Here is a 226572-nt window from a genome sequence, read left to right as displayed (position 1 = left end):
TGTGACCTGAGATATAATGTGAGCGCTATTTAGAAATGGGGTCAGCATTTGAATCAGTTATCATCCAAAAGCAATGGGATATTAAGACCTACCCTGCTTTAAGGTCAACCAGATTTGACCCATTTGTCACCGTCATATTGAGACAAGGTGTTGCATTTCTTTGCATCGCATCCCTCCCTGAGGATGTGCTGTGACACTTGTTTCCCTGACTCATTTTACATTATTACATTATTAACTGCTCTTTTGACATTAGTCTTATTTTTTTAAGAATTTATCGAATTATTGATATTAAGATTTTAAAGAAAACAAGAATGATTTATTGTCACTCTTATACCTGTATACATTCACCGTTAACTCTTAGAGAGAGTCAACCTTTGTGGGAAGTGCAGAAACTAAAAACCCAGCACCCACCCTCCACAAAATCCCTGCGGACTAAGTCCATTGGTTGGATGAGGACTCGAGAGGGCATGATCACCCTTCATTAGTGTTACATCCAGTCTCTTCTCGGCAGATGAAGCTTGTGAGTAAACCTCAAAGGAAAAAAATGTCAATATATTATTAACATAACATTCTTTCCCTCCTGAAAAGCAGCTGGTGTATAGTCATGATCTTGATTCAGGTAACTTCCTTTTTGTCTTATATGCATTTGATTTGTGTACTTACAAACTAAGTTTTCTTTTGTTTTGATTTTGCAGTGCATTGCATTTTGCTTCTTTGCCTCAGGTAAAAAAAAACAAGAATGTGTTACACTCAGAATCAGATGTATTCTAAAATGAGTTTTGATTAATATCCCCCAACCGTTATCTTCCTTCAGACTTGCACTCATTGGCTATTCATGCACTTGAAAGTGAGTAGTGTGATCATATTGTGGATTTACAATTACCAAAATGAAGAAGCAATTAATAATATTTCCACCAGCTTGTCAGACTGCCTGGTTTGATGATGGCAATATTTCAAGAGAAGGTGACTCTGAACTCTTGACTGACTTGAGAAGGAAACACGGAATGAGGATCTGCTCTGATCCAGTGGATATGGAGGCCCAGACTGTTTCAGGGATCAAGTCTGAGCACACTTTGAACGTCTTCCACACGTATGATTCATCTTACATTTCCTTTTGTGAATTAGCCACAGGAAACGGAACTTAAAAGGGTCAAGTTAACACTTGATGAACATGGGGCAATATATTGCAGAATAATTCTAAATTCGCAAATTACAACTAGAGAGTAGAATAGAACAATCGTATGTTTTGCATGTACAATCTCTCTAAAAGCTTCAATTGAAAGCTGTTTTGAAATGTTTCTTGATTTCTCAGATTCACAAATTGTTTGACCCTAGGAAAATAGGTCATTCTATTTCGATAATGATGCTAAGTGAATGATCACTTTCACTGCTGAAACACATTTTCATTTGGTATTTCCCATTAGGGTTTTATTTAACATTGTATACATTGCTTGGTTGCGATTGGCTGATACGTCATTTTAAGCAAGATCAGTGTTTGGCTGTGATATCATAATTTGCAGAGAAATGATGTAGTTGATCCATTCTGCAAGTTCTAGAATTGTGCAAGAAGATGTTGATTCCTGCGAAGCATCACTGACTGTCACACCTCCTCCAGTGCCCATTGGTCAGCTTCAGGGTCATCAGCCAGACACCACCATTCACCAACGTTTCGCTCCTTTAATTCTGGAACGTCTCCTGGTGGCGGAACAGTGACGGGGACGTCTCCCTGTCACCCCCTGCAGCTGATGGATGTCATCCCCTGTGTAGCCCTCCAGCCCGCCTCCTGGCACTCGGCAGCGCATTTGGCCTTCTTGCGCTCGAAGGCGGCTCCGATCCCCTCCTCCATGGCTACTGCGAGCTCAATGAGAATCGCCGCTCTTGCCTTGGCTGACCACATGAGTATTTCTGGGCGCCGGGATGTGGCGGTGATCTCCACGGGGAACTGAAGCTTCCTGACAAGGTTGACCCTCTTGCTCCATCCCTGGTCAGGGGAGAGTGGCCTTGTTGTTTTCCTTGACCTGAAGCAAGGCTGTACCCACCTTCCGCAACAAAGATGGTCGAGTCCACAGCAGGTGGTGCTACCCTGCTTCCCTGCTGACAATCCTCCAGCACTTCCTCACGACTTGGTCGTGGCGCCACCTGTAGCGGCCGTGTGAGAGCGCAGTCTTACAGCCTGATAAGATGTGCTGTAGGCTTACGTTGGAAACATTGCAGCGCGCACAGCATTCCTCCCTTCTGAACCGCTGGTAGAGGTTCCGAGGGCAGGGGAGCGTGTCGCAGGTTACGCGGATAAGGAAGCTGGGTCTTGCCTGTGGGATCTTCCACATCTTCTACAATGTATGAAGATTTTAAATGGCAACAGGACTTGTTCTAGGAATGTTTGCCGTTGTATCTGTTGCATATATGCAGGATTTACTTGGTACTTTAAGGGAATTTATTTACAATACAGCAATTTGATTACAGTAAGTTGTTGCATCCATCATTTCACTGTCTCAAGTTGTTCTTGTTTTACCTCACGTCATGTCAAGTGACAATTTATTTAAGTTGACATATTGCCCCATCTTGATGATGGATGATGATGATGTGCCCCGTACAGCAACATTTTGTAACGTCTAACATTGCGCCTCGATGTTTTCTTATTTTGTGATCACAGACAATTTCATTATTGATGCATGAATTTAAATTTGTGATTTATTGTGTTTTTAGCCACAGTGCCTCCACAGGCTTTTTGTGCCTCAACAGAGAGCAAGCATGGAGTCCATGCGAAGATTATAAGGTCAAGTTCACCTGTTCTGGACAGTTCTGTTCAGGTTTGTGAACAAATACACCATCTAAATTATAAGTGCTTTGATGCAGTTTTGTGGTTCTAATTCCCACAGAATGCCAGACAGACTGGTTTGACCTGGATGACCCTAAAGGGCATGGAGATTTTGAGCTCCTTAGTGACCTCCTCCAGAAGTACCCCGGACGTATATGCCCCCGGCCAATAGCCATCCAAGCCCAGACCGTTTCCCCAGATTCTGCCTCCAGCATGCCAGAGAGGTTTTTAAGGTGAGATAATTATCGGATAATACCATTTAGGGCCATCAGAAGTACAACACTTTCTTTGCAATCTTCTTCCCTGCAGTCTAGATGCAACATATGGGTTTGTTTGCTGGAATGCAGATCAGGTCGACAAACGCTGTGAAGACTACAAGGTCAGATTCACATGTCCCACAGATTTCTGCCAAGGTAAGTCTTGTATCACCATGCCAATCAGTGAAAAAAATACATCGAGCCGTAGAAATTCACAGTTCTGACCTTAGGACCTTGTTTTGGCGTGAGAAGATTACATGTACATCAACTTGTGCTTGCTTGGGGTTTTTTTCTGGCCACCCCAGCTTCCACCTTTTATATTCCAAAAGCATGAATGTTGAGAGCATTGGGCTCCTAAATTGTCCATAAGTGTGAATGCCAGAGTGAATGGTTGACTCTTAAGGTCCCGAAACAATTTATTGATTATCAGACGTAATTAGTGACTCTTAAGGTCCCTAAACAATTTTTTGATTATCAGAAGTAGTTAGTGACTAATTCGATTACCGATTAGTTTTTGCCCCACTAAAAAGTTTGACTGGGAGTTTAGAGAAGGTGCTTTAGAACAGGATAGTAAAATATAGCCAAGAGATTGTGTCAAAAATCGTCCCATTAATACATTGTGGAAATGAATTGCTTCATATTTCAGTGTCACACGAGTGCCGCACACAATGGCTCAATAGTGATGACCCATCAGACGAGGGTGACGTGGAGTCTTTGTATCATCTAATGAAGACTTACCCAGGTCAGGTTTGCAGAAATCCAATCCAGATAGAGGCCAGGACAAAAAACAACGTACATGCTAATCACACTGGGGACATCTTTCTCTCGTGAGTCCATTTACATTTACAGTAAAGTCCAATAAGAGATCAAATAGTGCTCAATGGAACTCATATGTTTGTATCTTGTCTTTTCAAAACTAGCTATGATGTTACTTTTGGCTTTGCATGCATCAATGACAAACAGAAGAGTAAGCAATGTGCTGACTATAAAGTGGTGTTGACATGCCCTGCTGATTTCTGTCACAGTGAGTTATTTTCTCATACTTTGCCAGCAAACAAACTCATATACTCTGCCTGCCTGCCTGTCCGTCCATCCGTCTGTCTGTCTGTCTATCTGTCTATCTATCTATCTATCTATCTATCTATCTATCTATCTATCTATCTATCTATCTATCTATCTATCTATCTATCTATCTATCTATCTATCTATCTATCTATCTATCTATCTATCTATCTATCTATCCATCCATCCATCCATCCATCCATCCATCCATCCATCCATCCATCCATCCATCCATCAAACCCCGACCGAAGATTCAAATGATGAAAAAAAGAGTCTCTGTGTATGTGTAAAATGACAGGTTGCAGGACCGGCTGGTTTGACGTAGATGATCCCACTGACGATGGCGGCGATTATGAGATTCTTGACAAGTTGCAGAAGTTGGATGGGATCTGTCCTGAGCCTGTGGCTGTGGAAGCTATGACTCTATCTGGCATCCCAGCACACAAGACTGGTGATGTCTTTGAAACGTGAGCAGACCAAACAACAATGACCAAACTGTTGGTCTATATTGTCTATCATTCATTTCATGATATATCACCTTGTGGGGAGAGGGGCTTCTTTTTTTAAGAGATGATAGGACAGACCCAACCGCACTAACTTATTTCAGCACTATGACCACCGCTACGGGAAACATGAAAATATCCCAAACGTTAATGTGATCTAATGTTAATTTTAAACCTTTCAAGATGATAATTTGGGAATTGCAAATCAGATATGGATGAACAATATCGGTGACAACAATTGTTAAAATAGTTGAGGTGACCAGTCAAATAACACAAACAAAAATGTTCTTATCCATGTCCAATGCATTTTACAGGTATGATGCCAGTCAAGGCTTTGCATGTGTGAACGCTGCACAGAATGATAACAAATGTGAGGACTACAAGGTCCGGTTCACTTGCCCACCAGACTTCTGCGCCTGAACCTGCTGTCTTACATCTTTTGTTTGAGTCAAGCACAAAATCACGCATCTTCTCTCAATTGCTTATTGCTATGGCAATGCAAGGCCAAATACAGATGGTGTAATTCAGTGACAATGGAGGTTGTATGAAACTCATGGAACATGGAGCTTAACACGTTCACTCTCAATTAAACCAGTTCTGATCTAATCTTTATCAATGACTGGTATCATGCTGTTTGTCAGTACCCTTTGATCCATCCCACTAAACTGTTCATGTGTTCCTTTACAATCATCAGGGTAGACAACTGCAATTAGACTAAGCAGCTGCCTTATACCTTAACACTTAAAATGAGAATGAAAAAGAATTACATTCTAAAAACACACTTATTCACATATACTTGTAAATCAACCTGTATGCAAGGCAGTTCAACACGTTTATCAGCGCATTTGAAAACTGGGTTTCATGGTGTGAAAGAACATAAAGGCCATACAGTAACATACTGAATCGCCATTTAGCGAAAACAAGATCATTGCTGTAGCGGCATCTAGTGGGCGTTATTAATATTGCGTTGAATCACATGGGTGATTTCTCAATGATCTGCATCTGCTGACAACATTAAATGACACGCGCAATACTGCTTGGTGAATAATAATCTAGAGGTAAATTCAATTTTTTTTTTTTTTTTTTACTCTATGGCACTTTGGGGGGACCTCTTGAAAAAGTGAATGCAATTGCTTCTTCCTTGCCGTCATGATAATAAACTACTGTACTTAGATGTGCTACTCTCTTCGGTAAAGAGAGAAGAGCAGGGGCGCGAGTCCAAATCTATATTTCATCTAGGGTGTTAAAGTTGATATTCAGTTTATTTATTTTGTGCATTTTGCTCAAACTGTGACAGAGACGTTTTATTATAATGGCACCTGCACCACATGTGAACGGTTTTTATTCGTGAATAAACAGCTACAGAGGACAATTCGGACATGTCTGAAATGTTATACGAATATTTTGTATAGCGATAGACAGCTGCTTTAAGGTGATATCAATACAAGCACATTAATTTGTTCCGGGTAGCTCGATATACAACAGTATTAGAAATACGATTTAGGAACTATTTAGTTTACTGAATTCACTTCAGTAAAATAGTATTTAAAAAATAGAATTAAAAAAAAGTACTGTATTTCACTTGGGGTTCTCACACACACACACACACACACACACACACACTCTCACACACACACACACACACACACACACACACACACACACACACACACACACACGCACGCAAACGCACACGCACACACACGCGCGCACACACGCGCACGCACACATACATTTACATTGCTGGAAGTCCAATAATTCTTCATTATTTCTTTCATTCTTTAAAAACAAAACAAAACAAAAAACCTGGTGGCGTGCAATGACAAAAATGCACGGAGTGTTCCGTTTTGCACTTCCACACACATTCTTTCACGCTTTGTCTGCTATGGCTGACCATCTGAGCGCAACATGATGGAAACTCGTAGAAGCGTACGACGCGTCACTTCCGGTGGAATATTCCAGCGCTTTTCGCCTTGGTCTTCATAAGGACAGCATCGGTGATGTTCCTGCGACAGGTAAACGTGGTACTGATGCTGCCGGTACTATAAAAAGTCGCAGAACTTAACAACGAAAACAAAACAAAAAAAAAAAAAAAAAAGGAAATAGCAGTACAGCGCGCACTTTGGTCTTTATACAGGATTGAAACATTTCTGTAGCCTACTCTGTGGCACTTACTCCAGGTAAAGTGACTTAACATGATTTCTCTTAACATGCTAATTTTGAAGGAAAATCTGATTTTATTGTTTTCAGCGCAGGTGGGCACCTTGTTTTTATCATTGCATTTACACGTCAAATCCCGCTGGGTCTTAATTGCTTGACAAAATGTATAACGTAAAATGGTTGGCACTGATGGTGCAGCGCTACACCGTCGCATCAAGCGGCAGGTGTCAAAATGTGAGACGACAGATGGAAATGAAAAGTAACACTTAAACGACGAGCAGGCAAAAAAAAAAAAAAAAAGAAGCTAGATTTGAGAAGTTTTGACACTTAAAATGGATTGATTAGAATTTTTGCCAACTCTTTGCCATTGTTTTTCAGCTGTTGTGATTCAGAAGCAATCATGATCCTGTTGACATCATCTTCCGGTAGGTGCAGTGGTTATTAATCTGATCTGGATTATTGTGCACTCTTCTGGGAAAACTGGGAACTCATTTAGGTTAGACTGAATATATAAAATTGATTTCTTAAATTAGCACATACTTGTTACATATCTAGCTGGCTTTTTTTTTGAAAAGTTTTATGTAATGACTTCCTTTAAATGAAATCCTGCTGTTTTTCTGCCCCTTTATTAAGTCTTTCAGTCGTTACTAGGTAACATACTAGGGTGTTATGCAACATGGGACTTCTCATCATTCTTTGCACTCATTAGGCAGCAATTCAGATGTAGAGACCTGTTTGAAATTGGCTGAATCGTTGTGGATTAGGATTTTCCCTTTTTGCAACCAGAATGCCCCTTTAACATGATGGACCTGAAACTACTTTCAGGTGTAAATGTCGATCGCAAATTGAATGCAGTGAAGCAAAAGCATGTTTTCAGTTAAAAAGTTATTCTTGGCTGTGTGCTCTTGTCTCATCCGTTGTTTTCTTGCAGATGAAGAGTCTCTTGAACTGCCATGCCTTTGGAATCACAGGAAGTTCGGGGTGAAACTTGTTATTCAGGCTGCTGTAATGCAACATTCAAATCTATATTGTAACTTTTTTTGAAGTCATCATCTGAGTACGCTGTCTTGGACGGTACTATGACATGAGAGAAAGATATAAAAACAAAAACATATATTTGTGGGGGCAATTACAGCTTTTTGGTCAGCACAAGTCGGTGTCCGCTTTTGTTACATATACATAACATTAAAAAACTTTAGTTAATGAACTGTATAACGGAACTTCCAAATTTAAGACGAAAGCAAACTTTAAAGCACATGTTCTCTCGGCAGTAAATTGAAACGGTAGCAAAGCTTTTTCTACATTCAAATCGATGCTTCTGTGGCATTTGTCAATACTGGATGAATCAGCTGTTGCCACATTGTCCTAGGTCACGACTTTTGATTGGCGCAAGCAGACAAATTGATCTCACGTCTGGTATGTGTCAATGCAGTTGCAATTCACTGTCACTGTAGCCAATTGGTATACGTAGTTAGCTAAATGTCCATTGTCCCTCCCACACGAGCCCTTTGTCCGTGTTTTTGTGTACGTGTGCGTACTGGAAAAAAAAAAAAAGAACACAACTTAATTTATCAAGTGGATGACCGGCCTGCACATGCGCTTCACATTGCAGAGATAGTGGTTTCAAACCCGGGTTCCTGTGTGAAGTTTGCATGCTCTCCCTGTGCTTGATTGTTTCCTCCTGCTACTCAGGTTTCCACCCACATTCCGCAATCGTGTGCGGGAGGTTTTTTGAAGACTCTAAATTGTCCGGAGGTGTGAATGCTTGTTTTTCTAATTGCGCCCTGCATGGCTAAAGACCACTTTACTAGAAGATGTTCAGAGAATGGAGTGATTTAATCACTTGTATCAGTTGCATATGTTTAAATGAGGTCAATAATTTAGGAACAGTCTACCGCATTTTGATCACATGCAATCTATGTAAATACTCTATGACATAAATTGAAAGAGCTTTCATTTCACTGCTGTGTGCATGTGTATGTGTGTTATAGAGAGATCCAGCCCCTTGCTAATGTTTGACTGCATATTGCACTATTTTTTTGATTGTGTGAGCATAGTTGAGATGTTGACACTAATGATGCCCGCTGCTGCACACCCTTGACTAAAAGAAGGAATTCTAGTAATCTGGAGATGAACGTGTCTATCCAATAACAATACATTTTGTTGAGTAAGACTTTTTTTTTTTTAATTTCCCGTTCATGCAGTGTGCCAGATACTTGTAATAACCGGCATAAAAGTATTTATTTTTAAAACCAAATGGACTTTTTCTTTAGATTTAGATATACTGCATTAGTTTTACTTTTTAAATTTTTTATAGCTGAGATTTGGGTCAGAGTGGGACAAACTGTTCACATTTAGGCATAGTCGCATAGGCTATAGTCGTGGGCTGAGTTTTTGACCTTACGGCTGAGGTTTGACCAAATGGCTCCTAACTGCTGCTGTAATATGGCTGCAGGTCTCTTCCAGTGCACCAACAAGTTGTTCCTCAGCCATCAGGCCACAGGACTTCAGTTCAAGGAGTTTGCTCGCAGAAATGCTGCTAACGTCTTATCAGTTACCAACATGGTCATGGGTTTGGCCTCCATCCTCAGCAGTCTTGATGGGTGAGTTAAGCAACTCTATTATTATCTATTATCTTTATTATCTATTGTCTATTTGGTTCTCTTTAGCAAAACTGCAGAATGTCTTTTAGAGCTTGACAGGGGGAAACGCTCTCTGCTTTTCACATTGACTTAACACAACAAGACTTGCACAATAGCAAATGACATTTCAAGTCGTCAGTGGTCCAATTTGTGGCTCAATTAGTGGGTTTTGTGACATACGTGAAAAATAGGAACCAGATGTATTTTCATCATACCTTTAACTGTTGAGTTTAAAAACCATTGCAAGGTAGTCCTGGACAAGAGGCATCTTTGAGTTACAAGTTGAAAGTCTCAAGATAGATGTTTCAAAACTGTTTTCCACCATGAGTGTTATTTAAAACCTGTACGGCTGAAATGATTTTTTAAAAAAGGCATATCTTGAAAGTGAACATAAAAATAAACAATGAAATTATTTGGTTGCAAAAATATGCGTGACTTCTTACAACTTACAATCACATTTTACAATTTCTTACGTGCCGCCCTCTAGTTTAGGCTAATCATCACATTTTTATTGCTTTTTAGCAGAATTTGTGTTAAGGCTGCTATTTCAAACTGTTCATAATTCCCTCCGATTTATGGTTCCTGTTGCACTTGAAGAAAAACAACCCCAAAGCATGATCTTCATTTGTGGCATGGTACTTCTTGGGTGGTGGCAGTGTTGTCTATGCACCAAACATACTTTTTATAATTCTGGCCAAATTGACTACCTTATGAGAGGGTTTGCATACTTGCAACTCAGTTGTTCATTTCTACTAACTCTTCAACTCTATATTTCAGTTGAGCATTGCCATTTAACTTGGTCCCATTCTTTTATCAACCTTTAAAACCTAACATTTGAAGAGAGATGTGTGGATTTTTTTTTTTTTTACATCACTTTGAATAAGTTTTGTCAATGAATCTAGGCGGATCGATGATTGGCCCCCACCTTTGAGAATGAAATGATCATACTTGCATTTCAGATATGTCAAACGCCTCCATGTTTGATGTGCGGGAATTGAACGTGTCTTCTCTCGCGCACGCTGCTCAGCTCAAAAAACTGTTCTGTTCAGGCATCATCACACAGCATGTTGGCTGATTCTGATTGGGTACCTGCTGGATTTGGCAGACGGAGCTGTCGCCAGGCAACTTGACGCCTGTTCTGCCCTGGGTAAGTGAAGTGTATTGGTCGATGGCCTGCCAAAGATCAACTTCAAATGGAGCTTTGGCCAGGCTCTCTGCTCAGTGCTTTGTTTGTCTTTTCAGGTTGGCAAAACACTAAGTTCTCTTCTAAAGGGGACTAAGCCAATTAATCATCTGGATTGTCTCACAAAGAAGGGTTTTAAACAAAGTTTTTTGCCCGTTAGAAATCGAGGTTAAAGGTAAAATATCATCAAAACATCTTTTACAATTGCTACAATTTTCAACTCGGCTTTCATCACATATCATCACTTTTTCTGTTGGCATTCTACTGCGCTGTAGGATCAATCCTCAAACTTTTAGTATAAATTAAGTAATGTAGTATTAAAGCTTTCTGCAAGACTCAGCAGTATTAGCAATAAAAAAAAAAAAAAAAAGATACATGGTTGGTCTGTATGGCCACTGTAGCTGCGTTCAACCGATGATGTCGCTTTTCTGGTAGATACAAGCTACAGTTAATTTAATTGCCCATATTGAGAAATTGCATTTTGGTCAGTTTAATGTGGAAGTCAAGTAAAAAAAAAAAAATCTTTATAATAATAATAAACGTTTTATGTGTTTCAGTCATCCAAACACAGTAATTTGATATTGCATTTGTAGAATATGAATCAGGCAGCAAAATCCACATTTTTTTTAAAATCGTTTTTTCATTTTTAATAGTGTGAACTGAACTTTGAAACGGTTGTGTAGAAAATGAACATTCCCAACACTGGATAAAAAATATTTTTTAAATGCATTTAATGCCATTAAACCTATTTAGCCATTTTCAGCATTAAAAAACAAAACAAAACAAAAATCCTCATATTTTCCATCCATCCATCCATTTTTATACCTCACAAGGGTCGGAGGCTTGCTGGTGTCTATCCCAGCTGACTTCAGGCAGTAGACGGATGACATCCTGAATTGATTGCCAGCTATTTGCAGGGCACACCAGGACAAACAACCATTCAAGCACCCAGTCACACCTAAAGACAATTTAGTCTGTCTAATCCACCTGCTATGCATGTTTTTGGAGTGTGGGAGGAAGCCCAGTTCAGAGAGAACCCACGCGGGCTCGGGGAGAACATGCAAACTCCACACAGGAAGGCCGGTGCCAGCTGGAATTGAACTCGGATCCCTTAGATGAGAGGCGGGCGTGCTAGCCATTCTTCCACCGTGCTGCCTCATATTTTGTTTCTACTTATTATGGTGACTACATGTACAATTAATAAAAACGTATTCATCCACTTTCTAACAACTAAACATGACATCACATGTAGTCAGGCACCTGGCAACAACCAATCACGGCTCCGTTTATGAACATCACCTGGCCAAAGGACGGATTTGACATTTTTTATAACCCTAAACCAGAACACGTAACCCCCTGTAAGATGTTTGATTTGATTTGAATTGATGGGAGAATTTTGGCAGCCAGAAAAAAACGCAGCTATTTACTTTTTCCCTTTTACACACAAAAGACTGTAGCTTTAATGCTTTGAATGTTCATTCAGGTTTCTGATTTCAAATCCTCAGCACTTCACTCAAGTTCTCATCAGGCACAATAAGTGCATTTTTCCCTCTCTGAATCCCAAAATAGAAGCGCATCATCTATTATTGGCTGAACATGTCTGCGGCCTTTGTGTCCCCGTTGTGTTTTTCTGCCTGACTTTGCAGGTGGATGTTGTTTTGCACCTCACGTATTATGTCAAATGAACTTTGTGATTAGGCAGACTAATTCCACTGGATCGCCTCTCAATTGTTCATGTTATCCCAATGCTTTGGGTTCCCCGCATATCTGAAATTTTTAAAATGGTTGACCCTGGGCTTCAGAATGCCACCTCGTTCATTCCAGCTGCGGCCCGACTCACCTCTTCCTCATCTGCTCAAAAGCATGCATGCTTCTCCTAAAGAGACAAGGCAGTGGAGAATGTTGTTTGTTGAATGGCCGCTGACGCGGAAATTCTCACATTGTGCACGACCACGCAGAACATCCTGTTCAAGCAATACCTTTTTTTTTCTTAATTTAACCTTTTTTTTCTCCCCTTTTCTTTCTGCAGGTGCAAAGCTGGATGACTTTGCGGATTTCACAACTTTTGGGATCGCCACATCCCTGCTCCTGAGGACACCTGACTTGTTAGATAACATCCTGTGCATATGTTATGCCCTCTCTGTGTTTGTTCGCCTCTGTTTTTTCTCAAGTGGTGAGTCTCTAAAAGTGCCTTCTCAACCCGCTCAAAGTGCATACTATAGATGAGTTGCTGGGATTTTGAGAAGCCCCAAACTTGAGAATTTGGTCTGCAGGGATCCCGTTCATGTACCGGGGACTGCCCTGCATCTACTCTGCGGCCGTCCTAGCCAGCGCCTCGCTGCTGTCGGGTGGCAACCAGGCCGTTTTGCGAGTCATCGCTGTGGCCATGATCCTCTTCATGATTAGTCACACTTTCTATCCTCACGACCGAGTGCTGGAATCCCAGGCCTGGAAGAAAGTTGTCTATGTTGGGGGTAAGGCAATCTTTTTTCTCCTTGGGAAGGTTTTTTGTTTTTTGTTTTTTTTAATTTCTAGTATTGCAATGTCATCAGCGTGTCAGCTCAATTCAATGAATCGGTAATTGGCCAGTTTATGTTGGGAGTTTCAGGGCTCACATCAGCCCCTTTTAGTTCCCACCGTTTTAAATTTTACCCTGATTAGTGAATCAATCCAAAATAGCTTACCATTCCATCCAATACTGTTCATGTTGTATTTAATCGAAAATCTAAAGCTTTCGGTAATAAATCATTGCGATTTGGTGACTCCCTGAGGCCTAAATACAAAAGTAGGCAGTCACTGCTACATAATGTAATGGCCTGACATTTGCATGACCACATGACTGTCAAATTTAAATGTATTGGACGTTGTTTACGCTGTGGTTTCAAAACTGCGGGCTGAAAGGAATTAATGTACAGTACAGGCTGGAGTAGTGCCCCGAATGATGTTCCAGAGGCCCTGTGGGAATTTTTCAGTGTCCAGATTACTCACTCCAGGGCTTTATGCTGAATGATGACAGCAACAAACACAATCAAAACCTTCAAAATCAGAAGAAATATAAATGTAATAAGTTGGAACTCGGTGTCCAAAGGTGTCAAAAAATACGGTACAGATCTGTTCCAACATGGAAAAATCTTAGTTTTCCTTCTTTTTGGTTATAGAATATTGTACCATACCACTGTATAATGTTGCATTTTTCCTTCTGTTGAAATTATTATCAGGTTGGAGAACTATCAACTTAGAAATACTGTAGAAATATCTATGCGCGAATATAATGCACAAAGAAACCAAAAAAACATTTGGATTTTGCAATTGAATCAGTGCTCTGTATCAAATGTAAACGCGGTAGCAGTCAGGATCCAGTTGCTTTGAAATGAACTTGATGTGCTGCTTGACCGACATAGCATGTCCTCTTAACTAATTGATTCCCCCCACCCTGTTCAACCTCTCCGTCCCATTCTCTCCTGCTTTTCATTTCCCCTGTTTAGGAGTGGTCATGTTGTTCTGTTCATTCTGCCTCCCACCTTGTGTGTACTACCTTCTATGGTCGATCTCCTATATTTTGTTCCCAACATCCCTTTGGAGCAGCAAAGTGTGAAACCAAGAAGGCCAGCATTTTCAGACTGCGGCTTGCTGCCACGGAAGATTCAAGCTCATTCACAAACAACCACTACAGTATTTAGCACTACACCTTTTAAAAAAATGTTGGATGTGTTTAATTGTTGAATGCGAAGCCTCGCAGGAATCCAGATGAGGAATAAGTTGTCCGGATAGGATTGATGATCGCACAGTACTTTCACTAATGGTGAACAAGCGAAGGCTTGTATCCCCCACCCCCAAATATTTGTTGACTGATTGGTCTCTGATGTAATCTCTGATGTAAACTACAGTTTCAGTCCACTTTCCCATCAGTGTTGTGCAAATGACTGCAGAGTGTGCTGAATAAACTAAATGGCATTTGTACAATCGACACATAACATTTCTCGTACTTTTAGAGATTTGCCTGGCTTGTTTTTTACATGTTGTATTCGGTAATCCCGTACAACATATCATCATCAATGACTGGAGAATTCATGCAACATTTTTAATTTGTCTAAGATGGTGTACTTTGTATTTTGTTTTGACAATAACATGAGTTTATTTTTCCCCTTCCATCAGTGATTTAGGGACCTGCAAATTTAAATTGTTTGTAGCTTGTGTTTTAGGAGGATTCTGAATTGTAAATTCACACTGGATTGTCCGAACATCATACCCTGACTACAGCTGAACAGTATCAATATTTTTATTTTGAGGGAATATTGAGGAGAGGGTGATCTGGTGGGAAACTTGATCCAAGTAATGGGAAAAAGCGACAGACCTCATTCCGAGATATTATTTAGGGACAAAGTTTTACAAGTTCATCCACTATATTTCTTTTGTGAAAGTCTTTAGTCAACTTGATTAGAGCTTAATCTTTTGCAAGCCATGGTTCTCTTGAAACTTTGGAAAAAACAGTATTCAACAAAAGGTTTCTGTGTCCCGAAGTCAAACACCGACTTGTGTTGTTGACCTGCCTTATAATTTATAAACAAACAAAAAAAAAACTACTGCGTAAGCGGAATTTATACAATAGAATGTTCACATGTATATTTAGCTTTATGTCTATGTTAATAAATGTATAGCATTTAAAGAGAAATAGTATAGATGTGAAATTTGGTAACACAACAATGATTTTTTTTTCCATGTCGGTTGCAGCATTGTTTAAAATGTGGACAGATCAGTATTGACTGACGTTTTAAGTACAGTACTGTACCATCAAGTTCAGTTCAGGCAGTTCAAGTACTATGTATTCAATAATGTATCTATGTATCTCTTCATGAAAAGCGACTATCCACGACACATAAATACATACATACATCCAATTTCTGTCCTGATTTTCATGTCAAGTCTATCTCCACCTAACCTCATGCAAAATGCAGACTACACCTACAATTGATTGCAACCAATCCCAGTAGTCGTTGAGTGACAGGAATAGAACGTGGTTATTGATGAGAAGAGGAATGGAGCACATGAGCAGGTAACTGTACAAAGCGTAACCCAGCAACGTGGATAAGTAAAATTTATGATCGTTCGCACAGAAAAGAAAGAACAACCCTGTTGACAAAACAAGGATAACATAAAAGTTAAAAGTCATTGAAATTTTCCGCTGTTGTTTTCTTCTTTATCAGACAGTGACAAGGCTTACAAAATGTTAACATTCGAAAATAAAAACATGGAAATCTCCAAAAAGTTATACCTTACATGTTTTGGCGTTATCTATTGCCTTCTTCAGCGTGTCAAAAGAAAAAAAATACAACAGTGGATTTTAAACTATAGTCAGAATGAAGGTTGTTCAAGTACTACACTGAAATGTTGTTTGATGTAAGTACAGATACTGGAAAAATACTGAAATACAATAAACCAGTTAACTTTATGGCACATTTGACCAAAACGCTCAGAAAAGAAGAGCGCATGTACATGGATAAATTACTCGGTATACAGAACAAAAAAAGGTAAAAACACCGATTTAATTTTTTTTTTTTTTTAATCCAAAATCATAAAGCGTACAGTACTTTGTTACTTACCTGAACCTGGCTTGGAGTTCTACCTTCTGCCACAAGAGAGCAGGCTCTCACAGGAAAGTAAAGTCCAAAAACTATTTAAATCCATTGTTGTTGTAAAATTGCAACAACGTAATGCAACAATGTATGGGTCACAAATACTTTTTTTCGAACATTCTTAACATGGCATCTTTTCAAATATTATGCGTGAACATTTTATGACTGAATTCAAACGCAAAAAAAAAAAAAAAAACGCTCGCGGAGGCAGTAACCGCTATATGTCCGTCACAAAAAGTCCCGCCCTTTACCGCTCGTCATTGGTTACATTCATTGCTTTCGAGTCCCAGTCCTGACTCTTGATTGGACAAAAAACGGTCTAATCACAAAGCAACGCGGAACAAGCTCGCGGGGAAAAAAGTTATGGAGTGAAGTGTAATCGGATCATGGTCCGTGTTTGTTTTACTAGTACAAAGTATTCTGTGTGTGCGGAGTAGTAGTGCGATCGCCCAGCGCTCAAAGATGGGGTCTTAGAAGAACTTGTGAGCGAGGAAAGGACGGAATTCTCCCTTCTTTGAGAGGAGGGACACTTATGTTTTTCCGTTTCCAAGGACTGTATTGCTGATGTCACAGCAGAGGAGGGGGAGGCGGAAGGCGCCAGACAAGGACAGGTGCGCGGCATAAAGTTGCAGATCCAGTCTGTTTGGATCCAGCTCGGAAACAAACAGCTGATACGAGGATCCGTGTTGCGACTGTCTTTTGTCTGCACTGTAATCTATCACCGATTTCTGGATTTGTTGGGGATACAAACGTCGTTTTGCAACGAGGAAGACAACCAATTCGCAAAGTCCGTTTTGCACCGTTAGATTGGCGTTTGACAGAGGAGAGAGAGGAAAAAAAAGAAGGGGGGGGGGCAGTATTGAGCGTGTAGGGTCGAGACACCCCAGCACCAGAACCGACACCTTCTCTGCGACACTAACTCACTCTGTTGGTCTCGTATCCCAGTGTGCAAAGAAGTGATGGGCGGATGATCCAGGTGGAGGACCGACCATCCTCGATGCGAAAAAAGGGCTTATATCATCCAAGTGGAATATGACACTTGACTTGCGCAATCTGCAATGATTTCCCAGTGCGTCACTGCGTCGTAGCACCACCGACGGCTCTCAACCGCATCAAGGACGATAGTGTTGGGGCTGCAAAAAAAAAAAAAAAAAGCATCCAACAATGTCCAAGACGCTCAAAAAGAAGAAGCACTGGTCGGCGAAAGTCCAAGAGTGCGCCGTGTCATGGGGGGGATCCGGAGACCTGGTCACGGTGGTGGAGCTGCGAGGCGGCGCCGAGCGGGGGGAATTCCCCTACCTCGGCCACATAGCGGCCGAGGCGATGGTCTGCCACGCCGGCAGACTCCCAGGCAGTGGGGACGTGCTGCTGGAGGTCAACGGCACTCCGGTGAGCGGGCTCACCCACCGAGACACCTTGGCAGTCATCCGCCACTTCCGAGAGCCCATCCGCCTCAAGACAGTCAGACCAGGTGCGTGCGTGTGTGCGAACCCGACCGGGTCGCTCTTGTCAGAGTTTGAAAGCGAGCCTTAGAAGGTCAATTGCATGTTTTCGGGTGCTCTTTTTGCTGCAGTACGCTCCCGCCAAACACGAGCGTGCGCGTCGGCGTGCGTGTGAGCGAGGCCACATCTGGCTGCACTGCAACATCCGCTTGCCGCCCTTTGACTGAACTCGTACTGTAATCCTCTTTGCATCCATGCACGAACATGGCTATTGAGACTATGCAGAGCTCTCGACTGACGCGGTGTAGTTTGTAGCTTGATTTAAGAGTTTGATTTCCACATTCGTAACTCAGTTTCCCATTGGAATGAACTCTGATGCCATTAATAGAGAAAATATAACCATGAACCATAATATAAATTGTAGTAGAAAACCATGTTCAGTTTTTTTTTGGCTTAACTGAAGCTCTTTGCTAGTACAGTATTCTAATTTTGTTTTTGTGTGTTTGTAATGGTTGAATTTGAATTGTTGGCCATCACTTTTTTTTTCTCTACTCCCCTTAAGTCTCTGTCATTTGGCATACAGGACAGATGCCAGGTGTTCTGTCAGCTTCTGGGGCTGATGTGGTGCTATTTAATTAACAGTTGCCTCCATCTTACCCTGAGAGACTTGCCCACAATTTAGAGTGTGCAGCCCATTAATCCATTTTCAATATAAAGTGCTGCCTACTGTAACTAATCATCATCAATGCCAGAGCCACGTCATAGCCAGGGGTGGCCAGTAGTCATGTCTAAATACAAATTTTATAAAAAGAATTCAGAATAGAATGTTTGATTTCATGCACTCAATGTAAGTCTTATTATTTTTAATTTATTAAGCTATTTTAGCAGCAGCAAATGGCAAGTTAACTCTGAAGTTAAAATTTGGCTCACAACATAAGGTAAAACAAGGACAATAAGATACAGCAGGAAGGCAACACAAAAACAGACTGATGAAATGACCCCGTGCATGGAGGTCGCAGTATACAGTATATACCGATTGACATTGTGGACTGAAAAAGTACCAAGCTTTTTACATCGAAGCACCAACTGCTGCCACAATTTGTGTGTCTCTCCTGACACTGCAGGAATGTGTACATTCATCTGCTTACTGTTGTGCGACCGAGTAGTAGCGCCATGGCAAATCTAAATGCGAACCAACCTGACAGGCCCACATTCCATCGTTCCTCTGGGCGTAACCGCGGTCACATGATGGGCGTATTTACCTCCACGCGTACCTGTTGATAGTGGTTGTTTAAAGTCTCGTGTGGGAGGACGGCGACTGTTATTTTCGTATATAATTACAAAGCTTGTCACAATAGCTGTCCCACGTTGTTTGAGACTGATGTGAGATGTTATCTCTAAACAACCTGCAACTGAGCATTGTTTCTGATTCTGACCATATGTCAGACCTTTTGATTGTTGTCAAGGATTTCGGAGCCGTGGGGTGACTTCATATGTGCAGAGTTTAAAAAAGCACTCGAAAGCACTCTGGTCTTTACGCTGAAGTAGGAACACATTTTATGTCAAATCGTTTAATCGCACAGTCATAGATTATATTATATTTAAAAAAGGGGAACACTCGATTCATTTTGTATTCCTTACTATGTGTTCACTGGGGATGGATAATCAGCACTATAACTCCACTTTGACATATTCATATGGGCTTCTCTACTGTGTGTTTATATCGCCGTCTCCTTTCTCATGATTAATTCAAGCCTCATCTATCATTTATGGTTGCCCGGCGCTGAGATGAGGTGACTGATGGGAGGATCAAATGATAGCTCCTTGGTGAAGAAGGAAACATTGTAAACTTGGGCGAGAGGATAAATTACATGTTTTGCTTGGGTACAAGAAAAGTAAAATCTACCCCCCCCCCAAAAAAAAAACAAAAAAACAAAAAAAAAAAAACAAAAACAAAAAACGAAGTGTTTTTTTATTTTTCTAGTTTCTGGTCCGGATCTTTTCTTATTGTTTACAGTCTTTGATGGAAGTATTTTCAAAAATGTGAAATAAAGAATTTATATACACATACAGACAAGGCCTGAGTTCCAATGTACTGTAGATCCAAATCCTGCCCACAGACTTTGAGGCATTTTAAATGCCTTATTATTTAGTATATTTGGGTTAGATAAATTTTAGTTCCCACAGAATGCTTTCTATTTCTGTTTCTGTGCCAAAATCATAAGAAAAGAATGAAAAGAGTAAGACAGAGCTAAATGTGTCATGTATGTCATTGCCGTGATTGAGCACATTTTGTTTTAGAACAGGCGGTAATTAAGGTAATGAATGGAAAGCTCAAGTCAAGTTGTGTTAGAATAGTCAATAAAAAAAAAATGAAAAAAACCTTCAGTCTTTTGAAGGTATTGAGCTGCGGAAGAAATAACAGATTGTTTTTCTCTTTTTCTCTTGTCTTCATCATCCTTCATTGAATGGATGCGAGGCAACATCATACACATTTTGCGCAACAAAGATTGATTGGCAAACTTGAAAGCGGCGAAATAGAGAAGTCACGGAAATGAAGCGCTACAGTACAGTATGGTTCAATGCACGGATTAGATGTGGACAGAGGCCCCCGGTGAGCAGGTAATCTTGACAGCTGATTGAGTTTCATCCCAACGCGCAGTCACGGCACTCCATGGCGGGTCCATCTGTTGTGTTCAATTCTGGATATGGGGTCCCCTACAGAGACACTAACCCAAACAACATTGCTACTACAGTATGATCCTCGTTGAGGGAAGCGATTCAGAGAGGGCTTTGCAGAGTTATGGGTCGCACGTACTAGAAGACAAGGGAGCAATACTAATCTCAAAACTGGGGGCCATTATGCTGCCATTAATCATGATAATAGGACTGATGCGTTGCTGTGGTTGTTTAAAAGGATTGTGCCAACATATGTTGCTCTAGCATCCTGCCTGAACTCAGTGGTCCCTGCAACCATCTTTTAGGTCAGAGATGGCAAGTTTGAGTCTAGGGCCAAAACGAGTCATTGAATGATTTGCGTGCCATGGTTCCAAAAAATGCTCGAGGCATTTTTTTTTTGATGCGCACGTCAATCGCAGCTCGACTATTCTATCTACTGCAACGGTTGTTCTCGACTCCTGATATAAACAACACAACGTTGTTCTGAAATCACAATCATTTGCCAGACATTGACATATGGCATCTGTTGCTTGGGCTTTGTTTTTGCTGCGCCTAGAATAAATTAGCTAATAGCTAACAATGCTTGAGCGCTCAACACTGTCGCGATAGATATAAATGACTATGTCCACTTTGATGCTCACTGCTTGACACCGTTTGCCATTTGTACTGATGACAAACAAACCATGCTCAGTGACGGTGCAAATGTGCTGTTTCACACAGAAAGTTTGTCTCATAGACAAATTTATGGGGAGAGATGTTTATCGAACGGAAAGTGGAGTGCTGCTAAGCAATTCAAATTTAAGTAATAAAATGCTGATCGTGAAAAAATGTTGTTGGCCATGCATAATGAAGTGGAAATGTGTAGGTTATCTGAATATTTGATTCGAATTTTCTGTATGATATTCTAATAACAAAAATACTTGGTAGCTGCAGCCCTATTTGAGTCATTTTTAAAGGGACATACTTTTTTATGGCAATCAAGTAACATATGCTGCCTTTGTTACATACACAGCTCAGATAACTAGTTGACATATTTTAATTCAACAATTCTATGCTGCACTTGTGTTTCTCATTCACTTTTTTAGACATGGGACTCCACTTCTATTCATCATGCTTACTGAAGATGTTGGCACACCCAGAAGGAGAGGGGACAGGTTGATTCTTCATTACTTGACGTTTTTTTTTTTAGGCTTTTTTTGTGTAAAAAGACAGATTGTTCATGCATTTCATAAACATGCATCCACTACTGTGAAAAAATCTATTACGTAATGACATCACCTTTCATCAGCTTTCTCAACTTCAGTCAATGTTACATAGCCTCTTCTCTCAAGTGGGGTGTAATCTTCTCTTCGAGAGAGTTAATGCATAGTTTTCTCAACGTACAACTGATTGTGCGGAACGAGTGGGTTCACTTCCTGTAAGTGTAAACACATTTTTTTGTTTGTATGTGAACAGTCTGGATGGAGCCCAGTTTTGTGTAAATGGAACCTTTGGTTGTGGTTTGCGTCTCATCAATCATGCCGTAAATAAAGTAGGCGTGGAAGAATTCTGTCTGTTCATATTAATCCCAACTCAATGAGTCGGGAATGTTATGTCTACATTGTTGTTGCTCATTTTAATGACGTTTCTTAAGAAGTGTTTATTGATCCAGATCCACTAGAAAATCTTTTCAGCCATCTGTCAAAGGGCCAAACAAATAAAGGCAGTAATTATCTAATGAGTCACGGAAAGAATGAAAAAACTAACTTATTTGTATGATAACATAATGAATTCAAGCTACAATTGTCCTGCCGAGAGGATCTCTGTGTATTCGGAATGCGACGCGTGTATGTACTCTTCAATGGCGAGATGTCGTGATTGCTGGAAAGGAGGCTCTTGAGTGCTCTCATTATCTTGCATGATTGTACGGTCAATTTGGATGATTTTGCTTCTGATTGTTTGCTTGGAGCTTTTTGATCATATCCATGTGTCCAAGAACTTGTGAATCTATGTTGTATTTGTGAAAGGTGAAAATGAGCTGATAGGGCACAGCCAGTAAATTGCCTGTCAGCTATTGAGCACTTTGGGTTTAATCAACCATTTTGCGACGCTTCCTGCCCTTCATCGGATGTTGTTACACCGTTTGTGTAAAGTATGTCATTTATTTTCAAAATAGACATTGTCCTCAGGCTTTGGCGGCAGCCAACCTCCGGCCAACTCCAGAGAACTTTGAGCAAATTGACACAGGCGGTCACATGTTTATTAGTCACTGTTTAAAGCGCGCTCAAGGACGCGCGGCTCGTGCAAATGTGACGTCATCATGTTACAACAGGTGGAGGATCCTTGTACTCTTCACTTTGACGCAAACAAACAGCTTTTACCCGTGATTCTGCTGTGTGTCCGCCGTAGCTGATTGAGCATTCATTTGGGATTGAGAGTCATGTATGGAATACAATTCCACCAGTTTTGTTACCAACAGGTGCTGCTCTCGGTGGCTCTTTGTTTAAGTTCCGAGCAAGCAATTTTGTCCATGCCTCAGGAGAAAGAGCAACTCGAAGTGATTTGACATTTACAAAATACGTCTCTGGCGAGGTATGTTTTGATTAAACCCTAATAGAATCCATTAGTGAATAAATGGTAAACAAACTCTGTTTCAATACAGGGTTGCTGTTAACACAGCTTCTGTCTGGATAAAAGACCTCGATAACCAATACTGTACATTTTATTTCAATACATAAACGCTTGAAATGGCTCTTTAACATAATGATTACAGAGCGGAAAAATAATTCTACTGTGGTTGTAACATGAAGCAAATTAAAAGGAGTGCGTTTAAACAAGTGGCAAAGTGGAACAACCTGTTGAGTGTTTTGTATTTTTACAGAAAGAAACTGAAAACAAATACATGGTGTTTTGGATCCTGGTGTTAAGTAACTTATTGGTTGCTCACTACTGAATCATCTTCTTAATATCTAATCTAGCAATTGTATATCATTATTGTGTCCTTTTGGTAAAACTGATTTGACAGAAGTTCAGTTGCTTTTTAGTTAGAAATGTTTAGTTTTCCCGTTGCTTCACCATTCATGCGTGCACAACTGCATACAGAAGACAATTTCATTTTATTTGGCTGAGCAGCAATTAGAGAACACTGTACATTTTAAAATCAAATAGATAAATTGTTTCAAACTACACATAGAATAGAATATATACAAATTATATCAGCCAGGCTGATGCTCGCTGCTGTTACATGTAAATTGGCAAATGTATTAAGAAATATAAGTAAATAAATAGGGAGTTCAATATGAACATATGATTAAAGACAAATTTAAGAATCCATTATTTTTCTAATTTTTGACAGATATTTTCCCTCTTACTGAAAGTGAATTATCCGCTCCAAACATCTGTGATTGGCGCATCCTTTACTACTACTAATCGTTATCTGTATTGGCCCTGAAAAAAACCATCTTGGTCTGTCTCTACTGTGCGCTTATGTTGCAGTAATTTGCTGGCAAAGAAAATTTACCATTAGGTATAAATACAGAAACCTTTGAAGTACATAAAGGCTCTGATTTTGAGAACTACAGGTATGTACCCCTGCATAATGCGCAAATACAACAGTAGTGCAACTTATTTTGCCATTTCAGATGGAAGAAAACAATAAACGAGAGCGTGTTTTTCAAAAAACGTTGTCCAAGAAGAAATACATTCCAAAAGTGCGATAAACGAGTGGGATTGTTTACAAGAAAGTTCCATACCCTCCGATTTCCACTTGACTGCCACGGGCTGAAATGAGCTGGACTGGGACGATGTTGTCTGCATGCCCAGGCAGCCTCAAAGCCGATGTCAGGGGGCCCTTTAGAAGCGGGCTGAATCGTGAGAGTCACACTAATTCAACAGTTTTGTTTACAAGCGCCAAAGTGGACACGCACATACACGCAAACGTCTGTTCACCTTCATGATCCCTCACAGCAGTCAAGCACGAGATGGTTCAAAGGCCAGACGTATAAGAGTCAAAATAAAACGATCCGCTTGCTGTGCAGCTTGCAAACGGCCATGTGTTCCGTTCCCTGGCAGCAAGTGTATTACACATATGTGTCTTTTGTATCAAAAGAAAAGGTAGCGCAGTACAAGATACGTTGTCGTTTCAAGGGAAATTGCAGTACCAAATTATTACGTGACAAACTGCTGCCCAAAAGAAAAAAAATATCAGGGGATTTATGACAAAAAAAGATGAAAATTAACTTTTTTTTTATTGAGCTGCTAAATTGAGAGTAGGGGCAAAGCACAAAACATGTGCCAGTCTGTGTCCCTGCTAGCATATTGGAAGCATTATCAGTCACAATTTTATTTACTCTATCACTATTGAAAGACAGCATTTTCTTTCACCTACATGTATACAAGTAATATTTATTTGTGTATTAATTTGGAGTTTGGGCAGTAGGCAGTGGGCAAGCAGAACTGGTTGCCAGCCAATTGCAGGACACATAGAGACAAACAACCATTCGCACACCAAAGGACATTTTAGTGTGGTGTTGGGAGGAAACCGGAGTGCCCGGAGAGAACCCGCACAGGCTTGGGGAGAACATGCAAACTCCACACAGGAAGGTCGGCGCAAGGTGGATTTGAACTCGAGACCTTTTAACTGTGAGGCGGACCTGCTATTCACCTCACCACTGAGCTGCCTATATACATTTTTTATACATGTAAAATGTATAATATATATATGTAAACGTATATATAAAATGTATTCTGCTTTCACCTTGTTTTTAATTTCAGTCGAAACAAGATCTAAACAGAAACCGACACTCAGTATCACCACGCATGCACACAAACATTCAGAACTGTTGCCACTGAAAAGCTACCGCGGCTTTTGAGTGAAGCCTTTGATAACTTATTAACCTCGGTTGTGAGTCAACTTCGAATGAATGTTTGTCCTTTGTACTGAGTGATTGCATTCTGCCTGTGTGACTCTTCCAGTTAGCAGCTTGCAGTTCCTTCATCTTACCCTTGAAATTAAAACTACTCAAATATAATAGCAGTTTTTATTCTCATCTCTTTCTACAATAGTCTGTGCCTTATTGATCTGTGATTATGATGGAACGACATTGCTGAGAAGAGAAATTTACAGGCTCATGCTGTTTTGTTTATCTGGTTGTGAGTCAGACACAGCAGACTAACTACAATATATACAAAAACCAAAGCTAAAAAAAACCCAGATATAGCTTATAGTCTTGTTGATGCAGCACAAATATGTTGCGAGAGGGATTGATTATATCTGCGTCTTTGATGTGAGAGGAAGATGGTTTGAAATCTGCAAACCAACAGACATACAAATGTTTTTCTGGCTCTCTGCCAGCCAAACCTCTTGATCAAATTGCGAGTAAAATCTCTGGAGTTTGGTCACGAACAAATGAGCCATGCATGTTTCTGGGTTTTTCTATCATTCAATATGAATATACAGGAGTCCATATATCCATGGCCGTTCATGCTGTGAAATTGCTGAAGTTGCAGAACTATAACTCCCAAAACACCCTGGCGTAAAAAAAAGAGCAGTTTGTTCAGAGATTATGCCATTGCATCAAATCTACATAAAGGACCCTATTCAATGTTAATTTCAATTTCCTATTTGATCTTTCAAATAGGATTACATTTACATGCTTTCTTTACTCCAACGATTCACACTATTCTGTTTACACTGTTAACAAGCACCTTAAGTATACTTCTGTACTGGACTTATGTGTATCTTGTGTACTTTATTTCTCATATTTTATATCTCGACTTGAGGATACTGCTGGTAATGTGAATTTCCCTACGGGGATGAATAAAGTATCTATCTATCTATCTATCTATCTATCTATCTATCTGAAAACAGAATTGGTAAAGGCAAATCTATGACAGTGGTACAGTGCAAGCATCCCTGGCTTATGTTTTTTTCACGTTACGAAGGGGAATACTAAGTCTTTTTCATCCTCTCTTTACGGCATTTTTACATTTCAATGTATCACCAACTGTCAGGACCTGTGTGGTTGTTGTTTTGTCTCCATCTTCAGGCGTTTGTTTTTAGGTAATTGCATGCGCCGTCGTATGGTGGCGGCCCACTGTATTTAAATGATTCACAAGAAATTTAAATAGAAGTCAATCGAACAGTGTTTTATTTCTGTTAATTGACTTGAGATGAATTTAATAAATGTTATCCAGTTTATTTATTTATTTATTCATTTATTTATTTATAATCCCTTTAGCTTGTTTGATGCCCAGATCCTACTGAGGGTCGAAGGTCCAACAAAGGGTAGCAGTTCTTTTGATCATGTCAGGATTCGTTCTAGGTCACAAACACTCGCCAAATATTTGCCAGATGGTCACCAGATGTCTGTCTGTACTGCAGTTGTGCATAAGGAAATTTTGAGTATGATTTCCTTGTCAAAAGAGCTCTACAGGCCAACGTTTGCGAATGTTTGCGACTTTGGACAACTTTGGACCTGAAAAGATTAAAGACACGCTACCTTTTATGAGCATCCGCCAATGTTTGTTCCTCTGTGGGAAGGGGCTTTAATGGGAAGTCAAGTCAAAATAATTCTTCATAAAAATGACCTCTATCCACCTCCAGTAGTCTAAACTTGGAATTCTCATTGATATTAAGTTTGAGTATTAACAGTTAAGTCGGAAAATCCATCCGTTTTTAGTCATTTCAGGAAGCAGCCATGTTGCCATTTGCTGTTCACTAAAAATGACATCACATTTTCTCAAGTCACACCAATCATACCTCACATCTTTTCTGTTTGCTGATAAATATAAAAAATGATTGCTAGCTTTCCCCCAGTGATCAAGGAATGTTAGAAGCACACCCCTGATTATGTCTCACTTATTGTTAAGAAGATCAATTCAACCCACTGTGTGTATGAGGAATAAGTGAGCACTTTATGTAGCTTTAAAAAAATGACTGGAAAACGTCTCAGCTTGCTCTTTTGGCTTTGCAGCGGTTTGTTGCAGCAGTCTGATTGTTTAACCCACTTTACCCTCTGTTTTATCATGGTGCTGCAGTGAGCACTGTTGCAACAACATGAAAATTTATGACCAGCTTTGTTTCAAGCAAATAGCTGCGCGAGCCTCACGTAGGGAGTCGTGACATGAGCAAGAAGTCAGCACTGCAGTCTTCTGCTTGATGCTGCATGAAGCAAGCCCTCAGCTTGTTCATAGGCAACAGAGACTAAGGATGGCCCGATCCCATTTTTTTTTAAAAAATATATTCCAAGAGAGATTTTCTGCCTCGATGCTGATGTGATTGTCTTTTTTTTTTCTTTTGATGGGGGGGTGGGGGGTTGTCAATACTACTTTGACAACAAAAATTCTACATCCACTATCCAATTATTCTGGTCTACTTCAGCTGTGTTTTCAAACCAGTGGTACCTGGTACCCCAGGGTAAATGATAGGTCTGCCACAAATAGTCAATGTCGTCAATGACGTCGATAATGTAAATTGGTCGCCGGTGTTTTCCCATCATTCACTAGTCGCTTTACATAATTTTTTAATTTAAGTTAAGTTTTTTCCTTCCCTCCTCCCATTCACACCATCACATTCGCTTCATCAGAGAACGCCAATACAGAGAACGCCCGATGCTTCACAGTCTACCCGGCTGACTGCAAGAGCTCACCATAAACAAAGGCGGGGGAAAGTCAGAGGGCTGAGAGTTAGGCTATAGCTAACACCACGCTGGTTCTAGGCGAACATCTTGGATGAGTTGTGACCTGATTACACAACACAAGAAACTCATGGCCTGCAATGTCGACTTACTCATGGAAACACAGCTACACAGTTGAAAAAACTAAACTAGCTGGACGATACGATGGTAACTGGTAAGACAAAGGGTGAGGGACTGTGTATTTAGTTGTACTTAACCTTGATTATACCACTGGACTGATACCTACAGTATCTACTAATAGGTTGTTTGTTTTACTAGCTATGAATATTCTACAGTACAAATTCAGTGTTCGTGGTTATCCTAAGTAATGTAGCAAGCTACTAAGTAGCATTTACATTCTTTAAAGATAGAGTGGACAATGATTTGTATCATTTAGGTTTATTTAAATTTAATTTTTTCATTCGATTTTGTCTTTTATTTTTGTGTATTGAGTAAAAATACACACGTTCTTAAGTTATGTGTGTGTATTTAAATTTACTACATTGTCTTTGCGGTGAAATAAAGAGCTCATGAGGTTATGTGGAATTTACATCAGAGCTTTAGCTAATTCCAAGCAAAAAAAACAAACAAACAAACATAAAAAAACAAACGATTCATCGACTAATCGTAAAAACAATCGCAGATAAAACGACTATTGAAATAATCATTAGTGCCAGCCCTAGTCAATCAGGACATTGCAGAGAAACCTGGTAACATTTAAGGGATTGGATCATGGTATTTTTCCACTATTCCACAGTTAAATAACATTTGACAATTTAATTTCTTATTACATATGAAGTTTATGGTACCAATTTCTAACCAGGACGTTTTTGCAGAGGCCGGACCTCTTACCGTGTAGCTGCCTCGCCCCTTCATATGTTGTTCAAACCTCCGTCCGTCCGTCCGTCCGTCCGTCCGTCCGTCCGTCCGTCATCTTTACCGCCCATACTCACAAGGCTCACGGAGTATTCCAACAATATAGTGAATAACATGGCCAAAAGCAGGCAATTTACTGACATAAAAGGCAAAATAGCATTGACTGCTCTCACTAACACTTGTTCCTCTTATCAAGAGGACCTTGTGTGAACCCAGTATTTATAACTTGTCTGAATTACTCATTACTGATGTTAACTGTACTGCGATGATCTCCCAAACACACATGTTCACCACTTCGGCATTTTCTACAGTAAAACATTGTAACTATTAAATGAAATGTTGCTGTTTACTTGACCGACTCGGTGCAGTTTTCTCCAAGTCATATGTATCTGCCTGGGTGGGGCTGGTGTGAGAGTGCAGATTTAGCAAGGAATGCATCAATGACGGAAAATAACACTGGCATTTTGGGTGAGAAATGAACATTGTAACATGTTCAAAGCTCCTAAAAGTTGACTCTTAATGATAGGGGCACTTTAATAGTTTATTTTGCAAAACAACAAGTGAAGTTGAGGATTGGATTCGACTGGTTCTAATAAAGACACTGACACGATCCAGTCCTTTTGGCTTGAATCGGGTTTGATCACGATACTGTGCAATGGATGGGACCATCCATAACAGAGACACATGTTCACCTTCATTCCCCAGCTTTATCAACGTTGCATGCATTCTGTACATAGTTTCGGCTGAAGATCGTTTCAGAATCATCCAGTGATCTAGCTTGGTTACAAATGTTGCCACTGGCTTGGTAACATGACTACATAAACTTGCAGGATGCAAAGGAAGCGTCACTTTTTTCAAATGTATTTATCCTCACCCTTAATGCATGTCTGGATTTTATTTGTGAAGCTGGCTTCTTTCTCTTTGGTTGTGTTGCATAGTTTCATTGCATGAAAAGAAAAATGGTCATTTCTGGTGTGCACATAAACACCATCAGCCACATTTTATGAATGTGAGTGATTACATCGAGGGACTGGGTTCATCTCTTCACCCGATCGCATTCACTCGCTATGCTTGTAAAACCCGCTGCACTTGTTTGTTGGTTTCGGTGGGGTTTCTAGGTTGGATTGTATTTCCAGCTCGAGAGACCATGTTTGTTGTTGTACTTCTACCTGTCTTCAAGATCTGTGTCTTCTTGCCCCCCCCACTGCTGTCTTGAACACCATAATGGATGAAAATATGACGCCGTGGTGCTAACAGTTGATATCGATTTCCACTTGTTCAAAGGGTCTTTTCTTTCTGCCATTTAATCTTTCAAGAGTGTGGCTTGTGCGAGGTTTAAAATAACACAAAGGCCAAAGGCAATTCCATCCGCGAGTGTGTTGAGCCTTCCCAGCAATTGCAGTTGAGGGAAAAGGGTTTGGGGTTATGCTTGGAACACTAAAAAATCAGACGTTCTCAGCATGTGTGGAAGTTTGTGCACACTTGTGTTAAAGAATAGAGGAGGAAGATGCTGCATTGAGACCAATTAGCTGATTTTTTGATGGCGTGCCCTACAGGGGATCTCTTTTCAAGAGAACCCCAACACTGCAGCGTGCCGCACACGACCTGGCTGCATCAGAAGATAAGATGTCAAAAGTAACAACCCTTGTACTCACACTTTTTTGTTAGTGAAGATTTGTCAATTGTCAGGTTTAATTTCCATCGCTTTGATCACATTCACACCCTTGTTTGTTTCCTCGTTTGCTCCATTCCAGCAATGTCTACGAACCCAGCTGTCAGTCATCTCAAATGCTATGCTATGCTATTCACTGCTATTCCTGTATATACTGTATATCCTGTATATACTATACTATTGTACACGAGTCATGCGCTTGTAAAGTTGTGCCCATGAATTCATATTCATAAATCAAACTATCATTATAGCTGAGGAAGATTTATAGGCTGCCTTCTCAGCGTGCTACCCCTCTCCCAGCATAAGGAGTGTAATCCTGCAATTATAATTCACATTTTAAAAGTGTACCTGTAAGATGATTACATAATTTTGTATGGCAGAAATACGTTGTCATGGTGAATGCTTACCAAAGTGCACATCAAAGTAAGTTTATGCTGTACCTATAATTAATTATACCATATATTTTATATAAAAACACAGTATATGAAAGTTATATGTATATTTCAATATGTATATTTAAATTATAAATAATATATATGTATAATACTGTATAAGCACATATATATGTATGTTACATATAATGCACGTTATACAGTATAACAATGAAACCTGCATGTCCAAAAATACCCCCTCATACAAGGGAAAATGCCCCTGTTGCGAAATATAAAAAGTAGTTTTCTGCATTTGCATTGCACTGAAATTTACTACAGTATAGCGAAAACAAGACTACAGCAAAAGTCAAGCTTGGTTTACACTTGACGCACCGGAACGCGTATACTTTGAGCGGCTTTCCTCCGCAGTCAGATGATATTCTCCCATACTATAGGTGGCAGTGAATCGACTCTACAGCATAACTCTTTAACAGCATTCTCTGTAACAGAGGTAGAAAATCCTAGTAGATTCAAAACGATCTAAACAGCCTTGCCATCTCTCCCCAACGTGGTGCTCACCAGGAGTTGTTTACGGTATTTAGGGTTATCACGGTAGACATTTTCAGACAAATAATAAAGGTGTTTTTCCCGGCGAACTTCCATAAGAAATAGTTTGTCCGCCATGTTTTCCGCCATGTTTTCTTCAAGAAATTCCGGAAGATACCCGTTGTGGAAAATCTGTTCCGCGTGGACTCCACACGAAGGGACATGGTTGCCGAAATAACGTCATTTGATGAGTGGAGCTTGCGAAGCGCCTAGTTTAATCCAAGCGTGACACCAGAAGATAGGGTGAAAGTAATAAAGCTAAATGAGGCAAAGTGAAGTGCATTATGCAAGAAATTTATGTACGGTAAGTATAAAAACAAATGCTTTTTGTAGATTTGGCAATTTCTTTCTTTTTCTTTTTTTCAATGTCGGATGGTTTTTAACTTCAGTCAGATTGTACATTGCGCCACATGTTTTTTAATGTTTACGTCCGAGACATAGATTTGCTATAGTGAAAAGTCCCCGGTTGTGAAAAATGTCTTTTTTGTTTTTTAATGTTTACGTCCGAGACATAGATTTGCTATAGTGAAAAGTCCCCGGTTGTGAAAAATGTCTGGCTGCAAATATGATTTCGTTGTAGAGGAGTTCCACTGAATATTATCATTGATAAAACTGTTCTTGTTAATTAATGACAAATGAGGGAGATGTACTGGATTTTGGTTTTTGGATTTTGTGTTTTGCCGATGGAGTTCCTCTGCATAAAATGGTTACAGTTCCCACTTGGTAAATTCAGTCCTTTTTCTTTTTTTTTTAAATCTTCATTTTATTTGAAGTCTGTATGTGTGTTATACTTTATTTCAATTCAGCTCAATTGTTTATGTCCAACATATTGCCCATATAAAAGCAAATAAAAGCAAAACAGATAAAAACTAAATGCAAATGCTTCTGGACCTGATTACACATTCTGTATTCTTTGCAGCGCTTGATTTCTGTCTTTCCACTGGGTGAGGCATTTTTTTTAAGTTGCGTAGTAATGTGAGATAACAAAAGAACCGGGAAGCTCTGCAGTGAGGATGTCTGTTGTCCTTCGCTAAACTGAGGGGGAAAAGCACAAGAGGCGGATTAAAAAGTGAGGTGCTCTAAATTAAGCCCTAGGAGAAGAAGATGAGTAATTTAAGTCATCAGTACCCCCGTTGAATTATGGGCAATTGAAGATGTCATGTGTTTGTGAGTGCAACATTTTGTAGTCCATTTGCGTCAGTCTCCAACATAGAGATTCTGGATCGGCTGCTCATTCTGCTCATTTCATTCTGGATTCCAGAATTTACAGAATTCATTTTAAGTCAGTCAATCCCGTCAGACTTTGTTTCAAGTATCGGTTGTCATCACCCACTGCTCGAAGATAGCTGGGATAGGCAGCAGCAAGCCTGCGTCCCTAGTGAGTATAAAAGGCTTTAGAAAGTGGAAGGATGGACTAAACATTGCATCCCTGAAAACAGACAAGTTAAATGTCAAGCTACAGGCGCCACTCTAGTTCAACATCAACAGTGAACCGAAAAGTTTTATTTTTCTTTAACATGTGTTACTAAACCATATGTTTATGATTACTGTTCATTAAACAGTTACTGTCTTTTTTATTGTTCAGTAATGAACAAAAGTAACAATTAAGCAGCATCACAGGAGCGGGTTAGATGTGCTCTCCAACCCATTTGGAACTCATTCGCATCAAGTAAAATCAGAGATTTGCAAATGTCCTGTTTTGCTCAAAGAAAAGATATGCTCTCATGAATGACTCTATTAATCAAAGAATCATTAATGTGACTCCGTCTGAGATTTAGCGACAGACAGCAGGAAGGAGGAGTGTTTATTGCTGTATTTTTCGTAATGCCCCGTAATGCTCCCACAGGCGCTTTGGAAATATTACACATACTCCCAGGAAATATGTGTAATTTGGGGGCATTACGGTAAATGCAGCAATAAACATTCCTCCTCCTGCTGTCTGTAGCTATAACATATATTTCTGTTATACCACTATGGTAGCTATAACAGAAAGGGGGCCCTCCGGAGGACTGCCACCCCCATTTATGATGATAAGTAAAAAAAAATAAATAAATGTCGGTCGGTAAGAAAATAGTTATTTGCAAGTTTTTGAATTTTAGAATATCTTAATTTATTCATTTTGAATGAAAAACGGTCTAAATCTTACAGAGTGTCTCTTTAACCCTGAGATAAGATGACCTGCATAATTTTCAGTTAAACACCGATTCTAAAGGATTATATAGATATAATTATACATATTTGCTCATGAACTTAATAATCAGTTATTTTGACATTTGCATGACACAAATTGAAAGCTGTGCATATCATCACGCCTCTTACATTGAGCTTTTTTTAGGTGTCCCAGCTGGTCCACCAACATACTATACCACTATGGTGGGTTTGTGGATTGAACACGTTTCTTGTTCATGAATCTTTTTCATGTTGTTTTCACAGGCCCAAGTAAAACTATTTGAATAGAGCTTGATACAATTACAAATGCCGGAAAGTGAATGTCCCTAAGCAGGCGAAGATGCTCTCACTGCTTCTGAGCAAAATCTTTCCCCTGAGATGCTTAAAATGCTCTGGAGTTTTTTCATTCATTCTGAGTCATTACTCAAGGGCAAGAAATATCTCTCAGGAGATACAGAAGGGATTGAGCGATGCGCTGATGGAGCCATTGTTCTCATGGTGGGGCTGAGGGGGCTTGCGCGTGAGGGCTGTGTATGCATTTATACGTGTGTATATGAGCCCTTTGTCGGGTCGCAGCCTGGGCTTGGGTCAGATGCTGGCGGAGTTGGCTAAGCCTCGTCTTCAGAGGAACAACAGGAGAGTGTTTTGCGGGAACCCAGCTGAGGCATTATGAACACACACACGCACATGGTCACAGTTTGTGGCGTTCACTGAGCACAGCGCCGAGCTATTGTTAAGTGAACGATGAATTAGTGTGTGTAAGTAAAGGGTGCAGACACGCATATACTTGTGTGTATTTCTTGGGATTTCCCGCTCCTTCAAGCCGCCTTGTGTCCGTTATTTTCAAGATGGACCCCTCGTGAAGCCGAGCGTATGCGCTCTCTGCTCCCTGTCTCTTTCGCTTTCTTATCTCACTACTTCATTTGCCTGCTGCCTTTTAGCCAATAAAGCCCAAAGAGGGATGGGGGGTATTTTCCCTTTATCACACCGTAACAGGTGTGTGCGTGTGTTTGTTATCAGATGTGCATTGCTGCTTTGTTCAGTCGTCATCCATGTGGAGATGTTTAAAAGACGGCTAAGGGGCAGGAATAAAAAAGTGACGATTCAAATGGTTTTATTCCTTCCCAAATGTTGTTTTACTCCCATGCGGGCCTCTGTCAGTCCAATAAAGGCTTTTTTTTCTCCTTCCGCACCTCAATGCTGCATCATTCCCTGTTGTCTGCCTGCTGACTCTCTGGAGGGTAAAATTGCAAAGCTGTTAGTTTTGAGATATTACAGTCTTCTACATTTTAATTGTAATCGCAAATGTTGTGTCCGTAGAGGGTTCTCGTCAGCATTTACTAAATTTCTTATTTATGATCCTAACTTTGACAGATTATTTCTTTGTGTTAAAAGGTCACAGATTAGCTCTGTGTCACAGCTCTCAAAAAATATATATTTTTTTCATTTTCTGCAATCATTGCTCTGTTATTTGAGATGTTACTATACATGCGACATCAAGAATACAAACCATACCTGCACTTTTTTAAAAATTATATTTTCAGCCAGTCAGGCTCTCAGTATGTCACCTGTTTTTATTTATCCAGAAAGTCGAAGCATTTGCTTCTCCCCTTCCTGTCTGTCAGCACCTTCAATTGTCTTTGTACGCACACACTGATGTCCCAGAGAATTACGTCGTGCATTTTCTCCTTATGACTATCCTCATGACTTATGACTGTTGCAGACTAGTCAGCTTTTTCAATGTGCCAGATCTACTTTTTATGAATAATTGAGGAAAAGAAAATCTTCCCGTAATCTGTAAGCAAAAACCGGAAGGATATATCCACCTGTGTTCTTTTGTCCCCTGCAGTATGAAATAAAAAAAGACCAATCTGGTTTTTGTTTGTTTTTTCTCTTTGTTCTCTTTTTTACACTAAAGGGGTAATACTGTCATCAGAATTATGAATGGAAACCTCATCACTAAGTTATGTTTATACCTGTATACCTTTATATGCCAAGACACTCCAGGAAAGAGAAAACTTTTTGCCCCCCACCAACTCAATGCACTGACTATAAATACAATTATCTATAAAAATGGTATAAATATACCTAATCCTGTATGCTTTTAACATTAATAATAGAAAAAACCCAATACTGTATAAAGTAACTTTTAACAACTGTTAATTATTTTTTTACAGCATTTATACAGTTACAGCTTGGTCTAAAACAGAAAAAAAACAATCAAGTGCATCAAACTGTCTGGAAAAAAAGAACATTCTTATTTTATTGCATTTATACTTCACACAACTAAAACAATGCCTATTCCCTGGGGTGATCCCCGACGCCCCTGACATCACCTTGTGCCCCCCCCCCCCCCTCCCCCCCAGGCTAGCCCTTCTATTTGAGAAACACTGCATAGATATATATTTGTTGAACAGCTTTTCAGATTTACAACTTTTTTTTCTTTTCTTCGTTAACAGTAGAAATAGTTGTTTCAAAATTCTAAACACACAAGCACAGTAGTGTCCATGCTGACTAGCATCTCTTCAAAAGTCAATTTAAATTTCCAGCAAATGAATAGCTTCCTAAAGTTTTAAAAAGTGAATAAAAATGCAGCGTCTGCTGTGGTGTTGACTCTGTTTCAGAGCTGAGCCAAAAGGCAAAGAACTTAAGTTATCTGTCGATCTATGTTCCTGCCCTCACCTGCGGTCACGGGCTGTGGGTCGTGACTGAAATAACGAGAACCTGGATACAGGCGGCTGAAATGAGTTTTCCCTGCTGAGCACCTTTGCCATCCCTTAGAGACAGGGTCAGAAGCTCGGTCATTCGGGATCAAATTTGAGCTGCTGCTCCTCCAAGTTGAGAGGAGCCAGCTGAGGTGGCCGGAGAATTTGGTTAGCATGTCTCCTGGATGCCTCCCTAATGAGTGTTCCATGCCTATCCGCCTGGGAGAAGTCCAGAGTCAGGTGGGATAGGGATCATCAAGCCCGCAACTCTTGTTAGGATAATAGGAGCAATATTTTAAAGTTTGCTAAAGAGTTACAATATTTGTGTCTCATCCTTTAGTTGCCAAAACGATTCTCCCCAAATCCCCCTGGTTAGTTTTAGGACAGACATTTTGAGAACGGATGTGATATCAATTCGTTGACAGGGCCATTCCTTGGCCCACCGAGTGATTGCCATTGCTAAAATGGAGTATTCCGATAAAAGGGAAGAGGAAATTGATCAACATGGATATTTATTTGAGCCAATAAAAGAATTGATAAGTTAGACGTAGAAAATGCCTTGTTCCATTAGAAAGAGGGGGCAGGATGGAGATGGAGGCTGCTTCTGTGATCAATTGCCAAAGACCAACATCGAGTGCGTTTGTTGCTATCATCACCAATTTACAGTGGCTAAAATCCAAGAAAATGGACTAAAATGCTTAACTCTGAAGCTTGATTTACTCTCATATGTCGCCCACAAACATACCTGGCTGATCAACAAAAATATCTCAGGAGATACTGGAGAAATTGAGCGATGCGCTGTATATTTGGTAGGTATAGTAAACACAGAATACAGTTCTTTCTTGTTGCTGTTTTGCAGTTCAAACTTAAATATTTTCTAATTTAACGCGGTTCCAGCCATATTTGTGTCAAGGTAAATCTATCGCCGGAGACCTGAACCCCCATTTTTATCATGCTACTTAGGTTACCTTAGCATGGTAGGTGGCGTCTTTTCTCGCAACCCTTTCTCAGTTTCGCTTTTCACTATGGATTAAATAGGTGCATAAGATGACATCACAAGTCAGATAGAAAGTCTATTAGTTAAAAAGCACTTTGTCATGAAGCATTGGCAAGTCTTTTACCAATGTTTGCCTGAGGTTTGGATGTTTCCCCATAATGAAGTAGATGACATGCTGCATATTCTTCCCATGTAGTCATTGCATTTATGGCCCAGAAAGCTTAAAAATAAAACAAAAACTAGATCACAGAAAATGTGCTTATCTAAGAAGGGTGTTGGATCAAGGTTTCGGTATGTATTGCTCAGTAACAATTAATGCAGCTCTTTTCAGAAGCTCTTTTAATCCCAGAGCCCCTTTAACCTCTCCACAGAGGTGGTGTAGCACCATTTTGGTTTTTCAGTTTCTGATCAAGCCATAAATTTTTTTAACCTATATCAAGCTTAGTTACTAAGCTGAAAGTATAATAGGCAGTGCTTGGTGAGATAGGAAAAAAATATGGCTGTGCCAAGTGACCCATTTTGAATATTATTGTAAAATGATTGTTGTCATTTTGTGGTTATCAATGGAAACGTTCGATAAATTTAATAAAAATAAAGTCACACAGAAGGATTTGAAAGATTGTTTTATGTGCTCATTCCAAATGTAACAAATTGATTTTTCAGTCCTTTTCAACTGCATTTTAATGAGCAGAATCTCATTTGTGAACCATTCTTTGATGGCAGTTAAATTCAAATACAGTGCTGGCTGATGAAGGGGCCACATGCATTTTATTGATAATTGAAGCTACTTTTCAACAGGGAAACAAGGAAATAAATATTCTCTAAATACCTTACCTATAAAATATTCAACTTGGGTTTAAGACCTTACTTTGAATTGCAAAATATAATGTCAAGTTAACACTTTTTCATGTTTTTTTTTCCCAACCTTCAATAAATCTGCAGCTGTTCACTTGTTTTTTGTTGTTTTCTAAAATCAGCCTTTTTCTACATGCCCTGACCACCCCCACAACTTTATTCCACCACCTCCAACTTCAAATATGTAGCTGCAGTGCCTTCTGGGTTAAACACGTTGTATTGTCACAAGTGTATTAAGGCACACGTTGTGGTGTGTAGGTGGGTTTCAATGAGCTACTCAAATAGCGAGGTAATGCGCCTGTGAATTCAACAAAAACAGAAACATTACAAGGAACAGTGATGTGTACAAAGTGACAATACCTATAAACAAACTTTGCAAATGCTGTGAAACTAATTTTCTCTACTTTGTGCTTGACTTTATATTCCATTGCAAGGGCCGCAGTTCTCTGTCAACGAATCAGCAGACAGCGACCTGTCTAATTTCAGCTTGTTAGCGCAAACGGCGTTGTTCTACGATCGATATCCAAATTTGGTAGCTTACAAACAGAAAAAAATAAATCCAACCAATCAACGATTCAATCATTACTTAACTATATACAACCTTTCAAATAGGGATGTTCAATACCACTTTTCTCAGACCAATACCAGTACATGTACTCAAGTCCAGTAGTCACCTATACTGATACCAAGTACCAAGACCCCTAACCACCACCACCAGGGGGCAGGAATGAATCATGGCGGCCGCTTTGCGGTCACCGGGAGCGATGCAACACGGCCAGCTGAGTTTTCAATACAAAACGGAGCAAGCAAGAGCACTCACCTGGCTTGTAGAAAGGCGGAAGCGGGCACTCGGGACAACTGGTATGTGCAGCGTTTGCTTCACTTAACAGCTATTGAACTGTAGTCACTGTGCTAAGCTAACGATAGCCCAGCTTTGTCAGCACAATATTTAGCACGGTCTCGGCCACTGCGAGATTGTGACATTGAAAACTTTTGGCGCCTCCTCTGGCCGCTGTTGATATTACATACATTACATACATAGTGAGTGTGGCTTTTACAGCAGCCTGGCTCCCCCCATCCACAATATTAATGTTGGCCTCTGGTCTCTGTTGATATTACATACATTGTGAGATAGTGAGAAAATTGATGTGAAAGGTGTTGTTTTGGTGTTTTTATTCAGTTCAATTTACTGTTAAATTACAGGAGCCCATCAGGTTATGCCAAACACAATGACATCCAATCATTGTCCACTTCAGGGTGGGAGTTGACCTTTTTTTTCCCCCTCCAACTTCCAACAGCTCAAGCAAAAGATGCCAGATACATAAAAACGGATCTAATCAGCATACCGAAAGCACAAAGTTAGAGGTTAAAATTTAGATGAATAAAGTTAACAACGTCTAAGGCCAATTATCCGCCTGATAATGGTGCTTGGTATTGGTACTCGCCCATTCCTACTTTCAAACACAATGCACCCCACAAAACAGGCATTTTAAAAGAGAACTGATTCTTGGTTAAAAAAAAAAAAAGATGGACATCATCAGCTAAAAAAGAGATAAGCTATCTCTGCCAAGTGCACCAAATAAAGGTCAATGCTCCTGATTGACTTCAAGGTAGCAGGATATCAACACGGTACGGTTTTCTTATCTTGGTTTTGGTGAATGACGCTTTACTTAAAATTAGTGTTGTAGTTTTGGTAGAGGATTTATCTAATCAGAATTCAGCTAACTTGGGTTGCCAGGCTTTATGAAATCTGCCCGAGGCCTTCACATTCAACAGTTGCGAGCGTCTCTGCACTGTGAGTGAATGGGCACATAGAATTAATAGGCAGTTGCAATAGCCAATCAGAACATGAGGTGGGGAGAGTAAGGCCTGCTAGAAAGCCCCATGTTGAAAGTGACAATGTACGCACTCTTTAATTGGATACTCAGCATGCAAGTCAAGCAAGCTTGACCGTTTGGCTGTGACAATTCCTGTGTCCTGTGTTTCTGTAGAGCAGTCATTCTCTGCCTTTTTTAAAGCGAATGAAAACGTATCATTGAAAATGATTTCTTGTTAAAACTGAAATGCACAGACGAACTGTACAAGCAAATCATTGAAGTCTTGAGGAAAGAAAGAACAATGGATTTTGTGTTAAATTAAGTGTTTTGGTAGACAGCTGTTTTGGTGAATGCAATGATGTATTTTTTCCATGTTAATATGTTTTTGTAATTTTATTTCATTCATATTCAATTAATGGTAAAGAAATACAATGATGTTCATATTATATGAAACTGTAATTTTTAATTTAGCATACAAGCTTGTTGAAGGTTGCCTGCTCTTGGTGGACTTGATAAAACTTTGTGGACTAATAATTTTGAATGCCCTTTTCTTTTGAATTTTTGACAGCGTCACGTATAGTGATAAGTTTTAATTGCTAATGTGGGTTTATTGACGTTTAAATGCTCTGGAACATAGCCAGTGTTGTACAGTCGTTTTTAGCGCAAGCATTGTTTTAATCGCGTGTGTGTCTGAGGGGTGGATGACAAAGATTGAAGCAAGAAAAACAGAGGTAGGCAGCAGTAAGGGATGGAAAGGTAAAAAGGAAACAAATACCCATCTTTCCATGCTGCTGCTCTATGTAACCAGTGATGAGAGGCCTCACAGCAGAAAGCATCTTCCCTGACCTCATCAACAGGATGGTTTGAGCAGATGACCTACAGGATGACCGTTTGGGGTGGGGGATGGGTTATGTGTACCCACCAGGGGGCCTTCACAGGAGGCTACATCCTTGATGTGCTAGGTGACTATCTTTGATTAGTTTTTGAAAGGTGTGCATTTAATATGCGTTATCTGCTTTGATACTAGTTATTTCCAGTACATAATAACAGTAATGATGATATTATCAAGTCATTCATTTATGTTTTGTGAAGAAATTTCAAAATGAAATGATTAAACAGTAACTCTTTTAAATAATCAGTAACCGTTTAGAGCCATTGTTTCAATTTGTCAAAAGCCTCTGATTTTAGCCCTTCAGTATTTATTCTCTTATTTCTGCAGTTATTCATGAAGGCAGAGTGATGGTATTTAATAAAATTACAATAAAGCAATGGAAATTATTGCACTTTAAAATTTCGTCGACAAAATCGATGATATACTCATTCACTGCAATTGATGTCTGTAGATGTCAAAAATACGTTTTTATAGTCAGATTAGGGAAACGAAATTAGCGGACAAATAAGCACCTGACACATAAAAAAAATCATACACAAAATATGCTGGAACCACAAATGTAATCAGAACATTCACTCATTTGCTGCCGTTGATGGCTATAGCTGTAAAAAATCCATTTTTACATGGTTGGCCTTAAATGAGTTAAAATCACAATTTTTAGCTTTCCTTGTCGCTGCAATTTCTTTTGAATGGAAAATGTGAAAGTCTCATACGTTTCTGCCAAAAAGTCAAGGTGAATATCAGAATGTGGTTATCTCTTATACACCACATGATAATGATCATTACAAAGTAGGGCTGGGACATATGGCCAAAAAATAAAATCTCACTCTTCTTTAGTCATTCTAATCTAGATGATTATGACTTTATTTGATTTTAATTCAAGAAATAAACCAAACAAAACTTTATTTAAATGTTTGAGTTGGCAAAATAAGCGGACTGTCCCTTTCAATGTCTCAATATAGTTGTTAGTACCGTTTGTAAAGATGTCTTGCACAATTGTTCAAATCAACTTAAATCATTGCCTATCCCTATGACAAGCTATGTGCGACCGTTGATATTTTTGCAAATGAATTGGCACTAAGTGCCCAAAACAGGGAACAGCAGATGTGTCGCAGAATTCATGCGGCTTAGGTCAGCTCTCCCTGGCTGCTTGTGTAGCATATCGGAGCTTCCAGCTCATAGGCGGAGAAGTGCCACAGATGGGAAACGATGACCAAGTTGAGTCTTTGCGGCCCCCAAACCGCTTAAAACCCGCGTCCTCCAGAGATTACCGACAATTTGTCGGAAATTGGCCTAATCCACGGCAAATTCATCAGGCTATATTCTTGTTAATTAATGGCTTGTGACACATTGTCCTTTTGACCATGAGCAGACCCGTTTGAGAGCTTTTGTTCTTACGCATCACTGAGCCTGGTCATGACACTTCAATCCAAAAGACATCATCAGGCAGCCGGCGCCCTTACACAAGAGACACATTGGACATGAAAGATGGGTAATTCTTTGCTGAAATTCTAATAGAAAAGAATGAAAACATTATCATTCAGATGATTCATTTAACCGTGAAATAATTATCTTCCTTCCAAGCTCACCACTCGTTTGATGATCTGCTGTAGATTTTCAGTGATCCGTGCTCACGATGGCACATGGTAGCAAACGTCCAATGAATGTCTGTCTGCTTTTCCTAAGGTTTGTACCACCATGGCTTATTTTTGAATATGAAAGCAGACACCCAGTGCGTGAGGTTTTTGTTTTGTTTTTTTAATCGTTGCAGATGCGTCAGGAGGGGAACACAAATGGGTTTTTTCAGCAGCCCTCTTTATAAAAAAAATATTTGAAGGAGCTTGTTTCATGTTAATCCTGAGGAAAAAAGAATCTGGAAGGTGAGAATCTTGCAAAATATAGTCAAAAAAGGTAACAGACAAATAATGGCACTTATGACTGTCGAGTCCCCGGTACTCACAATACTAAAAAAACCATGGTTCATGACAGAAAGGTTTGGTGCCCCAAAAATTGAGCAATAAAAACAACAAAGTCCAGGGTTCAAACTGCATTTACTAGTCGTAAGCAAAAATCAACATCAGATATCAACAAATGTCACAGTACAATTTATTAAAATAGATTACATGAACCGTCTGTCATCATCTTTCTACATGTCACAACCACTGATATAATGGTCCATTTTTACTTTGTTTGTTTAGCTTGCAGTGATTTTGTCTCCTGCCGATCCGCTCTTACGCTCACGTGAGTAATTTACAAGAATAAATTGCGCATTCTTTATGTGAAGCGAATACAGTAGAGTTGAATTACTATACTAAGTAGCATGCGGCATCTGTACTCTGAAGTGAATTTGTCTTTATTGGTGAAGTTTTTAGCCAAGCACTGCAGATCAGTACTGTAGTGTAGCAGGTGGCAATGATTAATATGTTGATGTAAAAAAAAGTTATGTGTCCGAGGAATGCACATTGACTTAAAGTACGCATCCACTGGCAAAAGTTATGCGTCGCGGACGCAGGGACGCAGGCAAATGGGAGCACTGAAACTCTTAGCAATAGTTTCGCTTTTGTATAAGTTGTATAAGTGTGTAACTGACTTGAAATTTCATTCATAGGTCATATAGACAAGGCTGCCAAATATATAGAGTAAGGGGGTTTTCGTTTTATAGTTTTAGTTTAGTGTCAAACTGGCGGTAAAAACCCTTCATGATTGATCAACTTAAATGCAGTCCCCATAAATATTATTAATGTTGCTGAGGAAATATTTTTGAGGAATGATGTGCTTCCAAACACAATGTTGCCAATATTTTCTTCATCCATGTGGAAATGGTTTAAATGACTCAGTCACACCACTCTTTGTCATTTTTTTCCAGCATTGTCTGCATCTCAGATGTAACACCGACTCTACTCTTCCGTCTTCTACCCTCTTCTTACCAGACACAAAAAAATAGACTTTTTTTGTTAATGGGTTCCTCTCCTCACACTTGCCAGTTCACTGTTTATCAACCAAAGAACACATCCCTTGAAATAATTTGCTCAGGAGCAGAACGTCATCTGGCCTGTGGTGACCAGCAGTCCCTATGGTCTGTGGTGACCAGCAGTACCTATTTAACTAGGACTAGATCACAATTCTGAACCTTTAGTCCCAAGTCCTTCGCTAGTCTGATTTTATTTATTTTTTTTGTCCTGCTTTTATTATGCAGGTCCCTGGTGTTTTTTTTTTTATTATTATTTTTTAACATTCCTGTCAGAAAGCCAGTTGATTAGATTATGTGTGTGCCATGCAGTCATGATTCACACAATAAACAAAAAAAAAAAAGCTCATTAGACAGACAAAGATGTTGCTTTACGTACTTTTATTTATATACATCTATGTGTGTATGATCGTAGATAGATAGATAGATAGATAGATAGATTAGATTAGTTGTGGTCATTCTACTCGAGGTTAGTTAGGCTGCCAATGTTGTTAAATGATAAATAATTGTAAATGAAAGCAGCAATAAGCGGTAGAAATGTCTCATGAAGACAAATGAGAGCGAAAGAAGTCGTAAGCACGAGTATATATCTCTCCTTCTCTGGTAAGCAGGGCAGAATTGTTGCCATGGGCTTTACATAAATAACCTGACTCCTGGCGAAGGAATGAGAGGCAGCAAGGAGGTTTGTTGCTGTCTCCGCACGCTGACACACTAGCACTGAGCCCTTTTGATTTTTCCCCTCTGAGTCAGCAACACCGCATACTGCAGAGAAATTCTGGTGTAACATCGTTGTGCTACCGGTGCTACATCAATTTGTTCGCGTACCAGGAGAGCTGAGGAGGCACCTAATAGATTGTGATCGATTTCAAGGGAAGAGGCACCGTCTCTTGATGTGATCTGAACCACATTGCCTCTTGATTTGACATTTCAGTGGTTGAGAACGTTACCATAGTCCAGTCCCTGACCATGAAACCTGTGTCCCGCATTACACTTCCTCTTCTTTGCCTCTGTTTTTCAAGAGTATTTCAAACCGTACCCTTTGCACGGAATTTATATGTTCTCCCCACAGCCACTTCATTTGAAGCATTAATTGCAACGTTGTTGTGTTTTTCCGCATTCTGACACAAGGGCTCATCAAGAAAGGTCATTCCTCAAAGAGTCAAAACAATGCCAAGGGTCTCTCATGAAAGGCCATTCTTTCGCTGCTCAGTCTTTGTTCACCGAATAAAATGTACATACATAAACACTCAGGTTGGGCCACAGTCATCTATGCGGTGAACGTTGACTGGTTCTCGGACTTCGGTTTTGCTGTCAAAATGTGTCCGAGCAAGTGAATGAGAAATCTCTTGAACACATCTTATGCTTTGCACGCTTGCATCAATGCCACGTGCAGAGAGAGGCTGATGCGCGAGGACATCTGCATTTATTTTCAAGTCGAGAGTGGGGAGGAGATTTGTACTTAACAGTGGAATATTTTTGGCTGTGAATTTGAAGTTGGTATGCAGCTTATCTGGTGACCTTGCTTGTGTAACGATGAGTAATCATGTAAGCAGCGCATGCAGCAATCAGCCTTCAATTTTTTTAGGCTTTTCACTGGTCCTGCCTCCTCATTTGAGCATTACTTCGAATCCATCCTTTTGCTTGTAGCATATTGCACAAAACGATACGCAGGGAAGGCTGGAGCCGCCGACTTTAATGAAATGTCTCGTTTTCATTTTTTTATTATCTTATCTATTGCTCAACACTACCCTACTGTCTCCGAGGCATATTTTTCCATGGTGACTTTACCCCAAGCACATACTGAAAATGAGATTGTTGTTAAGACCTTTCCAACTGTGGCATGTATGAATAAATAAAATATGTGACGCCTGATTTCAGTCACTCTGGAGCAATCTTTTCCGCCTTCTGCTTGTGAATGTTTGTTGGCAGTGGACTGAATTGAGGATGTTAAGTCAACTACACCCACCGCTGAACCAGCCAAGGAAAAGGACCAACACAAAACAACTCCTTGACGACCTCTCATGTTGGGCATGAAGTCAACAAGACCATGTTTATTTTGAATCTCTTACCTAATCAGGCACTTGTAGACATTGATGTGGAAAGTAAATGACAAGAACATTTTGTTTAGCACTGTTTTGGCTTTTGTAGTGGTGATTTTATTTTTCCATTGTTGGATTGAAACCATATGAAAATAACTATAAAGAACAAAATAATGCGCCCTCTGGTATTGAGCAACGTTTTTGCTTAACGGGCGTGTGTTAATGTCAGGAAACCGTTTGCTTTTCTTTGAAAACTGAAACTAAGATAAATGACAATTCAACATTTCAAGAGTCAAGAGTTTTATTGTCATATTCATAGTGATACTACACAATGAAATTCTTATTCTGTTCACTTCCCCGAGCTGACTACATTCCATAGTCGAGCAAATAGTAAAGGAGGCAATAAAACAAACAAACAAAAACAGTAATAGAAAAATAAGGCCGGTAATAATGAACCACTAGTAAATACATAGACTTACATTCTGAGCATGATATGGAGTAGATGGAGTGGAAGAAACTATAGATAAGAGGATGATAGCTCAAAATATTATGCATTTAGCAGCTGTCTTGCACTGAGCCGGGTTTGTAAGGTGCTGGTGTGTGTGCGGTAAAGTGACTGGTGATGAGGCAGATTAGAGTTGAGGGATTTGTTCAGAATCCGGATGGCCTGTGGGTAGAAGCTGTTTGCCAGTCTGGCAGTACTTGCCCTCAGGCTCCTCTAGCCTCTGCCTGATGGCAGCAGTTCAAACAGGTTGTTTGATTTCTGTTATTTTGAAAATCAAAAAATCAGTTTTGAACTCTTCAGGCAGCTATTTGTTTTTGTAAGCATTCATTAAGCAAGCCTAATGTTTGGATACCCATTTAATTCACTTTCTTAATGATGGCCACTTGTTTTTCAATTTTGACTTCTGTACGACACAACCGATGCTTTCAACCCCATTGATAAAGCAAGAAATCCCACGAATTAATCTTGATAAGGCACACCGGTGAAGTGAAAACCATTTGGAGTGACAACCTTTTGAAGCTTATTGAGATAATGCCAAGAGTGTGGAAAGCAGTAAATTGTTTCACCTCTTTTGTTGAGTACGTAATACCACATGTTCAGTCATAATTTTGATGTCTTGAGTGAGAATCAACAATGTAAATAGTCATGAAAACCGGATTGGCAAGACCTCACCAAAATATATTTATTAAAGGCACTGTTAAAATGAAAACTGTTTTTATAATGTAGAAAAATGACTATTTACCAAAAAAGATTTTCAAATCATTTTAGAGCTGTAATTTCAATACCGTGATACCCCTATACCGTGATATTTTTGCTCCAAGTTGTCATACCATCAGACTCTGATATTATACAATAAAAAAGTCACATTGAATGAGGGATGGCCAAACATTTGGCCTGCACTGTATGTTGTCCAAAATGTATTAAAACAATTATGCAAATCTGAAAATGTGTTCACTAAACAGATGCTTTAAAGACATGTCAACAAAGTTAAAAGTTGGAAGGTTTGTGCGTGGCTGTCTTTAGTCTGAAGCCAGTACTTTCCTAAAAATATAGGTATATCTGCTCCAAATATCAGTTAACAGCCTCCTTAACAATTACTAACTGGTATCCCATCGCTCCAGAAACCAACGTATCGGTCAATTGCCAATCGCTGTAATTCTGACCATTCTATGCATTGCATGTATGTACTGTGTATTGCATAGTAATGGCCACTGATGGGAGAGAATGTCAGTTAATGCCACTGAAACCCTTGGCGGCATCAACAGAGAGGATAAAGATAAGACGTTCAGCTCATGAGGTTGTTCATTTTTTACCTTTAATTTCCTGCCCCGGCATCACTGTTTGCATTTAGACTTGACTCCGCTTGGACATTCTCTCATTGACTGCTCAGCGGCATTCGTAAATGTTCACATGATGCTAAATGAGGCAGCTCAAAGGACACCGTGCCGCAGACTGTCTGCAGCGTGAATGAGCGTAGCCAACAACTGCATTGCTCTGTTGGCTTGTTGGGGAATGGGCTGGTAACAAAGATGCGGGGTCGATACTTTCAGATCAGATCCACACTTTCAAAACAAGGGTCTCTGAAAAGTCAGCCGAATGACTTAAGTTCTTGGTGCATCTTCAAACTACATGCCAGAGCGGCAATCCAATAGACCTGACTCACCACATTTGGTTTTAGAAATGTTAACCACGTGGCGCATAGTTTAATGTTGGAATTGCAGTGACGTATGATGTCCTCACTGAAAAACAGCAACTGGGAATGGGATGGCTTTTTTCCAGATGTTTTCAGCCCTTACTGCCTGAAGGAATGCTTCATTATTTCTGAGCCCAGGACTTGCTGATCTATAGCCTCACTGACAAGTTGGCCTGATATGTGCATTATTTCAGTATGCTATGCAAAACAGTTCTCCTTACTGTTTTCGTCCTTCATTTGATCTCTTCTAACAAGGTAACTAGACCGCATTGGATTTTGCCTGACTACTCCAACGCCAATTTTTTTAATTTGAATGTGTGTCAGACGTTTTTTCTAATACCTGGGCATAATTTGAGCTGCGTGTTACTACTGTATTTATACCAGTGGAATTGACCAGAATATCCATTCTCATTGCCAGTAGCCTCGACATGTAATTCTTTCACGGGTCTTCCACAGAAGGTAGAATATGCTGGCCATAATGAAGACTCCATCGTCGTTGAACTTGCAACTGAAATGTGAGCTTTGATATTGTGAGTAAAGGAAATGCCTTTGCTGAATTAGTGGTTAGGAAATGTGGTTTTGTGGAGACGTAAGCCTTCTTAACCCTCTGACTCCTGAACCGTCATAGTCCAGTCCTCAAGGGCACTTTGTCTTGCATGTATTTAGGTTTTTCTTTGCAACGCACCTGATTCAAATGATTATCTCATCAGCGATCGCTGCAGGAGCTTCATAGTTATTTGATCATTTGGATCAGGTGTGTTGCAAAGAACAAGTTGGAAAACATGCAGGACACAATCTATCGTGGTCTGGAGTATGATGCTTCAGGAGTAAGGATTAGAACTCAGAAGTTGACCAGTTCTGTTTGGCACCAGTTGTGTGTATGTGTGTGTGTGTGTGTGTGTGTGTGTTTGCATGCGTTGAGGAAAGGCATATTAGGAATATTATTTTTTGCAAACCACTGTGCTTTTCTGATCCATTGAAACATTCCGCATTGCACATTGTGTCAGAAACATCAAGAAAGTCTCAAGTTGCTCATTCCAAGGGAAACCACTGTTCCTCAAGTAGCTCCCTTCAAATGCATGGAGGAATTTATTAGAAAGCTTTTCAACTGGCATTTAAATGCATTATACGTCCAGTCATGTTCATTCAGTCGTTGTCCTTGCAGCAGAATTACTTTTATCACACAACAATCAAGCGAAAGAAGAAAATGATGTAAGCTCCAGATTAGTTGCGAAACGAACCAAAGTCAGGAATGTTGATTACATGAGCCACATTTGTTGGGAGCGAATCCACAATTTGCTTTGGGAAGGGGGAACATAGTACAATTCGACATAGCACTATTTAAAGTTCATCTGAGATACCATTACGTCTGAACAACAAAGGGGAATATTACCTGGAGTCTCCACTTGGCCACATCTCCCCATATCAATCGTCTTATTTGCCATGATTACCCTTCAATAATTCTGTGTCAAAGAAAATATAAATACATATTGTGACCTTCAGTTGATGCTCATATCAACAGCCAAGCTGATCAAGGCTTTTAAAGTCAACCTTTCCTTTTTGTCCGCAAGCACCCTAGTTTATTGGTTTTTGCTCTGATCCTTTCTCAAGACAAAGAAAAATTAACCATGAACAGAATTTCAGAATGTTTGGTCACTAAATATATTTTTACTTATAAATTATTCTGCATTGTTAAAACTGATTGAGTTCCTGCATCCACAGCCTACAATATTATCATTACAATATTGCAACTGAAAAACTCTATACATGTAACATTTATTTATGCAGTATTTTTATTGTTAAGGTTATGATGAGTATTCTTTCATATCACAGCCTCCTTTTTCTATCTCTTCCTCCTTTAACCCTTTACTCTCAAAGGAATCAAGGCGGCTAGTCACGCCGCACTCTCATGCTCTTTTCAAGGTTTCATCCTGTCAGACGACGTTTTGCCTTGAAGCTATCGCCAAGTGCTTGCTTGGATGACGTTTTATAAAAAACATGATCTCAATCCCGGTTCATTTACAATTGCCTTTTGTCTTCTTATTTTGTGTTCAATTCTGTGCATCACACTACAATACATACATAAAGATAACACAGCTCATTGTATGAAAGGAAATAAAAACAAAGCCTCCCACCTCCCATTATCACCCTCCTTATTTGTAATAACTGCACACACGACATACAAAATAAAAAGATGCATGCATAGCCTGGTGGTTCAAGCAGAACACACACACACACACACACACACACACACACACACACACACACGCCTCCCCTGTGACAAACGTGTTGAAGAACTCTGAAGTGTCGGACCGAATGTGTCAAGATGCTCATGGTATTTGTTCGGCATAACAACATGCTCTATTTTGAGAAGTCCCATTTGGCTGACTTCTCGTGCTGCAATTCCTACTCAAGCTGGGTCATTCTGCTTTGGTTTTTATTGAGTCCAAATCACACAGTTGGTTTCCATCAGAGCAGAAAAAGCGGTGTGATTACTGATTAATGATGGGATCTAATTACTGATATTCATCAGCACCTAGTTAGCAAGCTATTTAAGTTAACAGGCTGGAGATGCCAGCACGGAGGTGAAGTGTAATTAACCCACCACCATGCTCAGAGGGAAAAAATAAATAAATATGTACACATTGCATTTGCATTTGCATTGCTCTCTTTGCCACCTTCAAGCTTGGCTGTGCAGAGAACACAGGCAGGTGTTAAAAAGCAAAATGGAAAACCTTGTGTTATTTCTTGCAGAATTTGGTTTTCTTGTTGAAGAAATGAATGGTAAAATAATGGCATTTCAAAGACAATTTTGTAAACACTGCAAAAGAAATTGTGCAGCGAACAAGAGCCAAGTGCATTTTGTTGTCCCGTTTTCATGAACTCAGTATCATGAGACATCTTGTGGCATTTGTGTCTCGTCCCATCCCTAATGAGTAGATATAGCCATAGGCGCACACACATAACAGGTACGCAGGTACGCATGCATGACAGAAATCACTGATGTCTAACGTGGTGTGCTTCACTGCGTGCATTCACGTACCTACATTTACCTATTTTCATCCAACATGTGCCATGGCTGGAAGCACATTCAAATATCGTGCAAGATTTCCTGCTCCTTTATTTGACAAGTATGAAAAGAGCACGTGAATGCGAGTTATTGTTAATGTAAACACTGGATTGAAGGGAGGTGTCCCAAGTGATGACATGAGTGGTGGACGAATGCTTGTCCTCTGTTCCGCTCCCAAAAGAAGTGCAAGCGCTGTGTTTCCCTCCCGTGTTTGGAACAGCTCACGCATGACACGCAACTGAATTTGTAGCACGTGCGCAAGATCAACACAAAACATGACAAACAGATTGTTAGCAATATTAAATCTTTTAATTCCAAAGCAATGTCATCTTGACAGTGATCTTTGTTTTATACACCCAAACTTCATAGTTCTGTTCTCAACATGGTACACATTTCCCAATTTAGCAAATAATACATTTTAGTTTAACAATAAAATAGATTGAGTGTAATGGGCATTTTTTGTTTTTGTTTTTGTTTTTACCCAAACATTTCAAAAAAGGATATTAAAGCAGGAATTGTGAATTTAACATTTCCCCATGCCTAATTTGGACAAGATCTGGAGTATGCTGCCCCATTCCTAAAGGTTATGCTTCTTGAACCGCAAAGATGGGTTGCCAACCCAGATGTTCTCGGTTTTGTGTAAGCTCTTGTTTACAGCTCATTTGGTCTCAGGTGCAATAACCGAGACATAGCTCCCTCATTTTTGGATTCTTGTTAAGGAGGATGGTTCTTGCCTTTGGTGCGGTGAGCTTTGAAGCAAATACAAGGTGTCAACATGATGATAACATTTTTAGACCCAAGAGCAACCTATTGCTTTCCATTAGAAAGATTCCCTAAAAGCGTTTCCAGGCACAATTCAAAGTCACATGACTGTGTGTCTGCTTGTTATTAAAAGTTCACATTGCTTTTTTTTTTGTACCCGAACGTCATTCAACGAAAGTGACAAAAAAATGAAAAACATCAAAGCAGTGGTGACTTGTGTGCTTGGTATGAATTCATATTATTATTGAAGCACTTCTATTCAAAGAACTACTCCATCCTTGCTTTGTAGATCCATACAGTTAATCAACCAACAGGACAAATGGCTATTCTTGATAGCGTTTTCATCACATGCGCAGTTTGTGCTCATCTATTGGCCTATGTAGACAGCTTGTCTGAGTCACTGGAAAGCGCTTGACAGGCTTTTGAAAGTCGAGCAGCCAGCGGGAAAAAGACAAAGGTTGGAGTGTGCCTCAATAGCATCTCTAAGGGAGAGATTGCTCAGAAAAACTGGATGTGACACTAGCTTTGATACCACAGCTTGTTTGTCCAGAGCATGTGTCAAATTCCTTAAAAGGAATAACAAACATGTAAATTACTTAACACGTATCAGTTGATGTTCATCACACATCTAGAAGGTTGGCAAATGTCCTTACACTCTTTCAAAACATGACACTTACTGCATCTCACAGGCACTCCACCCCGCCGTTGCTCTCGTTCTTTTTTACGTGCATCCGGGGTTTTTGTTATACACCAGTTCAATGCCTTGGTCACACAAACACACGTCATGTTGACAAACAATATTGTAGTACGTACACAGATTAAATTATATTGTCAGTCCTGCTGTATTTCTCCACCTCGGATTTAATACCGATGTGATATATAAAGATCAGAATCGATTTTTGAATGAAATCCATATCAAGATGACTGAGGTAGCTCGTTTGGGCTCACTGGTATTATGCATTTTTTGTCTGAAAACTTCTGTTTGATCCTCCCCACTGAAATTTTCTGCCAAGGTTTTCTTCTTACTTGTCTTTGATTTGCTAACGTTATCCTGTCCTTCCCTTCTTGCTCTAATTAACAAAAGTGTACATTTTCATTTGTGATCGGGTATATGTCAACATTTCCCTCATTTATTTTCTGCTAGAATCGTCAGAGAGGCTTGTGCTTCTAGTTGTCCTTTTTGGTTCCTTCGTGCTAAATCCCATTTCTGCAACTCTCTCCTATCTGGGGACAGCTGAATTAATAGGTGTGAGAGATGGCCAGCAGTTGAATGGGCGCGAGTAAGGGATCTGTGACAAGTGTGTGGAGTGTAAACTCCTGCATGGTTGAAAGTAAAAACCTCTTAGAGAAAGTAATTGCAAGCAACCAGCGTAATGCTTCTGAGCTCTCCGCACCTTGAATAAAATCAACACAAATGCTATACAGTAGTTAGTTACCTGGCGCATGATATATTTCAAAGTAGTGGAACTTGACAAAAGTCAAATCACATCTTAACTTGCGAATTAAAAGATGACTGTGAGAGAACTTAGAGAGGGACTGGACACATTTTCTGACAAGGACAATGCACAAAACACCCACTTTAAAGAACACTTCATTGCAACAGTCAGTTACAGATGCACTTCCCCATTTTATAGTAACGACTGTACATCGGTTTAAAACCTAACAAATTAAAGGCATACAGTGTTTTCCAAACGACTCGCTATAATAAAATTGAGCAATTATTTGCAAGAACCCTGTTAAAATCTCATGGACCTATGAAGTGCCTTCTTTGGGGTACTTGTATGGTTGTTCCCCCATTTGGGTACCTCTACAATAACCCCCAACTGGGATGTTATCAATTGGGAAGTCAAGTACAAACATTTCCAATACAATAATAGGCTCTATGTGATATCTCTAGTCTAAAAACGGAATACTGATGAATGTTGCATTTACGTATGAATGAAGCCACAAAGTCTACCTGTTTCTAGCCGTCCAGCCATTTTTTATTTGCTGTCGACTGAAAATGACATCGCAGTTGCTCAGGTACCAACTAATCACAGCTTACCTCGTATTTGTCACATGACCAAGTTTAGAAAAATAGCATAGTCCTCGTTATGCGCAAGTCCAACCATTACAATTGTGAGCCAGGTCGCTCAAATTCATGTGTAGACTTTCAAGCTTTGATTGAATGCACGGGATGCTTGTAGGCTGGTTTTGATGCATTATGCAGTTTTGGAAGTGCAGAAGCAAACTAACCTACCTACCAACTCTAGTTGTTTTTTTTTCATTATTGTTCCCATTCAGAATTGTCCACCTGTAACAATTATCCTAGCAGAATTTGATTAGTTTTCTTTTTTTCCCTGTCCTTCTCCCTCTTTTTCACTCTCTGTCTTCCATCTCATTCATCGAAAAACCTCAACTTGGCTCTTGATCATTTTTCAGAATGGCATCCGTAAATCGTAAATCTGAGACGGCGTTCATTTCACACCACATTCAGTGCGATGGTGCCAAGGGCAGCAGGGGGAGAACAGATATGAGGCATCAATCACTAGCTGCTTCAGCTCTTTGCCCACGGACAAACAGCAGTTAGCAGACGAGCTTGGCTGCTGCTCTTTTACTTGGATGTCTTCTTAGCCTGTCTCTTTTCATTCAAAGATTTTTTGAATTCAATCAGAGAAGCTACCTCCTCGTTTCAACCCTGCAGCCTTAACTGAAGTCAGATTGAGAAGTTTATTCCTGCGTGATACTAATGTCTGTGCCCTTATTTTAAACATCTCTCGAGAGCTTCATAAGAAATTTTATTTGTCTCTTTTCTTTCTACTTTTAAACATAAATGTATAATAAATTCATTTGAAAATATATTGATTTATAAACCCCAAACTTAATTCACTGAGGGCAAATTTGCAACACTGTTTGGTGTCCTCTCCTGGCATGGCCTTTTATCAGTAGCAGTGGGAAAAATCTAATGTAGGTTAACCAGATATCCCAATTTTACCTAGGACAGTGCCAGTTTTTAATCCTATGACCCACGTCCCGATTGTTTTTGCAAGACCCGTTGTTTTGTCTCTTCTTCGATTTGTCTCTTCTTCGACTCTTCTACGATTGACTCCCTATGTCCCATATATATATATATGTGTGTGTGTGTGTGTGTGTGTATATATATATATATATATATATATATATATATATATATATATATATATATATATATATTCTGAAAATAAGTGTAGTTACGTAAAAACGCCTGCAGATAGAGCCGAAACACCACAAATACAGCCAAGTCCCTAGTGTCATGACAGTTATTTTGGGTGCAAAACTGGGAAAATGTCATGAAGAGGGCATGAAAAAACTCAGTATTCCACATCGCAACATGAAAATAACATGAATCAGGGACATTGTAACACAGGGGCCCACTTTGTGTGTAGTGGACCGCTGCCATTCGTAATGAATCCATTCTGGGATTTGGATCGCAAGGCGAAATCGTGGCATTAGCCAATTACCTATGGTAATTGGCTAATGCCATGATTTGTAATACACATGTGTAATACACTAGGTAAAAATAGAAAAATTGTATATACATATTAAAAATTGGTAACAAAATAGTATACTAAGTTCTACTTATTTATAATACAGTATGCGTGTCTCCAATTAAATAACATCATAAATCTTCACAAGTCATGTCGGCATCTTAGCGACACCGTGACGCCTACCAATAGCAGACCAGCATCTTAGTGACACGTTGCAGCGCATTCAGTGAGACATCAACAGCCAATAAGCAATAAGCACTACCTAATAAGCAATTACCTAAAAACAACATAAACACAGCCAACCCCACAGATCATGACAGTCCCTGATAATGCAAAGCAGGAAAAATGCCATAAAAGGCCTAATCTTTGTGTCTGGCTTCAGTCCATAACACTAACTGAAAATGATTCACCTACTTCAGCAGCCTTGTTCTATTACTTCTCTCTACTTTATGACAGATATGGTTTGACCGTAGAAATGTAGCAGCATTATTCCCTGCGTTGTACATCTGCAGAAACATAAGCGCTATGATTGACATCATTCTGTCACTCCATTGGTGCTATTTAATCTTTCACACACAGGCACATCTCCTGGGAGCAGATAGTGCGACTGTAGGTTGCATCGCCTCCTCACTGGAAGATGAACGAATTTGAAACAGGGGTGTCGTCATGTAACCGATATGTGACAGATAGGTAGCAATGCTGTCGGTGCAACACTTTATTTTGACTGAGGTAAATAGTGTCCAAAAATAGGACCGCAAACGGAAATGATCCTGCCTCTTATAATCAAAACCACAGCCTTCAGAGTTCACACTCCCGCGGTGAATCCCGTTTAGAAAAGTTAGAGGGAAAAGTGGATTTTTTGGAGTGGAAATTTTGGAGCACAGTCGCATGAGTTTCCATGCCTTTCAAGCTGGTGGTAAATTAGATTTACCATTGTCTTTGGAATGGCTACAGTGCGCTATAACAATACAACATTTTGTTTGAATAAATATTTTTATTTTCTATTACCTGGGGGTCTTCATTAGTTTTGTAAAGATGGAAAATGGACGATCAAACCTCTAATTGATTGATACAGCAAGGCACTGCTCAGCTGAACGTTATTTTAACAGCTGGTGTTTTCATTGTTTTTAAGAGATACTTTCTCACGTTCCACATGTAGAAACAACATGGTCGACCAAGAAAAAAATTGTTTGTTGTTTTTATTTTGCTTAACTATGCCTGTTAAACCAATATCATCGTCGTCATCATCAAAACTATTAGGCGTATTCCACAAGAATGACTGTCCTCAATAAGCATTTGAGGTAAGAATGCAACAAAAGTAGAATAAGCAATGGAAGAGTGGTACCAAGATGGTAGTTTTAGAATCAGGATAATGTCAAGGAAATAGAAATGACTTGAAGTAAAAAAAAAAAAAAAAAAAATCAAGCTGATCAGAGTGCATGGTAAACCATCAACATTGTTTTTATTGTCTTATTTTATCCAGTTACTAATTATTGGATTTTTCAAGCAGCTTCTTGCTTGTGCTGCATCTTAAACTAGTCCGGCCTAGGAAATTCAACAGTTCTGGCTTGAAAATCTCCAGCGAGTCATCCCTTAGACATTATGGTGATAAAGTCATACAACTCATCAGGCAGACAACTCATCTCTGCCTACATCAGGTTCTGAGCAGTACAACTGTATGACTCACCCGGCAAGCTCGGTGTTGTTGCTACAGCCACACTTTTGCTGTGTACTCTTTTTTTTTTTTTTTTTTAAATCATGAAACAAGTTTAACACCTGGTGTATTAAAGCCAAGCCTCAGATTCTTTCATGAGCTTGCACAAAAAGCTTGAAAATCGAATGTGGGACACGCATCTTCTTTCATGAAAAACAATAACAGCAAAAATAAATAAATAAATTAAAAACTCCAATCCTGAATGTTCCAGAAGAGTGGTTCTCACCTTTATTTAAAAAATGTACCCCCTTCAAACTGATTCAAACAAGTACGCCCTATCCATTGGAAAGCATATTTGGCCAAAATAAATTGTTAACAGATAAATTTGTTGAGCAACTCCCAAAAATACATCCAGCTACATCAGCTTTTTATTTTTGGCTCGTCTGTTGGAAAATGGTGTCATTAATGACAATGTGCCGCTGTATAGAACTTACCAAAGTAAAGACATACATTTTTGAGCAAATGAGTCTGTAACACCATTTAACGCAATACCACAAGACCTAAAATGTATATATTTGTTCGGACAGATGACTTGTTGTAACGTGCAATGAACATAATCGGCTGACATCTATGAATTGGCTGAACTGAAAAACGCTTGCAATCACAAACCTCTAACATGACATGGCGGAAGCATAAATTAAGTTTGAAACTGTTATCTTCAGAAATGCTGTGAAGATCTCACATGCCTCCAAATGTGGCACAGCACTATTTGAAAACCACTTTTGATAAAACATAACTATAACTGGTGATAAGAAATTATAACATGTACATTTCCAACCAGATAGTCATATTTTGGTTTCAATCAATAGTTTGCATAAATTCTAATTATAAGACAACGTTGCCAGTTTCCTTGAAGAATGACCTTAGAATTCTTCAGTCTGTATCCATTCATGTTTCCCAGCAAGTGTTCACCGCCATGAGAGAATGTGTTGCGGACCGTGGTGTGCATGTTTGATCGCACATTCTCTTTTTTTTTCAAGAGCGACTCATCCATCAGATATTAGATGTCAGCGACCTGTAGCTCAATGATCCCTAGAGCACCGTGCATGTGAGATTGCACATGCACCATCAAACTGGCCTTGTTTCCTGGTAAGAGATGATTGAAGGCAGTCGCAAGGCTGAAGTAAGCAGCTTCACCAAGGCTGATGCTGTTTTAGCACAGGATGGATAGCAGTTCCTCTGGCATGGAATGAACATCCCTATAAAATGTGTGGAGTGATTTCACTTTTCCCTAGAGGTGGTCATGCTTTTCAGGCCTGGGCCAAGGTTGATATATGTGTATAATATATTTAAAAAATTATGACCCTGCCACATGAAAGCAATTGGAAGTCACATGGCTGTTGAGCCCAAAAAGTAGTGGCTATATCAAAGTGATGCATTTTCAGATTTGTGATTATAACAGCGGTCGGCTCGGTGGAAGAGTGGTTCACATGTGAAATGAGATGCAATCCAAACCTATGTTATTTTGCGAATGTGTGCAAAACCCCAAGGTGAAAACATAAAATTTGTATATACATGTAAAAAAATTGGTATCAAAAATAGTATATCAAGTGCTTTTTATAAATATAATATACATGTATACAATTAAATAACTTCATAAATAAAAAGTATTTAAAGGGTTGATTTACCTTTGAGTGACATGATGAGCTTGTTATGACCAAATTCCCTTGTGAGGGTTGCCTCGGCTAGCTACCTTAGTCTTCTTCGTATTTCTTGATTATCTCCAGCTTCGTTTCCATATGAATCATCTTCTTACTTCTCTCTCTTTAACATCACGAGCAATTCTGGGACCCATGGCTAACCGATTAAAGTTTGAATTAAGCAGTAAAATGCACAATAAATACTATATTGTAAGCACCTAACCCTAACCCTAACACACGATCAAGTCTTTAAGCAGCCATCTTTGTGACCCCGTGCGTCAACCAATAGCAGACCGGTATCTTAGGGCGTCGTGACGCTGACCAATAGTAGACCAGTCTTGTAGTGACGTAAGCAGTGACGCATGTAGTGTGTATGAGTGCATTGCCCCTTGTGGACATGTGCGCACACTACCTGCCATGTTTGAGAAGTTTATTTTATTCATGTATTTTTTTAATGTCATAAGGCCAAGAAAATAGTGTAAAGAGGGGGACAAAAAACATAAGGCAGAGACGTGTCTATACATACGTGTATATATATATATATATATATATATATATATATATATATATATTTTTTTTTTTTTATGTATGTATAATGACATAATTTTGACGTGCTGAGCCACCGGGAGCTGGCGGGTGCGTCAGGCATAAACCAAGCTTAAATTGTCCTTAGGTATGATTGAATGCGTGACAGGTCGTTCTGTGTGACGGACGGACGGATGGATGAATGGATGGAGGGATGGCTGGATCTAACAGCACATAATGCGTACTGTATGATCATTTCCTATGTAAAATATATATAAAATAACATTCAACTTCTCCATGACAAAAGTCCAGAAATGAAAAGGTCCATGTTATGGGGAATAAATTGAGTTAATTTCATTTGTTACCAAGTGCTACTACGCATTACAAAGGACTAATGGACTATCACCTATCCTGGTCACAATTTTCCACCACTATTTCTTATCTTTAAAATGACATATATTTAAAAGGACATATCTTAATGGAAATTCCGACTGAAAATAATTCTTGATTCACCCAAATATGGGGACTTTGCAAAACGTCTTCAGATCATTGATATTTGGTCATTTTTCAGACATTTGTTGCAGGCCCTTCCAGCAAACAGCTATACAATGCAATGCCTCTTTTTATTTCCTGAACTATTTCATAAGTCATCAACTTGCTGGCTGAAAAAGGAATGTTGACGTAATCCATGCTAAAAGAAGATGAAATATCAGGATGTGAGAGCTGGTGAGGGAGGCGACATATGGAGGGACCATCACATAAAAAAATGCAATCGCATTCTCTTGGGTGAGTTTTCCCACAAAGCCCTCTGTTCAGTTATGCATGCACACTTAAAATATCATATTAGTGATAGCCTTTGAAAAAAAAGTTTTTGTCTTTCCAATTTACGACCATAACTGAGATTCACTGCATTAGTCGTTAAATATGCAGCAATAAAACCTGTGTGTAGGGGAATACTCGCGAAGTGACACAATTAAACCAATTATTTTTTTGCCGCACTTTACATTGCATGGAACTAGTTCATCCAGTTTTTGATTCTTCTCACTCGAGGATTTACTTATTTTTTCACCCCCGAACTGTGCCATCCATTCTATCTGATCTGCAGATGTCAACGGATGCAAAGATCACATTCTTCTCCGTAGACATGACAGAATGCATTGTTCTGCTCTTTGATCTCCTTCTCATTAAATTCATGCATGTATGAGTTGGAGTTGGAGTTGGTGGTGCACAGGTTTTTATTGCAACACAGATTTGAGTGACTGTTCAGCAAGCTGCATTTTTATACTCGCAGGATGGAAAATCCACTCCCTCCCATTGAAAGGGTTGCTTACATGATCTTCAAAAGATAATTAAAGGGGGAGACCTTAGATGGCTTTTTGTAGAGGGATAATTTGCAAATAATGTTACACGTGTTACAATTAGAGAGAGTCACAAATTTGATCTGAAATACAGCGGGTGTTTACTGTCATAAATCGTGACTGAGAGAGTGGAACACAAATGTGCATGTGGGAATTGCAACAAAGTCCAAATGGTCATTATTAATATGAGAGGATCTAAATAGATCCACAGGTGCTCGTCACAAGGAATGTGCTAACGCTATAAAAAAAAAAAATAAACAAAAAAAAAATCCATCAGCAGTTCTGGAGCCACAAGCCAGCACTGCATTTCAGGCAGTTGATAAAGATGCTGTGTTTCACTCAGTGATTGTCTGAAATGAGGTCAGGAAGATTTCAGATGGAGTGACATCCTGTGACAACTCACAAAATTAAAAGGGTACTCAACATCAAATCAACCACTCACCACACAGGGGCAACTCAAGTGAAACATTTTACTTGAAGGAAATTCATATTTTTCAAATTCAATATATCATTAAAATAGTGTGTACATGGAACTGTGTTATTCTAATAAAGATTGAGACGACGTAATGTCATTATAAAGCAGATATAGTCTTGGCCCAGGAGAAATAAAGACAAGTCGGCACCTCCAAAAGGAACAGATGACATCCCCCGACCAACATTCCACCAAGGGCAAAAGGCTAGGTGTGGCCTTCAAGAGAAGATATCAGTCAGGGTTTATGGTGCTCAGACTTCCTCCCGCTTCAAAGAATGGCCGGCAGAACAAAGACTTTTGAAGACACCATCCCCACGCAAACAGACCCCCCACGCACACACGTGCACGCACACACACACACACACACACACACACACACACACACCTGCATTCCACAGTGGGACTACTTGCCCCAAAAGGGTATAAGAACTGAATGTGGAAGGTGAAACGTTGGCATTTTCTGCTCCTACCTGTGGCAGGACTGGCCCGAGGCCTCGTGTACTGTACTTTCCCACTCTGGATTAAGTCAGTTGTTTCACTATGTTGTGGTATGGGCGATCTTTCAACAAAAATGAACACGCTAGGAACTAGGTTAAGGCAAGAAGCTTTTTCTAGATTCCTTCATACTTCATATTATGAAATTTAACAGCTTGGAGATGGGTTAAAATAGAAAAGACAAGCCAGATGGAGTGTTCTCAAGACACAGCTATCATAAACAGCAGAAGGCTCAGAATGATACAGAAGGCAGAATGGAGCCTCTTCTTTTATTTGACATCCATGCAGACTCTCCCCAAAAGATGAACAATGGATCAGAAAGGAAACATGGCTGATTGGCTTATGCCAATGCACAAACAGAAATAATCACACTGCTGCTGTCTTCTTTTTTTTCCCCTCCATATTTCCTCCAATTGTGTATCTCACCACGGCTTGACCTGCTGCTATAAGAGCTGGCTTTTGCTTTTAGCAACTTGGAGGACAAAAACATCTAAAGTCACAACCTTGGAGCTGTTGTGGGTGCATGTGTCTGCCTTTCACACAGAAATAAAAAAAACTGTGCAACCAATCCGGTCATAACTGAAGGCATTATTCAGAGAAAAGCCCGGAATCAGCACAAGTGACACAATCGACGGCTTTAGTATTTGCAATCCCTTTTATTGTCATTAATAAAAAGACTTCAGTGGCATGTTTTACTTGGTGTAGCATCCTACACTCTACACTCATGTGTTGTTTATAACTTGTGATTGACTTAACTTGCTGCACTTTTTTTTTCTTTTTTTTTTTTTTTTTACGACATTCATGTGGACAGCAAAGTTGGAATTTCCTTGTACGGAGAAACTTGTTTCTACACTGTGCACATGACAATAAACCCTTTGAATCTTAATCTTGAAGCATCACCTTTCAATCACTTTATTTAACTAAGTTATGTCTTTTTGAGAACAGGCCTTTGCTATGATTCCAGAGGTGGATACTTTATGTTGATGATTCCAAAGGCGGATACTTTATGTTGATACTATACTTTACAGCAGGGGTCACCAACTCCGGTCCTCAAGGGCACCTATTTTTTCAGTGCAACCCTCTTCATCTGCACCTGATTCATATGATGAGCTCATCAGGAAGCTCTGTAGGATCACAATAACTATCAAGGTCATTTGAATCAGGTGCAGCGGAGGAGAGTTACATTGGGAAAAAAAGACCGGAGTTGGTGACCCCTGCTTTACTACGATTTTTGGGGCCCATCACCGATCAGTGAGTTTAAAAATAATTGATCACTAATCAGATCAAATAAAATGGGACAATGTGTTCATTTAGTTAACTTGATTAGTTACTAAATATACTGTACCTTTTCACCATGTAAACAGTATAAAAAATATATAATATAAATGTAAATAAAATGAAACATTTTTTCCATGATTTAAATATCTCTGCCATACCCAAAACTGAGAGTGATTCACAGGTAACACCACCAATGACCTCTAGAAGGCATTCAAGAACTGGCCCGATATAAAGTGAGTTTAGCCAGGCAAAAGAAAAACAACTTGAGACAGAAATAATTGATGGAAAAAAGTTGCTGTCATGAAATTACACGTTTGTGATTTAATTAAATGGTAGCATCAAGTAATCATTGCAAATAAGAAACGGATGCTACATTAAACATTCCTATAACCATAAAATAAACAGTCACACTTGTGCAAATAAAAGTCAGAGTTTTGCCCCCAAGGCATTTATTTATACAACATATAATGTGAGGAACAGATCAGTGACATCATTGATTTTGAACATTATGGCAGCCGTTCACTGATCTTGCATAATTAGCCGAATATCGGCTGATCATGAGCAAGCCGATCAAATCAACCTAAAGTCTAATTGATAAAGAATGTTTATCTGTGCAAACCCTTATCTATAAGTAAGGTAATTATTTCTATCTTAGCAAATAGTTCTCGACCACTATACAAATATAACTTACGTACAGTGAGTGTCAAGCCATGCGTTCAAATATTGCACCAGAAATTGTTTAATTATCATTGCCATTATATAGTTGACCAAAGCACACCAAGTTAGAAGCCTGAAAATGTTTTAGGACAAGTAGAGCTTGTTCGTGTTTAACGTCTACTCTAGACCAAGGGTGTCAAACCGATTTTTATTGTGGGCCACATTGTACTTATAGTGTCTGTTAGAGGGCCGGAATAAATCTAGAAAAAAAGCTTCAATTTTAACGTACCCCTTTAATTTCCCTAAAATCCAGAAAATGTAGGACTTAAAAATAGAAAAACACGTGTCTAATAAAGGCCATTTTTGCCGGTTGACATCTTTACCTAGTTTTGAATACAGAGGCCGATTAAAAACTGTTCAAAAGATAGATCGGGAACAGAAAATGGTTATTTTTGAAGACAATCTGCAAGTTTAGCAAGAAACTTGAAATCAAATCAGCTTTCGGCGGGCCACATAAAATGATGTGGCGGGCCGGTTCTGGCCCCCGGGCCTTGAGTTTGACACTCGTGGTCTAGACCCAAAGAGCTCATACAACTTGGTTGATGTAGCGATTTTAAGAGAGTGGTGAAATAAAGCATCTTTTGGATCGCGATGAAGTGATTCTTTGCCTGTGTTCTCCAGAGACTGAAGGAGATGCCATTTTCCGTAACCCTGAGTTGTCGAATGTACCTAAAAAGGAGGTAATTTGCAGATGGATGACACATTCTCACTAGCACAGGTGCCAGCATGAAAGGAAAGCCTGATTAGACACCCACCGCTGTTGGCATTGCTTCCTCTCATTGAGGAAATCTTTTGTCTTTGCAATAACGTAGACTGCATTATTCTTTCATGACGTGGTTCTCGCTCATGAATTATTCATTTTGTGTATTTGGATTGAACTTTGATTTCATTCATTATGGTTGTTCCTGTGGAGCGATGCCCTATTTCTGACTGCTGTGAAAAGCTTGTGATTTTCATCTCTGCACAACAAAAATATTCAGAAAGTTTGGGGAATAAATGGACACCACGACCACACGATTTCGTCTTTCTGCTTCCTGCTTGTCCCAAGTGCACCTGTTAATTTCTCTTTCAAGGGAATGTGCTCAAACTTAGTTAAGAATCAGGTCAACGCTTTTATTGATCACTCAGTAGTAGTCAACATTTAACCAATTTACGGAATGAGTTTATCTGTGAGATCACTGGCCTTGCCAGTGTTTTTCGCCTCAAAGAATAATTGAAGTACAGTGTGTATCTTGTTGCTTTGGGATATTCAATTGAGTACTACAGAACCAGGCATATTATATTTATTTCGAAGCATACATTTTTTTGTCTTTTAACATTGGCCTATTCCTGCCACATCTTTAATGTTTCTTTTTCAGCCCAAGTTCACAAAGTCTTTCACTTTTAAGTGATTGCCATATGCCATTAGTTTGTTCAGGAAACTGAAATCACTGCTCAAATGAGTCCATTAGTTTTTATGAGTTGTTATTATTAGTTTTTACCTTCACTCGTTGGACTTTATAATACATGAAGTTTACATGAGTCTACTCCCTTATCCTCATGGTGGCAGCAATAGTTAAGATGGCATTTTTAAAATTATTTCATTTATTTTTCTGTGCGTACTGCAATTTACAATACACTTTTACACTTTACAATACAATTTTATAGACAAAATGAACAGTCTGTCCAATTCATTAAAAAAAAAGGCAGCTTTTAATTTTATTTATTTATTTATTTATTTATTTATTTATTTATTTATTTATTTATTTTTACGCATGCAGGCCAGCTTTTCTGGAATGAGTTCCAGGCATTAAATTCAAAACGAGTGAGGTTTTGCTAAAACAAATGCAAAACGACAATTATCAGTCTCATCATCAAATAGCTAGCTGTGTACTGTATTCAACTAAAAAGGATTTGCAACAGATTCACAGAATACATACACACACATACACACTATATATTGAATCAACTATATCTATTATGTATACTGTATATGTTATACATTGTCCATCCACAAGTTTGTGCGAGGAATGGTCTCGTGTCATTTTCTGTTGCCGCATGTGTGTTTTTTTTTTTCCCCCGGACTTTAGCCTTTTGGGGCACGGCTGAAGACTCACTTTTTTTTCTCTCTCTCTCTCTCTCTCTCCTCCATATTCCTCATGTAACATTTTGTATAGCAGAGCACCCCCAGCAAGCAGTGCGGGGTCCCTGAACAGCGAGGCGGACGTGCTAACCACTGCTCCAAAGAGCTGCCCTATTTGGAATTTTTGTAGTATAATTTAACGGCAACATCATCGTCAGTATTGAACATTGACTTTATTAATGGACACCTCATAAAAAGAGCGTCAGGAACGAGAGAAGGGACATCAAATGATTATGCCTTTCACATGCTTCGTTTGTGATTAAAGCATTTCTTATAAGAGGACACACAAAAGAGAGAGAAACCCCACAGTTGAAAAAGCAAAGAAAACAGGAAAAAATCTGAAATTACTGAAGAGCTACTAAAACAATGAACGTAGGCTGTCCTCCACATTGTTGTTTTGTACTGTATATTTATTATACGGTTGTATATTTTTACAGCACAAGAAAATGTTGCAGAAAACATTAAACATTACCACTGCGAAAAAAAAACAGATTTAATGGCAAGTACTGATTGTGCTCGATTTGATGGCTATTCCTGAAAGTGATTTAAAGAGACAGTGTGTAAGATTTACACCGTTTTTCATTAAAAAGGAATACGTTAAATGATTATAAATTTTGAAACTTGCAAACAAATGTGTCCTTAATGACCAATAGTATGTTTTAAATATAGTCCTAGGTCTAGTTATCATTCAATTATATTACATGGTTGGTGGCACATATCTGCCATATCTGTTATAGCTACATACAATGGTAGATGCAGCGCCTCCTGCTGTCCGTAATGAAAACCGGTTTAAATCTTACACATGGTCCCTTTCAACAGAGGTGAGAGCAGTCTCGCAGGGGCTCACCCGGGTTGTTAAATATCTGCCGGATAAAAATGAAAGATGAGAGATAGACATAGAATAATGATTAGAGGAGGAGTGGGACAGGCCACATTTCTTGTGTGCTCTCCCATGTATCATCATTACTGCTGTCTGCCAGCAAGATACCTCATCCCTGCCTTTCCTCAGTTTTTAATGATTCGCCATCCCTAAAGTGCACCCCTCACACCACATAGTATTTGTCTAATAGCCAAGTCACAAAGACTTCTATTGTGTCCCACATACTTGAAACTATGACCCTGGCAGGCCCGCGATGACGTTGCCATGCAAGTTAGTGGGAAGCTCAAAGGTACCGCTCGCTTTGCTTTTTCCCTCTGCCTCTCTCTGTCTATGGAGATATGATGTAGCAACCTAACACAGCCTGACAGGCGGACCACAAAGACTGCCCTGTTCTGTGCTCGAGAGTTGGAGTTGCCTTTAGACAAGAGGAGGTGATTTGCATGCGTTTTTGTTTGATGAATCAATGTTGTCCACCCTTTGGGAAATCTACCCCCTGCAGTCCTGTGGTGGCAATTAGTAACCTCTATTTTCATGACAAATTCCTGCAGAACCTTTATGTGTATTTTTATTTTATTTTATTTTATTCTTTTTTGGAGGGGAAGGCGGGGGGGGGGGCGCGGTGGATAGATGACCATTTCCAGCATGAAATCTACCCGTAAAATATGCTGCATTGTTGTTTAGATTAATGTGAATTTCTTCCACATTTGGGCTTCTGGGAACACAGACCGCAGCCCTGTGGCTACAAATGTGGAACGTGCATTGAGACCCAGCTTATATTCCCTTGACCTAAATTCCTCACTCACATTGTTCTGGTAAAAAAAAAAAAAAAAAGTCTGAAGAGTTGCATAATAGTGAGCTGTGTGTCTATTGGCCCGACTGTACTGCAGTTACTAGACTGTTTTAGTGAAGAAGCAGGCACACAGGAGTTGTTAAAAAGTCCTCGTGAAATACTAGCTCTTCATCAATAAGACACAGCAAGAAAACATTCTTAAACAGCCAAATGTTAAGTAACGTTTCAACATAAGTGCTACCCTTGTTCAAAATTGAACTCACATTCGCATCACTTTTGCTTCTAGTGAACCACATGTGTTCTTCATTTCATCCCATGAGATGAAGCATCTAAAAACAGTTTGATCTTTTATTCCTCAATGCAGAGAAGTTCTCAGCATAATGTAAAAATTAATTAATTCTATGGAAGACTGAACGTGATCTTCTTTTCAGTTCAGTTCGGAATTCTCAATTGAGCTCTTCTATTGAATATCATATTGTGTCACTGGTAATAATGTTGTGGGTGCCTGGTTTATAGATACTCTAGTGTGGGTATATAACATCGTTGTATGGACATAAGGTAAGCTATAGCTTTACCGCTCATCAGTTATGAACATTCGGTTCAGTTTAAAGTTTTAATATTTTGTGTCTCCCTCAGTAAAAACAAGGATTTTTTTTTTTTTGGTACTGAAATATGTTTTTCTTCCAGGAAAGGTGCTGAACGCTGATTTGCATCACTACCTCAGTCTGCAGTTCCAGAAGGGATCGCTAGATCACAAGCTTCAGCAGGTGATCAGAGACAACTTGTACCTGCGCACTATTCCCTGTAAGTAGTAACAAAAAAACTGTAACTGCAACTATGATAATGGTGAAATGTTCGCCATTTCAGTATCTCTAATATTTTTGGGCCAGCCAAGGTACCTGTCATGTTGTTGCTCACGTGCCTCTAATTCTAACATTCTTCTGGTAGGTTCGAATGATTTCTAATCTCGTTGAAAACATAGACTATTTTGTAATCTTCATGTGTGAGGTTCAAGATTTGAAAGATTCTTGGGCGTATTCAGGCTAAGGAGCATGGCGGGCGAAAGGTTGCTGGAGCGTGGCTTTCTATTTCACCAGACAGCCTTATTAAATTGTTGTGCTTGGCTCTTACAAAGATGTCAGAAGCGCAACAATGCCAGTGGTCTTGGGCCACCAGGTAATTCATCAATCCTTGGCAGAACCCCAACTCCATCCCTAGTGCCAGCCACATCTCTCTTTTTATACTAAATATCCATCTTGGGTATGCAATCCACCATAAATGATCCTTTGGAAGATAAGAAACAAAGAGCAATAGAGTAAACGTAGAAATAGTATCCTTGGAGTTTATCTTTTTAGCAGAGATAATACTACTAATAATTGAGGTGCACATAAACGGTGGAATTAGCCATCCTGTCTGCAGGTTGGGAGCCGTATTCCGAATATGAGCACGAATAAACCTGATTTACCACCAAGCTCTTTGACTCACTTAAATTGAGTTGAAAAATGTCCTATTTTTGTAGTTCCGCTCAGTTTGCCCTATTGCTGTCAGCCGCAATAAACCACTGCCCCTTTAGCAAACTGAGCTGTTCAAGAAGTGATGGCCCACAGCGGCGTCAGGACGGATGGTTCTGTAGGAAGAAGTGAAGAATGGGGACATTAAATGCAAAGTTAAATTCCCACATGCGTGCAAAGCAGCCAGATAGCAAAGCGCCTCGGCCAAGGCTCTGTAAAAGCCCTGATTACAGCTCAAAAGACGCTAAGCAGAGTTGGCGCGTTAAGAAGCGTGAAGTGTTTTTCATAACAATGTGTTCCAGCATCTCTCAAACGAGAGCATCATCAAGGCGGTACATGGTGCTTTCTTAATGATAGGCAGCAGTTTGGGAGCGTTGTTTGCATTTTATGAAAGAAGCTGCCGAGATTTTGAGGCCTGAGACCGGAAACATCACGCCCTGTTTTCGTTTGATGAAGTTATTTTGAGATATCAAGACGATCAATTTATAGTGAAGGAATTGGTGTCATTATTAGTTTGATTATTTATTATTTTTTACCCTATGAAGTCATAAACTTTGACTTGTTTTCTTTAAAGACAAACATGGTTTCCAAGTCAAGTGGATGTTGCCAAATATTGATTTTGGCACTACTTTGCACTAGTTTCTAGGTGGGGGGGACAGTCTGACCACCTCTATCAACAGCCAATCACTTCATTTATTTTCATTGAAAACATCATGAACAACATAACTTTACGAAGATCACAAATGTATATGATCTTGTATGGGCACAAATCCTTGTTTCAAGTTCATTCTTTCTTTTAAATATTTTTATTTCAAAACTGTTCAAGAGAAATCAAACCACTCTACGAAAGGATTTCCAACATGACAATGTTGCCACAGCGCTCTGTTTTAAATCAGTGTTTTCCTAATAAAAAAAATATTTTTTGCTGGTGAACATAGGTGGCTGAAAAAAACAGGGAGCACATCACAAAAAAAAGGTTGAGAACCATTAAAGTCTGCCCTTGTTCTCAGGTACCACTCGGCAGCCCAGAGAGGGCGAAGTTCCTGGAGTGGACTACAACTTCATCAGTGTGGAAGAGTTCCGTAACCTGGAAGAATGTGGACTTTTGCTCGAGAGTGGAACCTATGATGGTATTTATCAAACATAACACAGTCTTCACAATGAAGGATTGAGACTGTTTTTGTTCAATGAATAGTTGAACCTGGCATGTCTTTTAAACCCTATCCAAATTGACTTTTGAGTCAACAGAAACTCACAATTGTATTGTTTCTGATTTTGGCTCCAGAAGTCAAGTCTCACTTTATTTAATGTACTTACATTCGAGTCTTCATTTGCTCTTTTGGGTGTACATGTGTGTGTGTCCAGAATTTATTGATGTGCTTTGGTCAGAACAGCAACATTTGTTTTGGACAATGAGTCCACGCCATGCCTTGCAAAGCAAGAAATTTAATTCAGTGGCTTGGTGATGAAGGGCTGCTGCCACAAGCGAGAATAGTCTCACTTTTTCTCTCTTTGAGTGCACAGCTCAAGATATAGTTTTGTTTAGAGCATAGTTTTTATCTTATTTTAAAAACAATGTTCACAATATGTCGTTTTGGCTTTCTGTTTTAGAGGTTTCACAAAGTGAGAAATCTTTAGCAAACATAGTGTCAGACACAAGGTTGATACAGGAACCGAGAATCGAGACTGTGCTTTTCTTCTCATTTATTGATACAGATGTCAGTAAACATCAATAAACCTTCAGATTTCAAATTTGAATTCATCACACCACGAACCAAACTGATCTTGCACTATACCTAATCTTGTTCACTGTGCAAATATGTGTACAATCTAGTTAAGAAGCCATCACCCCTTTACAAAAAACTGGCAAAAACGTTCATTATCCCAACAGCACACAAATTGACAAGATTATAGCAAAAGTATTTGTTGTCTTTCCACGCAATGACCCAACACATTGTCTTCCAATAGCTTAGAAATGTGAAACAGCCAAGTTAATGTGTAGCAAGGTGTGAGTGCTATGTGATGTGGCTGTCCGCTGTGTATCCCAAATGGGCCCTGGGAGACCAGCCATTCAACCCTGAATCCATAAATTAGTCAGCAAGATGAGTCATAGTCTTGTACTGCCTTTCCCTTAATAATGCGGCACAAACATGCTGTATTGATAGCCGACATTTACAAGCGCCCAGAAATTTGATTATAATCTCGGAATGTCAAAACTGTGGCTGAGGTTGAAAAGGGAAAAGAAAAATACGGAAAAAAACAAAAACAAAACAAAACACAAAACAAAACAAAAAGCTATGCATAAGATAATTGAACAAAGAATTTACCATTGTTGAGCTTCACAGAGAACGTCTTTGTGAACTGCATTGTACAACACTTTGGCCAGAAAAGTTGTGAAAACGATTATGTAACTCAAATTGGGTGTTTGGCCGGTCCAGGATGCACCCCTCCCTCTCGCCAATAACAGTTGGGATTGGCGCCAAAACCTCCTCGACTCTCGTGAGGTTAAGCGATTCGGAGAATGGATGGATGGATAAATCAAATTGACCGTGTCCATTTATGAATTATTCAGAATGGAGGGTGAGCTTAAATGGATTAGATTCCTTCAAGTAAAAGAGATGTTTACCTTCCATCAAGGATCCACACTGGCTATAGCCAGTAAAATAAACATTGTGGCTTTAGGAAGGCAGTTTTTCTTACATTAGACCAAAGCTACGGAATGCAGTGACCTGTTTAGCCTTCAGATTTATCACTAGAAACATCCTGTAAACATTTAAAATGGATTTTCCTCCGGTGCCTTTTTCTCAAATTTATTTGATTTTATTAATTTCTCAATTTAATGTTTGCAGTTGGCCTATTAAAATATAAGAGAAATACTTTCCAGTAATTGATTTGCCCCATACTTATGTACTGTATAGAAATACAGTGGGCCCCCGTGTTATGAGATTAAGCCGTTCCGTGGCTGGTCTCGTAAGGCAAATACACCGTATGGGGGGCAATTCAAACCTATGTTAAATAACTAATGCGTTTAGAACCCCAGGTAAAAACATCAAATTTGTACATGCGTGTTAAGAATTGGTACCAAAATAGTGTAGTAAGTGCTACGTATATATAATATACATGTATACAATCAGAAAACGTCATAAATAAAAAATATAGAAAGGATTTATTTACCTTTGCATGGCGGTTGTTATGCCCATATTCCCTAGTAAGGGCAGCTTAGGATAGGCTAGCGTCGTATTTCTTGATTATCTCTAGCATCGTTTCCATAGAAATCATCTTCTTACTTCTCTCGTTAACATCACTAGCAATCTTGGGACCCATGGCTAACCCAGTCAAGTTTGAATTAAGCAGTAAAATGCACTATAAAAACGGTTGTGTAACCACTCAGGATAGAACAAAGCGTTACCGTTCCACCATTTCGAAATGAGTGAGACCGACCAATAGCAAGCCACCATCTCCGTGAGGAGATGCCGACCAATAGCAGACCGGCACTGTAGTGACACGTTGCAGGGATGCAGTTTGGGCATCAGAAAATAAGTGGAATTACATAAAAATGCCTGCAGATGTAGACAAAACAACACAAATACAGCCAACCCCTTAGGTTCATGACAGTTGTTTTTGTCGCAAAACCGGGAAAATACCATCAAGTGGGGATGAAAAAACTCCACGTCACAACATGAAAAAAAAAAACATAAGCCAGGGACGCTGTAACATGGGGGTCCACTGTATTATGGATCCCATTTATTATTCAAAAGGGCCCAAGAAATGTGATGATAAAAGTAGATATTTCAATATTTAGTGTCAATTTTTTTGGCTACATATTGGGCAAGTGAGCTACTATAATGATACTGTGGAGATAATGTATTTATTAAATGCCAGAAGCAGCCACCATAGATGATCAACTCAATAAGTATAGCCCATGCTTGTGTGTCTGTCAGGGTACAGTTCGTCAGAAAATGAGACTGATAAAATTCTTGTTGTGAATATAAAACTAAAAATGTCATCCTCCCCTTAAAATGCCCCAGTGATTTGCTCCTCCACGAAGGCCACAACTGAATAGAACCAGTGTTGCGTTAGGGAGTCTGTCGTAGAGTCATGACGCGAAGCTGCATTGCTGTTCATTAGAGAGAAAGAGAGAGCAGCATGGCAAAAATGACAGTTGGGAGCTTACAGAGGTGCTGTGATGGCAGCTGCTTAGCTACCTAGAAGCAACAAAATAGCTTTTCTTTGTGGCATATAGACAAGTGGCGAATAAAAAAAGAAATGAAAGGGGGGCGGTATTGTAAATGAGATGTCCCCAAATGCTCTTTTCTTGAAAACAGGAATGCCGGGTTAGAATAACTAACTGACGCTCGGCCTCAGCCGCCAGGCGATGCATGCCAAACAGTGCAACAGATCCGTGCCAAAACACAGAAAGTAAGATCAACTTCACATGCCTCAAGCTGTGGAAATCACAATCAGAGCCTGGACACACTGGCCATTGCCCCAGAGAGCAGAGCTCCATCCTCAATGATTAATGAGAGTCAGTGACGCTGGCTGGCAAGGAGATAAACGCAAATGTGTTTGGGGAGGTTAATGGGGAAGGCCAATCATATATCTCTTCAGAGAACACCATTTTGTTTGTGGCTGAAACACTGCCATTTGTTGACCTATAAATGATTTACTTCGTCAGCGTTTTGAATTGTCTTTATAGTATTTTCTCTCTAAAGGTTGCATGTGCTAGCTTCCAGATTGGGAGATGTTCTGTGCTGTCCTGTAGATCTGTGGTCTCCAACCATTTTATCACCGGGGGGAGGGGTGCTCAAAATGTACAAGAATGTACGTAAATGACAGTAAGTCAATCATAAAACTGAATTACAAAAGCTGTTAATTTCAAGGGAAATACCTGGCGCAAAAACAAGCTAAACGCATACAGGGCAACGCTATATAACATGATGACAATAAGAACTAATATTAGCTAGCATGTAATTCACAGTCGCAAGTTGTTAGCTCAACAAACAAACACATGTTGGCCATTTTATCATGCATCAACATTCTTACATAAAAAAGTACAGCTTACAGACAGTCGTGGGCCAAATTTCACAGAGTGCGTCACCGACTGACTGCTCTCAAAACCACACCATCCTTCTCACTACAAAATGTAATATTAACAGGGGCCAGGGGCGGCCACCAAAAAAAACAAAGATCAAGCCAAACAAAGCAAAAATTAATCAACTGTTAAATTAGTTCCAAAACATTATTCGGGTGCGGTCCACGCGGCCCAGTACCAGTTGGTCCACGGACCGGTATTGGGCCACAGACCCTTGGTTGGGGGCCGCTGCTGTAGGTGGCATTTTTAAATATACAGTGGAACCTCTCGCTACAAATTGAATCCGTTCCGGAGTGCAGTTTGCATCCTGAATCATCCAAGCTGGAAATAAATGCCGTATTCAATTTTATAAAATTGTACCGACATGAGTCTTTCATAAGCCAAGTTGCAAGTTCAAGTGAAGATTTGCAAAACCAAGCAAGTTGCAAGTCATGTGACTCGAGCTGAGAGCACTCTTTTTTTTTTTTTTAAACTCATTCTCTGTAAGCCTAGTGTAAATTTATTAGATGTCTGTAGCTGTGAATGGCAGAGAATGAGTTCAGTTACACGATGATATTTTTGTATTTGAAGTAACAAAAAGCAAAAGTAAACAAAGAGTCTAGTGGGATTAAGCTAATTTCACAAATCTTAAAAAAAAAAAAAACACTGATTCCTCAAATACGCAGAATTGTGCACTCATTAATTCAATAAAAATAATTAGCCCACACACTCATGAGTTCCTTTTTTAAAGTTTCATGGTTTCACACAAAGATCTCCTTAAGATGCTGTCTGGATTGTGATTAATGAGCTCAGGAACATTAGCTTAGCATCTATTTTACAGCAGTTGCAGTTCCTTATCCCCTTGGTGTTCCATGCAACTTCTTTTGCTAAACTTAATTAAAAAAAAAAAAAAAAAAAAAAAGCTTTTATAAAACGGTTATGCATCAATTACTCCTTGTTCAAGTAAGACACATAGCCTTTAAGGTCTCATTTTACAGTTACAGTTTAGCAAAATGTTACTTGAACATAGTATACCCCCCAAGTGTTTCTGTGTCCTCAACTTAGCAGGTCAGCCCTCTCCAATGGTGTGCTTGAGGAAGGATGAAAATCATTTGGGGCTCTCACTGCACTATGCACACTCGCTCTGTGCAGTTGGCGCTGCACTGCCTTGGGCGCCAACATGACAGAAAGGCTTGATTGACTTGGAGAGATCTCATGCTTTCACAACTTTAATTTGAATAAACAATGTATAGCTTCATCGGTCCTCACAAAGTCACATCGCGTTATAATAGGCGAACATTTGCATAACACATGCTCGTTAATGTATAGCTTTTTTTTTAATACCATTTGATGATTACGGTACTTGTTGTTTCACAGTTTTCTGGAATGTAATCCTCACGCTTTATGCAAACTATATGCAGCATATTTCAATTTCAGGTTTGACAATTTGGCACAAAAGAGACCTTGCCAAATACTTTTAAGACTGCAATTACCGATTGTTTCAATAATCAAATCGCGGTTGAATATGTTCCATTTTTAGATCAATTAAATTAACATGTTTTAAAATGTTGATAATTTTTTTCCAACATAAAAGCAAACAAAATTGTAATATGTCTGTCTTAATGAGGGACTATAAAAAGTGAAGAGTATCAGTGTTGAGATGAAATACTGAAAAATTACTAAACAGAGGGTTGCAAGAGTTGCAGAGTGGTAGCATCATACCAATCAATGCATATTGAGTTGTTTCCCTCTGTTTGGGCTATAAAAGTGAAAAAAATGGAAATAACACCAATGAGTTAAAAATGCAAGAGGTCTACCTCATTGATTGCAGTGAGACTTTCTGTTTTACACGGAACAACTTGCAACGTGGCAGATTTGAAGACTCGTAATTTGATTTTTCCAGGTAACTACTATGGAACTCCTAAACCGCCTGCCGAGCCCAGCCCTGTTCAGCCGGACCTGGTGGACCAGGTCCTATTTGATGAGGAATTTGACAATGAAGTCCAACGAAAGCGCACAACCTCAGTCAGCAAGATGGACCGGAAGGATAGTGCAGCTCCAGAGGAGGAGGATGAAGATGAGAGGCCTCCAATGGTCAACGGTCAAACTGGTGAGAAAGGCGCTTGTCCCTTATTTCTTCCCACTTTAATACAGAGCAAAATATTACATGTTCCGTCTCTGTGCGAGTGATTTGGATTTGTCCTCGTGTGTGTGAAAACATACATTCGTGCAGAAATACTCAGCAACATTCAGGAGCTAATGACACACATTTGGAGACCCGACCAAGGTGAAATGACAATGGCTAGTGGTTTACTGCCTTTTTCAAATTGGATATCTCTACACATCATATATAGGGGTGATTCGTGATCGGTCATTAGCTGAACCCGAGCCTCAGTTGAGAGTGTGGAAATGCTTAATCTTTTAAAGGTATGAATTATACACAAATTATTCTAGACAAAGTTAACTTACAGTTAAAAATTGTCTAAATAAGCATCCCTAAGAAAGCATCTTAGAAACACAAAAAGGTATTACATTTGACCTATTTATTAAGTGTGGTCTTTGGCATATACACAAAATCCTAATCTTGGTGAAAAACGGATGTTGCACGACATCAGGTATTTATTATATATATATATATATATATATATATATATATATATATATATATATATATATATATATATATATATATATATATATATATATATATATATAATTTATATGTATGTATATATATATATATATATATATATATATATAATTTATATGTATATATATATATATATATAATTTATATGTATATATATATATATATATATATATATTTATATGTATATATATTTATATGTGTATATATATATATATATATATATATATATATATATATATATATATATATATATATATATGTATATATATATGTATATATATATGTATAGGTATTTAAATGTGCCTTCCATTCCAAAAAAGCACGTTACCTGCACTGTACTTCATTTTGTGTGTTTTGTTGTGATAATAAGCCAAACCACTTTTGTCACGGTGCGTCTTTAGCAATCCATTCCAACGGCTATACAAACAGAGCAATCAATAATGCGACGAAGCTCCCCAGATGAATGTTTAGAAATAGGAGCCACACTTTCACATAATACCAACGAGCGCAGCGCTTCGGGCTGGGCTGAAGCCTTGGTCAGCTCCGCTCCGCTCTTGCCCCGGAGGCAGTTCCCAGTATATCACCGCTGACATGCAAATTCTATTGCTCCGCTCTTCTCTGTGTACTCTCTCTGCCTCCCCCTTCTCTCTCGCTATGTCTCCCTCTCTCTCCCCCCTTTCCTCTTTTGGTGGGATGCAACCATCCGCCCAGTGTGCAAAGCAAGAGCAACTTGAGCAGTGCAAGGCACCATGCAGGGAACCCAAAGGAGATCCAATGTTTCCACGTTCTCACCTCCCGTCTCCTTCTCTTTTTACCACCTCCCGTACCCCTATTCCCATCCGCTCCCTCTTTCTGTCTCTGTGCCCGTGTCCCTGGCGGCATGTCGGGCCGCTGCAGACCACAAGGACAAGGCGGATTGGAGGAAGGCCGTGCCCAGCTACAATCAGTCGACTGGATCCATGGACCTGCGAGCGTGGAGTGCCATGGCGCAGGACGATAATCAGGAGCCCCTGCCAAAGAACTGGGAAATGGCCTACACTGAGACCGGCATGGTCTATTTTATAGAGTGAGTAGCCTTAACCCTGCCCAGATTGGCTCCAATTGCATGAACTCCCAGCAGTCTACTGACTCCTTGAAACATTGTCCAAATACTCAACCAATTCATCACAAGAAGCCAGATCGTTTACGGTCGTGCTTCTGATATTAATCTGTCGAAGGTAATGTATCTGCAGGCCCAGCACGTCTTTTCCCTTTCATGTGTCCTGTGGTCATTATTTTCCATCCACTCTTTTACTTGTGCCTCAGTGCTCCAAATTAAGATTACAGTAGCATTCTGAATATAATCTCAAAATGTATGTAGGTAGTCTATTCTCCGCCCTTAAAGCTTTTTAGCTTCTTGGTGAAATAGCTCCCGGGTAATATGGCGTTGCTAATTGCATAATCGTCTCATTATCTTTTTAATGGTCTCGACAAAACCTGAAGATGAATTTTGTCTTTGCGCAGCCATAATAGCAAAACCACCACCTGGCTGGACCCGCGGCTCGCCAAGAAGGCCAAGGCTCCTGAGAAATGCGAAGAAGGAGGTGAGACAGTTGGCTAATACAAATGGAGTCACTCACTAGTGTTGACTTAGCAACTACATTTAAAGTGTATTTAGTTGCCTCTTGAGATTGCATGTAACCTTGAACCTTAATTGGACCCAGTCTTTTGTATTTTCAGCCCACACTATTCCCCTCTCCATCTTAATTTACGTTTTTTCCCCCAAGGTCCTACCTCGTTACGTGCGTAAAAAGAAAACATTTTTCTTCTGTTGAAACACATTGAACAAATTGAACCCTGGATTGCTCTAACCCCTAATAAAGAAAAACAACACTCTGTTGTATCAGAACTTACATCTGTTAGAGATGAGTCTATAGAGGCGCATCCTCGGGAATGACACCTGGCGTGACTCGGCAGCATTTAGTATAGTAGCTTCTTGCAAGTGTTTTCATTTTGCATTTGTGTTTGACTCTTTGCCCCATCCGAGAAACAGACGAACATCGCTTGCCGATTGCGGCTCTCCTTTGCCACTTCTTTTCTACTCTCTTATCAAATGGGTAAAAAAAGAAATGGATCCAAATTGTTGGGGTTCTTCGTTCAATCCAAAAAATGGTTGTTTCTACAAAACATTATTTCTTTGTGTTCACTTTACACGCTGTTTGAGTTGGAATAAATGAATTTGTTTATTTTTCATGCAAAACAACAATTTTGGGGAGCTTTTTTGTGGCTTATTGGATCCGAACCAACATTTTGGGTTAAGTGGAAAAAAAAGTCTGTTCCAAGATTTGGTTCTGAGCGGGTGTTATAAACTTTAAATTACTATCAACACAATTATTTTCCCTAAATCCCAATAATGATTATTGTATATCGCTGCTGACATGAATCACATTAATGGTTAATGTGATTTAGAGAAATAATCAGCACAATATTTTATAACTTTTTCTATTCAAATGTTTAAGATATTGATGCTCCTGTGTTAGTTACAGATCATTTTACATTTATCATTATTATTCGCTTTTTTCCAGGATTAAACATTTGTTTTCATCAAATGTTGAAAGTGGATTTGAATTGCTATTCTTTTGTTAATGTTAAAAAGGGTACTATTCTTGTTATACCATTATTATTTACCAGTTTCATTTTGCTTTAGTTAAAGCGACACTGTGTAAGATTTGTCTGTTATAGCTAGGACAATGGTAAATGCAGCACCTGCAGCACCTCCTGCTGTCCGTAATGAAAAACGGTCTAAATCTTACACAGTGTCCCTTTTAATGTTACACTAGATAGTTTATATATATATATATACACATACATGTATATGTTTTTTTTTTACAGTCAGCGTGGCGAGTGGGGGATTGGGGCTTTGCAAAATGTAATTGAGAAGCACTGAGCTAAATGAATTAGTCTAGAAGTTGGGGTAATTTGAATAGTTTGGTCAACCCGAAAACCTATGATGGGTGGGTCCCTTTTGGACCAAACAGTTTGTAGAGTATAAGGCAAGCCCATACCTCAATTGCTTTTTCTACTTGTGCGGTGGTTTAACTGAAGCCCACCCGACACACTTTGATCACATCACAAAGTAAAGAATGGACAAACTGTAACTTGCAATACTCGTAGGTTGGGCCACTTACTTGTTCGTGCACTACTGTGCCACATTGTACCGCGTTGTACGTGCTCACTCTCATTTGCATAGTGAATAATAGGGCAAATTAGGCACAGCCATCATTTATCACCTTCTATGGATTTTTAGGCTAGCCAATGGCTACTTTCTTAACTGAGGAAAGCAACGACGGCAAATGAAGAGTGGAGCTAGCCTCTTCTTCACAGGTGTATCTGCAACCCCTCAAGGCTTGTGGAGTAGATGCAGAGCGCTTATCAGAGCACCATCTAACGCATGGCAATTCCTCCAAGGAATCTCTTGCATCTCTTTGTAACACGGTCGCGAGAGCTTGAAATGATGCCCACGTACACACCTCCAGAAACAAAGACTATTATTTCGCCCACTGTAACAACTTTCTCTCTCCTGTCACTCCATACCTTATCTTTAATTTGAAAACACAGCAAATAAAACAAGCAATCTATCGTCAAGGTGTGCAGATTGCTGATTTTTAAGCACCACGTAGTCAATTAAGTCCTCCTCACTTGTGATTTTCTCTTATCTATCTTTCCCCTAGAGTTGCCCTATGGCTGGGAGAGGATCGACGATCCCCAGTATGGCACATACTACGTCGAGTGAGTAAACGTCCCCAGTTAGAGTGTTCGATGTGCTCAGATGGTGAAGCTGAAGATGGAGGGGGACACAATGTGTCATTAGTGACTGATGCTGAATAGACTCAATCAGCAGCTTCGATCTAAGCAGCATCCATGCCAAGGCACAAATAATGAGAAGATGCGGCCTGTGCTCCAGTTTCCCACAACCCCTCAAAGCAGCAAATACAACAGACGATTCAAGTGTTGGGGCCCTGCGTGGGAAACAAAGGGGAGATTCCTTTCTGATCAAGAGAACAAATAGGGCTCAATGTTTCATTTTGCTCCCATTACTGCGGACAAAGAGACGTAGGGGGAGGATCAGCGCCTGTGTTTATACAAGAGGGTCAACGAGAGGCTGCATCTGCCATGTCTCTGCCTATTTGTCTGGCCAAGTGTTTGACAATTCATGATTTTCCAAACATGAGTCACAGTGATGAGGGAATAATAATGATAATGATGCATTCATTTTATATCGCACTACTCTGGACACCCAAAGAGACTTTATTATTTATTTATTTATTTATTTATTTATTTATTTATTTATTTTTCATGCATTCACACATCCATACACCGGTGGTGGTAAACTATGTAATGTAGCCACAACGGCCCTGGGGCAGGCTGACTGAGGCGTTTGCTGCCACATTGCGCTTACAGGTAACTGGAGGAATGCAGGGTAAAGTGTCTTGCACAGGGACACAAACACAACGATGCGTGACTCGGAAAGAGCGGGATACGAGCAGCCAAACTTTCGGTTACTGGATGACCCGCTCTATCGCCTGAGCCACAGTTGCCCCAGTGGGAGAGAATACATATCCAACTGAGGATCTTTTTTTGCAGGGGGGCAAAGTCTTTGTATCAAGCACACACTGTAAAAACATTTGGATAAAAAAAAAAACTAAATTGGGTTTGAAAGGAAAGACCCAACTTTGGGGGATATTGATTTAACACAGAGTCAGGTCAAATGTACAATCAACACAGTAACACAATTCTGGGGGTTTACATGGGTCAATAGTTTCAATGTTCAATGTTTTGAGGTCAGTGTTTTGTGGGTTAACTTTTTGGGCTTTAATATATAAATCAAAACAGTGAGCCAGTCCCTATTTGACCCATTTATTCTTTTCATCCTTTTGAACACAACTGTTTTACAATACAGGCACAAACATCTTGGGTCTTTCATTTTAGTCAATGACACAAAAACATATCAATGGGCTGCTTTATAGTGCAGCTTCCACATGGACATTTTGACTTGTGTTTCAAGTCGCACCACTGTGCCAACACTCGGCTGATAACGCTCTCATAGGGTTTTTTTTGTTTTTTTTTAATGTAAGACTGTTATTCTGAGAATCCATGCGGTGAGTCAGCTGAGGCAGATAAATTTCATGAACACTCCCTTCAAAAAGTAGTAACTACCGATAAACACCAAATGTGGAGATTCAAATAATGCTATGGACCATGTTACCAACCTTGTCAACAAACAATCACAAAATAGCAAAACATGAAAATTGCATTTTATACTACACTTATTTGAAATTAAACTGACTTCTAAGAGAAGCTCCGTAAAGCGGCACAAATGTGAATATCAAAAGGTGAATTTAGTTTGAAATCCCTCCTTCCTGCCCTAAAAGCTAAAGGTTAGAGAGCTCAATGAAACGAGAAAAAAGTTATTGAAACTTTATAAAACAATTTAGTATTGTATGTAACATTATCAGCTACATTCTGCTTCGGTGAGGACAAATTGGATGAAACATTTCGCAATCATGCAAAGTAAACTCTGTGTAATAGTTTCTGTGGCCTCTTGCAGCCATATCAACCAGAAAACTCAGTTTGAAAATCCAGTCCTTGAAGCAAAGAGGAAGGTCAGCGTCGAGACGCCTTCTGCAGCATCCTCAACAACAGCCACACCCTCAGGTGAGCCTTTGGGTTAAAAAAAAAAAAATAGCAAAAATGCCGTTGATAGCTACATTTGCATGAAGTTGCCCTGGCATTTCTGTACTGTCACATCAAGGACTTACCCTGTGCATATCTCGCAAGTCCGCTGAGATGTTTTAGGTGTTGACAGGCTGCTTATAAACAGCTACTATCTGAAGCAATGCTTGTCAATTTGCATAATGGAGCTGAGCTGCACTGGTCGCCAAAACTCCTTTTGGCAGGTAGATATTAAATTCTGAGGGCCCAAAGGTTTCTTTTAAATCAGTAAAGTAATTTATTCTAACAAAATTGTATTTTCCACATCTCTATTACTTACATTATCTGTTCATCGTTTACTGCCTTTGACTGAACATCGCTATATGTTCCCTACACACGAGCGCTACTCTTTATTGATTAGTGTACACATGAAACACAAAGACAAAGACATAGCTGCTGTATATTCACGGCCACGGCCGAGCATCTCTGGAGTCTTGATGAAACGGCCTTTATTTATATGCTGCCAACCTTTGTTTCAATTCGCCATCTCCACCTTTACACCCTTGTTGATGAGAAAGAATAATAACCAGTGAGCTTGTGGATGTGTGTGAAGTGGCTTCTTTGCAGCGTTCTGACAGGACAGCCAATCTGACCTATCAGACAAAACTGAGAGCGTGAGAGAAGCCCTGCACTCTATCCTAATTATGGCACTGACAATCCTGTCTGACATTTTATATAATTACCTCACCCCGAGACGTGAGACGGTTCTTCACTGGCCCATAGCTTAATTATCACTGTGTAAACATGATTTGGGTCTACCTTACACATCCCGCTATCCTTTGGTGTTGGCCTATTCCTTCTCACTACTTCATCTTTGAATGTACTGAATGGAATACGTTTTTGAAATGATTTGCTGGGTTATTATTAGTATTAGTTCACCTGAGCTCACTCAATTGCGCGTAGTATACATGCACTTGTGGGATGACGTGTGGAATACACACACACACACATATATATATATATATATTTTTTTTTTTTTTCCCCTCCAATATCTGGTACACCTTGAGAGCACATGTGCTGCTCAGTGCTGAACGGAGTATCATCCGGTTAGCCAGATTGCTATGCCATTTTGTCTTTTTATTGGATTTTAAGCGCAGAGAATTGATCCTCACACGACAGTGTCACATAAAGGTGGGCTATTGGATGCATTATTTCCTGCAAGTTACACACTGTCAGATGTAATAGTCACATGACTACAGACGGATGCCAGTTTTTGAGCTTTTCACTTTCTTCAGACAACAGGAACATTGACACATCCCCAGAAGCAAATGTAACACAGATTTGATACGTTTTGAGAAGTTGCAAGAGGAAAATATTCATTCATAATTTCTGTAAATGGCTTTTCTCTTAAATTTGTCTCCAGCGACCGAGGAGCCTGTTCACGGAATGCGACGCTTCACACGAGACCCGGCTCAGCTACAGGGCTCCGTCTATCAGACGGCACTTCGAAAAAGCCCACAGGGTTTCGGATTCACTATTATCGGAGGAGACCGCCCAGATGAATTTCTTCAGGTCAAAAATGTCCTTCCTGATGGGCCTGCTGCCCATGACAAGAAAATTGCCTCTGGTAAGGGTCCCTATGAGACAAATGAGTTTCTACATGTACAATGAGAAGGGGCTAGTTGAAGACGGAAACTTTTTTAAGTACGTAGACTACTAAGTGAAGCCCATTATCTTCCCTTTTCCTTTCTGTTTCTTCTTGGTGGGCTTCTTTCCTGAAAACGGGGACTATAGACCTCGCTGCGATATGGAGAATCTAATCTTTGTTTCTCAGGAAATGATATTGATCGTGTGAGCAGGTTGAGACAAGTGTGTCGATCAGCAATTTGGCTGGCTCTCCACTCCTATTTGTCGACCTAGTTTACAACCCTGTGTACCTTATCTGTTTATATACTGTATGCCATCTCTTTTAGAGCTCTCTCCGCAATTCTCTACAAGCGTTGAACCCAGCATCATTTGTTCTTATAGGTGACGTGATAGTGGACATCAATAGAACTTGTGTGTTGGGGAAGACACACGCTGATGTGGTGCAGATGTTCCAGTCTATCCCCATCAACCAGTATGTTGACATGGTGCTGTGCCGTGGTTACCCGCTGCCCGAGGATTCTGGAAGTGGTGAGGATGCGCCCAAGGACATGTGCTCTTCTCCAGCTGCTTCCATGCCTCAAGACCCTCTAAGCAAGGTCCAGGAAGGAGGAACCCTCCCCAGGCAGACCGCTGCAGTACCACCCATGACTAATGGAGGGCGCCACCACCACCACCATCATCATCACCACCATCATCACCACCCTCCTCATGTTCACAACCAGGAGGGCCCAGATGCCACCCTTCTTCAGCCCGAGCTCATAAGCGTTCCTCTACTGAAAGGCCCTGGAGGTTTTGGCTTTGCCATTGCTGACTGTCCCCTGGGTCAAAAGGTGAAGATGATTCTAGACGCACAGTGGTGCCGCGGTTTGCTGAAGGGGGACGTCATCAAAGAGATTAACAGGCAGAATGTGCAGACGTTGAGTCACTCACAGGTGGTGGACATCCTCAAAGACTTGCCTGTAGGCAGTGAGGTCAACGTGCTGGTGCTCCGTGGAGGTGAGTTCGGGTGTTGACTGAAAAAGAAAAAAAAAAAACGATTAGCTTCCAGTTTTTCTTCCGACAATGTCATGAATTACACAAACACAAAGAGAATGATTATTAGACTGACAAAGCTCACCAAAGGTGTTTGATTCACAAATTGTTTACTGCAATTACCTACAATTGGTCTTCAAACATTCAGTCATGTGATTTTAAACTAATCGGTCTACTCTAGACTGTATGAAGCTGCCTTGCTGAGTGCATTCCTCAGAGTTGAGACGGCAACAAACAGATGAGCAATTGGCACGTGTCCAAATGAATCCACTTCAAATACAAGAATTTGAACAAATGTAAACTATTTGTTCACAAGAAAACTTGTTCTCCACTGCTATTGAATTAGTAGTGTTGTTTGTAGATGAGAGAAGTTAGCATCTACCCACCAATATAGCCATGTTGAATTATTAATTTAACCTGCGCAAACCTATCAATACGTTTGTTGACCATTAGATAAGTGAAAATAACCCAAACTGTGGAATTGGATAATATAAGCTATTTATGTCACGAGGAAATGTATAAATAGGGTTAGGCAAGTAAAGTATGAGGTCACCACCAAACAAAGGCTGTTGGTGTCTCTCTCTTCAATATCAAACATCACTATAAGTATAACAACGGGAAGAGGTGGTGCAAAAAAAAAAAAAAAAAAAAGATACAAGCCAAACAAAGCACAAATAAAGCACAGATCCATATTCCAACCTAAATGTTCATTATAAGTGAATGACAGTCTTTAATATGTACGGTATTTTCAGCCTATGATACTAATAAAAGAATATCATTTAAAAGATGTTTGACAGGGAAAGACACTTTCAATTTTTACACAGAAGGGTTGATGTGCCAGTTATAGAGGTTTGACGATGCACAAACAAGAGCCTCCCAGTATTGTGTAAAGCAATTTCACACTCCAACACTGCAACATCTGCAACACGACGTCAGCATCCCAAGCAGGGAGGACCTCGTGCTCAGTCATTTGGTTAGCGGAAGTGTGGTGGTGCAGAAAGTTGGCGCTTGTTGTGATTCATTTGAGGCTTCCAGAAGGTGGGGGTGCAGAGCCAGGCTCAGCGCTGGAGAATTTTTACCTTTCTGTTCAGATTAGGCTTCCATGAACGTGAAGAGCTCTGTCATTTTGGCTGTGCTACATTGTTGCCCAGAAAAGGAGTAGGCTCTCTGACCCTGACTTATTCTGGTTTGAACCTGATGCGCTCTAGTAAAGTCAGCAAATTAACTGGCCATGCTCCTAGCCTATAAAGTGTAAATTCAGCCGGCACGTGTAATGCGCATTTTTCCACGGATGCAATGTGACTTGATTCTTTGCATCAATGGTGAAGAAAGGTGTATATTTTTCATGCCATATGCAGTAGAAGTGATTCCCAACTGGTGGAAAGTACACACTGGAGGGTCACTCCACCTCAGATCAACCATAAAAATGGTATTGAGAGATCCAAAGCCTTCCAATTTCAGTGAAATTTGATGGACTATTCATACAATGGAAAAAAAAATCATGTTTCAGCTTGATGGTTGATGAAATTGCAAATTTTTCAAATTTCAGGACATTGGCATAAAGTATAGTAGTGATGGGGAAATGAATCCTCGCAATCCCCCATGGACCAGTTTTTGACTCCACTAGAACAGCGGTCCCCAACCACCGGTCCGCAAACCAGTTCCGGCCCGTGGATCAATTGGTATCGTGCCGCGTGGGCTGCGCCTGAAATAATGTTTTGGAAATGATTTAGTTTAACAGTTAATACGTGTGTGCTTGATCTTTTTTTTTTTTTTTGCCGCCGCTTCTGGCTGCTGTTGATATTACATACATAGTGAGAAGGATGATGTGGTTTTTAGAGCAGCCAGCAGCCGCAGCGGCTTCCTCCCACACTTCAAAAACATGCATGGCAGGTGTATTAGACATACTGGATTGTCCTTAGGTGTGATGGAGTGTGTAAATTGTTGTTTGTCTCTGTGCGCCCTGTGATTGGCCGGCAACCACTTCAGGGTGTCCCCTGCCCACAGCCCGAAGTTAGCTGGGATAGGCACCAGCAAGCCTATGAGCCTTGTGAGGATAAGTGGCTTTAGAAAATGGATGTTTCTGATTCTTCGATAATTTAGGATTAAAAAATATAGTTTTTTCTAAAACTGAGTCTGGACTTACTGTCGCTAGGAAATTTCAATGACAATACAGTATTTGGAAAGGGTTATCTACTATCTATCTACTGGTGTTTACTGTATTTCCTAAGCCACTGCTTTTATTGTGCGGCAGCAGAAAACTGCCTCCAACTGACAGCTTCAAATTGTGGCCCTCGGGCACCCATCACCCATAATGACCAAAGTTTCAGGCTGGTCAGTCAGGAGTTCAGAAATGTCCTGTTGATTTTTAAAATACCCGACATCTGGTCAGTGACATCCAATCAGTCATACAAGTAGGGTTATGTTCCTTGCCATTCCTGTGATATGCTCAGTTGTTTACCAATGCAAGGGGCAATAGTCACCCAGTACACATGGATTCTCCAAATCTGTCGTACGCCTTGTCGGCAATTTCACTTCCAGACTGTTTAGCAGTGAATTATTAACTCAACAGGTCTTTGGAAAACAGTGCACATGAACTGTAATCCCCAAAATAATGCCCTACCCTATTCCTTTCTGCTTCCAGGTCAGACTTCACCTGTGAAATCGCTGAAACCAGTAAGTTGAAGAACACGCGAATGTATCTTACTAGTCAGCCACTGATGATAAAATTTGCAGACGATTCAAGCATTTCAGAATGATAACGTAGTCACTACAAGGACCAGCTACCGCGTGTTGCGTTATACGCCTCGGCAGTACGAGCGTGCTTTTCCTGGCAAACAGAGATTTGAACATTATTGTGTGCTCAGCTGTTGAAGACGACATGCCTTATTCAACAGCTTGTTCCTGCATTGCTCCTCCGTGCTGCACTCTTAAAATAGCAACAGGCTCGCTAATACCGGTTTATTGATTCCTAGCAGAATACGTAGCTGCACTTGAAATGTAGCTACTGGGGCCTTCTACTGATGACACATTAGCTCATGTACTGTGTATTTTGGCAGTGAAATGCGTATTTGTTATTTAAAACATTCCTTTGTGGTTGTTCTGCTCCAGTGCACGACCCCAACATCTCAGCCTGCCCCTCAGCACGCACCTCAGGCTACATTTCAGCCCCCCCCTCACCAGACTCCTCATCACACCCACCCTACTCCTGTCATGCAGTTGCAGCGACCGGAGCTCGACAACAGCCTCGAGACGCTGGGTCATGCAGAGATGCCTCCGAATCCGCTCTCCAATGTCATGCGTTCGTCTTCTCCCAAACCAGACGCTTCAGAACTTTACATCAAGTCCAAGGCAATGTTGGATAGCCAGCGTACGTGTGGAACTTTTTTTGGGGGGTGGGGTCATGTGTCCAAATAAGAGTTTTCCTTTTTTGTCTCACTTTTTGCAATTGTCTTACTTACATCCACTGCGCTTCCACATTTTACTTCCATCATATGTAATTAGTGTTGTCCAGCGATAAATACCTTGTGCTACTGTGTCAGATCAACAGATTGATAAACAGCATAAAAGTGGCTTCAGTCAATTATGGATTTGAACAGATGGCCAAATAATCAATGAAAATAACAAGGATGTAAAACATTGTCCGCTTAACTGCGGCAGACTTGCTCAAATGCGATGTTTGGCAAAGAGGTTTGCAGTGGGTCGCCACATTAGCGTCTTTCCTGCTATCGTTAGCTGTGGCTGCAGTCGCAGCTGGATGCTTTACGTTTATGTGGTAGGCTAAATCTGAGCTGCTGCTGTGCTAATCAAACTACTTCTTACAAAGCATGCAATTTACCTTTTTTGAGATAAATGTATCATTTATTGGACCAACGCTTATCCATTCGCACGTCTTCCATCTGCTCAGGTTATGACAAGCACAATGACAGCAAATTGGTGTTCACCCCAGGGTCAGATTGACTTTTGTTTTCCAACCCATAAAAACTCAAGTTCAATAAGTCTGATGCATTACAAATGAATCTAATTGGTGTCTAGAAAGCAGTAAAAGGTTAGATATTAAAAATGAGTGACATTTAAAAAACAAAGCACTTTTAACTGTAATTAATTGATTGTGATGAATCTGTTGATCTGACAACCCGAAGAATGATCACCACTGCTCGTTTAGTTACTAATATATTGCATTAGGTTATTTGGCGTTAGAGCGCCACATCAAGTAATTTTCTACGTTTTACTTAGAGGGGTTCAAGGCCAATTTTGAGGGTTCAAATAAGTGCTGAGCTTTTCACAATGTTGTAATTTAACTGTTTAAATGGTTTTAAATGGAAATTCTAAATTGTCACCCACACATTCCACTTAGATCAAATAAATGGGTTAGGGGAATGCAAGGGTTGTTTTGCCAATTATGGTCGCTTAAAATCTTTTCGTTTCCGTCAGTTCTCTTGTCAGTTTTAATGCAGCTTTTAATGAGAATATTCCCCTGCAGCTGCAAATGCCAAGGACCTGGACGTTTTTATCAAGAGAAACCAAGAGTCAGGTTTTGGCTTCAGGGTCCTCGGAGGCGAGGGCCCAGAGCAGCCGGTAAGTGCGTGTGCAAGTGCATGTGTGTGTGTGCTTGCGGGGTATCTTTCACTTCTTTAAATTGTCTCGCGTTCCACTTTTATGTTCTTAGGTTTACATTGGTGCCATCGTCCCACTGGGTGCAGCTGAGAAGGACGGACGCCTTCGGGCAGGTGATGAGCTGCTTTGTATCGACGGCGTGCCGGTGAAAGGCAAATCGCACAAACAAGTACTGGAACTTATGACCAATGCTGCTCGAAACGGCCAGGTCATGCTCACGGTCCGTCGGAAACTAACGCATTCAGGTGAATCGACTGCCGATTTTGTCAAAAATAACCATGTACTTTTAATCGAGGTTAATGCTATCCGTTTGGTCTAAATTTTTCCCTCTGAAAACTCATTTGCTACTTGGGCTCCGCTGCACGTTTTGCAGCGTAAACCTTTCTCAATTGAAAAAGAAAAAATACTAACCCTGGAGACTTGTGTCATATCATACATTGACATCTTAATTGACTAGCTGTTACATAATCAGCGATTGAAAAGTTGTTTTTTAATGGCGCTGTATTGTTGTTATGTATGTGATGCTATGTAATGTGATGGCAATAAACTGTCGTGACGACAAGTCGAGCTGAAACTACAAAAAGCAACATCAAAATAATAGTTTAGTATTGCTATTGCATAGACGTCCATGGATTACTTGGTGTTTATTTTGAAGTTTACCTGACGTGTATACTTTGTAGTTTACCTTCACAGCATACCATTGTTGTGTGGTGTAGTTACACAGGAGCAGTCAGGAAGTAGATTTTTTTCTTTTTTTAAAGAAAATATATTTGGTGATGATTTGGTGTTGATTTTTTGTGTGAATCCATTTTTAAGCACACCTATAATAAGCCGCATAGAAAACGGTTGGCTGAACACGTTTTTAAGCATGTGTCTGCGTACGTGTCAGACGGCGGCGGCTGGGAGGAGGAGGGCAGGCAAGAGCAGCCCCTGCATGTGGCACCTACTCTCGTCAGCAGCTCTCCAACCACTCCCCGAGGGGAGCTTCTGAAGGCCGCCTATCCCTCTCGGCAGGAGTCCTTTGAAGTCACTCTGCATCGCAAAGACAACGAAGGCTTTGGCTTTGTCATCCTAACCTCAAAGAGCAAGCCTCCTCCTGGAGGTCAGACATGTATTATCATTTTTAATGCAAAAGCCAAAGAAAGTATGGTGTGACAAGTGGAGGATGGTTGTGCATAGCATGCTCCTCTTTCGATGTTTAATTGAGCTCAGATTATTTTGTCACCCAACTGCATCAATGTGGCTTCGAGTCAGTAAATAAAAAATGACTTTCAGTTCTACACTCGTTTTCAACTCTGCCATTGCTGCTGACGCTTCCGAATACAAAGTCCTTACCCAGCTGATATGTTGTTCAAACCCAAGATCCTAATAGATAAATTAGGTACAGACCAATATGTTTCATATTTCATGGCCAATACAGATTACGAATTACTTGTCACTGAGGCCCAAAAAATTATATATATATATATATATATATATATATATATATATATATATATACTGTATATATATATATATATATATATATATATATATATATATATATATATATATATATATATATATATATATATATATATATATATATATATATTTGAGGCCAATATTGATTTTCAGTTTGGGAAATAGTAATAATGATAATTATTATTATTGTTATTTTAAGGAACATTTTAAGGAATACAATTCCTAGCACATAATTGTTGAAATGCATTTAAGTTTGTTTGTTGAACAGCAGTGGTCTTTGCAAAATGTAGAAATACAAATACAGATTAGAAAATAACAAGTTTTGATTTAAAATTCAAACTAAAAGTTTATGGAGGAGGAGGAGTTTAAGGAAAGATTAGAAAGATTAAATTCAAACTTAGACAAGTGAATAACTCCCTATAGTTTTCAAAGGAAAACAGAAGGTGCTGAGTGCTCTCCCTGGCATAGCAGAATCTCATAATTAACAGAAAAGTCAAATAGGCAATTAATTCCCTGAAATTAACACTGTTCCAAATTGATCTTTCAACAAAAGGCTGATGTGATATTCTTCAAAATGCTGAAAATCGGTGTCAATAATCGCCCTGACCGCTTCGATCTATCTTTAACTCAATGCCAGGAACGTATTTTGACGTTTTTTTTAGGAGTTTGGGCATTTAATCAAGGACACTCAAAGGGATAGTGTGTAAGATTTGGACTGTTTTTCATTAAAAAGGAATAAATCTAATGATTGCAAATTTCATACTTGCATATGAATATGTTCTTAATGACCAATGGTATGTTTTATATAGAATTGTAGTTTTAGTTATCATGAAGTTATATTACATGGGGAGTGGCACTTCTCCAGAGGCGGTCATGTTTGTTATAGCTACAGACGATGGTAAATGCTGCACCCCCTGCTGTCCGTAATGAATCATTATAAATCTTACCCACTATCCCTTTAAGTATCGATTTAATATTTAAGTATCTGGAAATTAATGTTGTTAATGTACTTATGTATTGTTGTAGGATTTAAGTATCTGGGAATGAATGTCCGGACTCTTAAAAAAATGTCAAAATGTGTCCCTGGCATTGAATGAGTGCATGCATTTCTGTAAAAGAGAAATATTTCAGTTTTAAGTCAAAATATATGGCAAATATAATGATAAAGAAAGTAATGATAAATGTATTCTTGATGTATTGGTTGATTTTGTTTCACCGTATTCATCATTATATATTGACTTATGGCGAAGATCAAAACCTAAATAAAAAGCTCAACTAGCAAGTCATTTTTTTACAATAGCATAAATGTATCAAATATTACAAGAAGTGTTATTTTTACCTTACTGGACAGCCCATCGAATAATAAATCAGTAAAAAAAAAAAAAAAAAAGAATCATTCATGACACCTTTTCCACCCTGTAAAATCTTATCAAGGATCAATTTTGCTGTTGCTTTTTTAGGCATATACAATGTAGGATGTTTGAACTCGATGAAGAGTGACATGGTTCCTCCTACTGCTCGGAGCAAAATTTTCAATCAATTTCTGTCACATTTAAAAAAATGACAAACCCAGACAAGCATAATATCCAAATCGAAATGCAATTATGAACCTGTTGTTTTTCCAGCAACAACCCTAGAAATACTCAAATGACTATAATTTGATGGTCTTGCGTTTGCATAATTGTACTCCATGTCTTTTAGTTATACCTCACAAGATCGGACGCATCATCGAAGGCAGCCCGACTGACCGTTTGGGTCAACTGAAGGTGGGCGACCGAATCTCTGCTGTCAACGGTCAGTCCATCATGGAGCTGTCACACAACGACATTGTCCAGCTCATCAAGGAAGCCGGCACTTCGGTTACCCTCACTGTGGTACCCGAAGACGGTAGGTCAACATTTTTTTATTTTTATTTTTTTTTAATCACGCAACGATACGATGATCCTCAGCGCGTGTCATTTTGACCACGCGTGCGGCCTTTGCTCTTCCAGACAGCATGCCTCCTTCCACCACAAACTCTGCCATGCAGAGTCCGTCGGCGCATCCAAGAGCTGTTGGCCAGCAGCCACCCAGCTATGCTGTCAGGTACACTTAAACCGCTACAAGACCATCAAACGAGGATTGGAGACAAATGAATAACATGTCCAATCTTAGAGCAGCGGGCTGTTGGTGCTCACATACGGCAGGACAGAAACTCCCTTTCTGCCTCCGCTTGAATAATGGTGCATTAAAAAAAAAAAAAAGATTACAGAGCAGTCAATCCTCATTTTAATGCCGCAGCCTCAGTTCCTCACCAGCTCAGCATTCCAATTCTACCCTTTAAGTGCCACTGCAGAGTCATTGGACTGCGACCGCTTCATGTCGTTTTTGAGCACAGAAACGTCACACAGCTCTGAATTGTCTAACCGGCACATCTGTTTGGAGGATTCAGAGCAACTTTGTCATCACATGGTACAGGTGCAGTTAATGAAATGCCCAGGAGGCTCTGTCATCTTATTAAAGCTGTTTTTACGATTTGTCTTACTGATTCTATTACATAACGTCCTGGTAGGAATTCGCTTTCTAAAATGGTGTTATGGGACGCTCTGGTGGCAGTTTGTAGAACTACAACAGGAATATTTTAGGCGTTTGAAGAAAGATTTAAAACAAAACTATGTCTATGAATGCTGCTGACGTCATTTAATAAAAGCCTTTGTATACTGTGGAAAGTCATTAAAACGCAGGTGGATTTGAAATGCGTTGTAAAGAGGTACCTCTTGTAAAATTGCAGTACTGTATATACGTACCAGAGATGCAATGATTTAAATGAGAACTATTCAGTTATCAAATTAATTGATCATTTGTAACCAATTATATCAATTCACGACCGAGTCCAATTCCTTGGGTTTTTAGCCTCCCAACAGCAAATCTACCTGGTTTCCATTGTCTGGTTTCAGAATTATCATCTTGCTTTGCTCTTTTTACAGACCAAACCCGTAACTGGTCATTTGTCATTTTCTGCGCTGTCAATTTGAAATATGTCCTGTTCAAAGATTCAAAGAGATTTACTGTCACATGTATAGTACTATACCACTCAGCGAAATGCTTACTCTGTTCACTTCCCGAGCAGACTACAAATTAAATTAATTACATTTAATATTAGGGAAACAGTCCCTAGGTCGCGGTTGTTGAAGTCCCCCGCTCATGTTTGCTGATGTCCCTCCTCGGCAAACAACGTGCTCCTCCAGCTCGACCGCTCAGTCCGGTGCATCCCCGCCAACCAAAGTGAAAAACACAACACTCTCACGATGGATGCGAGTCTCAGCTCGTCGATCCCATTCCCGAGGTAGCGGACGCCAGTCAGCGGTGGACCGGGCGCCGGTGGCCCAGCAGCCCTAGCCTTCAGCCTAGCATGCAGGATCTTGGCTCTCCTTGGCTGCCGGCCGCAGGCCACCCACAGCTGGAGCCGCCGCATGGTTCAGGCGCAACAGAAGCCAAAGTCCACGAGGCCAAATGAAAGTCCGTGACAAACTTCACCGCTGATAGGAAGTGCTTCTCTGCTGTACAAAAAAAAAAGTCTGCGTCGGGAGAGAGTTGTTTTTATCCCGATCATGATTACTCGACAAAATAATTGATAATCGTAAGTTGCAGCCCTTGTCTTTGTACGATACAGGCCAAAGTTTTGGAAAACACCTACTCTTCAACTCAAAAATAATGATAGCCTTTCATTTTTCTTTAGTTAGTTGAGTGGGTCTTGCCATAATATGTTGTATAATATGTAATATTATGTTTGAACAGCTGTCCATAATATGAATTCTAACAGTTGTTGTGTATTAACCCGAGTTAACATAACTGATGGCCCCAGCCCCATTGATAAAGCAAGAAATTCCACCAATATACCCTGATAGGGCACATTGGTGAAGTGAAAACCATTTCGGGTAACAACCGCTTGATGCTCTTTGAGAATATGCCAAGAGTGTGCAAAGCCATAATCAGAGCAAAGGGTGGCCATTTTTAAGAAACTAGAACATAAAACATGTCTTCAGGTATTTCCCTTATTTTTTTGCTAGGCTCATAAATTGTTCATTCATAGTTTTAATGTGAATCTACAAAGTAAATAGTTGTGAAAATAAAGAAAACACATTGAAAGAGCGGTGTCCAAATGTTTGGCCTGGACTGTGTAGACATAATACAATTAGGGGTTCACTCTCGGGCTGCTCGGACTGTTGACTAAATGCTTATAAACATGGTGTTTATTTTTTTTCTTGAGCAGGAATGGCGACATGGGAACGCTCAACGCAGCAGGCTTCAAGCAGGTGAACGCATGTGTTCCTTTTTTTAACTCCTCCATTGTTATATAATTACCCAGCTGTTGTCTCCCAAATCCTAGCATTTGTTTGACTTGATTTTTTTGCAAAAAGGACTGTTTTGTGGTGGAGCTGGATCGAAGCCAGAAGGGTTTTGGCTTCAGTCTGAGGGGAGGTAAAGAATACAACATGGGCTTGTTCATCCTGCGCCTGGCTGAGGACGGGCCTGCACTTAAAGATGGGAGGATACATGTGAGTATTTGCAATTTGGATCAAACTGAAGGCAACATGCGCTCTAAGTTCTGTCATGACAAAAAACTTTCCACGCTTGAAACCGCTTTGCAGGTCGGCGATCAGATAGTTGAGATCAACGGCGAGGCCACCCAAGGCATCACGCACACTCGGGCCATCGAGTTAATCCAAGCGGGAGGCAGCAAAGTTCATCTGTTGCTCCGACCAGGCCAGGGTTTGGTTCCCGACCACAGTGAGTGATGCCAAGCCGTGCACATACAGTAGTAGATTGCTATTGTTTGAATATTGACCACATGCTGCCGCTGCTTCTTCTTGTCTTGCATGTGTTGCAAGATTTCTCTCTCGCCGCTCATATCTTGAGCTTGCAAGCTCTCTCATGCGCCTATATCTGACTTGCCTCTCTGTCTTTTTTTTCCCCATTGGCACGGCTGTCTGTCTGTTTCTATTTGTCTCTTCCTCCTATAGGTCTGAGCTCTTCTTCCACCCTGTGCTTCTACATGAAACCAGAGCAACACTAAAGGCCTCACTGCTTTTCTTGGTCTGTCCCTAAATAACCGCGGTAAAACATTGCGCTCCTCTCCTCCTTCCCAAGTGATCCATCTGCTGCCAGATTTCACTGTTGTTCTCTGTCCTTTTCCCTCACCCACCATCAAATTTATAGAGCAGTCGCCTTTGACATCACGCCTAATCAGGCTCTTTACTTGGATGGCTAAATCAAAGCAGTGAGTCCTAAAAGAACAAACAGACCTGCAGGGGTTAGAAGTTATTTTTGGTGGTTGCCACTGAACACAGAGATTTTAGGATTTTGTTTTACATCGAGACCTCTGCATTGTCAGAAACATGCTCTTTTAGTAGGGCTTGGGCAATAAGGCTAAAAGGAAAAAAAAATCTTGATTTGCATTCATTTATTTTTTTGTCAGTCATTCTGGACGATTACAATTTCAAACGGTTTTCACCACTAATAAACTCAACTCAAGCTGCAAAGATTAATTGACTACAAAGCTTTATCAAAAGCATTATCAAATTCATCATTTTTTATCATTGATTAATCATTTTAAACTGAGACTTATTTAAAATTGTCCATTTTTTTAGAATTTTAGTCCCTCACTAGGAAATCTCTTCAAATTTCTGTAATGCTTCATCCTGATTATCTTTGAGTTGAATCAAAACAGCAAATTAGAGAGTGTGCAAAAACAACATAGGTTTTGCAGTATGTACAGTATATTCAATATGCATCTTCTGCTTAAAAGTACAAGTTTGTTTGTTTTTTGCCAAACTACGACACCCTCAGGCCTTACGCGTAACTTCAACTTTGATGCAACGCTCCTGATCTTTTGTCAACTACAGGTAATACAGTACAGTATTTCAGGTGTCAAAATGTGTTTCCAAAGGTGTTGATTGATTGTGAAAAATAATTTACTTGTCAAATTGACTGACAAAATACTAACCTTTTACTTCTGAAATTTGCCTAAATGTTTAGAATTTCTTTAACACATTGAACCCCAAAGACATATTTTTACTTTTTTGTTTGTTTGTTTTCTTCAAACCCAGGTACCGGTACTTATTTCTTTTTTTCAATTGTGTTTACAAGTGTTTGTCGAAATTTACTTTGCTAAAATGACGTTATTTATATATCTTAAAGTGATTGAATACTTTAGATGAGAAGTACTAAAGGGATGAATCACCTAGGTAATAGGCACTAAAGCAATAACTGCTAAAGAAATCAACTAAAGTACTCATTATCTGACAAAATTAATTCAAGTCATAAGCACTGAAGTAATCAATTCCTAAGGTAATAAGTACTAAAGTAATCAAATAGTTGAGGTGATTAACTTCTAAAGCAGTCAATTACTTTAGTTCTGTACTTAAGTTAATGATAATTTTAGGTACTAAAGTATTCTTTACTTTATTATACTAAAATATTCTTTCCTTTAGTACCTAAAGTACTCGGCTACTTGATGTGCTAAAGGAGTTGATTAGTTGATAGATTTTGCACCAGCCGTTTTTAAGGCTCTTTTTCAGCCCCCCCAAAAATCTAAGTAGCTGAAATGAAATGTCTGGACTCTAAAAAAAAAAATATATATATATATATATATATATATATATATATATATATATATATATATATATATATATATATATATATATATATACAGTATATATATATATATATATATATATATATATATATATATATATATATATATATATATATATATATATACAGTATATACAGTATATACAATATATACAGTATATATATATATATATATATATATATATATATATATATATATATATATATATATATATATATATATATACTGTATATACTGTATATATACTGTATATACAGTATATATATATATATATATATATATGTATATACAGTATATACAATATATACAGTATATATATATATATATATATATATATATATATATATATATATATATATATATATATATATATATACAGTATATACAATATATACAGTATATATATATATATATATATATATATATATATACTGTATATACTGTATATATACTGTATATACAGTATATATATATATATATATATATATATATATATACTGTATATACTGTATATATACTGTATATATAAAAGCATATCTTTGGGATTTAATGAGTTTAAATAGCTTACTCAAATCGGATGAGTGTCCATAGTTGTTAAAGAGCTGGAACTTAGAGCCCTATTGGCCAATGGCCACATCAGAAAAAAAGTTAACATTGATTAGTAAGTGGGAAAAGAATCTGTGTGTGTTCACTGGCATCCTCTTGCCACAAAAGGAGGAAATTTCATGAGTTGTTGCTCCAGGAACTTAATCACATTAGCTATTTCTTTTCTCTCCGCTTTGTGGCTCAGGTGCAAAACTGCGATGACCTTAGCAGCCTGTGGGTCGTGTTGTTAGCGTTTGCTAAGCTAAATATGGGCGTCCTTCAAAAAGCAAAGCACTTTTTTTTTTAAATCATGAAAGTATTGCAACCCTGATGCGTGACATTTTTGAATGTGTAAAATTCCCCTGTAAAGGATGAGTTGGAGTTTCCGCTCACAAATGATCTTACTTTGCACGTTTTTTTTGCAGGTTCAAATGACAACATAACCGTTCCAACCTCAAGCTTGCCCAAACACTCTGCAGCTGACGGGCAGTTATCATCTCCAGCCTCTCCATCCTCAGTCTCCATCTCTACCTCGGACATGTCCCCATCCTCACCCCCGATAACGCTCCCTGATGAGTTCTTGCCTGACATAGGGAGAGAACACGCACGTCAAGCTAACCGATCGAGAGGACAGCATAAACGTACCACCAGTCCCGGCACCCACACTAAGAAAACCAGCCGGAGCGACACCAAGGCTACCAGTCCCTCAAGAAATACTGAAATCGGGGCCGACCGTGCCGATATTTCCCACAACCCAAGAAAAACCGAGCGGGGATCCTCAGAGGACGTGAGCAGGAAGAGGGACCACCGCTCCTCCAGCCCTAAGAAGAACTCCAGAAACAGGGAACATGACGCAGCTGTGCCTTCAAAGAACCAGGACGGCCCCCAAAGCCCCCGCCGCCCGACGGGCCAGCGACCGGCCGGGGAAGGGCGAAAGTACAAGGATGAGGGTGCAGCTCATTGGCAGGAGATGGGAGCAACAGAAGGTGATCGCCACAAGAGGGGCAAAAAGGGGGAACAAGAGACTGTGCCGCAAAAGTCGCACGTGCACAGGGAGAGGTCAGGATCAGGGGGCGATACGCCGGGTCGCAGGAGTACAAAAGAGAAGGAGAGTCGCTCCCACAGGTTGCCTGAAGATGTGGGTCGAAAGGACACCAAGGGGTCCAGCAGTAGCATCCAGGACCACGGCTGCAATGGGAGCGCCTCCAGCAAGAAGCCTCCCATTACACCGGGTCCGTGGAAGGTTCCCAGTCCCAGTAAAATCCAGCCTCAGTTGGACACAACATAGACAGCGTACAGTCAGTCAGGGCCCATACATTCTCTTCACTTTTTACGCCTGGCTCAGTTTGGAAAGGCTGAGCGAGCATGTAAAATGAAATTGATTTTGATTTTTTTTTTTTTTTTACCGCTCATTAGTGATTGCAGTTTGAAGGAAACACTCATATTTCCCCATTCACTGTGAGACTTGAATGAAGGACCTGATTTTGTCACTGTGAAGGATCCACCCACATTCTTGTGCCCGATGATATATTCCTGGTGTCGGATGGGTCATTAGGTGTTTTTTTTTGTTTTTGTTTGTTTTTTTTACAAGACTCAATGGAAAAAGGAGATGACAGCTTTCATACACTTTTGAGACGCTCGTGATCCTATCAACGTGTTCACAACATTTTGTGGAGTTTTGACACACAACAGACCAGACACTTGTGCTTATCTATGTGTGTTTGTTTCACTTGTGTTGATAAAATGTAACTTATTGAAATTATAACTGTAAGTAGACATGCTAAGTCATTTCGCTTGTCAGGTCATAAAGGTAGGATGAGAATGTGTAGACAGCCGTCACAGTTTAAAATGAAAATAAGGCTTTGGGAGAATCGATACTCGCTAGGGCGGCAATGCTCACAAAGGATCGATTGGTACAGTGTGATGCCTCCGAACACACAAAGGGCAAGTGCGGTGTCAAAATTGCTGATGGATAGGTTGAGAACCTTTACAACTGTAAGGACTGCACAAGCTACTCGTTCTATTTCTGTCTCTGTGTGGTCTGTATAGGTCCTCTAAGCAGCTCTGTATTTGAGGTCATGTGGCTATTGTGTGGTTTGCGAACTTTTCCATGTCGCTGTAGCATCGACTTAATATACTGGAGCTGAGCATTTTTTTTTTTTTGTCAAAAGTGTTTACAGTATACTGACACAGATTTGAGATGAATTAACTGAACTTGATTGTAAAAAGTGAGGCCTCTGGCTTCAGAATTCTTAAAAATGCTTTTATATTGTTATATATGGCCGCCACAAGATTTAAGATTTCTTTGTTCACCCCATATTTAATATGCCACTAAATTACTCTCATCATCGTGTCTCAAATTCAAAACAAGTTTTGTTTATCCAATTTTTGAGAAATCACACAACTGTTAATTATATAGGTATACACAATTCTTTTTTTCGGTTTTCCTTCATATATGTTTACAATCACAGAATCAGGGACATGATATATTTCAGTAACATGTAAATGTGTTGTGGTCCTCTGCGTCAACAATTCTGAGAATAGTTCGACCGAGTGAGCAAAATAACAATGTTTATCAGAGGAACTTTATTCTATTGGCCAATGTTCCTAAAATAACCTCTCTATGGACATAATTGGGTGGAATTTAAACCTGCACTGATGTTTTTGCTCTTGAGCCCTGTCTTGTCTGGTGGCTGGCACACATGTTCTTACACGCTTGTTGCCATGTGACACGTCGGACCGCCTGTTGAAGGATGTACAGAAGAATCTCTGCTGCGTCACATGTTTTTGTCCTTTTCTGTTGTTGATATGATCGACCCCTGTACTTGCGTTCCATTACCATGTATGAGACTGTGGCCTTGTATCGCTAAAACGTGTATAAAAAAATATATAGTTTTAACATCACACTTAGTTGTAAATGTTTTTAAATTGTACAGCAACTGTATAAATCTTTGCCTTCGTGCAAAGAAAAAAAACTATCATATGTAAATTGCTTCATTATTTTTTTAAGGGAACTGACATGAAAATAATTATAAAATTGGTGAAAATAAATATTGCATTCTGATCATGCACTGATAAATAAAGGTTTACTGAATAAACAAAAGCAAAGTGTTTGTTGGCCATTTAAGACAGGTGGCAGAAAACATTCGGGCGTGACATTATTTGGTCTTGCTCATAAAATCGTATTTTTTTTTTCACTCATCTTGCTCACACAATTTATACAACGAAGCAAATATTTTTTGCTATTTGTGACTGAATCCTTTCCGAAACGCAAAATGCATTCGTAGGTAGAATCAATTGCTTTCTTTATTATTGTTCAGTCTACCCGTTATAAACGGGTTCCTGGATGGGGCGGGGAGTGAGCGGGGGAAGGGGGCTAGCTCGCTCCATGACGTCAGCTGTTCAGACATGCGAGCGTGAGTGGCCGCACGCAGGCAGCACAAGAAAAAACGCTGCTTCTCCCCTGATGCTTTGTATCAACAGACGCCATCTGCTGCGACACCATCGCACCATCCTCAACACTACTTCACGGGTGTACATCTCCATTGCAGCCATCGTCAGCATCATCATCCCCGCAGCCAGAATTTCACCAAAAAGAATCTGTCTCCTCCTCCTCCTCCTCTTAATCCTATTGAGCCGCAGAAGAAACCCGAGTACCTGCTATTGACGTGTACGCTTCCCAAACATTCTGAGCGCAAATCTTCAATGGGGCTCAGTAACTTGAGGGTAAAGATTAAGAAAGAAAACACATTTGCGAATTTGGGACGCGCAGATGTCAAGAACAGTACAGGTAAGCATTTTGGGCATGTTTATTGAGTCTTATGTGTATATGAGCAGGTTACTTATTTCACCTGTCGAGATCAAGACAGAATAACAAAGAAAGACTGTCATTTTTTTATTTTTTTATTTTTTTTAACATTTACAAAGTTTTCATCTGTAAGGAACCATATGGCTTTTTCCACAAAACTAACAACTGGACGATTGCTACTCTTTGAAGCTAGTTACAAACCGTATAGCTTTTATACTTTAAAATAAGATGAAACTTTTTTTTAAGTATAAAATTAGATTCCTTTTTTTTAAGGTAGAACAAGATGCATGGTCATTTCACAGGAAATTGCAATACCAAAATATTATGTGGCAAACTTGCGCAAATGCGACAAAGAAGATATGAAAATGAACGTTTTCAAGTGAGCTACGAAACTGAAAATACTGGATGGGCAAAGGATGAAACCTGTGCAAGTGAGCATTATTGGGAGCATAATCAGTCACAATTGCAGCATATTATTTAGTTCAGTAAAATCAGTATTTGCATTCATTTACATGAATGTGAATAATATGTGCATGTTTGGAGTTGGTGTACTTTGTTTTGTATTTTATCTCATTTGATTTTATTTTGGGGAGATGCTGAAGTTTTGTGGACATGTTGAAGTTTTGTGATATGTTGATTATGGACCATTTGTTTTTTTGTTCTGTCCGAATATTTCTTCCTGTTTATCTCGATTAATTAACATGCACGCGCAAGAAAGCGAGGATGGTCGTGGCAACAGCCACTTTCTAAATTGAATCTATTCAGTAGGAAGGCGGTGGACATATGGCTTCAACGTGATTGGGACCCGAGATAGGGAAAGGCCTCTTTTTAACGCTTACACAATCAGCACATCCGGGACGGTCAAACTCGCTTTGATAGCGGCGGAGTGAAGCATTGCATTTACATTCATGGCTGTGTGTCTCTTATGCGTCACACAAGTTTGCAAAACTTTCAATAAAGTTTTCCTCCAGTGTTTGCTTTTGTACGTCCTCGTCTTTCCAGAAGGAGCTGCGTGGTGTCATCATGGCCAATGACATTGTAGGGAAATGTATAGCTGGGGTGGCCAATTCCTTTAATCAAAGGCTGCTATCCTGCATGTTTGAGACTTGCATCGTACATCAGACCCCATCATCCATCAGGTGACAGGGAAACAAGTAAAACATACACGATGGCTGCCCTCGAGGACCGGAATTGCCCACCCCTAGTTCAGTACGTGGTCACTTATGTCGCTTGCCTTGAGCCTTTTGTGGTCTGAGCAGAGTCCACTTCCCACAAAGTGAATATGTCATCTCTGACGCTGGAGGACTACATCGGGAAGAAGAAAAAGACGAAACGCCACGCGGAGGAGGAGTTCAGCTACAAAAAGCTAGGAGAAATGAGACAATGATTTTGATTTGGCCTCGTGTGGCAGCTTGAAGCAAAAACATCATTGCCAGCCTGCCAAAGATGACCTCCATCCTCCAGCCCGCTTTCTATCACACCAAGACCGATACATCCGCAGGTCCTTCCTCCAGACTGTCTCGTATGGTCCCTTTACGCACGAGGAAAGGCAAGCCAACGGGGGCGCGTCAGTTCTGCACGCCTTCGCCGATGAGCTGGCCTGCCTCGGTCCGGCTCAGATGGAGTGCTTTTCCCAGGAGTTTCTTCAGTTGGCTTTGTACGAGAAGCAAAGTGGCGCGGCCTCGTACTTATGTTAATGTCAACATAAACAATAATTAAAAAAAAAAAAAAAAAGTTCATTTAGATCATTCACAAAACTTCAATTCAAACTTGTACAAATGAATGAGGTGATGTTTTCAAATACGGTTTTAACGTACCTTATAAATTGACACAGACATGATCAAATATTAACAGATTTTTTTTTTTTTGGCGTGATTCAAAAAACGAATGAATTCCTGAAGATTGACATAAAAAGAATGAAAAACAAAATCCCTGATGATGAGTAATCTGTTCGTTTTCAGATAAAACGTTGGAGAAGTAAATCAGTCAATGTCCACTAGATGGCTCTAAGCAACCGTTAATGAGAGAACTCAGGAAGGCCTTCTTTTGATGGAGGAAAAACATATTTTTAGAACCAGCTTTGTGGATAACTCCTGGGTCCTTTTGGCTTCCCTAACCTGTTCCCGAACCCTGTGGAAAAGAGAATAAAACATAAAAGATTTTACTCGGAAATGGACCAAACAGGTAGAAATGATAGAAGATGGCGGCGTAATGGTGATGAGTTGATGGATTACCAAATTGAAACAGTGAGGCTACGACTCCTTTTGGAGATGACGGCAGCAGTCCTGGAGTCCCTGGCTTTACTAAAAACAAACAAACAAACAAACGGAATACAGTATACTAATTCATTAATATAGAATAATAGCCACACACACACACACACCAAGTATATATATCACCCAAGTTACAATAACTACTCCACAGGGGCTAACTCCCAAGATTTTAACCAAGTAAATTGTATTTCTTTACAACGTTTGGAGAAGATGGTGAAAAACTTCACAACCAATTGGTCAAAACATTTAATTGCTCGACTCGTGTATCTGCGTGTGTTGTGTAGTTGTATTAATAGGGTAAAAATTTGAATTTACTCACTTCTCTGCTTGTTTCTGAACAATTTCAGACTCTGAAAGATACAAAGCATCCAGTGAACCATCATGCATGTGTTGTATGGACATTTTCTTTTAGTTTTTGGTGAATATATGTTATACCTTTTTGCAGGATGGGCATTTCTCATCTTTTTTTTCTGATTTGTCTCCAAATGTTGATGTCCCACGATCGGCAAGCGAGGCCTTTTGGTACGCATTGCAACATCCAACTTGTGCTGCAGCGTGACAAAAAAACCTTATGGAGGTGTTTCTAAATGTGTGCATAATGACTGGGTTTTTGACGTGCAGCTCCTTTCAAAGCTGAAGCTACTCACCACTTCCTCCCTCAGCAACTGGGGATGTGAGTGACAGCCGTGAAGAAGTCAGTGGCTCTGCACAATGAACAATGATAAAAAAATTTTTTTTTAAAAACTGCTTATTACAGATTACCCTCGTAATGGGAAATAATGGATTGTATCAAATGTGATGAATCATTTTATGGATTAGCTTTTTAAAAGCAGTTCGGTTTGTGATCTAATCATTGGAGTTCTCTTCATTACTAATTAATAAGGGATGGCTTTACACACAGGGATGATAAATTATATATGCAGTTTTGCACTTTATTGCATATATTATCTGATTTTTGTTCATCATTGATGTCATGGTTATCAATCCGTTTTGTTCACCTTTTAAATCGGCTGAATTTGGGTGAAGTATGGGCTACGGGTAAACTAGTGCTTTTCAAACACTGTGCCGAACACGGCACAGTAGTGTTCGGCGGGATAGTAAAGTGTGTCATGGGAAATGTTCCCATTTCCCTATTTTTTTTTTAATCATTTAATAACTATTATTCCCCAACAGGCAGCATCCCGGAAAAAATGTCTGCCTTAACCCCAAAAAATGTTGAAAAGCGCTGGACTACACAAAAGATTGGCTGTGAGTCATGAATGAATCATAAATTGTTATTTATCATTATAATATTTTTACTTTTACTGACCTAAGGGCAGTCTTACCTGTGAAAGTCTTTCTTGCTTTGAGACTCTGCAAAAAAGCGCAATATGTTAAGGATGATTCGAGTTAAGATGGCAAGATTAGTTACACTCACCTTACTTCTTACCCATGGCTTTGTTTCTTGTTCAAATGAATCGCCGACCAGCTTTGAAGTACCGGACCACTCTGACGACGTCCCAATTGTGTTCAGAATTGCGGCTGGTGTGACCTCTGGCTGACTGGCGGCAGGAACTGCGTGGCACGTGAGGATTTCATTATTGAATTCAAACCCCAGCCACAACATTATGGCAACTTGTAATATGATATCAAATGCAACAACAGTACAGCGCTTGACAGCAGCAGACCATACAACCATCATCATAAATTCATGTCTTTTTACAAATGTAATTTAGAGGCAGTTATTGTATTTGATATATTAAATCATGTCCAGCAGGGGTACCAGATTTTTTTTGTTTGTTTGTTTTTTTGTTGGGGGGGGTGTTTTTACGTGTCAAATGACGAATACAACGTGCACATAAAATTTGAACTCACCATCAACGTCAAGTAATGGGAATCTCGAAAATACTGGTGTCTTGCTATTTCTTGTTAAAATCTTTCACTTTCTTTGAAGTTGTAGGCTCGTCAAATGTCTCTTGACTGGGACTTTTGCCTGTCCCTAAGACATCTTTTTCTTAATCACGTAGATTATTTACGAGTGAAATTTTGGCGCTCAAGTGACCGAAACAAATCCAAGAATATTCAACTAGATCTCAAAATAAAAGGTTTTTCAAAATAAAATAACTTTCAGACTTGGATAATACATATAATGGAAATAGCTGATTATTTCAGGTGCGGCCCATGCAGCCCGCTACTAGTTGAGCCACAGACCAGTACCGGGTTGCAGACCGGCGGTTTGTACGGAGCTTTGTACGTTCTTACTGGTAAACTGCTGTAGCTGGCCAATGTATACTAGCTCAAAGTTATTTTATCTGTTCAAAAGATGACAATTTGTGATAGTTTGAAAAGACACCTTGTTGAAAAGCCAACTCATATGATTCTGGCGTTCTCTCTGGAAGCGATGGTACAGGCAGAACTGGACTCTCTAGGGATGAACACAATGGTGTTAATTTGAGATAATGTGTTGTCTCTCAATTGCATAACTTTCACAAGATGATTCAATATCTTACCCACAGTCTCAGCAACCGCGCTTGGTGGAATAGTGACACTTGGTCTTTCTGAGGAGCCTGAGGGTTCTGAAGACATCGCCAGAACATAACACAAAAACAGGTATGCCTTTAAGCTAATCAGGTCAGCTTTCTCAAGGCACAATGGACTATGGATGGAAATCTGAATGGGGATGTTTGGCTAGCTGATACCAACCTATGTCATCAGCAAGTTGATAGGATTCAGGGGTTCGTACGGGGAGAGGTGGAGGTATGTCTACATTGGTTTGAGCTCCTGTTAGGGGGAAAATGCATGTTACTACAACAAAATTTGTTGACGGAGGTAACATCAACAGTGTCGCATAAACGTATTGATTTTTTTTGTGGGGCATGTTTGTGTTTGTCTGTTGGATCTTGCTTTCTATAGTAGAGGACAGAAAGTGAGTCTGTGACTGTTAAATCATATATCACTACAAAACAATACTGCTATGGTGGGAGAATAATCCCTGCCATTTTGGAGCCAAATGTGGCCCGTGGTCAAATTTTATCCGGCCCGCGGCCGCTGTCATAAAATTAATGTCTGGACCATAGCTCTGTTGACCAATGTATAAAAGCCATGCTAAATGCAATTTCACATTCACCCACAAGAAGGCAGCAGCTCTCTGTCCAACACCATGACATGTCCCTTAAAGGGACTGTATGTAAGATTTAGAACAATTTACATTCAAAAAGAATAAATTAAATGATTGTAAATGTCAAAAACTTGCAAATGAATGTGTTCTTAATGACAAACAGTACGTTTTAAATATAACCATAGTTCTAGTTATCGTTAAATCATATTACATGGTGGGTGGCACTTCTCCGGAGGTGGCCATGTTTGTTATAGCTACGGACAAATGTAGCACCTGCAGCACCTCCTGCTGTCCATAATGAAAAACGGTCTAATTGAATAATAACTTATTTACTTGTTTTCAAATCTAGAAGTTCAATGAACATTTAGTAGCCAGTGACATGTCATGTTTCAAATGAACCCTAAAGGCATGTTTAAGAATCTTGAAATATAAATAAAAGAAGTCAAATATGAAAGGCGAACTGGTTTGCTGGTTTGTATGAATGGGTGTTCTATGGGGAAAAAAAAAAGAAAGTTGGGCACATTTAGGCCCCATTTTCACCTCAGTCAAACCTGGTCCTATTTGCAAAATGTTTGGACATCCCCTAAGCAGTAGAGATGCAATGTATTGTTGTAAATCTTTGTAGCGTGCACTCGCTTCCGATGAGAATAGGCGTCGGACTTGATAGAACATTCACCTGAGTTAAACTGCAATGCGTGGTCATTCAGAAACGACGAAGGACTACTGAAGATTGAACCAACTGTCCACCGCTTGCTCAAAGGTTCTGTGTTGTCAAACAGGGGTGTGTCAAAGTAAGGGTCCTCCACCATCAGACAGATGGCAGTTGTTGGAGTAGGTGAGGATGGAGGGCTTGGTGATGGCATGTCATCCCTCTGCTGTATGTCCTCCACTGTAGTCACTTCTTGTCCCGTGTGGACTCCTTTTGGTGAAGTTCCATGTCCTTCCTGATGGGAAGTTGGTGGTTGTGGTTGGTCCAGGAGATTATTTCTATCTAAAAGGAGGCCTTCTGGATCAGATGGCCCCATTGTCTCTTTCTGCTCTATGTTGTTCATTTCTTCATCACAGAAGCTATGGCGTTGTAGCTCTTGACTCCCAACATCTTGCTCCTTCATTGGTGCTGCCCTTGTTACCTTGGTTGTTTGATGAGAGAAAACAAGTCATGAAATCCAACTTTTTTTTTTTTTTACGTTATCTCCATTGAGGTTGCGTTTTTTCTTGTTGATCACCTCATTTTTGCTGCTTTGTTCATCCGCAGTCTGCAAGTATCTCTCAAACAGTAAACCGACGATACTATACACTAACTCATACTGTTCCTAAAGTTGAGAAACATAAGGAATATGAATGTATTAAAGCATGTTTGATAGATGCTAATGAAGATGAAAAACTAATATGGACTCTACCTTGGTTTGAACCACAGATGGCCTTTGGGTTCTCATGGTGTGAACTAAGTCGCATATATTAAAATTGGGAGTCATCATCTAAAAAATACCAAGCAAACAATAAGTTGATTGCAATTCTAGTCTTTTGTGATTAAATAAAGCAAAAAGACATTTCTTACCCCTTTCTTGAGGAGGTTCCAAGTATAATCAATAACACAAAGTACTCCGGTTCTACCACATCCAGCACTGAAACAACAGCAGCCATGAGGATGTTAAAGGGGAAGGCGCCACAAACATTTACTTTACAATACTATGTTCTACGCATTCCCACTAGTCTAAGCAGGGCATTCTGATTAATGTAGTGTTATGTTTCATTTTGTCGTGTGAAACCGACATCCCAGTTGCTCGGGTACAACCCAATCACGGCTCACTTGCTTTCTGAGTTGGTCATTCTTTCTGAGTTAGGTTTTGTGACATTTCAAGCTGAGCCATGATTGGTTATCACCTGGGTCTTGAGCTACTATTATTCAGTATCATTATCAGTCGCCAGCAAGAGGCAAAATGTCCATCACCTGAGATTGATTGGAAAAAAAAAAAAAAAAAAGAGTGTTTTTTTTTTTGCTTGAGTCATACTCAACATATCTTGAAATATATTTGATAAATAAAATAGAGTAAATAATGTTTCATTTATAGTGTGTGAGTTTTCCATGGTTTTTACTCATTCCTGCGTCCGGTATGCCTCCTTTATTTCCGTGGTCTTTTTAATGTTGAATGAACTCAAACCAGATTATAAACAACAGAATGAAGGTTGTGCCACTGTCTTGCTTGCACCTGATACTGTATGTCCAGCCATGTCCAAATACCAAAACTACTACTGCTACTACTACTGCAACTACTACTAATAATAATAATCCTTTGTCAGAAGGAGTTTCAACTCCCACCTCCAGCAGAATTTCTCCTACTTCCCGGGTGTGTCTGGGTGGACCATGTTTTGCGCCTCCATTGTTGAGGCAGCTGATCAGAGTAGTGGCTATAAGATGCTTGGTACAACTTACGGGTACCGACGGGCAAAAACTCAAGTGTGGGAGAAATTTGGCGAGGCCATGGAAAATGACTCCTGGGCGACTTGGAAGAAATTCTGATCCACCAGCAGACATGTCAGAAGGGGGCAGCATGCACCATTATCACGGTGTACAGTGTAGAATGGGTCACTGCTGACCTCAACTCAGGACATCGTGAGTCAGTGGGCAGAATACTTTGAAGACATCCTTAATTCCACTGACACATCCTTTTTTGAGGAAGCGGAGTCTGGAAACCCAGAGGTGGGCTCTTCCATCTCTGGCGAACTGACGAGGTGGTCAAAACCTCCTTGGTGACAAGGTCCCAGAGGCAGATGAGATCCACCCGGACTTCCTAAACGCTCTGGATGTTGGAGGGCTGTCCTGGTTGACACACCTCAACAACATCGTGTAGATAACGGTGCCCCTGGATGGGTAGACTGGGGTTGTGCTCCCACTTTTTAAGAAGGGAGACAAGAGGCTGTGTTTCAACTACAGAGGGATTAAACTCCTCAGCCTCCCCAGTAACGTCTATTCGGGGCTGCGGGAGAGGGAGTCCATCAGGAAGTTGATACTCGGACCCGGGGATGACCCAGGACACGCTGGAGAGACTATGTCTCTCGGCTGGCCTGGGAACTGGACGAAGTGGCCGTGGAAAGAGAAGTATGAGCTTCCCTTCTCAAGTTTTTGCTCTTGCGACCCAACCCCGGAATAAAGCTGTAAAAAATGGATGGACGGATGGATGGACAGACGGACGGATGGATGGATGGATGATATTACATTTTATTTATAGGGGCCTTTCAGGACACTCAAGGTCACCATAAAAATATCAAACTTTAGTGTATATGACACACATGCACACATACATACAAACAAACAAATCAGAAATTGTGTTAAAATAGGCTGCCTTTAAAATTGGGTCTTCTAAAATGATGTAATCACCGTAAAGACTTTTACTGCTCTTTCTCAAATTTGTCTGAATAGTTGCAAGTATGATACAATTTACAGTACTTTCATTACCAATAACCTGTGCAAACTATTCATGTGGGCTTTAAAGAATGTCAATGTGTGCAAAACCTGAGGGGAAGCACATTAGGCTGTTGGTTTCCTGTCTAAGAAATAGGAGGGTCTTTACATTTGAAACTGAGAAAGGGCATGCTTTGTACGCTTAGAACTTCACACACCAACCTCAACGATATGAGCACCTTGTCTCAATTCAAATCATTATGCCGAAAGTCAAAATAATGTTTATTTTGATTAACACAGAGATGTATTATTTTGCAATGCTATTTTTGTCGTTATAGTTAGCGTCTCCTGTCATTCTGTAATGCACAAACAGGTATGCATTTGAATTTTCCAATAGAGTAGTTCAAAACACTCATGCAGCTAAAATGACAGGACCGGAATATTGCAGACCGCTGTCAGCATTAAACAACACACTCTTAATCCCCAACAACTAATACAACAGTGATAAATAGTTAAACTACTACTTTTTTTGACACACAATGATCAGTATCAGTTTAGCATGATTATCTTAAAAAAAAAAAAAAAAAAGAACATTTTCTATTGGAATACAGCACTGGTAGAATTTTCAAGAAACACACCACATTATTTAGTCATCTGAAAAAAAAAGATCAGCTAATTCCACCACCTCATCTAGCTGAATACAATAAAAAGAAGTGAACCAAAATTGTAGAACTGTATTACATCATAGGCCTCACACATCTGAATAGTAACATTAATCGAAGATACTGTTGTTCTAGCTGACCTGCAGTGGATGCAGATGGGGATGTCATCATGGGGCTGAAAGGTACGCATCTCCTCCAACATGTCCAAAATGGAAGGAATAAAATCTGGCACCCCATGGTCTGGCCAGTTTATATAATGCAACTGTTTCAATGTGTGATGACACTAGAGAAAAATTGAAGACACGGACACGGCAACATAAACTATGATATAGAAAATACTGTAGTACAAACCACAACATGGATTATAAGCATGAAACATCTTGTGTTTATGATAACTGTGCACCATCACTTACATTATGATATGTTAATCTCAATGTCCTTGTCAGATAAGCGCCTTTGTGTTCCTCACAATCCTGTTAAAAACAACAAAAACAACAGCACCTTATGTTTTTCTCGTCACCTTTTTTGGGTGAAAAAAGAAAAGATTTGAGGAAACCGGTCACATTAATCAGAGTAAGAATACTTACACAGTCCATTTTGAAGGGCCCACATACAAATGACTTCTCTTCCTTATGTGGCCAATAACGTTCACACTTTTTCTGGAAAGAACCAAAATTTTTGGAGTAAGCAACAAAAAAACGAGGACAACGTTGAAACCATTGAAAATCGTATTTTTCTTTTACCTTTCCCATCTCAAATTCTCGACACGCCATTATTATAACCTAAAGAAAGCAAAATCAAAAAGGAAAAACAAAGACTTTTGCAATGGTGGAGATCAGAATTAATGCATGTACAGTATGTGCTTTTGTTGCCGTCCCTTCTATTGTTGTGATTATTACCTCCACAGAGAAATATGCTAGTTTTGGCTGTTGGTAAATAGTCAGTCATTAGCGAGCCTGTCAGTTCCAGTTGTTAGCTACTGCGTTGTGTTGTGTTTGTGAGAAAAGGTTAGCTATTCTATCATAAAATATACCTTGCTAGTCACACAAAAACATTATTTGCAATAATAAGTGCCCCAAAACAAAAAAAAATAAAATAAAAATCCAATTCATATTGTGTGGAATATGAATCAAGCAGTAACATCCACTTGTTTTTATCCATCATGACAGTTGCTCAAGAATTAAGGAACCAGTCACAACTCAGATTGCAAACGTCACATACGCAAACTCGTAAAACGAGTACTGGCAGATGCGGTTGACGAGGTAAAGGTGCTAATCAATGAAGTATATTAATATGTCTGCAGATGACAATAATTGACTGGTACCTTTATGTCATACTCCCACAGCATCCTCAAGAAGTCGAGCACCGTGTGATGTACTGGACCCTGCGTCGCAACGTAAGCCTTGGCGCCCGTTACTCCCTGCACACATTACACAGCCGAGGTCTCATTATTACTAAGTATATATAATATGAACTCACCAATCTGACATTTTGTTTACCTTGATGAAATTGGCATTGATGTAGTCAGTATCATCTGCAGAGGTGGTCAACGTCAGCTTCACTCTGCTGTGGTCAACTAAAACGGATGTTACGAACAACAAAATCAGGCGAAAATAAATAAATACTTTGATTAAACACAATCTGCACAATTCACGAACGACTTCAGAAATGTAAACAAGTGAAATCCAAGGATTTGGACAATTTTAGGGAAAAAAAGCGGCTCTGAAAATATTAGTCGATCAATTTGATCAAAGATTAATTGTTGAATCATTTTGACTGCTCTAAAGTCAACATGGTAAAACTCAGTTTTAAACTTTGACTTGTAAGAATTTGAATTATTTCATTGTCTGTTGTTATTTACATATTTTCCTTGAATGAAATTTACATGGAAGTATGTCCTTGTATCTGTTCTTCTTGATGTTTTCCTCGGTTTCTGCCGATTTGCAGGGGTAGGTCTTGTCATCACGGTATTTAATTGACAGGTTTCTCAACCTCTGGAAAAACACAAAATGGTGACATTTCTAACTTCAGCAAACTGTTGGTGCAGTATTTTTTCCATATGTGGTGGAATCACAAAATTGTAGACAAAAAGGATATGAATCACTCGCACGTGATCAGAATCAGTGACTCATTTTACTACTAAACAAGCATGTCCAAACTGAGAGGACTTCTGCTTGCATTGTACCTCCGGAAATCCACCAACATTCATAAAGATAGCTTCTGATAGGTTTGCAGAATTTGCAAATGAAATTGCATTTGTTGAAAAGGAACTGGCATGGCAGCATGACAGCAAGCAGTGGCATCTTTCTCCCCCGGCATGTGACTTGTTGCCATGGCAGCAACTTGGCAACGATCATCTGTCTACAATATGTTTGATCAAATTCTGTACATTTCTGCGCTCCTTCTCTGTTTCATTCTCTGCAGATGCTTCATTGTCATCGTGTTGCCACTTTTGACCTTTTCATGTCATTCACTCTATCATTTAAAGTACCTCACCGCTGGTATGTAACTAAGCATTTGAGGTAAATTAAACACACGGATTAGCTTTAGAAGAGTTGTAGGTGGTGGCGGAACACATAGACAGACTTGAGGTTTTGTTATGCTTAGTTACCGGATGAGTTGCCTTCATGTTTTCCTACCATCGACTATGTTTCTCACCAGGAGTGTGACTGCCTTGGATATTTTTTTTTGAAGATTTAAAGAGCTCGCCGTGCATTCACAGCAATCAGGGCCTGTCGCGTTTTGCTCATCTCAACCCTCCAACTTCCACTGATGAAAATTCCATGTTGCCTAATGTGGCCAGAAATTTGTCAGGAAAAGACAATTATACATCTGTGTTCCTGAAAACCCAAACCTCGGTGCTCTTTCTTCCATTCATGTTTTGTCATTGAATGCACATGATGAGGACAGCAGTGGTGTTTTTAATATAAGAGTTTGACAACTTCTCTACTCCTCTTCTGGTGCCTTCAGAAAACTGTCTTTCACATACATATTTGCTTATAGGCTGCATTGGAGTGCAGAGTAAAACCGGACTTACCAGAAACTCCTTGTTCTCATTGTCGTGTATCTTCAATTGGGACAGTAAGTTCCTCACTATGCAGGCCTGCTGCTGCTCCATCACTGTGCCTTCTCTGTACATAAAAGCCTCAGGTCACCCACCTTTCATGTCAGGACACCGATCCACAGGCCCGATATGTTGGGACACCAAGGCCTGCTGTCACTGCTGCACTTCTCTCTTGCACTATTCACATCAAGGAACTGAGGTGAAAAAACAAGGAAGTTCACAGTTTCTGTGGGTATGTCTCTCTGGGTCCTAAAGTCACTCAGCGCAGCCAGTTTACTGCTGGACACGTTAGGACCCCATTCAAGGCACACGAGGGGAGTGCTGGAGTCTCTGAGTTTGGATGTATCCTGAAAGTGACATAGTATAGAATTTGGTGTCATTCAATGGTGAATGAAGAGAACGCAACGATTTTGAAGCGCACGTAATACGGTGTCTCCGAGAGACTATACCTTGGAAGACTTCGAGTATCTGCAACAGAAGGATGGCGGCAAAACATGTTAGCCTCCTGTTAGTCAGGCGCGACCTATGTAATACAATTATAGGTGACCAGACCTATGATTATATATATTTAAAAAAAAACAAACAAATAGGACAAATTTTTTTTTTGGAGGGGGGGGGGGGGGGGGGGCAATTTTTGAATGGGATGAGATGGCACACGAATCTCACGAAAGGAAATGTCTCACAAAATTGAATCCATGAGAAAGAGATGAGACTTATGCAAAATGGTTAAAGTTGAATAATGCCTAATGCAAATTTTCCAGTTTTTCAAATGTTTTCTTTTTACTGAGGAGACTCTCGTGAATACTCTAGTGTGCAAATATAATCATGTATGCAGGGCTTAGCTCATTTTTCAGAATAAAAAATTACTGAATAGGCTAACAAAATGCTTGCCGCTCAAGTTGGCTGTGGTGTATGGCATAATTTTTATTTTCATTTTCGCAATGTTTATAATCTGTTTTTGTCTTATCTACTAATTATTTACCATTCCTTTCTTCAAATGCAAAATGAAAATATCACCACAGGTGACTTGCGAGCAATTGTAGCATCCTGTATTTCTCATGTAGGGCTGCAGATATTTCTATTACTTATTATTACTATATTATTATTTGGTTTTCTTGGTGACAAGCAAATATAACCATAGGAAACCAAACAACACGTTTGCACTGAATTATAATACACCAACTTTTATAATTGTTTTGATAGTTAAGTTTTTTGTTAAATACAAACTGAGATTTTAGACAAGTCTCTCCAGATACATTTGGGTTTAAACCGAGTGACATCAGAATGAGACGTTTGAGTCAGCCTGGTTTGTTCAAAATTGATCAGTATGAATGGCAACTTTCAGGCTCTCAGCATCTAAACGAGTTCCCTTATAGCCTATATGTAGAAAGTACACTACCACCAATTCGGTTTTCAATTGCGTTTTAAAAATATTTAACATGAGGGGTTTGTGGCACATTGCTGATATTATTTATTTCTTTAAAGAAAATGTTTTCCTATTTGTCATTTCCCATAAAATATATATGGGTCTACGATCTTTTTTTTTTATTTTTTTATTAACACCAGTCCAGCCTTCAATTTGTAGTTAATTCTGTTTTTTTGGTCTCCGCCCCATTTGTTTGACACTCCCGGTTTAGAGGAAACAGGCCAAAACAGGCTGGATTATGGCTCCCAAGAACCGGATTTGGCCAATACCAATTATGACATCATCGTAAATGAATCACGAACAGAGATCAGTCACCATTCTTAAAACCTCCAGATGATTATCAATAATATACTGTACTGTACAGCGTGGTAGCCGCTCAAGCGAGTTCCCAGAATATTGTCTACTTTATATTTAACTACCGGTGAAATCTAAAATATGACGCATACGCTACTATTTTGACTCTGACATGTTTGTTTTGCAGTCAATTCACGAGACCAAAGAGGCCGGTGTTCCATTTAAGCAACCTTATCGCATTTTATCAAACTTCCGAATTATTGCGTTGAAACGTTTTAGGCAACGTCCCGAGAGAGCTGGAGGGTCAAGTCGATTGCGTCACGTGGTGTTTATGGTTGCCACGCCTTTTCCTGTCAAACAAACAACGTCATGTAAAATTCACCATCCTGAAAGCCGCTTTTGGGATCGGGACCGCGAATGACCTGTGGGTGAGTTGAACATGTACATCACACTCTCTTGTGTTTGGTTTATTTAGCCTTTTTTCGATCGAAATATCGACCTAGGTAGTACAGTGACGTAACGCATACCGCACTAACATGGCGTCCAAAAATCGGAACTGGAGTTGATGTTTTGCTAACCCATAGCTCGGAATGCAATTTTGCTCTAAAAAGGATCAGTTTCGAAGAAAAAATCCCTATGCAAGTGCGTGTATATTCACATACAAGGTTATTTTCTCTGAGGTTTGAGGAGCATTTCAAACCGGCAGTGTTAACGGAGCTGTGTTACGATCAAAATTCACTTGATTCGCGTTATATCGTGTATACGTATTTCAAACTTAAATGAGCATTGATTGTCATGTTGTGAGTGTGACGTACAGATACTTACAATGCACACAAGCAACAAATGGACACCGGTTTGCGATCATCCGTTTGTGAAAATACGAAGTTAACTTTGCCAAGGGTCAAACCGCAATGATTTATCCTTGTTATTGAAGTTAGGACGGATTACCTTTTTTTATCCGTTTGAGCATTTTTGTACCCATACAGAGGAGTTTATGGGGAGGACTTGCTGTTGGTTTTGACGTTTGTACCCCAACCTGACTACAATTCTTTTTTCTTCTTCTTCTTTTTTGGCCAGGTATGTGTCTTTGCTTTACCTGATCCGGTCATGGATGCCTGTTCCCTTTTTCTGCTGCCGTTGTATCTTGGCATTGCACTGATCGCTCATGGTGAGTAGCAAAGTGTTGTGGGGCTAATAACGTTAACAACATTCTTACCTATTCTAATACAATTACAGCTCAAGATTGTTCCAGACCTACTTTAGGCAACAACATGAACCTGAATGATGAAGACATACTTAAGGACACGTTTGCAGATGGTAGCGAAGTGACTCTTACCTGTGCCGTGGGTTACGTTCGGGCTAAAGGAACTCCAGCCATCACTTGTACAGCTGGCGTTTGGAGTGCCTTGACATTGGAATGCGAGCGTAAGTCGTCTTGTTTCACTTCGTTAAAATGCATGTACACTGTATTTTAGTTTTCTTTTTTTTAAGAAACCCGTATAACAAACCAGCATGAAAATGTGGGTTGTGCATGATTCGGTTCGATTCAGTGGAATCATGATTCAGTTTGAGATGGTGCAGCCCAGTCTGAGAGTTTTTTGGGTCAATTTTAGAATATTAATGAACCACTTATAGCACCATTTTCTTTAGATACATCTCTCCAATGAAAGAGTATTCAGTATGCATCTCGTATTCGATGTGCATCTCGATCATAATTGAAAAATGGAAAATTTTGGATCGATGTGACGCTTTTGCATCTTTTAAAATTTAAATGGATAGGACACCCCATTAGCAAGCAGTAAAGTAAATTTATATCTACGTTTGATAACTAAATTATTTTTCATGTGCAATTACTGACTACCTTTAAAACACATATTTCTCTTGCTGTTAACTGAAAATGATGTCACATATTCTCAAGGGTCAGATAAAGACCATTTGTGGCTCGCCTTGCAAACTTTCCATGGCCAAATCCAGAAAACAGACAAACTAATAATAACTAATAACAAACTAATAACTCTATACTTCTGAAAAGGCCTAAATAAGTCTACTGTACTTTTGAAATAAAAAACACATTTTCTGATTCAAATCTTATTTTTGTTATACCCAAAAATGAATGTTTGTTTGTTTTTAAGGATTGAACTGTGGCTCTGCAGAAAATTTGGCAAATGGAAATATTGATTATTCAGAGGGGACGCAGTTTGGTGACAAATTGTACATCACTTGCAAAATCGGGTAAGAAAAATGACACGTGGATTGTGATAAGTTGTTGTCTGCTTACATGAAGGAGTTTTAGGGCCACACCGAAAAAAAATATAATATTGTTATAAAAAAACGTAATTGGCATGTCGGCACACTGACACATTGTGTTGATACTGAGTTGATAATGTGTCATCAAATACTGTCACCTGCTGGACGTTAAAAATCCCTTCAGGCAACCCTCTTGACAAACTGAACTGACCAAGTGTATACCAGGGGTGTCGCTAGACCTAATACTGTACTGGGGCTCAAAGAGTTCATGAGGGCGCGCAACGTGCATGGGGAAAAAAATGCACTTATTTATCATAGAAAATAAATATTTTTTTTAAACTGCCCAATCATATCAGGCTGTGTTAGTGTCTAGATCTCTGATTGACCACCAGACGTGTACTGTGGTAATGCATCTGGCCTACTTTTGCACTTTACTCTAGATTTCTAAACCATTACTGATAAAAGCAAAAAGGAAGAGCAATGACTCTTTTTGTATCTTTTTGGACCCATGTCACTTCAGTGCATAAACCCTCATTTAAAGGCATTGAATAAATGTGAATAAGACTGGACGATGTTGGAATCATGAATGTTTGAATAAGGCTTGACTTGTTGAAAATTGAAAACAATCATAAAAATTTGAAAAATAATAATTAGAATTTGTTTTTGTCAATACTTCAATGTATAAAAGTAATTACTATAAATTATTATACAATGATTATAAATGAGGAACTATGACAGATTATTATAAAAGTATTAAACATAATGAATGATCTTACGTCAAATTTAATACATTGTTTTTAGGTAAATGTTTACAGTTAAATGTCAATGTGCCCAATGTAAGTCAATGGGACTTTTTGGAATAGAAAATGAGCATTTGTGGGAAAAAGACAAATATTTGGTATAATGAAAAATACATGCAGTCCTCACGTGAATATGTAGAAAAATATGAAAATTATTATTTACAGTTATTTATCTGAGAAAAGAAGAAAGTGCAAACCCGGTCAAGGATTGAACCGCAGACGCTTCATGTATAAGACCAGTACTTTAACCACCATACCAAGTAAATTCCATTTGCCGACGAATGGGATTGTGTCCCATCGTGAATGAATGTTGTATCGTGTTGACAGACGCACTCGCTTATGAACACAGTTTGCCGCGTTTTTGCTGTGTCGAAGCAGTTCATGCGTGAGTCACGTGATTGTTTTGAAGCGGTACGCGCACCGACGCGGGGGTTGATCTCTGAGCTCGGCGCACGCATCGGCACATCGGTGTTGCCGGACCCATCGCTAGTAAGTAGTCCTGTGAAGAAAATTCCATTCCAATTTCTGCTTTCTTACCTTATTAGTTACATATTGGTTGGTCACCCTGAACGCATTTGTTTGGCCAGTGCCGAGTGGAGTGGCCACCCACCATCATGTGAAGGTAATTCACTTCAGTTGTGCCCGTGACCGATTATGACAGTGGCGATGACTTTTTACGAGTTGATGTTCTTCACTTGCAGTGGTGACCTGTGACCCTCCGCCGGAATTGGCTAAAGGCTCTTTCAGCCCCAGACTGGACATCTATGAATATGAAAATGTTGTGCAGTACACGTGTACGAAAGATTTTGTTCTCAATGGATCCAAAGTAGTATCGTGTTCCGCTAATGGACAATTCAAACCAAATCCTCCTGTTTGCGTCAGTGAGTGTTATTTTATTACCCACCCACCAACACGTTTTCCAGCATAATCAATAATTATCTCTCGTATCCTGCAGAGGTTAACTGTCTGGAGCTCAAGATTGAAAACGCAGAGATCGTTTCGGGCGCTCGACCCCCGTATGGGCACATGGCGTCGGTGACGTTGGAGTGCAATCCTGGATACGCGATGGATGGATCGTCCACTCTGGTGTGTGACATCAACAGCCGCTGGTCACCAAAACCTCCAATTTGTAGGCGTAAGTCATTTCCTGACCCCGTGGCATGAAAGGAATCTCACAGTGCCGTGCAAGTTTTTACTCTTTCATAGATGCACCATGGTTGATTCAGCAGTTGCAAATGACCATTCTAGAATATAATTCTTAGCACACAAAAAAAAGGGGGGGGGGGGGGGGGTATTATTGTTGTGTGAACTAACGATACCGGTCTGTAGTTTGACTAAATCTTTTGGAAACACCTTTCACCCTAGATCGCTGAGACGCGATGAAAAGCTCAGATGTAACAATGTTAATAAGACCATGACGGATTCTCTCAATTTTCGCTTCCGCAGGAATAGACAAGCCTCCGACCACAACACCCAAAGACAAAGAGACGCCAACAGGTATATGTCTTAAATAATGATAGGGAACGAAAACAAAACTTTGATGTTCCTGTTATTTTTCCCATACGTCAATCCTGTAAATGTACATCGCCTCAGTTGGATGTGCACCAAACATTTGAGTCCGTATTAACTTTGTTTAAACCTATGTTGGATAATGCATTTTCTGTCCATTTCAGCTTCTCCTGGACCAGATGACAGTAAGTTTTTTTTTTTTTTAATATATATAATTCTTGGTGGATTAATTTATGGTATGTTTGTTTTTTTTTAATAATTCTTGGTGGACTAATTCATGATAAATTGTTATTTGTCACATTTCTGACACAAAGCTTTTGTTCTTATAGAAAATGCTGGTAGTCATTTGGGGACGTCTCTAGGTATTGCTTTTGCAGGTGAGTGTTAATTCAGCGTATTAGCCACAACAACACTGTCTTCTGTTATTTTAGATGTTTGAGAACATTGGGTTTTTTTTTCCCCTCCTGTGTCACATTTGGCAGTTAAGTCTTTTTGTTATGTACTGACGTCTGGTTGTTCCATATAAGTTTGCGTATTTTTTTATTACATTGAAATGAGGCCAGATGCTGTGAATACATTTTATTAGTGACTGCAAAACCTAGTGAGGGATGTGGAACTATAAGTTTTGATTTACAATGCAAAAAGGCAAGTTGCCACATGACAAAAAAAAATAAAAATAAAAAAAATATATATATATATATATATATATATATATATATATATATATATATATATATATATATATATATATATATATATATATATATATATGGCGGCGCCAAAAAAACAAAGATCAAGCACAAACGTATGAACAGTTAAACCACATCATCTCCCAAACATTATTTCGGGTGCAGCCCACGCGGCCCGGGACCGGTTGATCGTCGTAAACCGGGGATCAACTGTAGGTCTAATGCCTATTTGGCATACTGTAGTACACTAATAACAGTGTTGCATTCATTTTTCTTGATTACCATTTGATGTAGATATTAAATTCAGTTCATCTTGAGTTGTATACATGATATAACTTATGTGTTGGCTTGATCAGTCAGTCAAACCTGTTTGTTTTCTTCCTGGTCATCAAAGTCATCATCGGACTAGCTATCATCATTTTCGTTGGATGCTATTACTTTGGAGGCCTTGCGTTCTTCAAAAAGAGCAAAAATGGGTAAACTGTTCTTTTGTACAACCAGCTATGCACACTATCTCTTTCACTGACTTTCTTCTTTTAAAGGTGCTGTATTAGGTCAACTTTAACTCTGTTACAATGCTATTTAATTACTAACCAGAAAACTCCACAAAGTGTTTTTTTATTTTTTCTTTCCTCATTGCTGCACTCTCAGCACCAGCTTTGTCTGCTGCGTGACCTCACAAATGAAGGAACACACTTGTACCACCCCCATATATGTACCACCCCCATATAGCCGATGAAGACTAAACACACGCCCACACTCTCATAGCGGTCAATGGTGAACTAGGACGACAACGTGAAAGGGGTGCAGCATCCACACAGTGAGAGGCGGGCTTTAAGGGAGCCAATCATTTCACTTCCTGGTTAGAAATACTGCCAGCAACACAAAAAAAGCCTCTCATATTTCATTCGAAATTAAATGGTCAAAGTGCCAAAGGTTTCAACATGTATATGCATATATTTAACTTTGGAAAGCTTAACATGCCATGATATAGCTCCTTTAATTGAATTTCATACTTTTGCTACGTTCTTATTCGTATCACAGTGCCTTTCCCTCTCTATTTTTTTGGATGTCCTGTTTTATCATTTCCTTTTTCCTGTTGGTGTTGTGTGCCTTTCTCCGTGGGCATAGGTGGCACTGGGTGCTTATGTCCCTCTTACTCGCGATGACCACAAGTCACCCCCCCCCCGCTCCTAGGCGCTCTTTGAGGCAATTGCTAGATAAACAATGACCATAATACAAAGGCAATGTCCACTCACTACAAATGAGTATTTATCCACGTGAAAATATAGTCTCAGGCTCCCAATGCTGTTTTAGGTCCATTCTCGCTAGCTAGCTTGCGGCACTTGTTCTCGAGTGCCTCGTCATTCCTGATTTTGAGTACCTAAGTTTGCGTATCAACGGCGAGGCGAGATTGTGTTCCATGGTTTCTCTTTGCTTTCTTTAGGCACTTCATCACATTTTACTTAATGCTAATTGGCGATAGTGGAGCCAACACCTGTGTCGGTTCGCGTTTTTGGCGCGTGTGGGCGTGGGCTCCCTTTCTTCAGCTTTTGCCAGCCTCTTTTCTGCCTGCCTATGCATTCATTTTTGTTGACTAGTCATTACTGGATTGCAGCTATCGGAAAGGCCGCTCCAAGGATGAGGCTGCCAAAGATGGGGAGGGAGTGGTGCTCTCGGTAAGAAACGCGGTGCTGATGAGAGCTTGATCCTAAACAAAAGTGCTTGTCGTCACCAAACTGCAGTTGTTTGTTATGCCCGTTTGTTCCAACGTATTGTGTTGCTCTCGAACAAAACCGTTGTCTTTCACAGGGCTGTGACCACTGTTTTTCTCGTGTTCTACTTCACCCGTTTTATTTTTCCTTGTTCACAGTGAGCGTAGGACTTCTGCTGGCACATTGCTAGAAATGGGAAGAGAACTGTCAAGTGGACGTCACACTGGAGTTTCTTCAGACGAATCAGTAACCTGTTGCAAGTTAGAGTTATGCTTGAGTTCTATTTTATTTTATTTTTTTTTTTTTTGTCCAACCATACAAATGTTCCCCGCTTGCTAATCAGTAAATCGTTTCTTGCTTTCCTTTCCACTTACTTTCTGAAATGCAGACAGTACATTATGGGTGTATCAGAACTGGAAATGAACATGTTCGGCACTTAGTACAATTTGACTCAAGAGGTCTGACGCCAGTGTGCTCTTCCTTCAGACATGTCAGATTTCCCCCAATAGTCCCAATGGGATTTCTGAGGAGGAAGATGAGGACTGTTCTTTATGCCTTCCCGCATTTCAAGTGTTTTAGCTTGTGGCAAATTGGTATTTTTTATATTGCCAAGATTTGCATTATGACCCCACTGCTGGTTAGTCGCAAGATGCTTTGCTGCGGCTTAAACAAAAAATACATGATTAAATGAATGTATTGTGGCTTGCCACATCTAACTTAAGCACTAGTTTCACATTTTCCTGTTTTTTATTTATTGGCTTAAAATCAGCGTTTGTTGTTTTAGAAGCTAAATTAAATGAAATGTAAGATTGGCCATTGTGTTTCTGTCATTTTGTTTAGTATTTAAACTACCTTTACCAACGACAGTATACTGTAGTGTGTGCTTCTTACTTCTATGTAGGTACACCCTTGTGGGTAAACTTAGTCATGTTTTAAGCTGAGCCGTTGTATTAGAGTCCGGATTTGACTCGGAGTCCTCAGTATTTGACTTGGACCCACAAAATGTTAGCGTCAACTCACCCGAGTCCAACTCTATTTTCTGAAAAATTCATTTCAAGTTCATTTTGAAGAAGGGTATTAAGTTTTTCATATTATCAAAATAGTGGATAACCTGACTATGAGCGCCAAAGCATGTTTTCCGCAGATTCTTTAAGGAGGCGAGTTTGGAGAAATCTGGCACCACGTCAAACTACCGGTAGTTGTTTATTCGGACACTTAAAAAAAAAGGTTCCAAGGCGTTGAAGCTGCAGTGTTGAGCATCATGAACTTTATCTTAACTGGTGTATATTTCCCGTTTTGGTTTACTCTTGATCCATCTGTACTTGGGACTAGTGCTGACGAGTGAGATTTAGAATACAATGATTCACACAATGTCACAATCCCATACACTCTAAGAAGAATCCTTCTTAGTAGGCTTAAAAAAAAGATGTATCAAAAGATTGAAATGCAAGTAAATGATGGTAAAATTAAATCCATGTTGGGTTAGAACACACACTGTGCTGTTGTACCCCCACATTTAAAATTTTCAAGAGTTAAGCAAAAAACAGGCTGTAGCCCTGGTTTACCCTTGACTGCAGCGCCACCCTATGGGAGTAAGGCTAACTGCCATTATCTCTGTTGAACATTGTGTGGCTTCGACCAACAGAAGTCACATGCAAATGTAATTCTATTCATCTCTACATATTATGCAAGTTTATACTTGAGTTTTTTTGTTGAATGAACAACTTGAATTACATTTATCAGAGTAGTATCGACATTCCCAAGGGTTTAATGAGTGACGAGTTCTGTCCTTCACTGTAACCGATTTCAAATGGTGCTAGAAACAAAAAGCAGACTCTGAGCGCCAGAAGAAATCGGTCAACCTTGGAGAAAGGACAAAGGGCTCAGGTTTGCCAAAACGTCACCGGTCACTTGTAGCCGATCGAGTGGAACTTTTCCTGGCGCAGCTGACTTTTACTGGCAGGTGAGTCACGCCTCCCGCCCCAAGAACACTGATTTCAAATGGTGCTAGATGGATGACGATACTCTAAGCCACCATCTGAAGCCAGCTTCCAAGGGGGGAATTTCTGACGTGGAACATCCTAACATGGAGTAACACAGCCTTGACTATTGAGAATCATGAAAAAAAATAACAAAAGGCTAACAATGTAACCGTCGGATGACAAAATCCTCAATTTTCTTTATCAGATGACAGCCAGGACCCTTATAAGACATGCTAAAATGAGACCAACACAAAAGACACATCAGTATTTTGTACTTTGTTGTCATTAACAAAATAGTGACAATGTTAAGGCATTGTTATTTAGCAAGACCTTTTTTAAGACCACATATAGAGAGGACTTATAGAAGACCATGTAAAATGGTAAAGAAAGATGTGTGTGTAACAGTATGTACGCATGTGTGAAGAAAAACAATAATGCGTAATGTCGCATGCTTCACTTTGCACGTTTGCATACCCAACCTAACGTTCATCCATGACAACAACCGAGTCCGAGCTGAACATTTGATTTTTTTCATGCAAAGTGGCTCGAAGATTTACTGCGCATGTCCTCAGCTAGCAGACAGAACCAGCGCGTTTGACAGAGTTGAAAATTCAGGTAGTGCAGCAGTGGTTTTGGAGCAGTGTGTGTGAACGTGTGTGTTTGAGAAAAGGTGCCTTGTGGGTCTCCAAACATATTTCCGGCAGAGACCGGTTTTGTGTACCAGCTACCATTCGTTACAGTCCCGCCATGGTTATGAGATAATGGTTATAAATATATGAAATTAGGCTCTGCTGCAGAAATGTGTGTGTATTTTTACATACGCGTCTGTGGCCTGGTACCGAGTGACCTACTGACTGATGGGGCCGTAGGCCGGTTGTTGCAAACCACTGTTGTAATGGGCCTGTGCCCCGGTTGAGCTATATACGTACCAAGCACATAATCGCAAACCACAACCGCAATAAGAAATGTGCTGTTGCAATATAATTACTTCCATCATAAAATATTTCTAGCCTCTCTCAAAAGATTGTGGAGGTAGAGTACGGTTAATTTTGTGGCTGCTAAGTGTATAAAACACAAGGGCTGGGTTCATTATTCACCAAGCCACAGGTAGTTCAGAGATGGCGTGGAGAAGGCACCAAAACACCTCCCACATCTCGTGTTCTGACACTCGATCCTAAGTGAAACGGCACAAACGACGGGCAAGAACATAAGACGCCACCGTGCATTCCCAGATCCGGCCTCATCAGACACCAGCGCCGTCTCGCCATCTCACCGCCTCGTGTCTCGGCTACTCCGCAGAGTGTCAAAGATGAACAGGCGAAGATTTCCAGTCTCTGTGATCACAAGGAAGTAGAAATCAATGGCTGGCAACAGGAGCCATGACGCACGCGGACTAGCAGAGCGAGCGAGGGCGGGACCGGCCCAGGTAGCGTCAGCACGCTGACAGGCTGCCAAAAGCAAATCAACTCACCTCTTTCAAAAAGGACCACTGACAATGGCTCCAGAAAATACACACACCCGCAAGCAGCCTGCCTGTTCTATCTGTGTGTACGTGTGAGTGTTTTCAGCAACGACTCCCACAAATAGCTCTGGCATTAACGCTCATCAAAGTCAAACAAAGGGAGCTAAGCGACTGACTCCAAAACATCTTTTTTTTTTTTTTTTTTTTTAAACAGTAAGGTGAACACATAAAGTACTCGTCGCGCATCAGATGGAGCAGCCGTTTGGTTTCGGGTTTTGTTTCGTTCACGAGGTCATGTACATACTGCGTGTGTTTACACAATTGCCAACAGATTAGAATGTCCGTAAGGTGTCCAGCTCCGTTGCCTGTCTGACTGTGCCCGATTATTACGCTGCCTTCTGCCTGCTTGATGTTTGCGTGCCACTGGACCTGTTGTGTAACGCTTATAAAACATTTAAAGAGACAGCAGGACTTTGTAGAACGGCCAATCGAGTCAAAGGCAAAAACGTTGCTCTACACATTACAAAGGCAAAGTTCTGAGTGACTAAAACGTATTCCAAACGTTAGCTTTACTACGTGCAATAATTTGTCTTGATTGAACATAAACCCAAGCAAGGTCACGATTCTTTGAACGCCACCGTTCGAGTGCTGACGAAGTACCTGCTGACTCGGGTCCCATGGCTCTGGACCGGGTCACAAATGTCATACATGTTATTTTTGTTTTGCTTTTTTTTTTAGAGATGAAGCAGTACTTTAAAATGAGGGTATAGGAATAGATGAAAGAACAAAAGTTAAGGCACAAAACGATGTATGTAAGTGTCATTGGCACATAAAGCAGGAATGAAAGAGATGTTTACAACAGGGTCAGGTCAACACACTTGGTTTTCTTTTATAATGAATGTGGCCATTGAAATATGAGGTTGGAGGGAGGGAGAGCGGGAAGGAGGGATGATTGGGAATGACTGTGCAATATGAGAAGGCAACTTCATCCTCAATTAACCAGGAAGTAGCCTGGACACTAAGAAACAGATGGATGGGCAAACAAAACCCAAAACAAAGCTCTGTCTAATTTTTTTTTATGTTTATTACTAATTTGCCTTGGTAAGGGTCTCAGCTATACTTAGCTGCAATGTCCTTATTCATGATCACAATGACTGTGCTAACACAACAAAACTTATACTGGCTTGCACGTCATTCAAATCAAGCATTAAAGCGTACAAGACCCTTGCAGCTTTACTTGCGTTAAAACAGATGCTTGCTCGGTTTGAAACAAGAATAAAACTAACGAGCTAGAACAATGACTATGAGTAATTATTTCATTTGTTGAGCAAAGTTACAGTTGTTAACTAGTCCATTATTTAAAAGGGAAGTCAAGTCAAACATGCTCCTTACAATAATGTGTTCCATGCACCCCACTCGTCTAAATATGGCAAACTTATTCATTAAGAACATAAATTGACCACAGAAAGGTGGCTGCATAATGTGGGTATGGAACACAAGCTGTAAACATTCCCGTTTGGCAGGAATTCGATAGTTTGCGGACTATTTTCTTGAGTCATGCTACTAAGACAATCTACAAACAAAGCTACCGGGATACATGCCTAGGAAGAGGCTCTAATTTGCTGTGGTGCCAACAATATTTCAGCACCGGCCCCCAAAAACATAGAGTGCACAGAAAGAGGTTGGATAAGTGAAATAAGAAGGTATGCTGTTGGCTTGAAGACAACTACTTCAATCCAGTATCCAGTATGCTAACAATGCGATGCTAACCTGATAGAGATACAAATATATACTATGCAAAAAAACTATATATAATAATACAAAATGAATAGCAAAACTGAGAAGAGACAAACAGAAAAGTCCCAGTTTGACATGCTAAGATAACCCAGCTAGCAAGGACAGCGCCATAATAAGTGCTTGGGGTTGAAAAACAAAAGGGAGAGGCTTGGATGATTGATTTAACTTTTCACACGTCAGGCTGGAATCGCATTAAAGGAGAGAATATCAAGCTTTGAACAGCAAAATAGCAGGGCAATTAAGTGTCTGGCTTGCATTTCACCAAGAAAGGATTGTCTTTTGTATTATGGAAAAACTTACCGTTTAGACAGCTGATCAAGAGGGGGCGCGTATACACACTTCTTGGCCAAGCCACTGATGTACATGAGTTTGAGCGATGGTTTGTGGCTGACATATGCAGGTGAATCAGCCTTTAAGTTCAGTCTTTTAGTCCATTTTCTTTCGACTGTATCCACTGCGAGTTCTAGCGGGGGCAACAAAAGCACTCAATATCAGTCTTTGGCATCCGTCCATCTCTGCCCTGCCATGTCCGACCAATGCAACGCGGCATTTTCTTTGTCTGAAGAATCAGTCTTGCCATTTTCATTGCCAGATTCCTAACCAGAAGTCCCCTCTGCTTCAAATATATATCCAGGTTAGCCGATTTCTTGTTGACTTCCGTCAGAATACTCAATTTTAGCAATGACAACAACGATCTGGCATATCACTGACAACAATGTGGTGGGCGCAAGGAATGGCTCAATCAACGACTTGACGTTACATCCGTTCCCAAAAATGGAGATGTTCATTAAAACTAACTAGAGGGATTAGGAGTGAACTATTTTGTTATACAGGGCTAGACACAAAATTGGAACCACAGATATAAATCAAACTTCATAACATTGCTCCCTTTATCCATCAAGACCTCAATTTGGGCTCTTTAAATATGAGTGTTACTGTAAAGGATCTGAATACTTGTGACCACGTGATATTTTAGTTTTCAATGTCTACGTTATTCTTTTCTTTTTTTCCGTTCAATATTGGGGTTCTGAGTATACATGTTTTTGTTTTGACAAATGGCTGCAATGACAAAAAGTGAAATATTTCAAGGGCTCTGAATACGTTCCGTACCCACTGTACATGGTGAAAACAACCAATCCAAGTGGGAGTTTCTGTCTTTATATATGTTAGAAAAGGAACCTGACAATGACACCACAGGCAGAGAGCTATCAAACTGTGCACCTCATTGACAGAAGTGATCATGGACCAATCAGAAGCTGAATGTCAACTATCAACCAATTGTGCAGTGCTAGGCACCTTGGAAGGCCAGCATCCTGTCCAATAAGATTGCCATTTTGGTACCACGGCAGGTGATGCAGCAACGAGAGTGAACAGGAGTGAAGCCAAAGCAGAGTCACCAGGAGAGGAGAGTAAACAGCCTCCCTCGCTTTCTCTCGCTCCCTCATCGCGAGCTGTGACATTTAGCCCCTCCCACTGCTCCTTCTCTCCATGACACAGAACAAGCGAGAGAGAGGAAGTGGGATAGATCCAAACGAGGTGACGAGAAGTCCAGCCCAGAAAGGACTGCGTCACCACTGCTGCCTCTTCTAACTACGCAGGAGCGAATGCGCCTCGGGAAGGATTTGACTGAATCCGAGCAGGCCCGCGGGGTGAAAACACGTCACGTGACCCCACACGCCAATCTGTTATCTAATTGCTGGTACGCGGCTGTCGCGCACGCAACTTTTCTCCCCCCTCGTGAGACACGCCCACGCAACGAAGGCGTGAACGCATATGGCTTCACGAGAGGCCGTACGTGGCCGCATACGCTCTCCAGGTGATGTGGCAAAAAAAGCGATGCTGCAACGCCCCCAACGCTTCTTGACCAAAGATCCCCGACCGTGCTTCGTCACCATTTAAGAAGCTTCTAGAAGAGCGCGCCGTTAACCCTTGGGTCAGCCCGCTTTCTGCCGTAACCGCACCTCACCATCCTTTCAAAACAATCGTGTGCATCTTCGGCATCCGCGTTGAAACTCCTTTGGCCGGCGAGCTGTTACACGACACGCACAAACACAAACACACACGCATGCAGGCACATGTAGTAGCTAGCGACAGAAAGAACACATCACAACTACCAAATAGGAAGAAGACGAGGAAGCCCCGGCTGCGCGAAACCACAAAGTCCACTTCAGGTGGAAAACTCCTTGATTGAGGGCTCCTGCTGTCACAGCTTTTTCTTTAGTCCGTACATGCAAAAGTGACGTAGCAACTAATCCCCCCCCCCCCCCCCCCCCCCCCCTCCAAAAAAAAATCTTTCTTCTGTGTCTGACTCGCTTGCCCTCCCTCCCTCTCAGCATCTCGCACGTTTTATTTTCATCTGCTCGACTACGATTAGCCTGGCACTTTCAGCGCAAATACACACAAAGTGATCAGACCCCACACAGATGCGTGCATGCGCATGCTCGCGATGTTCCTCTTCCTGACTGTGACGCAGCATTTAATTCTCAGTGCTTCTGTATCATTGTTAGCCTCTCCATCACGCAGACACACAATCGCTAGCTGAGCACCAGCAAAGTTCCTTTAAAGGGACCAAAACACCACATTTCCCTGCTCCCTTGGCCACGGCTTTGCTGTCCTTGTTTAGCCCCTCTGCCTTCATCACCCCTTCGGATGTCTCGCTCTCTCCCTCTTTTTGCAACAGACACCATCTGACTCTGCACTCTGTGAGTAAGGCTGAGCCTCTTCCATCACCTGACAGCACTCAGCTTTTAAAGGGACATCACAAGCTTGGACAGGAACGGTAGACGTGGCCCTTTAAATGCAAGACGCTGCATTTACACACAAGTGTAATGTGGGAATGTGAACAATATGTTTGCTTATCCAATGTATTTCTAATTAAAAAACAAATGCCTGAACCATTAAATTATTGACATAAAAAATCCATTCCCATATGTTCTTTCAATTTATATCATATTTATACAGTCTAAATCAAGTTTTAAGCAGGATTCTCGTGATATATCTTTTATAAAATACATCTGAACCTTCAACAAAACAATCAACGATCACATATACGTTTGGGTTTATCGGGTTAATGACAAGCAATCTATTTTGCTGTCCTGGAATTTACCAGCGGTTTAATCACATTGTTCAGACAGCACAGCAGGCTAATTATTCCCAAAAGCAAGACAGTAATGCCATTAAATATTATGTATCAGAAATTAACAGTATAAATGTTAATGTATATGTTTGAAAGACGTTTCAAACATCATACCTGATTTGCATTGGGATGAGCTAGCGGCTTAATTTCTTGTAAAACTCAGATTCTGCTCTTTTGATGTAAAATCTCATTTGAATGTGTTTATTAAGCATATGTTGCCTTTGCTTGTTTGACTTCAATCACAGCAAATGGAGGAAACTGCCATTGGTACAAACCTACATAGTAATATGGCAATACCACATAGCAATAAAGTATAAACAATCATCGTTGTGAGTGCCTCCTAATGGCACAGCCATGTGAAGTCACATTCATATTGCGATTTTCCCAAAATAATAAAACCGAACTTACAAATTCCTGTGTGATATTCCTTCTCGATTTGGTGAACACAGCATTAGCCTTCGCTGTTGCACAGTCTACATATACGCTGTGCCAACTCCACTTCCCAAAGCTTAATTACCCGTCTGGAAAGGTGCTCAGTCCACTTTACTAATATTCACAAATAAAAAAAAGAGGATTTAGAGAAAGCAAGCAATCAAACGTACATGCTTGTTTACCTGATCTTGCATTCGTTTCAATCCAGGTTTCATCTGTTGTCACCAGCTGATGTCCCAAATATGCACACTATCAATGAAAATAATAAGTATTAGGCCCCCTACCCCTCTTTGCAGATGCAAAGGAAAACCTGTAATTATTCCAAAACATGTCAAACTGTGTCCAGTGGATTTCACTTCCACATAACTTGGCAAATTTGCTTCAAAATCTTGGACAGTCCAAAATGACCTTCATCCGAAACAATGGCAGGTTCTGATGCGCTCGGAAATGCTGATGCTTTTATTTTAAAATCAACACCTACACTAACACTTACACGAAAGAAAATGCCTTGCGAGCATCCGCTATATAGTTGTCTTGTTGTTTAACCCCCATCTCTTCATCCGTCCTTTTTCAAAAAAAATGTTTGCCTGAACGAAACAGCGTCATCTAGTGTTCATTATGAGAACTGCGCCCGGGAATCTTTGTTTACATCAGGAATAAAAAGTGCGTATGACATAGAAACTCCTGGAACGAATGGCGTTGCTCCAGCGCCTGGGCACTGCAGCATTTGGGGTTTATCAAATGCCCAAATCCTCTCTGACCAACAGGATAAAAAAAATAAAATAAAAACTTTGGCAGTACATCATTAAAGTGGTTCTGAAAATATAAATAAATTTGAGCATTGCATACAATACATACGTCCAAAGTCCATTTAATGAGACGGTAAATAACTTATTTGGGGCATGTTCATGTGGCTTTGGTGAATAAAAGTGGCTCTGTTTGATAAAATAACACCGGGACGCAGATGCAATTAAATCAATATTTATCATTGACATTTTGGTAACTTTTGTAAAGGCCCAATGTATTTACATATCACTAAAGAGAGTTTAAAATGACACAGTTGGCAAAGAATAAACGGTTTTTAATTTTGTTTTGGTGTTGTTGTTTTTTTTTGTTTTTTTGCGAAAATGTAGTTTTCATTTTAAATTCCGAACAGATTGTCGAAAGTAAATATCGAGATAAATAAAGTCAAGCATCATCAGACATCTCATTATATACGCAGTGCAGCGTTTCACCAACCTCTCACTCGTGAAGTAAATAGAAGTGCGCAACATCCTCTCGCTGCAAGCATCCATCCAGTACTTCGTCATCCCAACCTGGAACATTCATCTGCTTACACACTTTCTAGAAAGAAAAAAAAACAGCTAAGCGCCAATATTGGGGCCTTGTTTTCCGGGTAAAGTAAGAAAAGGAAAAACACGCTGGCAACTACGCACTTCGTAATAGCTAGGCCATGCCTGATTTGAGTTCATGCTTTCATAACATAAAGACGAGCCATTCGAAGTCAATCATAAGTGGACGTACAATGACGTCATATTATCATAATATTATATAATGTATTGTAACCAACCACATTCGTACGTTTGGTTCTCGTACGCCAAACAAGTTAACATTTAGGAATTCAGGTTGTAATTTATGCCGCTGAACGTCAACATCTTGCCCATTTAAAAGGAGGAGGCCACTTACCGAGGGCGCATCTTTCGCAATATCGTCTTTAGCGTTACGACACTGCTTCCAGAACCTCCCATCCAGCTCCCGGCTGCCATTGAGTCGACTCTGGCTTGACACAAAAAAACTCTACGCAACGACATTTTCACGGCAACACCAACAGACCACGCCCATGGGAACACACCTCCGCTTCATGATTGGACATTACACAGTAATGCGTCGCAAGAGTCACGTGCTTTTGACGTCAATGTTTACAAACAGGCAAAGGGAGAGCAGGATTTTACAAAGATGAAAAGGCAGTGTGGCGTTTCCCTCAGACAAACTTCCGCTTTCGCTATAGCTTTTTTCCGGCTTCAATTCGGGTCAAAGACCGCGGCGGGAAGTAATCTTCTCTAAACTTAATTCCCACAAGGCAAATTGGAAGGAAGACAATGTGTTATGTTGTTCCACCTAACATTTTGTGACGTTTCACTCCGTCTTGTACGTCATTGTAATCATTTTTCTTTCTTTCTTTCTTTCTTTCTTTCTTTCTTTCTTTCTTTCTTTCTTTCTTTCTTTCTTTCTTTCTTTCTTTCTTGTCTTTTATCCACCATCCATCTATCCCATTCTTCATAACTTTTGACGGTTGATAACCAAAATAAAGAAGTGACGTCACGTTTTGTTTTCATGTTCTAATCTTGGCTATGCATGTTCAGTTGTAATATCTGATTGGAACCAGATATTTTGGTGCTTGTATTTTCACCTGACCGTGTCAAAATCAATTCAATTAACTGCTTACTCACAGGGGGTGACGCGGTAGAGCATTTGACTGCGGATCGAGAGGTTCCCTTTTATATATTGGTACTCCCTCCAAGGGCGCAGTGACTAGCACATCCGCATTTAAGTTAAAGGGACCCGACTTCAAATCCGCCTCGCTCCTGTGTGGAGTTTGCATGCCCGCGTGGGTTCTCTCCTGGCACCTCGGCTTCCTCCCACACTCCAGAAACATGCATGACAGGTATATTGAACATAAAATGCTAAATTGCCCTTAGGTGTGATTGGGTGCGTGAACGGGTTGTTCGTCTCTGCGTGCCCCGCCTACTGCCCGAAGTCAGCTGGGATAGGCACCAGCAAGCCTGCGACACTTGTTAGAATTAGCGGCTCTAGAAAATGGATGGATGGATGATTACATACACTGTGAAGACGAGACTAAGAAAATGGATGAGTAGGACCCTTTTTGAACAGCAGGGGGCGGCCTAACCTCACGTTTCTGAGTAAGTATAACTAGCGTTTGGCATGATAACCGGATTGGTCATCAACCAACCGGGGCAAAAATAAACAACCTCTCATCACACCTATGGACAATTTAAGTGTCTATTAACGTGAAACTTTTTAGTCCAAAAATGTTATGTGTGCATCACATGTTACACACCATTCGTACCACCTAACTATTGTCAGAATCTTGCTGTAATGTAATGCTGTATTTGCTCCTATCGTGTTATGGTTTAGAACATGGATGGAAAGATGGATGGATCTTCTGCAGAAAGCACATTTAGTAAATAATCATTGGTGTTGAATGAAGTCCAGGGAGTGCCGGGACAGCTCGCGATAGCTGGAAAAAGGACACAATGCCTTCCAGATTGTTTCCACTTCCAGATGTTTGAAAATGCACAAATGTCAGCATGCAAGCAACGTGCAGGAAACAGACGTTCAGTAATATCGACCACATTTTTGATTGTTTTTTTTTGTTTGTTTATTTGATTTTTGGTGTCCATGGATACAAAATGATAGGTGTAAATAAAATCTTGGACTATTAATCAAATTGTTATTACCAAGAATCCTTCATGATCATATTTAAAAAAAAAAAAAAAAAAAACAGGAAATGTTTTTCATTCAATATTTCAAATAATTTCTTCTGAAGTCCCAGTGTATTAATAGGATGCAAAGGAACCTTCATATAGCCTCTGCATGAACTGGAAGAGGCTGACATAGGTGACCACGCCTTCCAACCCTGGGGTCCTGCTCTCACTTTACTTTTCCCCAATGTTATCTGAACATAGATGAGTTAAGAAGGGGCCTTCTTTGGCACACAGAGACCAAACATGACGTATTTGGCAGCTGTTGCTACTCTAAAGGGAGGGACAGGACACAAAAAAGAACCAGCTGAGTTTTGTTGATAATCAAAAATTCCGATCCACATGGGCTACGCCTGGTTGGACAGAGACCAGAGGGAGAGAAAGCAAGAAGGGTGGAGGCAGAAGCGTGGACTGAGCTTTGGGACCTTTGTGACGTTGCTGAAAAATTGTTGGAAGGGATAAGACTTTTACCCAACCCTTTTCAGACCGAGGAAAGTTTTTTACGTTAAAATTACACGCACAATTCACAAAGAATTTGAATTTTTTCTATTTCTTTTTTTTTTTGGTAGAAATGTTACAATGAATTTAAACTGCACCATACCGCTTGAAGATAAACTTTGACCTTCTGTGAACTTTTGTCAATGTCAATCGACATCTTTTCCACATCGCATGCTTCCATTTCAATCTCTTTTACATGATTCAATAATTGACCACCTACACACTGCATCATACGGCCTAGGAAAATGTAAAGCTTTTTATTCACACATAAGTAACTTCTATAAATTGCTGTAGAGTACATAAAAAAAACAATGTACATAAAAAAACCCAAAATGTATATTATCCACATGTAAAAATGAAACGAAACAAAAATGGAACAGAAAAGAAAAAATTAATGAAGCCGTCAAGCTTGAAATAAAATGATCCAAGGAAATCATGTGGTGATCATCGTATTATGTTCTTGACTTGTTATGACAGTTGAACAGATTTTGCGAAAAGCTTTGACAAAGAACATCCATGTGACGGCCAATCAAGTAATACGTCAACAAGGTTTATTTATTTGTAAAATATGCTAATTGTGGGCTGATTGTGCTAACTGTAGTCTACCTGTACAAAATCATTTGCAACGATGCACCGAGACATCTGAGAGACACTCCAAGGCACGTGCAATTTGATGAAACCATCCATCCTTCCGTTTTCTATAGCCGCTTATCCCCAAGGGCCCGCTGGTGCTTATCCCAGCTGGCTTCGGGCAGTAGGCAGAAAACAGCCTGAACTGGTTGCCAGCCAATTGCAGGGCACACAGAAACAAACAAGCATTCATGCACACCTAAGTCACGCCATTCGCACCGAAGGACAATTTAGTGTGTCCAATACCATGTCCAATGCATGTTCTTGGAGCGTGGAAGCCGGAGTGCCGGGAGAGAGAACCCATGCAGGCTTGTGATATGATATTCCAACTGAGAACATTTGGAAAGACACATAATGTCATAGTAGATGGTTGGGGTGTTTAAACATTTCCCTTGTCACCTCCCTTGAAAAGAACCACAATTCATCGAATGGAATCACATGTCACACATGCCATTCGCTTTGCTCTACTGCTATGGAAAAATATTTTCACTTTATCCCGAAATGTGGATCGGCTGAAGACAAAGCTTGGCCTGAGTCCATTGGGCCATTTCACAAATATGAGGGTTGACCCAGTGGAATGAGACACAAACGTTGATATGGGTGGAGTTGAGCCTCATGAGATGACCCAAGGGCGCACATCTTAAGGTCGCATGTGGTCATACTGCACATTCGTTCATGTTCGTGGGGATTTACACCTTTCAAATTCGAGCCATGTGGCGTCTGATCTGCAATGCGTCTATTCGTGCGAGTGTGCTCCTTGTTGTGGTGCTTGAGCTCTTGCCTGAGCTGTGAAGGTCGGTTGACTTGAAATTCACCCGGGATGTGAAATAAGTCCCACACCTGCGACGTTGGCAGAAAAAACACAAGTGTGTCCGTGATGTCTGCTAGGACAACCAAGGAATAAGGTGAGTATATTTTGTGTCTATGTTTGTGTGTGTGTGTGTGGTTGTGTGTGCGTGTGTGTGTGGAGAAAACACAGCTGGTGGAGATTTGTCACTGCCCCGCCCAAACAATTAAGTGTAACGTGATGTCATCACTTATACAAGCCTGCTGGTAAAACCCTACGTGCTTGGGGACTTGAAATACCAAGCGTGTTAGAAAAGTGATGCAAGTACTTTATGAGTCTTGAGTACATGTGCTCCTTTACATCCACTCTTATGGCGTTTTTTTTTTTTTTCTTGTTTGTCCAATACTTAAAAAAGCAATACAAAGAACAACATGTTATAATACTAAAATAATTCTGTTAAAGTGACTAATTTGGCAGGAGACAAATCATTATTAAAACAAATCACCACTGGGATAGTTAACGTTTAAGCCTGTTTGAGTGAAACTTGAACATTCTTCTCTTGACCGTGGCTATTTTGGCCCAACCTTCACTTAACAGAGCAGCTTCACAGATAACAAACAAAAAAACAACAAGTTGTTAAAAAAACAAAACATTTATTTTATTCTTTGTCAACTTGTTAAAGAGTCAATGGAATATGTTTAAGAACATGACACAACAATGTTTTCAAGTGGAAATTGGCACAGTGAAGTAAAATAACAGGCTTGCTAATAGCATAAAAAAACAATACAATTGCATCACAGCGCTCATAAGAATACTGATATAACATACCTAACCTAGCATACACGGTACAGTATAATGAATAGAAACTAACATTTATGAGTAGAATTGCCAAGTTAGGTCTTAGACAGTCAGTTTTATCTTGTGAACTCCAGCCTGCCTCCAAAGGCATGTGGGCATTGTGACTGTCACGGTGAAGAAAAAAAAGAGGCTGAAACCTGTACACGTTTACAATAGCGGAAAAAAAAAAAGACCACATGAAGTTATGCATACATGCAGAAAGCAGAAAGGCTCATGATACACACATTCACACATCTGCATACTCCCAAATTGAAGGGAATGATAAAAGCTTCGTCGCCGATGGAGGCACATGCGTGTGTCATATGTTCGAGTGGAGGGTGGAGCGCCAAACTTGATGACGCGCTGTCTGACGGGCGTCGACAGTACGAAGCTGCCTCACGGGACCCGGTCGCGGGTGAGTCACGCTAAAGTATGTGAATAAGCGCTCGTCGCCCATCTCTAGCTCGGGTGCCGTCAACAAGTCAGGAGCCGAAGCCGTCGTCAACGTCCGCCGTCGTCACTCTCGTCGCTATTCGACTAGTTTTCCTGATGCTTGTTGCGGGGCCAAGCCACAGAAGGGAATATGGGTGGCCATAGCCGTGTCAACGTCCCTGATAACTAGCTAGTTGGAGCTGAAGTGGATTTGGATGAACGTGTCTGTGTGCATGTCACTGTGTGTTTGCGTGCGGATTTGTGAGGGTACGAGGGCTTCACAACTCGGTGTCTGCAGTCTTGGTGGCGGAGTGGCCGTTGGTGGGAGGAGGCTCGGTCTTGACAGCTTCGGGGGACTCCCCGTTCACGTTGGCTTTCTCTTGGGTTTCTGTCGGGGGAGTAAGCGGAGCCACGGATACGAGGGTGTTCCCCTGGTTCTCCTGATCCACTGGATAAGCCTCCTCTGCCTGCAAGTAGAGCGCAATCATCAAACTGGTGGGTCAGCACTCACAATTCCTGCTGTAATTGCTCCAAAAAATGTTACCAAAAAAACTCACAATGTGAAGCCTGCTTACGAATCAATGCACCGTAGGCCTTAATATAATTATCACGCTTTGAAAAGATCGGGCTGAGAAATAATACATATTTTGCATTTGATTTTTGCATATGACAAAAACTGCATAAAACATGAAAATTTTAAATTTTGTATCAATAGTAAGATCAGATGTTGCGTGAGTTTTCTGGAAATACTGTTATTACTCCAAAAATAAAAATGGATTGAACTTGGTGGTGTTGTGCGTTATGTATTATGTGACCTTGCAAATACACACATGTAATTATCTCAATTATTCCAATTTAAAACTTGTTTTGGAGAGAAAAATATACATATTTTTGTGTTAGTCTCTGGAAAAGGGCGGCGGTCGTTCCAGCAAAAAAAAAAAGAAGCATAAAACACACTAAAATAAAAACTGTATATCTATTGGTAGAGCCGATAGTTGAAAAGATGAATGTGTTGAAAGCAAAAAAAAAAAAAAAAAATTCTATTCAGTATTTAAACACTTTTATAATGGGGACTATTTCCAGGTTTTCAGATAAGCCCTAATATAACCATCTCCTTATTCCATTTGAAAAAAGCAGCTGACCCTAACCCTATATAAAATCTTTGTCCAACAACGTTCCTAACGTTATGGTCGGTTCTCAACTACTTGAGGATGCAATTTCACTGTGGAAACTCTTTCTTTAGACCGGTGATTCGCAAATGTTATTTTTTTCATGATTATTATTTACATGTTAAAGGATTAGTTATTTGGTTTATGTCAAACACATATAGTTAAGGGCAGAACAATTAAATCCACTTTTCCGCTGGATGACGGAAGATACATAATTGACCTCTCTACCCACTTATTGTAAATAATGTTGCTTAGTGGTGGGCTGGGATTTTCTTCTGATGTGAAATATGTACCTTGGCCCAATAAAGTTTGGGAAAACCTGTTTTACATTGTGCGTCCTGATCACTAGGCGGACATTTATACATGCGATAATAGAGGTGTGTTCTACTAAGAAAAATAAATATATAAATAAACCACACAAAAAGACATTTGATGCTATGTCCACTGGGAAAACATCAAAGAACTCACCAGCTTGACGCCCTTGCTATCAGTTCGGCGTTGACATTTGCAGTATCCAGCAACAACGGCTGCCGCAACCAGCAGACCCGTGACGAGAATCCCCACAAATACAGAGCGGCCTGAGGAGGACGATGATGAAGACAGTGGCGCCTCCAAATTTGTCACTCCCAGCTGCAAACACAGAAGTGAATATTGTTTTGGTGTGTTGAAGAAGAAACATATGCAGCAAGGAAAATCCGTTGAAAACTACAAGTGTTACAGTACCGCCAAAAACCTCCACAAAATACTGGTGGTTACCATCCAAAATCATTCTTGTACTAACAAACTAATCCCATCACGATCTGGGTTATATGGCCAAGAATTGGACCCCGGACATCATGGACTTGTTTTACAAGGTTAAAAACACAACTTTGAAGTCAAAGTTGGTCCCTCAATGCATATTGCACCCAGTGGCTGGGTGGTGCAGTGGTTAGAGGTCAGAGTTCAGGGACCTGAGTTCAAATCCACCTCGCTCCGGCCTTCCCGTGTGGAGTTTGCATGCACTCCCCGAGCTCGGGTTTTCTCCGGGCGCTTGGGCTTCCTCCCGCACTCCAAAAACATGCGTGGCAGGTTTATTGGACACACTAAATTGTCCTTAGGTGTGATTGGGTGCATGAACGATTGTTCGTCTCTGTGTGCCCTGCAATTGGCTGGCAACCAGTTCCGGGTGTGTCCCCCTACAGCCCACAGTCACCTGGGATAGGCACCAGCCACCCTTGTGCGGATAAGCGGCTCTAGAAATGGATGGATATTACGCCTTCTTACCTTGTCTTTCAATTCTCCCTTGAGGACTTCAACCAGAGTATTTGGTTTAGCTGCACAAGGGGTGAGAAACAGATTTTACTCATCAGTAATGATTACCAAAAATATGAAAAATTAATATTGTTTAGTCTGTTGTTCATCCCATCAATACCAACCATCATCCCTGACCATTTGTACGTTATTTCCCTCCTGGTAGATTTTGATATGACACTTTTCACTGTAGCACCGGATACTGCTATCTTCAATGACTTGCTTCGTGTCATCCTGAGAATACATAAACAAAATCACAGATTAAATAAAAGGCTGTTCTTCTACCTATGAACCTTTCCCCCTTGGTAGTCACTCCCTATTTGCGCAAACAACTTCTTTAAAATAAAATATGAACATTTGCTATTCAGGGTGGGGTTTAGGGGCTGAAAGAAAAATGTCATTTCCGGAACGTTCTCAGAGTACAACGGCATTTCTGTGCGTCATACAAGTAAACCGCAGCTGTATGAAATCCTTTTTTACTTTCCCCCGCCTAGTACTGAATGATGATATCACCTCGTTGCGCAACGAAGACTTGGGATCACTTGTCATTTCTCTAATGCGATCCAGGCATTTCTCTTTGTTCCCTGGAGGTTTGTGAGCAAACCCCGACTCACATTTAATTGGGATGGAGCCTGCAGCTGCACAGTCCAGATTTTTGGAGGCGGGAGGGGAAAAACTCAAGAGGGCTGAATCTGTCATACGCAATCACTCCCATGGAAGCTGTGCTCTTCTCCAACTGTCTGCGTCACGTCACAGCACGTGTCTCTTGCACTCATCTTGGCCTTGTGTGGCCAACCGGAGTCAACGGTTGGTTTGGAATTGGAAGTTCAAGAGGTTCCATAAGCCACTGATGCATTGCATTATGGCCAGGATTTATTGTTTAAGAGGTCCAGAGCAATCATTTCTGGAGTAAAGTCACTCATCCAATCTTCTTTTACTATACAAACAAACCATTCTTTGGCAGCTTAGTCCGTGTTTAGCGTTGAGTACAGCAGATGACTTCCTCAGATGGCCTTGGATTCAGCCTTGTGAATGTTACAGTAAAAGCCCAAATGGGGGTCAACTGTTCACGTCCATGCACCTGGACTCGCACACCTCATTTGAAAAATGCCCTTCATCCTGAATAGTTCAGTAATTTGCAGATGCATATGACTAGAATTCACTCAAAATGTCATCAGATAGCACAATCAATTGTTCCTAAAATGTCTGCCAACAACTGCTCGCTGGATTATGTTGGTAAGGTTTTGGTCAACCAAAAACAAGAAAAAAAAAAAAAAACTGTCTCAAGAGGGTTAACAAGCGTTTCTGTTTTCAGTGAACATCACCAGATTTGACACCTAAAAGCGACTGAACCGAGAGCATTTCAAGTTAGCTTCAAGTCTGCTACGTCTGTATTAATAAAGTGTTTGGAATCCTTGCAAATTAAAAGCATAGCTTTTTTCTGTATTTGCTTGTTCCGGTCATTAATTGACTGTTTTAGCAATTTGTTTGATTTTTACATCATGAACAGCCCTTTGTATGCAATTGTAGTTATTTTTAAAGTGCTCTAGAAATGAAAAATGAGTTGCGTTAAGTGTTGGATTACTTGTAAAATGGTTTCAACGAATGAAAAAAACACATGTGATATGACAGATTCCTGTTAGCCGCTTTTGCCTTTAAGTTACATTGCAAAAGAAATGAGTGTGGTGTACCCACACAGGCAGTTTTGGAGACCAGAAACTTGACAGCTTTACTCTCTTCAATCTCCTCCTTCCCGACACACTCCACCACGGGCTGCGGAGACAGAAAGCGACATTATATATAGTGCCTTTTTCATCATTTTCCAATGTTATACACACATCTTTTTCAGAAACGGGTTTACCTTTCTTGGACCGGCACTGGAATAATCTATTGACTCCACCATTAGTGGGCCATCATCGCTGGCGATACCGGGGCCAACCGTGGTGCCCGAGGCTCCACCTTCCTGGTTGTCGGCACTGGGTGAATTATTCTCTGGGGGTTGACTATCTTCAGCGGGTGCGTCCGAATCTTCTTCAGCGACTGGAGGTAGACCTGATTCTGGAGCAACGGTGGTCTTTGGTTGGGCAACTGAGTCACTTACATCGGGAGTGACTGAGGCTACACATACAGATAAAGTCAATTAATATTGGCTCATCTACTGTACCATATGAAATCTATTAAAATTTGGAACCAATAGAAAGCACGTTCATATGAATTTGCTTCGAATGACATTGTAGTTTTTCTTGATTCTGCATTCGGACACCTACAGTCATCAGCGGCAGTGGCGGCCGGATCAATTGCTGGTGGATCCGTTCCATCGTCTTGGCCCATCACACCATCTGGAAATTTCAAGGAGGAGGAGAAGCTTTAAAGCTCGGCTTGAATGACAGACTTGGGCACGGGAGGCACACGTCTGAGACAATGTAAACTTGATTGTTTGTAAACCGATGGTTTGAACAGCTTGGCGCGCTAAACCAAAACTCACAAGTCTGGCCCGAGTGTTGTACCTGTGCAAATGAAGAGGGTAATAACCTCTGACTATCAGTGCGTCATATGGGCAATGTTTAAAGTAACACAAGGATTGTATTGGGTAACGCAAACATTATGGATAGATGGTTTTTTTTTCCTCCAATGAACAAACAGATTTATCTTTGCCGAATCATTGCTACCACACTGACATATAAAAATTGCAAGTGATATGTGTTAACAGGCCCTCTGGCTTTCATCTATATGTTTTCAATACCCCGTGTCATGCTCAGGGTCACAGGGAAGCCAATAATGATCATGAAAATAATGTAAACGCATGTAAAGACATGTAATGCATATTGACACCATAAATAATTATTGATAATTACAGCTATTAACGTTTTATGCGTCAATGGCCTTTTTTCAGTCAGGTCTGAATTCTCCGATTGCATTTGAATGCACCATCCTCATCCTCACATTAACTGCTCACAGGGACTTGTGCTGTATCGTACAATGACAGTGTAACTGACTAGCGGTTGCTTAACATCCTTGATAAGCGACTGAATAGGATTCTTTTATGGGAGTGTGTTGCTGTGGGTAGTTACAGAATGCTTGCTTGCTTAGGCAATTGCGTTAACATCCAGGCATTATTTGGGTTTTATTTTGAAGATAGCCTAACTAGTGTGTTGGTAGCATGTTGTGTTCATGTAGCCCCATGAAGCTCCCAGTCTGGTGTTCCCCTTTTGATGTGGCATGCCATAGACCGAAATTAGAAGAGAGGGTGCAATATAAAATCATGTAAGCATGTGGAGGCTTTCATGCTGCTTTTTTTTTTTGTCATAAAAAATCATTGCAATATTGGAGTGATTGTACATTCGTTGTAGCGTGAGTGTTAGACTGCTGCTTTCACACTAAGCCAGATGGTGTGTGCCAGTGGGATAAACCCTGCAAGGTTCAGTGCAACAGGACTAAACAATGCTGGTGTGTGGCCCACAGACACTGTTAAGCTCTTCGATACCTTTTTGATCCAAATGGCCACTTAAAAGCCCAACTAACAATAATGAATTAAAATAGATCCTTCTGAAATAAGAGTAAAGTGCTTTAAAGATGTTTTAAAAGCATTAGTGTTGCATTTGAGCTCCAATCCCAAAACAGAGCAGATACTTGATGTAAATGAAGTGTAGATAGATAGATAGATAGATAGATAGATACTTTATTCATCCCCGTAGGGAAATTCACATTTCCAGCAGTATCCTCAAGTCGAGATATAAAGTATGAGAAATAAAATACACAAGATACACATAAGTCCAGTACAGAAGTATCCTTAAGGTGCTTGTTAACAGTGTAAACAGAATAGTGTGAATCGTTGGAGTCTAGTGCAAGTATAATTAAGGTGCTTGTATAAAGTGAATAGTGCAGTGCAGAGTATGAGGTTTTGAGTTTAATGTGAGCTTTTACTGCCCCGGGTGGAGTTGAAGAGCCTCATGGCATGGGGGAGGAATGATCTCCTCAGCCTGTCCGTGGAGCAGGACAGTGACAGCAATCTGTCACTGAAGCAGCTCCTCTGTCTGTGGATGATGCTGTGTAGTGGATGTGTTGGATTGTCCATGATTGATAGCAGCTTGTTTAGCGCTCGTCGCTCAGCCACAGTTGTCAGACTGTCCAGCTCTGTGCCCACAACCGAATAAAGTAAAGTAGATTCCCGTTGCAAACGGTACCACATTAGTCAAAACATAATTGTGTCCTACAAGTTTATATGGTAAAAGGAGTAAAATAGTTAGCTAGCATGACAAACTTGGATATTAATCACACTATTAGATGACATGCCCAGGTTTTTCTGTTCACCATCCAACATGTACTATCGTTCTTACCGTCCTTAAATCTGCTACCCTAGCACATGAATCCAGAGCGGAAAACCTCATTGAAATTCCAGCAAAAACAACTGTCACACCTGATTAAAAATATGGTGAAACAGATTAGGAGACACGGCGTCATTTTGCAGGCGGTGTCAAGGCCGACTCTCAGTGGGCATTGGAGGAGTTAAGCGAGGGCAAGGTGAGGCAGCAGTCCTCCCTTTTATGTCAGTTGGCTCTTCTGAAAACAGAGAAAGCTGTGACTTCATACACAAATGGGAAGAGTCAGCAGCCTTAAGGATTTTGTATTGGACCTCCACCCTGACAATATAGCGACAACTCCCTGACTCTCTTTGCTTTGCCACACCCGCGTTGATGTCCAGATGTCCAGATGAGACCAGTGACACAACCTTTAATTGTCTGCTTGCAAAAACCTCTTCCACAAAGTCAGGAATTGATTGTATACAACCATCAAGGTCACTTCAATGAGCTTTTCATCTTGGCTTTTTCGAGTATCAAATGACCAAAAAGTGCAAACAAGTGAAGCCTCGAGGGGCCTCAAACACTTAAGAGAGGAAAAAAAAAATACATGCCATTATTTTTTTTTAGAATGCATAGCCTTAAATTGAAAGTCATTCAACGCCATAAAACATCATCCATAACATAAGGATTGTCGAGAAAATAATAGGGCATGCATAGCTGTTATCTTTGTGGAATCTAAATCACAAAACACTGTTTTCAGTAACATTTTTTGTTTTGCAAATAATACCACAAACATTTCATTGTAACCTCGGTGGCTTAAAGTGTACCTCCGGGTATTCCAAATAGAGGTCTTGATGGGTAAAGGGAGCATAATCGTAAAGTTTGATGAATAGTTGGCATTCCATTTTTGGTGTCTCACCCCGTAGTTGCCAAAACAGTTTGGCCAAAATCACTTGAGTTACTTTTAAAGGACGCTGACTTTGGGAATGGATGTAACACCAAGTTATTGACAGTGCCATTCCTTGGCCCACCCAGTGATCTGACATCGTTGTTGTCATTGTTAAAAGTGACTATTCTTCATGCCTGTGTCATTTTACTAGGTTTAATGGGTCTAATCACGCAATAGTAGTACTTGCCTGTTTTTCTCTAATTATTGAGGCACCCATACTCTTGGCATTGCATCCGTGATTCCACGCCACGGCTCGGTCTCCAGGAGCGAACATGGCTGCGGCCACGGCGTCTTCGATAGAAAGTTTAGTAGACTCTTACAGCTGTTAAAGCTTGCTCTTATAAAGCAGGTGTGAACAAATTAGGATTGGATGCCATTTTTCCTGATGACCAATGTAGTTTTCCTTTCGAACTCAGAGCTCCATTCTAAATATTAATCTTCAAATTAGGACAGTAATGGGAAAAAAAAAAACACTGAAATCGAGGGTGTATCCAAACTTTTGTCTGGTACTATAAATCAGCAAGAATCTACAATTCATCTCATTTGAGTGGCTGCAACCACTGCATGTCTGGCTCTTTTTGAACTTGCCCTTTGAACAAGCCACTACTCTCCAAAATGGTCATTGGTTAGCTTCAGCCAGAAAGACTATGCTGACCACAACATAAACGTCCCAAATGTATAACAATTATCTTTTGGTCACTGCAAGTGGGTGTTATCTGCTTGATGTGTCTTCCAAAAAAAAAAAAAAATATGAATAAACAGTTTTCAAACAATTCCTCTCTAGGAATGCATGGTAAGTGAAGAAAAATTCTATGCTCTTCATGAAAAAACTTTTTTTTTTTTTTTTTACCCCAGATGACAATTATCATGTGAAGACACTTTATGCAGCTATTTCCCTAGACAGGAGATATTCTCTATTGACACAATTAGCATAAACAGCAGTTGACCTTTGAACTGGTTACCTGAGATATTTTTGAGGGTGGTCATGGCGGCCCCGTTACCCTACGCTCTCCTGTAATATCACACTACGCCACATCTTGGGGCACAATTAAAAAAAAAAAAACTACACTTTCCTTCAAAGAATTCAATACTCGAGCACCACTGGAGTACTTCAATTGATAATTGTTTTTGTTCCCACATAGAAGGGTGGTAAAAGTTGACTTTTCCACCCAGTCCACACCTCTGGTGTTTTTAAACCAAACAGAAGAGCGTTTGGAGTTGGAGGGGGTGAATGAAAGGAATTAATAACAACATGTTTTGGAATGTATTCATGCACATCCTCCAGGATGTGCCTGTCACAGGACTCCCACAGCCATGAATTGACCTGCAGAGGTGAACACAATGCGGACAACTGATAATGCTCACCCGTGCACATGCGTACAGGCGATTGTGCGTTTGGAGCCAAGATATGTGTCAAAAAATTGTTCATCACTGTTGACTGTGCCATTTATAACATTTCCGCCAGGCAAACAAATACTTACATCAGAAAATGAGAGAGAACATTGTTGTCCTGCTGCGATATGTGATCTTCTCAAGTGTCTCTTTTTATTTCATTTGACTGTAATTTCATAGCAAGGTTTTGCTAAAATATGGCCTTTTAAGGAACCCCCAAGAAGTATGAAAGTAAAGTGACCGTGGTGTCGTTATTCAATACATAATTGACACATTTGGTGTAATTCAAAACCTGTGTTTCCAAACTAATCTGTCCACTTTGTCAGAAGATAAGAAAGTGAAAACGCTAGCTGTGTCCGCCAGTTGCTGCCCTTAAGTTGGGGAGGCGGGGGAGGTGAAGGTTGTAAAAAGACTCACAGATCCCATAACACTGAACCATCAGGCTGTGTTATGATTGTGGCCCTCAAGCTAATACAAGGGGGAAAAAAAGAAAAAAACAACAGAGAAAAACTTACCAAAACACATATGGAGGTAGTACAGTGAGCGTTTATATTGTGGGAACCTTGTGTCGACATCGGGAAAGCAAATGCAGGTAGCACTATACTTTCACAGAACAATGATTACAGAGGGCAGCAAAAAGTGCCGGGTCAGTCTCATTAAACCCCCCCCCCCCCCCCCCCCCCCCCCCCACTATGTTGAGATAACCCTGCCTTGTTTGCCCTACTTTTTAAATTGATGTGAGTTGGCCTGTTGCGCCTTCAGAAAAAGTCACCGCAAAGTCGAAATGCCATGTGTCTAAACTGTTGTTTTGCTGCCCATTAACTATGGCTGACTGCAAGCGCAGCCTGGGTGTGGCCTCTCCCATCAAATTGCGCTCTCAAAGTTGAGGAGAAACACGAGATGAGAAGGATGTTTTGCTTTCTATTTTTCTTTACACTGCTTAAATCATGTGGTTGTGCTGCAGGGTGCTTGGAGCACAAAGAACAATGAGGCTCACCAGAACTGCAGTAATTGGAACAGGAAAGTTGAACCGTTATCGCTCAGTCTGCTATTCATTAGGACTGTTTCACATGGTAAACGTTGTTGCTAGATGATTTACTTCTCAAAGTAAGCTTCCTTTCTTGGATGGCCATTGAGCTGGTTACGGTGGAGGTCTTATTTTTTTCCTCTCTCTAGGATGGAGCTTGCACACCTTGAACGTAATGGCATATCTACAACGGCTGGAAGATGAGGCCATAGATTGGACACTGTCGGCAGGAACCACTCGGTTTATTGGTTTTGAGTCTTAATGCCTTCAGCTTGCTGCATGCGATGGCTGTGGGTAATTGGCACAGTGACGGCGTGCAGGCTCCACATTTAATTACTTTGCGAGATCATGCTGTAAGTTAGGGGCCAAGTGAACTCACACACTTGCCTGACTTAAGACCGTCATCTGCCAAGACTTATGCAACGGAACCACGCCCTTCAGTAGAGTTTTTGCCCAGCTTTGTTCGTCTTGATATTTTCTTGATCACTTTTATATGATGTGGATGATGCTTTGTGATATGCAATGACTTTTGATCAAAAGTAATCATTTCACATTCCTGACCTCTTCATGTCTTTGAGACTATTTGATTTGTTTTCAAAACTTTTGTTGGGTACTGCATGTTGATACTTTTTACCACATCATGTTTGCTAAGCGTCCCCGGTCCTCTTCTTCAAGTATAAAACGAAAAGAAACAGAGTTATGTGCATCTTATACTGTACAATGAGGTAAGAAAATGCATAGTGCTCATCTAAAGCTAATCGGTGAGGCAGTTTTATCAGAATGAGAGAACCTTTCCTCAATGAAAGAAAGAATGAAGAAAATCTTTAGATCACATTCCTCACGTTTTTTTCACCCTTGTCTTGACAGACTTCAGCATGTGACACGGGCTGCTTGACAAGCCGGTGCAATGTGCTTTACACTTCACACCCCGTGTTGATCTGATCCTTCTTCTTTGAAGGGGAGGTTTAGTCAACCCCCAAATCCTCTATGCAATATCATGTTATATGTGGCCCCACTAGTCTAAACACGGCATTATGATTAATATTGCATTTATGGAACATCAATTGTCACTTGCTGCTGAGTGAAATGACATCACAGTTGCTCAGAGTTCTGGTAATGACCACAACTGATGATCACAACTCAGCTTGAGAACATCACATGATCAAACTCAGAAAACAGATAAATTGCTTTCTTGTTAATTCACTTCAAGTTATGTGGGGACATTTTCATACTAAAAACAAAAAATACCCTATGATAAATGTGAGGCACTATATTGTACGCTTATTGGAAAAATTGCTGAGGGAAATTTTATCTGGCTGAAGTTACTAATGCATTTTTAACTTTGTTAATGGCTAAGCTATAGAGGATGCTGTACAATGCTATTTTTACAGACATTTGATTAATTTTATGTGTCGGTTAAACAACAGAGTTTAAGAAAAATTGGCGCTTGTTTACGGGGAATTGATGACGGAAACAAGCGACGCACCCGTGGTTGTCTGGCGGACCGACGATAACAATTTTCAGCGTGAAAAAAATGGCAGACCATTTGACAGAAGCGAGGGCGGTGCACCGACGACTGACAGACGGGCAAAAAGAATGTCAGATGCCCACCTCTGCATCTGAGTCTCCATAGTTTACACCATCTTGCATGGTCACGTGATACACATTCCGTGCACAAAGGGCATACTGATCACTGGCAAGGTCATGCTGTCGGGATCACATGCACTGCAAACTTGGGAAACTCCCAACTCTGAGCTGATATCTTAGTGTGTGGAATGGTTCATTTTAAACTTGATTGTCACAGGCTCCTTTGACCTTGACTTGATCAAGGTGAGAACCATTAAAGATGACAAGCAAAAGGGAGGTATAATAACTCACCCCCACAGTCTTGAACAGTTTGGGTTTTCCCCCTGAAAAATGTAGCGCTGAAGGAGGGGTCAAATGACATCATCCAAAACTGCCATCATTTTCCTTTGTAGTATTTTCACGCTGCCTAAGTAATGCCCACTTGAGCTGCAGTCAAATTTTTGCTAGTAAACAAAGTAACGCTTAGTAATTATGTTTTTCTTGCATTGTCCTGTCACGGTCCTTGTTGTTTTCAAGAAGTCTAAAATGTCTTCAACTGCAGATGTGGCACCACACTGGAATTGGGAGTTTGTTTTTTGTGACCGGTTTCACTTTCATCTGCATAATTTTGTTTTCTGATTGTACTTAGTGGTTTACTCAGTCAAAGAGCTGCAAGCGCTCCGCTTGTTTGTGCGAATACAACAAGCGGTGTTCAAAATGGACTGATCAGCTGCCTCGCCCTTGAGGAGCTGATGACATCACTGCTACTAAATTTAATGTGGATTCAATTAAACCTACTGATTTGCAGCAGTTCCATGCTAAGAGCAAGATGCGCAAAGTCACTTAACTTCACTTCACGTCAACCTCTGACGTCAAGCACTAAGCTGGCCTTCATACTTTGCAATCAGCACTTTAGTTGATAGCAGTGAAACACTTTTAATTATGTTTTTTTTCACGTCACATGCACTGCATAATCACACTGCGCTGCCAAATAAACATCAGTGTCAACAATGTTTCAAGTCTGTGTGACCATAGCACTACTGAAGAATGGAGGCTAGCTTCTGAAAGGAATCCTCTTCAGCCCACAGAAAGCACAATTAACAGACAATTGCAAATATGAGAATGAGAGAAAAGAGTCTGCCCGGCAAATGTCAGATTTCCCACCAGAGCCACATGATAGCCCAGGCCATGCAATATTTTCATTTATGTAATGAAAATTAAGGATGGAATGTCAATGAAAATGCCTCATTAGCTTTGTGAATGGTTAGCCTTCATGTCAGAGGTAGCAAACAAGCTATTTTGAGGAGTGCAGACAGTAACTCCTGCACTGCCATTGATGGCTGTGGACATCAAAGATCCCATTTAACTGGGCTGGGAGTGAATAATGTAACTGAATTTGCACGTTCCTGTAGACTGAATTAACATCTAATGAGCGGCTGATGTGGACAGTCGACCTCATTACGCAGCTGATGTGGACAGTCGACCTCATTAAGCAGCAAATGAGGAGCATGTTCAACCATCTCGCCCTCTTTCCTCTTTTCAAAGTTGCGCCTGAGCTATTTTCGTCTCTCTGGCAAACCGATCAAAGACAAGCCAAATTTCACACTGTGAAAGCCATTGAACCTGGACTCAACAAGTTGAAATTTGGTGGCGGCCGCGGCGAGTAAGCCATGCATTATTGGCCCCATGCAATTAGCATTAGGCGCACACATGCCACAAGCACGCGCCACGGGGCGCAACAGGATACAAGGCATAACGATTCTCAACTGCAACTTTCTGTTCCTGAGCAGACTCTTTGTGTCTGGAGCCAACATTATGCCATGCTGCCAAACACCTTCATCCTATTGTGTAACCCACCAAACCTCCAGTCAAAAAACTTCCTACGTCCTACTTTGTTGATCTCTTTACATGAATGAGAATGAATGGGCTTAAGTGTGTTTCTACAAGCGACACCGAGAACAGTCCAAAAACTCACTTGCATGAATGACAAGAAGGACTGAAAAAAATGTTAAGATAAGTAAAATAAGAAAGCTACATGCCTAACTAAGAAGTTATAAACAGTCACTTACCACATTGAAGTAATGCGCAGAAGACCAGGACGATAGCAATGCCGTTCATCCTCCACATGGTTAGACTGGGTGGGGGTGCGTGCGGATTGAGAAGAGGGGCAGGGTAATGGCTGTTTGCTGTGGTCTGACTAAGCGAGTCGGAAGATCAGGATGACGTTTGCCTTGCGCTGTGGTTCTTTATATACCCTCCTCGCTCTCTTTTTCTCAGGGTGTGTGAACTGTCCACACCCCTAGTCAGTTGGGCTGTTTCCCTTGACTTCAACGGTCCCTACTTCCGCTCATCATATCCAGCCAGAGAGCCCAAGAGATATAGTGCATGTGTCCCAGCTGAGCTTCCTCTATAGTGAAGAGACATGAATCAAGTTTGGTCAGAATGTCAAACATGTAATTGCAAACAGAGCATCTCCAGTGATCCATTTGGAGAACAATTGGGTGTATCAACATTGGTGATGAGGTCAATGCCAGCAGCCGGACAATTAGGGTCTACAATCTATCCGCAATTCATTCACAGCTTTACTTCAAAATGAAATCATTTTGCCCTCACAAGACTCAACACAATGTTTTCGAATGTACATAAAAATCTGATAAATGCTATGCATACTCCTCATAACATAAAATAACATGGGGCCAATAAAATCTCTGCAAATGCCGTCATTGGACAAATGATGGCTTATGATACTCCCGATGCAGCGAGACAGCGATAGCCGAACACACCCAGAGTCCATTTTGTTTAGGGCTTCAACTGAAATATGTACACTTTTGAATAAAGAAAACGCCAACTGCCCATGAGTAAAAAGTAGAGCAATAAGCTTATTACTGGGACACAGGAAGCCCTTCCTGTGTTACAGTCAAATATAAAGTCACACACACCGTCACACAAAACACTTTTACCTTTAATGTGTGTGTCCCTATTTAGATGAGTAACAGTTTATTGTCAGTTTATTGAGAGTTACAAGTATTGTATGTATATGATATACGCTCACCTTGAGAATGTATGTGTGCACCAAAAAACAAAAAAACCCCATCGGGCTTATGCACCACATGCGCAGTATGCGACAAAAGTTGTGGTATGCTGCAGGCATAGTGTGCTGGGTGTTCACCGTTCATGTTCACACAGATGTTTTGTTCCTGACCACATCTGGAAGCAGTGCAGGCCTGTTTTTTTTTTTTTTTAAAGAACTGCCCAGAGTCTAACAAAGCAACCATATGAGTCACATCAAGATGTTGTCTGGAAACTAAACCCTGATTTAAACGCTTTATGCGTGGTTTGAAAAGCTTTACATTTCACTCAAACATTAATATAACTTGACTTGTTAAATCTGTTATAACACTTCACTGATATACTTTGATAACATTGAGAGTATACAATGACAATTTTGTAGTTTTTTACAGCTAGTGGTTAAATTTTCCTGAGATGGTTAAATACGCAAATTATGAAATTTGGGTTAAAAAAAAAAAAGCTGAAGAAGTTACAGCACATTGAATGTTGCCAGGTTGAAATCCCTAGTTTTGAGAAAAGTGTGTTTAAAGTTTTGAAGCATTTATCTTTCAAATGTCCATAGCAACCACTACCTTAGGAAAAGGGAATTGAATTTAAGTTAACTAACCACTTAAGAGTAAATTCCAGTAGCAGGTAAGGACATCATCAGAGATTTGAATACTTAAAATCTGAGGAAGTTTAACATCTCAATAGATGAAATTGGCCAAAAATGGTTCAAAACAACTTTTCCTTTCAGCTTAGTTCATTCTTGTGTCATCATCAGTCTATGTTTGCTTGTTTTAATGTTGCTATGTGCGCCTGTGTGGTTTCTAATGGTAAGTTATTGCAATGGACGTTTTAAATAAAATATTTAAACGTCAATTAAAACGTGATTTGCCATTTGGTGTGGCCTAGTGGTGACCCGAAGGTTTTATGACGGATATATCTAACATGCATTTGGCCACATTAAGAAAATTAATTTTGATGACATTTTAATGGTTCAACACAGATTTGTTGATTCCCCGACTTAGAAGTCTTTCCAAATATGCTGCCCAGGGAAACTGGATTTGTATTGAAACACTCGATCTCTTTATTTTCAGGTCTCATGTTTCATTCCTTATATTTGATTTACATTTCATCCAAGATAAACAAGCATACAAGTGGATATTTGAATGTCTCATGCCAACAATAGAAGGCAAGCGTCACAAGTGACGACGTTGAGGAGGGATCAAAACATTGGATTTGAATAATTTATTAAATCCATTATTGGACTGCACGAGTACTCAAAAAGGCATTTCAAAACGTTTACCTTTTCTTTTAAACTTTAGCTGTCTGTGGTGGGAGGGGAGGGGCGTGCATATTTGTAAACAAAACATGGAACAGTGTCATGACACAATTTACATTACTACCCAAGAGAGTACATTCAATTAAAAGTAAAAACAGACTTGTTAAAGGAAGATACATTAGAACTGCCTCTGAATTACATTTGGATCAGAACTGATGTTCTGATGACATGATGCTCTGCCTGTCATGAGGTGAGAAACAGCATGTTTGTACAGTATGCATAGTGTTCAGCAAGGTGTTTGGATTGTGATTGGTTGCTTTGTTCTTTCATGTAACTCGTCCGTGAAATGACGTACGAGATGAGAAACTCCGGGCTATTCGAGGCAGCTTCAGATGATGTAATAATATGTGTACTGTATATAGCTTGACTGCAATATGGGATGAGCCTACTTGAGCCATCTGAGCTGTCTTTGGGCTGCGGGTCAGCTACATCTTCAATGGGTTACCAGTCCACCACAGGTTTATAGGTGAACAACCATTCACACTCATAATCACACTGAATGTAAATTTAGTATGTTCAATATACCTACCTTGCATAGTTTTGGAGTGAGGGAGGAAAACCGGAGTATGCAAAGAAAACCCATGCAAGTATGGGGAGAACATGCAAACTCCTTACAGGAAGGCATGAGCCAGAAGCAAAACCACAAACTCTTCACTGAAGCAGACATACTAACTACTTAGTGTGCTTTAAATACATTTACAATTCCAACAACTGGTACACTCCAATATAAGTTGGTAAAAGGAAAACATGCTTTCACTCAACAAAGAGCATTTTGTGTGGGTTCGGTTTGTAAATTCCATCCAACTGGGTCATCGTACCCAGAACCCTTGTGTCATACCACATGATTCGTAAGCACCCCGTCCGTCAAGGCTAACCATTTCAGCTGCATCACATGGCTGAATATTTTGCCAAATTGCCATCTCCAAAAAGTAATGAAGAAGGATAAAGGTTGAAGTTCTTAGCCAATCTTCAACAACTTTAAAACATGTTCTACCCTATTCATTTAAAAGGAAGTTAGGGTTTTTGGGGTCAGAGAATTGCCAATTTTAGCATTTCTATATCAGTGATCCCTTGCTTTGCAATGTCATGACAAGACTTCCTGTTGGGATATTATCAAGCTCTACTTTAAATTTCATTTACCATAAGGTGGTAAAAAGTCCTAATGAGCTTTGGGACGCCTCCCAGCATGGTTATCATTGGTCATTGACATCTGACTGAAATAGAGGTGAGACAAAGCAGTTTGATACCCTTCTAAAAGAGCCCCCCACCCATTACAACCACTCATCCTGTTGACTTACCCATCCATCAGCACCCGACATCCACTTCCTCTTCTGTTTCCTGCTTTTCTCTTCGAGCATGACAGAGCTAAGCAGAGGGCCCTGGTGTGACCCCAAACCCTGGAAGGCAAACATGGAAGTGTATTCACATTCCTCGTTGACCTTGCGGCTGGTAATGCCGCCATTCACGTTTGTTACGTGAAACCATGAGAATGACACTAACCTGTTCCAGTGTCACCCTGTGGCCACACATCGGAAACAGCAGCTGTCCAATGCTTAATCCGAATGCATGCAGGCGAATATTAACGATCCAATACGCGAGGGCGCTGGAGCCTATCCAAGCTGTCTTCGGGCAGTAGGCAAAGAACACCCTAAACTGGTTGCCAACCAATCATAAGTCACACAGGGACATAGTACTAGTCACACTGTCAAACATACCTAGACAATTTAGAGCAGTGGATCTCAATTATATTTTACAAGAAGGAGAAAACCTTTTGCGCGGCCCCATCACACACACATTCACTGCACCTAATACACATAGGATTATTATCTATAAAAATTGTATAAGTATACCTACAACCGTACCCTTTTTAACATTAATAAAAGAAACATACAAGGTAAATCAACTTTCAACGTCGAAAACAGAAAAAAAAAGACATAAAGAAGAAAAATAACCAAGATCATAAAAGTGCCCAACCAAAAAAAGATGCCAATCCTTATTTTATTGCAATGACACTTCATATTGCAAAAACAAAGCCTTTACCCTGGGGTCAAACGCGCCCTCCTGGCATCACCTCGTGTCCTCCTAGAGAGGCCCACCTCACTATTTGAGAAGGACTAATTTAGAGTGTCCCAGATTTCTAGCATGCATGTTTTTCCAAATGTGGGAGGAAAGCCACACAGGCATGAAGGCAGAAGCAAATCCTGCTACCTCTGCACTTTGAGGTAGACGTGCTTACCTGTTTGCCACCCTCATGTTACATAATAAGGTAAACGAAATACTGTCTTTACACAACAGAAAAAAAAAAAAACATTTGGACTCTACCTCCTTGCAGGTGTTTTTTTTTTTTTTTTTATCTCCAATTGCTTGTCACTGTGTTGTTTGTTCTTCTGTGGTTTCTTCTTCAACCTTGCTGTTCATCCTGCTGACAGCCCACATCTGTTTTCCAGTGGGGATGAAGACCTGAATATATTGGCATTATTTGACAGGAAAGCAACAACCTCAGCTCTGTCCTTTTCTTCAAGACCGGATTGTTCCAAACCTAATAATCTGGAATGCTTCCTTCTTCCTGTCAAGCATGTATACTGGAAATTGTGTGGTTTCTATCTACGTTCTGAGAGTCATCATTGGAGCTATACACACGGATATAATTGTGAAAATCTCTTTGTTTGGGTGTACCGTAGACCTCAAATTTCTAAATATGTGCAAATGTAGTCACAGAAACATTAAGCTGCTTGGGATGGTCTTGTATCCTTTAACATGCAAGTCTATCATTTATTTTCTTGCCTCCTGGCACAAAATATTGCTTTGTTTCCTCTGGTACATGTTTAGTGTGCTGCACGCCATGTCACAGCGGTAACTACTTTTGATCCTTTAAATAGGTCCGTTAAATATGGCTGAACACAAAGTTGGAGACACCTGTGGTGATAATTAGCAGGCACACCTTAGTAGAACAAGTCTATATGGTCAAATCCTTTTCAGTCATTTCTGCAGGGACCACCATTTTCGTGATTAAAAAAAAAACAAAACAAAAACAACTTAAAATCACAATTTAAAAGCAATGTCTGATTTTCAATGGCTATTTTTTTTATTATTATTATTTTTGTCAATTGATTAAATTCTATGTCCACTGCTGTTTTTGCTTTCTTTAACAGATGGGTGCCAATGATTTTGTCCATGGGGGTATACAAGGTATAATGTACATATGCAAGATTTGTGTTTAGTCATTTCCACCCGCCCTCCTCCATGACTCATGTGTGCCTCCCAATAGTAATCAAATATGTTAGTCTTGGTTTATGTCAAAAGTTAAAAAAAAAAAAAAAAAAGTTATGGGAGAAATTTGAATAATATTCTTGTGTTGAAAATTAAGGTTTTTTTTTTTATCAACAATCAGTCTGTCAGAAGAGTAAATGAACAAACTAGGCTGACTTTGATTGCAAATTCTGTTAAATATGATGGGAGAAAAGCATTCAAAAAAGTAACACCCTCTTTTATTGACTCTGAGACATTTGTCTAAAACACAGAGCAACACCCCAAATTCTTTTTCCATATCCTCAGAGATCGTCCCTTAAGAGAGACAATCCTGCACATAAAGGATCCAATCTGACAAAAGTACACAAAAGATTAAAAAGACATAACATAATATTAAGAGTGCTTTGTGCACAAGCTGAATACGATTTGGTAGAAGGTTGCACACATTAAAATGATTCAGGCTCAAGGATAAAATGTCTTTAAGTGTTTAGGTCTCAAGAATTCTCAACCATTATCCATGGATGTTTCAAATCCCCTATGCCAATTTCATCACAGGCCAACATGTATTGATGCAAACATGCAGCAAGCAAGTAACTTTGAAAAAATTCAGAGGTGGAAGAGTTGTGATACATTTTGTAGATTAATGGTATGAATTAAAAAAGAAGATTTGTGGCTACTTTGTGGAATACACAAATGAAAGCGATGTAAAGCCAAATTTTGAAACATCCTAACGCTTGCTTCAATTGAGAATTTCTCTGACACAACACTGCCCTCATGTGGCAAAACCGAGCCGTGGCAAACGGATGTACAGTACTCAAAATCATGACTCATGAAACGTTCCAACATATCCCCCTAACTGTAGTAATCAGTTCAATAAATAAGCAATCTAATTCAACATACGATAAAATCTAATGGAATGTTTCATGAAAACATTATTCAATACTCAAATGCAATCACACATTTTGTGTGTGTCACATTATTCGTGCATATGAAAATCATGCTTAACAATGTATGTAGTTGAGTCTTCGCTGGCTCATATTTCAGCAATAAAATGTTCACAAGAAAAGCTGTTGGCAGACTGCACTTCACTTGGGAACCAGCCCGCGAGATTGTGGATAAATCGGAGACGTAAGACTCTGAGGGCTACAAGAAGAAGTGCGAGTGATCGACTGCTTGCTTTTTCTTGGTCGACTGGAGGAGAGAAGTCATTAGAAACAATTGAATGCATCAACTTACACGGCCAAGCCAAAGTAGGAGGGAATATCTCCAAAATAGCATAAAAAGGCATAAAGGTGAGTATGTTTCTTTGGCCTACCCAGACTTTGGTTTCCTGACGCTTCCACTTGTGCTGCTGAGAGGGGAAAGGCTACTATTACAAGTTGACGCATCCAACTCAAGATCTTCTTCATCCTTAAGCGCATCTTTCAGAGCCGCCACCACCTTTGGGGCGATGACTGGCTGCTGATAATTTTTGGTGGTCCGAGACGGGAGATCCATTTCGAGCAACAGGATGTTTTCAGCCTGACAGCAGCGTTGGCAAAGACAAAGTTTGGGTACATGATGTCCAATGACTGCCTTTCTTGACATTTTCGAAACACGTTTAAGAACAAGCAACTTTTCATGCTTAAGCGGGAATAATAAAATACCGACGAGGGTATACTACAGGCTAACACAGATTTTCAAGTTACTCCTTAACTCTCGTGTTTTGTCCTTAAGTCCCTGGGTCACTTTGAATATTTTAAATGCATGTTATGTTCTTTAAGTTAATATGACCTGGAAATATGTTCAATAACCCAAAAGTGTCAAAAACCTTTTTTTTAAATGAGTGTAATCCTAATAACAAATCTTGCAATTCCTTGATGAAGTGCAGTTACTTTGTATCTCATATCAAGGCTGAGCATCATGGCCATGCGAGCGTGGTGACTCAGAGGTCTTCTGAATCCAATGGCAGACTGAGGCCTATTCATCATCCGAGGATCACTATAAACACAAATGTGTATTTAAAAGTCGTTACAGCATTGTACCATGTATAAAGCAAAAACTGCATAGCCTCATCTGTAGAAAAAAAAAAAAATCATATTGAAGGCTCTGTCAGAGTGAAGACTACAATGTACACCCATCTGTCCATTTACTGTAGCTGCTTATCCTCACTAGGGTCACTGGCTTGCTGGTGCCTATCTCAGGCTATCTCATGTGTATATGATGGGTGACTAAATGACTAAGGCACAAAAAAGTATGAGGCAACGGACTTACTGCTCAATACGAGTGATGGGCCTCAACTTCCAGTATTCATCCTCTCCGTCAAAATAAGCTCTGTTGATTATTTTGTTTTTGTCTTCTAACGGAATAAAATTATCAATCATTTGAGACCTAAAAAGAAAAACAATGGGACAAAAGGACCATAGTCATATTATGCGGACACCAATCAACATCATGTACCATGCTTTGCGTTCATTGTTGAGCGTTATTTAATACCTAGACGTCCATTAGGTAAAAAACAAGAGTGTACTGTACTGATATGCCAGATAGAGTTAATTCATACTATGTCAAATTATTCATCTAACAGCAGCGATATTTTTTTTGTTATTGCTATGATATGTATTGGTATAAGCTACAGGAGGATACCGTATATAAAATTGAGAATGTAAACAGAATTTAATTTGATCATAGTAAACTGTTTTCCTGGTTATACTGCCAAGAACAAAAAAAAAAAAAAAAAAACACTTGACATCACATTCAGTTTGGGCTCCAAGTGTACATGAGGAACCAAGGGTAGGTCATTAGCTTCATACTTGAGTTTAAGGTCCCTGGTGAGTTCATTCTGGGTCTGTTCGAGCTGCTGGCGTGCACTAATGTGTGCCTCCTGGATGTCATGGATTTCTGCCTTCACAGCCTCTAGTTTGGTAAACAACTGAGGAGCGAAGGTGAAAGCAGGATGACAAAATTCAATGTCTTTCAGAACAAGCAAGTCACTTTAAAGAGAGACACTCTGAGCAGTAACTTTATGCTCATTCAAGTTTACCTTTTTCACTTTCTTGGTTTTAATGTCAACTTCTTGTTGAAGAGAACTGTAGGTTTCCTTTAGCTCCAGGTTCTCCTCGTCTCGAAACTCCATCTCTTGTCGCATCTCTAGCTCTCTTGATTTCTGGGAACACAAATGGCTCATTTCATTATTTCACATTGATCTAAAGGTCTTCACAGAATGAAAAGAAAACCGTGAGTAGCTGGTGAGTCGGTGCTGCAGTTAAACCACAAAACCACAAAAAAAAAAAAAACCCACCAAATTTCAACCACAAAAATCTAGATTGGAATGATGCTGCATCAGAAGGCATCAGAAGAATTGCACCCTCAGCACGTAAGGGATCTTGGAGTTTAATCTGAATCTTCCTAAAACTCATTAGTACCTGTTCAGCAATTTCTTGTCTTTTTAGCTCCAGCATCCTCTGCTGCTCGTTTGTATGATCCACAATGTTTTTCCCTCCAACTAGGAGTTTGCTCTCCATTGTCTATAAGACAAAAAACAAATAGATTGTTTCTTTAAATGATATAGCAGTTTAAAGACAGAGGACGTGTGTGTGTGTGTGTGTGGGGGGGGGGGGGGGCAAATTCATTTTTAAATTACTTATTCATTTAATTTAATTATTTTTTCAGCATCAAATGGTTCAAACATTCAAAAAAATTTCTAGTTTGAAGAACTAGCAATTTCTCAGGCACTTTGATGCACTATAAGCTTTTTTTTCAGATTTGGAATAAACGGTAACCTGTATAAACCCTGCAGAAAGTAAACATTTTCTGCATGTTTGATTTGAATTGCTTTTTTCTTTTGTTAGTATGAAAAAGATTCAATTTTAGGTATTTTTATACAATTTGTATAGATACTGACAGCATTTATAGTCACTACAGTCAGTAGGGAAGGGGGGCGTTGAATGTTTTCTCTTTCCTGGAGGTTTTTTTTTTTCCCAAAAAACGAAAATTTAAAATATGTTAGATGCAACACCACTAGCCTGAACAACTATAATACAGTATTGTGTTTTTGTCCCTCTTATGGGCAGTCATTTCACATGACAGCAAAAGCAAAATGGCTGTGAAATGAAAGAGTTAATTATAATGAATGTGAAATGTGAAATCTCAAAATGTGAAATGTTAAATCTTCCATTGGCAATGAAAGGGGAATAATATAATATGAAATTGGAACGGTGTGAATCGGATGAACTGGGAATGAGTTGAAACGCATTAAAATTGGTCGCGATAAAAAAGCGGAATAACAACCTTCACACAATAAAGTATGACTTTCCAACAGTCATCAGAAAATAAATGAAGCAAGACAGGATTTACCTTAATTTTGGTAGCCAGTAGCTCTCCATCCTTCTGCTCCTTTTTCAGGTCAGCCATTTTCTTCTCCTTCTCTTGAAGAAGTTGAGCTTTCTCCTCAGCCACGAGGCTGTGATCCTCCATGATGGCTTTCCTCTCTCTCTCCAGCTTCTCCTGCTGCTCCTTCCAGTAATCCCCTTTGTTGTCCTCATCCTCATTTTCTTCTTCCTGATCCTCCTCATTGGGACAACCGTCGGCCCTGACCTTTTGCCTTCTGTTCTTCTTCCCAGTCCGCTTCTCTAGTTGCGCCTTCAGCCTTGCAATCTCCTCCTGAAACTTCCTGAGCTGGGCGTCTTTAGGGTCCTCATTGATGCACGGCGTATTCTTGATGTTCTTCGCTCTGTTTGAGTAGTGCAGTGTTGTCAAAGTCTCTTCCACGTTGTAAGATGCTGGGCCAATGTTGGCAACCATGACAGTGCGGGCATTGCCTCCAAGAGAGTCCTGCAACAGGCGTGTCAATTTAGAATCTCTGTAAGGGATGTGGCTGCTCTTGCCATCCACCAAAGCCGATATGACATTCCCTAAAGCAGAAAGCGACAAGTTGATCTTTGTTGCCTCTTTGAGTCTCTCCCCCTGAGCCCCAGTCTTGGTCTGCCTTTCACTACCGGCTAGATCCACCAGATTGAGTTTACCGACTCGGATGTGGTTCTCCCCATCCACACCCAATTCACTGCATTCTACAGTGATGACAAAGATGGCATGGGAACGGGAGCTGTGTTCATTCATGTTTGTGGAGCCCACCGAACGATTCTGATTGCCCACATTCATGACGTTCTCAATCTCCTCTTTACTCCTGGTGACAAACGATGACAGATTTTTCACGTAAACACCCATGTCCGGCCTCTCTCTCAGCTCAAGTTGTCGCGATTGGTCCTTGGAGAGCAAATCTCTGATCTCCTCCTGATAAATCTCCAGATAAGATGCGCGCACCAGGTATTGCTGATTCTGAGATCTTGAAATGTGAGTGAAGATGTGATCAAATGAGTTGGGGATAACTCCTCTTCTTTCTGGATCATTTCGTGTGCCCTCCATGGTGTATGTTTTCCCTGTGCCTGTTTGTCCATATGCAAAAATAGTTCCATTAAACCCTTGTAAAACTGAATCCACAAGGGGCCTAAAGCTTTCATTGTAGAGCTCAATTTGCTTTGATTTCCAGTTGTAGACAGAATCAAAAGTAAATACTTTTGAAGACTTGCTCGATGAAGATTCTCTTGGGTTCCGGACAATTATTTGTCTCAGTTTAACATCAACTGAGACCACACTTTCAAATGTGGCCGCTCTTTCTTTGTCATTCATAGGACGGCAACGCACCACTACTTTTATAGATTCTGAGTTAGTGGCCATTTTGGTTTGGAAGGGAGGTGTGATCGTGAGTGTGAATGGTTGTTTGTTTCTGTGTGGCAGTCCAGGGTATCCCCCGCCTTCAGCCCAAAGATGGCTGGGATGGGTACCGGCAAGCCAGCCACCCTTGTGAGGATAAGCGGCTACAGAAAATGGATGGATGGACGTATGAATGATTTGTCAACATGTGCAGGTTGGCAGCCTGTATCATATGCCCTTCTAGTGAAATCTCACCAGCTGTAAAGCACAGATCAGAACCTGCTGAAGAAACAAAGAAAATTTGGTAAAAGATTAAAAAGTAAGTAAGTAATTAGCAATTGTCAAGCCTAAAGTCCAGCACTGCAATCAAAAATTGCATTTCGTGTTAATGTGTCATACATTTTGCCCAAAGAGATGAATGCCTTCTTATAACTGTAAACATGATGGTGTTAAATCAATATTTAATATAGTCTGTGGGTTTACCACTTGCGGGGCCCAAAAGAACTATTTGGCTTTTGCCATTGCTCCAAAGTACACCCATTGGCTCCTTGGAAAACTTATGCAATACTGTAATCTACGCACAATTTTTGTGACTTTAAATGCTCAGCAGACTGCTCACACTCACGCATTCACGCCCGCACACAATATATGCATAAACATCCATCTAAATTGTGAGCGGTAGTTACAGTGTAAAGCTCAGGTTATAACGTAAATAATGTAAATAACCCAAGTTTGAACACTTACCTGAACATGGAGGTAAACTTATACCGTTTTTTGTCTGAGTATGCGTGTCATAGTTTATTATCGGTACGATATGTTAAGTAATTGACAATAACATTTCCCAACAAGATTTACGTTACACTCAACCTTCCACGAGACCCTGGAGACATTCGGCCATTCATTTGACGAAACCAGTAAACCGTGTCAAATGTTACTGCGGGCGTTTTTGACGTTTGACTTTCTTTCTAAAAAACGTCATAAGTCAACGTTTGCTCGTTACTGAGCGACGCTGACAGAATGGTTCGACTGTTAAGTATAGTCGTTACTGGTAGTTACAGCGAATGATTCACTATTAACTTGCTGTTCGAACCTAAACGCTGAAATATAAATAATAACAGAGAGGGAACGAGAGAGAGAGAGAGAGAGAGAGAGAGAGAGAGAGAGAGAGAGAGAGAGAGAGAGAGAGAGAGATGGCTCTGCCATCGATTGCTTTTCCTTAATCTGAAGAATGTGTTTACAGTACTGTAGTACGTCATGTTCTAGAGAAATCAACGTAATTATTGGGGAGTAAAGACCACATTAAATAAGTTATGTGTTTCTTGTATTCATATCATGCATTTCAAATACATCATGCATTTAAAATCATGTTTGTCGATTGAAATGTGCCTTTGTAATTTGAACTCGCTATTTTTAATTGATTACAGTCAAAAATAGACTATAGTGTTGTTCACTAAGAACATAACTAATGCAACAACCATCGGTTTGTTCGAGTTCCATGTTATCCTTTGCTACAAGTAAAACAGCTGATAACAGCTGATAATCATCAATTGAGTTCCGGTTGCCAAATATGGAATGCTGTTAAAAAATGTTCTCAACATTCACACGGTATCACCAGTCACAATGTCTTTCAAATCATTAAAATGGTAATACAATTCTGTTTGCAATTTTAATGCAGTCCAACACTTTGAGCTTTTCTGAGCGAGAACACATTAGTTTCGCCTTCACGCTACTGGAGGATATAGCTTTAAGACCTGGCAACTCAAACCAGGACCTTGTGCCTGTGAGCCAGTTGCTAACTGGGGGTCGGATTAGCTCATGTACTCTACAAGCTGCATTATTTTAACGATTTTGCTTAGTAACTCGGTCAAGGGTATGTATTCGATGTAAAGACTCTGAGCGTTTTACTTTTTTGTTTGTTGACATAGCGAATGCATTTGACCACTCATGCTAAGGTTAGGCAAGCGAAAGATGCGATGAGACTTGTAGCCTTGGTTACCTGTATGTTTGCTTTTGCTTGGTCGATTTTTGTCGTCTCATTGCCGGTTGTGGGTTATTTTTAGCTCATGCCTCTGTCGATCTGGTACTTTGGGGAAGTTTTACAATCGGAATGCTCGCTGTGCTAATTTTCTCAACGTCAAAAACTAAAAGTTCAACATTAACGGATGATAAAAAAACAAAAAAAACTAGAAAGTGGTCGCCGTTTATTTGGCTAAAATTAGTATGGCGTGTGGGTTATGGCTTACTAAACCATCTGTGCTGCCGTCAACCTGATTTCCTTTTACCACAGTTAGTGCTTGCAGTATGTTTCTGTTTATTCGTGCGACCTGGAATATGTTTCTTTCCATGACAATAACCATAACCAAAACATACCCTTAAAATGGCAAACTACAATGTCGACTACCAATCAAACTCAACTCGATTGCCATTAACATGTGTTGCTGTTGTTCTCCCACCCAATAGGTTCCGATGTGGATTCTCTTGGTAGGGTTTCCCCGACGGCCCGTTTGAAAACCAGAGAAAACCGTGTGTCAAGCTGAGCGTGTAATCCTCTGGTCCGCATCATGTCCAAAAGCAAGAGTTCGGAGTCTGTGAAAGTAGTGGTCCGCTGTCGTCCAATGAATGAAAAAGAAAAGGCAGCCTCATTTGAGTGTGTGGTGACTGTTGATGTAAAATTTGGACAAATCATTGTCAGGAACCCACGAGAAGCTTCTGCTGGTGAACTCCCCAAAGTTTTCACATTTGACTCGGTCTATGACTGCAATTCAAAACAACTAGATTTATATGACGAAAGCTTCAGGCCCCTTGTGGATTCAGTTCTACAAGGATTTAACGGGACCATCTTTGCATATGGACAAACAGGCACGGGGAAAACGTACACCATGGAGGGTGTGAGAAATGACCCAGAAAGGAGAGGCGTTATCCCTAACTCTTTTGACCACATCTTCACTCACATTTCAAGATCTCAGAATCAGCAGTACCTGGTGCGAGCATCTTATCTGGAGATTTATCAAGAGGAGATCAGAGATTTACTCTCCAAGGACCAATCGCGACGTCTGGAGTTGAGAGAGAGGCCGGACACCGGCGTTTATGTGAAGGACCTGTCATCGTTTGTCACCAAGAGTGTGCGGGAAATCGAGAACGTCATGAATGTAGGCAATCAAAATCGCTCAGTAGGCTCCACGAACATGAATGAACACAGCTCCCGTTCCCATGCCATCTTTGTCATCACTGTAGAATGCAGTGAATTGGGGGTGGATGGGGAGAACCACATCCGAGTCGGTAAACTCAATCTGGTGGATCTAGCCGGTAGTGAAAGGCAGACCAAGACTGGGGCTCAGGGGGAAAGACTCAAAGAAGCGACTAAAATCAACCTGTCGCTTTCTGCTTTAGGGAATGTCATATCAGCTCTGGTGGATGGCAGGAGCAGTCACATCCCTTACAGAGATTCAAAATTAACCCGCCTGTTGCAGGACTCTCTTGGAGGCAACGCTCGAACCGTCATGGTTGCCAATATTGGCCCAGCATCTTACAACGTGGAAGAAACTTTAACGACGCTACGCTACTCAAACAGAGCAAAGAACATCAAGAATAAGCCTCGTGTCAATGAGGACCCCAAGGATGCTTTGCTCAGAAAGTTTCAGGAGGAGATTGCGAGACTCAAGGCACAGCTGGAGAAGCGCACAGGAAGGAAAAACAAACGGAGGCAAAAGAGAAGGCCCGGTGATTGTAGCAACGGTGATGGTCGCGATGAAGAGAGCGAAGACGAAGAGGACGAAAGCAAAGGCAATTATTGGAAAGAGCAGCGAGAAAAGCTGGAGAGAGAGAGGAAAGCCATCATGGAGGATCGCAGTCTGGTGGCTGAGGAGAAAGCTCAACTACTTAAGGAGAAGGAGAAGAAAATGGCTGACCTGAAGGAAGAGCAGGAAGCAGGAGAAATGTTGTCAGCCAAAGTTAAGGTTAGCGGCAGTCGCTCATGCTTGAAAGTTCCTCTTGAATGGGACTATTCCAGAAAAGAGGCTGAATGAAATGTTTGGTGTGTGTGTTTTACTGTTTTCAGGCAATGGAAAGTAAACTTTTAGTGGGTGGGAAGAACATTGTGGATCATACCAATGAGCAGCAGAAGATGCTGGAGCTGAAAAGGCAGGAAATTGCTGAGCAGGTATTCACAATATTTTTGATGTTCTAATCTGCTTCTAGCAAGGTCCGTGTAATCGTAAGTCGCATTTGTCCTGTTGTTTCAGTTTTTTTTTTTTTCAACCAATTCCACTCCTTGTTTACTTGATTACGGTCCACTAACTGTTGTAAGTTATGTCTTATCTGCTAGGTTCACATCTTTGACGGGATCGTTAATTGCATTTTTTTTTCCAGCGAAAGGTATTAGACCACATATACCATGCAATCAAATTTCTCCCATTTAGGGCACTATTTTTATGGATACGCCACCAAGACGAGACTCAGCCCATTAGGTCACTATGCAAAGAGCCACTTTAGTTATGAATCAGACCCACTAGATGGTAACATTGCCTAAGAATGTAGAAACATAGATTGTTGAATTTTGTTCATTTTGTAGGCATCTGGCTTCTCAAATGTTTTTTTAAATGTAATCCTCCAAAATGCTTTGCCGACCGATAGATAACCTCAACAATGGAGTTTGCAGTAAATAAGTGTAGAAACAAAAGGGGCAGAACCACACTGGCTGTTGTCAGCACCATTTACTGGAATATGTGACCTTCAGACATACAATAACATAAGGTTTGTAATACTCGAGTGAGTCTGTCGTGTTTGTGTTTCTAGAAAAGGAGAGAGCGAGAGATGCAACAGCAAATGGAGTGTCGAGATGAGGAGACTCTGGAGCTGAAGGAAACCTACAGTTCTTTGCAACAGGAAGTTGACATTAAAACCAAGAAATTGAAAAAGGTAGCGCCTGCAGCTTTACTTCTGCTTCATCCAGCACAGGTTGAATTTAAGCCATGCGAAATGTAGTACAGTCAAATTTGCAGGACTGGAGTCTAATCTCAGTTATAGGTCATGGATCATGACCAAAATTCAAGCGCTTTATTAGTGCTCAGTTATGTAACCATAAATGCTTTCCTTTTCTTTAGCAGAAAAGGAACCAGTGTATATATAAGCAGATGTGGACATTTTAAAATTTTGTGTGTGTTTTGAGTGGTCCGTCAGTCATCAATCATCATCTGACGCTACGAGGAGCGCTACTTCTCGCTTAATAGTAGCAACTCGCCTAAAGCTCTAGTATTCGGCCACTTATTCTTAGGTGCGTGTATGTATGTAGACTGCGTTTACGCTTTCACGCTCCCAAGCAGATGGCAGTTTAAACGTTTCTCTGAGATTAGGGAAATCTAACCGGCCGAGGTGACAAACCATTGCCAGCAATGGCAAGTGTCGGCAGGTGACAATTCCAAAGACCCATTCGAGGTTGTTTTGTCAGTCTTAGTCTGTCGTTTTTTTAAATGTTGCGGTTTTTAAAAATTGCCTATCTCTGTATAAGCAACATGTGAACGGAACTGTCCCAAGAAGTGCCTTGATTTAATTACAGTGAATATTTATCTATTGGGAACGTCATTTAATTTTCCAGTTTCCAATTGTTTTGGTTGTTTCATTCAAATTCAGCAGTCCAACTTATCTGTGCTTGACTTTCCTCTCTCTAGTTGTTTGCCAAACTCCAGGCGGTAAAGGCAGAAATCCGTGACATCCAGGAAGCACACATCAACGAGCGTCAAGAGCTGGAACAGACCCAGAATGAGCTTACTCGAGACCTTAAACTCAAGTACGGAGTGGAGATGTTACACCTGACATTTAAGCAGTACTTTGTCTCCGCTACACACCAAATTACCTGTTTAAAATCAACACGATCAAATCTGCATCTTGAATTCATACCGAAGATACAGTATTGATGTGATCTCAGCTTACCTATTTCCCTCCATCTCCTCTTTTCACTATACCATGCGACTTCTATTTTCTCATTGTCGTCCAATTCTTTGTCTCTTAGGCAACTTATCATTGAAAATTTCATTCCATTAGAAGAGAAAAACAAAATAGTCAACAGGGCTTTCTTTGACGAGGAGGATGAGTACTGGAAGATGAGGCCCATCACACACATCGAGGAGTGAGTCGCCCAATCTTTGTTGTCCACTTGAACTTTAGAGTGTAATGTATTTGTGTGTATGTGTTTGTACATGTTCAGTGAGCATCAGATGATGAGCAGGCCTAAATCCGCTATCGGCTTCAGGAGGCCTCTCAGTAACCACGCTCGGTTGGCCATGAAGGATAGTCCTGACACGCGATACAAAGTAAGCTGTAACGCTTTTATCCACCGCAGTGAGTGTAGAAACGCAGCAAAAAATAACTTGCGCGTGAAGCAACTTTTCTCTCTGAAATTCTGCATCCGACATCATCTGCAAAGAAAAAAACATGTACCTGTTTGTTTTTGTCACATGCTCCCAGGCTGAGAACATCCTTTTGCTAGGCATGGATATGCCGTCTCGGACCACCAAAGATTATCAGCGGCCGGTTATTGCCCCAAAGGTAGCGGCGGCTCTGGAGGACGCTCTTAAGAATGAGGACGACCTTCAGGTTGATGCCTCTGGATTCAATAGTAGCTTTGCACCACTCGCCGGTGCCAGTGGAAGCCTCAGGAAACCAAAATCTGCGTAAGTTAGCCAAACATTTTCACGTAGGAGCTTTTCATTGTCACTCTTAAAAGTGGAGTTCATATGTTGACTTGTCATTTGTTCTTGTCATTCAGTCGACCAAAAACAGGCAGGCAGTCAAACACTTGGACCTCTTCGTTCGGTGTTCACAGTTCAGCATCCCCAATTTACCCGCAATCCCGTGGGCTGGTGCCCAAATGAAAGCTGCCGCCCGCCCGCCGCAAGCCACGGCTTTTCCTGTGCACCTTGCCAGTCTGGAACACTACTAGCGAACTAAGAAACCCAAGGCAGCGTATTTTGAAATCAGCAAAAGAAAACAAGGACCAAAGCTGCTTTGTAGGGGGCGCGTGTGTGAATCGCAACCACTATTTGCTCCTGTGACTATAAAGACATTCATCATCGAGTGTAAAGAGGACTCATTCCATTTAACACGGCGTGCAACATTCTACTGATATGGGCCAACGATGTTCTTGATGTATTTCCTGCTGCTTAATGTAAAGAATATACCGGTCGGAAGAGTTGTTCTGTTCAGCACATTCCACATACAGTAAATGAACAAATTGAGATGAGGCCAAGTCAACCCCATTCCGCAACACGTTGTTCTAAAAATTAGAATCTAATATGTTCCCAGATACAAAATGCACTTTTGACAGCGACACACTAACTCGTTTACGGCCACACAGCAAGCTGTGATGCACTTGAAGTTTGAGCTGTCTGTGGGATGTGTCCACACACAATCAGGGCTTTCTCTTCCGTGCACATCCACACGCTTAAATGCTCATCGCTGTTGATTGATGCTCATCACGACTTAAAATGACTTTAACGGGCACTAATAATGCAGAGCCACAGTTTAGGTGTTGATCCAATCCAGGCATGTCCATTTTTCTGCCTCCATTGGCTGGAGGAAAATATTTACTGACTGCCTGATGACATTGTAGAGACACTCACCGCACCTGCACGGAGTTAGAGTTCTTTGGCTGATTGGGGTACATTCACGTGTGCTTTTGAAATGTTTCACAAAATATGAATGTCAGAATTCAGCATGTCACACGTTTTTATTTAGTTTTAGTTCTTCGGCTTGACGCCCAGTAGTAAAAGTCTGAAAGCTTGACAGTAGTAGTAAAGCATTAACACTAGCGAGCTCAACTTTATTCCTATTCGGTATCCGCTTCGCAATGTGGGTTTATTGTTTTTTAATCCATGAACATGTCACAAGCAATATATTGCGTAGCCTGCTGTTCCCTGTTTAAGTGAACCCGTTTACTCTTTAATATTCCTCAAGACATTCCGGCAGAAAGTAAAGAGTAAGACGTGGAATTGAAATGTTGAGAATGTAATGTTGTTGATGTGTAAACATGGAGATGTAATCATTTTGGAGGTTAGCTTGCTGCAAGTCTTCACTTGTCACTTTACTAATACTGTATACACAAGACGGATCCTATTTTGTTTTCGTTTCAAAATTTTGGCGACGAATAGTGAACACAATGAGTTGAACTCATACAGTAATAATCACTGCTTTCAATAAACTTGCTTTTGAATTCATATTTCATAGAACGCTCACAGATGACAATTTGCAGTCATTTGATTAAATTGGGTGTCACTTGGGAACTGGAGAAAAGGAAAAGATTTTTTTTGGTTTCCTTATCTCTCTTGAAGAATTGATTTTCTGTACCATATTCAGAATCATATCAGCCATTGTGCTTGTTGGGACGTTTTTTGCTTGAGCGATGTATTAAATGATTCAGAAAATCATATTAGAAGAGTTAAAGGAACTACATACTTATTTTAGTATAATTCACTTTATTACAGCAGTCAATAATACAGGTCAATTACAAAAAAAAAAAAAAATCACCCATTCAAACATTTTCTGTGAAAACGGTCATGATCATACACACTCAGCAGCAAATTACAAATGCACAACAAATAAGACCAGAGCTGTTAAGCATATTTTACACCAGAGTTAACCAATATGGTGCCCATAGGCACCAAGGTTGCCCCACGAGACTTGTATATTTAGTTCACCAGTTAGGTGACTTTCTTAGGAATGCCATAGAAGTGATTATAGAAATGAAGTGATGCATATTGATATTTATTATCATGATTAATCATTAAATCATAATTTAAAGCAATGAGCATTTATACCTAATTCCAGAAGTGTGTATTAAAAGGGGCATCCCATCAATTGGTACCTAAGAAGCAGCAATGGGTTTAAACAAAGTTGGTGACCCTTAAGTCTACCATGAGGCAGGGCTGGATGATGTCAGGCATGTCGTCCTGCCTTCTCCAGGCGAGAGGCTGGGCTTGAGTCTCTGTTGGCTCATTGCTTACTTGTTTCTGTAGTACAAGAGGAACCTCTTCAATGGCTCGGGCAACGGTAGGCCCAAGATCCTCTCTCGCAACACATTAACAGCCGGCTGAACTCGGAGAAGCTCCCCGGTCTCCCTCTCCTCCTCCTCATCCTGCTCCTCTTCAACCTCTTCTTCCACCATCTCCTCTTCCTCCATTACAGCCCTTGCGCCTCTCCTACTTCTTCTCGTCTCTTGCCTCCCCTCCCTCTCAACCGCCTCCTCCTCGTCCTCCGCTCTCCCTCCCTGATTATTGTCGGTGTCTGGAGAAGAGAGGCTCATGCCGCTGCCGACCACCTGACGGGTGGCCAGAACGAGGGCGTTGCAGCGGCGCCGCTGGACACGCCGGCGCTTGAAGCGAGGGCCGTACTTGTGGAGCCCGGCCACAGCTAGACCCCTGCCCACGCTGAATGAGGAGCCGCGGCTGCGCGACTGGCTTTCTCCTCCGTCCGTGCTCATTTGCAGCGTATGGCGGATGCAGAAACGAGCGAGCTCTTGTAATGTCCGTACCTCGTACTTGGCTGCAAAATGAAATAAGAGTTATGGTACAAGTCCAGACTAAATACAATTTATAACCCCTGACCCCCCTGGGTTTATTAACAGGTGGTTAACCTCAAAATGGGTGACACTTTTATTATGACAAAGAGATAATAGTGATTTTTGGCTTTGCCACAAGACAGGCCTAGCAAAATTGTTCATTCCCAGGTTTTTTTTTTTGGATGCACAACTTTCCAACGCCAAAAGTTCAAATGTGACTTACGCAACGGCATGGTCTTGGGCTTGCCATTCACACTCTGTTTAGGCAGTATGAGAGGAGCAAAGGACACAGAAATGATTTTTTTGGTTTCCCAGCTGTTTGGTCCTGTGCGGGTGATCTTGGTCAGCTGAGAAAAATACAGCAGGAGTTATTATGGACACACACGTACAGAAATATACTTTCTGAGGTCATTTCCAACAGGGTGCTTTCCATTCATTAGCTCCACACCAACAAACTAACCTTTTCCTCAAGAGGCATGACTAAGATGCCCCCCACCTTGATGAGGTTTTTCATGTATTTTTCGTGGTCCTTCTGCACCCCCGCTCCACAGTACACCCTGTCGTACTGGCGGCTCTCCGGTGGGATCTCCAGACAGTTGCCTACCACAAAGGATGGCTCACAGAACTCAAATCTGTTTAAAGGCAAAGATTTAGATTCATTTAGATTTTGAATCAGATTCTCATGCCACATTTGAATGCGGTGATTACAAACTAGACAAAGTAACAAAACAAAAAACATTTGGATGCTCACTTGTCAAAGCTGTCACTGGTTTTGATGAATGAATCAAGCTTCTGGTAAGCGTACTCGATTACATCAGCATGTAACTCAATCCCATGATTTACTCCAAATGGTCCTGGAACAATTCACACAGCCACATGTCATATTTTGTCTTAACTGTACTAACAAACACCTGCATTTTTACTGTGATAAATATGATCAGGGACCAACTCCTGAGACTACATACCATAACTATACACTCTCTTAATGTCTAGAGCTTTTTTTTTTTTTTAAACCCACTATCCAAACCCACTATAAAGCCGCCGCTTTATCCAGGGTCGGGTCGCGGGGGCATCAGGTTGAGGAGGGAAACCTAGACCTCCCCGACCACTTGGTCCACCTCCCTCGGAAGGATCCCCAGGAGTTCATTGACCAGCTGAGAGACAAAGTATCTCCAGCGTTTCCCGAGTTGTCCCTGGGGCCTCCTCTCAGTGGGACATGCCCGAACCTCCCGAGAGAGGCATTTGGGAGACATTCTAACCAGATGCCCGAACCACCTCAACTGGCTCCTCTCAACGCGGAGGAACAGCGGCTCGACGCCAAGTCCCTCACGGATGACCGAGCTTCTCACCCTATCCCTAAGGGAGTGCGGAGGAAACTCATTTAGGCCACTTGTACCCGGAATCTCGTTCTTTGGTGACGAGCTGTGGGTCCTAACCATGGGTGAGGGCTAGAATGTGGTTTGACTGATAAATTGAGAGCTTCGCCTATCGACTCAGCTCTTTCTTCACCACGATAGACCGGCACAGAGTCCGCCTAACAGCGGACACTGCACCGATCCACCGGTCTTATCTCCCGTTCCATTCTACCCCCGCGTGTGAACAAGACCCCAAGATGCTTGAACTTAAAGGCTGGCTGGGTAGTGGCTCTTAAAAGTGCATTGCAATATATTGCCATACAGGTAAAAAAATCCATGGGATTCTTTTTCAAAAAAAAAAGCATGTCCCATTTTTTCATTTTAACCATGCTCTTGACTGTGATAATATGTCCCCAGCAGTTGGGAATACTCTTTCATGTGGCAGGAATACACAAGTAGCACTTTGCCACAAGTTCCAGCACAGGAAACCGGAGACAGTGCTCTTCAAACGTAAATGACACAGATCTGTGCATCACTCGTCTTGGGAAATAAAAAAACAAAATACGACAAAAACCTGAGAAATCTATTGTAATTCGTCAAAAGCAGCGAAAACTCGAGATAGGGTCACTCCTGTATGTTTTTCACTCTTCATATCACAAAAAATATTTAGCTTATAAAAGAATAGAAGAAAAAAAAAAAAACAAGACTTGAAATTTCTAAATTTCCATTTAAACGCAACATGAGATTCTACTGCTCGTTAATGTGGCTGCTCGGATATTATTGCACTTCTCGGAAACACATACAAGAGTTTACTGCCAAAAACTTGAAAAGGAGAATTTTCTTTTTCTGCTCTTTGTCCTCCTCCCCTGCCACCAGTTTAGCGAAAGGTAATGTTCGTCCCTCTTCCAGGGCCAGAGTTGCCCTCCGGGGTAGACGGCCCTCACACGTTGGCTCGAATTGGAGCCCGCAGCCGTGAAAATAGACCGGGTCCACATTTTATTTGATTTAAAAACAACACAGCAATCTACCGGTCTCTCTCCCGCCACGCAACAACTTCCTCTCCTGCCGCACATACGCCTACCCCACACTCACTCACTCTCTCTCGCTCGACCAATCTCTCACCATACATACACCATACATGCAACACTATTATAACAATGTCGTGTTTTTAAAGAGCTTGGAATAATTTATGTGTTATGACAAAAATCATGATACAAAAGCCACTCCGGAGCGGATAGATATAAAAACGAAATATTATGAACATATGGTGTTTCAAAACCGATACGTGATATTTTGGAAAATGAATGTCGTATTGCAATATGCGAATTGCATCACTTCGTATTACAATATATCGAGATATGGATATTATCGCCCAGCCCTACTTGAACTCCTCCAATTGGGGCAGGACATCATACCCGAGGAGGAGAGCGCGATCCACCCTCTTCCGACTGAGGACCGCGGTCTCAGATTCGGAGGTGCTGATCTTCATCCCAGCCACTTCACACTCGGCTGCGAACTGCTCCAATGAGAGTTGGAGGTCACGGCCTGAAGAAGGCAATAGCACTACATCATCTGCAAAAGGCAGAGATAAAATGCTGAGACCTCCCAAACCGGACCGCCCCCCCATGCTTTGACTGCACCTAGAAATTTTGTCCATAAAAGCAATGAACAGAATTGAAGGCAAAGGGCAGCCTCGCTGGAGTCCAACCCTCACTGGAAACGGATTCGACTTACTATGTGAAATGCGGCCTAAACTCGGTGACATCTGTGATACAGGGACCCAACTCTCGAAGAATCCCCCCCCCAGTACAAAATATTTCTTGCTTCTTCCTACTTTCAGTCAAAGTTGGATGAAAATGCTGCTAAATTCATGCCATGACAATGGCGTATTCCTCCACAGAAGCCTCATTCGCATTGAGCAAATGTAGTCAATTACCTACCGAGTATGAGGCCCACCATGGTACTGAGATAGCCTGTCCCGCTGCCAAGATTTAGGAAAGAAATACGAGGATGGAGGTCCAAAGCCTCCATCACCTCAGAGTAGATACATGGAGCTGACAAGTGAATGTTCCCATGTCGCCAAGCCAAGTCCTAAAAGATCAACAAAAATGAAGCAAATCAGCAACTATGTCACAACACATACATACCTGATTTATATACCGTCTGTCCCTTTGCTAACCTTGTAGGCATTCTCCCTGTATTCATCGAGGTAATAGTCGGCACGGTCAATGGCACGAAAAGCCCGCTCTACCAAGTCCGAGCGGATGTAGTATGCTTCCTTCAGGTTGTCAATCAAGTCATCATTGTCCTCTCCTGCACTCACAGCTCCACCCATGATGCCTGAAGTAGAGGGGAAGAAAATGTTGCAGTGAACATTTGGAACTTGTGTTATCTTAGGAAGCTATTCTGAGACGATGCAAGAAGCACGTGAAATGCACAAGGTTTGGGGTGAATTATTTTGAACCGGGTTTCCCAAGTAAACACTTAAACTATTGACGTGATAGTACACATTTGTTGTTTGACAATAATAATCAGCCTTCCGAGGAAAAGACTATGTGGCTCACAAACAGTGCTCATACCCGTGTTTTCTTGTTTAACATTCATTGTACACGTTTAAATCGGGATTTGGGGCCTCTTGAGGCGGAAATTCTGGTTTTGGCAGCAAAAGCAATTGCAGGTAGGTGTGAATGAATGCAGCCTTTGTGCGGCGTTAAAAACAACAGCCTGGTTCAGTACAACAGGCCAAAGATCACAGGGTGCACAAACTGACCGCAAAGCCATTAAAGAACAAAAAACAAATGTGAATAGCCCCGTTTGGTTCCACACATGGGAACATAGCTGGTTAGTGAGACATCGGTGCTGCTATCGGTGTATAAAATCGCGCTTCAATAAATTCCGTGATTACACAAATCACCATTGGCAATTAAAGAGGCCACCGAGCGGCGCTGTGGGTTAGTAGGATACGGGGAGGACCCACTTCCTGCAAAGCTCTGCCTTTCGACCTTAATAAACGCAGATTCCGAATACGGTAGTAGCATTTCATAGCTATTCCACGGACTATATCCATTTCTTAACCGATATGCAGACGTTTAACCGATCGCCACACTCATTCATCGCCTCAGCTGCAAATTTACGTCACTCAGGTGCTCGAGGACTTGAACGTTCACATTCAAGATCGCGGTAATCGCCAGTAACAAGGCAAATCATTCAATCTGACTGTGTTCAGACGAGGTCAAAAGAATCCAGCGTCGTCGTCTACGCCAGAAGGGAAATACGATGGAGACGCAGACAAAACATCTAGTCAATGGCTTGCAAGCGAAGTTGGGAGTTTACGTACCTTAACGCGCTGCTGATGAAGCTTTTTTGATTGAGATCTCTACAACAGCCAGCCTCTTGTTATTCGCGGATCCAGTCAAAAACACGCCACTGCTGGATGTAAACATTGGGCCATCTGACGCTCTGACGTCACACGCAGGGCACGTAAAGTGCTCAGCCAGGAGGCGCTCCGCCACGCGGTGACAAATCGAGTCAACAAGCGCACGTTCGAAAGTTTTGCCGTCCTAAACAAGAAATTTGGCATTCGCAGTGTTTTTAAGTCGCACGTCTCATTTCTGCCTTTTCGTGGTTAGGTTTGTCAACATCTCAATTGACGAACGAATAAACAATGCGGTGTCTCTGCACAATCCGGTTGAGGCGGAAGACGATTGGAAATCAAATGGTCACGTGACATGCTGACGCAAGGTGACTGCAAACCAATCACTGGAGAGTATTCACTGGACGCGATTTTGGCCGGATCCAGCCCACCTGTTTTTTTTTTTTGTTTTTTTTTTTTTTAAATCTGTCATACGCGTTGGTCACCTAAAATTCACACCGACATGAATGTCGTTTTGCACAGCTTTATTCGGCTCCTCTCTGCAATAGAGGGATTCACAATTTGACTTTCTTGAACGGACTTCGTGGTAACGTCATAGCACTGTGCGTAGTACGGAAGCCGACAGAAAGTGTATGCATCATTTCATTTTTTTATTTCGATTTGACCTTTTATAAAAGTCTAATTGTAGAATATGACATTCGCGAGTCTGATAAAATTCGTTTTTTTATGGACACACCGTTTAGAAGACATTCTCAATGAACCGATGCTGCACAGTAGAAATGTTTTTTCTCTTTGTTGCCACATTAGTAAATGTACAGTATAAATATTCAGCCATTTTGTAGAAATGCCGCTTATCCTCACAAGGGTTGCAGGCTTGCTGGTGCCTATCTTGGCTGACTTCGGGCAGTAGATGGGGGACACCCTGGACTGGTCGCCAACCAATTGCAGGGCACACAGAGACAAATAACCATTCACGCATACAATGACACCTAAGGGCAATTTAGTACTGTATGTCCAATATACCTGCCAAGCATGTGTCTGGAGTGTCGGAGGAAGCAGAGTTGTCCGGAGAGAACCCACACAGGCTCAGGGAGAAAATGCAAACTCCACACAGGAGGGCCAGAGGTGGATTTGAACTCAGGTCCCTGGCACTGTGAGGAAGATGTGCTAACCACTGCTCCACCAAGCAAACCTAAGTGTTTAAATATGTAACAGTAAAAACTTAACCCAATGCAGTTCCATTCATCACGTGTTATTGAGATGACCTAATCAAAACAATAACAACACAATGATCATTTAAATCAATTCTAGGGCATGCTGTGTAACTCAAGTGGCGAACACACACTCATTACAAAAGAGATGTGTAATGCCCTTATTCTATACAACTAGGTTTGGCTAGTTGGATACCCTTATGGCTTATGACCCTTATGACACGCAAGAAAGGGTAGCCTTCACAACACAAACATGTGGCAAACAAAGAAAACATAGAACAATGAAATCTAAAGGTCTTCTATTAAATAGTTAGAAACAGAAAAATCAAATTTTGTCCCTAAATGTGTGTGCGTGCAGGTTGTATTTGTGTGTGTTCTTTTCTAACCAACAAAGGCAATAAAATATACTGTACTAAGGTCATTCTAGAATTGGAGGACATTTGATGTCCCACCCATCAAATTTTCAATCATTCACAGTCAAATAGATAAACAGACAGTTTTTGAGTAGGTTTACTTGTCCTGAGACCAAAACTTTAAAATAAAAAAAAAAGAGAGAGAAAAGAATACCTGAAAATCATTTTAAAAATATTAAATACATCTGGAGTATCCCCTAAAATGACATTTTTCTCTTGTCCCACACCCTATAATGACCAAACTGAATCTCAAATAAAAGTTCGTATGGAATTTAGATGTCATACTCTGGTTATTATTTTTTTTCATTGGTGTTTCTTGCGATTGTGGGATTTTTTTTTTAATAAACATAACTTTTCAAATAATAATTATTATTGATGGAACGTGTGTCCCACAACATGCAACATGTTGTAACCATAACCTTTTAAGCATGCTTGAAGAAAGCAGTGAATTACACGATACGCTGGATTTGGTACCATCAGTTGGGTAGAGCAAAGTTATGTCTACTATTCTATTTGTGTGTACCACATGCAACCATGTTATGCATATCATCAGAAGAGGACAATGATTTATTTATTTTTTTATTTATGTTAGTAAGTTTATCCTATAGATCTGCAGTAACAGCTAGCAAAACATATTTTCTAATCCCAAACAAAATTATTATATTCGCTGAACTGAGTACTGGACAACTTTATAGATTTTATACTGGAAAAATGAAATAACTAACACAACCAATAACTCTTTGGCTTAGCTAGCGTCAAATTTAGGTTACCCATTACCCACCACTCATGATTAACATTAGCCTCATGCTAGTCATCAATTAGCATCCCATTTTCCACAATAAATGACACAGCATATCCAAATGGAATCAAACACTCTATGAACTCCAATTGGGTTGAACAAATTTGTTAACCATGTAAAGGAATATAAGAGTTTGAGCTTAAAGTAGTTCATCAGATGTTGCTACATTCTGTGTATGAGAGTGTGAGACTGTAAAGTGAACAAAACAATATGGGGTGTAAGGGAGTGTAAGAATGGAATGTTTCAGAGCAAACGGTGCTAGTCGCGGGGACGAGATGACCTTGGCACCTGGTGAAAAATAACTTTGAGGAAAACTACAACCAGAAGGAGTAAGCAAGCGATTCTGCAGGGGAAGAAAGACCAATGAAAGCAAGCTAAAGTTAACTGCAGTATACACATAGCCAATAAAATAATGGCAGGATGCCTTTGTTGATGTGCCATTTGCATATTGTGTAGTATAACTCATTGCTGGGCAACTCGGATGGAGAGTACGCCTGCTGGTGGCAACAGAGGCGTAGTACAGAGCTGTATTGAGAGGGACCCGAGACCCAGGTGCTGTGTGTTAGGAATGAATCCACTCGTGTGTGAAAATGCCGGCTTCCTGATACCTTTCTATTGCAGAACGAGCGCGCAAATTGTTGGATGAGTGGCAGTTGGGTAAAGTCACAAATTGGAGTCAGATTACTAACTTGAGTTCATGTTGATTTAGAAATAAAATTCCAACACATGCAATTTAGCAAAAACGAACAAACAAACAAACTTATTATAGCACGTTAGCATGTTTTCAAGCAGAACCTTCGCATACTGGGCGCATCATATTCATCAAGAGGATGAATATTATAAGCCAACACTTTGTTGTCTAAGCTATCTGGCAAACAAGCACAGAGGTATATATTGATATGAGGGACTTCATGATAAATATTGTGGCGGGAACTAGGGCCATGTCTCTCACTCAGTAGGCATGTTGCAATGAACCTTTGATGCTTTGAACCTGTTGGCTTTGTCATTGTTGATTTGGATAGTGATGTAAGAGTTTTGTGATGGCATGCGAAGAGTAAAGACGTACACTAGCACAACAACATGTGGTTTCTTCGTCCTGCCACAGTGTTATTTTAACTCCATAAAGGGAGATAGCTTGTGCGGTATTACCTCATGGCATAAATTAGACAGGTTTAGCAACCATTCATTTTAGGTGGGTTACAGATAAAGTTATGAATCAATTAGGGACCACCGAAAGGAAAATCGATTCAAAGTCATTGATCATCGTTTTCAACCCTGCCTTAGTTCGTACTGTATTTGAGAGGTCCACATGAACTCGTCAGAAGAAAGGGAATTGCCTATGTATTGTAGCTGAAAGTCTTTACGTAAACGATTACAAACCAGACAGTACACGCGAGACACAACTTTACTTTCTTTTCCACTAGAGGTCAGTACAATCCAACATGAACGCTGCATCTACAGCGAATGTCGTAACCAATAACAAACAGATGCCCCACTTTGTTGAGCAAAGCGTACAGATATGGCTACCGCTTGTTCACAATGATCTTAGTCATCGTTGACAACTTGATTGTTATAACATGCAAATTTTAATCTAAAAGGACTTTATCTCATCCACTGTGGTAAAAGATTACAAATGAACCAGCTTTTGACCACACAACACTTTCCACTCTATGTGGCTCTTCTCGCACAGTAAAACGTACGCACATGCACATTTCAAGCCACGTGTAATGGTGTTTACCGATCAATTTTCACCAAACACAAATCTTCACGAAACACTGAAAGGGCAGACTCTTCATTGTCTATGATTCTTTATTTGTGTTTCATAGAGAACATTTAAAATGATTCATACGCCCACAATAACTGACACGACTCCTCAGGGTTAGAACACTGACACGGGAACATGTACACGAGTACACAAACACACAGCCACAAATTCGGCCGAACTACAGATTCTCACATAAAAATAAATAAATAAATACAAATCAATCATCTTTCTAAAACCATGAAGAAAAAAAGACACCAAGGACTCAGCCAAGACCTGTCCCACTTTACAAAACGGTGCAATAGCAAAGTAACAACCACATCTAGAAAAGTAACCAAAAATACCATACAATCTATCATTGTGGAAGTGCTTGAAAGTTTGGAAGTTTTGCACTTATTTAAAAGGATGTCAATATCAATGCCTAGAAAATCACCAGTAAAAATAGCTCATCTCTGTAAAAATGTGCTAGCAGGACAAGCCTTGGCTGCAGATGCATTTTCTTTTGTCAGAAACTATTTTCAACCATTTGTCTTCATACAACAACTATAACACTGTTTCCTCTTAATGGAAATATGTACAGACATCCACTTGTTTGAAAATAATGCCCTGCACACTGATGCAGTATCTAGGGGTGTTTGTGTGTGTGTGCGTGTGTGTAATTCCTTCACAGCAACTGTCCATGCAGTTTGGTACCTGAATCGACAGATGAGATCACAGTTTCTTTTGCCTGAACAAAAGGTTTGCCTGTTTGTTAGAACACCCCTCTCGAGTAAAAAGATCCAGTCTGAACTGTGTAGCAGTGTAAACATACCATTATTTTCGAATGGGCGGCATGAGAAAGGCACGCATGATAAGACCACACATCTTGAAACTACAGCGGGGTGGGGGACTTGGGACCTGGGGGGCCTCTTTTGGTTTTAGTCAGCTGGATGAAATGTGCCAAACAAACTATTAGTCGTTTCGCTCCCGTACCTCCACACAGCGAGTGATGAGAACCTGAACTAAAATCATCAAGCAAATCCCACTTCTCATTTCATTTTTGAATTTGCTGCTGGATTTAGGGCCAGGCTGGCTTCCCTGAAAGTGACACTGCATCCACCAAAAAGAAATTAAGTAGTGGAGAGGAGGCGGGGTGGGGATAGTGGGCCCCGGTCGCTTTGTTTTTAAATCACATTCCCACTTTTGTAACGACAATAATGCAACTCATGACTCCATCACAGGCCAAGTTAATGTAAATAAGCCAACATACAATATGCGGGCACAGAAACAGTACCCTTAGGCTTCGGCGGCTCACATTTTTTGAGAATGTTAAGCTTTTACGGCCTCTGTGATAATCATTTACATACCGTGGTAGACAATTTCATCAAGCGGTTTAAAAAGGGTCATGCCATATGAAAAGGGTCGGGGAAATATTCACAGTCTTGAATGGTGCTCTCGTGCAATTTCGAGAGAGTGAGAAAAAGGATATGCTCTATTTTGTTAACCAAATGCATCCAAACCATCTTTCCCGAGGTAAGATTACACAAGACGTGAAGGAGGGGTGGGGGATTGGGAGGGCGGGTCAGAAAAAGCGTGACATTCTTAAGAGTGATGGACTCATATTTATGCAACAAACATTTCCAAAAGAGAAAGATCGTGCAGCCTGGCAAATCAATTTCCCACTCCCACACACACAATGCCTTCTTGCTTAATGCCACAGGCCTCAGCTGACTGCTGACCTGCGGTGTCACTGCTGAGAGACAAACTCAGCTAGAAGCCAGTCTCTTTATTTATTTATTTGGGGGGGTTGAGAAAGACTTTTGCTTCCTTCTATATTTCTGACAGCGCAGGCCACAGAATAAAGGAGGAGGCTTGTTTTTGGACCAAAAAGGGTTCAAATGCTGGCATTTTCAACAGTTCTTCAGAAAGTGCACATAGGAGTTTCATTCTACATTGGCTAGAAGCACACTAACGACATGCCTTTGACATCAGTTACACACAGGGATCATACTGTACACCACAGTAAGCTGCAACAGACCATTCAGAAGGCAGGGTTAACACTAAACGTCTCCTACTTGCTTGTTTCAACATTGAAGTGGACTAGCTGGTGGTGACAAGTAAAAATACAATAACTGCACAACATGGCCAAACACTATGTGCAGAACATTATTCAGAGCAATCGTCACACCCACCTCCCTATTTTTTTCTCCTGTTTTTTCGTTAGTTCTATAGGAACCTACATGACACTTAGAAATAAAGAGCCAAACATTTAGCATCAATTTTCGACCCATTGCGACATACAGGCAGTAGATGTATTTAACTTCTTTGGAGGAAAAAAAAAAAACGGGGCGGAGTGGTAACACTTTTCTAGAATACTGTAACATATAACATTTCCTAATTGCCTTCAACGCGAGCAAGTGTAGTATTTAAAGCCACAGTTGAGCAGGTCTTAGTGTAACTGCCTCCTTTTGATAACAGCCCTCGCATCTCTTTTCTAGATAGCGAGTGATGCTTTGACAAGGAGTAGAAGCTCAAGTCCACAATTACACTGGAAAAATATATGTATGTTTATATTCGTATATATTTATATATTTATATATATATATATATATATAATTTTTCAAATCTATTTATACAGAGTGAATATATAGTGTACTTATGGCCATTTTGGCAGAGAAATAAAGGCATCTGAAACAATCACCACTCTGATGCCGTGGTCTTCCCATGACCGGACATTGGAACATTGCAAAAATGCCGAGACTATGGAAATAAAGAGTTTTTTCCTCTTCTTTTACTGGCACTTTGTGCATCAAAAAATTAAAGATCTACAGTAAGGCTACAAGGGTGTGTATGTATATTTGTCATATGGAGGCCATCCTACAGTTTGCTTTGTATTTGTATACATGAAAGGCAACCAAAACAACAGAGCTGAAATAACAGGTACAAATAATTCAAAATAAAGTTTCCAATGCATTATGCAAGCGCATATATATATATATATAGGTTTGGGATGTGTTGTGTTATGTTATGCTACAAAATGCTTGGGGAGGTTACCTTTTTGTTTCGTTTTTCTTTTTTGTCACAGAAGCAAACATGAGCTGGCATAAACAATACAGAGAACAGCAACACAACAGTGATTGCTTTCAGTTTTTTGAATCAGCTGCTGGCAAACCTACGCAATCAAACAATACCTGTGCTGCTTTTTTGTCTTTATTTCAATATTATCAGTACTTTAAGACTACTCAGACTCATCATCGTCACATCACGCACATAAATAACAAAATAAATATACAACCATCAGTCAATTCATTTGATATTAAATAAATAATAAATACACATTTTCTCATTTTTTTTCAGTAGTGTTTCGGAAAACATATCAGTACCAGAAAAAACATTTAAAAAAGAGGAAAAACAATAATAATTGAAAACAATATGCAAAATGTGTCTGTTTTTGTTATAAAACATTTGTTTCAAAAAATACAAAAAAAATATGCCTTGTCATTTATCTATAAAGTTTCTCAAAGTATTGGTGTAAGACATCTGCAAATCGCGTCCATTATGAATCAGTAAAGATGCTTTTTTTTTTTTGTCCAAGTCAATAAATAAATTGCTTCAAATAAATAAACCTCAACAACAAATGTCAATAAGTTACAATTTAAGTTCACAATTTTAAATAATTCATATATAACAATAATTATTTGACAACAAAACTATTCAATGAAATGAAGTGCAATTCCTATGTTGATATAAATACTATTGATATGACTAAAGTTGAAATGTAAGCACTATGACTGCACGTGTCGTATTTGTTGTTGTTGATGTTGTTGTTTTTTTTCAAACAATGAAACAAAAGTTGTTTCTGCTGTTATTTCAACCATGGAATCAATCAGTTGTCACATGGAGACAGAACGTGACCTTACTTGGTCCTGGATCTGCTTCCCGCTTCACTGCCTTCACAAAATGGGATCAACATCGCGTTGACTCCTTTGGTTCGGTGGTAACGCAAAGCAAAAACACAATGAATTTAGTGCATGCTCCATATTGCTGGGTTTTATGTGTATGTGTGTGTGTGTATTTAAGTATGCGCTAGCTGGTGAAAACACACATACTTGCCACAGTGAATGCTACAGAACTAATATCCCACTCATCATTCTTTCCGAGATTCTCCTTTGTTTCAAGGTATCAAAGCAAAGAAACAAAAAAACAAAACAACAACAAAAAACAAAACAAAAACAAACAACCAAAAAAACAACAAACGAAAAGAAACACCCGGGCAACAGTGAACTTGTTCTCAAACACATCTCAGTACACAAGAGATATTTGAGTAACCATACAGCATACTGAGCGCCTCAAATACAGTAGCTTATGGTTTTCTTTTCCCTCCATTTTGCCTCGGAGGATTTCCTTCCTCTTCCCGTCTTCACTGATCCCAGAAGCAGCATGGTGGGGATTTTGGTCCGTGTCCTTTCTGCTTATAGATTTGCTCCCTGGGTTGTATTTATTTAAATAACCTGAATTCCCTTTTTGTTGTTTTTGATTTATATATTATTTGATGTATTTCAATATCCCTGTGACTCTGTCGCGCTCATGAGGACGGCTTCGCTCTTCCGTGTGCGCGTGCCTCAGACTTTGATGCCCTTCACAGCTTTGTTGATGCTCTCCAGTAGAGCCTTGTTTTCAGGGCTCTGGAAGCAGTCTTTGTTGGTGTACATGTCTGTCAAGGTGCTCACGTAGCTGTCGAAGTTCTGCTCCGTGATGGGCTCCTGTTGTGATGCAAATGACAACCGATCTCAACTGAGACTGAGAGGCGATTGCCCGAATGGCCCCGGGTCTACCTCTACTAACCTGTGAGCTCAAGCCTGTGCTGGTGCGTGTTTGTGTGCGTGTGCGCGTGTACGTGCATGTGTGTGCGGACAAGAACTCACCATGTGCGGCACACGGATGTTGGCCAGGCTGCGGATCAGAGCCCGGCTCAGCCCGGACAGCTCCATGAAAAGAGTCTCATTCTGCTCCTCCATCATCTTGTTCTCGTGCTCGATATTCTTTAAATTCTTTTCCATAGAAGTGATCTGAAGAAAAAAGCCCTGTTTGAATCATTCAACTTCATTGCACCAGTTGTGGTCTAACATTTGCTCATGGACAATCCGTGATGTCCAATATACGACCAGGTGCTAGATTACTACTTATCATAATCCTGCATTTAAGTGCAGTTAGCTATTTCAAATTCAGATAGAAAAAATGTCCATCTATGCAATAAGCAAAAATCAACAATCAAGAAGAATATGTAAATGGGGGTGAAACTACTTTGATATTTACCTTAATTATCATCAAGTCAATTAGATTTACGACATCCAATGAAATATCAAGTCTTCTGTCTTCTAGTGGTTGGCATCTCAATGAATTTAAACAACAAAGAGTAGCAGCTGTGGTCCATAAGTGTTTTTTTGTGGAAAAAACATTCTCTTTAAAATTCAAAACTTAATCATGTAAATAATGTAATAATGTTTTCTTTTGTTTATTGTTTTTGTTTGTGATTAGCACCTCAGTGCCGGTAGGATGGGGATAGGAATGTATGATTTGTCTAATTTGCGAGTGCAGACTTGCATATACACACAAGCCATAGTCTCATTATTATTGTGTAAAATTGGATAAACTTTAAGTAATGTTACTTATCTAAGCAATTTTAAACAGTATTTTTTTTTTTATAATTAAATGGTAAACCAAATTACTTTGCATGTACAAAATGTACAGTTAATATTTTTATAAACACTTTTTTTGACTGAAAATGCCAATCAAGGCTCAGCTTGCAAACGTCACATGATCCAACCCATTAAACAGGTGAGCCGCGATTGATTGTTACCTAAGACTTGTGTAACTGTGGTGTCCTTTTTAGTTGATAGCAAGTGGCAAAACGTATTTTTAAAGGTATTAATTGTATATGAAAACCAATGAGCACATTATAGACAAAATATTAACATTTACCGGTTGAAAATGGGAAAACAAACAAACAAAAGCATCCCTTTAAATAACATTGAAACTCACCTGAGTTTGCAAGTTAACTACATCTGCCTCCATTTCATTGTTGGACTCGTTGAGGTCGTTAATTTCTTTGTTGAGCTGCTTGATGTCCTCATCATTGTCCAGTACTAAACAGGTAAAATCAGATCAGATTTAAACTCATGCATAAGTAGGCCTTTGGTCAAATGTATTTTTACATGTTATATCTCACCATCACTGGCTCTGAACTTGGTGCTAAGATAGTCCTCTGAAGGAAACTTGGGCTTTTTCTTGGCATACAATGCCCTGGGGCACCCTGAGAGGCTGCACACATTTACCAAAATCAGACAGTTCTGTATTATGCAGATGCAAACAGACTCTCAATCACCATCAAAAACATGACAAAAAAAAACCACCACCAAAAAAAAAAAACAAACGATTCAAACTGAAACTTTTTGTAGGCTGAATAATGGGTTTTAACATAACGTATCATGGTATAGCATAGCATAGCATAACATAACAAACAATTTGAATGAACAATGAAGCAGCAATTTCTCATGAGGAAGATGAATTTGAGAGTGCAGCTTACCTGCGGTGTGTGAGGAAGCTGCCGTTTGCGTGTCCAGAGCCGTCACATCCCGGTGTTGGACATGTTGGTCCTTCCGCCTTGAAGGCCTTCCAGTTGAAGGGTGTGCCGTTCAAGAGACCCTCCTTCTGCCTGCGGGCTGCAAGTGGACACCCGTAGGCACTACGATGTGTGGCGTACTTCCCGCTGATGTGTCCCAAGCTGTCACAACCCGGTACAGGACACCTGCTGGGAGAAAATTAAAAAAAAAAAAAAAAAGGAAACACCAGAGAGAGAGAGAAAGAGGGGTGTGGAGAAAGCATTGAGAAAGCAAAAAACAAACAAACAAACAAAACAAAAAAAACGCAAGGGCAAAAAGGTTAGACACGAAGAATTACATAACATTAACTGAAAAAGAGAAATTACACATCCTCACTTCAGTCATTTACATCAAATCATGCAAACAGTAAGACTACTGGAACCATGAGCTACTCATCGTCACGTTGACATTATCGTTTTGTGCGCAAATGCAACGGGAAGCTCATGAGGTTCATCTGTATTGACAATCTGCTCTACGTTACTTGACTTTCACAGTCACTATGTGCAGCTCTATGACTTCCCCCGTGAATCAGGGCCTGACTGATAAAGTCACGTGGACAGGTCGCTACCTCTGCATATGATTCACAGTGACTTTCCTCGCTCTCCCTTCGCTGCATTTTACGTAAGTCTTGCTAATAGCAGACATTAAGGCTTTCTTTACGAACTTTAAAAGCTCCGAGTCCTCCTGGTTGTCCTTGGTAGGAGTTTTAATTCCACTTTTCTTGGCACGCGGGCACCCAGAGAGACTGAAAACAGAGAGTATGGAGTTGATAACATAAGGTTGAGAAAGGGCTGGTCAAGTGATTTCTTGATAAAGAGAGACAACAAAGGCAAAGAAGAATGTTTTGAGAGGTTCTTCAACCAAGTCACAAACCAAATCAACTCAAGTGCCACAAAAACAAATGCGTGTGCGAGTGTGTGTATGTACTCCCTGTCTAAATCTGCTATAAACTGTCACTGAGCCTCTCTGACTGACTGTGTGTGTGTATGCTTGATAATGTCTGTGCAAGTGGTCGCATGAGCCTTTCTCTCTTTGTGCGTTACCTTCTATGGGAGGCGTAGTTTCCCGTGATATGACCTGAGCCATCACACCCCGGGGTGGGACATCTAGGAGACAAAGACGACACTGATTGACGTCGGCCGGAAAAGGTGATGACGAGAGGCAGGCTGCTATTGTAAATTGTTTTCAGTGTATCTTTGTGTCTTTTCAAGCCACTTGCTCAACATTTACCGGACGGAGACACAAACTGAATCAAAGCAAAGATAGTCCAAGCCCAGACTGAGCGAGAGGCAGCAGCGGACCACCAAAGATAAGCGGAATCAAAGCCTTGTGGCGTCGGTGTCAGTAGCAGCGCCGCTAGAAGCCAGTGAAGGTGTAGCGCAGACATACTTGAGTTCAGGGGTGTGTGCTGCCATGAGGGACCGGAGGCTCTTATCAGCGAGAGGACACCCAGATAGACTGAAGGGACGGTTGGGGGAGGAGAGTGAGTGAAGGACAGGCAGAAGAAGAGGATGAAGACAGAGAAGGTAGGAAGGGAAAGAGATGTGAGTGAAGGGGAATCAAGATTGCAAGGCATACCAAGGTCATTTAGGAAAAAAAAGAGGACAGGCGGCAAGAAGTAAATCACTGATGCATATCTAAGTGTCACTGGCCGCCTTTGCCTCTTGGTGGAACCTCTTACCTCTGGAATGGCGGCTTCAAATAACATTTGGATTAGTGCATTAACTTCAGGAAAACAGTGCCCGCATCTATTATGTACTGCAGTTTTATCCCAGCCTTAACGTTTACCACTGCATGAATAAAAAAACCTTCCCCCGAAAAATTTCGAATCTACTAGTCTCTAGATTAAAATTGTAATTGAAATGCATCAATTTTACACTGAAGAGAAAGCATACATTTTGAGATATTTTTGGAAATTGCTTTTAAAAAAATAAAACACCTTAACTATGATTATCATCAATTGATCGCAAAAAATGTGTTCATCAGACACCCCTAATATTTACTTATAATTAACATCGATCCATTTTCTAGAGCTGCTTATCCTCACAAGGGTTGCAGGCTTGCTGGTGCCTATCCCAGCTGACTTTGGGCAGTAGATGGATGACACCCTGAACTGGTTGCTGGGCACACAGAGACGAATAAACATTCACGCGCCCAATCACACCTAAAAACAATTTAGTTTGTCCAATACACCTGCCATGTATGTTTTTGGAGTGTGGGATGCGCCTGGTGAGAAGCCACGCCGGCTCAGGGAGAACATGCAAACTTCACACAAGGAGTGAGTTGGATTTGAACTTGGGTCTCTGAACTGTGAGGCGGACGTGCTAACCACTGCTCCACCAAGCCGCCTGCTACAGTTAACAGGGGAAGTTTAAAATGGCCCAAAAAAAGAAAGGTTTAAATATGCTCTGCGCATCATAGCTTTGAGATTGTATTGTTGTAACTGTTGTTTGTTTTTACATCAGATATTCTTTCAGATGGGGTCCAGTTACTAACAGTGGTATTCGTATCACATTTTATGAATAATTGAAAAATGCTGTAATGTGCCTCATCAGTTGTATTCATTACAAAATAAGACAGAAAAAAACAGTGTCCACTAAACTGATGTGTACCTGCGATGAGATGCATAGTTCCCGGTGATGTGGCCGCTGCCATCACACCCAGGTGTCGGACATCTGGACAGAAAGAAATAGGAAAAGCAAAACAAAAAGAAAAAGAGAAAAGAAACCGCTTTAGTCATTTTTAAGAACAGAATCGAGTGTGTCTACAGTAAACGTAGCCTGACTTGGAAAGCACCTGATTTACTGTTGGGACTCTTGGTCACTTTGATACTTACGAGAGCAGCTCTTTCTTGCTGTCCTTGGGCTGGAACTTGACCTTGAAATTTGGAGTTGTGACTTCTCCGGGGTACTTCCTGTCCTCCATTAAGTCCTGCATCATGTCACTGTCCTCTGGGTCGGATGACATATATGACTGTCCGGCGTGATCCATCTGGAAAATGTCAAACTCAAATTTAATTAGGCCAGTCATTACCTGAGTCATCCTTGTTTTTGTTTTGTGTGGCTAGAGGTGTACTCTTTTTTTCATGATAAGTTTCTATCAAAATATTTCAATACATTCAGGAAATAGAAACGATGGGAAAAGTCATGCACTTGGCTAGTGAGTGGACAAATGCTCCTGTTAGTCAAATCCATTAGGAGTCCATCAGATCATTATAAATCCAATGACGTTGCCAGTTAGGCATCAACTGGGAAAAGTCAGTGCTCAATACTCATTTTGACTTACATGACTTATTTTTATGTATACTTATTCTCAGGTTTTGATAGCCATGTTCATGCTAAACTAGACCCTGACTGCTAATGGCAGTGACCACTATCACTTCTCACTATGAACACATTTAGGTCTGGTAAAGGAGGCTGATTTGTCTAGCCATAATTTATATGGAAATGGCCAGATGGCAATGTGAGATTTTAAAATGAGATTCCTGTATCATCTATGTAAATGTTACCTTGCAAAGCAACATTTTTATTTTATACACTTGTGTCAGTCTTCGAATTACTGTGTGCCTGTTTTCTGTTTTGAGTTGAAAAACTTTGTTGGGCAAAATGATTTTTTTCTCAATGCACACTATTGTCATTAAAAATCAGTCCCTTTACATGTCTTTTGAAAAATTTCAAAGCAGAAGGGATTAGCATGCTGGAAGGATGGTGCAATGCACCTGACACACCACCTCTGTTACTTAGTGCAATGTTTTAACTGAGCAGTAACTCTTTCTGTGACATAGATGACAGGAAATAAACAAGCTGAGTTATTTTCTCAGATATCTTTCTATATACTATAAAAAATATTAAAAAAAACAATATACAGTATGTGTATGTGTCTGTGTGTGTGTGCATATATATATATATATATATATATATATATATATATATATATATATATATATATATATATATATATATACACACACACACACACACACACACACACACACACGTGTATGTATGTTTGCACAGTAGCAACTTACTGACCTCGTCCATTTCCTCCTCCCTTTGGCGGCTGTGTTTGGTGAAATCTAGAGGACCGTCCCACTCCTCCTGCTTATAGCTCTGTAGGTTTGGCGATGTCATCCCACTGCTTCCCCCATGATGCAGCGAGGAAGATGAGGAAGAAGAAGGGTCTGGGGAGCGGACTCCTGGGCTGGTGCCAGAGAGACTGCCTTCATGTTTGATGGGCTTCTTCATACTCAGGTCCAGAGTACCATTCTCATCTACCTCTATGTCCATTTCCTGGGGAAAATTTTCAAGACCAAGCATGTATTCGTCAATGACAAATATAAAATATATCATGTAGTTGACTATGATTGATTCTTATATGAAGGTACTTTAAATTTTAAAAGGTGCTCGTTTTATTCAAATGATAGAATATATAGTCAGTGACACTAGGGACTGTCTTTCTTCTGTGTTCAGTTCTAGTAAGTGAAGAGATGAGATGCACCTCGTTATTTTGTTTGATTTCATCTAAAATTGTAATGCACAGACAATATGGTCTGACTACTGGACAAAAAAAAAAAAAAAAGGATGGAACAGGAGCAGAAATGGGAACCGTTCCCAGAAATGCCCCATGTCGGTGTGCTCACTGTTCCATTATTGATTTTTAACTGGTGCAAAGTCTGATTCCAGATCAGCCCTTGCTGATGTGAGCCATTGTACTACATACAGAGCTTAGGTCACATGACACTGAGACCACAACAGTTGGAACTGCAGTATCCTTAGCTATTCACCATTCTACAATTGTGTGCCTAAGACATCCTGCTCAAACCAAGACAGGTAATGGAAGAACAATGAAGTTGTGAAGGAAAACTGCATCACTATATAGAAATAATAAAGTGACATTCCAATTACACCTCCTGTGTGCTCAGAGAGGATAAACACGGGGGCAAACATTGATTATAGCAAACAAGAGCGTAATGTTGAGAACCAATGAAAAGCATTGGGGAACAAAGAAAATGAATGACTGGCCAGCACAGAGAGAGTGGACGATCTGCACTCCAGATTATTCCACAAAAAGACTACCTGGTGGTGGAAAGAAAGTAATCCACGGAACTGGCTCTGGGCCAAATTCGACAGCAACGAGAGAAGCGTGTGGGATGTAAGGATGAAAGAGAGCGGCATAGGTGATGCAAGTGTATCTCAACCACCGCTGTTGCTGTGAGTCAGTGCCCGATTTTATAAGACACAACTGGTGGGACGGCAGAAACATGAAGAAAAGAAGGGAGATTGTCGTGCCCCGCTATGTCTCATATACAATGCACTAGTAGTCATTGCTGAGATTTACGGAGAGATAAAAGGAGTTATCTTTACAATGATGACATATCTTGTAAATAATCTCCCAAGAAGTAGGTCAGAAGGCTTACCTTGGTTTGCGGTTTGGTGCTAAGGTTCTCAGGTTTCTCCCAGCAACGTGTAGACAGGTTGAGGATGGCGGTGGCAGCCATGTGGGCGGCTTCAGCATCATGGGAGTAGTCATAGGCCAAGGAGGGAGGTTTCCCATAACCGTGGAGGCTCAGGCTGGGTGATGACGATTTAGGGAATGAGGGCTTACCTGCTAAAGAAAAAAAAAAAGAAAAGAAAAAGACGTGTATCAAGAGGAATCTACTATCTTATCATGTCGTCACCAAGGCGGATACAATTTGAGCAATAAATAACCACAAGTGTTAATGTTCAAATTGGGGCTGCCACCAAACATTACTTTCATAGTTGGTTAATGTCGATTATTTTGTCCATCAATTGATGAACCGGATCAAAACACGTTATAATTTTCATTTGTTTATTCAAACACAGGACATTTTAAAATGTGCAAAAAATACAAAACATATATGAATTAGAACTCAGTTACTGTTTTGGTCTGTAATGTCAGAAAAAGAGCACAAATGTTGAGATTTTTTTTCGTTAGTAAGAGCAAATGTTTAATGATTATTAAAAATGTTTACTGATTAATTATTGCAACTCTGGTTTAAAGAGTGTTCCTACGTTTATCGTTAGGGTTATGTTCCAAAACATACCTGCAAACTGTGAGGTAGAGATTGATTTTTTTGTTATTCATTTTATATATATATATATATATATATATATATATATATATATATATATATATATATATATATATATATATATATATATATATAATATTTTTTTGTATTTAGTTTATGATCACAAATCTACTTCAAGAGTGTATTTGTTTGAGAAGTTGAGCTTATTTATCTAGTCTGTTGTTAATTCTGTATTTTATGTTCACTGTCTCTGTTTTTGTTTATGCCTTTGTTAATCTCTGTATTTTATGTTCACTGTCTCTGTTTGTTTATGCCTTTATTTATTTGTAAATTGTGTTTTTTTAATTCATTTATTATCAATGATTTAGGTATATAACACCCTTCACCAAACACAGTTTAAACATTCTTATATCTTAATAGAAAATAGGCATAAAAACAAACAAACAAACAAAATCCATGAAATAGCAAAGCCGCGAAAGGCGAATTGTGTTATTGTGAGAAAACACTGTACAGCTTTTGTATGTTATAAGTGTTGAGTGCCCCCTCCTCCTCCCTTACTTTTGAAGGCTTTGGGTGAGGTTTCGCTGGTGGGCATCTTTGGCGCAAGCATACGCTTCCCGAACACTTGAGCATCAAAGCTTGCATAATCGAAGGACACCTTGGAGTACTTCTCCAGCTCCTTGGCCAGGTTGGCCCGGGGCGTGGTCGGCGCCATGTTTGGCCTGTAGCTACCATACTGGGGCATCTCCAGTTGTTTTACGAAGCACATGGGCCTGAGAGGACGACAAGGATCTCGTGTCAGGGTAAAACACTAACGGGAGAATAGAGGAGAAATTGGAGTAAAGGATCACAGAATCAGCACACACATACACACACAAAAAAAACAAATGAGAGAATAAGAGAGGGAGGTACGGCGTGACAGCGAGAGAGGGAAGATAGGGGCAACAGTGTACTTAGCAAGAGTGCTGCTGGATTAAAAGCTCTCTTATCAGCAGAGGGCACATTTGCATGTTGTACAGCATGGAATTTATGAGCTTTAAGCCCTCTCGTTTTCCTAAAGAGCCAGCGCTTTTGTCAGACCTGTTGGCGGAAATCCACTGATAGAGCCGAACGAGGTAGAAGGGTGATGAAAGACAGCAAAAGAAAAGAGGAGGCTGAGGAAAAACAGAAGGGGGAGTGGTAAGAAAGGCAGGCAGCGTAAGGGTGGGGTCACCTTCCTCAGCATTTGCTTTCTTTTCCTCCATCCCCCTCCTTATCTGGGAGTTCCCCACTGCCTTTGGCCCAGCCCCCTTTTCCTCCTCCTCTGCATCACATATAGTCCATGGTCTTCCATCACAGCTAATTAATAATAAGCTACAACAGCTAGCCTGAAGTCACAATCTTGTCAGAAAGGTCCTCATAGAGAATGCAAATAAAGCGATGGCCTAACAAGACAGTTTTACAAGAGCATTTGGAAGAGGGGGTTTGATGTCTTCTTTTTTTATTTATATACATTAACATGAGCTCTATTGGAACATGGCTTGAATGTTGATCGCTTCAGGTCCCTGCAACGCACATGTCTCAGCTGTCTTCTCGCCAAGTGAAGAATCAACTTTAATGTGACCCTCAACAATGCCCCTGTAGCTGGAATAATTAGCATCTTTCTTGCAATATTAATTAAAATACCAATGAGGAAGAGCACAGACTTAACATAATACAGATGTCTCATTTATGCTAATCATCATTCTTTTGGCCATAATGAGTGTGCCTGGCCAGCTGGGGAGATTAACGGTGAGAAAGAGATGTCCGTGTTAACACAGTGGCACTAATGATTAGACCACCCTAGCACATGCTTCAAGAGTTTTGTGAATTCAACTAACCACAAGCCAGGTCCTAAGCTCATAAGGATCCTGGCAACCGATGTCCTGATAGCCACTAGATGAACATTCCTGCTATTACCCAAATAGAATTGCACAGTTTTGATTAACATTGCCAGATATGTCGTATTTTATCATTGTATTTGTAGTGTAAGAAAGAAGAAAGAGGCCTTTTTTTTTTTTTTTTTTTTTAGAACTCATGAATATGAAGCAGTGTTGTAACCCTAGTGAATAGGAACACAGAATTTTAATTAAAGGGGAGTAAAGGTTACATTTTTGATAATGCTCTTGTACTGAATTCTATTACAAACTGATTGGATAGCTGGGCTCTGCTCTACTTATTTACATATAAACCTTTGATTGCATATAATTGTTACCTCAAGCAAAAAAATGCGTATAAATAAAGCATTACTACTTTGTGTATTTAACTAGTTATTGAATACATGAGACAGTCAAGACACCAGCACATTTGAAGCCACTTTACAGACAACTACATCAATTAATGTGATGAGCTTGACCAGGTGAAGTGAGATTTTTCCCCACACACCTGAGCACTCTGTCATTGGGACTTCCTTTGAGAAGGTCACTGCCAGGCTGCGATAGCTGCTTTTCTTGGCTCTTGGACAGCTTCTCCGCCGCTGCAATGGGACATCCTGAAAGACTTGGGGTTGGGGGAGGAGAAAAATTCGTGTTTAGCGAGAGAACGCTGACCATGTAAATCCGCACCACACTGATGTAGATTGACACAACTGCTGTCCAGCATACATAAATATATGAGCTTGCAAACAAGAAAAAGGAAGAAATCCCTGCCTTATGTCTAACAAACACAGCTGTAAGCACATATACGATGCCGTTATGTATGCATACCTGCGGTGGGTGTTGCGGTTGCTGTTGACATGGCCCTGACCGGTGCAGCCGGGAGTTGGGCACTTCAGCACATTCTCATGCATGGCCAGAACTGAAGAGACATGAGCAGATATGCATAATGGAGGAAAATGGCAAATGGAAGACATAGCTCGCTCGCTCTTTTTCTGCCTCTCTCTTTCTCTACACACACACACGCACACATACATGTGCAGGAAAATATATATTCCATACTGATCTATAAATATCATTTATTTATATATATTTGTACATAAATATAATCATTTGTACATATTGTGTGTTTATGTGTATGTATACACACACACACACACACACACACATATATATATATATATATATATATATATATATATATATATATATATATATATATATATATATATATATATATAAAGCTAGCTAGCTAGCTAGCTAGCTAGCTAGCTAGCTAGATAGATAGATAGATAGATAGATAGATAGATAGATAGATAGATAGATAGATAGATAGATAGATAGATAGATAGATAAAAACATGGCTACTTTCGGAGCTATCAAAAGCACTTGTTACAGCCATGCACAGTTGTCAGTAGGCTTGGGAACAGTTATACATAATCAGGTTAGAAGGCTCACACTCGGCCATCAACTTCTAAGATAATATTTTCATTTTCCACATCCATTTATCTGTATCACGGCAAACAAGTGGTTAGCTCCACAGTTCTTGTGTTTTGCATGAGAAGACAGGGTGCTCTGGCTTCTACCCCTATTAAAAAAAAAAACATGGGTATTAATAAGACCCAAAAGGCCATTGAATACATTTGTAAACGCTCATTTATTCATTATTTTAGCATTGTTGTTATTGGGACAATCTAAAAGAACACGAACGTAATTAGGTTAGATGCCTTTTATTTGGATTTCCTCACTAGCTACATTTTTCTGTAGAAGAATACATTTTTAAAATAACCCTACCAACCCTGGATGTCAATCTCAACAGTCTGCTCAATTACGAACGCTGCTAGTATGTGAATGATCCATCAGTCTAATGCTTAGGATCCCAAAGCAACCTTTTAAGCTGGGACACACAGGACACAAGGTTTTGAAACCAGGAATAAACCACCTCTGCAAATGCAATTTTGAGCCACCATCAAGAATTGTAGGTTTCCATCAACTGCTTTTGACTGCTCCCTCTTCTGTATGTTAAATTTCATCTAGAAAGAAACTCACTCTCTGGGGGAATCCTGTCCTTGTGAGGGCAGCCCGAAAGGCTACGGTGGTGGGGGTATAGGCCGGTCACATGACCTGTCCCGTCACACCCTGGGGTGGGACACTTGATTTCTCTCTTCTCTGGCCGAATACTCTCTAGATAGACAGATGATGTGTAGGTTAGAGGGAGAAGAGAGACAGGCGGAACAAAAAGGAGGATGGAATGAAAAACGAGGACAAAAGCAAGTGGTTAACGCCATCAGACAGTCTGCTTGGCTGAGCATGAAATCTAGACATACACTACTGTATTTTGTGTTTTGACTGTGCAAAGGCACCATCTGGATCTGTTCTTCTTCTTGCTTTGTGTATACTATCTGTTTTCAGGTAATTTGATATTTTATTGTCTTCAATAACATACTGATACTGTCTTTCAAATGTTTGAAATACAGTATGATGTTAAATGATTGGATCAAGGTTGGTCAACCCGCGTGAACATTTCCCCAAAACATGAGCTGGATCCACTAATGCTATATTTTAAAATGCCAATGATACAATATGATAGGATATGATACAAATAAATGCCAGCAGCATTCATATATAGTAATATAATTTGCAGTGGCGTAAAACTGCTTTGCCTCATACGACCCTAAGATTTTCCCACTCGCAAAAAAAAAAACTATTTTACCAACAAACGTAAAAGTATTCATTTGCATAGGAATACGTTTATAATAAATGAAGTACATCTCTGACACTTAAACAGACGAGAGCTTTATCAGAATTATTTGTCTATGATTCATCTCTGGTTTTAGATCTCACAACACAGTTCAGACATACTGTACCTAATACAGTGTGTTGAGAATGCAGCATTCTCTTCACAAACACGGCATACAAAATTAGGAAAGTGCATTTCATTTCCTGACAGTGAAGGTAAGCAGCGCAGCACCATCGGCGGAGCGAAAGAGCAGAAAAGAGTGATGTGATACTCTATTGGCCTTCAAATTGAATGTTAATGAGACATGCATATCCTAATTAAGGTTGAGCCATACAAGAACGTCACCACAGGAGGGAGGGGAGGCCAAGGAGAGGGCAACACTAGCAGGCATGTAATAGCACTACTGCTGATAGTTGGAAGAGTGTGACGTAGGAACAGTGTGCCAGCTGAAAAAGAGAAGCCTCAATCAGTTGCAAACAAACAATCTGTGTTGGGGCCTAGCTAATGTGCTGTGCCTGTCCTAACCCTGCTCCTGTCTTATTCTCCTCATGCAACGAGGTTGTTCAGCTCAAGCAGGCTTTTCGATTCATTGTCACGCCTCAAGTTCAGATGGCACAGATGATGCTACTGGTGCACTTTTGTTGAATAGAATCTCTAATCTCAAATCACAAATCTTGCAATCATATTTTTTGTATAGCGTACTGCTGTTTAGGATCAAAAATCAAACAAACGGTTGCCCAAAATTCACAACGATCAATCAAGTCATTCTATGACATTCCCAAATGAAATGAATTAAGGAGCCTGTATCATGTAAAATCACATTTTTTAAACTTTCAGGTCCTTTAGAGTGTTTTCTTACTGCATTTGTGTGTTTGAGCTGTTACATGTACAGCTGACTATGCATCAGGGTCTGCCGTTCTCCTTTTTATTCCCTCTTCATGCCATTGGTGGCGTATACGTGTATGAGGTTTGCTCTCGCTTTCAATTTTGACTCACAAAACAAAGTGGTCCACTGGCCAGAACACTCTATGTCAAGATACCACGATGCATGATATACAGTCTGAAAACAGACAGAACGGCGATCTTTTAAAGAGAATGTCAACCTAATAATTTTCCTTATAATATTACATGGCTCAACAATGCAAATATTGCATTCTGATTCATATTGTGTTTGCTGAATATGAATTAAGAAGCAACATGTGGGATTAAGCAGCAACAACTATCTTTTTTTATCCATCTCAGGGCGTGGCCATTTTGCCACTTGGTGTTGAATGAAAATGGCCACGGTTGCTCAAGGTTCAGGTAATGACCAATCATGGCTCGGAATGCTAATGTCACAAAGTCAGAAAACAGAGTGGCAGAGCTATGGAGGTGCTCACACAAACGATCAGGGGTGATGAGCTATGTCCAAGTGTCAGCACGGTGCAGAAGTGCTTCTGCCATGTCTCAACGCTAATGCGTGACTAGTGGGTAAATTTAAATGTAATGAAAGTCTTTCTTTGGCCATGATTGAAGCTGGTTGTGACCACACTCACAGTAGCGCAGCCTGCTAATTCGCAGACCTGCCATCCTGTGCTCAGCTGCAAAACAACCAACATGAGGTCACACATGCCTGTCTGCAGAGATAGAGCCTAGAGCCTACAGTTTTGTATTTTTCAGACTAAATATGCCAACAAACGCACTGTCAACTGTTTGCTCATACTTACTCATAAAAGTATTGAAAAAAATTAGTCAGGTTCTATCGAATACATATTTTTTTGCGAAAAGCCAATGATCACAACCGTCACAATATGGCTTAGTAAGTTCCTACTTTTTATGTGCACTGTGTCTTACCTTTGAAGTAACTCTTTCTGATGACCTCCAGGTGCTTGGGCCGGTCTTCCACAGTGAAGTATCTGTGGTGCTGTATATCGGGTACACTCAGCAGCTCCCTGGGCCCAGCCGGCTTCACCTGCTCTGCTTTGAGGGCGATGGCTTGCTCAAGGAGGCCAAGGTTCCCTCGGGCCATGTCAAACATTTCGGACTCGTCTGTGACAGTGGAGCGTTGGGAGAGGCTGTCCTCGTCATCACGTTCATCATCACCATCCGCATCATCAAAGTCTTTCTCATCGGACTTGTCAGAATGCACTTCTATAATATCGGGCGAGGGAGAGGGCGAGACTTTGTGGATTTTAAAGTTATCGCATCTGGCATTTGGTGAGTACTTTTCAAGTGGACTGGCCATGTGGGAGATGTAGTTTAAAGGAAGGCAGGTCTTATAGTTATTAAGTGTTTTGTGGGAATCATAGTTGTCAAGTGGACCGGCTCTAGTCACACTGTAGTTCTCAAGTGTGTTATAGTCCTCCAGAGGACTAACCCTGTGGTCTTCTTTCTTGATATGTGGTCCCTGAGCTGCTGTGGTGCTGGTGATGGTGCGGACAGCAGTTGGCACATTAGGGTTCACCTCCTCATCCTTCTCCTCCTCTTCTGCTGTGTCCTTTCTCCGTTGTGCTAGCTCTGCTGTCGCCTCCTCATCTGCTGTGGCTTCATGGTGGACCTCCTCGGTGAGAGTTCCGCGCTCTCCTCGGTCAGCCACCAACTCCCCCTCTGCTCCTTCAGTCTTCTCTTGCATGTCTTGACCTCTGCTTGATACGTCTTCCTCTGCCTCAGCTATTTTTCCATCTTCTTCCTCGTCGACTTTTTCGCCGTGTTGAACTGCCACTGTAACATTCCTCTTAGTCTCCATAGCAACCGGCTGTGGGGCGGCCACAGTTGGAGTGTCGCAGTCGTTACCGGTAGCAGGGACTTGGCCAAGGTGGAGGAGAGAGTTGGCCACTTCTTCAGAAGGAGAGTGACGCTCCGGTGTAATGGGGGGCTCGATGATGACACACTCTTCTTCTGTGAAAACAAAGACAGTTCAGTGTGCCGCGTGTGCAAATGAAATACAGTTCTATTTACTAACAAGAGAATAATTGCAGCTATGGGAGGAGAAATACCTCAGATGATGACAACAGTAACATCTAAGATTTTAAAAGCTCGAGCCTGATACTTTGGATGTAGGATGTGACAAATACGCTATTACATCCATGACAATCCATTTTCTATTTTGCTTTTCCTCAATAGAATTGTGGGAAACTACATGCCAATTATTATGCTAGTTAATTCAAGCTAACCTAAATTTGTTATTCTGATAAAACTGAGTGTAAACATAGACTTACCTAAGTCCATCTGATTTGCTGCTTCTTCCCACTGTTCTTCATCTTTTGGTTGACTCAGTGTTTCCTCACTCTGTCCATTTGTCTGTCCATGTGCAAGGTCTTCCACAATCTTCTCTTCCTCTGCAATGGCATCCACATGATCCTCATCCTCCTTGCTCTTGCTTCTGTTCTCGCCATCCTGCTCGCTGTCTCCCTCAGTTTCACTGCTGGCATCGCTTTCTGCGCTAAAGCCTTCATCCAAGGCCAGTTTCAGGGGGTGAGACTTCCTCTTGGAAGCTGGCCGCTCTGTTTCTTGTTCCTGCTCTGTCTCCACAACTCGCCGTTTTCTGGCGATGGGGCATCCCAGAATGCTGGCGGGAGAGATAAGAGGAAAGCGAGAATGCAATTGTGTATGATTGAAGATGTGCTGGAAAGTGGACATGAATCGAGCCTGAGGAGGGCGCCATGCTCACTCAATATCAGATATGGCAACCAATCTCAGCCAATTGAGTGAAACGTTTAATGAACATGTATGGAGAGAGCAGGGGGAGGCAATAGAGGGTGAAATCCAATAAACTCCCCCTTATTCTCACCTGGGAGACAGCGAGAGAGATTGAAGGAAGATCTATAAACAATGTGCATTTGAAATTGCCTGTTGAATGACTACACATGTAAACAGATAGCTAATGTCTGCGACACAATAAAGAGGAGTCACAAGCCAGTGAGCTGCCTGTTCTCTGCAGCTCTCATGAGAGGGAGCGTCACACATGAAGAGGGTCGCAGCTGGATGGTACCCTGAAGAAATCACTTTCACACCTGCTGGAGAGTGTGTGCTCTTTTTCAGTGTGATTTATTGCATATATAAGCTCCTTCGGTGGCAATAAATAATAATCAAATAACTGCTTAGTGCGACCCCAAGGTTCTTAATCGATGGTCTTAACAACACGCATTTAGCGAAAATACAGTATAGTGGTTATAATTGAGAAACTGGTTGTCAGTATTAGAGGTACCAAATATTTTGCTGACAACACTGTGAAATACTTGTATCAGACAGTTACCCCCTAACCAGCATAGAGCATTTTGGGATTAAAAAATGACCTCAAACAGTACTGCGCTAGCCATGTCTTATTTATTCATCTTTGCAACTTCATTTGTAGTGGTATATCTAGGTGTAATTTATCCAGCAACTCCAGAAAACTTGGCTGCCATAATCTGTTTTATTCCCGGCTCGTATCCCAGAAAACTGCATCACTGAAGGCAATATGCTTTCATATAAAACTTACCAAAATGAATCCATATCCATTTGCAAAGGAGTTCTGATAAAAAATTAGCAATACATTGCTTCACGTTCCAAATAATTTGCTCTTAATCCGAAAATAAAAACGAATTGTTCCTGTCATGGCATTTAAATGCATTATATTAGGTTTGCTGATACCTGCAGGAAATGTTACCTGGGTTAGACAGTTGTTATTTATACACTATGATACTTACATATGGGCAAGCAAGGTTTGGTGCTCAGTTAAGGTTACACGGATTTAAAAAGACTTTTAAGTATGTGGAGTGTAGAATAGTTGGTGCCATCACCTAACCTTCTTGGACATGGATGGGTACATAAATAAAAAACAGTAAAAAAAATTACAATCCCTCGGGATACATTAGTGTATAATGTACCTTGAGGGACAGGAATCAGAGTGTTTGTCAGATTGTTGTTTGTCATAATACTGTATGTGTACCCATGGGGTCACCTTTAAAAAAAAAAACAATCACAGAACAAGCAAAATGGGGTGGATCAATGATGACGAGGACAGACAAACAGACAAAGAAGGACAGACAGAGTTTCTTTTATCTGCCCTACCTTCTGTGTCGTGAGTATCTCCCACTGATATGGCCGGAGCCATTGCATCCAGGGGTGGGGCAGCTGGATGGAATGGATGGAGGAGGGTAAATATGTTTAAGACATGGTGCATTGTAGTTATCAGGCAGAATCTATGGCAGCGACGGGAAGCAAACTTGCCCTCTACCAAACAAAAGCATGCAAAACAAGCACACACTTCACACAGATGCACATGAACAAAGGCACACTTGGTCGCTGATATGTATCCACATGATGCATGAATGCAGGTGGCATCAAGCCGGGAGAACATAATATTGTGTGTCGTACATCAAGCCTGGCCTATATCCTGTTACCAAGAGTGATAATGATCACCCAAGACCTGCTGTAATTTCCCCTGCTCTGCGCTCCTTACCGTCACTATCATCAGGCAACCCCCTCACCCCTTCCCTCGGATTCAGGTTGCTATGAACCCTTAGGGTGGTTCATTTCAGTTCTCATTAACGTATCCCAACTATTCCCCTTTATTACTCCAGTTACGTGTATTATTAAATTCACAAGTTTCAAAAACATTATATTTACAATTAGGTGAGCACAGTGCAAAACATAGGGAGAAGACTAACAAAATTTTGTAGACGTCCAATCATTTAGCAATTGGAGGTAAGGGGTGAATGGACATGGAGCGATAGGATTGGCGATTCCCGGTGACCAGGATCCAATGAGAAGAGGAGGACATGTGTCCTAGCCTCTCCCACATCCTTCAGCCGTTTTTACGGAGATCATACAAAATTGCATTGGAACGAGAATGTGTTCAAATTTGGAAATAGCACAATTCTGTGGAAAATCGATAGCTAGTTTGAGACACTGAGCACACACTGAGAAGAGGTAAGAACACAAATTAATATTGTACTAATATGGAGCTTTACTTGGGTAAAGAAGCACTGTTAATTTCTATGAGTATCGAGGGTGCTTTGCTAAGCGCATAAAACATCTTTATGAAAGATGAAGCTAAAAGTGTTTTCTTACCTCAGCTCTTGTCCTACATGCTCGATAGGAACTGAAAGAATGGAGAGAGAAGAGGGGGGTGAGATCAGCTAGTGTTCCAAAATCGATGCTGCTAAAGATCAATAAATCACAAATGCATGAGAATCCCATGAGGCTTCCATACAGGGGCTTCCACACCTCTGAGGTATACACCTACTGTACACGCTCTTTAGTTTACATATAGAGTAAGCACACACACATCCATGGGCAGGCATAAAATAAACACGGATAAAAGCAAACTGGAACAAAACATGAAAAGTGACAATCATACCTACACATCAGCAATATAAAAAACAAAACAATGAAATTGAGTTTTTGTATTTTAATCAGTAAGTCAAAGTAAAAGAGCATTAATAATGAAAAACAATCCCTTTTTTTCCAGAGTCAAATCAAAGTAAATGCCTTGAAAAGACAAATCAAGCAGTGCTGCCCAACAGCGCACATACTGTATCATTGTCAGCTGGCTGATCGCATCGATTGGAATTTTAGCAACAGAACGAGTTTGGAAAAATATTCTATTTTCATTTAGTGCAATTAAGTAAACAATACAACCCTGGAGAATTCAGCCAGGGCTCCAATATCTCATGCATTAATCACATGTCAAAAATACCCCGCATGTTGTATCAAGATACACAGAGACAAACTAACTGTGCTGTGTGTGCGTGTTTGTGCGAGTGTGTATGTGTGTGCGTGGAGCATCTCAGTTTCTCTGTCTTTCATCATTCAGTAGCAATGAATCCGAGCTTCAGCTCAAAGCATAAAAAAAAAACAGTAAACCTTTCACTTTGTTCTCAGCAAGAATGCAATTAAGTGCATTCAATTTGGAACTGTACAACAACCCAGGTAAAGTCTGTGTTAGTTGGTTTGGACCAATTTAGAAAATAAAGGATATGCCTTTAAGCGTATGAAATCTCATAGGTCATAGCTCACAGGACTCACCCATTAACACAACAACTATTTTGAGTTAAATGAATTAACATTCTTGTAGAGTCTAAAAGAAGTACAAACTCCACACAAGTGCAGGTTCAGACCTGGGGTTCTATTTTTTTGGCACACAAATGCTTGATGTAAAAACTGGCGCATCTTCATATTTATGTCAGGACAAGTGTAGTTTTTTAGTTTCTAGTTTGAGAATTTAGCAGACGTTTCTGCGCACCAAGGATGATTTCCATTACACGCAGACACCGCATGTGACAATTTGTTGACAGAAAATAGATTAGGTATTTGACCAATTGAATACCGGTCTAAATTATGGGGCAGGTGGTACAGATGCTAATTCTTACACTTCGCAGATTTCATGGGCTGGACATAATACCATCCATCCGTTCATCCGTCCATCCACCCATCCATCCATCCATTCATTCACTTTCTATAGCCGCTTATTCTCACTAGGGCCATTGGCGTGCTGATGCCAATCCCAGCTGACTTCAGGCAGTAGGCAGGGCACACCTGAACTGGTTTCCAGCCAACTGCGAGGTCACAGGGACGAACAGCCATTCACACACCCAATCAGGCCTAAGGACAGTCTAAGCATACTTAGACTGCATCCATGTACCTGCCATGCATGTTTTTGGAGTGTGGGATGACACCAGACTGCCATGAAAGAAACCATGAGGGCACAGGGAGAACACGCAAACTCCACACAGGAAGGCTGGAGCGAGCAAGAATTGAACCCAACTCTCAACTGTGAGGTGGACGTGTAACCACTCTTGCACCATGCCGCCATAATATTACCCATTTTTATATACATTTTCTGACATTGTTAAATAGGACGGTGAACATTTTTGCATTTTTATGTGAACAGACAGGCCAACAAAGACAACTCAAGCTCACCTTTGATTCCCTTGGACCGAGTGCGAGTTCGGTTGTCATCACTTTCTACGCTCATCTGGAAGAGAGGTGGAGGGGTAGGGGGGTTCAAAAGTCAATCCTTTTTCAATACAATGTATAAAGGTCACAATGACAGGTAATCATTTCTATAATTCCTTCCTTGAAGGTGTGTGTGTGTGTGTGTGTGTGGGGGGGGGGGGGGGGGGGGGTGAATGTAGCTATACCAATGGTTCTTATGTGAAACATATAAATGTAGGCCTTTGGAGTGGGAGCACTCACTATTTTTTCCCTCCCTTTCCAGACCCTCCATTAAAACCACCTGTGATTTGAAGTGATGAGTGGTTGCACAGGAGGCCCCGGCTGCACAGGGGGCACAACCATTAGTTAGAAGAGGCATTGAAAGTCATAACTTTTGCATACTATAATTGTAAGGCAAAATTGTACGTATAGCCTCTAAAAGCTGCTTTAATAACACTTCTATGAAAGGAAATTGTGTTTGTGTGTGTGTGTTGGTGTGTGTGTAGGAAAGACATTGTGCGCATTAGCTCGGCTTTTAAGCCACAAAAGAGCAGGTGTAAACCCATCACCAGCAAACACGCATGCACATGTGCACGCACACTTTTACAAAAGTTACACCTCCTTATGGCTGCACTCTAAAGCTGATGATTTTTTTTTATTTTTTTTTAGTCACAATGGTGCTTTTAGCTTTGATTACTGGACTATTTTATTATGAGCTTAGCCCTCCACTTTTCTTTTTCCAAGACCCTTTAAAGCGCCTCCCAGTACACCCCACCCTAAGACCCTCCTTGCTCAGCCACTTAACTGTTTTGTGTTCACTCGCTCATCAAGCTGGCATCACCACAGTGGGATCGGAACACAAGGCCCTGTTTCTCATCAGTGTTTTCCCTCTCTGTTTTTGGCAAAGAGCCTTTCCTGCTCATAGACTATTTCCGAAAAGGAGGAGAGAAAGAGGCATGAGAAGAAGATGAAGCATGCTGTTGTTGTGGACTTTTTTTCACCCGGGGTACGCGCCATTCATGAGCCTTTAGTGTCAGGCCGGAGGTACAGGTGCAGATAGAAAAAGTCTCTCCCTTCCTGTGCGCGGCCTCCACTGCCTTGGCCGGCTACCGCTTTCTGCCGCTCTATTAGATCAGGTGCTGTCAGTGCTGAAGTTGTGCAACAAGACGCAGCTTTGTACCCTGCCTGAAAAAAAGTAGTCAACTCTTTTAGTACCCCACTTGGAACGAGGAGCGCGAAGTGGATTAAGAGTGCGGCGTGGAGTTTTTCCATGGATGTGTGTGTGCTCCCTCACACAAATGGACTGTTTGGTGTATACCCACAATCAATTTTCTGGCCCTGGAAATGTAGATGTAATCTAAAGTAGACGATATACATGTACATGTGTACAATGCTTCTGAATGAATTAAATGAATATAAGACAAAGGTTTTTGTCTGAACATACACGTTTTTCATGTATTTTGCCCTTTTTCCTCTGATGGCTCCTGCTCATACAGATCAGTCATCAGGAAAGGGCGCCTACTGCTTTCATGTTTGTGTAACCATAGCTACGCACATTTAAATTGGTAAGCATATCCGAGTTCTTCTCTTCTTCCTGTCCCTTTTCTCAATTCCAACTCATTAAATTTGTATGTGCACAAAGTCATGGTGAGTGGATCCAAATGCAGCAAGGCAGGGCTTCACCTGATTTTCATAATCTCTTTGATAGGGGCCGCATCCAATGCACATTCAGACTTGTCCTTTTTACCTTGTAGTGTTTTAAGCGAGACCCCTTTTACTTTGTGCACGGAATTATGCATAAAAGAGAGTAGGAGGGGAAGAGGGAGAGGATATTGAGTGCAAAAGCGAACGGAAATTTGTGACACTCGCAGCTCCAATATACTGTATATCTTGGGTGACTTCAACAACTGTGAAATGTAACGCGGAACGGTGGCGGAATAAGAAGAATAAAAGCACAAGGTGGAATTCACAGCTCATCACTACGGGCTGCGTTGTACATTCTCAATTTGTGTGATGCTTTCAGTGTAGGAAGGCTTTGCTCCCCACACTGTGACAGCTCTATGTAAATGTCTCGCTGGGGGCAATGACCAGAAAGAAGGTCACCTTTCGTCTCTTGGCTCAAATTAATGACTCTTTCATTCATTTTTAGCTTTACAAGATGAGAGAGCGAGCATGAGTGAGACGCAAGCAACTGGTGATGGAAAAGTAACACAACCAAAAATGACCTGCAGGCACCAGCTGCCAATTAGAGGGGGGGTTTCACACCTCTCTCCACTGGGCTGATCACGGCGGATGGTTTCCATGTTTTATTGACATACGGGAAGCCTTTACACACTTTCATTTTAGTAATTCATACAAAAGGGAGCAATAGAATGGCAGGAGTAGTCATAGGCGCGGCTTTGTCTTGTCATAGGAAACCACAAGCAAAAGAGCAGACCTCCACCAATGTCAAACACATCACCCTTAATTACCCAAGGACCCCATATAACTAACCAAAGTTGGTTTTCCTAATAGGCGACATATGCATAATTATGAGGCAGTAAGACTGAATTTTCGCACCTTCATATGGCTGGCTGATATGGCCCAAAACTATTTTTTTCAGTCATCCTGAACGATTATGAGTATTTGAATCGATTTTAGTCAGAGTAACCATCCCAACGAACATGCATTTAAAGGTTTAATTTACCCAAAAATGAATCCTGTGCAAAACGTTTCAAAAGCATCAATTTTTATGAGGTTTTAATGTAGACTTAAATCAGGACTTGTGCAAAAAAATGAAAGCACAAGATTATTAACGTTTGACAAAGCTGGAATTATAAAGAAATAAAATGTTAACGCTAAAAATTGATACAGCATGCATCTGTTGTGTGTAACGTTAATGGGACAGTCAAGAAAAAAAATTCTATGCACCCCATTAGTCCGACCAACCATTCTGATTAATATTGTGTTTGTGGAATTTTTATGAAGATACATAATCCGCCCAATTTTATACATCTCAAAGGGGGACATTTTTTAAAATGTATTTCTTACTTGCCAAGTTTTTGACAAATGCTGTCTTATATTTCCTGAAATGAAAATAAGAGATACTATAGTGATAGATTCAAATTCATCACCTACTTCATTTTTTTTTTAAATGGAATACATGATATACATGAAGGTTGCTCAAGAATTGACAAATTTACGTCAATTTGAATGTTGTAAAATTTTCATCCTTAGTTTTGAGAAAAATGCAAATTTTAATTGTTTAGATGACATTTTGATGGTTCAACACATTTTGTTAAGATTTTTTTCCCTCAGTGTAATAAGTCACACATTAACATCGCAGGACTTACAATTCAAATTTGTGCTGCTTGCATTATTGGGCAGCTTTTCATCTTCAGATTTCATCATCTTCTCATATATCATATTTGATGTACATTCCATCCAAAATAAACAAGCATGAAAAGTGGAAATTTGTGGTGCTAGCTGTACCATGACGCAGACTGATTTGTCACGTATGTGATATGTCATCAGTAACAGGTAAATGTCCCAAGAAAGACGAAATAGAGGCGCGATCAAAATATTACATTATTTACATTTACATTATTAGACTATATGATTACTCAAAAGGTATTTCAAAACTTTTACCTTTGCTGCTAGGAAATGAAAGTGGAGACCTTAAGGAGGTTGTTTATGTAGAACACCCAAAAATGGACATCTCTGTGCAAAATTCATATTTTCGTCAATAACTCAAAGATAAGCTCCACGACGTATGCCTGATTTTCTGAAAAAACATAACATAAATTTAGAAAAAAGTCAAACTGAATCTGCCACAGATCCTGGTGGAATCTCAATTTTAACCACAACATCATCTCTATTCCAGTTCTGATAAGACGTCTGTATGACAGGTGCCATACAGAGGGGATGATAGGAGTAGAAACTCTCTCCGTTCTCACCAGCAGAAATCTAAAACTAAATCAATAAACGTCATCTTTTTAGATGAACCTGAGCTTTCAGGGGGGAGCAAAACTACTTTTACTGGACCCGTGGGGGATCAGCCCACTCCCCCTTGTCCCCTACTCCTTGTCCCTACTACCCCCCTCTCATCTCTCTTTCACTCTCCCCACTGGCCCACTCCATCTCTTTGTTGTGTGTCGCCCTTCGTTGTGATGTACCAGGCCAGAAAATAAAAGAGACCAGCTGTTTTTCACCTTGATAAAATGACCTCAAGATCACAATTTGGGACCGCAGAAAAGTTAGGCTGAGGCCCATGCAAGGGATATTCCTTTCTGCTGATATCAAGATTGAGGAGCTCAAGGCCATCCTTTTGCATTCCTTTTTATTGTGTTTGAGTAGAATAAAAAAATGCTGTAGCTAGAAGTTAACTCAGCAGAGGCAAAGCGCTGAGCTTAACTAAACCGAGCTAAGCTGAAGCGGGCAAGATCGGAGCATAGGCGGGGCAGGGCTGAGCGGGACATTTGATGTACTGTTTGATTATGTTTTTCACCTGCCATCATCTGACCCTACCCTCAACTAAAGTGCACCCCCCCCCCCCTCTTTCTTACATTTCATCCTCTCCCGTTTGTTGACGTCCCTGCTGAGTTAGGAAATGCCCAGAAAGCAGAATGAAGTGGTTACTGGAGTGCATGGGTAACTGAGTGGTGGTGGGTGTGGTGAGTGTCAGAGAGGAGGGAGGGGATGCTGCAGGGCCTTGTCACTCACCATGATTGGTTGATGGCTTTGCAGTCTCAGGGAGGCCTGACAGCGGCTGCTGGTCCTCTCGCCTCGTGTCCACCGCTGGTTCACCAGCTCGCCCCGGAACTCATTTTCTAGGTTGGGGGGCGAGAAGAAAAAATAGAGGTTGAGATATTTTACATGAGCCGGACCAAGGTTGAGGGGGTGGAGTGATGGTACTTAAGCTCTGCACACACACTACTTTATGCCCAAGGAACAACACCCTCATACATGGTTAAGTGCCCCAGCTGGGGTCTCTGTCAGTATCAATCAAATTTGTGCATTTTTATCGAGCTTTATAGAGCTCACTAGAAGAGAATGGGGGATGGGATGCAAGGGATGAATGGTCAGTAAATAATGAATCGCCCATAAATAAAGCACCCCCCTCCTTTTTTTTTTTTCATTAAGCTAATAGCGCTTCACTTCATTGCCCTGATCACCCAAGAGAAACTTTTGGTCTTTTCCAAATCCCCCACTAGGTTCTTCTCACTGTAATAGATGTTGCCTTGCTTTGATGTGAAGTGAATCCATGCAGTCAATACACAATGAATAAAGAAAAAGCACATATTTCATGAGCATATCAATGTCAGTTACTCATAAACCTCTTTCAATGTCCCTTTATAGTCCAGTACATGAAGCTGTGAAGTGAATCAGCATCAAGTGCAGACCAAAAGCAGAAATTAGAAGACCTGACAGGTCCTGACCCCCACTCCATGCCCTCCCCACAGCTCCCCGCAAACTCCTCCTTTGCTCTTATCCCAACTTTGCCCATTACATGCAAAACTCATCCAATGCCCAGCCAGCACTCTGCAAAATGCTTGTTTATCATCTTTTGCTCCCCCTCCTCTCCACGAAAGTGATGACAACAGCAATACTGTTGGTCTGTATCTCTGTCTCAGCTGTCTCTAGATATACGCCGACATCCATGAAAACGCTTCAATCTCCTTTAGCACAGCCGCCCCACCTCCCTTGTAAAGTAAAGTGAAGTGAGCATCTGTCCTGTGTTGTTAGTTGGGAGGCCAAGCAGCAGACAGTACTAGTACTTTGAAAATGCAAAATGTATAACAGCATTTTAGAACACTGTTTTGCCTCAGGTAGAAGTTGTTGCTCTTGAGTACTGAGCGAATGTTTCTTCTGAATTGTTGTCTCGCTTTGCCAAATTCTACATAAAAAAAATACAGACGCTAAGCAGGCTATGTATATACATATATATGTATATACAAACATATACATATATATCTACATACATATATATATATATATATATATATATATATATATATATATATATATATATATATATATATATATATATGTATATATATATATATATATATATATATATGTATGTGTGTGTGTGTGGGTGTGTGTGTGTGTGCGCGTCCATGTGAGATGTTTAATCCTATTCTCCCTTCCCACACAGCTGACTATTTCACAGCAAAAAGTGCAAGTCAATTAGTTGTTTACAGAGGTTGGTTCGTTTAATCAGAAGCAGCAAAAGGGCGGTGAAGTATATGAGGATTGCTTTATTGTACAGTAAAAGACTGGACTGTATAATTTTAAAGTTTGTTTTGAAGTTTGATGTTTTCATTCCAGTTTTAGAAATGCAAACACTCACAAGACACTGAATTGGGTACAAAAGCACAATAGAATGACATCCATCAGAACAAACTCATTAAAGATTATTTTACATGACAATAACGCTCAGTAATGGTTGTTAGAGAATGACATTGCATCATGCTAAGCGGTAGTATTTTGCTTTGTTTATCTCTTGAAATTGGGGGGGTGGAGGGGGGGGCGGCAAGTATTTGAAACATTTCAATGAAGCAGTACAACGTTACACCACTAATGACAAATTCTAAAGCTGTATCTACAGCGTCGATCAGAACTGGCATTATTATGTTTGTGAATATATATTTTTATTATATTACTCAAAAGAAAGTTTATGCAACTGTATAATATGCAACTGTATAATACCATTACTCGCAGCTTACTGTATTGGGACAATGGAGAAAAAAGCCCTAAATCCATAGTTAGATTAAATACCAGAGTGAGCTTACTGTAACAGTATTAAGTATACATACAGGGACAGGCCAGCTGTACATGCCAGCTCCCAGTAAAGACGGATTTAGTCACAATACAATGTGATTAAGTGTCAAAGGAGCAGAAAGGGAATCACAAATCAAAAGTTGTGGAAGGGGAAAGGTTAAAATATAGCAAAAAACAGGGCCAAGTTGTCGTCTAAATAATTTTACATTTTTGAGCTCCTCAAGCGCAACCTGGAGGTTAGATACTCTGGAAAGAGGAGCAATTAAAATGCTGGTATCAGGACAAATGCCTGCCTGGTCCCGGCAGTTACCGAACAGAGGGGAAGCAATGTAAGAGAGCAAAGTAGCAGCTTTTGGAGAAGATTCCCTGAGGGCCACCCTGACTTCAGCATCTAAGGGACAACAAATGTATCACTGCTGCTTATCAAATGAAACGGTGGTGTGGGTGATGATATTCTATGTTTTACATTGCATTTCATCAGAATTCCTTTTGCTTTTTTCAACACGGCGCATGGAAGTTATTATTTCCAAGCCTGTCATTTGAAATGCCTGTTCTTCATTGAAAGCCTGCAGGACCCTGACCTTTGCTTGTATAGCTGAGATTTCTGATAGGCTTTGAATGATGAGGGTGCAATTTGGCCCCAGCTGCTCTACCAACATGTTTATTACACTCTCTCATTGGCACCTGCTGTCCACACCACAGGCTATTCGGTTCCTAGTAAATAGAAATGTTTACCATTAAGGTAACTAAAACATAGAGGTGAGCTGGGCCTGAGCGGCATGCAAGCTCTATAGTCTGTGATGACAGCATAAGGCACCAATAACCCAATTCCATAATCCTTTAAAACCAGGCTACATTTCACAGGAAAAGAAAGCAGAGGGAAAACAATAAGAAAAAAGTGTTAAAAACAGGACTGAAGTGAGTTCACTTCACCTGCTACTACCCCCTGCCATAACCTTGACACCTGGGAAGCCATTAGCACAAAATAACAGCATGACTTAAAAAGTACAGGACATTTTGGCGGTGCAACCAACTACAGTGAAAGACACATATAGTATAGTACGCTTCATCATCATCATCGTCATCATCTCTCATCTCTTTCCTCCATCTTAGGACGCAGGTGCATTGACAGACTGAGTTGCGCACACGCGACACGGAAACACACGGGCGCGCGTACACACGCACACATTGCGTTGCCGTGTAAGCACAGCAAAGAGGAGAGTAGGATTGTGAGTGGAAACAACACAACACACCGGTTAATATAGCGAACCGCGGGTTGAGAGCATTTCAAAAATCAAGACACTACGCAGCGTTCCTCCTCCAAAAAGCTATTCATTTCTAGTCTCGACTTTTTTTTCGGTGAACAAATGTGCACACTATTAAAGACGGCTGACATTTGAAAAGAGCATCGCTTTTTTTTTTTTTGCTGCAGAGGATCAAATGGCCAACCCCTCCCTCTTTAACACGCTCCATCGTTCTATCCGTCCATCCATCTATCCTTCGCATCGCAGTAACAGTGAGCTTTTAACATCAAACTCCGCACATCCGATTGCGCACTTTGCATCATGAGCAACATGAATATGGCTTGCGTAGATACACTGATTAACCGGCGGCGACATAGCGTCCGGTAAACGGGTGCACGTATTCGTGGAAAGCGCAAAAGGTGAAGCTAGAGGACAAAGTGGAGGATATAACGCAAGTGTAGGACACATTTCCATAAAAGAGCATTAGCGGACGACAAGTAAGCGCACACACACAAGCATTTACACACAAACTACGCAGACGAACTATTACAGTACAAGAAGTGGATAGACCCGCCATAGCGTGCTTACTACTGTTATCAAAACACAAGTAGTTTCCTTCCTACAGTTTAAATGTGACGAAGTTCGAATAAATCCGACTGGATGAGAAATTGCGAATAGCAGATTACTTGATTGATGAAGTATGCAAACGTATAAAATCACAGATTCTTCTTTTTTCTTTTTTTACCTGGAATCAATAAGATTGCGTCGGTGTCTTCTCTGTGTTTTATTAGATGAAAAAGTTTGCTTGAATCGACAAGAATAAAATCCAAGGGAGTTTTAAAAATGCTTTTTGTATCCCGATCCAAAGGTCCAGATGTGGTAAGTAATGATGGAGAGAAAACGAGCGGCCACGGTCACGCGCGGCATCTGCTCACGGCTCCGGATCGAGGCGTGAGGGCTGTTACTTGTTTGTAAGCAAAAACATGGCTTCATTTGCCTTTGTCAGCGAGAAAAAAAAAAAAACCTAATATTGACTTACCTTTCCCTCATGAGCCATTGTATCCCCTCCTTCCCTCCACCACCCCCCCATTCTCCTCCCTCCGCCCTTTGCCATGACATCACGGAGGCTGTAGTAAAACCTCGAGCATCACATGGGCAGGGCTTCTGCCCCCCCCCCCCCCCCCCCCCCCAACACTCTCCCCTATACGCCTCACAAATACACACACGCACGCGCACACAAACCCTCACAACGCGCACTCGCTGATACTTGAACACGCCCCCTTTTGGATGACTTTCTCCCCCACGGACTCCCTCCCAAATACATGCATCATCTAAGCCAATAAAGCTGACGATTTCAAACTGCATTTGAATCTTGTGCACTTACTGAAAAGGTCAGAAAGCTTCTCACTGCATCCAAAAAGACATTAGTCACAAAGCAAGCATCTCAGATTTGGACATATCATCCAACTATAGCGCTAACTGCCATGATTTAAACATTCTCCCTATGCCTACGTGAAAGTGGTATGATCCAATATTTCATTCAAGTGTTATTTGTTTTCATTCCTGGATTCAGCTGTGATGGAGTTACAATAAAAGAAATTGTCCAATTGCAAAGACATTCCTTTCTTATGATAATAACAGAAGAGCGATCAAGAGTTTTAAAGTCATGTGGTCAAGCAGTGAGATCTCTGACAAATTTGTTCATAGTTGCCAACTCCAAGCAAGAGACACTTTTTATTAGTAACACTTGGAGTCACTCCCAAATATACAGACTGTGTGTGTGTGTATATTTAAACATAATAATTATATATATATATATATATATATATATATATATATATATATATATATATATATATATATATATATATGTATTTTTTTCCCCTGTTTTGAAACCATTAGTGGAAATGACAACCATTCATTACAAGCCATTTGAGAATAGTCACCACAAATGCCATTCTTTATCTGCTGTCTCCACGCCACGCACACAGGGAATATTCAAAAAGCCCAACCTTCAGCTTTCAGAAATTCTATTAAATTCTTATCTCCTTGCAGCAGGCTCTTTTTGTGCAATCCCATTGTTATGCATTGGAGCTGAAATCAATCACCGAGCGTGCACGTCGCATCAGTATGATTTCAGACTGAGGCTGCCTGCGTAGGAGAGGGGACTCACACAACAGGGGCGACAATCGAATAAACAAAGCAGGCGGGGGGATGGTGGGAGGGGTTATGAAATATCCTGGGCCTTGATCCAGCTGAGTGGAACAAGGGAGGAGGTAAAGTTCGGTCTGGTGAGGAAGTGACTTAAGTTAGGACTGCACAGCCATAAAAGAAACGAGTACCAGCCAGGCTCGAAATGAACCTCTTTTTGCTGTTGTCATTTGGCCTTACGAGAGTAATGTGTTTTAGCATTGGGAGCATCAGTACCCTGGACAGCTCTCTGAGTAGCGCAATCACGTATCCACAAGTTTATTGTGGTGGCAACAAAGGCTTTGTCTTTCCTTCGATAAATGTATTCGTAGGCCTGATGACCAGATACAACTATTGTTGGCTCTAATTTCAAAGTTTAATTTATTGTTTCATGTCATTTCAAAAGATGTTGACAGCTGAGACAGCTGCTGCTTTTGTTGTTTGAAACTCGGATCTACTGCAAAAGTAATTAGAACATATAGCAAATTAAATTTGCGTTAATGGTTGTTTGTCTCTGTGTGCCCTGCAATTGGCCGGCAACCAGTTCAGGGTGTTCCCTGCCTACAGCCCAAAGTCTGCTGGGATAGGCACCAGCAAGCCCTTGTGCGACCCTTGTGAGGATAAGCGGATGTAGAAAATGTATGGATGGATTAAATTAAATCCTAAAGCATTAGCCTGTTATATTAATAATGTCTGTTTTTGATTAAAGTCGATAAAGTACACAAGTTAATTGTATTATTCAAAGAGGTATTTCAGTTTATAAACTTTGAAACACCAGTAACAAGTAAAACATTTTGTTTTGAATTGAAAAACATAATAAAAGAAATACATAGTATAACAAACAAAAAGTACACTTACTGTTAACTCTCAAGCTTAAAAAGTACAACAGCAGCTACAATTTTTAATTCTGAGTTGAGTATTTCACCGATTGCACTTTAAACCCTTTTAAAACCTTAAGAGTCTTGCTATAAAGCAGAAACATTACAAAAAAGTACAACTTCAATGTAAACTTGCTTTGTGGTAAATTTTTGTCGACGCATAATTGAAGAGTTGCACGTGCAGATGGCACAAAGGCCACCTATACTTTTGAATGAACTTGTATGGTGGTGACACTGTGCATAAATTTTACATGGGGTAGCAGCTGACTAAGAAGTAAGGTTGGGACCCTGGAGGCCCCTGTGGGCCCTCGACAGATGGAACAAGCCGACAGACTAACGCAAAAAAAGTTTCTAATCAGCCCGCAGCTTGGCATTGTCCCTGCGGTACTCAGGCCACAACGTTCCTTGGGGGATCAACTCTCTTTTGTCTGGACACTTCGAGACAAGTAAACGGCGTAGTTTATTTTCAAAACTTAATGTCCGATGTCGTCATTTGTCGACACGAAACTTTTACATTGAGGTGATGACGCTGATTTGTTAGCGCTATTTAATCATTCGACGACAGGCATACGTTTATTGATGTTTTTTTTTTTAAACGAACGTTCGGTTTTTTTTTTCAGAAACATTCTGTAAAACGTAAAATTATGCGTTCCATTTATTGAGAGGACATTCAAATCAGCAACCACACACAGCTGTCGTTTAAATTAAGTTACTTTAACACAGAGAAAAGTGCTAAGTAGTCACTCTGGAAGTTTGCCGGTTAACTGAAAAAAAGTTATTGATACCAACCTAGAAAAGTGCGACACAGCTTCATCTTCTCGGCCGTTCCGCCTGTCTGTTGTGTGCGGCGAGCGTCAAGAGTCGCCGCTAACTTTTTTACAAGTGCGGCACAAACTTGCTCAAACTTTAGTTCAACTTGCCGGGCTGGGGGCGGGGAGACAATGATGGACAGCTATGGAAAACCAATAGCGAGGCGGCGTGTACACTTTGTGCAGGAAGCTGGCCCAAGGCCGACTTACAGCCCCCCCCAACACACACGTACACACCATCATCATCATCACCCCCCCAACCCCCCACCACCACCTCAGCTTTCAACAACAATAGCCTGTACTGCAACAAAGAGCATCTGCTGTGGCCGCCAACTTCTCACAGTCACACTTTAGCTCCCTCAGCAATCGGATTTAAAAGCGTTAATACACACAACAGGGACTGACATCTCTTTTCCTTTTACTTTTCGCATCTGAAAAAAAGCACTTTATTCTTACAAAATAAACTCAAGAGCTCAGCAAACTCTTAGACAAAGAGCACTACGTATGTATTACATAAAATGCACATTTGCAATGATTTTAATAATCTTTGAATATAATGCAATTTTAATGTAATTTTACATTATATAGTTGTATTTTTATGTGTTAATTAATTTGCAAGTGTGCCTTCACTTCACTCCACTCTTTAGACAATAAGGGGCTAGACACATTGCAGACGTACAGCTAATTTGGGTAAGTTAGAAGAGCAGTTTTACTCTAACTCCAGGCCTTTTCACAATGTGTGTCTATGTGTATGTATGTGTGCGCGCGCGTCTGGGACAGACAGACAGTTCCTCCCTCCCAATAGCAGATGGTCAGCCAGATAATGAGCTCTCCCATTGCTTGCTCCCATTATCCTCATCCCTCCAAGATGGAATGGGGGATATAGCACCATCATCACACAACCTGACACTTCTGCTCTTCACTTCATTTCAATTCAATCACTTAAAGAAAGAAAAAAAAGTTTTCCCCTCTTTGTTTAGTACAGTTGCATTTGACTGAAGCTTGCAGATGCCTTTGTGATCAGTTGTTTATTTGACAACCTGCATCCTTCATCCTGTATCTGAAATAGAAACAACTACATGAAGATAAACTGAACATACAGTGTAATGTAATAAAGTGTCCTATCCACATACAATCCATATACAATCCTAAACACAACTGAAATAAGTTTAAGATGACGCAGAATTGTAAAGGTAACCTACCAAATAAATGACAAGCATGCTTTTTTTTTAAAATGAAATAACTTTACTAATGTAACAACATGAAAAACTACATTAAAACTTCAGGAATGTACAAGATATGAAGCCTGATTCCAAGCCTGGGCCTTCATTGATGTCATATTTATCTCTACCTAAATGAATACATAATAACACATAATAACACGATTACGTCAATATGACACCAGGACTTGAAAATCCACACGTATACATGATATCACCATGAAGGCTAATCGAGCAACAACGCATTTCCAGAGCATTTAAAAAAATGTGTTCGTATTTTTTACATTTAATTGTGTTACCATTGATATATTAACTAATAAATGTGACAAAAACATTAAAAACATAAATAAAATGACAGCAGTCACCAACATATGTAGATCCACACACTGACTTGTTATTTGAAAAACAAAAATCCATCATTCTTTCATTCCTCAAAACTTCAGTGGCTCTGTTGAGCAATTTATATGGTCCATCAGCAAGTCTTTTTATATGGACATGTAGGTTAATGCTGAAAGCTGCGTCTGTAAGCTTGTGTTTCTGGCATAAGTTTTAAGACGCTTCAAAACTAAGCATGAGCGTTCAACCGGTGTCCCCAAACATTTTTGAAAGTCCTGTAGCTTTTATCTGTCCGGCCAATATTTGGCATCTCATTGTGAGTTTTGTGAAACAATTCCAATTCATCTTTTAAAATGGAAAAACTGTCATACAGAAAAAAACGTCATACAGAGAATGGACCAACGAGAATGATTTTATTTTAAAGTCTTTATGAATAAATAATTTTTTAAGAGTTTTTTTAAGCCCAACAGTCAAGGCTCAGCAGACATGGACCTCAGGGTCCACCACTGTTAGTCGCCATGTACATTTAATTCCCCCTTGAGGGCTCATAATTTGTAGCCTGTAATAAATTAGATACATTAATAACTCGAACGGAACTCAACTTTGTGTTGTCTGTTTTTTTTTTCCTGTGTAATAATCGACAAAAATACAACAACAACAACAAAGTAAATTGAAGAACCGTATTTCTCCTGATACAAGTCGACCTCACTTTCAAGTCGACCCCCCTAATATGGGGTTGAAATTAAGGGAACAAAATTCGATTTGTACTTGGAGAAATCGCAATTTCAACCCCACATTATTGGCATTAAACAAAAAGAAAAATTGGCCACAATGGTTTCACTCCCTATCACATTGTCTATATGGTCTTCATGGCTAGCCTGCCACTGTACTGACTATACTAAATGTTACACCCTGCAGCATTCAAGACTTTCTGGATGTGAGGACTATTTGTTAGGATTCTACTGTAGGCCTCAGGGAAATGTAAGATTCTACTTAAAGTAAGCCATTCAAAAGCTAAAAGAACAACTTCACATAGTTTAGCATGACCAGGCATCACATTTTAAACAGGACAGGCCAAATTTTGAGCCTTGTTTTTTTTTTTTTTTTTTTTTTAATTCAGCAAGCCAATTTTTTGGGCCAGTGATTGTAAAAGAATAAAAAAAAATGAAGGCAGAATTTATGAGATAAAATTCCTGGTGCCACGATACAAAGTTGGCACAGAAAGGTATGTTGTGTCAGCTTATTTATAGTTCCGTGAACCACATATTGAAAACACAGTGCTTGCATTCAACAACTGATACCTAATCCAAGAAGAAGAACAAAGTGAGTGCTGTACTCACTCACGTATGTGACTGGAGGTGCGTTAAATGACTATTCACACATGTCAAACACAAGAGAAAAACAAATTCAATCAAGAGAACTGCAGTGACTAGTCCGAGTACACAACCACCAGTCACCAAATTGACTAGCCAATAAATACATTATGTTTAGGTCAGGGTGAGAATTTGTTGTATATTTCATTTTCAGTGAACTCATGGTGTCAGGGTTCTTAAGTTTGGATATCTGGCCACATGAATGTAATTTGAGAATGTGGCTGAATATGTTTCCAAATAACTGAACATCAGGCTTTTTAAAACGCTTCGGAACACCGTATGGTGTTGATCAGGAGTGACCAAATTCGGTACGCGAGAGTGTCTACAATGCCAATCAATCAAATTATCAGGATCCTTTTCAGGCTTCTGTAACATGCACTGATAATCGGAACGTTTCAATCAGGTGTGCGGTTGAAGGATAACATCAAAGCAAGCTGGATTTGAGTTGTCAAATACCGAATTTGGGCATCTCTGGTGTTGATAAAATAAAGCACTACATAAATAAATCTTCCTCATTTACAATGTTGGTCAAATTTGATTTATTTTCGAAAAAACCCATAATCATCTTATTATTACGTCAACAATCTGTCCAATCTTCAGTCCCCACCTTTCTGCTCCAGACGGTATAAAGGGCCAAGTACACAGATTCTTCATTCTGGCCGTATGCAAACACATCCGAATGAATACACATATAAGACTAACCCCCCCGTCACACACATCATCCACTTTATTCTATGGAGGGGAGCTGAACTCTGACACAGCCTCCAGCTGTCCTTGAGATGAGGATGACATCAAAGTTAAAACAAACGCACACAAAAGAAGGAAATAAGACCCGTTTGACTAGAAAGACCCACACAGACAAATTATGGAAGATCACTGTGCAGTTAAATGCATTTTTTATGTATGTGCTGTATGTATGTGTATGTATTAATTTGTTTGCTTTTATTTATCCAGGCAATGTAGCTGAGAACAGATTCTCTATCCATATAATCCACAATGACAGCAGAGAGCAGAGTTAAGCAAAATAAAACAAACACACATATAGAGAAAACACTGTGTGCTACAGTTACCTAATACATTACATCATAGCACTTGGCCAATAAAAGGTTAAACAGCTAAAAACAGGTGCAGCAACCATGTCAAAAATCATAATTCTTCCAAAGTATTGCAACTTTTAAACAAGATCTTAAGAGACAATGCAGAGTCAGATTGTGCGCATTAGTGGGTGCACACATGTGTTTGTGTGTATATGAACAACAAAGTTTAGTTATAAAAGTGTGATAAAATAGTTATAAAAAAATGTTTTTGTTGTTTTTTTTTCAAACATTTTCCTTTGTTGGCTCTTTGTTAGACATAAACTCAGCCACCCACTCACTCGTGTACAGATGGATTTTAAACATCAAATAGCCCCAGCCCCCCCACCGCCAACACACACATGCACTTTCTTTCACACCCCCAACCTGACTCTCTCCTCCTCTCTAACATCCGTGCAGCATGATCTTGCCCATATCTGTCAGCTCCCATTAGACACAGGCAATGGATTTGGACTTTGTTGGGTTTTTTTTTCCATTTGAACATCTATCCAAGTTAGCATGTTTGCTAGTGGAATCAACTGTGGTGTAAAAATAAGTGCTGCCTTGCATGGCTGCTTTTTAACATAATAAAGGCTCAAAGCGCCTCTGGCTCTTCATTACTCACTTATTACACTGCGTCACTCTTTGGTGGGAGTTATGAAGCCTTAACAGCCACGCGTGCGCGCGCACACACACACATACACACACACACACACGCACACACACACGCACACACACACACAAAGTGAGAGGAGGGAGGAAGCCAAGAGACAAAGTTTGGTCTGGATGCCACTAAGGATGACCGTCATCTCCAGAGACCCACCCATCCCTGTCATCTCCCCTTCCTACTTACCCCATCCCATCACAGCTTGGGGAGAAGTTTTGGTGGTGGTGGAGGGGGGGTGACATGTGGAATGGGGTCATCTCTGCCAAAAGGCATCATGTGGCCCCAATCCCCTACATTGTCTGCCCCTCTGTGTGCTGTACCTTGAAGTAGGGGTGGGGGGTTGTCGGTTACACAAGTTTTTAATGCTAGAGCATGGATCTCGTCATCCGCATAGCCACGCCTGGAGCTATCTGGCAGCCCATGGTGCAGACGGGTGTCGTATCACCCACCCTCCCGGGTGTGTCCACTGTGCCCGCATGACCCCTTGTCAACCTGGTCAGTCAGTCAAATTCTTGCCAGATTTTTGCATCATCTCCTCACACCTTTTCTATTCATATCTGCCCACCGTACATCTTAGGATTTCTCTATACTTTCCTCGTGCACTCACCGCAGCAGCAGCAGCAGCAGGCCGGGCAAATGTGGTAAATACAGGCAGCACTTCACAAACAAGGGCTGATTACAATGACAAAGACTGCCACACTTTTGGGAGGAGCTTGGAGCAATTTGGAGGCTGCGGGGGCCATTGAGTGAGTGGCATACTTAATGGGCTTTGTGTGCCAGAAGAAAAGGGTCTGAGCTTTTGGGCCCAGCTGTCACTATGGAAAATATCAGACTGACACAGCACCCGATGCTCTTTGGCTTGCACTCTTTTCTTCCTTCAAACACCCTCCCTCCGCGCCTCTCCTCGCTTTTTTCTCTGGTTAGCAAGCACAAAAAATTGAAAGCTGTTGGGAAGAAACAAAAACACACACACACACACACACACACAAATGAGAACTCTCGGTCTTGATCTCACACACAAGCGGCAGCGAGGCAAGTGTGCAGCCGTGGTCTCACACACACATATGCACGCATGCGTGTGCACACGCGCGCACACACACATACACACTGCCAAATCTAATGCATAGAAGGCTGACTCTGCAGCAATTATTCAAACCCTTAACCCAGAGGGATGAATGACATTATTACATTTCACTACTTAATTATCTGTACAGATAGTTACTAAGCATTAACCGGGCTGCATACCCAATATGACATATATAGTCACTTTGCTTCATAAACCACATGCATTTTCAAGCTTTATGCAGGAAAAAATAAATAGATGCTTCACAGGCACAGTGATGAGTGTTTGATGAAAAATGAGGGGAGAAAATTCAAGAGAATAAGCACACTTTAACAGCTGCACAGACTGTAGGTGACTGCAGGTTGAACGCATCTCAAATGCAAAATGCCTTTTCCATTATGTTAAGTACTGTTTATTTTTCTTCTCATAATTGGTTTAGCTTAAAAGCAACTCTGGAGCTGTTCTCTGTTTACTCTCTCTGATTCCTTGTTCGCAAAGAAGCACTTATACTCCAGATCCAGCGGTATTACACCAGCTCTGTGACTTTATAGCACTATAACATGCAGCACAATACCAGCACCCACGCACACACTCAGCAAGCTTGTGTACGGCCAAGAGCGCACAGGAGTCAAATACACACGCACGAGGACTGAGCTATAGAAACACTGCACAAAGCCAAAGTTGGATGTTGTTTCACCTAATCTCTTTGATACCACTGTGGTGCTGCTAAGCCCCAGAAAATCAGCTTAGCAGATGTCCTAAAGTGTAGGTGGCTTGTTTCATGAGGATGGAGAAGAAAATGCTTGAGAGAGGAAAATGGAAAAAAAAAAAGGGAGGGGGGGGGTCATTGGGGGCAGGGCCACGAATGTACTGCAAAACGGAGCTGTGTTGAGTTCAACTCAACTTCAATTTATTTTTTTATACTTCACTCTTGACAGGCTTTAAAGCTTCAATAACCCACATTCAACTATCATTTTATCCTTCAGTATCACAAAGCATCTCAGGTTTTTGTACACTTACTTTATAAGTCCACTCATGTGTCATTAATAATTATTTATGATGAGTATTTTGTTTTCCCACATTATAAAGACTTGATTGCAGATAGAACAATAAGGTGTTTTCCGGGCCGATGCCAATTATTAGTGTTCAGTGAAGCTAATAACCAATATAGGGAGCCCAAATTCACTTACAGTCTTACACGAAAAGGGAAAAATTGGCATCAAAACTTCAAATTCCAACTCTTAACTTTATTCATGTTTTTAAGCATGTTTATTTCGTAATTTTTCTGATTTGCAAAGTTTTGAAGTTCGTTTTAAATCTTATAACA

General features: G+C 40.4%; 10 protein-coding genes and 2 long non-coding RNA genes across 36 annotated transcripts; 6 read left to right on the top strand and 6 right to left on the bottom strand.

Moving 5' to 3' along the window:
• Positions 1-786: 786 nt before the first annotated feature.
• Positions 787-5060, top strand: LOC148427708 (uncharacterized; the record flags this gene model as incomplete). The annotated part of the gene is made up of 9 exons (XM_088409242.1): positions 787-847; positions 919-1090; positions 2707-2810; positions 2880-3051; positions 3128-3231; positions 3722-3902; positions 3996-4099; positions 4436-4604; positions 4955-5060. Coding segments are annotated over 9 exons (1173 nt in total), but the record flags the coding sequence as incomplete, so codon positions are not given.
• Positions 5061-6537: 1477 nt separating this feature from the next.
• tmem269 (transmembrane protein 269) lies at positions 6538-15523 on the top strand. Of its 8 annotated transcripts, none has more exons than XM_088408838.1 (8): positions 6594-6655; positions 7179-7225; positions 7732-7805; positions 9256-9403; positions 10492-10589; positions 12655-12798; positions 12899-13099; positions 14111-15523. In XM_088408838.1, the coding sequence occupies exons 3-8, from the start codon at positions 7754-7756 to the stop codon at positions 14218-14220; spliced, it is 753 nt and encodes a 250-aa protein (XP_088264964.1). In that variant the 5' UTR covers positions 6594-6655; positions 7179-7225; positions 7732-7753; the 3' UTR covers positions 14221-15523. The 8 variants fall into 8 exon arrangements, with proteins under 8 accessions (XP_088264968.1, XP_088264966.1, XP_088264965.1 ...); XM_088408841.1 differs by having other exon boundaries at positions 6615-6655; positions 7732-7781; XM_088408836.1 differs by having other exon boundaries at positions 6629-6655; positions 7732-8216.
• Positions 15524-16626: 1103 nt separating this feature from the next.
• magi3a (membrane associated guanylate kinase, WW and PDZ domain containing 3a) lies at positions 16627-100217 on the top strand. Of its 5 annotated transcripts, none has more exons than XM_088408833.1 (23): positions 16627-17729; positions 21465-21533; positions 68216-68332; positions 70050-70169; positions 76014-76220; positions 77658-77826; positions 78264-78343; positions 80471-80528; positions 82348-82454; positions 83875-84078; positions 84480-85094; positions 87775-87806; positions 88242-88500; positions 89614-89708; positions 89800-89992; positions 90637-90849; positions 92913-93098; positions 93203-93296; positions 95464-95506; positions 95612-95749; positions 95843-95981; positions 96215-96308; positions 98859-99008. In XM_088408833.1, the coding sequence occupies exons 1-22, from the start codon at positions 17423-17425 to the stop codon at positions 96265-96267; spliced, it is 3498 nt and encodes a 1165-aa protein (XP_088264959.1). In that variant the 5' UTR covers positions 16627-17422; the 3' UTR covers positions 96268-96308; positions 98859-99008. The 5 variants fall into 5 exon arrangements, with proteins under 5 accessions (XP_088264959.1, XP_088264958.1, XP_088264956.1 ...); XM_088408832.1 differs by having other exon boundaries at positions 96215-96287; positions 98859-99002; XM_088408830.1 differs by lacking the exon at positions 96215-96308 and having other exon boundaries at positions 98859-100217.
• A 1614-nt stretch (positions 100218-101831) lies between these two features.
• Positions 101832-115308, top strand: LOC148427704 (uncharacterized). Of its 2 annotated transcripts, XR_015864915.1 has the most exons (7): positions 101832-102223; positions 105983-106079; positions 107010-107103; positions 111812-111858; positions 112846-112938; positions 113022-113072; positions 114338-115308. It is a non-coding gene; the product is annotated as an uncharacterized LOC148427704 (long non-coding RNA). The 2 variants fall into 2 exon arrangements; XR_015864914.1 differs by having other exon boundaries at positions 113022-115308.
• LOC148427705 (uncharacterized) lies at positions 103561-115210 on the bottom strand. 2 transcript variants are annotated; one of them, XM_088409070.1, is made up of 23 exons: positions 115190-115210; positions 114714-115087; positions 113562-113670; positions 113176-113252; positions 113001-113096; positions 112420-112458; positions 112264-112335; positions 112090-112149; positions 111817-111959; positions 109170-109236; positions 109012-109089; positions 108838-108924; positions 108288-108741; positions 107197-107274; positions 107004-107069; positions 106847-106918; positions 105932-106068; positions 105840-105867; positions 105162-105218; positions 104950-105062; positions 104834-104864; positions 104476-104544; positions 103561-104371 (listed from the first exon to the last, which is right to left on the bottom strand). In XM_088409070.1, exons 2-23 carry the CDS (start codon positions 114813-114815, stop codon positions 104310-104312), a joined length of 2097 nt encoding a protein of 698 aa, XP_088265196.1. In that variant the 5' UTR covers positions 114816-115087; positions 115190-115210; the 3' UTR covers positions 103561-104309. The 2 variants fall into 2 exon arrangements, with proteins under 2 accessions (XP_088265196.1, XP_088265197.1); XM_088409071.1 differs by having other exon boundaries at positions 105944-106068.
• Positions 115309-116744: 1436 nt separating the features above from the next.
• Positions 116745-124234, top strand: LOC148427703 (membrane cofactor protein-like). Of its 7 annotated transcripts, XM_088403458.1 has the most exons (13): positions 116982-117102; positions 117538-117628; positions 117697-117885; positions 118593-118692; positions 120053-120129; positions 120209-120388; positions 120463-120642; positions 120954-121004; positions 121181-121201; positions 121346-121393; positions 122100-122181; positions 123324-123384; positions 123579-123728. In XM_088403458.1, exons 1-13 carry the CDS (start codon positions 117097-117099, stop codon positions 123579-123581), a joined length of 1089 nt encoding a protein of 362 aa, XP_088259584.1. In that variant the 5' UTR covers positions 116982-117096; the 3' UTR covers positions 123582-123728. The 7 variants fall into 7 exon arrangements, with proteins under 7 accessions (XP_088259568.1, XP_088259584.1, XP_088259575.1 ...); XM_088403442.1 differs by lacking the exons at positions 116982-117102; positions 123324-123384 and adding an exon at positions 116745-116888 and having other exon boundaries at positions 123579-124234; XM_088403449.1 differs by having other exon boundaries at positions 123324-123735.
• A 102-nt stretch (positions 124235-124336) lies between these two features.
• Positions 124337-134137, bottom strand: LOC148427702 (uncharacterized). 3 transcript variants are annotated; one of them, XR_015863822.1, is made up of 6 exons: positions 133916-134137; positions 133469-133573; positions 132412-132478; positions 132206-132343; positions 128962-129124; positions 124337-126736 (listed from the first exon to the last, which is right to left on the bottom strand). It is a non-coding gene; the product is annotated as an uncharacterized LOC148427702 (long non-coding RNA). The 3 variants fall into 3 exon arrangements; XR_015863823.1 differs by lacking the exon at positions 132206-132343 and having other exon boundaries at positions 124337-125635; positions 126622-126736; positions 133916-134129; XR_015863821.1 differs by lacking the exon at positions 132206-132343 and having other exon boundaries at positions 133916-134122.
• Positions 134138-138280: 4143 nt separating this feature from the next.
• Positions 138281-152821, bottom strand: LOC148427701 (uncharacterized). Its single transcript, XM_088408977.1, has 8 exons — positions 152680-152821; positions 143643-143714; positions 143237-143493; positions 143071-143148; positions 141501-141609; positions 141349-141398; positions 140554-140715; positions 138281-139383 (listed from the first exon to the last, which is right to left on the bottom strand). The coding sequence occupies exons 1-8, from the start codon at positions 152735-152737 to the stop codon at positions 139195-139197; spliced, it is 975 nt and encodes a 324-aa protein (XP_088265103.1). The 5' UTR covers positions 152738-152821; the 3' UTR covers positions 138281-139194.
• Positions 152822-156540: 3719 nt separating this feature from the next.
• Positions 156541-165027, bottom strand: LOC148427700 (kinesin-like protein KIF3B). 3 transcript variants are annotated; one of them, XM_088408975.1, is made up of 9 exons: positions 164688-165027; positions 162588-164225; positions 161657-161758; positions 161275-161397; positions 161045-161163; positions 160506-160622; positions 160127-160232; positions 159568-159773; positions 156541-156656 (listed from the first exon to the last, which is right to left on the bottom strand). In XM_088408975.1, the coding sequence occupies exons 2-9, from the start codon at positions 163965-163967 to the stop codon at positions 156614-156616; spliced, it is 2196 nt and encodes a 731-aa protein (XP_088265101.1). In that variant the 5' UTR covers positions 163968-164225; positions 164688-165027; the 3' UTR covers positions 156541-156613. The 3 variants fall into 3 exon arrangements, with proteins under 3 accessions (XP_088265101.1, XP_088265099.1, XP_088265100.1); XM_088408973.1 differs by lacking the exon at positions 156541-156656 and adding an exon at positions 158476-159443; XM_088408974.1 differs by lacking the exon at positions 156541-156656 and adding an exon at positions 158476-159443 and having other exon boundaries at positions 162588-164222.
• On the top strand, positions 159419-172171 carry LOC148427699 (kinesin-like protein KIF3B). Of its 2 annotated transcripts, none has more exons than XM_088408972.1 (9): positions 159419-159544; positions 166404-167899; positions 168001-168102; positions 168738-168860; positions 169610-169728; positions 169951-170067; positions 170146-170251; positions 170406-170611; positions 170707-172171. In XM_088408972.1, exons 2-9 carry the CDS (start codon positions 166505-166507, stop codon positions 170810-170812), a joined length of 2274 nt encoding a protein of 757 aa, XP_088265098.1. In that variant the 5' UTR covers positions 159419-159544; positions 166404-166504; the 3' UTR covers positions 170813-172171. The 2 variants fall into 2 exon arrangements, with proteins under 2 accessions (XP_088265098.1, XP_088265097.1); XM_088408971.1 differs by lacking the exon at positions 159419-159544 and adding an exon at positions 165697-165813.
• A 220-nt stretch (positions 172172-172391) lies between these two features.
• LOC148427698 (protein-L-isoaspartate O-methyltransferase domain-containing protein 2-like) lies at positions 172392-178554 on the bottom strand. The gene is made up of 7 exons (XM_088408976.1): positions 178186-178554; positions 177028-177188; positions 176789-176939; positions 174245-174347; positions 173954-174125; positions 173717-173840; positions 172392-173477 (listed from the first exon to the last, which is right to left on the bottom strand). Exons 2-7 carry the CDS (start codon positions 177181-177183, stop codon positions 172936-172938), a joined length of 1248 nt encoding a protein of 415 aa, XP_088265102.1. The 5' UTR covers positions 177184-177188; positions 178186-178554; the 3' UTR covers positions 172392-172935.
• Positions 178555-182435: 3881 nt separating this feature from the next.
• LOC148427697 (myelin transcription factor 1-like) lies at positions 182436-216395 on the bottom strand. The gene is made up of 23 exons (XM_088437765.1): positions 216382-216395; positions 212332-212438; positions 207616-207670; positions 205765-205795; positions 204763-204825; positions 202929-203278; positions 201565-202608; positions 199041-199175; positions 197823-197913; positions 197503-197616; positions 195658-195872; positions 194464-194654; positions 193079-193336; positions 191884-192038; positions 191660-191722; positions 190437-190505; positions 190091-190153; positions 189712-189792; positions 188972-189196; positions 188615-188706; positions 188428-188531; positions 187311-187454; positions 182436-187148 (listed from the first exon to the last, which is right to left on the bottom strand). Exons 2-23 carry the CDS (start codon positions 212332-212334, stop codon positions 187008-187010), a joined length of 3687 nt encoding a protein of 1228 aa, XP_088293891.1. The 5' UTR covers positions 212335-212438; positions 216382-216395; the 3' UTR covers positions 182436-187007.
• Between the last annotated feature and the right edge of the window lie 10177 nt (positions 216396-226572).

Source organism: Hippichthys cyanospilos, chromosome 2, assembly GCF_059441005.1.
Source record: "Hippichthys cyanospilos isolate Australia breed blue-spotted pipefish chromosome 2, RoL_Hcya_1.0, whole genome shotgun sequence".
NCBI lineage: Eukaryota > Metazoa > Chordata > Actinopteri > Syngnathiformes > Syngnathidae > Hippichthys > Hippichthys cyanospilos.
The sequence above is the reverse complement of the archived record's forward strand: the minus strand, read 5'-3'. Positions and strand labels throughout refer to the sequence as shown.

Excerpts from the sequence above, each read along its gene's own strand:
- tmem269 (XM_088408836.1), top strand. The coding sequence starts at position 8,141 with ATGAATCAGCTGTTGCCACATTGTCCTAGGTCACGACTTTTGATTGGC. Across the intron at positions 9,404-10,491 it reads ATCCTCAGCAGTCTTGATGG|GCATCATCACACAGCATGTT; the intron begins GTGAGTTAAGCA and ends TGTTCTGTTCAG. Across the intron at positions 10,590-12,654 it reads TGACGCCTGTTCTGCCCTGG|GTGCAAAGCTGGATGACTTT; the intron begins GTAAGTGAAGTG and ends TTCTTTCTGCAG.
- magi3a (XM_088408830.1), top strand. The coding sequence starts at position 17,423 with ATGTCCAAGACGCTCAAAAAGAAGAAGCACTGGTCGGCGAAAGTCCAA. Across the intron at positions 70,170-76,013 it reads CGAGAGTGGAACCTATGATG|GTAACTACTATGGAACTCCT; the intron begins GTATTTATCAAA and ends TGATTTTTCCAG. Across the intron at positions 85,095-87,774 it reads CGTGCTGGTGCTCCGTGGAG|GTCAGACTTCACCTGTGAAA; the intron begins GTGAGTTCGGGT and ends TTCTGCTTCCAG.
- LOC148427705 (XM_088409070.1), bottom strand. The coding sequence starts at position 114,815 with ATGTACAGAGAAGGCACAGTGATGGAGCAGCAGCAGGCCTGCATAGTG. Across the intron at positions 113,671-114,713 it reads ATGAGAACAAGGAGTTTCTG|AGGTTGAGAAACCTGTCAAT; the intron begins GTAAGTCCGGTT and ends GTGTTTTTCCAG. Across the intron at positions 109,090-109,169 it reads GGAACCTCCTCAAGAAAGGG|ATGATGACTCCCAATTTTAA; the intron begins GTAAGAAATGTC and ends GGTATTTTTTAG.
- LOC148427703 (XM_088403429.1), top strand. Across the intron at positions 117,629-117,696 it reads CATTGCACTGATCGCTCATG|CTCAAGATTGTTCCAGACCT; the intron begins GTGAGTAGCAAA and ends ATACAATTACAG. Across the intron at positions 120,643-120,953 it reads AAAACCTCCAATTTGTAGGC|GAATAGACAAGCCTCCGACC; the intron begins GTAAGTCATTTC and ends TCGCTTCCGCAG.
- LOC148427701 (XM_088408977.1), bottom strand. The coding sequence starts at position 152,737 with ATGTGGAGGATGAACGGCATTGCTATCGTCCTGGTCTTCTGCGCATTA. Across the intron at positions 143,149-143,236 it reads CCAGTGCCGGTCCAAGAAAG|CCCGTGGTGGAGTGTGTCGG; the intron begins GTAAACCCGTTT and ends CTGTCTCCGCAG. Across the intron at positions 139,384-140,553 it reads ATAGCAAGGGCGTCAAGCTG|GCAGAGGAGGCTTATCCAGT; the intron begins GTGAGTTCTTTG and ends CTCTACTTGCAG.
- LOC148427700 (XM_088408973.1), bottom strand. The coding sequence starts at position 163,967 with ATGGCCACTAACTCAGAATCTATAAAAGTAGTGGTGCGTTGCCGTCCT. Across the intron at positions 160,233-160,505 it reads CCCATCACTCGTATTGAGCA|TGATCCTCGGATGATGAATA; the intron begins GTAAGTCCGTTG and ends TTGTGTTTATAG. Across the intron at positions 159,444-159,567 it reads GTCAGGAAACCAAAGTCTGG|TCGACCAAGAAAAAGCAAGC; the intron begins GTAGGCCAAAGA and ends TCTCTCCTCCAG.
- LOC148427699 (XM_088408972.1), top strand. The coding sequence starts at position 166,505 with ATGTCCAAAAGCAAGAGTTCGGAGTCTGTGAAAGTAGTGGTCCGCTGT. Across the intron at positions 170,068-170,145 it reads CCCATCACACACATCGAGGA|TGAGCATCAGATGATGAGCA; the intron begins GTGAGTCGCCCA and ends GTACATGTTCAG. Across the intron at positions 170,612-170,706 it reads CTCAGGAAACCAAAATCTGC|TCGACCAAAAACAGGCAGGC; the intron begins GTAAGTTAGCCA and ends CTTGTCATTCAG.
- LOC148427698 (XM_088408976.1), bottom strand. The coding sequence starts at position 177,183 with ATGGGTGGAGCTGTGAGTGCAGGAGAGGACAATGATGACTTGATTGAC. Across the intron at positions 174,348-176,788 it reads CATGGTGGGCCTCATACTCG|GACCATTTGGAGTAAATCAT; the intron begins GTAGGTAATTGA and ends GAATTGTTCCAG. Across the intron at positions 174,126-174,244 it reads ACCAGTGACAGCTTTGACAA|ATTTGAGTTCTGTGAGCCAT; the intron begins GTGAGCATCCAA and ends GCCTTTAAACAG.
- LOC148427697 (XM_088437765.1), bottom strand. Across the intron at positions 197,914-199,040 it reads GGACAGGATTCCCCCAGAGA|TTCTGGCCATGCATGAGAAT; the intron begins GTGAGTTTCTTT and ends ATGTCTCTTCAG. Across the intron at positions 188,707-188,971 it reads AGCTTCCTCACACACCGCAG|CCTCTCAGGGTGCCCCAGGG; the intron begins GTAAGCTGCACT and ends AAATGTGTGCAG.